This window comes from Pristiophorus japonicus, chromosome 3 (assembly GCF_044704955.1).
Source record: "Pristiophorus japonicus isolate sPriJap1 chromosome 3, sPriJap1.hap1, whole genome shotgun sequence".
Classification (NCBI taxonomy): domain Eukaryota; kingdom Metazoa; phylum Chordata; class Chondrichthyes; family Pristiophoridae; genus Pristiophorus; species Pristiophorus japonicus.
The window spans coordinates 221125206-221353967 of record NC_091979.1 but is presented as its reverse complement, the minus strand read 5'-3'; the positions used below and the strand labels follow the sequence as shown (position 1 = coordinate 221353967).

Here is a 228762-nt window from a genome sequence, read left to right as displayed (position 1 = left end):
AGTTTCTTACAAATCATTTCCTTTAATTCCTCTAGCTCACTAGACCCTTGGTTCCCTAGCATTTCTGGGAAGTTATTTGTGTCCTCTTCCGTGAAGACAGAACTGAAGGGAAGAGGACACAAATAACGAGGGGGCATAGCAGCTTTGAAAGTGGATAAATCCCCAGGCCTGGATGAAATGTATCCAAGGCTGTTAAGAGAAGAAAATGAGGAAATAGCAGAGGCTCTGACCATCATTTTCCAGTCCTCTCTGGCTACAGGTGTGATGCCAGAGGACTGGAGGACTGCTAATGTTGTACCTTTGTTTAAGAAGGGAGAAAGGGATAGACCGAGTAATTACAGGCCAATCAGCCTAACCTCAGTGGTGGGAAAATTATTGGAAAAAATCCTGAGGAACAGGATAAATTTTCATTTGGAAAGACATGGATTAATCAAGGACAGTCAGCATGGATTTGTTAACGAAGATTGTGTCTTGACTAATTTGATTGAATTTTTTGAGAAGGTAACCAGGAGGGTCGATGAGGGCAGTGCATATGATGTAGTGTAGATGGATTTTAGCAAAGCTTTTGATAAGAACATAAGAAATAGGAACAGGAATAGGCCATACGGCCCCTCGAGGCTGCTCCGCCATTTAATACGATCATGGCTGATCTGATCATGGACTCAGGTCCACTTCCCCGCCAGCTTCCCATAACCCCTTATCTCCTTATCGTTTAAGAAAATGTCTATTTCTGTCTTAAATTTATTCAATGACCCAGCTTCCACAGCTCTCTGAGGCAGCGAATTCCACAGATTTACAACCCTCAGAAGAAATGTCTTCTCATCTCAGTTTTAAATGGGCAGCCCCTTATTCTAAGATCAGGCCCTCTAGTTCTTGTCTCCCCTATCAGCGGAAACATCTGCATCCACCTTGTCACGCCCCCCGATAATCTTATACGTTTCGATAAGGTCCCCTTTCATTCTTCTGAATTCCAATGGGTTGAGGCCCAACCTACTCAACCTTTCCTCATAAGTCAACCCCCTCATCCGGAATCATCCCTTGTGAACCTTCTCTGAACTGCCTCCAAAGCAAGTATATCCTTTCGTAAATATGGAAACCAAATAAGGTCCCACATGGCAGACTGGTCACAAAAGTAATAGCCCATGAGATCCAGGGCAAAGTGGCAAGTTGGATCCAAAATTGACTCGGAGGCAGGAAGCAAAGGGCAATGGTTGAAGGGTGTTTTTGTGACTGGAAAGCTGTATCCAGTGGGGTTCCGCAGGGCTCAGTGCTGGGTCCCTTCCTTTTTGTGGTATATATCAATGACTTGGACTTGAATGTTGGGGGTATGATTAAGAAGTTTGCAGATGAAACTAAAATAGGTTGCGTGGTTGATAATGAAGAAGAAAGCTGCGGACTGCAGGAAGGCATCAATGTACTGGTCAGGTGGGCGGAACAGTGGCAAATGGAATTCAATCTGGATAAGTGTGAGGTCATCATAATCATAGGCAGTGCCTCAAAATCGAGGACGACTTGCTTCCACTCTAAAAGTGAGTTCTTAGGTGACTGAACAGTCCAATATGGGAATTACAATCTCTGTCACAGGTGGGACAGACAGTCATTGAAGGAAAGGGTGGGTGGGACTGGTTTGCCACACGCTACTTCTGCCTGCACTTGTTTTCTGCATGCTCTCGGCGACGAGACTCGAGGTGCTCAGCGCCCTCCCAGATGCACTTCCTCCACTTAGGGCGGTATTTGGCCAGGGACTCCCAGGTGTCGATGGGAATGTTGCATTTTATCAAGGAGGCTTTGAGGGTGTCCTTGAAACGTTTCCGCATTTGGGGAGGTCTAACAAGTCAAGGGAATCATCATCATAGGCAGTCCCTCGGAATCGAGGAAGACTTGCTTCCACTCTTAGCATGAGTTCGTAGGTGGCTGTACAGTCCAATACCAGAACCACAGTCTCTGTCACAGGTGGGACAGGTAGTCATTGAGGGAAAGGGTGGGCAGGGAGTCTGGTTTGCCGCATGCTCCTTCCGCTGCCTGCGCTTGATTTCTGCATGCTCTCGGCAATGATACTCGAGGAGCTCAGCGCCCTCCTGAATGCACTTCCTCCACTTAGGGCAGTCTATGGCCAAGGACTCCCAGGTGTCAGTGGGGATGTCACACTTTATCAGGGAGGCTTTGAGGGTGTCCTTGTAACGTTTCCTCTGCCCGCCTTTCGCTCATTTGCCGTGGACGAGTTCCGAGTAGAGCGCTTGCTTTGGGAGTCTCGTGTCTGGCATGTGAACTATGTGGCCTGCCCAGCGGAGCTGATCAAGTGTGGTCAATGCTTCAATGCTGGGGATGTTGGCCTGAGGACGCTAATGTTTGTGCATCTCTCCTCCCAGGGGATTTGCAGGATCTTGCGGTGACATCACTGGTGGTATTTCTCCAGTGACTTGAGGTGTCTACTGTACATGGTCCACGTCTCTGAGCCATAAAGGAGGGCAGGTATTACTATGGCCCGGTAGACCATGAGCTTGATGACAGTTTTGAGGGACTGATCTTCAAACACTTTTTTTTTCCTCAGGCGGCTGAAGGCTGCACTGGCACACTGGAGGCAGTGTTGGATCTCATCATCAATGCCTGCTCTTGTTGATAGGAGGCTCCTGAGATAGGGGAAGTGGTCCATGTTGTCCAGGGCCATGCCGTGGATCTTGATGTTTGGGGGCAGTGCTGTGCAGCGAGAACAGGCTGGTGCAGGACCTTTGTCTTTAGTGTAAGGACCATGCTTGGGCAAGGGAATACACATTAAATGGTACAACATTGAAAAGTGTAGAGGAACAAAGTGACCATGGAGTGCAGGTCCACGGATCCCTAAAGGTAGCAAGGTAGCAAGGTAGGTAGATAAGATGGTTAAGAAGTGATTTGGAATACTTGCCTTTATTAGTTGAAGCATGGACTACGAGAGGAAGGAGGTTATGCTTGAACTGTATAAAACACTGGTTAGGCCGCAGCTGGAGTACTGTGTGCAGTTCTGGTCACAGCATTTCAGGAAATATGTGATTGCACTGGAAAGGGTGCAAGAATGTTGCCTGGACTGGAGAATTTTGGCTATGAGGAAAGATTGGAGATGCTGGGTCTGTTTTCTTTGGAACAGAGGAGGCTGAGGAAAGACCTGATTGAGGTGCATAAAATTATGAGGGGCCTGGATAGAGTGGATAGGAAGGACCTGTTTCCCTTGGCAGAGGGGTCAACAACCAGGGGACATAGATTTAAAGTAATTGGGGAGAGGTTTAGAGGAGATATGAGGGGAAATTTCTTCACCCAGAGGGTGGTGGGGGTCTGGAATTGACTGCATGAAAGGGTGGTAGAGGCAGAAACCCTCACCACGTTTTAAAAATACTTGGATGGGCACTTAAAGTGCCGTAACCTACAGGGCTACGGACCAAGAGCTGGAAAGTGGGATTAGGCTGGTTAGCTCTTGGTCGGCCGGCGCAGACATGATGGGCTGAAATGATCTTCCCTGCTGTAAATTTCTATGATTCTATGATAACTTTACAAGTCTTCTCACTGCGAGGGAGCTAACAGATATTGGAGACTGGTGAATGGGGTCTCAGGGGAGAGATGGAGATATATATTGGGGATTGGACACAGTTATAATGGGAGTTGCCCAGTGCTATAATGAGGCTCCCAGACAGATAATAGGGCTCACACAACTGGGTTTCTCAACAATTGATAGACTGTACTTGACAATCTGGAAGATTAGATTTCATTTAATAGCCTCGCTATGAAGGATCTTCTCTCAATTTTAAGGAAATATTAATGAAGAAATGAAGAGACGGTGATGAAAATGATCATGACCCTTAAACCTCTTTACATAGCTCCTCTGAAAGCTCAGTCTGAATGAAGCAAGTAATCTCAGTGAAAGCATACACTACTGCAAGATGGAGCGCTAGCAAACAGCGGTGCAAACTTGCATTTATATAGTGCCTTTTGTCATGTATCCTACATGGCTATTGTTTGTACTATCACAAGGTGTGCCACCAGAGGGCACAGCAGTGGGAGACTTGTAGGTTACCTGTACAGGTCTGCCTGGCCTAGTATAAAAGGCAGGCCACTAGGTGTGATCCTCATTCTGGAGTTATCAATAAAGGACGAAGGTTACTACAGTTCACGTACAACACATTGCCTCGTGGAGTCATTATCAAAGCATCCTAGGACACAGCACCTTTCATGACCACCGGATGTCTTAAAGTGCTTTATAGCCAATGAAATACTTTTTGAAGTGTAGTCATTGTTGTAATGGAGGTGAGCAGGAGACTGGGGCATAGGGGCTTGGCAGAGAGCTGGAGATTTGGGAATGGGGGAGGGCAAGAGATGGAGACTGGTAATGAGGGCTCATGGGGAGATGGTGAGTGGGGGCTCGGGGAGACTAGCAATGGGAGCCCAGGGATAGATGGAGACTGGCAATGGGGCTCGGGGAGAGAGGGAGACCGGGGAATGAGGCTCAGGGAGAGAGGGAGACCGGGGCATGAGGCTCAGGGAGAGAGGGAGACCGGGGAATGAGGCTCAGGGAGAGGTAGAGCCTGGGGAATAAGGCTCGGGGAGAGATAGAGACTGGGGAATGAAGCTCAGGGAGAGATGGAGTCTGGGGTATGGGCTGAGAGAGAGATTAAGACTGGAGAATGGAAGCTAGGGGAAGACTGGGAAATGGGGGAAGGGGAGAGAGAGCCTGGAGAATGAGGGAAGGAGAGATGGAGACTGAGGAACGGGGCTCGGGGAGAGATGGAGACTGAGGAATGGGGCTCGGGGAGAGATGGAGACTGGGGAATGGGGGCTCGGGGAGAGATGGAGACTGGGGAATGGGGGCTCGGGGAGAGATGGAGACTGGGGAATGGGGGCTCGGGGAGAGATGGAGACTGGGGAATGGGGGCTCGGGGAGAGATGGAGACTGGGGAATTGTGGCTCGAGGAGAGATGGAGACTGGGGAATGAGGCTCGGGGAGAGATGGAGACTGAGAACTGGGGCTCGGGGAGAGATGGGGACTGGGGAATGAGGCTCGGGGAGAGAGGGAGACTTGGGAATTGTGGCTCGGGGAGAGATGGAGACTGGGGAATGGGGGCTCGCAGAGATGGAGACTGGGGAATGAGGCTCGGGGAGAGATGGAGACTGGGGAATGGAGCTCAGAGAGACATTAAGACTGAGGAATGGGGGATTGCAAGAGAGCGAGACTGGGAATAGGGGCTCAGGGAAAGAGGGAGACTGGATATGTGCTTGTGGGGAGAGAGGGAGACTGAGGAATGAGACTCAGGGTAGTGGGAGACTAGGGAATGGGAGCATCGTGGGGAGAACGGGAGAGTGGGGGATGGGGGCTTGGGCGAGATATGGAGACTGGGGAATGGGCTCGTGAGAGACTGGGGAATGGGGAGTGATGAAGCCTGGAGAATGGAGGCTGGGGAGAAAGGGAGACTGGGAATGAGGCTCGGGAGTGAAACTGGAGAATGGGGCTCAGGTGTAGTGGGAGAACAAGAGAATGGAAAATGGGGACTTGGGGGAAAGAGGGAAATTGGGAAATGGCTCGGGGAGTGAGCGAGACTGGGAATGGGGGCTTGAGGGGGATAGCAGGAGACTGGGGAATGGAATACGGGGAGAGTGGGAGACTGGGGAATGGGGACTCGGAGGAGAGGGAGACTGGAGAATTGGGATTCTTAGAGAGATGAAGACTGAGGGATAAGGCTCGGAGGATGGGAGACTTGGGAATGGGCGTTCAGAGAGACATGGAGACTGGAGAATTGGGGCTCGGAGGAGTGAGGAAGACTGGGGAATGGATAGAGTGTGGAATGTGGTCTCAGAGAGATTGAGACTGGGGAATGGGGGCTCGGGGAGAGGGAGGCTGGGGAATGGGGGCTCGGGGAGAGGGATGCTGGGGAATGGGGGCTCGGGGTGAGGGAGGCTGGGGAATGGGGGCTCGGGGAGAGGGAGGCTGGGGAATGGGGGCTCGGGGAGAGGGAGGCTGGGGAATGGGAGCTCGGGGAGAGGGAGACTGGGGAATGGGATATGAGGGAGCTTGGGGAGTGAGTGAGACTGGGGAATGGGGTACAGGGGAGAGAGGGAGTCTGGGGAATGGGGTACGAGAGAAAAAGGGAGACTGGGAAATGGGCCTCTGAGCAGAGACAGACTGGTGAATGGGGGCTCGGGAAAGATGGAGACTGGTGAATAGGACTTAGGAGAAAGTTGGAGACTGGAGAATGGGGAGGGGGAGAAATAGGAAACTGGGGAATGGGGGTTCAGGAAGTGCGGGAGACTGGGGAATCGGGGATAGTGGGAGACTGGGGAGTGGTGAATGGAGGCTTGGAGGAGAGGGAGACTGGGGAATGGGGGCTCAGAGGGGTGGGAGAGACTGGGGAATGGGGGCTCGGGGGAGAGCGGGAGAGTGCAGAATGCTGTCTTAGGGAGAGATTGAGACTGGGGAATGGTGGCTTGAGGAGAGGGAGACTGAGTTTTGTGGGATTCTAGAGAGATTGAGATGGGGGAATGGATGCTTGGAGAAAGATGCAGACTGGGGAATGGAGGCTCGGGGTGAGGAAGATTGAGACATGGTGGCTCAGGGAGAGGGAGATCGGGGCATGGTGGCTCAGGGAGAGGGAGATCGGGGCATGGTGGCTCGGGGAGAGGGAGATCGGGGCATGGTGGCTCGGGGAGAGGGAGATCGGGGCATGGTGGCTCGGGGAGAGGGAGATCGGGACATAGTGGCTCGGGGAGAGGGAGATCGGGGCATGGTGGCTCGGGGAGAGGGAGATCGGGACATAGTGGCTCAGGGAGAGGGAGATCGGGGCATGGTGGCTCGGGGAGAGGGAGATCGGGACATAGTGGCTCGGGGAGAGGGAGTCTGGGGCATGGTGGCTGGGGGAGAGGGAGACTGGGGCATGGTGACTGGGGGAGAGGGAGACTGGGGAATTGGGGCTTGGGAGGGTAGCGGGAGTAATGCGGATTGGGGAGAGAGGGAGACTGGGGAATGGGTGCTCAGGGGAGAGATGTAGACGGAAATAGGGGCTCCGGATGAGAGAGACTAGGGAATGGGGGCTCGGGGAAGAGATGGAGACTGGGGGATGGGGGCTCAGGGAAAAGATGGAGACTGGGGGATGGGGGCTCAGGGAAGAGATGGAGACTGGGGGATGGGGGCTCAGGGAATAGCTGGAGACTGGGGGATGGGGGCTCAGGGAGAAAGGGAGACTAAGGAATGGGGGCTCGGGGGTGAGAAGTAGTTTGGGGAATTAGGGTAGATGGATAGAGGGGAATGGGGGCTCGGGGAGAGAGGTTAACAAGGGAAATTAGGGATAGTGTTAAATCCAAGGAAGAGGCATATAAATTGGCCAGAAAAAGCAACAAACCTGAGGACTGGGAGAAATTTAGAATTCAACAGAGGAGGACAAAGGGATTAATTAGTAGGGGAAAATAGAGTATGAGAGTAAGCTTGCAGGGAACATAAAAACTGACTGCAAAAGCTTCTATAGGTACATGAAGAGATAACGATTAGTGAAGACAAATGTACTCCGTTGCAGTCAGAATTTATAATGGGGAACAAAGAAATGGCAGACCAATTGAACAAATACTTTGGTTCTGTCTTCACGAAGGAAGACACAAATAACCTTCCGGAAATACTAGGGGAGCGAGGGTCTAGCGAGAAGGAGAACTGAAGGAAATCCTTATTAGTCAGGAAATTGTGTTAGGGAAATTGATGGGATTGAAGGCCGATAAATCCCTAGGGCCTGATAGTCTGCATCCCAGAGTACTTAAGGAATTGGTCCTCGAAATAGTGGATGCATTGGTGGTCATTTTCCAACATTCTATAGACTCTGGATCAGTTCCTATGGATTGGAGGGCAGCTAATGTAACCCCACTTTTTAAAAAAGAAGGGAGAGAGAAAACGGAATTATAGACCGGTTATTCTGACATCGGTAGTGGGGAAAATGTTGGAATCAATTATTAAAGATGTAATAGCAGTGCATTTGGAAAGCAGTGACAGAATCGGTCCAAGACAGCATGGATTTATGAAAGGGAAATCATGCTTGACAAATCTAGAATTTTTTGAAGATGTAACGAGTAGAATGGACAAGGGAGAACCAGTGGATGTGGTGTATTTAGACTTTCAAAAGGCTTTTGACAAGGTCCCACACGAGAGATTATTGTGCAAAATTAAAGCAGTTGGTATTGGGGGTAATGTATTGACGTGGATAGAGAACTGGTTGGCAGACAGGAAACAAAGAGTCGGAATAAATGGATCCTTTTCAGAATGGCAGGCAGTGACTAATGGGGTACCACAAGGTTCAGTGCTGGGACCCCAGCTATTTACAATATACATTAATGATTTGGACGAAGGAATTGAATGTAATATCTCCAAGTTTGCAGATGACACTAAGCTGGGTGGCAGTGTGAGCTGTGACGAGGATGCTAAGAGGCTGCAGGGTGACTTGGACAGGTTAGGTGAGTGGGCAAATGCATGGCAGATGCAGTATAATGTTGATAAGTGTGAGGTTATCCACTTTGGTGGCAAAAACAGGGAGGCAGAATATTATCTGAATGGTGAAAGATTAGGAAAAGGGGCGGTGCAACGATATCTGGGTGTCATGGTACATCAGTCATTGAAAGTTGGCATGCAGGTACAGCGGGCGGTGAAGAAGGCAAATGGCATGTTGGCCTTCATAGCGAGAGGATTTGAGTATAGGAATAGGGAGGTCTTACTGCAGTTGTACAGGGCCTTGGTGAGGCCACATTTTGAATATTGTGTACAGTTTTGATCCCCTAATCTGAGGAAAGACATTCTTGCTATTGAGGGAGTGCAGCGAAGGTTCACCAGACTGATTCCTGGGATGGCAGGACTGACATATGATGAAAGACTGGATCGACTAGGCTTATATTCACTGGAGTTTAGAAGAATGAGAGGGGATCTCATAGAAACATATAAAATTCTGACGGGATTGGACAGGTTAAATGCAGGAAGAATGTTCCCATTGTTGGGGAAGTCCAGAACCAGGAATCACAGTCTAAGGATAAGGGGTAGGCCATTTAGGACCGAGATGAGGAGAAATTTCTTCACTCAGAGAGTGGTGAACCTGTGGAATTCTCCACCACAGAAAGTTGTTGAGGCCAGTTCGTTAGATATATTCAAAAATGAGTTAGATGTAGCCCTTACGGCTAAAGGGATCAAGGGGTATGGAGAGAAAGCAGGAATGCGGTACTGAAATTGCATGATCAGCCATGATCATATTGAATGGTGGTGTAGGCTCGAAGGACCGAATGGCCTACTCCTGCACCTATTTTCTATGTTTCTATGAGAGGGAGATTGTGGAATCAGGACTCGGGGGGACAGATGGAGACTGGGAAATCTGGAATTGGGGAGAGGGAGACTGGGGAATGATGGCTCGGGGGAGAAAGGCTGTGGAATGGAAGTCAGGAGAGAGAGCGAGACTGGGAAATGGGGGTCATGGGAGAGAGATTGGGAAACAGGGGTCAGTGGAGAGAGGGTGACTAGGGAATGGGGGTCGGGGAAAAAGGGAGTCTAGAAATGGGGGTTCGACCAAAGAGGGGGAGACTGGTAATGGGGGCTCGGTGGATTGAGAGAGACTGGGGAATAGTGGGGAGAGCGGGAGAAATGGAGACTGGGGAATAGGGCTTGGGAGATAGTTGGAGACTGCGGAATGGGGAAGGGGAGAGATAGGAAACTGGGGCATGGGGGCTCAGGTGAATGGGAGACTGGGGAATCGTGGAGTGAGGAAGACTGGGAATGGGTGCTCGAGAGGGTTAGCAGGAGAATGAGGAATGGGGATTTGTGTGTGGTAGCGGGAGACTGGGGAATAGGGGGGGAAAGGAGAGAGCAGAATGGGGTCTTGGAAAGAGATTGATACTGGGGAACGGTGTCTCGGGGAAAGGGAGGCTGGGGAATTGTGGCTCGAGGGGGAGATGGAGATTGGGAATGGGGGCTCGGGGGAGACTGGGGAATGTGGGCTTGGGGGAGAGATGGAGACTGGGGAATGGGGGCTCGGGGGAGACTGGGGAATGTGGGCTGGGGAGAGAGTGGGACACTGGGAATGGAGAAAGGGGAGAGATAGGAAACTGGGGAATGAGGGCTTGGGTAGTTTGGGAGAATGGGGAATCGGGGACTGAGGAGACTGGGAATAGGGGCTCGTGGGAGAATGAAGAATGGGGTTTTGTGTGGGATAATGGGAGACTGAGGTCTCTGGGAGAGATGAAGATTGGGGAATGGGAATGGGGGCTAGGGGTGAGAGAGAATGGGGAATGGGGACTCAGTGAGAGATGGAGACTGGGGAATGGGCTCGGGGAGAGGGAGACTGGGCAATGGGCTCGGGGAGAGGGAGACTGGGGAATGGGGCTTGGAGGAGAGGGAGAATGGGGAATGGGGACTCGGAGAGAGGTGGAGACTGGGAAATGGGGGCTTTGGGGAGAGAGAGAGACAAGGGAATGGGACTCGGGGAGAGGGAGACTGGGGATTGGGGGCTTTGGGGAGAGGGAGACTGGGGAATGGGGGCTCGGGGAGTGAGGGAGATTGGGAATGGGGGCTCGAGGGTGACAGCGGGAAATGAGGAATAGGGGTTTGGGGGATAATGAGGAATGGGTCTTGGAGGAGAGAGGGAGATTGGGGAATGGGGAATCAAGGGAGAGGGTGACTGGGGAATCAGTGCATGGGGGAGAGATGCAGACTGAGGAGTCTGGAATTTGGGGAGTGAAAGACTGGGGAATGGGGGTCGGGGGAGAGAGGGAAACGAGGAATGGGGGCTCGACCGAAAAGTGGGAGACTGGGAATGGAGACTCAAGCAGAGATGAGGAGACTGCGAATGGGGGCTCGGAGAAAGATGGAGACTGGAGAATGGGGGCTCTGGGAGAGGGAGACTGGGGAATGGGCTCGGGGAGAGGGAGACTGGGGAATGGGCTCGGGGAGAGGGAGACTGGGGAATGGGCTCGGGGAGAGGGAGACTGGGGAATGGGTTCGGGGAGAGGGAGACTGGAGAATGGGGATTCGGGGGGAGAGGGGAGACTGGGGAATGAGGGCTCAAGGAGAGGGAGACTGGGGAATGAAGGCTCAAGGAGAGGGAGACTGGGGAATGAAGGCTCGGGGAGAGAGGGAAACTGGAGAATGGGAGCTCGGGGAGAGGGAGACTGGGGAATGGGAGCTCGGGGAAGACTAGGACATGGGGGCTCGGGGGGAGAGATGGAGACTAGGCAATAGGAGCTCGGAGGTGAGCGGGAGATGGGGAAATGGGGGTTCGGGGTGAGACGTGATTAGAGAATAGGGGCTTGGGAAGGAGTGATGGTGACAGGAATGGGGGTCAGGTAGAGAGGGAGTCTGGGGAGAATGGGCGCGGAGGAGAGGTAGAGATGGAAATGGGGGCTCAGGGGAAAGAGGGATACTGGAGAATTGGGGCTCGGGTGGCAAGGGAGACTGGGGAATGGGTGCTCGGGGAGAGAGGGAGGCTAGGGAATGGGGGCTCGGGGAAAGAGGGAGACTGTGGAATTGGGGCTCGGATGAAGAGGGAGACTGGGGAATTGGGGCTCGGATGGAGAGGGAGACTGGGTAATTGGGGCTCGGGTGGAGAGGGAGACTGGGGAATTGGGGCTCAGACGAGAGGGAGATTGGGGAATGGGGGCTTGGGAGGGAGAGATGGGGAATGGGGGCTCGGGAGGGAGAGGGAGACTGTGGAATTGGGGCTCGGGTGGAGAGGGAGACTGGGTAATTGGGGCTCGGGTGGAGAGGGAGACTGGGGAATGGGGGCTCGGGGAGAGAGGGAGACTGGGGAATGGGGGCTCGGGTGGAGAGGGAGACTGGGGAATGGGGGCTCGGGGAGAGAGGGAGACTGGGGAATGGGGGCTCGGGTGGAGAGAGAGACTGGGGAATGGGGGCTCGGGGAGAGAGGGAGACTGGGGAATGGGGGCTCAGGTAGAGAGGGAGACTGGGGAATGGGGGCTCGGGAGGGAGAGATGGAGAATGGGGAATGGGGGCTCTGGTGAAGAGGGAGACTGGGGAATGGGGGCTCGGGTGAAGAGGGAGACTGGGGAATGGGGGCTTGGGTGGAGAGGGAGACTGGGGAATTGGGGCTCGGGTGGAGAGGGAGACTGGGGAATGGGGGCTCGGGGAGAGAGGGCGACTGGGGAATGGGGGCTCAGGGAGAGAGGGCGACTGGGGAATTGGGGCTCAGGGAGAGAAGGCGACTGGGGAATTGGGGCTCGGGTGGAGAGGGAGACTGGGGAATGGGGGCTCGGGGAGAGAGGGAGACTGGGGAATGGGGGCTCGGGAGGGAGAGATGGAGAATGGGGAATGGGGGCTCGGGAGGGAGAGATGGAGAATGGGGAATGGGGGCTCAGGAGGGAGAGATGGAGAATGGGGAATAGGGGCTCGGGAGGGAGAGATGGAGAATGGGGAATGGGGGCTCAGGAGGGAGAGATGGAGAATGAGTGCTTGGTGGGAGAAATGGATGCTTCAGGGAGATTGAAACTGTTGCTCATAAGAACATAAGAACTTAAAATTAGGAGTAGGCGTTGGCCATACGATCCCTCGAGCTTGCTTCACCATTTAACATGGATGATCTTCGACCTCAACTCCACCTTCCCGCCTGATCTTCATATCCCTTGATTCGCCTAGTGTCCAGAAATCTATCTATCTTAGCCCTTAATATACTCAGCAACTCAGCATCCACAGCCCTTTGGGAAAGAGAATTGCAAAGATTCTCAACCCGTGAGTGAAGAAATTCCTCCTCATCTCAGTCTTAAATGGCTGACCCCTTATCCTGAGACTATGCCCCCTAGTTCTAGACTCTCCAGCCAGGGGAAACAACCTCTCAGCATCTACCCTGTCAAACCCCCTCAGAATCTTATATGTTTCAATTATATCACTTATCATCATTCTCAACTCCAGAGGGTATCGGCCCATTCTACTCAATCTCATCTCCACCTCTCCCCCAGCCCATACTCCCAGACTTCCTCTCTTCCCGCCCCCATTCCTGTCACCATCTCTCCTCATATGACAACTCTCTCATCCCAAGGATCAATCTCGTGAACTTTTTTTGCACTGCCTCGAAGGCAAAAATGTCCTTCCTTGGGCACGATGCCCCAAACTGTACACAGGTCTCCAGGTGCGGTCTTACCAAGGCCCTGTACAATTGCAGCAAGACTTCCTTACTCTTGTACTCCAACCCCTTGCAATAAAGGACAACATGCCATTTGCCTTGCTGTATCTGCAGGTTAACTTTCTGTGTTATATGTAGAAGGACACCAACATTCAATAGTTTCTCACCATTTAAAAAATACTCTGTTTCTCTATTCTTTGTACCAAATTGAATAACCTCACATTCCCCTGCATTATATTCCATCTGCCACCTTCTTGCTCATTCACTTTATCTGTCTATATCCCTTTGCAGACTCTTTGGCCGGGATTTTTCCTTCTGGATCGGGAGCGAGTTGGGCGACTTCGGGTGCGGACTGAAACCCCGCTCCCATCCTCATCCGGCTCTCTCCAACTAATTTGACATTGATGGGGCATGTTAAGCCCGCCCTGCTAGGTTCACGGCCAATTAAAAGGAAGCGGGTTTGATGACACCATTTGATGACATGTCATCAGCCGGTTTCCTTAAAGGGACTATGTCCACATTCATTTTGACAGTTGTTTTGTCAGTGATCTGCAGCATTGAGGTGCTGTAAACACTGACAAGCGCTGCACAAAGGTGCACGGATGCACCCAGGCTCTCCCATGACTCCTTTCACATGCTTATGGAGGGAGTCACAACACGCAATGGGCGGAAAGGACTTCCCCAGGACACCAACACAGCCTGGTTGCACATTGCACAGACGGACACAAGAAGGGATTTCGTCAGGAGGACCAGGCTGCAATGGTACCAACCTTTCAATAATCTCAGTGGATCATGAAACGTTATTGCAAAGCCACCCTCAACCTCATTTTGCCACTCATCACATCCTCATTACTCTGTCTTCCCTACCCTACTCCTGAACATTGTTACTCACATCAACTTACCTTGCGCCTCCATCCATGCCTCTCTATCTGCATTATCACATCCCCATCTCAATAACCACCCCTCACATAAGAATATAAGAAGTAGGAGCAGGAGTAGGCCATACGTCTCCTCAAGCCATGGCTGATCCGATCATGGACTCAGGTCCACTTCCCTGCCCGCTCACCGTAACCCCTTATTCCCTTATCAGTTAAGAACCTATCTATCTCTGTCTTAAATTTATTCAATGTCCCAGCTTCCACAGATCTCTGAGGCAGCGAATTCCACAGATTTACAACCCTCTGAGAGAAGAAATTTCTCCTCATCTCAGTTTTAAATGGGTGGCCCCTTATTCTAAGATTATGCTGTCTAGTTCTAGTCTCCCCTATCAGTGGAAACATTCTCTCTGCATCCATCATCACACTCACCTTCATCCTTGCCCAGTCATATCAACTAATAACTCACAAGGGCAGGCACTTGGAACTTTTAAGCAATGTTCATGTAGAGTGTCTGCTAATGTGTGTCAAACATTGAAATCTTTATTTTCAACACTTTGTCGTCTTGGACAGATTTGTGTGCAGCTTTGGAAGTGGCTTAGAGAGTCGTAGTGAATGGTGAGACATAAGGGTACCCCTCACAATGGTGATGAGCTTGGGCATTGCAGTCATGCTTCACCATGTGGTGTGGGGTAGTGCCAACCAGGTGCCTCATGTGGCAGCCAGGGTGTACAGCGACAAGTGAAGTAAATCTGGCCATGGAGAGGCCATCCCTGGCATCCCAGGCAGCAATGTGGTCAGGTGCTGATGCCCTGTGTCCTGTGCAGCATCAGGTGATTGCGGAGAAGGCTGGTGTTGTTCTTGGTGATGCTGGTGTGCCTGGTGATGTTGGTGTTGGGGCTGATTATGGTGGGATTCTATGGACCAAGGTAAGATTTTTTCAAGGGCACCGATGCTGATAGAATAGATAACAGATGAAGTTGAGATGACAAAAGCGATCTGTAAATGGTGAGAGAGGTTGCTTCAAGGAGGTGACACTGGATAGAGATTTCACTGCAAACACTTCAAACCTCCATGAAGCTGAATAGTGTATTCCAAATCCTGAAGCTCCAGCTTCTAATATTAGAAATTGAAGAGCTGTGATATGGTAGCTTTTATACAATTTTTTCAGCTGTCAATTATTCACAGCAATAGAGAATTATTGAAAACCCAACACACTTCCTTGATGTAATCCCAGAGTACCGGGAACCTCGTAAAAAACTTGGAAAAATCGTTAGGTTGAATAGTAAGATGCTGCTTAAATATCTTTAAGCGGCTTCTTAACTATCCCAACTGCCTGACCCGCCGCTTAGTGCCAGGTCTGCAAACCGCAGGCAGAGCTGGCACTTGGGAAATTAACAAGGAGGCGGGTTCAGTGTGGGAAACTACCACGCTGTCAATCTTTTAGATTTTGACAGTGGACTTGCCTCCAAATCCGCCCTCTGAGCAAGATTCCAGCCTTTGTGTCCTCCTCACAGATTACTTTCCCACCTAGCTTTTGTATTGTCAGCAAACTTGGATACATTACACTCAGCCCATTCATCTAAGTTATTAATATAGATTGTAAATAGCTGAGGTCCAAGCACTAATCCTTGCGGCACCCCACTAGTTACAGCCTGCCGTCACAAAAATGACCCGTTTATCCCTATTCTCTGTTTTCTGTCCTTTACCCAATCCTCTATCGATACTAATATATTATCCCAACCCCATGAACTCTTATCTTGTGTGACAACCTTATCGAACACCTTTTGGAAATCCAAATATATTTCATCCACTGGTTCCCCTTTATCTACCCTGCTAGTTACACCTTTGAAATACTAATAGATTTGTCAAACACGATTTCCCTTTCATAAAACCATGTTGGCTCTGCTTAATCATATTATGATGTTTTAAATGCCGTTACCACTTCCTTAATAATGGATTCCAGCATTTTCCCGGTGACTGATGTCAGGCTAACTGGTCTGAGGTTCCTTGTTTTCTCTCTCCCTGCTTTCTTGAATAGCAAAGTTGCATTTGCTACCTTCCAATACATTCGGACCTTTCCAGAATGTAGGGAATCTTTGAAGATCTCAAACAATACATCCACTATCTCTGCAGCCACCTCTTTTAAAACCAGAGGATGTAGGTCATCAGGTCAGGGGGATTTGTTGGCTTTTAGTCCCATTAATTTCTCCAGTACCTTTTCTTTACTAATATTAATTACTTTAAGTTCCTCATTCTCACTAGGCCCTTGGTACCCCACTGTTTCTGGGGGGTTTTGTGTCTTCTACTATGATGACAGACACAAAATATTAGCTTAACGTTTCTGCCATTTCCTTATTCCCCATTATAATTTTTCCTGTCTCAGCCTCTAAGGGACTCATGTTTACTTTCGCTACTCTCTTCCTTTTTACTTACTTGTAGAAGCTCTTACAATCTGTTTTTATATTTCTTCCTGGTTTTCTCATTTTCTATTTACTCGCTCTTTATCAATATTTTGGTCATCTTTTGCTGGTTTCTAAAGCTCTCCCAATCCTCAGACTTATTACTAATCTTTGCAACATTATAAGCCTCTTCTTTTAATCAAATACTACCCTTAACTTCTTTAGTTAGCCATGGATGTATTACTTTTCCCATGGAGTTTTTAATTCTCAATGGAATCAGTACTCGTTGAGAATTTTGCAATATTTGTTTAAATGTTCACATTTACTTATCTACCGTCATACCGTTTCATCTAATTTCCCAATCTACCTTAGCCACCTCACTGCTCATGCCTGTGTAATTAGCTTTAAAACTCTAATTTAATTTAAGTATGTCACTCTTGAACTCAATGTGAAATGCTATCATGTTTTGATCAGTCTGTCCCTGAGGATTCCTATGCTATGAGAATGAGTGATTGAATTTCAAATTCAGAAGGAGGGTGAGAAAGTTGGATCGCTAACCAGTGTACTAAGCTTAAATAAAGGAGACTATGAAGGTATAAAGGCAGAGTTGGCTAAAGTGGACTGGGAAAATAGATTACAGTGTATGACAGTTGATGAACAGTGGCGTACATTTAAGGAGATATTTTACAACTCTCAAGAAAAATATATTCCAGTGAGGAGGAAAAGGTGTAAGAGAAATGATCTGTGGCTAACTAACGAAATAACGGATGGTATCCAATTACCAACAAGGGCATACAAAGTGGCCAAAACTAGTGGGAGGACAGAAGATTGGGAATCTTTTAAAAGTCAGCAAAGAATGACTAAAAAGATTATTAAGAAAGGGAAGATAGTCTATGAAAGTAAACTAGCACAAAATATAAAAACAGATAGCAAGAGTTTCTCTCCATCATCATCATCATCATAGGCAGTCCCTCGGAATCGAGGAAGGCTTGCTTCTACTCCTAAAGTGAGTTCTTTGGTGGCTGAACAGTCCAATGCGAGAGCCACAGACCCTATCACAGGTGGGAGACAGGGGGGGCGGGGTGGGACTGATTTTACGCATACACCTTCCTCTGTCTGCGCTTGACCTCTTCACGTTCTCGCCGTTGGGACTCGAAGAGCTCGACGCCCTCCCGGATGCACTTTCTCCACCTAGGGCGGTCTTCAGCCAGGGACTCCCAGGTGTCAGTGGTGATGTCGCACTTTACCAGGGAGGCTTTGAGGGTGTCCTTGTAACGTTTCCGCTGCCCACCTTTAGCTCGTTTGCCGTGAAGGAGCTCTGCATAGAGTAATTGCTTAGGGAGCCTCGTGTCTGGCATGTGAACTTTGTGGCCTACCCAGCGAAGCTGATCGCGTGTGGTCAGTGCTTCAATGCTGGGGATGTTAGCCTGGGTGAGGACACTGATGTTGGTGCGCCTGTCCTCCCAGGGGATTTGCAGGATCTTGCGGAGACATCATTGGTGATATATCTCCAGCGACTTGAGGTGTCTTCTGTACATTGTCCATGCCTCTGATCCATACAGGAGGGCGGATATTACTATAGCCCTGTCGACCATCAGCTTGGTGGTAGATTTGAAGGCCTGGTCTTCGAACACTCTTTTCCTTAGGCAGCCAAAGGCGCACTGGAGGCAATGTTGAATCTCCGCATCAATATCTGCCTTTGTTGATAAAAGGCTCCCAAGGTATGGGAAGTGGTCCACGTTGTCGAGGGCCACGCCATAAATCTTGATGAATGGAGGCCAGTGCTGTGCGGCGAGGACAGGCTGGTGGAATACCTTTGTCTTACGGATGTTAAGCGTAAGGCCCATGCTTTCATATGCCTTGGTGAATACATCGACTATATCCTGGAGTTCAGCCTCAAAATGTGCGCAGATGCAGACGCAGACGTCATCTGCGTACGGCAGCTCAACGACAAAGGTTGGGGTGATTTTGGACCTGGCTTGGAAGCGGCATAGTTTAAACAGCTTCCCACTGGTTCTGTAGTTTAGTTCCACTCCAGCGGAGAGCTTGTTGACTGTGAGGTGGAGAATGGCAGCGAGGAAGATTGAGAAGAGGGTTGGAGTGATGACGCAGCCCTGTTTGACCCCGGTCCGGACGTGGATTGGGTCTGTAATGGAACCGCTGATAAGGATCACAGCCTGCATGTCGTCGTGGAGCAGGCAAAGGATGTTGACAAACTTTTGGGGGCATCCAAAATGGAGGAGGATACTCCATAAGCCCTCACGGTTGATAGTATCAAAGGCCTTTGTAAGATCAAAAAAGGCCATGTATAAGTGCTGGTGCTGCTCCCTGCATTGTTCCTGCATTGTCGCGCTGCAAAGATCATGTCTGTTGTGCCCTGTAGGGGACGAAATCCGCATTGTGATTCCAGGAGGAGCTCCTCGGCCACAGGGAGAAGACGGTTGAGGAAGTCCCTAGCGACAACCTTACCAGGGGCTGATAGCAGGGAGATTCCCCTGTAGTTGCCGCAGTCGGACTTGTCCCTCTTTTTAAAGATGGTCACGATCACTGCATCTCTGAGATCTTCTGGCATGGTCTCCTCCCTCCAGATGAGAGAGATGAGGTCAAGTATCCGCGCCAACAGCGCCTCTCCGCCATACTTTAGCGCCTCAGCAGGGATTCCATCCGCACCCGTAGCCTTGTTATTCTTAAGCTGTTTTATGGCTTTGCCTACCTTGTGCAGCTTTGGGGTTTCACTGAGGTAGTGGCAGGTCGCATGCTGTGGGATGGAGTCGAGAACACTTGAGTCAAAGGCAGAGACTTGATTGAGGAGATCTTCAAACTGCTCCTTCCATCGGGCCCTGACAGCCTCGGTGTCCTTGATGAGTGTTTGCCCGTTCTTGGCTAGGAGTGGGGTGGGGCCTTGGGAGTTTGGACCATAGGTGGCCTTGACTGCAATGAAGAATCCTCGCATGTCGTGGCTGTCGGCCAGTTGTTGTATCTCCTGTGCTTTCTCCATCCACCATCTGTTCTTAAGGTCGCGGGTTTTTTGTTGGACCTCAGCCTTGAGCCATCTATAACATTAAGTTGGGTTGTTGCTTGGGGCTCGTAAATGCTCTGCGCTTACGATCTATTAGTTCATGGATCGCCTGATCATTTTTATCAAACTAGTCCTGGTGTTTTCTGGTTGAGTAACCAAGTGTCTCTTCAAGGCATTGGTTATGGAGGCCTGGAGGGCAGACCAAGCGCTGTGGGCATTCAGCATCTCAGGGTCATCAAAGCACGCCAGATTAACTGTGAGGAGCTGGCTGTATAGGGCTCTCTTAGCTGGGTCTCTAAATGCCCCGGCATTAACTTTTTTGCAGAACTGCTTCTGCTGTCCCCTCTGCTTTGGGGCAATGTTAATGTTGATGATGGATCGGATTAGGCGATGGTCCGTCCAGCAGTCGTCAGCTCCTGTCATGGCACGGGTGATGCGAACATCCTTGCAATCTCTGGCTTGGATGATGACATAGTCCATCAGGTGCCAGTGTTTGGAGCGAGGGTGTTACCATGGTGCCTTGTATTTGTCCCTCTGTAAGAACAGGGTGTTGGTGATGAGGAGTTTGTGTTCTAGACATTTTGTCAGTAGGGTATCGCTGGAGTTGGCTTTCTCTACCCCCTCTCTGCCAATCACGCCTCCCCAGAGGGCTGTGTCTTTGCCGACCCTGTCATTAAAGTCACCCAGGAGGATCAATTTGTCGCCCGTGGGGACGCGGGACAGGGATGTCTCGAGGTTGGAATAAAAACCCTCTTTAGCCTCATCCGTTGCATCGAGTGTTGGGGCATACGTACTGATGACTGTGGCGTATTGGTTCCAGGATAGGGTAAGGCAAAGAATCATAAGGCCTTCGTTAACCCCGCAGGGGGAATCTTTGAGGCGGTCGACCAGTTCATTTTTGACGACAAAGCCAACTTCATGAAGGCAGTGTTCTTTCTCTGGTTTTCCTTTCCAGAAAAAGGTATAACCTCCACCATGTTCCTTGAGCTGGCCTTCCCCTGCCTGCCGGATCTCACTTAGGGCGACGATATCAATGCCAAAACGTCTCAATTCCTAGGTAACTATGGTGGTGTGGCATTCCGGCCTGTTGCTGTTGGAATTGTCCATCAGGGTGCTGACGTTCCAGGTCCCGAACTTCATTGGCGAAGTGGAAGATGCCTGTGCGTGAGTTCTTTTAACGTGGGGTGGCCGCTGCACACCGGCAACCACACGGGCTTAGCTGAACAAGTGGCAAGGGGGTCCACGACAACTGGAGACCAGGCACTGCTGTATAAGTTTAATTGCCTACGGCGAGATGTTGGCCGCAAGCTCGGTGCCGAGTAGCGCCCTTGATGGTAGATGGCACGAGGCTTGTTTGGGGGGCAGGCATTGGGAAGGTCAGCTGTCCGCTGGGGTTGTTGTTTAAAAGTATTTCCAAATTATTTTTTTTTAAAGTTACACAAGTTGATTGAAGGTTTAATAAATAGATTGAGTTGATTAAAATTATAAAAAAAACAAGTTCTCCAAGTTGTTTAAAAATTTAAGTTTCCCGAATTGTTTAAGAAGTTTAGAAGTTGATTAAATGTTTAAAAATTGAGTCCCTTCAGCCGGTTGAGCGCCGGCCCCAGGCAGAATGTTTCACACACGGCAGCGTCTTCTTTGTGGCCGGCGGGCCGGCAGGTCTCGGAAGTGTCGACGGGCCCCGTCAGACCGCAGAAGAGTCGGCAGGTCCCGGCAGACTCTTCGGGGCCCGCCGGAACTTGCCTGCCGACTCTTCCAAGAGTTTCTATAGGTATATAAAAAGGAAAAGAGTGGCTAAAGTAAAGGTTGGTCCATCAGAGGATGAGACCAGGGAATCAGTAATGAGGAACATGGAGATGGCAGAAACTCTGAACAAATATTTTGTATCAGTCTTTACGGTAGAGGACACTAATAATATTCCAACAGTGGATAGTCAAGGGGCTATAGGGGGGGAGGAGGAACTTAACACAATCAAAATCACTAAGGAGGTGGTACTTTGTAAGATAATGGGACTAAAGGCAAATAAATCCCCTGGACCTGATGGCTTGCATCCTAGGGTCTTAAGAGAAGTAGCGGCATTGGTTGTAATTTACCAAAGTTCTCTGGATTCTGGGGAGGTCCCAGCAGATTGGAAAACTGCAAATGTAATGCCCCTATTTAAAAAGGAGGCAGACAAAAAGCAGGAAACTATAAACCAGTTAGCTTAACATCTGTGGTTGGGAAAATGTTGGAGTCCATTATTAAAGAAGCAGTAGCAGGATATTTGGAAAAGCAAAATTCAAAAGCAGAGTCATCATGGATTTTTGAAGGGGATGTCGTGTTTGACAAATTTGCTGGAATTCTTTGATGTAACAAATAGGATGGATAAAAGGGAACCAGTGGATGTGGTGTATTTGGACTTCCAGAAGGCATTTGACAAGGTGTCACATAAAATGTTACTGCACAAGATAAAAGTTCACAGGGTTGGGGGTAATATATTAGCATGGATAGAGGATTGGCTAACCAACAGAAAACAGAGAGTCAGGATAAATGGTTCATTCTCTGGTTGGCAATCAGTAACCAGTGGGGTGCCGCGGGGATCAGTGCTGGGACCCCATCTACTCATTGGAATTCAGAAAAATGAGTGGTGATCTTATCGAAATGTATAAGATTATAAGGGGGCTTGACAAGGTGGATGCAGAGAGGATGTTTCCACTGATGGGGGAGACCAGAACTAGAGGGCATGATCTTAGAATAAGGGGCCACCCATTTAAAACTGAGATGAGGAGAAATTTCTTCTATCAGAGGGTTGTAAATCTGTGGAATTCGCTGCCTCGGTGAGCTGTGCAACTGGAACATTCAATAAATTTAAGAGAGAAATAGACAGTTTCTTACATGATAAGGGGATATGGGATTATGGGGAGCGGGCAGGGAAGTGGAGCTGAGTCCATGATCTTATTGAATGGCGGAGCAGACCCGAGGGGCCATATGGCCTATTCCTGCGCCTATTTCCTATATTCTTATTGTTGTGTATGGAGAAAGAGTCAGACTGAACACTGAGCTCAAAATAAATTATGACCTTAGTCTTTTATTGCAGGTCTCCAAAGTGCCTCTCCAACCTGTGAAGCCTTCTTAAATACCTGTGCTCCCAAGGGATTATGGGATCCCTTGGAACTCCAGGAAATGAGCCTTCTGGTGGCTGTATAGAGTAAATACAAGTCCACATATATAACAACATTCCCCCCAAAGTCAATCGTGTAACTATATACAATGTGAGTCGATCTGGGGCCCTTCTTGCCCTGGTTGATCGTCTCGGTGTGAAAGCTGGTGTTATTGAATCATTTGTTGGGCCCTCGCTGGGCTGCTGTGCAGCTGGCCTTGCTGGGCTGCCTGATGTGTTGTGCCCTGCAGGGCTGCTGTGGATGATGGGTTCTGCTTCGTGGTCAACCGTGGTGTCGGTTGCCACTGGTGTGTGTGTGGGGGGATCTAAAAAGGTAGGGTCCAAGGTGAGTTGCTCAGGGTAGTCCGTGAATCTGAGTTTGATTTGGTCCAAGTGTTTCCGGTGAATGAGTACATTTGAAAGTTTGACCCGAAACACCCTGCTCCCCTCTTTGGCCACAACAGTGCCGGGAAGCCACATGGAATCTTGTCCATAATTTAATACAAATACAGGATCATTGACTTCAATCTCGCTATCATGGTATGCACTTTGTTGAAGCTGCCTGCTCTCTACCTGTTCATGTAGATCAGGGTGAACTAATGAGAGCCTTGTCTTAAGTGCTCTTTTCATGAGCAGTTCAGCAGGTGGGATCCCAGTGAGTGAGTGGGGTATCGTGCGGACGCTAAGCGGGATTCGGGATAGGCGAATCTGCAATGAGCATTCAGTTATCCTCTTCAAGCCTTGCTTGATGGTTTGCACTACTCTCTCTGCCTGACCATTGGACGCTGGTTTAAACAGGACAGATGTGACATGTTTGATCCCGTTACGGGTCATGAACTCTTTGAACTCAGCACTGGTAAAACATGGCCCGTTATCGCTCACCAGGACATCGGGTAAGCCGAGTGTTGCAAACATGACCCGCAGGCTTTCAGTAGTGGCAGCGGATGTGCTAGCCGACATTATCTCACATTCAATCCACTTGGAGTGCGCGTCTACAACCACAAGGAACATTTTACCCAAGAACGGGCCTGCATAATCTACGTGTACCCTAGAGCACAGTTTGGAGGGCCAATGCCATAAACATAGCGGCACCTCCCTGGGTACATTGCTTAACTGCGAGCATGTATTACATCTGTGAACGCAGGACTCTAAGTCCGCATCGATACCGGGCCACCACACGTGGGATCTGGCTATCGCTTTCATCATTATGATGACTGGATGGGTGCTGTGGAGGTCATTGATGAAGGTGTCTCTGCCCTTCTTGGGGACCACTACTCGATTGCCCTACAGAAGGCAGTCTGCCTGTATAGACATTTCATCTTTGCGCCGCTCGAATGGCTTTATCTCTTCCTGCATTTCCACTGGGACACAGGACCAGCTCCCGTGAAGCACACAGCTTTTGACTAGAGATAATAAGGGGTCCTGGCTTGTCCATGTAATGATCTGCCGGGCAGTGACGGGTGATTGCTCACTCTCAAATGCTTCCATAACCATGGCTACATCTGCGGGCTGTGCCATTTCCACCCCCGTGGTGGGCAATAGCAGCCTACTGAGAGCATCGGCGCAGTTTTCTGTGGCAGATAGCATAGTTGTATGTGGACAACGTGAGCGCCCATCTCTGGATGTGGGCCGATGCATTGGTATTTATCCCTTTACTCTTGGAAAACAGGGATATAAGTGGCTTATGGTCAGTTTCCAATTCGAATTTTAGCCCAAACAGGTATTGATGCATTTTCTTTACCCCATAGACACACGCTAACGTTTCTTTTTCAATCATGCTGTCGGCTCTCTCAGCCTTAGACAGACTCCTGGATGCATAAGCAACCGGTTGCAGTTTCCCGAAATCATTAGCTTGTTGCAATACACACCCGACGCCATATGACAACGCATCACATGCTAGTACCAAACGCTTACATGGATCATACAACATAAGCAATTTGTTTGAGCATAACAATTTTCTCGCTTTTACAAAGGCATTCGTCCCCTTTTCGTAGTAAGACATGTAGTGGTTCTAACAGTGTGTTGAGACCTGGTAAGAAGTTACCAAAGTAGTTCAAGAGTCCCAGAAACAACCGCAGCTCCGTCATGTTCTGTGGCCTTGGTGCGTTCTCAATTGCTTCCGTCTTCGTGTTGGTGGGCCTGATGCCATCCGCCGCAATCCTCCTTCCCAGGAACTCCACTTCAGGCGCCAGGAAAACGCACTTCGAGTGTTTTAACCTGAGTCCCATGCGGTTGAGTCGACTAAGAACCTCCTCCAGGTTCTGCAGGTGCTCGACTGTGTTCCGATCTGTGACCAAGGTGTCAGCCTGGAAGACCACGGTGTGCGAATTTGAAGGACATTTGGAGCACATGCTCAGAGACTTTTTCGTACTTGGCATTGGCCATGAAACCATACTTCGCAAGCTTTTGACTGGAGAGACCTCAACCTTGAGTAAGGCCATAGCGATAGCCCAGGCGTTCATTGCCACCAGTGACAATACTAAGCAAAGCTCTCAGCACACAAGTGCTGCTACAAGTACTATGAACAAAGGTCACACATGCCTGCAGCTGCACGTCTGCAGATGTCTCAGAGTCCACCATCAAGCATGATGAATGCAAGACCATTAACACCTTGTTGGTGCTGCGGGGGTGATCATCGTTTCCATTCATGCCAATTCAAAGGATACGTTTGCAAGGGCTGTGGAACAATGGGACACCTCCAACGAGTGTGCAAGCGAGCTGCTAAGCCTGTTAAACCTGCAAACCACCATGTTGCAAAGGAGGACAGATCCATGGAGGATCACTACGAACCAGAGCCTCAGATAGAGGAGGCAGAGGTACATGGGGTGCACACATTCACCACGAATTGTCCCCCGATAATTCTGAATGTTGAACTAAATGCAGTCCCGGTGTCAATGGAGCTGTAATCGGCAGTGCTACTGTAAAGGTCTCTTACGATGGAGCGGTGCACAAGCTACCACTCTGGGTGACACTGGGCGATGGTCCCACACTGCTCGGCAGGAGCTGGCTGGGAAAGATACGCTGAAACTGGGACGACGTCCGAGCACTATCGCCCGCTGACGACACTTCGTGTGCCTAGGCCTTAAACAAATTTCCTTCGCTGTTTGAACCAGGCATCGGGAAATTCCAAGGAGCAAAAGTATTGATCCACCTAATTCCGGGGGCGCGACCCATCCATCACAAGGCGAGAGCAGTACCGTACACAATGAGAGAAAGGGTAGAGATTGAGCTAGACTGGCTGCAACGAGAGGGTATCATTTCACCAATCGAGTTCAATGAGTGGGCCAGTCCTATTGTCCCAGTCCTCAAGGGAGACAGCTCCGTCTGAATCTGTGGCGATTACAAAGTAACTATCAATCGTTTCTCCCTGCAGGACCAATACCCACTACCAAAAGCCGACGACTTCTTTGCAACGCTGACGGGAGGAAATACGTTCACGAAGCTGGATCTGACTTCAGCCTACATGACGCAGGAACTGGAGGAATCATTGAAGGCCCTCACCTGCATCAACACGCACAAAGGTCTTTTTGTTTTTAACAGATGCCCGTTTGGAATCCGATCAACAGCGGCGATATTCCAGAGAAACATGGAAACACATGCAGCTGCAGGCATGTGTGACCTGCCCTGTACGTTACAATTTGAAAACAACATCACTTTGTTCATAGTACTTGTAGCAGCACTTGCGTGCTGAGAGCTTTGCTTAGTATTGTCACTGGTGGCAATGAACGCCTTGGCTATCGCTATGGCCTTACTCAAGGTTGAGGTCTCTCCAGTCAAAAGCTTGCGAAGTATGGTTTCATGGCCAATGCCAAGTACGAAAAAGTCTCTGAGCATGTGCTCCAAATGTCCTTCAAATTCGCAATGTCCTGCAAGGCGTCTCAGCTCGGCGACATAACTCACCACTTACTGGCCTTCAGACCTTTTGTAGGTGTAGAACCAGTACCTCGCCATCAGAACGCTTTCCTTCGGGTTCAAATGCTCTCAAACCAGTGTGCACAAATCGGCGTACGATTTCTCTGTGGGTTTCGCTGGAGTGAGCAGATTCTTCATGAGGCCATACGTTGGTGCCCCACAGACGGTGAAGAGGATCGCTCTACGTTTGGCAGCGCTCTCTTCACCATCTAGCTCGTTGGCCACGAAGTATTGGTCGAGTCGCTCCACAGAAGTTTCCCAATCATCTCCCTCCGAAAATTTCTCCACGATGCCCACTGTTCTCTGCATCTTTGGGTTCGCTATCTGTATCTTGTCACCAGTTGTAGTGTATGGAGAAAGAGTCAGACTGAACATTGTGAGCTCAAAGTAAAGTGTGACCTTAGTCTTTTATTGCAGGTCTCCAGAGTGCCTCTCCAACCTGTGAAGCCTCCTTAAATACCTGTGCTCCCATGGGATTGTGGGATCTCTTGGGACTCCGGGGAATGAGCCCTCTGGTGGCTGTACAGAGTAAACACAAGTCCACATGTATAACACATAACATGTATTTATTACTTTTCCTAACTTCAGTCGAAGATTTGCCTTTTACAATTTTCTCCTATGCCCCTCACTCCCAATTTATTTTGAGTTCATTTTCCAGATTTACCCTTGGCATACAGATTACTTTTTCCATACCATTTACTATTTTTTATACCTCTATGAAATGGTCTCTGTCATCTCCTTTCAAGGTTGAAAAGCCCAAATTTCACCATACCACTCATACCACTCTCACCACTCTCACTGTTATGTGATCATCTGTCTAATTTGGCAATATTGGGAAATGAAAACCTCCCACTATGAAATTGCTCAGCAGTTTGCCATTTGTTGTTGTTTGAATATGTTTTAACAGGGTGCTATGGCCTCTAGTGGTTATTGCTGATGTTCTAATACATAGAACCTCTGTTGTCGAGTTACAGTATGTGGACGATGCCTGCGTCTGCGCATATTCAGAGGCTGAATTCCAGGATATAGTCAACGAATTTACTGAGGCATATGAAAGCATGTGCCTTATGCTGAACATCCATAAGACAAAGGTCCTCCACCATCCTGTCCTCACCGCACAGCACTGCCCCCCAGTCATCAAGATCCACAGTGCGGCCCTCAACAATGTAGACTATTTCCCATAGCTCGGGAGCCTCTTATCAACAAAAGCAGACATTGATGCGGAGATTCAACACCGCTTCCAGTGCGCCAGCGCAGCCTTCGGCCACCTGAGGAAAAGAGTGTTCAAAGACCAGGTCCTCAAATCTACCACCAAGCTTATGGTCTACAGGGCTGTAGTAATACCCGCCCTTCTGTATGGCTCAGAGGCATGGACCATGTACAGTAGACACCTCAAGTCACTGGAGAAATACCATCAACGATGCCTCCGCAAGATCCTACAAATCCTCTGGGAGGACAGACGCATCAAGATTAGCGTGCTCGACCAGGCCAATATCCCCAGCATTGAAGCACTGACCACACTTGATCAGCTCCGCTGGGCAGGCCACATAGTCCGCATGCCAGACACGAGACTCCCAAATCAAGCGCTCTACTTGGAACTCCTTCACGGCAAACGAGCCAAAGGTGGGCAGAGGAAATGTTACAAGGACACCCTCAAAGCCTCCCTGATAAAGTGCAGCGTCCCCACTGACACCTGGAAGTCCCTGGCCAAAAACCGCCCTAAGTGGAGGAAGTGCATCCGGGAGGGCGCTGAGCGCCTCGAGTCTCATCGCCGAGAGCGTGCAGAAATCAAGCGCAGGCAGCGGAAGGAACGTGCCGCAAACCTGTCCTACCCACCCCTTCCTTCAACCACTGTCTGTCCCACCTGTGACAGGGACTGTGGTGCTCATGTTGGACTATTCAGCCATCTAAGGACTCATTCTAAGAGTGGAAGCAAGTCTTCCTCGATCCCGAGGGACTGCCTATGATGATGATGAATACGTAGAAACAAGTATAATTCTGCTTCAATTAAAATATTTGTATAGAAAAAAAATATTGAAGAAATTGTACAGCTGGGTAAAAAGATGCTGAATTCTTATTTGGGAATGGAAGAATGAGTGCAGCATTTGCCTACACAGAGAGGTAGGTTTATTTGAATTATCCCAAATTTAAAAATAAAACAACAAACAATCAAAAAAGCACTCACCTCGTCTCTCCCACTACGGTGTTCGCACAGTTTAGATACATTGTATGCTATGAAAAAGATCTGTTAGTTTTTGTTTTGATAGCTAAATCTTTAAACTGTTAACAAGCTTGTGTCTAAAATCTTTATAAAATAACTCTTTCTTGCTCATATGAAGGAAATAAAGACAGACTTGCATTTAAAAAGTCCCATTCATGGCCACCAGACATCCCAGGGTGCTTTACAGCCAATGATGTGATGTACTTTTTGAAGTGTAGTCACTGTTCCAATGTAGGAAACGTGGCAGCTGATTTGCACACAGCAAGGTCCCACAAACAGCAATGTGGTAATAACCAGATAATCTGTTTTTTAATTATGTTGATTGAGGGATAGGACTCCGGGAGAACGCCCTTACTCCTCTTTGAAATAATGCCATGGGATCTTTTACATCCGCCTGAGAGAGCAGACGGGGCCTCAGTTTAATATCTCATCCGAGAGACGGAACCTCCGACGGTGCAACACTCTCTTAGCACTGACACTGGAGTGTCAGCCCAGATTGTGATGCTCAAGACTCTGGAGTGGGACTTGAGCCCACAACCTTCTGACTCAGAGGCGAGAGTGCTACCCACTGAGCCACAGCTGACGATACATAATGCCACTGAGACTGCAATTGTAAAACTTTAGCCCTGATACTGCCTCACAGAGAGTCATGGCCTTGCAAGTGATGCAACAACTCTGCTTCGTGAACTTTGTGTTTTTCTTCATTTGAACATTTACGCTGCATCCATCTGATTTAACGTTTCATCTTGGGTTAAAAGTTATATTCAGAGCTATAACTTGACAGGTATGTTAACCCACAGATTTTTTTTAGCTACAAGAAATACAGCAGTCATCACCAAATCCTCTTTTCTAAAAAGCGTATTGAAACATTTGAAGATGGCTCCAAGGCCGACAGTTCCCTAGTGAGCTTCACTCATTTGCAACTTCATCTGTGGCCAATCAAATTGCCATAATTTACCCTCTCCCTGCCCCCTCCACCTCCACCGCGTGCCTCCCAGTCTCCTGCCTTCCCCTGCTTAAAATCTGTTGCTGATAGTTCCGTGCATTTTAGCTCAAACCAGAAGCTTAAAGCTGCCTGTGCAGAGCGCACTACCATTCTTCGACCCAGCTTGTTTTGTGATTTAACTGTGTTCTTTCAATGACTGGAGCTCTGCATACATTTGATTTCCCAGACTACTCTGACATCAGGGCTGCACTTCTCTGCTGGTCTACACTGTATGCCTTGGCTGCTGAGACTCTGCTTTACGACAGTTTAACATAACCTATTCTAGCCAACAGTGCCCAACTCCCCCATCTACTGTTGCATGCTGAACTTAAGGACTGCACATTGGTGCATCATCATCATCATCATCATCATCATCATAGGCAGTCCTTCAAAATCAAGGAAGACTTGCTTCCACGCTAAAAGTGAGTTCTCAGGTGACTGAACAGTCCAATACGGGAATTACAGTCTCTGTCGCAGGTGGGACAGACAGTCATTGGAGAAAAGGGTGGGTGGGGAGTCTGGTTTGCCGCACGCTCCTTCCGCTGCCTGCACTTGTTTTCTGCATGCTCTCGGTGATGAGACTCGAGGTGCTCAGCGCCCTCCCGGATGCTCTTCCTTCACTTAGGGTGGTCTTTGGCCAGGGACTCTCAGGTGTCGGTGGGGATGTTGCACTTTATCAAGGAGGCTTTGAGGGTGTCCTTGAAACGTTTCCTCTGCCCACCTGGGGCTCGCTTGCCGTGTAGGAGTTCCGAGTAAAGCGCTTGCTTTGGGAGTCTCGTGTCGGGCATGCGAACAATGTGACCCGCCCAACAGAGCTGGTTGAGTGTGGTCACTGCTTCGATGCTCGGGATGTTGGCCTGATCGAGAACACTGATGTTGGTGTGCCTGTCCTCCCAGGAGATTTGCAGGAATCTTGCGGAGGCATCGCTGGTAGTATTTCTCCAGCGATTTGAGGTGTCTACTGTATATGGTCCACGTCTCTGAGCCATACAGGAGGGCGGATGTGGAACTAAACTATAGAACCAGTGGGAACCTGTTCAACCTTCATCGCCTCCAGGCCAGATCCAAGACTGTCCCATCCTCTGTCATCGATCTACAATACGCGGACGATGCGTGTGTCTGCGCACATTCAGAGGCTGAAATCCAAGCCATCGTCAACATCTTCACCGAGGTGTACGAAAGCATAGGCCTTACACTAAACATTTGTAAGACAATGGTCCTCCACCAAATTGATCCCACCACACAGCACTGCCCCCCCAGTCATCAAGATACACAGCGCGGCTCTGGACAATGAGGACCACTTTCCATACCTCGGGAGCCTATTATCAGCAAGGGCAGACATCTACTATGAGGTTCAACACCGTCTCCAGTGCACCAGTGCAGCCTTCAGCCGCCTGAGGAAGAGAGTGTTCAAAGATCAGGACCTCAAATCTGGCACCAAGCTTATGGTCCACAGGGCTGTAGTGATACATCGCCACTTTACTCTGCTCATGTGTTGGGTCCTGGACAGAAATGCACCTTTGCAACTGGCCACTTCTGGTCTTTACTGTGATCCCACCTTTGTCATTGCTTTCTAATGAGATGTTAACATATGCTGGACAGACTCTACTCCACTTGCTTGGGGTTACTTGCTGTTCCTCAGCTGGAAATTTTTCACTCTACACTGAGCTCGATTGAAAACACAATTTCTAAATTTGCAGGTGACACCAAATTGGGAGGAATGGTCAATACTGAGGAGGACTGTAACAAATTACAAGAAGACATTAATAAACTTGCAGAATAGGCACATAATTGACAAATTAATTCCAATACAGATAAATGTGAGGTATTACATTTTGGTAAGAAAAATAGGGAGGTCACATATTACTTGAAAAATAAGAATCTAAATGGGGTAGAAGAGCAAAGGGATCTTGGAGACCAAATACACAAATCAGTAAAAGTTGTGACACTGGTTAGTAAGGCCATAAAAAGGCAAACCAAGCACGAGGGTTTATTTCTAGAGGGTAGAATTGGAAAGTACAGAAGTTATGTTATACCTTGATTAGACCACACTTGGAGTATTGTGTACAATTTTGGTTGCCATATTATAAAAAGGTTATACAGGAACTAGAGAGTGTGCAAAAAAGATTTACAAGGATGATACCAGAAATGCATATACCTATCAGGAAAAGAGGAACAGGCTGGGTCTCTTTTGTCTTGAAAAGAGAAGGCTGAGGGGTGACCTAATAGAGGTCTTTAAAATTATGAAAGATTTTGATCAGGTGGATACAGAGAGAATGTTTTCACTTATGCGGAAGAGCAGAACTAGAGGCCATCAATATAAGATAGTCACCAAGAAATCAAATAGGGAATTCAGAAGAAACGTCTTTACCCAGAGAGTGGTGAGAATGTGGAATTCTCTACCATAGAGCGTGGTTAAAGCGAAAAGTATAGATGCATTTAAGGGGAGGCTAGATAAGCATATGAGGGAGAAGGAAATAGAGGGTCATGCTGAGAGATTTACACAGAAACATAGAAACATAGAAAATAGGCGCAGGAGCAGGCCATTCAGCCCTTCTAGCCTGCACCGCCATTCAATGAGTTCATGGCTGAACATGAAACTTCAGTACCCTCTTCCTGCTTTCTCGCCATACCGCTTGATCCCCCGAGTAGTAAGGACTTCATCTAACTCCCTTTTGAATATATTTAGTGAATTGGCCTCAACTACTTTCTGTGGTAGAGAATTCCACAGGTTCACCACTCTCTGGGTGAAGAAGTTTCTCCTCATCTCAGTCCTAAATGGCTTAACCCTTATCCTTAGACTGTGACCCCTGGTTCTGGACTTCCCCAACATTGGGAACATTCTTCCTGCATCTAACCTGTCTAAACCCGTCAGAATTTTAAACGTTTCTATGAGGTCCCCTCTCATTCTTCTGAATTCCAGTGAATACAAGCCCAGTTGATCCAGTCTTTCTTGATAGGTCAGTCCCACCATCCCGGGAATCAGTCTGGTGAATCTTCGCTGCACTCCCTCAATAGCAAGAATGTTCTTCCTCAAGTTAGGGGACCAAAACTGTACACAATACTCCAGGTGTGGCCTCACCAAGGCCCTGTACAACTGTAGCAACACCTCCCTGCCCCTGTACTCAAATTCCTCGCTATGAAGGCCAACATGTCATTTGCTTTCTTAACCGCCTGCTGTACCTGCATGCCAACCTTCAATGACTGATGTACCATGACACCCAGGTCTCATTGCACCTCCCCTTTTCCTAATCTGTCACCATTCAGATAATAGTCTGTCTCTCTGTTTTTACCACCAAAGTGGATAACCTCACATTTATCCACATTATACTTCATCTGCCATTCATTTGCCCACTCACCTAACCTATCCAAGTCACTCTGCAGTCTCATAGCATCCTCCTCGCAGCTCACACTGCCACCCAACTTAGTGTCATCCGCAAATTTGGAGATACTACATTTAATCCCCTCGTCTAAATCATTAATGTACAATGTAAACAGCTGGGGCCCCAGCACAGAACCTTGCGGTACCCCACTAGTCACTGCCTGCCATTCTGAAAAGTACCCATTTACTCCTACTCTTTGCTTCCTGTCTGACAACCAGTTCTCAATCCACGTCAGCACACTACCCCCAATCCCATGTGCTTTAACTTTGCACATTAATCTCTTGTGTGGGAACTTGTCGAAAGTCTTCTGAAAGTCCAAATATACCACATCAACTGGTTCTCCTTTGTCCACTTTACTGGAAACATCCTCAAAAAATTCCAGAAGATTTGTCAAGCATGATTTCCCTTTCACAAATCCATGCTGACTTGGACCTATCATGTCACCATTTTCCAAATGCGCTGCTATGACATCCTTAATAATTGATTCCATCATTTTACCCACTACTGAGGTCAGGCTGACCGGCCTATAATTCCCTGTTTTCTCTCTCCCTCCTTTTTTAAAAAGTGGGGTTACATTGGCTACCCTCCACTTGATAGGAACTGATCCAGAGTCAATGGAATGTTGGAAAATGACTGTCAATGCATTCGCTATTTCCAAGGCCACCTCCTTAAGTATTCTGGGATGCAGTCCATCAGGCCCTGGGGATTTATCGGCCTTCAAGCCCATCAATTTCCCCAACACAATTTCCCGACTAATAAAGATTTCCCTCAGTTCCTCCTCCTTACTAGACCCTCTGACCCCTTTTATATCCGGAAGGTTGTTTGTGTCCTCCTTAGTGAATACCGAACCAAAGTACTTGTTCAATTGGTCTGCCATTTCTTTGTTCCCCGTTATGACTTCCCCTGATTCTGACTGCAGGGGACCTACGTTTGTCTTTACTAACCTTTTTCTCTTTACATACCGACAGAAACTTTTGCAATCCGCCTTAATGTTCCCTGCAAGCTTCTTCTCGTACTCCATTTTCCCTGTCCTAATCAAACCCTTTGTCCTCCTCTGCTGAGTTCTAAATTTCTCCCAGTCCCCGGGTTCGTTGCTATTTCTGGCCAATTTGTATGCCACTTCCTTGGCTTTAATACTATCCCTGATTTCCCTAGATAGCCATGGTTGAGCCACCTTCCCTTTTTTATTTTTACGCCAGACCGGAATGTACAATTGTTGTAATTCATCCATGCGGTGTCTAAATGTCTGCCATTGCCCATCCACAGTCAACCCCTTAAGTATCATTCGCCAATCTATCCTAGCCAATTCACGCCTCATACCTTCAAAGTTACCCTTCTTTAAGTTCTGAATTAACTGTTTCATTCTCCATCCTAATGCAGAATTCCACCATATTATGGTCACTCTTCCCCAAGGGGCCTCGCACAATGAGATTGCTAATTAATCCTCTCTCATTACACAACACCCAGTCTAAGATGGCCTCCCCCCTAGTTGGTTCCTCGACATATTGGTCTAGAAAACCATTTAGATGAGGAAAGAAGGGAGGAGGCTCGAGTTGAGTATAAAACCGGCATGGACTGGTTGGGCCGAATGGCCTGTTTCTGTGTCAGATATCCTATGTAATCCTATATAATCCTATGTAATCCTATGTTAGAGTTTTTTGAGGTTGTAACTAGCAGAATAGATCATCATCATCATCATAGACAGTCCCTCGGAATCGAGGAAGACTTGCTTCCACTCTAAAAATTAGTCCTTAGGTGGCTGAACAGTCCAATACAAGAACCACAGTCTCTGTCACAGGTGGGACAGATAGTCGTTGAGGGAAAGGGTGGGTGGGACTGGTTTGCCACACGCTCTTTCCGCTGCCTGAGTTTGATTTCTACATGCTCTCGGCGATGAGACTCGAGGTGCTCCGCACCCTCCCGGATGCACTTCCTCCACTTAGGGCGGTTTTTGGCCAGGTGTCAGTGGGGATGTTGCACTTTATCAGGGAGGCTTTGAGGGTGTCCTTGTAACGTTTCCACTGCCCACCTTTGGCTCGCTTGCCGTGAAGGAGTTCCGAGTAGAGTGCTTGCTTTGGGAGTCTCGTGTCTGGCATGCGGACTATGTGGCCTGGTCAGCGGAGCTGATCAAGTGTGGTTAGTGCTTCAATGCTAGGAATGTGGAGAAATGTGAAATTATCCACTTTGGTAGGAAAAATAGAAAAGCAGAGTATTTTTTAAATAGTAAGAGAATGGAAAATGTTGGTGTCCTTGTACACGAATCACCATGACATTTCTGCAGCCACCGATCTGCTCAACCACACCCTCACCATCATCTTTTAATGCCCTCGTCCCTATTAAAACCATTACACTCTCTCACCCCGGCCGTTCCCCCTAGTACAGCCCTCATCTTCACTCCCTCAAGTCCAAGGGGTGCAGACTTGAACAGATGTGGCAGAAAACTGCTTTATCCATTCACCATCAAATCTGGGTCGACACATAAAGCATTATCGGGAATCATTCTGGAATGCAAAGATAACACCCAGCTACTATACTGCTAACTGTCTTCTTAAACCCCTCTCCCCTGTCTCCACCACACTCACCTCCACAAACAAGTGTGAGGAGCTCATGGACTTCTTTGTCCTAAAGATTGAGACCATCCGATCAGCTGCCTCTGCCACTTCCCTTCCTTCCCCTAGCCCACCGGGCCAAACTTCCTCGGAGGCTCCTCCCTGCCCGAGCCCTAAACTCGCATCTTTCTCTAGTTTCTCTTTGATTACCACTATTGACCTCTCCGAGCTCATCTTGTCCATGAGACCCACTTCCTGCTCTCTTGATCCTATTCCTACTAAACTGCTGACCACCCAACTTCCATTTTTGGCTCCCATGTTAGCCGATATTGTTAACGGTTCTCTCTCCTCAGGTACTGTCCCCTTTCCTTCAAACCTGCTGTCATCACCCCTCTCTTCAAAAAACTAACCCTTGACCCCACTGTGCTTGCTAGCAATCACCCCATTTCCAACTTTCCTTTCCTCTCCAAAGTCCTTGAATGTGTTGTCGCCTCCCAAATCCGTGACCATCTTTCCCGGAACGCCAAGTTTGAATCCCTTCAATCTCGTTTTCGCCCCTGCCACAGTACCTAAACGGCTCTCATTAAAGTCACAAATGACATCCTTTGTGAGTGTGACAAAGGTAAACTATCCCTCCTCATCCTCCTGGACCTGTCTGCAGCCTTTGACACAGTTGACCACTCTATCCTCCTCCAACGCCTCTCCACCAATGTCCAGCTTGGTGGGACTGCACTCGCCTGGTTCCATTCTTATCTATCTAATCGTAGTCAGAAAATCACCTGCAATGGCTTCTCTTCTCACGCTCTCATCATTACCTCTGGTGTCCCCCAAGGAACTGTCCTTGGCCTCTTCCTATTTCCCATCTATATGCTGCCCCTTTGATGATATCATCCGAAAACAAAGAGTCCCTCCACATGTACGCTGTCGACACTTAGCTCTACCTCTCCATCACTTCTCTCGACCCCTGCTTGGTATCTAAATTGTCAGATTGCTTGTCTGACATCGAGTACTGGATGAACAGAAATTTTTTCCAGTTAAATATTGGGAAGACCGAAGCTATTGTCTTTGGTCCCTGATACAAACTGCCTTCCATAACCACTAACTCGATCCCTCTCCCTAGCATTAATCTGAGGCTAAACCAGACTGTTCACAACCTAGGTGTCATATTTGACCCTGAAATGAGTTTCCGGCCACATATCCGTGGCATAACTAAAACCTCCTTTTTCCACCTCCGTAACATTGCCCGCCTCCGCCCCTGCCTCAGCTTTTCTGCTGCTGAAACCCTCATCCATGCCTCTGTTACCTGTAGACTTGACTACTACAATGCACTCCTGGCTGGCCTCCCACATTCGTATACTTGAGGTCATCCAAAACTCGGCAGCCCGTGTCCTAACTCGCACCTAGTCACGATCACCCCTGTGCTCACTGACCTACATTGGCTCCCGGTTAAGCAACGCCTCGATTTCAAAATTCTAATCTTGTTTACAAATCCCTCCATGACCGCACCTCTCCCTATCTCTGTAATCTCTTTCAGCCTCACAACCCCACAAGATGTCTGTGCTCCTCAAATTCTGCCCCCTTGAGCATCCTTGATTATACTGCTGAATCATTGGTGGCCATGCCATCAGTTGCTTGGGCCGTAAGCTCTGGAACTCGCTCCCTAAACCTCTCCGGCTCACTTCCTCTCTTTCCTCCTTTAAGACAGCTCCTTAAAACCTATCTCTTTAACCAAGCTTTTGGTCATCTGCGGTAATTTCTTCTTATGTGGCTTGGTGTCAAATTTACCTGTTGTTTCTTATGTCACCACTGTGACGCACCTTGGGATGTTTTACTATGTTAAAGGTGTTATATAAATAAAAGTTGTTGTTGGTATTGTTGTTGAATCATTGAAAGTTAACATGCAAGTACAGCAAGCAATTAAGAAAGCAAATGGTATGTTGGCCTTTATTACAAGAGGATTTGAGTATAAGAGTAAAGATGTCTTACTGCAATTACATAAGGCCTTGGTGAGACCACACCTGGAGTATTGTGTACAGTTTTGGTCTTCTTACTTAAGGAAGGATATACCTGCCATAGAGGGAGTGCAATGAAGGTTCACCAGGCTGATTCCTGGGATGGGGGAATTGTCTTATGAGGCTATATTGAGTAGAATAGGCCTGTATTCTCTTTCTCGCTGAAACATACAAAATTCTTACAGGGCTTGACAGGGTAGATGCAGGGAGGATGTTTCCCCTGGCTGGGCAGCTTAGAACCAAGGGTTACAGTCGCAGAATAAGGGGTCTGTAATGTATGTACATAAGGTCTGCACACCAAGAGGGGGCATTACCGTCGGAGGTCCTAGGGTCATAGGTACACTCATGCTGGGCCCGGTATATAACCGGAACTCCACCTTTGTATCTTCACTTCTGGAAACCATTAAAGACTGACCAGGTTACACATAGTCACTGGCTCACAGTACAGAGTTCATTTCATACACCACAACTGGCGACGAGGCAAATACGAACCCATGCAAAAGTATGGTGAGCACAACACGATCGAGTACTGTTGGAAATCTTGAGAGATTCAATGAGGGAGAGAATTGGGTAGATTTCACGGATCGTCTTGACCAGTATTTCATGGCAAACGACCTAAACAAAGACAAGGGTGCAGAGAAGCGCAGAACAGTTCTTCTCACCGTTTGTGGCCCCACGATCCATGCACTCATCAAGAATCTGCTCTCACCCACTCTTCCTACAGAAAAGGATTACAAAGAACTGCATGTTGTAATTCGGAAACATCTTAAACCCACGGAAGGAATTCTCATATCCAGATATCGCTTCTATACGCACGTTCGTCCAGAAGGCCAGGAGGTAGCGACATTTGTTGCCAACCTGAGACATCTCGCAGGACCTTGGAAGACATGCTGCGTGACTTTTTCGTGATCGGGATCAACCACGAGGCGATCTTAAGTAAACTGCTGGCTGCGGATACGCCGGACCTCAGCAAGGTCATCACCATCGCCCAGGCTTACATGTCCACACAGAAAAGCACGAAGCAGATATCGTGACAAAACAGGAACTCCACGGCAAGTACTGTGTACAAAATTGTATTGACGTCCAGCAGAGCTGCCCATGGCAGGGCCTACTCAACTGCATCTGCAAGACCAGGAGCCGCTCAAAGTTCGACATCGAGGGCCTACTCGACTGCATATGTGAGAACGGGAGCCACTCAAAGCCCGCCATCGGGCGCAAATCCGAGCTCAACATGTTGACGTTGCAGGGCAATCTCCGACCCCATCAGTGCCGCTTCAGGCAGTATGTATGCAGAGGGTGTGCGAAGACGGGGCATCTTCAGCGGACGTGTCCGCAGCAGAGCAAGCGAGCTGCGAAACACCACGTGGATGATGATCAATTCAGCGTGGATCTGGCAATGCAGCCCGAGATATTTGAGAGCTCCGAGGAGGAAGTGTATCGCGTACATGCGTTCCTAACAAAGAGCCAACCAATAATGATGGAGGTAAAATTAAATGGCGTGCTGGTATCCATGGAATTAGACACGGGTGCGAGTCAATCGATAATGAGCCAGAGGACTTTTGAAAAGCTGAGGGAGACCAAGGCAGGGAGACCCAAGCTGAGTCCGATAAATGCGAAGTTGCGTACCTACACCAAAGAGCTCATACCAGTGATCGAGTGATCGGTAGTGCAGCAGTAAGAGTGTCATATGAGGGAACGGTTCATGATCTACCGTTATGGATTATACCGGGCAATGGTCCATCGTTATTCGGCAGGAGTTGGTTCAAGAAAGTAAAATGTAAATGGTACAATATCAAAGCTTTGTCATCAGCGGATGATGAATTGTGTGCCCAAGTGCTGAGGAAATTTCCCTCACTGTTTGAAGCAGGAACTGCAGCTTCAAGGGAGCCAAGGTGCAGCTTTACCTAGGCCCAGACGCAAGGCCCATCCATCACAAAGCCAGGGCGATCCCGCACACGATGAGAGAAAAGGTTGAGCTCGAATTGGACAGGCTACAACACGAGGGGGGTCATCTCACAGGTCGAATTTAATGAATGGGCCAGCCGCATTGTTCATCAACACGCACAAAGGATTGTTTATTTACAACAGGTGCCCTTTTGGCATTTGTTCGGCGGCAGCCATATTTCAGAGAAACATGGAGAGCCGATTGAAATCCGTCCCCAGGACCGTGATATTCCAAGACGACATCCTAGTCACAGGTCATGACACCGCGGAGCACCTGCACAACCAGGAAGAGATTCTGCGTCGTCTGGACAAAGTGGGACTCATGGCACCAGAGGTCGAATTCCTTGGATGCAAGATTGCTGCAGATGGAATCAGGCCTACAGATGCGAGGCCATCAAAAATGCGCCCAGGCCCCAGAATGTGACGGAGCTGCGTTCGTTCCTGGGTCTTCTCAACTACTTCGGTAACTTCTTACCCAAATTGAGTACAGTATTACAGCCTTTGCACAAGCTGCTCAGGAAAGGAGACGACTGGATGTGGGGTGATCTTCAAGACAGTGCCTTTGAGAAGGCTAGAAATCTGTTGTGTTCCCACAAGCTACTAGTACTGTATGACCCATGCTAGCGTCTAGTTTTGACCTGTGATGGGTCGTCCTATGGGGTCGGCTGCATACTCCAGCAAGCCAATGAGTCAGGCAAACTACAACCAATTGCATACGCTTCTCGAAGCCTGTCCAAGGCGGAAAGAGCCTACGGCATGGTGGAGAAAGAGGCTTTAGCATGTGTTTATGGGGTAAAAAAATGCACCAGTACCTGTTTGGGCTTCGTTTTAAGCTGGAAACTGATCACAAGCCGCTTATATCGTTGTTCTCGGAACATAAAGGTATCAATACCAACGCATCGTCCTGCATCCAGAGGTGGGTGCTGACATTATCTGCCTATGATTATGTCATTCACCACAGACCAGGCACCGACAACTGCGCTGATGCATTGAGCCGGTTACCGTTGCCCACCTCTGGGGGTAGAAACGCCAATGCCCGCAGAGCTACTCATGGTCATGGATGCCTTTGAGAGTGAAGGGTCGCCTGTCACTGCTCAACAAGTTAAGACCTGGACCAGCCAGGATCCGACCCTATCGGTTGTAAAACATTGTGTTCTTAACGGGGACTGGTCGACCATCCTCAAAGAAATGGGTGAAATGTGGAATTCTCTGCCCAGGGAAGCAGTTGAGGCTCATTGAATGTATTCAAATCACAGATAGATAGTTTTTTAACCAATAAGGGTATTAAGGGTTATGGGGAACGGGCGGGTAAGTGGATCTGAGTCCACGGCCAGATCAGCCATGATCTTGTTGAGTGGCGGAGCAGGCTCGAGGGGCTAGATGGCCTACTCCTGTTCCTAATTCTTATGTTCTTATGTTCTTATGAAACCAAACCGTACAGCCGTCGCAAAGATGAGCTTTCCATCCAGTCCGACTCTTTACTGTGGGGTGATTGTGTTGTAATGCCCAAGAAAGGCAGGGTGAGATTTGTACGGGAGTTACATAATGTGCATCCCGGTATTGTCATGATGAAGGCCATTGCCAGGTCCCATATTTGGTGGCCTGGCATTGACTCGGACTTAGAGTCATGCATGCATCAGTGCAGCGCTTCCATGCAGTTAATAAATGCCCCAAAGGAAGCTCCGCTCAATCTGTGGTCATGGCCATCCAAACCATGGTCTAGAATCCACATTGAATTTGCGGACCCCTTCCTCGGTAAAATGTTTTTTGTGGTGGTGGATGCATACTCCAAATGGATAGAATGTGTGATCATGTCATCCAGCACTTCCACTGCCACCATTGAGAACCTGAGAGCCATGTTTGCCACACATGGTCTGCCAGACATCGTTGTCAGTGACAACGGACCATGTTTCACGAGCTTGGAGTTTCAAGAGTTCATGAAATGCAATGGCATAAAACACGTGAGGTCAGCCCCATTCAAACCCGCGTCCAATGGTCAAGCGGAGCGGGCAGTTCAAACCACCAAGCAGAGCCTGAAACGCGTACCTCACGGTTCCTTGCAGACACGCCCGTCACGCTCAGTTACAGGACAAGGCCACACATGCTCACCGTGCCCCGCCCGCGGAACTATTGATGAAGAGAGGCCTCAAAACCAGGCTCTCTCTAGTCCATCCTGACCTTAACGATCATGTCGAAACCTGACGTCAACGCCAGCAATGGTATCATGACCGCGCCACAGTGTCACGCGACATATATGTAAATGACCCAGTGTATGTACTTAACCATGGTCAAGGGCCCAAGTGGCTCCCGGGCAATGTTACGGATAAGGAGGGTAACCGAATGTATATGGTTAAGCTCAAGAATGGGCAGATGTGCAGGAAACACATTGGTCAAATCAAGCTAAGACACACTGACGAACCGGAACAGTTGGAAGAAGACACCACAAGCTTAGACAACCAACCAACTCACGTCCAGCCATCAGAAGAACCCACTGAGTCAATGCCCAGCCCCAAGTCGTGAGAGACTCGGAAAGCACTGGGATTGTACTGAGATGGTCAACCAGGAAACGAAGGGCTCCGGACCGTTTGAACTTGTAATATGGACTTGTACCAAGAACTGGGGAGGGAATGATGTAATGTATGTACATAAGGTCTGCCCTCCAACAGGGGGCACTACCATCAGAGGTCCTAGGGTCATAGGTACACTCGTGCTGGGCTCGGTATATAACCGGAACTTCACCTTTGTATCCTCACTTCTGGAAGCCATTAAAGACTGACCAGGTTACACCTGGTCACTGGCTAATAGTATGGAGTTCATTGTATCATTTCATACACCACAGGGTCGGCCATTTAGGACTGAGATGAGGAGAAATTTCTTCACTCAGTGGGTTGTGAATCTTTGAAATTCTCTACACCCCCGAGGGCTGTGGAAGCTCAGTTGTTGAGCATATTCAAGACAGAGATCGATAGACCTTTGGATATTATGGGAATCAAGGGATGTGGGGATAGTACAGCAAGGTGGAGTTGAGGTAGAAGATCAGCCATAATCTCATTGAATGTGGAGCAGGCTTGAGGGGCCAAATGGCCTACTCCTGCTCCTATTTATTCTATTCTTATGTTCTTGCTGTACTAGGAGTATTTGATGGGCAAGTGTAGAGGGAGCTTTTCTCTGTATCTAACCTGTGCTGTACCTGCCCTGGGAGTGTTTGATGGGACAGTGCAGAGGGAGATTTACTCTGTATCAGTGTCAGCTGTGGCTCAGTGGGTAGCACACTCGCCTGAGTCAGAAGGTTGTGGGCTCAAGTCCCACTCCAGGGACTTGAGCACATAAATCTAGGCTGACACTCCAGTGCAGTACTGAGGGAGTGCTGCACTGTCAGAGGTGCCGTCTTTCAGATGAGACGTTGAGCTGAGGCCCCATCGCTCTATCAAGTGGACGTAAAATTCCTTTAGCACTATTTCGAAGAGGAGCAAGGGAGTTATCCCTGGTGTCCTGGCCAATATTTATCCCTCAATCAACACAACAAAAACAGATTATCTGGTCATTATCACATTGCTGTTTGTGGGAGTTTGCTGTGTGTAAGTTAGCTGCCGTGTTCCCCACATTACAACAGTGATTACATTTCAAAAAGTACTTCATTATTTGTAAAGCACTTTGATACGTCCAATGGTCATGAAAGGTGCTATATAAATGCAAGTCTTTCTTTCTATTATGTATGAAGAAAGAGTCAGACTGAATGCTGTGAGCTCAAGGTAAAGTGCGACCTTAGTCTTTTATTGCAGGTCTCCAGAGTGCCTCTCCAACCTGTGAGGCCTCCTTAAATACCTGTGCTCCCAAGGGATTATGGGATCCCTTGGGACTCCAGTGGATGAGCCCTCTGGTGGCTGTACAGAGTACATACATGTTTACATTTATAACAACACTCTTCCCCCCACCCCCCCCCTAAAGTCAACTGTGTAACTATTTACAAGGTGAGTCGATCTGGGACCCTTCTTGCCCTGGTTGAACCATCTCGGTGTGAAAGCTGGTATTGGTGAATCATCTGTTGGGCCCTCGCTGGGCTGCTGTACAGCTGGCCTTGCTGGGCTGCCTGGTGTGGTGAGTCCTGCTGGGCTGCTGTGGATGATGGGTTCTGCTTCATGGTCAACTGCTGTGCCAGTTGCCACTGGTGTGTGTGTTGCAGGATCAAAAAAGGTAGGGTCCAAGGTGGGTTGCTCTGGATAGTCCATGAATCTGAGTTTGATTTGGTCCAAGTGGTTCTGGTGAAGGAGTCTATTTGACAGTTTGACCCTAAACACCCTGCTCCCCTCTTTGACCACAACCATGCCAGGGAGCCACTTGGGATCTTGTCCATAATTCAATACAAATACAGGATCGTTGATTTCAATCTCGCGTGACACATTTGCACCATCATGATATTGACTTTGTTGGAGCCGCCTGCTCTCTACCTGTTCATGTAGATCGGGGTGAACTAACAAGAGCCTTGTCTTAAGTGCTCTTTTCATGAGCAATTCAGCAGGTGGGATCCCAGGAAGTGAATGGTGTCTCGTGCGGTAGCTAAGCATGACTCGGGATAGGCGAGTCTGCAGTGAGCCTTCAGTTACCCTCTTTAAACCCTGCTTGATGATTTGCACTGCTCTCTCTGCCTGACCATTGGATGCTAGTTTAAATGGGGCAGCTTTAACATGTTTGATCCTGTTACGGGTCATGAATTGCTTGAACTCAGCACTGGTAAAACATGGCCCGTTGTCGCTCACCAGCACATCGGGCAGGCCGTGCGTGGCAAACATGGCCCGCAGGCTTTCAGTGGTGGCAGCAGACGTGCTTGCCGACATTATCTCACATTCAATCCATTTGGAGTAGGCATCTACAACCACAAGGAACATTTTACCCAAGAACGGGCCTGCATTGTCAACATGGACCCTACGGTTTGGAGGGCCAAGACCATAAGCTTAGTGGCAACTCCCTGGGTGCATTGCTTAGCTGCAAGCATGTGTTACATCTGTGCACGCAGGACTCTTAAGTCCGCATCAATACCGGGCCATCCCACGTGGGATCTAGCTATCGCTTTCATCATTACAATGCCTGGGTGGCTACTGTGGAGGTCACTGATGAAGGTGTCTCTGTCCTTCTTGGGGACCACTACCCGATTATCCCACAGAAGGCAGTCTGCTTGTATAGACATTTCATCTTTGCGTCGTTGGAACAGTTTTATCTCTTCCTGCATTTCCACTGGGAGACTGGACCAAGCCTACTGATAGCATTAGCGCAGTTTTCTGTGCCTGGCCTGTGGCGAATGTCATAGTTGTATGCGGACAATGTGAGTGCCCATCTCTGGATGCTGGCCGATGCATTAATATTTATCCCCTTACTCTCGGAAAACAGGGATATAACAGGCTTATGGTCAGTTTCTAATACGAATTTTAGCCCAAACAGGTGTTGATGCATTTTCTTTACCCCATAGACACACGCTGACGCTTCTTTTTCAATCACGCTGTAAGCTCTCTCAGCCTTAGACAGACTCCTGGATGCATAAGCAACCGGTTGCAATCTCGCAAAATGCTCGAAGTGCGTTTTCCTGGCGCCTGAAGTGGAGTTCCTGGGGAGGAGGATCGCGGCGGACGGCATCAGGCCCACCGATTCGAAGATGGAGGCAATCGAGAATGCACCGACGCTACAGAACATGATGGAGCTGCGGTCGTTTCTGGGACTCCTGAACTACTTTGTTAACTTCTTACCGGGTCTCAGCACACTGTTAGAACCACTGCATGTCTTACTGCATAAAGGGGATGAATGAGTCGACTAAGAAACTCCTCCAGGTTCTGCAGATGCTCGATTGTGTCCCGACCTGTAACCAAGATGTCATCCTGGAAGATCACGGTGCGCGGGACTGACTTCAGTAAGCTTTCCATGTTTCTCTGGAATTTCGCCGCCGCCGATCGAATTCCAAATGGGCATCAGTTATAAATGAAGAGATCTTTGTGCGTGTTGATGCAGGTGAGGCCCTTCGATGATTCCTCCAGCTCCTGCGTCATGTAGGCTGAAGTCAAATCCAGCTTGGTGAACGTCTTTCCTCCTAACGTTGCAAAGAGGTCGTCGGCCTTTGGTAGTGGGTATTGGTCCTGCAGGGAGAAAAGATTGATAGTTACTTTGTAATCACCACAGATTCTGACGGTGCCGTCTCCCTTGAGGACTGGGACAATCAGACTGGCCCACTCATTGAATTCGATCGGTGAAATGATGCCGTCTCTTTGCAGCCAGTCTAGCTCGATCTCTACCTTTTCTCTAACCGGTACTGCTCTCGCCTTGTGATGAATGGGTCATGACCCCGGAATTAGGTGGATCAATACTTTTGCTCCTTGGAATTTCCCGATGCCTGGTTCGAACAGCGAAGGGAACTTTTTAAATGTTGGGCACATGAAGTGTCGTCAGCGGGCGAAAGCGCTCGGACGTCGTCCCAGTTCCAGGATATCTTTCCCAGCCAGTTCCTGCCGAGCAGCATGGGACCATCACCCAGTACCACCCAGAGTGGTAGCTTGTGCACCGCTCCATCGTAGGAGACCTCTACGGTAGCACTGCCGATTACTGGAATCAGTTGCTTTGCGTCAGTTCTTAGTTTTGTGCGAACTGGAGTTAAGACTGGCCTTGAGGCCTTGCTCCACCACAATTTTTCAAAAGTCTTTTTGCCCATGATGGATTGGCTCGTGGCCGTGTCCAGCTCCATTGACACCGGGAGTCCATTTAGTTCAACATTCAGCATTATCGAGGGACACTTTGTGGTAAATGTGTGCATCCCATGTACCTCTGCCTCCTCGGTCTGAGGCTCTGGTTCGTCGTGATCTGCCATGGATCTGTCCTCCTCTGCAGCATGGTGGTTTGCAGGATTAACAGGATTTGCAGCTTGCCTGCACATATGTTGGAGGTGTCCCATTGTTCCACAGCCCTTGCAAACATACCCTTTGAAGCGGCATGAATGGAAATGATGATCACCCCCGCAGCGCCAACAAGGTGCTAATGGCCTTGCATTCATCACCCTTGATGGTGGACTCTGAGTCATCTGCAGACGTGCAGCTGCAAGCATGTGTGACCTGCTCTGTACGTTGTGATTTGAAAATAATATCACTTTCTTCACAGTACTTGTAGCAGCACTTGTGTGCTGAGAGATTTGCTTAGTATTGTCATTGGTGGCAATGAACGCCTAGGCTATTGCAATGGCCTTACTCAAGGTTGGGGTCTCTACAGTCAAACGTTTGCCAAGTATAATTTCGTGGCCAATGCCAAGTACGAAAAAGTCTCTGAGCATGTGCTCCAAATGTCCTTCAAATTCGCAATGTCCTGCAATGCATCTTAGCTCGGCGACATAACTCGCCTCTTCCTGGCCTTCAGACCTCTTGTCGGTGTGGAACCGGTAACTCGCCATCAGATGTTCAAATGCTCATGGACCGGTGTGCACAAATCATCGTACGATTTCTCCGTGGGTTTCGCTGGAGGAAGCAGATTTTTCATGAGGCCATACGTTGGTGCCCTGCAGACGGTGAGGAGAATCGCCCTTCGTTTGGCAGCGCTCTCTTCTCCATCCTGCTCGTTGGCTACGAAGTATTGATCGAGTCGCTCCACAAAGGTTTCCCGATCATCTCCCTCTGAGAATTTCTCCAGGATGCCCACTGTTCTCTGCATCTTTGGATTCGCTATCTGTTTCTCTTCGCCAGTTGTTAGATATGAAAAAAGAGTCAGACTGAATGCTGTGAGCCCAATTAAAGCGCGACCGTAGTCTTTTATTGTAGGTCTCCAGAATGCCTCTCCAACCTGTGAGGCCTGTGTAAATACCTGTGCTCCCAAGGAATTATGGGATCCCTTGGGACTCCAGTGGATGAGCCCTCTGGTGGCTGTACAGAGCATATGCAAATTTATATATATAATACTTTCTGTATCTAACTTGTTCTGTATCTGCCCTGGGAGTGTTTGATGGGACAGTGTAGAGGAAGCTTTACTCTGTATCTAACCCGTGCTGTATCTGTCCTGGGAGTGTTTGATGGAGCTGTGTAGAGGGAGCTTTACTACAACCAGTGCTATATCTGCCCTGGGAGTGTTTAATGGGGCAGTGGAGAGGGAGATTTAGTGCCCAGCACCAGCACTCGTCTCCTTCAGTGGCACAAAATTCACAAAACCAAGTGTATAATCTGTCAGTTTTTAATATGTGATTTAAGCAGAACCTGTCGACCTTTTCAATTTACTGACCTTTTAGTGGAGTAAATGACTTTCAATAACTTTGCTTTGTAATCAGAAACACAGAGCACTCCATTATATCAGATAGGAAAACATTTACCTACCACTCCACGGCTGCTAAGCAGTGGGGTCAAGGGCACAATATATTTTTCACGTTAATGGAAATTTAATCCAGCTTTGTTTGATGAAGCGGCTGATTATTAGATTGGGAGCAGCAGCAGCTGGTACATTATCGAGTGAACAGCTCTTAGGCCTGATTCCCCCACTGCACACAGGGCGCCAGTCTGTGGCCAGCCTGGGATTGAAGAACAACAATTATAACTGCATTAAACCTTCAAAAATAATGAAAATAGATTTAAATCTCCTTCACCACAATTTAAGTATCAGCCTTGTCTCAGTGTTTCACTCTCACCTCTGAGTCAGAGATTGTGGTTTCAAGCCCCACTCCAGAGACTTGAGCACATAATCTAGGCTGACACTCCAGTGTAGCACTGAGGGAGTGCTGCACTGTCTTTTGAATGAGACGTTAAACCGAGGCCCCACCTGCTCTCCCAGATGGACATAGAAGATCTCACGGCCACTATTCAGGGAAGAGCAGGGTGTCCTGGTCAATATTTATCCCTCGACCAATGTCACTAAAAGAGATTATCTGGTTATTTATCTCACTGATGTTTGTGGAAACTTGAGAATAGGCAAATTGGCTGCCACCCTTTCCTACATTACAATATCAACCTGCCCCCGCCACTCAGCACTGCCCCCAGATTATCAAAATCCACGATGAGGCCTTGGACAACGTGGACCATTTTCCATATCTCGGGAGCCTGCTGTCAACAAGGGCAGACTTCGATGACGAGGTCCAACACCGCCTTCAGCGTACCAGCACAGCGTTTGGTCACCTGAGGAAGAGAGTATTTGAAGACCAGAACCTTAAAACCAGCACATGGTCTACAGAGCAGTAGTGATACCCGCCCTCCTATATGCTTCAGAGACATGGACCATGTACAGCAGGCACCTCAAAGCACTGGAGAAGTACCACCAGCGCTGCCTCTGCAGATCCTGCAAATCCACTGGCAGGTTAGGCGCACCAACGTCAGTGTTCTCGCTCAGGCCAACATCCCCAGCATCGAAGCATTGACCACGCTCGATCAGCTGTGCTGGACGGGCCACTTCGTCTGCACGCCCGACACCAGACTCCCAAAACAAGTGCTCTACTCGGAGCTCCGACACGGCAAACGAGCTCCAGGTGGGCAGAGGAAACGCTTCAAGGACACCCTCAAGGCTTTCTTGAAGAGGTGCAACATCCCCACCAACACTTGGGAATCCCTGGCGCAAGATCGCTCAAACCGGCAGAGAATAATCAGGGAAGGCACCGAACACCTAGCGTCTCTTCGCCGGGAGCAAGCGGAAACCAAGCGCAAACGGAAGGAGCGCATTACAACCCAAGCACTTCAGCCAACGTCCTTTCAACCACTGTGACAGACTGTAGTTCCTGCATTGGACTCATCAGTCACCCTCGACTCTGAGGGACTGCCTAAAAAGACAATACAATAGTGACTACTTCATTCACTAAGCAGTTTGGTATGTCCTGAGGATATGAAAAGGCGACATAGAAATGCCAGTTTTTTGTAATTGGGGTGTTCAGTGCCAGAATGTCACAAAGACATTTAATGCACAGGATTGTGAAGATGAAAGCAACGATCTACAGGATGCTTCAGCTTGTTTATAATAAAGCACCTTAGCATCAAGAACATAAAATAAGAACATAAGAATTAGGAGCAGAAGTAGGCCATTCGACCCCTCAAGCCTACCCCTCATGGGTGATCATCAACCTCAACTCCACTTTCCCATCATATTCCCATATCCCTTGATTCCCATAGAGTCCAAAAATCTATCGATCTCAGCCTTGAATATACTCAACCACTGAGCAGCCACAGGCCTCTGGGTTGGAGAATTCTCAATTCCATATTCAGTATTATTTTCAGTGCAAAGGAGAGTATAGAACCATAGAACGAAAGAAGTTTACAACACAAGAAGTAATTCGGCCCATCACTTCTATTACAGCTCATTGTTAGAGCAATCCAGAACTAATCCCACTGCCCTACTTTCTCCCCTATCCCTATATTTTCCTCTGCTTCAAAATTTTTAACTACTCTTCTCTTAAAAGATGCTGTGGTCCCTGCCTCAGTCATTCCCTGTGAAAAAACATTCCATGCTCCAACTATCCTCTGTGCAAATAAATTTCTCCTAAATCCTCTCCTCACTCTGTGCCAATTTAAAAATTATGCTTCCTTGTAACTGACTCCCCAGCCAGAGGAAATAGTCTTTCCCTCTTTACTACATTAAAACACATCATAATTTTAAAAACCTTCCAATTCATCATCATCATCATAGGCAGTCCCTCAGAATCGAGGAAGACTTGCTTCCACTCCTGAAGTGAGTTCTTTGGTGGCTGAACAGTCCAATACGAGAGCCACGGACTCTGTCACAGGTGGAACAGACATTGGTCGAGTGAAGGGGTGGGTGGGACTGGTTTGCTGCATGCTCCTTCCGCTGCCTGCGCTTGACCTCTTCACGCTCTCGGTTGTAAGGGGTGGTTTGCAGGGGGTCAGCTTTCCCTTCTGACCTTATATGAGCGGTTCCGAATCGCTCCCACACCCTTGGTTCTAGACACTGGAATTATGAAGGGACTGTGACAGACTTGGACAGACAATCGGTTTCAAGGTAGGAAGCAGGTATGGCTTTATTGTGTTTAAAAAGAAGTAAAAGGCACACCTTTAATAACACACGCACAGACCAATACACACTGAGGGGTACAACACATTGAATAAAATGTCAAATTACAGCCTGTGGGGAAAAGAATACAGCTTAAACTCTAAATGGGGTAAAGAGGAGAATGCAGATACATTTACACAAGTTATCCCAGCCTCCCCCCTCCCAATTCCCCTAACTAACTAAGTTATAGCTCTGGGGGTTCAGGGTCGATGCTCACCAATCCCTTTAGACAGTTGCCGGTGAATCGCGGTTTCGGGGTTTGCTGCACTTGGCCTTCTAGGCGAGCCACACCCCGGACGGAGGAGAGGACTTCGTACTGCGTGTCTTCGGTTGGGGTGCGTCCGTTGATGCGGTAAGTTGCGTTTCGGATGTATGGGGTAAGTACCCACTTTCTTTGGTTTTAGTTAGTCCCTTTAGGTAATTTCTCACCTGTTAGCCGTTCAGAAGTAGATTGTAGAGTGGAAATAAATGTCGATTCTTCGTTTTTTGCTGAGTTGGTTTTGGTTGGTCGTTTCGCTGGTTGTGGTAGCCCGGGTTTGTCAATTTGGTTGCTGACAACCTTCCATTTCGTGGGCCTCGTGCTCGGTGGGTCCTTGACGATTTCTTGTAGGTTCCTTCACGACTCCATTTCTTCACTCCGGCTGCTTGTGTCTGTCTGTGTTCCTTTCGAGTCTGTGTTCTGTTCCAGTCTGTGTTCTGCTTCTCTCCTGTATTCTGCTAGTTTGTGTTCTGCTAGCTTTTCCTTGTAAAACTGGGGGATAGATATATCCCCCAAAAAAGTCTCCGTTATCTCCCATCAAATCTCTTGGGCTCTGTTTAAACTGTTCTGTCCATTGATTTTTAAATGTCTCCTTTGTCAGCAGTAACTCGATTAGGGTGTGAGAATGTACTATCACTGGTTTTGCATTGTTTTAGGATTGTCCAGTTTTTCTGACCATGATTTCCATTGTGCTTGATTGGGTAATTCGATTATCTCTTAGGGGGTGAATAGCCTGGGGTCCTTAATCTTCAGACGTTGGCCCCACCTCCTTTATTTGGTAACTCTTTTTCGCAGCCAAAATTTTGTAGAATCTTAAAATTGATATGCTCCTTCCCATAGATGTTTAGGGGATCTCAAGCTTCTGTAATTTAGGTCCATTTTGAATTCCCTGAATTCTCCATGAATGCGTCCCCTTTTATCCCCCGCAGGCTTTGTCTGCCCCTTTAAACTCATTTTAAAAGCCCAGAAAGGGATTCTTCTCCTCTGTCGGGGAAAGGTACCTGGAATCTTTGCGAGATATTGGTAAATTCTACATTCCCCCCTGTGATACCATATCACTTCTGGTATCATCTTCGAGGTGAGCAAAGTTCCTGACTCCCAAGAGATAACCTTCCCCGTAAATTAGCTAAACTAATACCCAAAATGCATTACACTTATGCAACATCACCATAGATGCACACTTTTCCCTTTACAGGTACAAACTTTTTACATTTACACCCTCCCATCTTGGAGGGGGTTCAATCACTACAATTGCATTTCAGCACAGTTACATTTAATTTCAGTTACATTATATTCACCAGCATATAGGCAACGTACAACCACATTACAGAAGGAAAAACATAGATTAAAATTAAACAACATCAATTGGTCTCCTGAGGTTTGTCCATCACCCGGTAATGTCTGGATCCTGCCCTTGAGAACTGCTCTCAGGCTGGCTGACACACAAGACAAACTCAAAATAATCACCTAAACATTACTGCAACATTGCCCTCAATTCTAAACTAAACCTTAAAATGTAAATTGGTGCAGTCAGCTGCCTTAAACTAAAATTAGAGCTATGTACAACCACCACCCGTCTCCGGGTGGCCTGGTTAGTTCCTGTCAGGCCCATGCCCCTTGTGCGGCCTGATAGTCGCCTGGATGCTAGGGTTTCCCCGCAGCCGGTGAGCTGGAGACCCTTGTCTCTGGGACAGCTTGTTGCTACTGCTCCTGTGAGACCCTCACCGCTGGAGGCGGCTGGCTGGGGGTCCCTACTCTGAGCGGCCTCTGTACTTCTGACCTTCGGCCTTTCCTGTCGGGCTGCCCTTCTCCTAGGGTAGAATTGCTGAGGCTCAGATGCCGGTGACCACGGTATCTTTGGCCGTGGTGTACGGAGGGTCCTTCTCAGGGCTTGGGTTACTGGGGGTGCGTCTGAATCCCAAACGATGGATGGGATAGCCCATGCAGTACTGCATTTCACTGCCCCTATAGGCACAGTTTCTGAGCCTGCCACATTCCCTGTGGGCCCTCCACCATCGGGGGCGGCCAACGGAGGGTCCCTGTCCTGAGGACGGTTCACCCCTCCCGGCTGCCCTCTGTGCTTGGCTGACCCTGGGTTGTACAGCTTGCACTGGTTGAGGTGGAACCACTTAGTACGGCGGGGAAGCTTTATGGCATAGACCATCGGGCTTGCCTTGTCCACAATGCTGTATGGCCCCATATATAATGCTTCAAAAACCCCGACCCGAGCATAGTTCCTCACCATGACCTGGTCCCCTATCTCCCATTCGTAATGTTTGCTGGGTTCTAGCAGCAATCGGTTACTCTGATGCTGTCTGCCCATGTTACTAGCAGCCTGCCAGTGAATCTGTTTGAGGTGTTCAAACAGGTTCCTGACAAACCGGTCCCGGTTCACCTCTCTGAGCTGACCTTCTGTGAGCATCGGGGCTAGGACATGAGTGGGGGTCCGCATGATCCGGCCAGTCATGAGCTCGTATGGGGAATACCCCGTGCTCTTTGACTGGCTGGCTTGGATCCCCATTAGGACCACGGTAAGACCTCCACCCACTTTTGGGGTGAGTCTCCCGTTTCCTTCCGCAGCCTTTCTTTAATGTTGCGGTTTAAACTCTCTACAATACCCGATGACTGTGGATTGTGGGCAACGTGCCATTTCTCCTCAATGCCGAGCACCTTAAGGGTTGCCTGTATTACCTGCCCGGTGAAATGGCTCCCCTGGTCCGACTCCACATACTGTAGGAGTCCCCACCGGGAGAACACTTCCCTCACTAGAATCTTAGCTGTCCCTAGTGCGGTGGCTGTTCGGCAGGGGAAGGCTTCAACCCATTTTGAGAACACGTCCACCAGGACTAGGCAGTATTTGTAGCCTCCCTGGGCAGTGGGTAGGGGCCCGATGTAGTCAATTTGGATTGACTGCCATGGTCCCTCTACCCTCCTGACGTGTTCTAGGGATACCTTCCTTTTCTGGGGGTCAGGGTTGTTCGCAGCACACACCAGGCAGTTTGCACAGAACTCGCGGACATCCTCCCTAAGTCCCGGCCACCATCCTGCCTGTTCCACCCGTTGCCAGGTGGTCTCAGGCCTGGGGTGTCCCGCTCCTGGACCCTCATGGGCCAGTTTTAGGAATTCCCTCTGGTGCTGCTGTGGCACGACCCATTGTCCCTCTTTAAACAGCATGCCTTCCTTAACGGTAATGGCTGCTGTGCCGTACGGACCTTCTACTCTCTCTCCTCTAGCTAGTGCGTTCAGGACAGCTTTCAGGACTGGGTCCTGTAGCTGAGCTGTTTTTAAAAAAGGGATTCTTCTCCTCTGTAGGGGAAAGGTACCTGGAATCTTTGCGAGATATTGGTAAATTCTACACGGTGTTGAGATTCGAAGATCTCAGCGCCCTCCCAGATGCACTTTCTCCACCTAGGGCGGTCTTCGGCCAAGGACTCCCAGGTGTCAGTGGTGATGTCGCACTTTACCAGGGAGGCTTTAAGGGTGTCCTTGTAACGTTTCCGCTGCCCATCTTTGGCTCGTTTACCGTGAAGGAGCTCCGCATAGAGCATTTGCTTGGGGAGTCTTGTTTTTGGCATGCGAACTATGTGGTCTGCCCAGCGAAGCTGATCGAGTGTGGTCAGTGCTTCAATACTGGAGATGTTAGCCTGGATGAGGACACTGATGTTGGTACGCCTGTCCTCCCAGGTGATTTGCAGGATCTTGCGGAGACACCGTTGGTGATATATCTCCAGTGACTTGAGGTGTCTTCTGTACAACTTCCATGCCTCTGATCCATACAGGAGGGCGGATTTTACTACAGCCCTGTAGATCATGACCTTGGCGGTAGATTTGAGGGCCTGGTCTCGAACACTCTTTTCCTCAGGCAACCAACGGCTGCCCTGGTGCACTGGAGGCGATGCTTAATCTCCACATCAATGTCTGCTTTTGCTGACAAGAGGCTCCCGAGGTATGGGAAATGGTCCACGTTGTCGAGGGAAATGGTCCACGTTGTCGAGGGACATGGTCCACGTTGTCAAAAACCTGCCTTCCAATTAAATCTCTTAGCATTCTCTGTTTCAGTAGAATTTGTCTCAGACGCTCTCGTCTCTTCCTAACCAGAATTTCCCATCCCTGGCAACATTCTCATGAATCTACACTTTATGCTCAATAGCTTTAATTGTCCTTTTTTGGTGCACCCAAAACTGCTCACAGCACTCTAACTATGGCTTGGTACAAATTTGTCTTTCCTTCACTCTTGCACTCCAAGCCTCACGCATGAAATCCAAAATTCTATTGGCCTTTTTCTGGCTTCCGTGAATTATATATTTGAACCCCTGGATGTCTCTGTTCCTCCACGCCCTTCAGTCTCTTCTTCATTCAGTGTATACTGCCATTCCTTGTTTTTTTTCCTCCCAAAATCTATTGGGCCAGATTTTGATTAACAAATAGCGGAGTGTGAACGACGCACACCATTATTAATGAGCAAATCGGCAGCAACTTTAGTGAGGAAGTGTTTCCCCATGAATTGCGAATCACCACACATTGCTGGATGACTTGCGCCGCAACATTATCAGCAGAATGAAAACGACATCTCGTCCTCAGCCACCCCATGATTTCCATGAAGTTGTTGCATTTGCACATTAATGGGCAATTAAGCTCATCGCAGAATGTTAAGTCTTGTATTTAACAGTGTAAGTACCCTGTTTAAGAAGTGATAACTTAACGATGTCAATCAACCTTTATGGACCAGAAAGGGAACGATTAAAAGTCTCATTCCCTCAGGCTGTGAATTGTTTTTGGAAATTTTAAAAATTTAAATGTAATTTTTTTTCTTACTTTTCCATTCTCCCTTTTCTTTCTCTCTTAATCCAATCTTTCTTTCCGTCTCTTTATTTCTCTTTCTGTACCTGATTTGGCATTGAATTCACCCACTTGAATTTCACCATCATTTTCAGTCCTGCCTCTGTTTATTTCTCAATACTTTAGTCTCATTGGTTAAGGAGGTGGCCTTGTTGCACTGTTGTTCATTAAGGTCTCAGATACCCCATTTCCTCACTGCACCATTATCAGCTCACACGTTTAGCATCTTCCAGGGTAAAAAGTGTTAAAATCGAAATGTATAGCAAAAAGTCAAACTATCAGAGGACACTGTGACATACTCCACTCCAGCAAACTTGGGCCCTAGACCTCACAATTCTCCACCTTAAACTTTACCTCCTCGCTGTTTAAAACATCCCGCTGACTCATCTGTCCATCCACTTTCCCATCTGTCCATTCATTAATCTGTCTGTCCATCCACTGATCCATCTCTCCATCCCACTGACCCATCTGTCCATCCACTGACCTGTCTTTTCATCCACTGACCTATTTGTTCCATCCACTGACCTATGTGTCCATCCACTAACCTGTCTATCCATTCACTGACCCGTCTGTCCATCCCACTGACCCCTCTGTCCATCCCACTGACCCATCTGTCCATCCCACTGACCCCTCTGTCCATCCCATTGACCCCTCTGTCCATCCCACTGATCCCTCTGTCCATCCCACTCACCCGTCTGTCCATCCCACTGATCCCTCTGTCCATCCCACTCACCCGTCTGTCCATCCCACTGACCCATCTGTCCATCCCACTGACCCCTCTGTCCATCCCACTGATCCCTCTGTCCATCCCACTCACCCATCTGTCCATCCCACTGACCCATCTGTTCATCCCACTGACCCCTCTGTCCATCCCAGTGACCCCTCTGTCCATCCCACTGACCCCTCTGTCCATCCCACTGACCCCTCTGTCCATCCCACTGACCCCTCTGTCCATCCCACTCACCCGTCTGTCCATCCCACTGATCCCTCTGTCCATCCCACTCACCCGTCTGTCCATCCCACTGACCCATCTGTCCATCCCACTGACCCCTCTGTCCATCCCACTGATCCCTCTGTCCATCCCACTCACCAATCTGTCCATCCCACTGACCCATCTGTCCATCCCACTGACCCCTCTGTCCATCCCAGTGACCCCTCTGTCCATCCCACTGACCCCTCTGTCCATCCCACTGACCCCTCTGTCCATCCCACTGACCCCTCTGTCCATCCCACTCACCCGTCCGTCCATCCCACTGACCCCTCTGTCCATCCCACTCACCCGTCCGTCCATCCCACTGACCCCTCTGTCCATCCCACTGACCCATCTGTCCATCTCACTAACACATCTGTCCATCCCAGTGACCTGTCTGTCCATCCACTAACACGTCTGGGTCTCCTGAAGTCTCTCACACTTCCTCCTCACTGTTTGCATACCTTCTACTTCTGTGCTCTCAGAAACTTTTGAGATTGCGTTCCTTGTTCTCCCGAATCATCCCTATAAACAACTTGGACCCAGCACTTACCCCTGCTGTGCACCACTGTTTCAAAATGATGAAAGGATGGGATAGGGTAGCTAGAAGCAGACTGTTTCTAGTTGTTGAAGAATCCAGAAGGAGGGGCCATAGATACCAGATTCAATGTAATATATTTAGAACAGAGAACAAGAGAAACTTATTCACATGGCGAGGCTGTGGTATGCACCTCAGGGTTTGTGGTTGAGGCAGAAACTATATTGACGTTCAATGTTAGATTGTCTAGGTGAATGAAGGAATAGGGGATGAGGAATGTAGGAACGGGATGCGTAAATGTGATTCGACTATTTATTGATACAGAGGGTAAACACTGACATGGACAAGTTGGGTCGAATAGCCTGTTTCTGTAGTGTCACTCCTCTGTATTTCATGTTGAAACTAGTGGGGGCAATGGCTGGAAACACTGGTAGAGGAGGGAGAGTCCACAAGAAAGTTGGATACTAATTGCCACCCTTAACAAGTGCCTTGTTATAAAAAAAAAACTCACTTTATCCAGTTTGAAATGGTGCAGAGTGAAACCACTGTCCATGCTGTCACTTGATATTTCTGCCACTATTATTCCTACACCGTTCCCAAGCACCGATAGAGGCATGTGTGAATTAAATGGAATCAAATCATTCAGCTGTCCTCTAGTCGGAGTTTGGACGTCGTAGATAGCACGTTTAGTGAGCTGGTCACACCACAGGTAAAGGTTACACAGACAGATAGGGAATGGGTGACCATCAGGAAGAGCAAGGGAAGGAAGGTAGTGCAGGGTGTCCATCGCGGATGCTCCAGAGTGAATCCATGCTCAACTCCAGTGCCGCAATGCGGTCTGACAGGAGCTGCAGCTGGACACACTTCCCGCACCTAGATAGTTAAATATGAAATTATAAATAAATTAAACACTTAGTTTTTATTCCAAGGGATCTGCTGCTCACTCTTCTGTGTTGGCTATGACAACACTTTTCAGATGTTCACACTATTTCCAAATGATATGAAGAAGGGTTATAAAAATTGCTTATGGCGTATAGCCATCTGGCCAGTTGAGAGATGCGGTGAGAGATCGTGGCGGAGGTGCGGCGAATGTTTGGTGTGGCGGTGCGGTGAGAGATCGCGGCGGAGCTGCAGCAAATGTTATTTTGGCAGAGGAGCGGTGAGGGATCGTGGCAGAGGTGCGGCGAATGTATGTGTCGTTGGATGAGAGATCGTGGCGGAGGTGCAGCAAATGAGGGTACAGGACCCAGAAGAGCCAGGGGCAGCATGGGCCAGCCCACACTGCAATATGTGTGCACATTAGGTCCGTGCAGAAGAACAGGTCTCCAGTCGTCCTGGTTAACCCTTGCCACTGGATAAAGGCCTAGCTCTGTCAAGCCCGTGTGGTGGCTGATGTGCAACGGACACCACACGTTAAAAAATCCATGCACAGCCATCTTCCACCGCTGGAGTTCAAGACTGGAATATCGAGTCTTTCATTGAAACATCTATAAACTCATCCCTTTTGGTATGGAAGCAAGTCATCCTTGTTTGAGGGACTGCCTATGATGAGTCGGAGTTTGGAACCAGCATTTTGCTCGAGGTACTCGAAGCTGCTCATGTTCGTGGGCACCCACAGGTGCTGTAACTTGGATTGTGTTAGAGCTCACCTTTTACCAGCATGGAGGCCCTGACCTGCGAGAGACCACCAGCGGCAGGTCGGGCCATAAAAGGAGCGGTGTGGAGGCCTCGGGGAGCAGCGTGGAGACCCGAGGAGCGGCGAGCGACCTCAGGAGCAGCATGGAGGGCACGACCTGCGTGAGAACACCAGCGGCAGGTCGGGGCCATAAAAGGAGAGGAGGTGCGGTGGCCTGGGAGCAGCGTGGAGGCCACTCCAGTGAGCAACAGCGAAGACTGATGTCATCAAGGTCCAGGTCAGCGATTGGAGCATGGACAAATACATCAGGAACAGCGAGAGACTGGAGGGACGTGATGGGGCCCAGGAGAGGCGTGAGTTCGGGGCCAGGGGCCATGAGGCAGCACGGGCCAGCCCACACTGTGATATGTGTGCGCATTAGGTCCGTGCAGAAGAACAGGTCTCCAGTCGTCCTGGTTAACCCTTGCCACTGGATAAAGGCCTAGCTCTGTCAAGCCCGTGTGGTGGCTGATGTGCAACGGACACCACACGTTAAAAAATCCATGCACAGCCATCTTCCACCGCTGGAGTTCAAGACTGAAATATCGAGTCTTTCATTGAAACATCTATAAACTCATCCCTTTTGGTATGGAAGCAAGTCATCCTTGTTCGAGGGACTGCCTATGATGAGTCGGAGTTTGGAACCAGCATTTTGCTCGAGGTACTCGAAGCTGCTCATGTTCGTGGGCACCCACAGGCACCCACAGGCATCTTCCACCCTTCAGGATGTAGTTCAGGACCTGGTGCTGTAACTTGGATGGTGTTAGAGCTCACCTTTAGTTTAGGTCCTTCATTGTAACACCTGTGAACTCATCCCTTTTTGGCATGGAAGAAAGTTTCGAGGAACTGCCTATGATGACCTGTCTGAGTAACCACCAGCACTGGCCTGTGGCAGTTTTCTGATTGATTGCCTTGCCCTATTGTTCCCTGCTCTGCGTGTCATCTCAGCAATCCTAATTACACTTTCTTTCTTCCAGAGGGATGCTGTGATGTTCCTTTAGGTTTGGATGCTCCTACTTTCGTTGATGCTTCTTGTTCTTGTGTTGAGAATGATACAACACAGGAGTTGGCCATTCAGCCCATTGTGCCTGTGCCGGCTCTTTGAAAGAGCTATCAATTAGTCCCACTCCCTGGTCTTTACCTATAGCCCTGCAAAATGTTCCTTTTCAAGGATTTATCTAATTCCCCTTTGAAAGTTATTAGTGAATCTGCTTCCACCACCCTTTCTGTGCATTCCAGATCACTACAACTTGCTGCATGAAAATAATTCTTATTTTCCACTGGATTTTTTTCCAATTATCTTAAATCTGTGTCCACTGATTACTGACCCTCCTGCCAGTGGAAAACGTTTCTCCTTATCTAAGCTATTAAAACCCTTCATAATTTTGAACACCTCTATTAAATCTCCCCTTAACCTTTCCTGCTCTAAGGAGAACAACCCCATTTAATGTGTAACTTCTTGACAATGCCTTTGGCTCACTTTCCACATCTTCCTGATACAGATATGATGATATGATGGGCCTGAAATTGCGGCCTGTATGGGTCTGTATGGAATGTCTAAGGACCCGGGAAGGCCCCGCAAAAGCCGGTTTTCGGCACATGATGCGCATGCGCCGAAAACCAAATTTTTCGATCTGCCAAGGCTTAGCTCCGCATCTTCAGGAGAAGGACATTCGCATGGGCAAGATTGCACTATTTGCCCATCTCTTGCCCAGCGAATGTTCTTTAAACTCTTGCGCCTGGTAAAAGCAGGAGTATAGCCTACTTTTACTAATGTAAGAGTTTTAAAACATATAAACAACATAAAAATAAAATTTAAAAACGCATTTTTATGTTAAAAACCCTGTCCTTTTCGGTAAGTTTATTTTAAAACCTAATTACAACACTTAAAAAAAATCTCCCCCAAATTTTTTTTTCTAACATATTTCATTAACTTTAATTTAAATTATTGTTAAATATGTGAGGTGTTTTTAATTTTTTTTATAAAGTGTTTAGGTGTTTGGGGTGCGGATTTCTCATTCATAATATTGGCCTGTAAATCCCGGCCCCCCCGTCCCGGGTCCGTACAATGTGCATGCACTGAAAACCGGCTTTTCCGATCTGTCAAACTGCAGCTTGATAGATCATCCATATCTTGGGAGCCAGGACATTTGCAAGGGCAAAATTGCGGTATTTACCCATATCTCACCCAGCGAATGTCCTGAAAACTCTCGCGCCTGATAAAAGCAGGCACATAGCCTACTTTTACAGGTGTAAGAGATTTAAAACACACAAAAACATTGTAAAATAAAATTTAAAAAGCACATTTCATTGTTAAAAACCCTGCCCACTAAGGTAAGTTTATTTTAAACCATAATTTAAAAACTTTTTTAAAAATTGGAAAAATATATATTTTTTATAAGACATAAATAACTTTAATTTAAATGAATGTTAAATATGTGGTGTATTTTTTTCTATTTTTTTATTAGTGTTTTGGGTGCTCTTATGGAGTTCTCATTATTATGAAAGAGAAAATATTGAACTTGAATTGGCTGCCGAGAGCCACGTGACTGCAGCTCCAACTTACGTCCATCCCGACGTGCACGTGCTCCGCCGTGCAGTGAGTGGAGGCCTCAGGACCGGGATCTCTCGAGGGTGTGGCAGGAACATGTAAGTGCGCATCTTTTTTAACTTTTTCAGTCGATCGCCCGCGGGAAGCAGCCGACCGGGATTAACCCTTGGCAACCTGTATCACACCACCACCAGAGGGCCTACCTGTTGGAGTCCCAAGGGATCCCAGCATCCCTTGGGAGCACTGTTTATAAGCAGGCCACCCACGAGGTACCTGCACTCTGGAGTCTTATTAAAGGACCTAAGGGCACACTTACTCATTGTTCACAGTACTCAGTTTCATCCTTTATTATGAGTGTATCAAAACTGAAACAAAAACAATAGACCAATGTCATCACTGAATGTAACTTTAAAATATGATTCATCTTACATTTTAACAAGGTTATTTTTATATGATAAAATGTCACATTAATTCCAATTATAAATCACATCCCCAATTGACACACAATTCAAACTGTCCTGTATGATGAACGGATTCTTATTACAATCACATTTATATCCTTACTTAATACACCAGTGACTACACTTCAAAGTACTTCATTGGTTGTAACTCGCTCCTGAGGTCATGAAAGACGCTATAGAAATACAAGTTCTTTCTTTACTTTCTTTATCCTGTATTTACACATCTTATCTTCAGGAATGTACAGAAAAGAATGTAAGTGAAAGCCCCAAATAGTAGACACGCGAATGAAAGTTATAGTGCCGGGGATTCAGTGGATTCCCGACATATTCAGCTGTCTAAAGTGATTGTTGGCAGGCTCTGCAGTTCGAGCCTAATGTACACAGTGTGTGATCAGCTCTGTGAGGAGCCCAAATTACTGCGAACCAGGATTGAAGATTCAGGTCCAGGATCAGAGAATTGAGAGACGGGATCAGAGAACCAGGAACCAGGACGGGCGAATCGGGAGCCGGGATCGAAGATTCAGGAACCAGGGTCCCCGAATCACGAGCCAGGATCGGAGAATCGGGAACCAGGATTGGAAAATTGGGAATCGGGATTGGAGAATCAGGAGCCTGGATCAAAGAATTAGGAGCCAGCATCGGAGAAGCGGGAACTTGGATCGGAAAATCGGAAGCCGGGATCAAAGAATTGGGCGTCAGGATCGGAGAATTGGGAGCCTGGGCTCAATGTCTGTTTCTCTACAGTTCTGATGAGTGTGGAACTGTGTCTCAAATTATTGCCCCTTGTCTCTGAAGGATAGCAATACAGGATGAGATGGTGATCAAAGAACAGTTCCAGAGCTGATGAATTCTCCCTTTGTCTCTTCATTTTCATCGTAATTGGAATCGATACGACTAATCACCGTTGTCTCCATTCTACTTGAGGTGTAAGTGCTGCTACTAGTCATTCGGAAGCTCGTTGCTGTCGTTAGCTCCTGTTGATCGTATCTACTGACGTACACAAAAGGGCACCAACGGAAAGCTCTCTTGAATCCGATGCGAAATCTGAGAACTCACAACAGAAGAATGTTTAGTGGGACCCAAAACCCTCATACCTTTTCACAGATTAGTCCCACCGTTAGAAAAACACTACTCTCACCCAATGCTTGAACACGTCCAGGAATTTGGTAGAAATGCCAAACCTCATGAACACTTTACAATATTACCACATAACCCCCAGTGCAGCCCATCATCCCAATCCCATCTCGTCAATTGTCTCAATCCCATTTACACTGTCCACTTCATTTCCTTCCCTGGGAACTTATTCCATAACTTGATTGCCCTTTGAAGTTCTTCCTGAATTCTCTTCTTACTCCTAATTTAGGGTGCAGTATGTGAGTAATCTGAGACGTGACATGGTGAGTGTTTGGGAGGAGCAGGTGATTTTGGACCAATAGTTCCCAAAACTCTTCACCACTAGGGTTTTCCTCGCCTCATGTCTGTGTAGACTAATCAATAGAGATTGATTCTAAAGCAAAATGCTGCAGATGCTGGAATCTGAAACAAAAACAGAAAATGCTGGAAATCTCAGCAGGTCAGGCAGCATCTGTGGAGAGAAACAGAGTTAGTATTTCAGGTCGATGACCCTTCGTCAGAACTGGCAAATGTTTGAAATTAACAGATTCTTAAGTAAGTGCTGGGGCCTTGAAAGGGGGGGGGTGGAAAGAACAAAAGGGAAGGTCTGTGATAGGGTGGAAGGACACAGAGATTTAAGAGACAAAGGGGATGATTGGCCAAATTGAGATGGTAATAGCACAAGTTAGGAAACAAAAGGTGAGTCTAGATCGGGTGTGAATGGCAGAATGATTACCAGCTGCCATGGGAAACAAAGAGAAACAAAATAAAAATTAAAAAGGGGAGAGTTTTTGTTGCAGATGTTGGTGGGAAGAGAGTGGACAAGGGGAGAAAAAATAGTCCAGATAGGAAGAAATAAGTTCCGTAGGGCAAGAACAGGCTGAAACAATGGGTCTACCTGGGCAGTCCTGTTTGTGGATCTTGGGAAGGAGGCAGAAGCGGGCTGTGCGGTATTGGGGAACTGTGAGGTTGGTAGTTGTGGAGGGAAGATTGATTGCTCTGATTAGGCAGCAATTCCATTATCATCGTATCATAAGAACATAAGAAATAGGAGCAGGAGTAGGCCATATGGCCTCTCGAGCCTGCTCCGCCATTCAATAAGATCATGGCTGATCTGATCATGGACTCAGCTCCACTTCCCTGCCCGCTCCCCATAACCACTTATCCTCTTATCATTTAAGAAACTATTTCTGTCTTGAATTTATTCAATGTCCCAGCTTCCACAGATTCACAACCCTCTGAGAGAAGAAATTTCTCCTCATCTCAGTTTTAAATGGGCGGCCCTTATTCTAAGATCATGCCCTCTACTTCTAGTCTCCCCCATCTGTGTAAACATCCTCTCTGCATCCACCTTGTCAAGCCCCCTCACAATCTTATATGTTTTGATGAGATCACCTCTCTTTCTTCTGAATTCCAATGAGTAGAGGCCCAACTTACTCAACCTTTCCTCATAAGTCAACCCCCTCATCCCCGGAATCAACCTAGTGAATCTTCTCTGAACTGCCTCCAAAGCAAGTATATAATTTCATAAATATGGAAACCAAAACTGCACGCAGTATTCCAGGTGTGGCTTCATCAATACCCTGTATAACTGTAGCAAGACTTCCCTGATTTTATACTCCATCCCCTTTGCAATCAAGGCCAAGATTCCATTGGCTTCCTGATCACTTGCTGTACCTGCATATTATCCTTTTGTGTTCATGCACAAGTACCCCCAGGTCCCGCTGTACTGCAGTACTTTGCAATCTCTCTCCATTTAAATAATAACTGGCTCTTTGATTTTTTTCTGCCAAAGTGCATGACCTCACACTTTCCAACATTATACTCCATCTGCCAAATTTTTGCCCACTCACTTAGCCTGTCTATGTCCTTTTGCAGATTTTTTTGTGTCCTCCTCACACATTGCTTTTCCTCCCATCTTTGTATCGTCAGCAAATTTGGTTACGTTACACTCAGTCTCTTCTTATAAGTCGTTAATATAGATCGTAAATAGTTGGGGTCCCAGCACTGATCCCTGCGGCACCCCACTAGTTACTGGTTGCCAGCCAGAGAATGAACCATTTATCCCGACTCTCTGTTTTCTGTTAGTTAGCCGAACTTTTATCCATGCTAATATATTACTCCCAACCCCGTGAACTTTTATCTTGTGCAGTAACCTTTTATGTGGCACCTTGTCAAATGCCTTATGGAAGTCCAAATACACCACATCCACTGGTTCCTCTTTATCCACCCTGTTCTTTACATCCTCATTCCAACAAATTTGTCAAACACGACTTCCCCTTCATAAATCCATGCTGACTCTGCCTGACCGAATTTTACTTTTCCAAATGTCCTGCTACTGCTTCTTTAATAATGGACTCCAACATTTTCCCAGCCACAGATGTTCGGCTAACTGGTGTATAGTTTCTGGCTTTTTGTCTGCCTCCTTTTTTAAACAGGGGCATTACATTTGCAGTTTTCCAATCTGCTGGGACCTCCCCAGATTCCAGGGAATTTTGGTAAATTACAACCAATGCATCCATAATCCCTGCCGCTACTTCTCTTAAGACCCTAGGATGCAAGCCATCAGGTACAAGGGATTTATCTGCCTTTAGTCCTATTATCTTACTGAGTACCACCTCCTTAATGATTGTGATTGTGTTAAGTTCCTCCCCCCCTATAGCCCCTTGACTACCCACTGTTAGAATACTGTTAGTGTCTGCTATCGTAAAGACTGATACAAAATATTTGTTCAGAGTTTCTGCCATCTCCATGTTCCCCATTACTAATTCCCCGGTCTTGTCCTCGAGGGGACCAACATTTACTTTAGCCACTCTTTTCCTTTTTATATACTTATAGAAATTCTTGCTATCTGTTTTTATATTTTGTGCTAGTTTACTTTCATAGTCTATCTTCCCTTTCTTAATCATTTTTTTAGTCATTCTTTGTTGGCTACCAGGATGGTAGATGATGAACTAGATGGACCTTGTTTTTTTTTCATCCAGCAATTCCTGTGTTCCTAACTTCTTAATTTTTAAAGTGTGTCCCTGGGCTTGGAAAACATTACTGGGAAATTTCACAGAACCCCCTTAGCTGTGTAATAATCTCAGCTTGTGATACGAACCATTTATCTGGTGATAAAAGGGTTAGGAACATTGGTACAGGAGCAGTCACTCAGCCCTTTGAGCCTGTTCCACCATTCAATTCGATCATGGCTGATCTATATCTCAACTCCATCTACCCACCTTGGTTCTGTAATCCTTACCACCCTTACCTAACAAAAATCTAAATCTCAGTTTTGAAATTTTCAATTGACCCCTAGCCTCAACAGCTTTTTGGGGAGAGAGTTCCAGATTTCCACTGCCCTTTGTGTAAAGAAATGCTTCCTGATATCACCCCTGAATGGCCTAGCTCTAATTTTAAGGTTATGCTCCCTTGTTCTGTACTCCTCCACCCACCAGAGGAAATAGTTTCTCTCTATCCACCCTATCAAATACTTTAATCACTATAACACCTCAATTAGATCACCCCTTAATCTTTTACACTCAAGGAAATAGAAACCTAGTCTGTGCAATCTGCCCTTATAATTTAACCCTTTTAGCCCCGGGCTCATTCTGGTGAATCTGCACTGTACCCCCTCCAAGGCCAATACATCCTTCCTGAGGCCCGGTGCCCAGAACTGATCGCAGTTCTCCAGATGGGGTCTAACCAGAGCTTTATCCAGCTGTAACACGATTTCCATCTTTTTGTATTCCATTAGCCTTTTACATTATTTTTTTGTACCTATCCACTAGATTTTTGTGATTTCTGCACATGGGCCCCTAAACCTCTGCTCATCCACAGTTCCTAGCTTCTCACCATTTAGAAAATACTATGTTTTATCTTTCTTTGGTCCAAAGTAGATGACCTCACACTTCCCCACATTGAATTCCATCTGCCAGTGCTTGCTCCCATCTACACTACTTGCTGTGCCACATAACTTAGTGCCGTCAGCAAACTTGGACATACAACTCTCTATTCGTTCATCTAAGTCATTGATAGAGAGTGAAAAGCTGAAGCCCCAGCGCAGGTCCCTGGGGGACACCACTAGTCATATCCTTCTAATTGGAGTACACACCCATTATCTTTACTCTCGGTTTCCTACCTCCTAACCAATTCCCTACTCATGTCCCAATTCCCAACCCTAGGTTGCCTCCAATTCCATGTGCTCCCAGTTGGAGTAAAAGCTCCTGGTTATGGGAGTCTCATTATCATTGCATCACAATGACAACTACATCAACAACTGGGCTAAAAATGAAACATACACCAACACCCAAAGTTCCTTTCACTAACTCATCCAACTGGCCTTTCTCCATGTGCGAGACAGTAAGCGTGTGCAATCTATTAAATCAAAAGTGGGTGTCCCGATTCTATCTCCACATGACAGACACACCTGCACGCTCCAGGTGGAATCACGGACTGATTTCCCCCCCTCTAGCCCAGGGATGCTGAGGTGGCATGTCGCCTTGGCTGAGATCATGTTCTGGTCTGTGTAGGTCGGTGGAGCTGTCCTTACCCACTGAGCTTTGTGTTAGAGATCACTTCAGTGGTATAGGTATATATTTCTGCTTTGAGTAAAGTGCCTGGGGGATTTATTGGGCTTGTGCAGTTATTTTTTTTAGTATTCTGCTTGATATTTGTGGAGGAAATTTCCACAAGAACCTAGTGGATCTCCAGGTCTACTGTTTTCAGTCTATATTACTCTCTCATTTCCAGTCACATTCTCCCCTTAGGCTCTGGGTGCTGGGTATCTCAGTGATCTATTAGCCAGTGTGCCTCTGCTTGCCACACTCAGCATCTGACCAAGGGGATATTGTTGGAACACGCCCGGTGCCTCTCTCTGGTGCTTCACCCTGCAACACTGGACTCACATTACTCTAACATTCCAAACTGCAAAAGAAAATTAACCGTCTTTCTGTCTGTCTCTATATGTCTGCCTGATGTCTGTCTATCTGCCTGTCTATCTTTCTGTGCCTGGCATCTGTATGCCTGTCAGTCTGTGTCTGGTTTTTGGCCTCTGTCTATTTAGTTGACTGTGTTTGACTGTTTATATTTGTTTTTCTCTGCCTGCCTGACTACCCACCTCCTGCTCCCACGACCCTATTCCCACCAAAATGATGACCACCCAACTCCCCTCCTGGCCTCTATGTTAGTAGATATTGTTAACGGTTCCCTCTCCTCAGCTACTGTCCCCCTACCCTTCAAATCTGCCCTCATCTCCTGAAAAAAACAACCCTTGTCCCCTCTGTCTTTGCAAACAATCACCCCATCTCCATCCTCCCCTTCCTCCCCAAGGTTCTTGAATGTATTGTCGCCTCCCAAATCTGTGCCCTTCTTTCCTGCAACTCCATGTTTGAACACCTCCAATCAGGTTTCCGCCCTGCCACAAAACTGAAATGGTCCTTATCAAAGGCACAAATGACATCTTATATGGCTGTTACCATAATAAACTATCCTTCCTCATCCTTCTCAATCTGTCTGCAGCCTGTGACATGGTTGACCAGACCATCCTCCTCCAACGCCTCTCCAACCGTCATCCAACTAAGTTGGACTGCCTTCGTCTGGTTCCATTCTTATTTATCCAGTCGTAGCTTGAGAATTATCTGCAATTGCTTTTCTTCCCGCTCCTACATCATTACCTCAGGATCTATCCTTGGCCCCCTCCTATTTCTCATTTATATGCTGACCGTCGGCCAGATCATCTGAAAACACAATGTTAGACTCCACATGTACGCTGATGACACCCAGCTCTACCTCACCACTTCTCTCAACCTCTCCACTACACCTGATTTGTCACACTGCTTGTCCGACATTCAATGCTGAATGAGCAGAAATTTCCTCCAACTAAATATTCGGAAGACCGAAGCCATTGTCTTCAGTCTCCGCCATAACCTAGCCACTGACTCCACCCCTCTCCTTGGTCACTGTCTGAGACTGAACCAGACTTTATAACCTTGGGGTCGTATTTGACCCCGAGATGAGAATATCCACACCATCACTAAGACTGCCTATTTACGTAGGATATACGACACAGAAACAGGCCATTCGGCCCAACCAGTCCATGCCGGCGTTTATGTTCCACTCAAGCCTCCTCCCATCTTTCCTCATCTAAATCTCTCAGCATAACCCTCTATTTCCTTCTCCCTCATATGCTTGTCTAGCCTCCCCTTAAATGCATCTATACTATTCGCTTCATCCACTCCCTGAGGTAGTGAGTTCCATATTCTCACAACACTTTGGGTAAAGAATTTTCTTCTCAATTCCCTAGTGGATTTCTTAGTGACTATCTTATATTGATGGCCTCTCGTTATGCTCTTCCCCACAAGAGGAATCATTCTTTCTGTATCCACTCTTTCAAAACCTGACATAATTTTATTAGGTCACCCCCTCAGCCTTCTTTTTTCAAGGGAAAAGGGACCCAGCCTTTTCATTCTTTCCTGATATGTATACCCTCGCATTTCTGGTATCATCCTTGTAAATCTTCTCTGCACCCTCTGGAGGAGCAGTGTGAGATCGCGGCGGAGGTGAGGCGAATGTTTGGCGGAGGAGAGGCAAGAGATTGTGGCGGAGGTGAGACAAATGAGGGTACGGGGCCCAGAAGAGCCGAGGGCCCAGGGCCAGCACGAGCCAGCCCACACTGCGATGTGTGCGCGCTAGGTCCATGCAGCAGAGCAGGTCTCCAGTCGTCCTGGTTAACGCTTGCCACTGGATAAAGGTCTAGCTCTGTCAAGCCCGTGTGGTGGCTGGTGTGCAATGGTCACCACACGTTAAAAAAATTCATGTACAGGCACCTTCCACCCACTCAACTGGAGTTCAGGACTGGAACATCAGGTCCTTCATTGAAACACCTGTGAACTCGTGTGGAAGCAAGTCATCCTCGTTCGAGGGAACGCCTATGATGATTGATCATTTTTATAATATGGCAACCAGAACTCTAAGTGTGGTCTAACCAAGGTTCGATACAGGTTTAGCATAACTTCCCTACTTTTCAATTCTATTCCTCTAGGAATGAACCCAAATGCTTGGTTTGCTTTTTTATGGTCTTGCAACGTTTAGCGATTTGTGTATTTGTACTCCGAGATCCCTTTGTTCCTCTACCCCACCTCGACTCGCATCCTCCAAGTAATAAGTGACCTCCCTATTCTTCCTACTAAAATGAATACCTCACATTTATCTGTGTTGAACTTAATTTGCCAATTATATGCCCATTTGGCAAGTTAATTAATGACCTCCTGTAATTTGTTGCAGTATTGACAACTCCTCCCCCAAAATTTGGTGTCATCCGCAAATTTAGAAATTGTGTTTTTGATTCCAAAGTCTAAATTGTTAATATAAATTGTTAACAACAGTGGTCCCAGCACTGATTCTTATGGGACCACCTTCTGCCACTGTGAATAGTTACCTTTTACCCCTACTTTCTGCTTTCTGTCTTGAAGCCAGCTAACTATCCATTCTGCTACTTGTCCCCTGACTCCGCATTCTCTTGTTCATCAGTTTATTGAGCCCAAGTTTCGAGCCACACCTAGAACGGCGCAGTCCCGACCTGGACGCCCGTTTTTCGCGCAACAAAGTGAGCCTAAAAAAATCCTCCGTATTCTCCATCTCCCTGCAGGTCCTCTGGCCCTCGGCGCAGCGCAGCACGAGCTGTAGGGGGCGGAGCCAGGTCCCTGCGCTGAAAACAGTGCCGGGACCTCTGCACATGCGTGCTACAGTGGGCGCGCAAGTGCAGTAGCTCCAGGCGCCCAAAACTGTGTGGGAGGGGCCCGAAGCACGGAGCCCCTAGCCCTGGCCAAATGGCCTCACTGGGGCTGCGTGAATAAGGCTCCTCCCACGGCCAGCTCCTGCTTCCTCCCGACCCGACTCGACTCCCGCTTCCCGTCTCCAGACCGGACCCGACACCCGCTCCCCCCCCCCCTCCCCGGACCGGACCCGACACCCACTCCCCCCCCTCCCCCCCTCCCCCCCCCCCCCGGACCGTTTCCTGACACCCGCTCCCCCCCCCCCCCGCCGGACCGGACCCGACACCCGCTTTCCCCGCCCCCCGCCCCCGGACCAGTTCCCGACACCCGCTCCCCCCCCCCCCGCCGGACCGGACCCGACACCCGCTTTCCCCGCCCCCCGCCCCCGGACCAGTTCCCGACACCCGCTCCCCCCTCCCCCGCCGGACCGGACCCGACACCCGCTCCCCCCTCCCCCGCCGGACCAGTTCCCGACACCCGCTCCCCCCCCCCCCCCGCCGGACCGGACCCGACACCCGCTCCCCCCCCGGCCTCCGGACTGGATCCGACCTGACCTCCCTCCCCCCGACCCGAACCGAACCGACCTCCCTCCCAACACCCCCCCGCCCCGACCCAACGCCACCTACCTGTAAATCTGGTGCTGGGGACGGGCCCGTTCAGCCTCCCTCCCCCTTCTCCTTCCCCCCCACCCCCCCCAATCTCCTTCCCCCCCACCCCCCCCAATCTCCTTCCCCCCCCCAATCTCCTTTCTCCCATCTCCTTTCCCCCCATCTCCTTTCCCCCCATCTGCTTTCTCCCCCTTCTCCCCCCCTCCCCCCTTCTCCCCCTCCCCTTCTCCTCCCCTCCCCCTTCTCCCCCATCCCTCCCCTTCTCCCTCATCCCTCCCCCTTCTCCCCCTTCCCTCCCCCTTCTCCCCTTCCCTCCCCCTTCCCTCCCTCTGCTCCCCCCCTCGCCCCTGCCTCAGCTCATCTGCTGTTGAAACCATCTTCCATGCCTTTGTTCCTTCTCGACTCGACTATTCAAACATACTCTTTGGCGGCCTCTCATCTTCCACCCTCCATAAACTTGAGCTCATCCAAAACTCGGCTGCCTATGTCCTAACTTGCACTAAGTTCTGCTCAGTCATCACCCCTGTGCTTACTGACCTACATTGGCTCCCGGTCCAGCAGCACCTCAAATTTAAAATTCTCATCCTTGTTTTTAAATCCCTCCATGGCCTCGCTCCTCCCTATCTCTGTAACTTTATCCAGCCATACAGCCCCTCCGAGATCTCTGCGCTCCTCCAATTCTAGCCTCTTGTGCATGCCTTCAGCTGCCTCGGCCCTAAGCTCTGGAATTCCCTCCTTAAACATTTCCTCCTTTAAGGCGCTCCTTAAAATCTACCTCTTTGACCAAGCTTTTAATCATCTGTTGAATATCTTCTTCTGTGGTTCGGTGTCAAATTTGGTTTGATAACGCTCCTGTGGACCGCCTTGGACTTTTTACTCCATTAAAGGTGCTGTAAAAATGCAAGATTTTGTTGCAGTTGTTGCCCCGTCTACCTGTCTGCCTGCCCCTCTGCACTGTTGTTGTTGTTGTTGCCTCTGTCTGTCTGTCCCCACCTGCCTGTCTGTCTGTCCCCACCTGCCTATCTGTCCCCATCTGCCTGTCTGTCTGTCCCCATCTGCCTGTCTGTCTGTCCCCACCTGCCTATCTGTCCCCATCTGCCTGTCTGTCTGTCCCCACCTGCCTATCTGTCCCCATCTGCCTGTCTGTCTGTCCCCATCTGCCTGCCTGTCTGTCTGTCCCCATCTGTCTGTATGTCCCCATCTGTCTGTTTGTCTGTCTGTCCCCATCTGTCTGTCTGTCCCCATCTGTCTGTCTGTCTGTCTGTCCCCATCTGTCTGTCTGTCCCCATCTGCCTGTCTGTCTGTCTGTCCCCATCTGTCTGTCTGTTCCCATCTGTCTGTCTGTCCCCATCTGCCTGCCTGTCTGTCTGTCCCCATCTATCTGTCTGTCCCCATCTGCCTGTCTGTCTGTCTGTCCCCATCTGTCTGTCTGTCCCCCTCTGCCTGTCTGTCTGTCCCCACTTGCCTGTCTGTCCCCATCTGCCTGTCTGCCCCCATCTGCCTGTCTGTCTGTCCCCATCTGTCTGTCTGTCCCCATCTGCCTGTCTGTCTGTCTGTCCCCATCTGTCTGTCTGTCCCCATCTGCCTGTCTGTCTGTCTGTGTCCATCTGCCTGTCTGTCCGTCCCCATCTGCCTGTCTGTCTGTCTGTCCCCATCTGCCTGTCTGTCTGACCCCATCTGTCTGTCTGTTCCCATCTGCCTGTCTGTCTGTCCCCATCTGCCTGCCTGCCTGTCTGTCCCCATCTGCCTGTCTGTCTGTCCCCATCTGCCTGTCTGTTTGTCTGTCCCCATCTGCCTGTCTGTCTGTCTGACCCCATCTGCCTGTCTGTCTGTCTGTCCCCATCTGCCTGTCCCCATCTGTCTGTCAGCCCTGCCCACCCTTATCAGCTTCTGCTGGTCTGTCTGGCGGCTTGTCAATCTGTTGCCTATCTGTCTGTTGCACTCACCGTTTGTTAAGGCAGCAGTAAATGATAGGGTTGTACATGGTGGAGCTCATCGCAAGCCAGAATATTCCCAGGTACACCTGCTGTATGTATGTTTCGAAATAGATATCCTGCTTGAAACTCCCGAGGATAAAATACAAGTGGTACGGCAGCCAGCAAATGGCAAAGGTCAGAACAACCACAATCATCATCTTCACAACCTGCAACAGAGTAAGGAACTTTAGGTAAGTTGTTTGAAGGTGTTATTAGCTTTGTGTTTTAGTTAAAGTGTTGTTAATTTAGATTATAGAGAGGGAGTAGGTTTGCCAACTGTCCAAGAATTGCCCTGGAGTCTCCAGGACACTGCAGCGAGTAATCCTGGGAGGAAAATCGCATTTTAAAAAAGTGCTTCTTTATTTTTCTTTAAAATACTTTTGTTTATTAGTTATAAAAAAGATTGGAAATGGGGAAAAGGCCTAAGTTTTTATGTATGTTGTTCGAAGGCGTAAGGTCTGCTTTTACCAGCGTAAGAGTTTTAAAAAACATTTAAAAAAAATGTTTATTCGTTTAAACATTAAAACACATGTAAAACAATGTACGGTTATTTTAGCCCCTTTAAAACATTTCACTTTCTTTTTTTTAATTACATTTTTGTTTTAAATGCTTAATTATAGTGTATTTTAAATTCATTTTAAATATGTAATGTTCTTTTTATTTATTTGTTATGTTAAATGTATTTATGATGTAATCCCCATTAATGCTTATGGGGTTTCTGTACATTCATAAGCATGAATGGGGATCCCCATCGTTGATTGGTTGGGCCGGCCCATGTGATCCCAGGGGTGCTTGTGAACTGCCGGCGCCCCTGGAATAGGTGGGCCTCTAAGCATGTCTGCACATTCCCAGCATTCACCTACCAACAATCTCTACTTTTCACCACTCAGACCTCACAATCATAGCTTCACCCTCACATCCTTACCACCGCTGCAACACTCGCACACACATTGCACACACTGACGGTTATAGCAGGCACATCACCCAAACAAATTGCACCACACTCACTCACACATTTCCCTTTCTCCAACGAGGCTTGCAGGGTGTCACACCAGACAACAATCTATCACCCAACAGATTAGTGGTTAAGTTACAGGACTAGTAATACAGAGGGCTGAACTAACGATCTGGAGACAAAAGTTCAAGTCCCACCACGGCAGCTGGAGAATTTAAATTCAGTTAATTAAATAAGTCTGGAATAAAAAGCTAGTATCAGTAATGGTGACCATGAATCTTCCAGATTGTCATAAAAACCCATCTGGTTCACTAATGTCCTTTAGGGAAGGAAATGCGCTGTTCTTATCTGGTCTGGCCTACATGTGACTCCAGACCAACAGCAATGTGATTGACTCTTAACTGCCCTCTGAAATGGCCTAGCAAGCCACTCAGTTGTAAAAACCCACTGCAATAAACAATAAGAATAAAACCAGACGGACCACCCGCCATCAACTTCGGCACCGGTTTCTGACATGACAATGGCCAGTCGACTCTGCAAAGTCCTTCTTACTAACATATGGGGACTTGTGTCAAAATTGGGAGAGCTGCCCCACAGACTAGTCAAGCTGCTAGATATAGTCATACTCACAGAATCATACTTTTCAGCTAACATCCCAAACTCCTCCATCACCATCCCTGGGTATCTCCTGTCCCACCAGCAGGATAGATCCACTAGGGGTGGCAGCACCATGGTATACAGTCAGGAGGGAGTGGCCCTGGGAGTTCTTAGCAATGATACCGGACCCCATGAAGTCTCATGGTTTCAGGTCAAGCATGGGCAAGGAAACCTCCTGCTGATTACCACCTACCACCCTCCCTCAGCTGATTTATCAGTACTCTTCCTGTAGAACACCACTTGGAAGAAGCAGAGAGAATAGCAAGGGCTTAGAATGTGTTCTGGGAAGGGGGCTTCAATGCCCATCACCAAGAGTAGCTCAATAGCACCACGACTGACCGAGCTAGCCAAGTCCTGAAGGTTCACCAGACTGATTCTCAGGATGGCAGGACTGACTGAAGAAAGACTGGATCGTCTAGACTTATATTTACTGGAATTTAGAAGAATGAGAGGGGATCTCATGGAAACATATAAAATTATGACGGGATTGGACAGGTTAGATGCAGGAAGAATGTTCCCGATGTTGGGGAAGTCCAGAACCAGGGGTCACAGTCTAAGGATAAGGGGTAAGCCATTTAGGACCGAGATGAGGAGAAACTTCTTCACTCAGAGAATTGTGAACCTGTGGAATTCTCTACCACAGAAAGTTGTTGAGACCAGTTCATTAGATATATTCAAAAGGGAGTTAGGTGTGGCCCTTACGGCTAAAGGGATCAGGGGGTATGGAGAGAAAGCAGGAATGGGGTATTAAAGTTGCATGATCAGCCATGATCATATTGAATGGTGGTGCAGGCTCGAAGGGTCGAATGTCCTACTCCTGCACCTATTTTCTATGTTTTTGTTTCTATGTTTCATAGCTGCCAGACTGGGCCTGCAGTAAGTGGTGAGAGAACCAACATGAGGGAAAACCCTACTTGACTTCATCCTCACCAATCTACCTGTCGCAGATGCATCTGTCCATGACAGCATTGGTAGCAGTGATCACTGCATAGTCATTGTGAAGATGAAGTCCCGTCTTCACACTAAAGATACCCTCCATCATGTTGTGTGGCACTACCACTGTGCTAAATGGATAGATTCAGCACCGATCTAGCAGCTAAAAACTGGGCATTCATGAGCAGCAGCAGAATTGTATTCCACCACAATCTGTAACCTCATGGCCCGGCATATCCCTCACTCTACCATTACCATCAAGCCAGGGGACCAACCCTGGATCAATGGGGAGTATAGAAGAGCATGCCAGGAGTAGCACCAGGTGTTCCTAAAAATGAGGTGTCAACCTGGGGAAGCTGCAACACAGGACTTCATGTATGCTAAGCAGCGGAAGTAGCATGCTATAAACAGAGCTAAGCGATCCCACAATCAACGGATCAGATCAAAGCGCTGCAGTCCTGCCACATCCAGTCGTGAATGGTAGTGGACCATTAAACAACTAACAAGAGGAGGAGGCTCCATAAATACCCCATCCTTAATGATGGCGGAACCGAGCACACAAGAGCAAAAGACAAGGCTGAAGCGTTTGCAACCATCTTCAGCCAGAAGTGTCAAATGGATGATCCATATCGGCCTCCTACTGAGATCCCCACCATCATAAAAGCCAGTCTTCAGCCAATTAGATTCATTCCGCGTGATATCAAGAAGCAGCTGAGCGCACTGGATACAGCAAAAGCTCTGGGCCCCGACAACATCCCGGCTGTCGTGCTGTAGACTTGTGCTCCAGAACTAGCTGCGCCTCTAGCCAAACTACTCCAGTACAGCTACAACACTGGCACCTATCCGACAATGTGGAAAACTGTCCAGGTATGTTCTGTCCACAAAAAGCAGGACAAATCCAATCTGGCCAATTACCGCTCCATCAGTCTACTCTTAATCATCAGCAAAGTGATGGAAGGTGTCGTTGACAGTCCTATCAAGAGGCACTTACTAATCAATAGTAAGCTTGCACCCCGCCGTAAGCAACTAGGCCCATACAGTCGTGCCTGGTCTCCAGTTGTCTTGGACCCCCTTGCCACTGGACCACGACCTTGCTCTGCTAAGCCCGTGCGGTAGCCAATGTACAACGGCCAACCCATGTTAAAAGAATTCATGCACAGGCATCTTCCACCCTTCAAAATGAAGTTCGGGACCTGGAACGTCAGGACCCTCATGGACAATTCCAACAGCGACAGACTGGAACGCCGCACCGCAATCGTTGTCTGGGTACTTAGACGCTTCAACGCCGACATCGCCGTCCTAAGCGGGGTGTGATATATTCACAGAGCACATCACACACAGCTCCTAACATGGCAGGCAGCTCTCTCAGAAGTCCCCTGGAAATCTGCCTGGTTCTGTTTATTATTAACCCTGCACTTGCAGTACACAATACGTCCACATCCATAGTGTGGAGCTACAAACATTACAAGCTTACAGACATTACACTTCTCCCTCCTTAATGAAGAAGCCATCATAATAAACATCATACATAATTTTCATGTTTATACATAACACAAGATATAAACTTATTTTTTTCCATATTTACAAATTTAACTTTACCACTTGTCTTCTGTTTCGAAGAGGATACCTTCGCTCTCGAACAGAACCTTCCAAACATGGTGTCGATTTCACACTCATTCGAGGCTCATCCTGAGGAACGTTTTCCTCCACGGAATTTCCTTGATTTTCATTTGAACTCACTCTAACTTCAGGCTCTTTGTTTTCCTGACTCGGACTCAGACTTTCATTCAGATTTTCTCTTGGATTTGTTTCCAGTACATTGGATTTAGGATTTGCTACTGATATATCAAAACTATCTGATGAGTCAGAAATAATTGAATCATTCCCACCTTCAACTCCTTCCATGTCTGTAGGTAAAATATGATCAATATGAACAAACCTAACCTGTCCATTATCAAATATCTTTACCAAATATGTGCGAGGACCACATATCTTCACCACTCTTCCTGGTAACCACTTTAACCATTTATGGTGATGGTTCTTCACTCTCACCTTCTGGTTTAATTTCACACTTCTCTCTTTTACTCTACCTCTATCATGATTCTCTTTCTGACTTAATTGTGTCTCTTCTACAGACTGTGCCAAATTTGGTTTTAACAACGAGAGTCTGGTTCGTGGCTGTCGTTTGAGAAACAACTCTGCTGGTGTTCTACCAGTAGTTGTATGAGGAGTATTTCGATATGTAATCAAAAAATTAGCCAATTTGTGATCCAATGACAACTGCCATTTCCTTGGATTTGGATCTAACATTACTGCCCCAACTCCATATGGAGAGGCATCACATGCTAGCATAATCTCCTTAGATATGTCATAGTGAACTAACATGGTGCTCTCTACCAATTTGCTTTTACACTCCTTGAATGCTGTATCGCATTCTTTTGACCACTTCCAATGGACCTGTTTTTTCAAAAGTTCATTCAGTGGATGTAATACTGTAGCCAAATTTCGTAGAAACTTCCCATAATAGTTCAAAAGACCCAAGAATGAACGAAGTTCAGTGACATTCCTGGGAGTGGGTGCATTTCTAGTTGCATCCAATTTTTCCAGGGTTGGATATAAACCATCTTTGTCTACTCTGTACCCTAAGTACTCCACTGAGTTTTTAAATAACTCACACTTACGAGCAGACACTTGTACTCTGTGCTTCTCTAGCCATTTGAGGACATCATTCAATATTTTATTATGAATTTGCCTATTTGGTGCTGAAATTAATATGTCATCCAAATAACATACTATCCCTTCAATACCTTGCAAAATCTGGTTCATCACCCCTTGGAATATGGCAGAAGCGGAAGACACTCCAAACGGTAGTCTATTAAATTGATATAGGCCTAGATGAGTATTTATAGTCAAACATGACTTGGACTCCTCATCTAGTTCAAGCTGTAAGTAGGCATTTGTAAGATCCAGTTTTGAGACGATCTGACCACCTGTCAGTGTTGTGAACAAATCTTCTATATTCGGCAATGTATTGGGGACATTATCCTCTAGAACCTGGTTTACGGTTACCTTATAATCACCACACAATCTTACCTTACCATCGGACTTAGGTACAACAACAATGGGTGTAGCCCAATTACATCGATCTATCTTACAAATAATGTTCTCAGTCTCTAGTCTTTTGAGTTCTTGCTCAACTTTCTCCTTGAGTGCATATGGTACGGGACGTGGCTTGTAGTAAACCGATCTAGCGTCCTTCTATACCCTGACACTCGCCTTGAAGCCTTGAATCGGACTGCCCATTTCGCAGAACACCTTCGGATAGTTCTTGATAACCTCATCCGTTGATGAAAATCTCGCTTCCACACAGAAAATCTTACTCCAATCCAGCTCCAGTGAGCTCAACCAATTTCTTCCTAGTAAGGCAGGCTTGTCTCCTTTCACTACTATTAGAGGCAAGTTCTGAAATTGAACTTTATATTTCACCAGTACGGTGATACGACCTACCACAGCAATTTTCTCTCCCGAGTAGCCTCGCAGCTCTATCTTGGAATTCTCCAGTTGGAAATCACGCAATTTGTCACAGTACAGTGACTCCTGTACTACACTCACAGATGCACCCGTGTCAATTTCCATTGGTTTCTTGAATCCCGCAACATCTATGTGGATTTTGATGCTTTCCCAATCGCTGTCCGTTAACCTCGTGCTCCTGATGACGTGTAATTCTAACATCTCCTCATCCTGTTGTTGTTCTTCCATGCTATGTAGTTTCTTAGGATTTCTACTCATAGCTTTGAACGCTGGACTCAAAGCTTTAAAATCTGGTTTACCCTTCAGTCGGCATGCCTTCACAAGATGCCCAGTCTTTCTGCAGAAGAAACACTCTGCCTTCACGTATGGACAACTTTGAACAATGTATTGTCCCAGGTACCTATAGCACGACTTCGACGCTCTGTTAGAATTTCCAGTTTCTGAGACTTTGGGCCCCCACCGCCTTTTACTTTGAACCTGCAGGTGATTTACCTCCGTCGTCAATAACTTCCTTCTGATCGGATCATTTTTCACCCCACAAACAAAATTATCCCATAATGCTCGGTTTTGAAAGTTTCCAAAATTACAGTGCATTAATAGCTTTTTTAATGCTACGGTGTAATCACTGATACATTAGTCAGCCTTTTGATTCCGAATCCCGAAACTATAGCTTTCAGCAATTTCTAATGGTTTGGGTTTATAGCGCTGCTCCAGCTTCGTTAAAATCTCTTTAAGCGCTGTGTCCTTTCGCTCGTCAGGCACAAGCAGATTTACAAGAGTGTCATATAATGCCGGACCTGCCTCCGATAAGAAGATTGCTTTCTTACGTTCCAACACAGCCCGATTCTGGACTGCATTGTCTGGAACTTCGATTATGTTATTTGCAATGAAATACATTTCTAGCCGATCCACATATGCTTTAAAACGTTCCCGGTCGCGTGTCTTTATTCACCCAAATGTCCGATTACCCCTGCGGGTGCTGCCATTTTAATCTCTAGCTCTTCACACCGTGTGCTATATTTTACCTCGGATTTTGTAGCTTTTTTCCAAAGACAGAAACTTCCAAAGTCTCTCTGTCGGCTGGCTGAATCCTTCACCAACAAAATTTTAGCTTTAAATCATCCGAAAAATCCCATCCTCGTCGCCAAATGTGATATATTCACAGAGCACTGCACACACAGTTCCTAACATGGCAGGCAGCTCTCTCGGAAGTCCCCCGGAAATCTGCCTGGTTCTGTTTATTATTAACCCTGCACTTGCAGTACACAATATGTCCACATCCACAGTGTGGAGCTACAAACATTACAAGCTTACAGACATTACACGGGGCAGGGGAAGGCCAGCTCAAAGAACAAGGTGGAGGTTACACCTGTTCTGGAAAGGTAAACCAGAAGTACGCCACCTCCATGGAGTTGATTTTGCCATCAAGAACGAGCTGGTTGACCGCCTCAGAGACTCCTGCTGCGGGATTAGCAAACGTCTCATGACTTTCCGGCTCACCCTATCCCGGAACCAGTGCGCCACAGTTATCAGTTCATATGCCCCAACACTTTACGCAACAGATGAGGACAAAGAGGTATTCTACTCCAACCTTGAACAATCCCTGTCTCGGGACGACAAACTGATCCTCCTCGGTGACTTCAACACCAGAGTCGGTAAGGACACAGACCTCTGGAGAGGCGTGATCGGCAGAGAGGGGACAGGGAAAACCAACTCCAGCAGTACTCTGCTCCTGACAAAATGCCTAGAACATAAACTCCTCATCACCAACACCTTGTTCTGCCATAAGGACAAGTACAACGCATCGTGGCAACACCCTTGCTCCAAGCACTGGCACCTGCTCGATTGCGTCATTGTTCGAGCGAGGGATTGCAAGGATGTTCGCATCACCTGCGCCATGACAGGAGCTGACAACTGCTAGACGGACCATCGCCTAATCCGTTCAGTCATCAACATTAACATAACCCCAAAGCGACGATGGCAACAGAAGCAATGCCACAACAAAATCAACGCTGGGCACTCAAATACGGGAATTACAGTCTCTGTCACAAGTGGGACAGTCATTGAAGGAAAGGTTAGGTGGGACGGGTTTGCCGCATGTTCTTTCTGCTGCCTGCGCTTGCTTTCTGCATGCTCTCGTCGATGAGACTTGAGATGGTCGGTGCCCTCCTGGATGCACTTCCTCCACTTAGGGCGGTCTTTGGCCAGGGACTCCCAGGTGTCGGTGGGGATGTTGCATTTTATCAAGGAGGCTTTGAGGGTGTCCTTGAAACGTTTCCTCTGCCCACCTTGGGCTCGCTTACCATGTAGGAGTTCCGAGTAGAGCGCTTGCTTTGGGGGTCTTGTGTCAGGCATGCGAACAATGTGGCCCGCCCAACGGAGCTGGTCGAGTGTGGTCAGTGCTTCGATGCTGGGGCTGTTGGCCCGATCTAGGACACTTAAGTTGGTGCGTCTGTCCTCCCACGGAATTTGCAGGATTTTGCGGAGGCATTGTTGGTGGTATATCTCCAGCGATTTGAGGTGTCTACTGAATATGGTCCACGTCTCTGAGCCATACAGGAGGGCGGGTATCACTACAGCCCTGTAGACCATAAACTTGGTGCTAGATTTGAGGGCCTGATCTTCGAACACTCTCTTCCTCAGGTGGCCAAAGGCTGAGCTGGCACACTGGAGGCGGTGTTGAATCTCCTCGTCGATGACTGCCCTTGCTGATAATAGGCTTCCAAGGTATGGAAAGTGATCCACATTGTCCAGGGCCGTGCCGTGGATCTTGATGACTGGGGGGCAGTGCTGTGTGGTGGGGTCAGGTTGGTGGAGGACCTTTGTCTTACGGATGTTTAGTGTAAGGCACATGCTTTCGTATGCCTCGGTGAAGATGTTGACTATGACTTGGAGTTCCGCCTCTGAATGTGCGCAGACACAAGCATCATTCGCGTACTGTAGATCAATGACAAAGGATGGGACGGTCTTGGATCTGGCCTGGAGGCGACGAGGGTTGAACAGGTTCCTACTGGCTGAAACCAAGATGACGGATTGGATAGCAGCTCCCTAGGGAACTCTCCCCGAACAAACCTTCCTCTGACCATCTGCTGCCATCCTCCACCTCTTTCTCCCTCAAACCTTCCTCCCCTCACTGTCTAAACCCCTTCTGGCCCTAACTTCAACCCCCCCAAAATATTTTACTTACCCCTAAATCACTAAAATCCTGTGCTGCAAGGGCCCACTGCCCATTCTCCATCCCCCAACCTTGGTTTACTTTCCAGGCCAACCTCCCTGCTGCCAAGTCCCTCCAGCTGGACCCTTGCTTCTCGCTCCCCACTGGCCGACTCAGCTGCTCCAACCGACCCCTGGTGATCTCAACGGCGGTGAGCCTCCGACCAGCTTTAACTACAGGTTTGGGCCTACAAAATGTCTATGATGATGATGACTAACCAATAACCTGCTCACCAATGCTCAGTTTGGGTTCCATCAGGAGCACCCGGCTCCAGACTTCATTACAGCCTTGGTCCAAACATGGACAAAAGAGCAGAATTCCAGAGGTGAGGGAAAAGTGACTGCCCTTGACATCAAGGCAGCATTGGACCGAGTGTAGCATCAAGGATCCCTAGTAAAATTGAAGCCAATGGGAATCAGGGTGAAAACTCTCTACTGGCTGGAGTCATACCTAGCACAAAGGAAGATTGTTGTGATTGTTGGAGGTCAATCATCCTAGTCCCAGGACATCGCTGCAGGAGTTCCTGAGGGCAGTGTCCTAAGCCCATCCATCTTCAGCTGCTTCATCAATGACCTTCCCTCCATCATAAGGTCAGAAGTGGAGATGTTCGCTGATGACTGCACAGTGTTCAGTGCCATTCGTAAATCCTCAGAAAATGAAGCAGTCCGTGCTCACATGCAGCAAGACCTGGTTGACATTCAGGCTTGGGCTTATTAGTGGCAAGTAACATTCGCGCCACACAAGTGCCAGACAATGGCTATTTCCAACAAGCGAGAGTCTAAACACCTCCCCTTGATATTCAACGGCATTACCATTGCCGAATCCCTCACCATCAACATCCTGGGGGTCACCATTGACCAGAACCTTAGCTGGACCAGCCAAATAAATATTATGGCTGCAATATCAGAGGCTGGGTATTCTGTGGCGAGTGTCTCACCTCCTGACTCCCCAAATCCTTTCAAACATCTACAAGGCACAAGTCAGGAGTGTGATGGATTACTCTCCACTTGCCTGGATGAGTGCAGCTCCAACAACACTTAAGAAGCTTGACACTATCCAGGACAAAGCAGCCCGCTTAATTAGTACCCCATCCACCACCTTTAACATTCACTCGCTCCACCCCTGGCGCACCGTGGCTGCAGTGTGTATCATCTACAAGATGCACTGCAGCAACTCGCCAAGGCTTCTTCGACAACACCCCCAAACCCACCACCTCTACAACCTAGAAGGACAAGGGCAGCAGGAGCATGGGAGCACCATCATCTGAAAGTTCCCCTCAAAGTTACACACCATCCTGACTTGGAAGTATATTACTGTTCCTTCATCGTCGCTGGGTCAAAATCCTGGAACACCCTCTCTAACAGCACTATTGGAGTATCTTCACCACACGGATTGCTGTGGTTCAAGAAGGCGACTCACCACCACCTTCTCAAGGGCAATTAGGGAAGGGCAATAAATGCTGGCCTTGCCAGTGTCGACCACATCCCAGGAACGAATAAATTTTTTAAAGATTGCTAGGAATGCTGAGGTGCTGCCTCGGGTGAGTGGAATGTATCTGTGGAGCAGGAACCTGCTATCCTTTCTCAGGATAACAGCATTCCTGTTCCCAAAACTGCCACCCCACCATTGCCATTGCCTGTCAGCCAGCCAGCCCAGACTGCTACTGCCCATGCTGTGGTGGTGCAGTCTAAAGTCGGCTCTTCTAGTCCCAGAGCTGCTCGAGGGCCATCTGAAGTCGCCCCCACAGAAACTCAGCAGCCTTCCACCAGCCATGCAGCAATCACTGGGGGAGCACCAGAGCAGCAAAGGGCAGTATTTGTGAATTGATTATTGCTAAGCTTATTAATTTTGTTTGGAATCTTTGTTTTGTGATGGTTCTCGTTTCAGCTTTGTGCCTAGGAGAATGCTATGATATTGCATGACATAGGGATGGTATGATGGGGATGTGGTTGATGAGAATGTGGGGAGCAATGAGGATCTTGGGTTTCATTCACTGTAATTGGAGTCTGATGAGATGTTCACGGATAGCCCATGCCGAAGGGGAATTTGCTGCCTGCCTCCTCCCTTCCCCTCATCCTCCTCCTCTTCCTCGTCCTTTTTCTGAGGTGGTCCTGCAATCCCTGCTGACAATGGCTGCACCCCCATAATGGCCAAGTTGTGAAGCATGCAGCAGACCACCACAAAATGGGACATGCACTCAGCTGAGTACTGGAGGGCTCCTCCGAAACGGTCAAGACAGTGGAACCATTGCTTCAGGAGCCCGATGGTTTCTCGATGTTGTTCCTTGTGACAGCATGGCTCTCATTATATGAATGCTGGGCACGAGTGTTGAGGTTGTGGAGGGGAGTCATCAGCCAGGTGCAGAGCGGATAGCCCTGGTCTCCAAGCAGCCACCTTCGGTTTGATTTTGTTACTGGAAGATAGCTGGCACACTGGGCTGATACAGGATGAAGGTATCATGACTGATGGTCAATGCCAGGATAGTGGGCATTGACCATCAGGATGTGCTGGGCGTGGTCGCACACCAACTGCACATTAAGTGAGTGATATCCTTTGCAGTTATGGAAGAGCTCAGGGTTGTTATGCGGTGCCCAAATCCACGCGAGTGCAGTTGATGGCACCCTGCACTGTGGGGAAGCCGGCAAAGCCAAATGCACGCTCATCCTACTTCTCTCTGCTCATAGAGATGAAGACGTAGTCCCTTCTCCTGGTGTAGAGAGCCTCAGTGACCGTCCAGATGTGGCGATGGATGGCGAACTGAGAAATGTTAGCTATGTCTCCCGCTGCAGGCTGGAAGGATCTGCTGGCGGAGAAATTGAGGGCCACTGGGAGAGCCGTGGTTGCCCTGCTCTGAGGCTGCAGGATGGTTGCAGGAGGTGGCAGAGTTCTGTGATAACCTCCTTGCTGAAGCGGAACCTCCTAATACACTTCTCCTCAGTGGATACAAGAGAACTGCTCTCTGAAGACCCCTGTGAGAGCCCTCCTGGCCCTCCTCCTCCCTCTGTGTGCATCTTCTCTTCTTCACTGCTTCCGCACCCACTCCCCCTCCCGAAAATACTCGAGCGCGAGGGAGACTGCCAGTAAAGTCCCCTTTACTGTGAGAAGTGTTGTAAGCAGAAGCCTTTAAATAAGAATGAAGGCATTCTCCTCTTGCCCCAACACTCCCTGTGACCTTAGAACCTTGACAGAAGTTAATAAAGCTGCTGGAGTTGCAGAAAGTTGCACAGAGCCAGTCAAACTGAAGAACTATGTCAGCTGCAAGATGTTGCTGATGATCTCTTTAAATACCGCTGCTGGGGCCTTCTTCCTGCTTCTTAACTCTTGCTCAGCTGGTCACAAATAAGACAGGCTGGTAAGTGAAGTGGCGCACTCCAAAATGGCAGATTTTGTTGCACACTCACTGACGTCACAATCTGCATAATGATAGCGAGCACACACACCGGCAGCACTGCTGCATAACCGAAAATGGTGGCCGCTGAAGGACCTGCCGGCAGCGGGCGGAATCGGGCCTCAACGGCTGTCGCTAAACCCACACATTTCTAGGCTACAGAGTCATCAGTGTCAGGAATATATTACCAAAAGAGATCATTCCTCTCTTGAATAGATTACAGAAAGAGAATTAATGTTCTTTTGAATAGATTACCAAAATATTGCTCCTTGGAGCAGATTACCAATAAAAAGAATCATTGGCCCAGAAATTGCAGGCGGAGGCTTCCCGCGGGCCGATGCCTCCAAACTGAAAAATTTCTATGAATTTACCTGGTGGTCCCGGAGGTTCGGAAACTTGTGATCCTGAGCCTCTACGCGAAGGCCTGTGTAGAGGCCCATGTATCCCAGGGATTTAAGTGCTTCGTATGTGTCCCTGGGATCATGTGGGCTGGCCCAACCAATCAAAATAGGGGGATCTCCATTCATACTTATGGTGAATTCTGTACATAACTATGAATGGGAATACTCCAAAAACACACAAACGCATAAAATAAATTTTTTAATTAAAATTAAAATAAAGGTCTCCTACGATGGAGCGGTCCACAAGCTACCACTCTGGGTGGTACCGGGCGATGGTCCCACGTTGCTCGGCAGGAGCTGGCTGGAAAAGATATGCTGGAACTGGGGCAATGTCCGAGCGCTATCGACGCTGACGACACTTTCGTGTGCCCAGGTCTTAAATAAATTTCCTTCGCTGTTCGAACAGGCATCGGGAAATTCCAAGGAGCAAAAGTGCAGATCCACCTAATTCCAGGGGCGCGACCCATCCATCACAAAGCGAGAGCAGTACCGTACACGATGAGAGAAAGGGTAGAGAATGAGCTAGACCGGCTGCAACCAGAGGGCATCATTTCACCGATCGAGTTCAGCGAGTGGCCCAGTCCTATTGTCCCAGTCCTCAAGGGAGACAGCACCGTCAGAATCTGTGGCGATCACAAAGTGACTATCAATCGTTTCTCCCTGCAGGACCAATACCCACTACCAAAAGCCGAGACCTCTTTGCAATGCTGGTGGGAGGAAAGACGTTCACGAAGCTGGATATGACTTCGGTCTACATGACACAGGAACTGGAGTAACCATCGAAGGCCCTCACCTGCATCAACATGCACAAAGGTCTTTTTGTTTATAACAGATGCCCGTTTGGAAGCTGATCAGCGGCGGCGATATTCCAGAGAAACATGGAAAGGTTACTGAAGTCGGTCCCCCACACCGTGGTCCTCCAGGACGAAATCTTGGTCACAGGTCGGAACACAGTCGAGCACCTGCAGAACGTGGAGGAGGTCCTTAGTCGAATCAACCGTGTGGGGCTCAGGTTAAAATGCTCGAAGTGCATTTTCCTGGCGCCTGAAGTGGAGTTTCTGGGAAGGAGGATTGCGGCGGAAGGCATCAGGCCCACCAACGTGAAGACGGAGGCAATCGAGAACCCACCGAGCCCACAGAATGTGACGGAGCTGCGGTTGTTTCTGGGACTCTTGAACTACTTTGGTAACTTCTTACCGGGTCTCAGCACCCTGCTAGAACCACTACATGTCTTACTATGAAAAGGGGGAGAAGGGTTTTGGGGCAAAAGCCAAGAAAATGCCTTTGTAAAAGCGAGAACATTGTTATGCTCAAACAAATTGCTTGTATTGTATGATCCATGTAAGCGTTTGGTACTAGCAAGTGATGCGTCGTCATATGGCGTCGGGTGTGTATTGCAACAAGCTAATGATTTCGGGAAACAGCAACCGGTTGCTTATGCATCCAGGAGTCTGTCTAAGGCCGATTTAATTTTTCTTGTACAGCTGTTACTAAAGTAAATATCATCACCATCCCAATATTTTCTTGTGCCTGTTCCTTTAATAGTGTCATTATATCTGCAACATCAGACATCTAAAGATTCTCTTGCCCATTGATTTCAAAAATTGTTTGAAAAAGCAGCACTAGTGTGTGTCTATGGTGTAAAGAAAATGCATCAATACCTGTTTGGGCTAAAATTCGAATTGGAAACTGACCATAAGCCACTTATATCCCTGTTTTACGAGAGTAAAGGGATAAATACCAATGCATCGGCCCGTATCCAGAGATGGGCGCTCACGTTGTCCGCATACAACTATGCCATCCGCCACAGGCCAGGCACAGAAAACAGCGCCGATGCTCTCAGTAGGCTGCCATTGCCCACCACGGAGGTGGAAATGGCACAGCTCGCAGATCTAGATTTGGTTATGGAAGCATTTGAGAGTGAGCAATCACCCGTCACTGCCCGGCAGATCAAAACCTGGACAAGCCAGGACCCCCTATTATCTCTAGTCAAAAGCTGTGTGCTTCACGAGAGCTGGTCCAGTGTCCCAGTGGAAATGCAGGAAGCGATAAAGCCATTCCAGCGGCGCAAAGATGAAATGTCTATACAGGCAGACTGCCTTCTGTGGGGCAATCGAGTAGTGGTCCCCAAGAAAGGCAGAGACACCTTCATCAATGACCTCCACAGTACCCACCCAGGCATCGTGATGATGAAAGCGATAGCCAGATCCCACGTGTGGTGGCCCGGTATCGATATGGACTTAGAGTCCTACGTTCACAGATGTAATATATGCTCGCAGTTAAGCAATGTACCCAGGGAGGCGCCGCTAAGCTTATGGTCTTAGCCCTCCAAACCGTGGTCTAGGGTACACTTCGACTATGAAGGCCCGTTCTTAGGTAAAATGTTCCTTGTGGTTGTAGACGCATACTCCAAGTGGAATGAATGTGAGATAATGTCGGCTAGCACGTCTGTTGCCACTACTGAAAGCCTGCGGGCCATGTTTGACACACACGGCTTACCCGATGTCCTGGTGAGTGACAACGGGCCATGTTTTACCAGTGCTGAGTTCAAAGAATTTATGACCCGTAATGGGATCAAACATGTCACATCTGCCCTGTTTAAACCAGCATTCAATGGTCAGGAAGAGAGAGCAGTGCAAACCATCAAGCAAGGCTTGAAGAGGGTAACTGAAGGCTCACTGCAGACTCACCTATCCCGAGTCCTGCTTAGCTACCACATGAGACCACACTCACTCACTGGGATCTCACCTGCTGAACTGCTCATGAAAAGAGCACTTAAGACAAGGCTCTCGTTGGTTCACCCTGATCTACATGAACAGGTAGAGAGCGGGCAACTTCAACAAAGTGCATACCATAATAGCGCAAATGTGACACACGAGATTGAAGTCAATGATCCTGTATTTGTACTAAATTATGGACAAGGTCCCAAGTGGCTTCCCGGCATTGTCGTGGCCAAAGAGGGGAGCAGGGTGTTTCGGGTCAAACTTTCAAATGGACTCATTCACCGGAAACACTTGGACCAAATCAAACTCAGATTCACGGACTACCCTGAGCAACCCACCTTGGACCCTATCTTTTTTGATCCCCCAACATACACACCAGTGGCAACCAACACCACGGTTGACCACGAAGCTGAACCCATCATCCACAGCAACCCTGCAGGGTCCAACACACCAGGCAGCCCAGCAAGGCCAGCTGCACAGCAGCCAGGCGAGGGCCCAACAAATGATTCAACAGCACCAGCTTTCATACCGAGACGATCAACCAGGGCAAGAAGGGCCTCAGATCGACTCACATTGTAAATAGTTATACTATTGTCTTTGCAGGGATGGAATGTTGTTATATATGTGGACTTGTATTTACTCTGCACAGCCACCAGAGGGCTCATTCTCCGGAGTCCCAAGGGATCCCATAATCCCTTTGGAGTACAGGTATTTAAGAAGGCTTCACAGGTTGGGGAGGCACTCTGGAGACCTGCAATAAAAGACTAAAGTCACACTTTACTTTGAGCTCACAGTGTTCAGTCTGACTCTTTCTCCATACACAACACCATCCAAGCCCTGACTGTGGCCATTGCCACTGCATCCATCACGGTCCACCGGGGATCTCACAGTGCCGCAGCAGACCATCAATCTGTGCTCCATTAGATTGGTGCGATGGTTGAGGTGCTGCCCCGGGGGAGTGGCACTGGCTCAGTGGAGCAGGAACCTGCTGTCCTCTCTCAGGATGACAATATTTCTGACCCTAACGCTGCCACTCCATCATTGCAACTATCCACGGCGCTTACCCAGCCAGCCCAGACTGTCACCGCCCAGCCTGAGGTGCTTCAGTCTGCATCCGGGCCTTCCAGGCCCAGAGCTGGACAAGGGTGTCCGACAAGGCCATCTGTAGTCTCTGGCCCAGAAACACAGCAGCCTTCCACCAGCCATGCTGCAGTCACAGGGGAGACACTGCAGCATATCAGTCGAGTAGGTTTACGTAAAAGGGAATATAAGGAGCTGCACAAGTGTGAATGAATGTTATGTTGATGTTGCACTTTTTATACATAAACGTTGATTGTCATCTTTACTGTTTGGTCTTGTCGCTCATTTTATTGCTAAGCTTGTGGTATAGAAGGAAGTGCTCATTGATGTGTTTATGGGGAGGCACAATGGAAGAGGTAAGTGGCGAGGAGCTTATTGGAACTTAAGTCTTATGAGATAGTCTCAGACCTCCCTCGGGACGTTGTCGGCGCATCCTTCCTGCCGGCTGTGCCTCTTCCTGCACCTCCTCGTTCTACTCCTGCAGCTCCTCCTCCTCCTGGTCCTGCAGCTCCTCCTCCTCCTGGTTCTGCTGCTCCTCCTCCTCCTGAGGTGCAACGGCTAGGTTTTCGGGCAATGACTGTGATATGTCCTTACTATACAGTATAAATGCACACAAGGCCCATACTTGAGAGAAGGTCACTCTGTGACCAGTTACCTTTATTACCAAGACCTCAAGTGATGAAGGTGGGTGGAGTTTCCCCTTTTATACCTGAAAGTCCAGGTTAGGAGTGTCTCCCACAAGTTCAATGTTCAATGTTCGCAAGGTGTACAACTTAGGTCAGCTTATACATGGGTTACAATGATAGTTGAATAAATGACATCACCTCCCCCCAAAAGTCTTATTGGGATCACAGATTAAGTCTCTCTGGTGGTTTATGCTCCCTTGTAAAGCGCCTGAGTTAGGGCTCCGGTTGTTGGGCGCTGGCCTGAGTGTCCGCTGTTTGCGGTGCCTCAGGCCTGTCCGGACTGCTCACAGTGACTGGGCTCTCCTCCACTTGGTTCCGGTGTTCGGTCACCTGTGGTGGAGTGAACCCTACATCGTGTTCTTTCTCTGCTTCTTCTATGGGGTTGCTGAACCTCCTTTTAGTTTGATCCACGTGTTTGCGGCAGATTTGTGCATTGGTAAGTTTAACGACCAAAACCCTATTCCCTTCTTTGGCAATCACAGTGCCTGCAAGCCATTTGGGCCTTGCAGCGTAATTAAGGACAAAAACAGGGTCATTGAAATTGCACCCTCACATTCCTGTCATGGTAGTCACATTGTGACCGATGCCTGCTCTCAACAATTTCTTTCATAGTAGGGTGTATAAGGTATAACCTGGTTTTGAACGTCCTTTTCATTAGCAGCTCTGCGGGTGGAACCCCTGTGAGCGAGTGTGGTCTGGATCTATTGGCCAACAGGAGGTGTGATAAGCGGCGTTGTAGGGAATCCCCTTGGATTCTGAGCATCCCCTGTTTGATTATCTGCACTGCTCGTTCCGCCTGGCCGTTTGAGGCCGGCTTGAATGGTGCCGTTCTGACATGGTTGATTCCATTGCCTGCCATGAAGTCCTGGAATTCAGTGCTTGTGAAGCATGGGCCATTGTCGCTGACCAAGACATCCAGTAGACCATGGGCGGCGAACATTGCCCGTAAACTTTCTATCGTGGCAGAGGATGTGCTTGAATTTAAAATGGCACACTCAATCCATTTGGAGTAGGCGTCTACTACAACCAAAAACATTTTTCCCATGAAAGGACCTGCGTAGTCCACATGGATGTGTGACCATGGCTTGGCGGGCCAGGACCAGGGGCTAAGGGGGGCTTCCCTGTGTGCGTTGCCCAGCTGAGCACACGTGTTGCACCTGCGAACACAAAGTTCCAAGTCTGCATCTATCCCTGGCCACCGAACGTGTGACCTGGCAATTGCCTTCATCATGACAATGCCCGGGTGCTCATTGTGAAGTTCTCTGATAAACACCTCTCTGCCCATCTGGGGCATGACTACTCGGGGTTTCCTCACAGTCGGCAATCGGCCTGAATCGAGAGTTCATCCTTGCGCCTATGAAACCGTTCAAATTCCTCAGGGCATGCCCCGTACGTGGCTGCCCAGTCCCCATAGAGGACGCATTTCTTAACTAAAGACAGTAGCGGGTCTTTATTTGTCCAGACTTTAATCTGACGGGCTGTCACAGGTGAGCCTTCGCTTTCGAAAGCTTCAACAGCCATGACCATCTTAGCATCATGCTCAGTTGTCCCCTCAGTGGTGGCTAGTGGGAGCCTGCTGAGTGCATCGGTGCAGTTTTCAGTGCCCAGTCTGTGCCAAATTGTGTAGTCATAGGCGGCTAACGTGAGTGCCCACCTCTGTATGCGGGTCGATGCATTCGCATTTATGGCCTTGTTGTCAGCCAAAAGGGACGTTAGGGGTTTGTGATCGGTCTCCAGCTCAAATTTCCTGCCAAACACGTACTGGTGCATTTTTTTTACTGCATATACACATGCTAGCGCTTCCTTTTCTACCATCTCGTAGCCCCTTTCTGCCTGGGACAGCATAAGCTACCGGCTGTAACTGATCATTGGCATTAACATGCTGCTACACACACCCGACCCCATAGGACGATGCATCGCACGTTAAAACAAGTTTTTTACACGGGTCATATAACGTTAACAGTTTGTTGGAGCATAACAAATTGCGTGCTCTACCAAAAGCCCTTTCCCGGCTGTTCCCCCAGACCCAATCGTGACCTTTGCGTAGGGGCACGTGTAGTGGCTCTAACAGCGTGCTCAATTTGGGAAGAAAGTTACCAAAATAGTTCAGGAGCCCCAGGAATGAACGCAGCTCCGTCGTGTTACGGGGTCTGGGTGCTCGCTGGATCACTTCCGTTTTGGACGCAGTAGGTCTGATCCTGTCTGCTGCTATCCTCCTCCCCAGGAATTCTACCTCTGGAGCTAAGAAGACGCACCTCGCCTTTTTCAGTCGCAGCCCTACCCGGTCCAGTCTGGGTAGCACCTCCTCCAGGTTGTGGAGGTGGTCTTCAGTATCGCAACCCGTGATGAGGATGTCGTCTTGAAAAACCACCGTCCTTGGAATCGACTTGAGGAGGCTTTCCATATTTCGCTGAAAGATCGCGGCGGCTGAGCGAATCCCGAACGGACATCTGTTGTACTCAAACAACCCTTGTGTGTCGTGATGGTGGTCAGCTTCTTCGACTCACTCGCCAGCTCCTGGGTCATGTAAGCTGAGGTCAGGTCCAATTTTTTTTAAAGTTTGTCACCGGATAGCGTCGCAAAGAGGTCCTCCGCTCTCGGTAGCAGGTACTGGTCTTGGAGTGACACCCAATTGATGGTGGCCTTGTAATCGGCAGATATCCTGACCGACCCACCCACCTTGAGCACCGGCACGATCGGGCTCGCCCAGTCACTGAATTCGACTGGCGAGATGATGCCTTCCCTCAGCAGGCGGTCCAATTCGCCTTCTATCTTTTCCCATATCACGTACGGCACCGCTCTGGCCTTGTGGTGTACTGGCCTGGTGTCCGGTTTATGTGAATCACTACTTGGTCCCCATGAAAGTGCCAATTCCGGGTTGAAATAATGAGTCAAATTTGTCCAGGACCTGTGAGCATGATACTCGCTCCACAGAAGAAATTGCATTGACATCGCCCCATTTCCAGTTCATGACAGCAAGCCAACTCCTTCCCAGTAGTGCGGGACCGTCCCCTGGGACAATCCAGAGTGGCAACCTGTTCTCCGAATCTTTGTGGGTCACGACTACCATGGCGCTGCCTCGCACCGGAATGATCTCCTTTGTATATGTCCGTAGCTGTGCATCAATCGCCGATAATTTTGGCCTCCTGGCCTTGGACACCCACAACCTTTCGAACTGTTTGATACTCATCAGGGACTGGCTGGCCCCCGTGTCTAGCTCCATTGATACTGGGATGCCATTGAGGAGCACTTTCATCATTATCAGTGGCGTCCTCGTAAATGAACTGTATACGTGCTCCACATGAACTCGCTGAACTTCAGCTTCCAGAGATTTCCCCCAGTATTTATTTGGCCTCGTAGGGCTTACATCGGGCCCGTCCTCCTCGTACATGAACCTGGCTGCAGGCTTCCTGCACATATGTGCCAAGTGACCGCTGACGTTGCAGTTTCTGCAGATATATTGCTGATACCTGCAAGCTCTGGCTGGGTGTTTGCCTCCAAACCTCCAGCATAAGCTGGAGGCCTCGTTGTTGGAAACAAAAGGTCCATTACCAGTCGATTGTCTCTGATTGTCTGTGACTGTCCTTAAGCGCACCATTAACAGGTGTTGATGGCCCCATTACTGGCCGCATTGTCCATTACAATGGCATGAATCGCCGTTCAGCTAGCCATTGTCTCTATTGAATTCCCCCTTTGGTTCGACTACATGCTGGGGCATGTCCGATTGCCCTTGTCTGCCTAGAGAACTGTGTGCCGCATTAGCAATGTTGACTCCCTGGTCGTTTGCCGCATTTGAGCCAAAATTTTTGTCATACATCATTCTGGTCTCTTCCTCCCCTGAGATAAATGTCTGGGCTATTAGAGCCACCGCTTCCAAGGTCAAGTCTTTGGTCTCAATCAGTTTCCTGAAAACCCCAGCTTGCCCAATGCCCTCAATAAAAAAGTCTCGCAGCATCTCCGCTCTGCATGCATCTGGGAACTTACATAGGCTTGCCAGTCACCGGAGATCTGCCACGAAGTCTGGAACACATTGCCCTTCTTGCCGCCGGTGCGTGTAAAACCGATGTCTCGCCATGTGCATGCTGCTCTCCGGTTTAAGGTGTTCCCCGATCAACTTATTGAGCTCTTCGAATGTTTTGTCCGCCGGCTTCTCTGGCGCTAGAAGATCCTTTATCAGGGAGTACGTCCTGGATCCACAAACCGTCAGGAGATGAGCCCTGCGTTTGTCGGCCGAATCTTGTCTTAGCTATTCCTTAGCACGAAACTTTGCTGTAGTCTCTCAATTAAGTCGTCCCAATCATAACCAACACAGTACCTCTCATCTGTGCTGCTAGTGGCCATGCTCGCGTGTTTAAATCCCAGTTTCTTGTCGCCAATGATATGTCCTTAATATAGAGTATAAATGCACACGAGGCCCATACTTGAGAGAAGGTCACTCTGTGACCAAGACCAAGACCTCAAGTGATGAAGGTGGGTGGAGCTTCCCCTTTTATACCTGAAAGTCCAGGTTAGGAGTGTCTCCCACAAGTTCACCCCCTTGTGGTCAATGTTCTCAAGGTATACAACTTAGGTCAGCTTATACATGGGTTACAATGATAGTTGAATACATGACAGACTGTGCCCTCATGATTGCCAGGTTCTGAAGCATACAGAATTAGGATACCTGGTCAGGCAAGTGCTGCAGGACTCCTCCCGAGTGGTCAAGGCAGTGGAACCGTTGTTTCAGCACTCTGATGGTCTGCTCAATGATGCACCTGGTGGCGGCATGATTGTCATTGTAAGAATGCTGGGCAGGTGTGGTGGGGTTGCGGAGGGGATTCATGAGCCAGGTGGATAACGGATAGCCCTTGTCTCTGATGAGCCAGCCGGGAGCTGCATTGGGTGGCTGGAACAGAGCTGGCATACCGGTCTGGCACAGGATTTAGGCATCGTAGCTGCTGTCAGGATATAGGGCATTAACGCCCATTATTGTGCATCTGTGGTCACAAGCCAACTGAACATTGAGTGAGGTGTACCCTTTTCGATTTCGAAAGATCTCAGGATTGCGGTGCGGAGCCCTCAAGGCGACGTGTGTGCAGTCGATGGTACCCTGCACCATGGGGAAGCATGCCATCCTCACAAAGCCAGGTGACCACTCCAGCTGCTTCTTTCTGGTCATGGGGAATGAGATGTACTACATGCTCCTTCTGTACAGAGCATCTGTGATGTCACAAATGGAGCAATGGGCGGCATACTGGGAGATGTTGGGGTGGCATAAAAATTTTGGGGGATGTGATCTTCACTGACACTGAGAGAGACGTTCTCACTCTTGTTTGTGGCTCAAGGTCTGGCTGCAGCAGATGGCACAGCTCCATCACCATATCTTTTGTAAATCGCAGCCTTCGGACACACTGCTCCTCAGAGAAGTGGATGTACGAAAACTGTTGCTGAAACACCTTGGGTACGTACAGCCTTCTGTTTGCAATCGGTCGTTCTCTGCCCACATCCTCATGGACCTCCTGATGTTGGTCCTGCTGTTGCTGTCCCTCTGCATCCTCCTGCTGCTGTGCCTCTGCCTGCTCCTCTTGCTCCCTTGGCCTCTCTCTGTGCCTTTCCAGCTGCCTCTGCCTGTCCCTCTCCCTGTTCCTCTCTCTGATCCTCGGAGCATGGACCTCTCCATGGTCTTCTCCATGGAGCATGGACCTCTCCATGGTCCTCTACATGGGCCTCTCCCAGTGCAGGCCCCTTTCTCAGTGGCAGCTTTTCTGTTTCCCTCTCCCGATGCCTCTGTCTGGCTAAATGACAGAGCTGTTGTCTTCTCCGAAACTCCTCCAATGGTGAAGCAGGAGGCAGTCCATTGCCAGCACTGAGCCCATGATTTGCACAGAATGTTGTGCTATACAAATGGAGCTGGCTGAAGCGGGGGTGGTGGGGGGGTGGCGGGGGGGTTGATGGAAGACAAAGGAAAGTGAGGGCCAGCAATCAATGTTGGCTGTGCCTGAACCAAAAAACAAAATTACTTCAAAGTGTCCAAAAATGTTGCCGACAAAAAATTATCTTGACCAGTGTGCCTTTAAATCTCGCTAGTGCTGCAGCCTGATGACTTCAAACTGACAGCAAAAGCTGTTGTTGACATTGCCAAGCATTAGTTGGAGAGGCGCAGGACAATTTAAGCTTCCGGGGCGGTCAAAAGGCGATGCACACAGTGATGACCTCATCATTGCCGTGCGCAGAGGAGCGTCGCATGCGTCGCTGGAGTGGTGTGCAAAGCTGTAGCGCCATCCGCTAAGAGGCCGTGTAAATCCACGCGGGTCGATGTGGCCGCCGCGCCCACACGCTGACTCATTAGCGTATCGTTATTGCCGGCCACCAGCCGTGCTATCTGGCAGCGCGCAACGGGGCAATTTCGGTCCCACTGTCTTAGAATAAGGGGGTGGCCATTTGGGACTGAGATGAGGAGAAATTTCTTCACTCAGAGGGTAGTGAATCTTTGGAATTCTCTACCCCAGAGGGCTGTGGATGCGGGAAAGTGGAGTTGATGTAGAAGTTCAGCCATGATCTTATTCAATGGTGAAGCAGGCTCGAGGAGCCGAATGGCCTACTCCTGCTCTTAATTTCTATGTTCAGACAGCGGGCTAGAAATTTGTTGTAGCCAAAAAATGAGCAGTTTTTAGACTAAAAAAAGGTTAAGCTGCACCAGCTGAAAAATGTCTAGGGCATTGCAAAATTCATGCTCACTCCTCATTAAAATGATTGCAGTCATGATTCTAGTCTAAAAAGTCAAGCTCATTGGCGTTAGACTGAAAATCTGGACCAATATCAGGGGCAGTCTAAGCACAAGTAATGATTGCCACAGGCTTTTTTCACTACTTTAAGGGGATGCTCATTGATGCTGCAACATCGAATTCTCAGCATTGTTGGCTGTGCAGCTGCCTCAACAACAATGGTTCATTCTCGGGTTGGCAATCAGTAACTAGTGGGGTGCCACAGGGATCAGTGCTGGGACCCCAACTATTTACAATCTATATTAACGACTTGGAAGAAGGGACTGAGTGTAACGTAGCCAAGTTTGCTGACGATACAAAGATGGGAGGAAAAGCAATGTGTGAGGAGGACACAAAAAACCTGCTAAAGGACATGGACAGACTAAGTGAGTGGGCAAAAATTTGGCAGATGGAGTATAATGTGGGAAAGTGTGAGGTCATGCACTTTGGCAGGAAAAAATCAAAGAGCAAGTTATTATTTAAATGGAGAAAGATTGCAAAGTGCTGCAGTAAAGTGTGATCTGGGGATATTTGTGCATGAAACACAAAAGGTTAGTATGCAGGTACAGCAAGTGATCAGGAAGGCCAATGGAATCTTGGCCTTTATTGCAAAGGGGATGGAGTATAAAAACAGGGAAGTCTTGCTACAGTTATACAGGGTATTGGTGAGGCCACACCTGGAATACTGTGTGCAGTTTGGTTTCCATATTTACGAAAGGATATATTTGCTTTGGAGGCAGTTCAGAGAAGGTTCACTAGGTTGATTCCAGAGATGAGGGGATTGACCTATGAGGAAAGGTTGAGTAGGTTGGGCCTCTACTCATTGGAATTCAGAAGATTGACAGGTGATCTTATCGAAATGTATAAGATTATGAGGGGGCTTGACAAGGTGGATGCAGAGAGAATGTTTCCACTAATGGGGGAGACTAGAACTAGGGGGCATAATCTTAGAATAAAGGGCCACCATTTTAAAACTGTGATGAGGAGAAATTTATTTTCTCAGAGGGTTGTAAATCTGTGGTATTCGCTGCCTCAAAGAGCTGTGGAAGCTGGGACATTGAATAAATTTAAGACAGAGATAGACAGTTTCTTAACCGATAAGGGAATAAGGGGTTATGGAGAACGGGCAGGGAAGTGGAGCTGAGTCAAGATCTTATTGAATGGCGGAGCAGGTTTGAGGGGCCGTTTGGCCTACTCCTGCTCCTAGTTCTTATGTTCTTATAAGAAGAAGGACAAGGAGAAGGAGCACCTATTTACAAATCCTGATGGCAGATCGCCACCCCAGGGAGAGAGCCTGGAGGTTTTCCGATGAAGCTTTAGAAGCATTGGTTTTAGCAGTGGAGAGTAGGCAGACAGTCCTGTACACATCAATTGGCAGGAAGCTCGCCACAAGACTGCTGGACTTTGTGGAGGGAGGTGGGACAACATATCACGGGCAGCACTGTGGTCCCCAGTGCAGGATTAAGTTTAATGAGTTCACACGGGTGGTCAGGGTGACTGAAGACTTCAACAGTTGTTACATACCACCATCTGTACCACAAGCTTCAGACACTGTTCAATGCACCACACCCCCAGTGCTCACCCACCAACAATCTGTACCTATCAACACTCACACCCACATCTCACACCTTGCTCACAATGACAGTTATGCAACTATGGCAGGCACATCACCCAAACACATTGCACCATACTCACTTTCCTTTCTCTTGCAGGCCAAGTTGGCGCATAATCGCTGGGAGGAGGAGCGGACAGGCGGGGGCCAAGCCTGCATTAAAGAACTGAGCCAGTTGGAGGTGAGAGTGCTGGAGATCATTAGGCGCCAGGCCACCAGCGATATTGACCCCCCTTGGGGACAACAACGGTATGTTCTTTCCTACACCTTCCTCTCACATCCCACTTTCCCTTCAACCCACGATCTTTTCTCACTTTCAAGCTACTCTTGCTGTATGCTGCATTTCTGCCTCCCTCCCCTCACCATAACCCGACTCTTGTGCCTTTCTACTTTCAGATAATCAGCAAGCACCTGAGCAGCCCGCCCTCGAGGACACCGATGAGCGCAAGGGGGGAGAAGACACTTGCAGACACCAGCACTGCGCATTCTTTAGAGGCTAGTGTAATAGCGGGATCTGCACACAGTGAGGCACCAGGCACAAGAAGGCTGCAGCAAGACCAGGGGACAAGGATAGCTCGGGAGGCAGCTTCCTGGAGTGAGAGTTCACGTGTGAGTTTTGCTGCACAGGACACAGATGAGGACCTCAATGGGGAAACCTTCAGAAGAAGGGTGATGGGCATGCACATGGAAATTATAGGTGTAATGGCAATAAGAAAAGTGTTTCGTACTTGCCAGAACCCTCCCTGCTACCAAATATCCTTGACATAACTAAAGAAATCTCTTGCAGTTGCAGGAAGTAGCACACAGCCACTGAAACTTCAAAAGCCTGTCAGGTGCAAGTCATTTGTGATGATCCCTTTAAATATTATCGCTGGAGCCAGCTTCCTGCTGCTGCATGCCAGCTCAACCTGTCATTGCTTTCACCAGCTGATAACTTCAATGGCCAAAATATCAGGCATCAAGTACTGACATCATGATCTCTGTCATTGCGATGTACTGGTTGAGTTTAGCAGCAGTGCTACTGGCAAGACGGCTGGAACCACCATCAGCATACAGTAGAGCACGGAACGATGTTTTAGTGCCATAATGTGGTGCTAACACGTAGTACTAAATACACAATTTTTTCCCCCAGAATATTTGTTTTCCGAAATAGATTACCAAAACAGAATAATCAGTGTCTGGAATAGATTACAGAAAGAGTTTTTGATCTCTGAAATAGATTACAGAAACAGTGAATCATTAGTAATAAAAACATAAAATACTGTAAATACTCAATGGGTCAGACAGCATCTGTAGAGAGAGAAACAAAGTTAATATTGCAGGCTGATGACCTTTCATGAAAACAAAAATAGAGAGACATTGTTCTCTGGAATAGATTACAGAAACATCACACTTTTCAGCAGTAGTCGCTTGATCATCATACTGCGAATTATACCTGTACCCTGCTGCTCTGAGATTTTGGTTGTCTTTTTACTCACTAAGCAAACAGAACAGTTTTTGCCTCCTCATGTAATTTGTTGGAGCCTGCTGCTGCCTGAGCTGGGGGGTTGGGGATGTGAAATTTAATATCAAGGGTGAAACAAGTGTTAAGGAGGAAACATTGATGGAACAATGATGGACATTACCTGAGGAGGTTATGCAAAGGCTGCAAGGAAAACCGATACTCGAACTGAAAGAGGGACAAACTCGACTGAATTGGACACCAGTTAGTCCACCCCGAAGGAGAGAAGCCTCCTTTTTCCCCAACAGAAGGGCGAGGTATCGATTAACTATATCAGTTAGTCCACCCCGAAGGAGAGAAGCCTCCTTTTACCCCCAACATTTATCTGCAAGTTTTCCCAGGGTCCTTTCGGTCGGGGCTGATGTCCCATTCTTCGTTTTATTTTTATTCTGACTATCCCACCATTTCCTCTGTCTGTCAGGTGAGTCTTCTTTATTAAGAAATCCAAATTAATAATGTCCAGTATAAAACAGCTGTTAATATAAAGGGTTAACTCCTTTACAAGTTTGTAAGAAGGCCTGACGTCGTTACGTGACTTTGCGTAATCATCTGAAAAAAATGTTCCCAAGTCTTTGTGCTTTCAAAACTTGCTTAGAAATTAGGAATCCTTTAAAACAGCAGAAATCATTAGTAAAGTTGTCATAATAAAACCTCCTCAATGGGAAAGACAGCATTTTAGATCAAACTCCAATTTCTCTAAACTTCCAATTCAAATACTTGCCAAAGATTTTTTTCATTGATTTAAAACGAGACCACACATTTTTAATAGCTATTTTGTTTACTGAAATCCAATTTTCACACAAGCTATATACATTCCAACATTTCGTTTTAACGGTCCCGTTCACTGAGCAAATCTTGTGTTTTATTTTTCTCGGCACAAAATCTAAACTTCCGTTCCGGTTCCATCTTTTTTAAGAATTCTCTAATTCCCAGTTTTTTCCTTCCTTTGCTGAGTTCGCATAACTTCAATTTTTTTCCCCTTTTGAATCCGAAATTAATTTTTTTTTTGATGACCTTCCTCTAGTCCATAGTTAAACATCTTTGTTTCTTTTTCACGGCACAACACTCCTGTGTCGGGTTTAACTTGTAAGTTTTTATATTTAAACCAATATCTTTTTCACAGCCAATTTAAATCTCCTTTCTTCAAATTAGGTTTTGTATTTTGATGGTCTTCCTCCAGTCCATTTTCCTAAACATCTTTGTTTCTCTTTCCAGCAGCTGTAGCTTTCAAGGTCACATTTTTATCTTTTGATAAAAACACGCTGTCCTTTGTAAATTCAATGTGTTTTTCCAGCATTTTTCTTTTCTTTTATTAATTTTCCATTTTTCTCAGCTAGCATTTTATCCCACTGGTCAGTTTTTCTAGGATCCTGGGGTCCCACCCCACTTTTTAGGTTGTATTCCTTCTTTGTTTGTGCTGCGCACGATCATTACCGGTTTCTCCGTGTTATTACCGTGTCACGCTTCGGGACATACACCTTATTTTTCCTCTAACGATTGCTGGGGTCCTCTCCCCCTTAGGTTGTATTCCTTCTTTTTCAGGAAATACACTATCTCACCCTTGGTTTTCGTCCTTCTGTGGTTTGCTATAACTTGTTCTACAGATTACGCCTTCTAATTGTTTATACAGATGACCTCCTTCCCCGTCAATGCGACAGCTGCAGGTGGTATAAAACATACTCACTGCCATTCAGCTGTCTCATCATCCAGGTCAGAGGGTCTACATCCTGTTCGTGACACCAAATTTAGGGGTAAATAAGGAAGCTTCTCTCCCTCAAGGTGGACTAACTGATATAGTTAATCGACACCTCGCCTTTCTCCTGTTGTATAACAACCACGGAAGTGAACACACAAAATCTCAGGTTCAACCGGCTTTTATTACGAGCAATTGCAAGGGAAGGTTCAGTCGTGGAACTCCCAAAATACAAGAGTTTTCAAGCATAATTTATACAGGTTTCGGAGAGGAGCTATACTGTTACAAAATCATCAATAGGTCTATTGTTAACAGCAAAGTTACATTGATTTGTCGACTCTTATCAGACAGGCTCTGAGTGGTACATGCAACTGTCCATCTCTCATCATTGTTTTGTTCCATTTTGCCCTCTATCCCAGTCTATCCAATGCCTAGTGTGGTTGTACTGGCTTCTTTATCTCTTCCTCAGGGACTTCTGAACAAAACTGCTGACTTCGGCTGTTTAAGTGTTACTAAGGTTAAGCTATAGTTTAATGTGTATGTGTGCTATACCTATATAAGCAAGTGTTACATACATAGGCAATTATACAGACCCTCCTAATACTGATTAAGTTCACTACCTTCAGCATAATTCTGACTCCCTATTTGCAACCTTACAATTTATCCCTTACATCCACCCATTGTATATCCCCACCCGATAGAAAGGAAAATCAGTTTGGTATATAACAAGCCAGAGTGTCCACTAACACCATTGGGTCAGCCAATGAGTTGGAGGTGGGGCAGAATTTATAGAAAACAGTCTATTTCACAGCAAACAGAGTCTATTTACTAAGCAAATAGAGTCTACTTAAACAGCACACTACCGTAAATCGCCTACTGAGTCTATTTAAACAGATGACTATCGCAAACAGTCTACAGAGTCTATTTAAACTGCACACTACTGCAAACAGTCTGCAGAGTCTATTTAAACAGCACACTACTGCAGTCTACAGAGTCTATTAAACAGCACACTACTGCAAACAGTCTGCAGAGTCTATTTAAACAGCAAACTACTGCAGTCTACAGAGTCTATTTAAACAGCACACTATTGCAGTCTACAGAGTCTATTTAAACAGCACACTACAGTCTATAGAATCTAGTTAAAAGAATTATCTATGAGCTAGAAGAAACAGAATACATAACTGAAATTACAACAACTTCTCCTGATAAAAGCTTGGTTAATTCTCCAGCAAAATGCAGAGAGTGGAGTATAGTTAGCTAATACTAATATAGCTAGCCTTAGAGAGGGTGCAGAAAGGATTTACGAGAATGATTCCAAGGATGAGGGGCTTCAGTTACATAGACAGACTCGAGAAGCTATGGTTGTTCTCCTTACAGCAGAGAAAAGTGAGAGAAGATTTGATAGAGCTGTTTAAAATTATGAGGGGTCTGGACAGAGTAGGTGGAGAGAAACTGTTCCCATTGGCGGAAGGGTTGAGAACCAGAGGACACAGATTCAAAGTGATTGGCAAAAGACCTAATGGCGATGTAAGAAAAAACGTTTTTACACAGCGAATGGTTAGGATCTGGAGGGGTGGTGGAGGCAGACTCAATCATTGCGTTCAAAAGGGAAATGGATACGAGGAAAGGGCAGGGGAGTGGGACTTGCTCAAGAGCTCTTGCAGAGTCGGCAAGGGCTCGACAGACTGAATGGCCTTCTTCCGTGCTGTTACCATTCTATGATTCTATGATTCTAATACGAATTATGTGCGTAAAATCAATCCCAGTCACTTACAGCAGTGCGGTCTCCAGGTGTGATTGGCAGGGGAATTAACCAATCATCTCCATTCTGGCCGGGAATAGTAGTGTCAATATATTCAGCCATGACAAGCGGCCGCTCCGATAATAGAAACATAGAAAATAGGTGCAGGAGCAGGCCATTCAGCCCTTCTAGCCTGCACCGCCATTCAATGAGTTCATGGCTGAACATGAAACTTCAGTACCCCCTTCCTGCTTTCTCGCCATAACCCTTGATCCCCCGAGTAGTAAGGACTTCATCTAACTCCCTTTTGAATATATTTAGTGAATTGGCCTCAACTACTTTCTGTGGTAGAGAATTCCACAGGTTCACCACTCTCTGGGTGAAGAAGTTTCTCCTCATCTCGGTCCTAAATGGCTTACCCCTTATCCTCAGACTGTGACCCCTGGTTCTGGACTTCCCCAACATTGGGAACATTCTTCCTGCATCTAACCTGTCTAAACCCGTCAGAATTTTAAACGTTTCCATGAGGTCCCCTCTCATTCTTCTGAACTCCAGTGAATACAAGCCCAGTTGATCCAGTCTTTCTTGATAGGTCAGTCCCGCCATCCCGGGAATCAGTCTGGTGAATCTTCGCTGCACTCCCTCAATAGCAAGAATGTCCTTCCTCAAGTTAGGAGACCAAAACTGTACACAATACTCCAGGTGTGGCCTCACCAAGGCCCTGTACAACTGTAGCAACACCTCCCTGCCCCTGTATTCAAATCCCCTCACTATGAAGGCCAACATGCCATTTGCTTTCTTAACCGCCTGCTGTACCTGCATGCTAACCTTCAATGACTGATGTACCATGACACCCAGGTCTCGTTGCACCTTCCCTTTTCCTAATCTGTCACCATTCAGATAATAGTCTGTCTCTCTGTTTTTACCTCACATTTATCCACATTATACTTCATCTGCCATGCATTTGCCCACTCACCTAACTTATCCAAGTCAATCTGCAGCCTAATAGCATCCTCCTCGCAGCTCACACTGCCACCCAACTTAGTGTCATCCGCAAATTTGGAGATACTGCATTTAATCCCCTCGTCTAAATCATTAATGTACAATGTAAACAGCCGGGGCCCTAGCACAGAACCTTGCGGCACCCCACTAGTCACTGCCTGCCATTCTGAAAAGTACCCGTTTACTCCTACTCTTTGCTTCCTGTCTGACAACCAGTTCTCAATCCACGTCAGCACACTACCCCCAATCCCATGTGCTTTAACTTTGCACATTAATCTCTTGTGTGGGACCTTGTCGAAAGCCTTCTGAAAGTCCAAATATACCACATCAACTGGTTCTCCTTTGTCCACTTTACTGGAAACATCCTCAAAAAATTCCAGAAGATTTGTCAAGCATGATTTCCCTTTCACAAATCCATGCTGACTTGGACCTATCATGTCACCATTTTCCAGATGCACTGCTATGACATCCTTAATAATTGATTCCATCATTTTACCCACTACTGAGGTCAGGCTGACCGGTCTATAATTCCCTGTTTTCTCTCTCCCTCCTTTCTTAAAAAGTGGGGTTACATTGGCTACCCTCCACGCCATAGGAACTGATCCAGAGTCAATGGAATGTTGGAAAATGACTATCAATGCATCCGCTATTTCCAAGGCCACCTCCTTAAGTACTCTGGGATGCAGTCCATCAGGCCCTGGGGATTTATCGGCCTTCAATCCCATCAATTTCCCCAATACAATTTCCCGACTAATAAAGATTTCCCTCAGTTCCCCCTCCTTACTAGACCCTCTGACCCCTTTTATATCCGGAAGGTTGTTTGTATCCTCCTTAGTGAATACCGAACCAAAGTACTTGTTCAATTGGTCTGCCATTTCTTTGTTCCCGTTATGACTTCCCCTGATTCTGACTGCAGGGGACCTACGTTTGTCTTTACTAACCTTTTTCTCTTTACATACCAATAGAAACTTTTGCAATCCGCCTTAATGTTCCCTGCAAGCTTCTTCTCGTACTCCATTTTCCCTGCCCTAATCAAACCCTTTGTCCTCCTCTGCTGAGTTCTAAATTTCTCCCAGTCCCCAGGTTCGCTGCTATTTCTGGCCAATTTGTATGCCACTTCCTTGGCTTTAATACTATCCCTGATTTCCCTAGATAGCCACGGTTGAGCCACCTTCCCTTTTTTACTTTTACGCCAGACAGGAATGTACAATTGTTGTAATTCATCCATGCGGTCTCTAAATGTCTGCCATTGCCCATCCACAGTCAACCCCCTAAGTATCATTCGCCAATCTATCCTAGCCAATTCACGCCTCATACCTTCAAAGTTACCCTTCTTTAAGTTCTGGACCATGGTCTCTGAATTAACTGTTTCATTCTCCATCCTAATGCAGAATTCCACCATATTATGGTCACTCTTCCCCAAGGGGCCTCGCACAATGAGATTGCTAATTAATCCTCTCTCATTACCCAACACCCAGTCTAAGATGGCCTCCCCCCTAGTTGTTTCCTCGACATATTGGTCTAGAAAACCATCCCTTATGCATTCCAGGAAATCCTCCTCCATCGTATTGCTTCCAGTTTGGCTAGCCCAATCTATGTGCATCTTAAAGTCGCCCATTATAACTGCTGCACCTTTATTGCATGCACTCCTAATTTCCTGTTTGATGCCCTCCCCAACATCACTACTACTGTTTGGAGGTCTGTACACAACTCCCACTAACGATTTTTGCCCTTTAGTGTTCTGCAGCTCTACCCATATAGATTCCACATCATCCAAGCTAATGTCTTTCCTAACTATTGCATTAATCTCCTCTTTAACCAGCAATGCTACCCCACCTCCTTTTCCTTTTATTCTGTCCTTCCTGAATGTTGAATACCCCTGAATGTTGAGTTCCCAGCCCTGATCATCCTGGAGCCACGTCTCCGTAATCCCAATCACATCATATTTGTTAACATCTATTTGCACAATTACTTCATCCACCTTATTGCGGATACTCCTTGCATTAAGACACAAAGCCTTCAGGCTTGTTTTTTTAACACCCTTTGTCCTTTTAATGCCAATTTTGCGATGCCGCTGAAGTTGAATTTCACCACCCTCCCTCAGTCTCCAGCCATATCCCTTCCCACAGTTAGGGACTATATTCAGAGAACACCGAGCAGGAATGGTTCAGTTTAGGACTGCACTCACCTTCAGTGACAGTGTGACAATCTAGCAGTAGGTTTAAATAAATTACTCCCATTGGCCAGTAAATGCTTGTGCTGTTCATGGTCTCGCAAGCACTCATCAGGAGACAGGCCCTGACCTCTGATTAAAACTGATGATACAAATGTTACAAATGAATCATGCGTTTTGCTACAGACCTTGCGTTTTGCGGTCAGCTGCTCACGATATCTCTCCGTTGAGTCTCCGGGTATTTCACTGGCCCACAGTGTTATTCCCACCTTTGTATAAGTGACTCCCATCACCATCAATGGCATTAGGTAAATCAGTACAATCACCGCAAGCTGGTACCTGGAACACAAATGGTCAATAGTGCTGACTGTACGTTTTAGAGATTCCAAAAGTCCGACATGGAAACCTATTACTTAAACTCAAAGCACTGGGGATTCCGGGTAAGCTGTGGCAACAGATAAGAAACTGGCTGAAGAGTAGGAAGCACAGGACTCTAATTTACGGGACTAACTATTTGTACTGCACTTTTTTTGACAGACAGGCGACAAGCCCCCCCCACTCCCGCCAGCCGAATCATTCCATCCACGTGGTGCCAGAAACAGAACCTCAGCCTCCAACTCTCTCCCACCCCACCCTGACCCCCGACCGGCATGAGGGCCCGAGTGCGGCCGGCGTGAGAGCACAATAGCGAGAGTGAGAGGCTGCGGGGGGCAGGGAGAGTGAGGCTGGGGGGGGGGATGGGAGAGTGAGGCTGGGGGGGGGGCGGGGAGAGTGAGAGGCTGGGGCGGGCAGGGAGAGTGAGGCTGGGGGGGGGGAGATGGGAGAGTGAGGCTGGGGTGGGGCGGGGAGAGTGAGGCTGGGGGGGGTGGGAGAATGAGGCTGGGGGGGGCGGAGAGAGTGAGGCTGGGGGGGTGGGAGAGTGAGGCTGGGGGGGGGGGGCGGGGAGAGTGAGAGAGACATGGATGGTGGGGGGTGTGGAATCGGAGGGGAGAGAGAGAACTCAGGGAAGACAGATCACGTTCTTCCAACCCCCTACAAGGGACATCGTTGGAGTGGATGATATCCAGAAGTCATGACACTGTCAGTATTCACTTCATACCCAATAAACCTGTTAACAATCCGTACAACAATGCCCCATCTATGGTGCGGGGGAGGGGGCGGGGGGAAGGTTGCACTTGCACTGGGGTAAGGCACTTTGGCTGGGGGAGGCATGCACTTGCGCTGGGGTAAGGCACCAGTTGGAGGAGGTATCATGTATTCAATTGTCATTGTAATCCATGTATAAACTGACCTAAGTTGTACACCGTGTGAACACTGACCACTAGGTGGTGAACTTGTGGGAGACACTCCTAACCTGGACTTTCAGGTATAAAAGGGGAAGCTCCACCCACCTTCATCACTTCAGTGCTAGAATAAAGGTTACTGGTCACAGAGTGACCTTCTCTCAAGTATGGGCCTCGTGTGCATTTATACTGTATAGTAAGGACATATCATTGGCGACGAGAAACTGGGATTTAAATACGTGAGCATGTCCACTAGCAGCACAGATGAGAGGTACTGTGTTGGTGATGACTGGGACGATTTTATTGAGAGACTACAGCAAAGTTTCGTCACTAAGGAATAGCTAAGACAGGATTCGGCCGACAAACGCAGGGCTCATCTCCTGACGGTTTGTGGATCCAGGACGTACTCCCTGATGAAGGACCTTCTAGTGCTAGAGAAGCCGGCAGACAAGACTTTTGAAGAGCTCAGTAAGTTGATTGGGGAACACTTAAAACCGGCAAGCAGCATACACATGGCGAGACACCGGTTTTACATGCACTGGCGGCGAGAAGGGCAAAGCGTTCCAGATTTTGTGGCAGACCTCCGGTGACTGGCGAGCCGATGTAAGTTCCCAGATGCATGCAGAGCGGAGATGCTGCAAGACTTTTTTATTGAGGGCATCGGGCACGCTGGAGTTTTCAGGAACTGATTGAGACCAAAGACTTGACACTGGAAACGGCGACTTTGATGGCCCAGACATTCATCTCAGGGGAGGAAGAGACCAGAATTATGTTTGACAAAAATCTTGGTTTAAATGCAGCAAATGGACAGGGAGTCAACATTGTTAACGCGGCACACAGTTCTCCAGGCAGACAAGGGCAATCGGACATGCCCGAGCATGTAGTCGAACCCAAAGGGGGAATTCAACAGAGACAATGGCTAGCTGAACGGTGATTCATGCCATCGCAAGGGACAATGCGGCCAGTAATGGAGCCATCAACACCTGTCAATGGTGCGTTTAAGGACAGTTACAGAGACAGTCAGAGATGGTCGATTGGTAATGGACCTTTTGTTTCCAACAACGGCTCATGTTGGAGGTGTGGAGACAAACACACAGCCAGACCTTGCAGGTATCAGCAATTGTAAGTGGTGGTTTTCAGGGGGTCAGCTTTCCCTTCTGACCTTATATGAACGGTTCCGAATCGCTCCCACACCCTTGGTTCCAGACACTGGAATTATGAAGGGACTGTGACAGACTTGGACAGACAATCGGTTTCAAGGTAGGAAGCAGGTATGGCTTTATTGTGTTTAAAAAGAAGTAAAAGGCACACCTTTAATAACACACACACAGACCAATACACACTGAAGGGTACAACACATTGAATAAAATGTCAAATTACAGCCTATGGGGAAAAGAATACAGCTTAAACTCTAAATGGGGTAAAGAAGAGAATGCAGATACATTTACACAAGTTATCCCAGCCTCCCCCCTCCCAATTCCCCTAACTAACTAAGTTATAGCTCTGGGGGTTCAGGGGCTATGCTCACCAATCCCTTTAGACAGTTGCTGGTGAATCGTGGTTTCGGGGTTTGCTGCACTTGTCCTTCTAGGCGAGCCGTACCCCAGACAGAGAAGAGGACTTTGGACTGCGTAGTCTTCAGTTGGAGTGCGTCCGTTGATGCGCTAAGTTGCGTTTCAGATGTATGGGATAAGTACCCACTTTCTTTGGTTTTAGTTAGTCCTTTTAGGTAATTTCTCACCCGTTTGCCGTTCAGAAGTAGATTGCAGTGTGGAAATAAATGTCGATTCTTCGGTTTTTGCTGAGTTGGTTTTGGTTGGTCGTTTCGCTGGTTGTGGTAGCCCGGGTTTGTCAATTTGGTTGCTGACAACCTTCCATTTCGTGGGCCTCGTGCTCAGTCGGTCCTTGACGATTTCTTGTAGTTTCCTTCACTACTCCATTTCTTCACTCCGGCTGCTTGTGTCTGTCTGTGTTCCTTTCGAGTCTGTGTTCTGTTCGAGTCTCCTGTATTCTGCTAGTTTTTTCTGCTTCTCTCCTGTGCTCTGCTAGTTTCTGTGTTCTGCTCGTCTTTCCTTGTAAAACTGGGGGATAGATATATCCCCAAAAAAAGCTCCGTTATCTCCCATCAAATCTCTTGGGCTCTGTTTAAACTGTTCTGTCCATTGATTTTTCAAATGTCTCCTTTGTCAGCAGTAACTCGATTAGGGTGTGAGAATGTGCTATCACTGGTTTTGCATTGTTTTAGGATTGTCCAGTTTTTCTGACCATGATTTCCATTGTGCTTGATTGGGTAATTCGATTATCTCTTCGGGGGTGAATAGCCTGGGGTCCTTAATACACAAATTTGCTTCAGATGTTGGCGCCACCTCCTGTATTTGGTAACTCTTTTTCACAGCCAAAATGTTGTAGAATCTTAAAATTGATATGCTCCTTCCCATAGATGTTTAGGGGATCTCAAGCTTCTGTAATTTAGGTCCATTTTGAATTCCCTTTCCTATGAGTCCAAACACTGGGGGGGGGGGGGGTCTCCATGAATGCATCCCCTTTTATCCCCCGCAGGCTTCGTCTTCCCCTTTAAACTCATTTTAAAAGCCCAGAAAGGGATTCTTCTCCTCTGTAGGGGAAAGGTACCTGGAATCTTTGCGAGATATTGGTAAATTCTACACAATATACCTGCAGAAATTGCAACGACAACGGTCACTTGGCGCATGTGTACAGGAAGCCTGCAGCCAGGTTGATGTACGAGGAGGACGGGCCCAATGTAAGCCCTACGAGGCCAAATGGACACTGGGGGAAATCGCTGGAAGCTGTAGTTTAGCGAGTTCATGTGGAGCACATATACAGTTCGAACACCGGGACGCCACCAATAATGATGAAAGTGCTCCTCAATGGCATCCCAGTATCAATGGAGCTAGACACGGGGGCCAACCAGTCCCTGATGAGTATCAAACATTTCGACAAGTTGTGGGCGTCCAAGGCCAGGAGGCCAAAATTATTGCCGATTGACGCACAGCTACGGTCATATACAAAGGAGATCATTCCGGTGCTAGGCAGCGCCATAGTAGTCGTGACCCACAAAGATTCGGAGAACAGGTTGCCACTCTGGATTGTCCCGGGGGACGGTCCCGCACTGCTGGGGAGGAGTTGGCTTGCTGTCATGAACTGGAAATGGGGCGATGTCAATGCAATTTCTTCTGTGGAGCGAATATCATGCTCACGGGTCCTGGACAAATTTGACTCATTATTTCAACTCAGTATTTGCACTTTCATGGGGGCCAAGGTAGTGATTCACATAAACCCAGACACCAGGCCAGTACACCACAAGGCCAGAGCGGTGCCATACGTGATGCGGGAAAAGATAGAAGGCGAATTGGACCGCCTGCTGAGGGAAGGCATCATCTCGCCACTCGAATTCAGTGACTGGGCGAGCTCAATTGTGCCGGTGCTCAAGGTGGATGGGTCGGTCAGGATATGTGGTGATTACAAGGCCACCATCAATCGGGTGTCACTCCAAGACCAGTACCCGCTACTGAGAGCGGAGGACCTCTTTACGACGCTATCCAGTGGCAAACTTTTTTCAAAATTGGACCTGACCTCAGCTTACATGACCCAAGAGCTGGCAAGTGAGTCGAAGAAGCTGACCACCATCATGACACGCAAGGGGTTGTTTGAGTACAACAGATGTCCGTTCGGGATTCGCTCGGCCGCCGTGATCTTTCAACGAAACATGGAAAGTCTCCTCAAGTCGATTCCAAGGACGGTGGTTTTTCAAGACGGCATCTTCATCACAGGTTGCAATACTGAAGAACACCTCCACAACCTGGAGGAGGTGCTACGCAGACTGGACCGGGTAGGTCTGCGACTGAAAAAGGCATAGTGCATCTTCCTAGCTCCAGAGGTAGAATTCCTGGGGATAAGTGTAGCAGCAGACAGGATCAGACCTACTGCGTCCAAAACGGAAGCAATCCAGTGAGCACCCAGACCCCGTAACACGACGGAGCTGCGTTCATTCCTGGGGCTCCTAAACTATTTTGGTAACTTTCTTCCCAAATTGAGCACACTGTTAGAGCCACTAGACGTGCTCCTACGCAAAGGTCGCGATTGGGTCTGGGGGGACAGCCAGGAAAGGGCTTTTGGTAGAGCACGCAATTTGTTATGCTCCAACAATCTGTTAACGCATGTAAGAAACTTGTTTTAATGTGTGGTGCGTCGTCCTATGGGGTCGGGTGTGATACATATATCACACACACAGTCTGTACACTGACATATATCACACACACAGTCTGTACACAGACATATATTACACACACAGCCCGTGCATAGACATATATCACACACACATGTTGCAGCATGTTAATGCCAAGGGTCAGTTACAGCCGTTAGCTTATGCCTTCAGAAGTCTGTCCCAGGCAGAAAGGGATGGTAGAAAAGGTAGCGCTTGCATGTGAATATGCAGTAAAAAAAATGCACCAGTATCTGTTTGGCAGGAAATTTGAGCTGGAGATGCAAATGCGTTGGCCCGCATACAGAGATGGGCACTCACATTAGCCGCCTATGACTATACAATTCAGCACAGACTGGGCACTAAAAACTGCGCCGATGCACTCAGCAGGCTCCCACTAGCCAGCACAGAGGGGGCAACCGAGCATGCTGCTGAGATGGCCATGGCTGTTGAAACTTTCGAAAGCGAAGGCTCACCCGTGACAGCCCGTCAGATCAAAGTCTGGACTAATAGAGACCCGCTACTGTCTTTAGTCAAGAAATGTGTCCTGAATGGGGACTCGGCAGCCACGTACGGGGCATGCCCTTAGGAATTTAAACCATTTCACAGGCGCAAGGATGAACTCCCGATTCAGGCCGATTGCCTATTATGGGGGAACTGAGTAGTCATGCCCCAGATGGGCAGAGAGGTGTTCATCCGAGAACTCCACAAGGAGCACCCGGGCATTGTCATGATGAAGGCAATTGCCAGGCCACACGTTTGGTGGCCAGGGATAGACGCAGACCTGGAACTTTGTGTTCGCAGGTGCAACATGTGTGCCCAACTGGGCAATGCGCCCAGGGAAGCCCCCCTTAGCCCCTGGTCCTGGCCCGCCAAGCCATGGTCACGCATCCATGTGGACTACGCAGGTCCCTTCATGGGAAAAATGTTTTTGGTTGTCGTAGACGCCTACTCCAAATGGATCGAGTGTGACATTCTCAATTCAAGCACATTCTCTGCCACGGTAGAAAGTCTACGGGCAATGTTCGCCGCCCATGGTCTACCAGACGTCTTAGTCAGCAACAAAGGCCCCTGATTAACATGCATTGAGTTCCAGGACTTCATGGCAGGAAATGGTATCAACCATGTCAGAACGGCACCTTTCAAGCCGGCCTCAAACGGCCAGGCAGAACGAGCACTGCAGATAATCAAACAGGGGATGCTCAGAATCCAAGGGGGTTCCCTACAAAGCCACTTATCCATGCCTCCTGTTGGCCAATAGATCCCGACCACTCTCGCTCACAGGGGTTCCACCCGCAGAGCTGCTAATGAAAAGGATGATCAAAACCAGGTTATCCCTCATACACCCCACCATGAAAAAAATTGTTGAGAGCAGGCACCGGTCACAATGTGACTACCATGACGGGAATGCGAGGGCGCGATGTATTGATGTTAATGACGCTGCCTTTGTCCTCAACTACGCTGCAGGGCCCAAATGGCTCGCACGCACTGTGATTGCCAAAGAGGGGAATAGGATTCTGGTAGTTAAACTTACCAATGGACAAATCTACCGCAAACATGTGAATGAAAAGAAAAGGAGGTTCAGCAGCCCCATAGAAGAAGCAGAGGAAGAACACGATGTAGAGTTCACTCCACCATGGGTGACCGAGCATTGGAACCAAGTGGAGGAGAGCCCAGTCACTGTGGACAGTCCGGACAGGCCTGAGGCACCGCAAACAGCAGACACTCAGGCCAGCGCCCAACAACCGGAGCCCGAACCCAGGCGCTCTACAAGGGAGCGTAAACCACCAGAGAGATTTAACCTGTGATCCCAATAAGACTTTGGGGAGGAGTGATGTCATGTATTCAATTGTCATTGTAACCCATGTATAAACTGACCTAAGTTGTACACCGTGAAAACACTGACCATTAGGTGGTGAACTTGTGGGAGACATTCCTAACCTGGACTTTCAGGTATAAAAGGGGAAGCTCCACCCATCTTCTTTACTTCAGTGCTGGAATAAAGGTTACTGGTCACAAAGTGACCTTCTCTCAAATATGGGCCTCGTGTGCATTTGTATTGTATAGTAAGGACATATCAGGAGGCATGCACTTGCGCTGGGGTGCGGGACTTTAGCTGGGGGAGGCTCACATCTGTGACAGAGACTGTAATTCCCTGTTCAGTCACCTAAGAACTCACTTTTAGAGTGGAAGCAAGTCTTCCTCGATTTCGAGAGATTGCCCATGATGATGATGACCCCAGTCTCTCTCTCCCTCCCCTCCAGTCTCTCTCGCTCTCCCTTCCAGTCTCTCTCCCTCTCTCTCATTCTCCCTTCCAGTTTTTCTCTCTCTCTCTCGCACTTCCGTCCAGTCTCTCTCTCTCTCTCGTGCTTCCCTCCAGGCTCTCTCTCTCTCCCTCTCGCACTCCCCTCCAGTCTCTCTCTCTCTCTCCCTCCCCTCCAGCCCCTCCCACAGTCTCTCCCCTCCAGCCAGTCTCCCTCCTCCACCCAGAATCTCTACTCCACCCACCCCCTCAGTCTCTCTCCCCGTCTCTCACTTGCCCCCCACCGCAGTTCCTCTCTTCCTCCCCCACCCCCATCTCACCACCCACCGTCTCTCTCCCCCCGCCTCTTTGCCTCCCCCCCGCCCAGTCTTTCTTTCTCTCCACCCCTCCCCCAATAGTCGCTTCCCCCCCCACCTACCCAATCACTCTTCCCCCGCGAGTCTCTCTGCCCGCCCCCAGTCTCTCTCTCTCTTCCCCCCCAAGTCTCTCTCTCTCTCGCTCTCTCTCTCTCTCTCCCCCCTCCAGTCTCTCTCTCTCTCCCCTCTAGTCTCTCTCTCTCTCCCCCTCCAGTCTCTCTCTCTCTCCTCCCAAGTTTCTCTCTCTCTCTCTCTTCCGCCCACGCCAGTTTCTCTCTTTGTCCCACAATCCCCACCCCCAGTTTCTCTCTCCATCCCCCCAGTCTCTGTCTCCCCATCACCCAGACTCTTTCTCCCCATCACACAGTCTCTGTCTCCCCACCCCCCGAGTCTCTCCCTTCATTCCAGTCTCTTTGCTCCCCTCCAGTCTTTCTTTCCCCTCCAGTTTCTTTCTCTCTCTACCCTCCATTCTCTCTTTATCTCTACCCTGCAGTCTTTCTCTCCCTCCCCTCCAGTCTCTCTCCCCTTCCCAGTCTCTCACTCTCTCTCTCCCCCTCCCCAGTCTCTCACTCTCCCCCTCCCCAGTCTCTCTCTCTCTCTCTCCCCCTCCCCAGTCTCTCTCTCTCTCCCCCACTCCCCAGTCTCTCTCTCTCTCTCCCCCTCCCCAGTCTCTCTCTCCCCCTCCCCAATCTCTCTATCTATCTCCCCCTCCTGAGTCTCTCACTCTCTCTACTCCAATCTCTCCTTCTCTCCCTGCCAGTCTCTCCCTCTCTCCCCGCAGTCTCTCCCTCTCTCCCCTCCAGTCTCTCGCTCTCTCGCTCTCTCTCGCTCTTGCCCCTCCAGTCTCCCTTTCTCTCTCTCTTCCCTTTAGTCTCTCTCACTCTTCCCTCCAGTCGCAATCACCCTGTCGCACCACCACCCCTCAAACTTTCTCTCTCGCTCCTCCCACTCTCTCTCCCCGCACCCCCCCCGAGCCCCCATTCTCTCTCTCTCTCTCTGTCCACCTCCCCAGTCTCTCTCTCTCCCTCCCTAATCTCTCTCTCTCTCTCCCCCTCCCCAGTCTCTCTCTTTCTCTCTCTCTGCCACTCCCCAGTCTCTCTCTCTCTCTCTCTCTCTCTCTCACCCCCTCCACACTCTCTCTCTCTCCCTCCCTCTCCCCAGTCTCTCTCTCCCCCTCCCCAGTCTCTCTCTCTCTCCCCCCCCCCCCAGCCTCTCTCTCTCTCTCCGCCTCCCCAGTCTCTCTCTCTCTCCCCTCCCCAGTCTCTCTCTCCCAGCCAGTCCTACGTGACAAAGCTCTGCTGGAGCCTCTCAACGAAGTCATCCCAGTCCTCACCGACACAGTACTGTTCCTCTGTGATACCGGTGGCCACCCAGGTGATTCCTGTTTCGCGTCGACAAACGTGGTGTCCTTACACCCTGCTATAGACTCACACGAGGCATGTACTGGAGACAAGGTCACTGTGTGACCTGAATCTTTATTCCCAGGACCAAGAAGTGATGACCCTCGGTGGGACCTCCCTTTATATACCTGGATGACCAGGTGAGGAGTGTCTCCCACAAGTTCACCCCCTGTGGTCAAGGTGTGAATTACGCAGGTGTATGCAGTGTACAGTGTTGTTACATAAAGGTTACAATTGTGTAAAGGTTACAAACATGACATTACCTCTCCCCAACGTCTTTGATTCAGTCTTTCAGGCGGTCGACGCTCTCTCGTGGAGCGCCGCAGTTGGGGCTCTGGTGGCTGAGCCTTGGCATACGTCTCTGTCACCTGAGGTGATTCCGGCCTGTCCAGGCTGGCCGCAGGGACTGTGCATGCTGGTGAATGTCCTTGTTGCTCATTCTCTGGCAGTGGTGTGGGTAGCATCTCATGATCTTCCTCAGGTTTCTCAGTGTCCATGCTGAACCTTTTCTTTACTTGGTCCAGATGTTTGCGGCATATCTGCCCATTGTTAAGTCTGACCACTATGACCCTATTCCCCTCTTTGCCAATTACAGTACTCTCAAGCCACTTGGGTCCCAAAGCATGACTGAGAACAAATACAGGGTCATCAATTTCTATGCATCTCCCCACTGCGTTGCGATCGGTTTGGGACTGGCGCTTGCCCCCAACAATGAATGAGGGACAGCCGCGTTTTAAGCGTGCATTTCATGAGTAGTTCCGTGGTCAGGACTCCCGTGAGCGAATGCGGGTGGGACCTATAGGCCAGCAGGAGGCGCGATAGGCGATACTGAAGGGAGGGTCCTTGAATCCTGAGCATACCCTGTTTTATGATTTGAACCGCACGTTCCGCCTGGCCATTGGAAGCCGGCTTGAACGGTGCTGTCCTGACATGTTTGATACCATTACCCGACATAAACTCCCGGAATTTATAGCTAATGAAACACGGGCCGTTATCGCTAACCAGGATGTCCGGCAAGCCGTGGGTCGCAAAGACCGCATGCAGACTCTCCACTGTGGTGGATGTCGTGCATGAATTCAATATAATACACTCGATCTATTTCGAGTATGCATCGACAACAATCAGGAACATTTTTCCCATGAACGGGCCCGCGTAGTCTACGTGAATACGTGACCATGGCCTGGTTGGCCAAGGCCACGGGCTGAGTGTGGCCTCCCTGCGGGCATTACCCTACTGAGCACACGTCGTGCACCTGCGAACCCAGTGTTCCAGTTCTGAGTCAATTCACGGCCACCATACATGTGACCGGGAAATTGCCTTCATTAGCACAATGCCTGGGTGCTCGCTGTGGAGATCCCTGATGAATGCCTCCCTGCCCTTCTGGGGAATGACTACCTGGCTGCCCCATAGCAGGCAGTCAGCTTGGATGGAGAGTTCATCCATCCGTCTGTGAAACAGTCTGACCTCCTCGGGACACGCTCCGTGTGTGGGCGCCCAATCCCCAGTTAGGACACATTTCTTTATCAGGGATAGGAGAGGGTCTCTGTTGGTCCAGATTTTGATCTGGCGGGCTGTGATGGGGGAGCCTGTGTTGTCGAAAGCCTCAATGGCCATGACCATCTCCGCGCTTTGCTCCGGCACCCCCTCAGTGGTCGTCAGTGGGAGCCTGCTGAGCGCGTCAGCACAATTTTCGGTGCCTGGCCGGTGCCATATGGTGTAGTCATACGCAGCCAGCGTGAGAGCCCATCGCTGTATGCGAGCTGACGCATTGGCATTGACAGCCTTGCTGTCGGACAAAAGGGATGTTAACGGCTTGTGGTCCATTTCTAACTCGAACCTTCTGCCAAAAAGATACTGGTGCATCTTTTTCACCCCATAGACACATGCGAGTGCTTCCTTTTCGACCATGCCGTACCCCCTTTGCTTGGGAGAGCGACCTGGAGACATAAGCCACAGGTTGGAGTTGGCCCTCACCATTGCTTTGCTGCAACACGCACCCAACCCCATAGGATGATGCGTCGCATGTCAAAACCAATTTCTTACAGGGGTCGTACAGGGTCAATAACTTATTAGAGCAAAGCAGATTCCGCGCCCGATTGAAAGCCCGTTCCTGACAGTCCCCCCAAAACCAATCGCAACCTTTACGCAGGAGCACATGTAGCAGCTCCAGCAGTGTACTTAAGTTCAGCAGAAAGTTCCCGAAATAGTTCAATAGTCCCAGAAATGAACACAACTCTGATGTGTTGCCGGGCCTGGGCGCACAATGGATCGCCTCCGTTTTGGATTCGGTGGGCCGGATCCCGTCTGCAGCAACCCTCCTGCCCAAAAACTCGACCTCTGGGGACAAAAACACACACTTGGACTTCTTTAGTCGCAGGCCTACCCGGTCCAGTTGGCGTAGCACCTCCTCCAGGTTGTGGAGGTGTTCCTCGGTGTCTCGACCCATGATTAGGATGTCATCTTGGAATACGATTGTTCCAGGGATGGATTTAAGCAAGCTTTCCATGTTCCTCTGGAAGATAGCGGCCGCTGAACGAATGCCAAACGGACACCTGTTGTAAACAAATAGCCCCTTGTGTGTAGTGATGGTGGTCAGAAGCTTGGATTCTTCAGCCAGTTCCTGAGTCATGTCGGCTGAAGTGAGGTCCAACTTGGTGAACAGCTTGCCACCTGCCAGCATGGCAAAAAGATCCTCCGCTCTCGGAAGCAGGTATTGGTTCTGTAGTGACACTCAGTTGATGGTGGCCTTGTAGTCGCTACAAATCCTGACCGAGCCATCCGCTTTAAGGACAGGAACGATGGGGCTTGCCCAGTCACTGAATTCAACAGGCGAAATTATGCTCTCTCTTAGCAGCCTGTCCAACTCATTCTCAATTCTCTCATGCATCACATACGGCACAGCTCTGCCTTTGTGGTGCACTGGTCTGGCATCCCGGGTGATGCATATCACTACTTTGGTGCCCTTAAAAGTCCCGACACCTGGTTGAAAAAGTGGCTCGAATTTCTGTAGGACCTGTGAGCATGAACTTCGCTCCACAGATGGAATGGTGTGCACATCCCCCCATTTCCAGTTCATCTTGGCTAACCAGCTCCTCCCCAAGAGCGCGGGACCATTCCCCGGGACAATCCAGAGTGGCAGCCGGTTCTCCGATCCATTGTGTGTGACCACCAAGTTTGCACTGCCTAGTACTGGGATGATCTCTCTGGTGTATGTCCGTAGCTGTGTGTCAATGCGTTCCAATTTGGGCCTGTTAGCTTTGTGTGGCCATAGTTTTTCAAATTGTTGGGCACTCATAAATGACTGGCTGGCTCCTGTGTCCAGTTCCATGCGTACCAGGATGCCATTTAATAGAACTTTCATCATCATGGATGGCGTTTTGGTATACGAGCTATGGACATCTGCCACATGAATCCGCTGGACTTCAGTGTCCATAGCTTGGCTCCAAGCATCACCTGCCTTGTAGACCCCTCATCTGGTTCCTCTGCCTCGTAAACTAGCCTCGCTACGGGCTTTCTGCAAATTCTGGCCAGATGTCCCTTGAAGTTACAGTTTCTACAGATAAATTGTTGAAACTTACAGGTTTTCGCAGTATGTCTGCCACCACAACTCCAGCATGAGCTGAGATTGTTGTAAACAAAGGAACTGTTAGTAGGAATTCTTCTATGATTGTCTCTTTGATTACTCCTGAGCACTCTGTTGCTGAGTGTCAATGGTCCCATCCCGGGACGCATTGTTCCTTGTGATGGCGTGAATTGCCGATCCCCCTGCCATTGTCTCTGTTGCTGGCCCACCCTAGAGTCTATTTGCTGCCTGGGCGGTGTCGAATTGCCCTTGCCTGCCTGCGGGGTTCTGAGTCTCGTTTACAATGTTAACTCCCTGGTCCATCGCCACGTTGGAACCAGGGCTGTGCACGTAAATTATCTTGGTCTCCTCTTCCCCTGCCATGAAGGTCTGGGCTATCAACGTTGTCCTTTCCAAAGTCAAGTCCTTGGTCTCAATAAGCTTCCTGAAAATCCCAACATGACCAATGCCCTCAATGAAGAAATCCCTTAACATCTCCCCCCTGCAGACGTCTGCGAACTTACAGAGGCTGACCAAACGCCGAAGGTCCGCAACGATGTCCGATATGCTTTGTCCCTCCCGACGCCGGTGTGTATAGAACCGGTGTTGGGCCATGTGTATACTGCTCATTGGTTTGCGGTGCTCACTGATCAAAGTGCAGAGCTCTTCAAAGGACTTGTCCACCGGCTTCTCGGGTGCGAGCAGGTCTTTCATCAGCGCATACGTCTTGGATCCACAGCTGGTCAGTAGATGCGCCCTCCGCTTGCCAGCTGCTTCCTCTCCCAGCCAGTCCTTCGTGACAAAGCTCTGCTGGAGCCTCTTAACGAAGACGTCCCAGTCCTCACCGAAACAGTACTGTTCCTCTGTGATACCGGTGGCCACCCTCATGAGTCGTTGATTCCTGTTTCGCATTGCTAAATGTGGTGTCCTTACACCCTGCTATAGACTCACACGAGGCATGTACTGCAGACAAGGTCACTGTGTGATCTGAATCTTTATTCCCAGGACCAAGAAGTTTTGACCCTCCGTGAAACCTCCCTTTATATAGCTGGATGACCAGGTGAGGAGTGCCTCCCACAAGTTCACCCCTGTGGTCAAGGTGTGCATTATTCAGGTGTATACAGTGTACAGTGTTGTTACATAAAGGTTACAGTTGTGTGAAGGTTACAAATATGACACTCTCCCTCCCCAGTTTCTCACTCTCTCTCTCCCCCTCCCCAGTCTCTCTCTCTCTTTCCCCCTCCCCAGTCTCACTCTCTTTCTCTCCCCCTCCACAGTCTCTCTCCCTCTTCCCCCTCCCCAGTCTCTCTCTCTCTCCCCCTCCCCAGTCTCTCTCTCTCTCTCTCCCCCCACCTTTCCAGTCTCTCTCTCTCTCCCTCTCCCCAGTCTCTCTCTCTCTCCCCCTCCACAGTCTCTCTCTCTCCCCCCTCCCCAGTCTCTCTCTCTCTCCCCCCTCGCCAGTCTCGCTTTCTCTCTTCCTCTCCCCACCCCCCCCCCAGTCGCTCTCTCTCTCCCCTCCAGTCTCTCTTTTTCTCTCTCTCTCTCACCTCCAATCACTCTTTCTCTCTCTCTCCCCTCTCCAGTGGCTCTCTCTCTCTCCCTTCCAGTCTCTCTCTCTCCCTCCCCCTCCCAGTCTCTCTCTGTCTCTCTTTCTCTCTCTCTCCCTTCCAGTCCCTCTCTCTCTTTCTCTCTCCTCTCCAGTCTCTCTCTCTTTCTCTCCTCTCCAGTATCTCTCTCTCTTTCCTCTCCCCTCCAGTCGCACCCCACCCCCCCACCTGTCGCACCACCCCCCAGTCTCTTTCTCTAGCTCCCCCTCACTCTCTCTCGCTCCCCCCACTCTCTCTCCCCGCCCCCCATTTGCAGAGAGCAAAATTCACCAGAACCCCACCTGTGTTTGGGCTCATTCGAAAGGAAATTTAATTTGGGACTATCTACCGAAAAGTTTGGAACTCTAAAGTGCTTATGGAAGAAACTACAAACTTTAATAGAATTATGAACTTTTACAAGACAAATTCAAGCCTGTGGGCAGACCTAGGGAACAAAGGAAGCCCACTTGATTATTGGAACTGTCTGGGTGTGAGGAATGAGGTAACCTGTCTGGAAGAATGAGTATTTGGAAATCTTCCTCCACAAGAGATATTACCATCACAGTATCACCCAGAGGTGGCTCCCCATCAACATGGTTCTGGACAAACCATTTTCAGCATATACATCACAAAGAGGCCCAATCCAGCCTGTATGCAAAAGACTAAGCACAAAAGGACATTGCAATTACCAAACTAATATTTCCATTGGGAAACAGTTTTTCGAAGATCAACCCACCCAAGACATATCAACTTTAACGAGCCTGACAAAATATTACAAAGAAGAATCAAGCCCGCCAAAATTATACAAAGGATTGTGAACAGATTTGGCGGCAAGATTAGAACACTGAAATCATATAACTGCCCCTGTTTTCAACAGAGGTTAGTGAGAGAGGAGACACGAGAAGACGAAGAGAGAGAGTGAGGGAGAGAGGTGGTCGCTACTACCTCATCAAGACAAGGCGAGAAACCAACGTAACAGTTGTAAAACTAACTTCTCCAGCCTCGAAGTCTTGAAGTCCTGAAGGAAGGAAGAACATCACCATCTACCATTAACTATCAAAAGGATTGGTAAGCATAAGTCCCTGCCCTGGAGTCTAACCTAGCTAGAATTAGGTATTAGAAGGTGGGAGGTATAATTTTACTGCAACCCCCTTTAAATGTATAGTGTACGCTACTTTATTAGAGTGATTTTAAGTTTGACCTTGTATCTTTGCTTCTATTGTTCTTTATTAGAGTGATTGTAAGTTTGGCCGTGTATTTTCTTACTAGAGTAATAAGCCTGTATTACCTTGACTGTAATAAAACCAAAGTTCTTTGCATCAAACCAGCGTCATCTGCACTTTTGTCACCCCCACAAATAAATCCAGAGTACAGAACCCAAGGGAGGGTGAGCCATTCAAAACCGTTTCAGTTGTTCAGAAGGGAACCTGACCCCCTCATAGAGACCACATCACACCCCAAACACCCCCCTTACCAAATGGCGACTGCAGCAGGACTGTGGTACACGGGGTGTGATGTAGAGAGTGCTGGTTTGGGGCAAAGAACCAAAATGGAAGAGAGGATTTCCTCCTATGTGTATAAGAAGGTCAATGTAACTAAAGAATGGGTTCTTAGTTTATTGCGCGCTGAGTGTCCGGCTGACACTGCAGCCCAGTGGACAGCAAGTAAAGATCACAAAGAAGCAGTAGAGAAAGCAATTTGGTTGGTCTGTCTGCAGCAACAGGTCCAACTGCTAGACAGAATGAATGAAAAATTACAAGCAGAGTTATGGGAATGTGCAGAGAGCTACCAGGAAAGGGTTATGTCAGAAGAAAGATTATCAGGAGAACTCCATAAGCTAAAACAGGAAAGGACCCAAATAATGGACTATTTTCAATGTCAGGTTACCGAGGCCAAAAGTAATGAAAAGTCACTGAGGGAGGAAAGCACTCGCCTCACCCTATAATTAAAAGAGCTCAGGAAAGATTAAAAGATGTGCAAGCAGTATAAAGTAGCTAGCACTAATGGGTTTGAATCGGGAAACCACGGTCCCTGCCAGCAACAAATTAAAAGTTTAAACCTTGCTCTGTCCAAAGCAAAAGGCATGGTATGCCTAATAAGCCTGCGTACGCCCCAGGTAAACCTGGAAGAGAAGGAAGAAACTACCCAGCCACTACCTGTGGCACCGGTGACTACACCGGTACAGCAGCAGGAGGGGCAAATCAGTTACGGGGCGGACAGGGATAGTGAACCACCACCACATGTAGCGCCTAGTTTCAGCTCGGCTTGGTCGCAGGGAAGAGAGGGAGGCGAGCCAGAACAGGGAGAGCCAGAACCAGGGCCAATGTGCCCGGTCCGACAACAGAAGTTTGGCCCGCCCACCCTTAACGGGGGTCCAGAGCCCCTGGAAAGTCAGTTTGTGGTCCCCCACACTCCCCACTAGCTTAGGGCTATGATAAGCCACCTGGGAAAACTAACTCCAAAGGGAGACTCCTCGGTTCACTTTGTGGAAGTGGAACAGGCAGGGGATATTAATGGGTGCGATGATACAGAAATGGCAAAGATGCTTCTACTATCCCTAGACAGCAAACTGTACCAGTGCCTTTCTACTGAGAGCAAAAGAGGAAAGAAAACACTTGCTGCCATCCAGAAAGACATTTTAGAAGCTATGGGCTGCAATGACGGGAGTCCCTTCTCTAGAGTAGAGAAAATGCTGCAGCTCACAGGAGAAACCCCACAGGCTTTTGCAGACCGGCTGTGGCCGGTGTACAAAAGCACCTGTAGGGGGGACATAGACAGAGATCACTTAAACCCGGACGAATTAGCACACTGGCTCCGAAGCCTAGTAGCTAACAGTTTACCCAGAATAAGAACCAAGGCTGAGGCCTGGTTCGACCCCAGAGATCCCCAAGCCACAGAACAGGGAGTGCTTAGGCAACTGACCCTAGCTTATGTGATATATTCACAGAGCACAGTACACACAGTTTCTAACATGGCAGGCAGCTCTCTCGGAAATCTCCGGAAATCTGCCTAGTTCTGTTTATTATTAACCCTGCACTTGCAGTACACAATACGTCCACATTCACAATGTGGAGCTACAAACATTACAAGCTTACAGACATTACACTTCTCCCTCCTTAATGAATAAGCCATCATAACAAACATTATACATAACTTTCATGTTTATACATAAACACAGATATAAACTTTTTTTTTCCATATTTACAAATTTAACTTTACCACTTGTTTTCTGTTTCGAAGAGGATACCTTTGCTCTCGAACAGAACCTTACAAACATGGTGTCGATTTCACACTCATTCAAGGCTGATCCTGAGGAATGTTTTCCTCCACGAAATTTCCTTGATTTTCATTTGAACTCACTCTAACTTCAGGCTCTTTGTTTTCCTGACTCGGACTCAGACTTTCATTCTGATTCTCTCTTGGATTTGTTTCCAGTACATTGGATTTAGGATTTGCTACTGATATATCAAAACTATCTGATGAGTCAGAAATAATTGAATAATACCCACCTTCAACTCCTTCCATGTCTGTAGGTAAAATATGATCAATATGAACAAACCTAACCTGTCCATTATCAAACATCTTTACCAGATATGTGCGAGGACCACATATCTTCACCACTCTTCCTGGTAACCACTTTAACCATTTATGGTGATGGTTCTTCACTCTCACCTTCTGGTTTAATTTCACACTTCTCTATTTTACTCTACCTCTATCATGATTCTCTTTCTGTCTTAATTGTGTCTCTTCTACGGACTGTGCCAAATTTGGCTTTAACAACGAGAATCTGGTTCGTGGCTGTCGTTTGAGAAACAACTCTGCTGGTGTTCTACCAGTAGTTGTATGAGGAGTATTTCGATATAAATGGCACAAATGAGAAGTGGAGAGAAGACTTCAGCAATCTTCTTATTTGACCTTCAACAGTGAATGAAAAAGCACTTGACTCCATATCCCAGCAACCTATCAAAGAAGATCTTGATCTTCCTCCCAGCATGGACGAAGTAAAGAAAGCCATCAACCAGATGATTACTGGAAAGGCTCCAGGAAAGGATGGAATCCCTGCCGAAATCTACAAGGTAGTAGGCCCAGCAACTCTCGAGGCCTTTCATGACATAATAAGTAGCATCTGGGAAGATGAAGACATGCCACAGGACTTCTGTGATGCTATGATAGTTTCCCTCTACAAGAACAAGGGCAACGAAGCAGACTGTGGCAACTACAGGGAAATATCGCTTCTGTCCATCGCTGGGAAGATCATCGCCCGCATAGTATTGAACCGACTCATAGCTAGTGTCTCAGAAGTAAATCTTCCAGAAACACAATGTGGCTTTCGACCTGGTCGGAGCACAGCGGACATGATCTTTGCACTCAGACAAGTGCAGGAGAAGTGCATTGAGCAGAACATGGACCTGTACACTGTATTTATTGACCTCACCACGGCCTTTGATACTGTCAACAGAGCAGCGCTGTGGTCAATCTTGACGAAACATGGGTGCCCAAGGAAGTTTGTCCACATCATTAAGCTGTTTCATGACAACGTGACAGGTGAAGTGCTCTCAGACGGCACAACCATGGCCCCATTTGCCATCTCAAATGAAGTAAAACAAGGTTGTGTACTCGCTCCAGTTCTGTTCAACCTATTCTTTACCTGCGTCTTGAACTATGCCATAAAAGACTTGGAGTTTGGGGTCTACCTGAAATATCGATTAGATGGTTCACTGTTCGACCTCCGCCGCCTTGCTGCAAAGACCAAAGTATGGAAACGACTCATCCTAGAGGCAGTCTTTGCTGACGACTGCGCCCTTATGTCACATAAGGAGAGTGACCTACAATTCATACTCAGCAAATTTGCTGAGGCAACAGAACTGTTTGGCCTAACCATCAGCCTTAGTAAAACTGAGATTCTCTATCAGCCTGCCCCTGGCACCACAGCACCTGCTCCCACAGTCTCCATCGGCAGTATACAACTAAAGTCAGTGGACAGCTTCAAGTACCTTGGCAGCACCATGTTAAGTGATGGGTCCTTGGACAAGGAGATTGCTGCAAGGATCTGTAAAGCCAGCCAGGCACTTGGTCGCTTGTGCACTAAGGTGTTGAGTCACCATCACATCCGACTGTCAACTAAACTGTTGGTGTATAGAGCAGTCATTCTCTCATCTCTCCTTTATGGATGTGAGACCTGGACACCCTACAGGCGTCACATCAAAAAGCTGGAAGCTTTCCACATGCGCAGTCTCAGATCTATACTCCACATACGCTGGCAAGACAGGGTGTCAAACTTTGAGGTTCTGGAGAGAGCACAATCAACTAGCATCAAGGTGATGATCATGCGAGCCCAGTTCCGGTGGGCTGGACATGTCATCCGCATGGATGAGTCAAGAATCCCTCGTCAGCTTTTTCACGGTGAGCTCTGTGAAGGTCAAAGACACCAGGGGCTCCCCCGCAAGCGCTACAAAGATTGCATCAAGGCTAACCTCCAGTACTGTGGCATCCGACCAAAGGACCTCGAGAATACAGCAGCTAATAAAATCCAGTGGCGAACCCTCACGAGGACGGCCTGCCAGACCTTCAAAGAAAGCCGATGTTAACGCCTGTGGGACACTAGAGATAGACGACATCAGGTGGCAGAACTGTCAGCATCAGGCACATCGAACTTCCCTTGTCCGACGTGCAAGAGACTATGTGCATCCAGAACTGGTCTATACAGTCACTTGAAGACACATGTCATTGATGATTAGTACATCAACGTCTTTGTTGGATACAACAGACTACCAAGATTTCGATATGTAATCAAAAAATTAGCCAATTTGTGATCCAATGACAACTGTCGTTTCCTTGGATTTGGATCGAACATTTGTTTTATGAGGGCAAGTTTTACAATTTGTACAGTGCACTTTGCTGCACCATTCGAAGCAGGATGGTATGGTGGAACCTTGGTATGTTTCACACCATTTTTGCTCATGAATTGTGCAAATTCTTCTGAACGAAATTGTGGTCCATTATCCGAAACAATTTTTTCAGGGTGGCCAAATGAAGAAAATAATTTTCGTAAAATGTCCAATGTTTTACTTGTTGTTATTTTCCACATTGGAAACACCTCAACCCACTTTGTATGGCTATCAATCACAATGAACAATTGTTGTCCTAACTCAGCAAAATCAATATGTAGCCTTTGCCACACCCTGGGAGGCCATTTCCATGGCTGTAATGGTACTGGTGGTGGTTGCTTGCTTACTGATTGACATGTCGTACTCTATATCTTTATCAAGACCTGGCCACCATAAATAACTGCGTGCAAAACTCTTGGTCAAACACATTCCCAGGTGCTGATCATGGAGGTCTCCTAATAATTTGGACCTGAATTTATTTGGTATAATCACTCTTGCACCCCACATGATACAATCTTTATCGACTGATAATTCATTCCTACGAATGAAGAATGGATGTGTATCTTTGTCTGTTGCCTGGTTTGGCCATCCATTTGCAATATAGTCATACACCTTTGACATCACTGGGTCACGTTTGGTTGCTCTACCAATCTCTTCAGCCGTGACTGGCAGTTCATCAATGTATGAAAAATAAAACACTTCTTCCCTATCGGGTGTAACTTTTGATGGGGAAGGAACTCTAGACATTGCATCAGCATTACTGTGATCAGCTGATTGTCTGTATTCAATATCATATGTATATGCTGACAAAATGAAAGCCCATCTCTGCATTCGGGCTGCAGCTAATGTTGGAACTGGGGACTTTGGATGGAGGATTGCTGTTAGTGGCTTATGGTCCGTAACGATGGTAAACTTACGACCATACAAGTATTTGTGAAACTTCTTGACCCCGAAAATGAATGCCAAAGCTTCCCTTTCAATTTGCGCATAATTACTCTCACTGGCACTGAGAGTGCGTGAAGCAAAAGCAATTGGTCTCTCCTCCCCACTACTTAATACATGAGAGATTACTGCCCCAACTCCATATGGAGAGGCATCACATGCTAGCTTAATCTCCTTAGATATGTCACAGTGAACTAACATGGTGCTCTCTACCAATTTGCTTTTACACTCTTTGAATGCTGTATCGCATTCTTTTGACCACATCCAATGGACCTGTTTTTTCAAAAGTTCATTCAGTGGATGTAATACTGTAGCCAAATTTGGTAGGAACTTCCCATAATAGTTCAAAAGACCCAAGAATGAATGAAGTTCAGTGACATTCCTGGGAGTGGGTGCATTTCTGATCACATCCAATTTTTCCATGGTTGGATGTAAACCATCTTTGTCTACTCTGTACCCTAAGTACTCCACTGAGCTTTTAAATAACTCACATTTACGAGCAGACACTCGTACTCTGTGCTACTCTAGCTGTTTGAGGACTTAATTCAATATGTTAATATGAATTTGCCTGTTTGGTGCTGAAATTATTATGTCATCCAAATAACATACTACCCCTTCAATAACTTGAAAAATCTGGTTCATCACCCCTTGGAATATGGCGGGGGCAGAAGACACTCCAAACGGTAGTCTATTAAATTGATATAGGCCTAGATGAGTATTTATAGTCAAACATGACTTGGACTCCTCATCTAGTTCAAGCTGTAAGTCGGCATTCATAAGATCCAGTTTTGAGAAGATCTGACCACCTGTCAGTGTTGTGAACAAATCTTCTATATTCGGCAATGTATTGGGGACATTACCCTTTAGAACCTGGTTTACGGTTATTTTATAATCACCACACAATCTTACCTTACCATCGCATTTAGGTACAACAACAATGGGTGTAGCCCAATTACATCGATCTATCTTACAAATAATGTTCTCAGTCTCTAGTCTTTTGAGTTCTTGCCCAACTTTCTCCTTGCGTGCATATGGTACAGAACGTGGCTTGCAGTAAACTGATCTACCGTCGTTTTATACCCTGACACTCGCCTTGAAGCCTTGGATCGGACTGCCCATTTCGCAAAACACCTTCGGATACTGCTTGATAACCTCATCCGTTGATGAAAATCTCGCTTCCACACAGAAAATCTTACTCCAATCCAGCTTCAGTGAGCTCAACCAATTTCTTCCTCATAAGGCAAACTTGTCTCCTTTCACTACTATTAGAGGCAAGTTCTGAAATTGATCTTTATATTTCATCGGTACGGTGATACGACCTACCACAGGAATTTTCTCTCCCGAGTAGCCTCGCAGCTCTATCTTGGATTTCTCCAGTTGGAAATCACGCAATTTGTCACGGTATAGTGACTCCTGTACTACACTCACAGATGCACCCGTGTCAATTTCCATTGGTTTCTTGAATCCCGCAACATCTATGTGGATTTTGATGCTTTCCCAATCGCTGTCCGTTAACCTCATGCTCCTGATGATGTGTAACTCTGACATCTCCTCGTCTTGTTGTTGTTCTTCCATGTTGTGTAATCTCTTGGGATTTGAACACTGGATTCATAGCTTTAAAAGCTGATTTACCCTTCAGTCGGCATGCCTTCGCAAGATGCCGAGTCTTCCTGCAGAAGAAACACTCTGCCTTCACGTATGGACAACTTTGAGCAATGTATTGTCCCAGGCACCTATAGCACGACTTCGACGCTCTGTTAGAATTTCCAGTTTCTGAGACTTTTACCTTGAACCTGCAGGTGATTTACCTCGGTTGACTGACGACCGTAATCATTATTTAATTCTTGGGAATATTGTTTGGCCATGCCCATCGACCTTGCTGTCTGACAAGCAATCTCAAAAGTCAAATCATCTGTCGTCAATTGCTTCCTTCTGATCGCATCATTTTTCACGCCACAAACAAAACGATCCCGTAATGCTCGATTTTGAAAGTTTCCAAAATTACAGTGCATCAATAGCTTTTTTAATGCTATGATGTAATCACTGATACTTTCATCAGCCTTTTGATTCCGAATCCCGAAATGATAGCTTTCAGCAATTTCTAACGGTTTGGGGTTATAGTGCTGCTCCAGCTTCGTTAAAATCTCTTTAAGCATTGTGTCCTTTGGCTCATCAGGCTCAAGCAGATTTACAAGGGTTTCGTATAATGCCGGACCTGCCTCCGATAAGAAGATCGCTTTCTTATGTTCCAACACAGCCCGGTTCTGGACTGCATTGTCTGGAACTTCGATTATGTTATTTGCAATGAAATACATTTCTAGCCGATCCACATACGCTTTAAAACGTTCCCGGTCATGTCTATATTCTCCCAAATATCCCAATATACCTGCCATTTTAATCTCTAGCTGTTCACACCGTGTGCTGTATTTTACCTCAGATTTTGTAGCTTTTTCCAAAGACAGAAACTTCCAAAGTCTCTGTTGGCTGGCTGAATCCTTCACCAACAAAATTTAAGCTTTAAATCATCTGAAAAATCCCATCTTCCGTCGCCAAATGTGATATATTCACAGAGCACAGCACACACAGCTCCTAACATGGCAGGCAGCTCTCTCGGAAGTCTCCGGAAATCTGCCTAGTTCTGTTTATTATTAACCCTGCACTTGCAGTACACAATACATCCACAGTGTGGAGCTACAAACATTACAAGCTTACAGACATTGCAGCTTACAGAAACGGCAGAGGGACAAAAGAGCATCACAAAAGGGAAGGGTTCACGAAATCCGACCAAACCAAGACAAGAGGGAATGGCGTCACGAGGGGGACAACTCCTCTGATTCAAAACGTACCTGCTTTGGGTGCGGAAAGAGTGGGCACTGGAGAAGGGATTGTAAAAGTCCTTGGGAGAATAGCGCAGGAAAGAATTCTCCAGCCCCTGCCCAAAAGACTGAGGCAGATAAGCCAGTCCCTCCTCACTGATTTGAGATCTTTTTAACTGCGCTCCAAGCCATGTTAGATGGCCCTGGAAAGGTAGCCACCTCCTCCGGTACCGAAATCGCATCTGCCCCTCCCAACCAAAACCGTGACTAGTACAGGCGCAGCCTATCCACCTGTGTGCCCTTGAGTATGATGTGTGGGGGAGACCGACCGTTCAGATGGAAGTGGAAAAGGTGAAAGGGACTTACCTGCTGGACACCGGTGTCTCAAGCACCCTTGTCTATGCAGCTAACCCCGCCGCCTCACCTCTGTCTAACGGGGTCCCCTACAGCTTGATGGGTTTCACAGGCACTGAACAGACTGGCTCATTCTCCGTTCCGCTCTCCATTCATCTAGGTACACGCCACACTAAGTGGACTTGTGTCCTGATGAAGTGGGAGCAGGAAGGGAGAGGGATCCTGGGGGCTGACTTCATCCTAGGCCACGGGATCCTGGTGGATTTAAGAAACCACTGTCTTTGGGGGTCAGTCTGTACGGAACAGGAGAGTGAATTGGTGGTTATCCCGGGAAAACAGGGAAAAGGGACGGTGTGCACCATGAAACCAAAGGAGGGTTACAACCTTGAATCACTGGTCAGTAACACTCCAATAGAATACCAAGAATATGTGAGGAAAAACCTTGCAGCTTTTGCCACTCACAAACACAACTGCGGGAAAATAAATGGGGTCGAGGTTAGCATAGATGGGGACCCCATGACCCGACCACAGAAACAGTACAACTTCCCCAGGGAGGAGGCAGACATGGAAAAAGCCTTGGGTTCGCTGGTTAAACAGAGGGTATTGAGACCGATAGCTACCCATGTGAACTCTCCATTACAGCCGGTTAAGAAACCGGACAACTCCTGGAGAGCCACGGTGGACTATCGAGTACTCAACCGTAACATCCCCGCCTGTGCACCCACTGTTGCTGCTGTCGCCGACCTCATTGGAAGTATCCCAGCCTCCGCGACCACCTTCACGGTGCTGGATATTTCCAACGGGTTGTGGTCCATACCTTTAAGAAGGGAAGATCAGAACAAGTTTTACCTCTAAAGGACAGCAATATACTTGGAACTGTCTCCCTCAGAGCTTCCACAACAGTCCCAGTATTTTCCATCAGTGTATGGCCAACTGTTTAAAGAGTTCCAGCAGACCCCAGCATGTTCACCGATGAGGGGGAGGAGCATGGCCCACTGCTGGCTGAGCTGCTGGAGCTGCTGAAAGTTGAAGGATTTAAAGTAAACCCCAAGAAGGCACAGATTGGCCTGTCGGAAGTAAAATTCCTGGGGCTGGCTGTGCGCGCAGGGGACCCATAGCAGCAGTCAGGGGCAGGATGGGGACGGCAGGGAAGGCAGGGATAGCTTTGCCCCCAGACCTAAAAACGGTTCAGACCCAAGACCCCGTCCTCAAAACTGTCCTGAACACGCTAGCTAAAGGGGAAAGGATAGACGGCCCGTGGTGGCCAGGACTCAGGGAAGATGTCTGCGAGTTCTGCGTTAGCTGTCTGGTGTGCGCGGCCAACAACCACGACCCCCAGAAAAGAAAGGTGTATATGGGACCTATCAGGAGGGTAGAGGGACCCTGGCAGTCGATCCAAATTGACTACATCGGGCCCCTACCTTCTGCCCAGGGAGGTTACAAGTACTGCCTAGTCTTGGTGGATGTATTCACCAAATGGGTGGAAGCCTTCCCATGCCGAACAGCCACTGCCCTGGGAACAGCCAAGATCCTGGTCAGAGAAGTGTTCTCTCGATGGGGACTACCAAGGGAGTCACTTTACTGGGCAGGTGATGCAGGAGATCCTTAAGGTACTCAGCATCAAAGGGAAATGGCATGTCGCCCACAACCCGCAGTCATCCGGGCCTGTGGAGTGTTTAAACCGCACCATCAAAGAAAGGCTGCGCAAAGAGACACCCAAAGGTAGAGGTCCTACCACTGGTCCTCATGGGGATCCGGGCCAGCCAGTCAAAGAGCACGGGGTACTCCCCGTACAAGCTCATGACCGGCAGAGCCATGCGAACCCCCACCCATGTGCGTGCCCCAGTACTCATGGAAGGTCAGCTTAGGGAAGCGAACCGGGACAGCTTTGTCAGGAATCTGTTTGAACACCTTAAACAGATTCACTGGCAGGCTGCTAACAACATGGGAAAACAGCATCAGAGCAACCGACTGCTGCCAGAACCCCGCAAGCACCATGAGTGGAAGATAGGGGACCAGGTCATGGTGAGGAACTACGCTAGAGTAGGGGTCTTTGAGGCACTGTACATGGCACTGTACCACATTGTCGACAAGGCAAGCCTCATGGGCTATGCCATAAAATTGCCCCGCTGAACAAAGTGGTTCCACATAAATCAGTGCAAACCTTTCAACCCAGGGGCAGCAGATAAACGTAAGGGACAGCCAAAACCTGTAAACCGCACGAAAGACAGGGACCCCCAGCCAGCAGCCCCCGACTGTGGAGATCCCACAGGGGACGTGGCAGACCCACAGACTGTACGTAGAGGGGCGGTAGACTGTGTTACTGGAGGAGCTGTCCCCCCAATCATTTGGGACTCGGAAGCACCTCCAGCAGCCGGAGCCTTACGAAGGACTCCCCACACACCACGGCCAAAGACACCATGGTCACCAGCGCTCCAATTTGAATGGTTCAGCCCCGGGAGAGGGACCAGCCACAAAAGGGCACCTAAGGTCAGAGACCAGCCCGCGAGCAGGGACACCCAGGCGGTAGCCTCGGGCAACAAGGGACCCCCGGAAGAGATAGCGGTGGAACAGCCACCAAGTGAGAGTCCCCAGCCCGTAGCCCTCAGCCAGGCAGAACCCCAGGGGAAGAAACGAACTAGGCAGACACCCCCAAAGGAGTGGTGTGCTGCAGCACTGGAGGGGACGTTCCCCCGATAGTGTGTGACTCAAACCCACATCCAGTCAGGGTACTTAGGGTTAGACGGTGCAGACTGATCTATCACCTACCTCGTTGGACATCCAATAGGAGATGAAGAAAAAGAGAAGGCAGGAATTAACCTGGCCATCGGAGACAGGTGGCAGATGTACATATATAGCGGTGTGAATTTAAGGATGTTTAGTGAATATGTTTAGAATAGTGTACGCTTTATCTGTATAATGATAAAAATATATGTATTAGTTAACTGGGGTAAGGAAAAGAATCTACCTGTGCAGCTATTAAAAGAAGCACAGGCCGGGTAATCCCCGGGAAGAAGAATCTACCGGTATGGCTATTAAGGAAGCACCGGTAAGATAACAAGCAAAACGGCTGTGAGATAAAATTAAAAGCAATCAGATCACAAGGAACTGATTAAGACAGCCAGTCAATTAGAGACTATGAGCCCAACTTGGAACTCGATCACCTTTGTCAAGCCAGAGAGCTTTCTCAGGGCTAGACAATCTGTTTCATGTGCCCCTATAGGAAAAAGAACAGTATGGAAAGGATCCTGTTCCTGCTCGCCCTGATCAGGGTGAGCAGCAGCGACAGAGGAGACGTGGAAGAATCCCTCATTTACGGGTGTTCAGGAAGGAGAGCACCGATCGTAACCGAGACATGGAAGAACTCGCCGTTTACGCCCATGAGGGAAGATGGCCAGGGTGGCTGGGATCTAATTCTACCCGCTACTCCAGCCAGGAAGGTTTTACCTACGGGGAGGCCTCACTTCCATGTCCCCGGATGCGGATCATCGCTGCCCGAGTCAGTGTTACAGAGGGAAAACGTGTATGTTTGACTTGCAAAGGGAACATTCCCCTGGGAAGATGGTGGTGGCTCAGAAAACTCAGCAAGGACACATGGGACCAAGAATCGGACTGGGAAAGACTCATTAATGATACATACTGCACCATCACGGGGACATGGGGAGGAGTAAAAGTGTGTATGGATAAATGGTGAGAATCCGAACAAAGAATTTACGTTTGCATGTGGGGATCAGAGAATATCGACCCGCAGGCATATCGATCGCCTTCGCCAGACAATGGCAAGATGAAGGGGAAGAGATGGGGTGGGATTCGAGCCTACATGGATGCGCTGTCCCACACTCCCCACTCCCAATTAACACCACCGAACTAAGAGCACACATTAAGAAACTCCGACCCACAACCCCGCCAATACGCACAGTAATAGAAAGGTGTCCTACCACCACCAAGGGACCTGGGAATGGATTAGTATTGGTACCGACCGAAAAGGTGTTATATCAGGGGGTACATTATGCGGTAGCTTCAGTAATATTAAACCTTACCGAGGTACACCTGCCTGCATGGTGTCCAAAGGAAACAGAGCTGCTATACCAGGCCCTACTTAGAGACATGTTCAAGAAATGTTATGAGTTAGACTTTGGAAATGTAGACAAAGCAGACCTATACACCCTAAACGCTAGGGACACCATAGGCTCAGGGAGACCTAGAAGGGGAAATCATAAACGACGTTTTCACTACCTACAATACAGCATCCTCTGTAATAAATAGCCTAGATGACATAGAGCTGCAAACACAGATAAACAGTTTAAAGACCCAATTGGGAAAAATCCTGAAACAGGAGAATACCGTAGTCGGATCAGAACTACACAAGGACCAGGCTATGACTGTCCATTTAAAAGAAATAATGGCTGAGCTGGAAAAACATGCACAGACAGTGAATGCACTCATACGGGAGGATAGAAACGTTTCTGACCAGGCTGCACAGAACAAGGTGTGCATACTGTGTGGGGCATGGTTGTTGGGCGAGGGCCGCAACAACCTGAGGATTTAAAACAAGGTGTAGTCCCCTCTTGGATCAGGAACAGCCCTCCACCCGTACAGCAATTCACTAAGCCCGTGCCAGCTCCGCCTCGCCTCTGAAGCCTACCCTGTCCCAGTAGACTGTGGGAAATCTAACCACACTATTATGGGGATAGTATTAAGGATGCCGGTCATGGGTGGGACAGCCCGACCCGCACCGGTATACCGGGTGGAGAACATTGGAGTTATTCAGGGAGGTACACACATTTGTTTCTCAGCGGTCCCACCCTATGTCATAAAGTGGGAACACGCTGTAACGGGTACCGACCTCTCCGGGTGCCGGAGCCGGGGTGCACACATAATACTGTGTCCCCAGTACTTGAGTGCCCATTCAAAGTCACAGTGTGGGTTTAAAGCTGCTGGCGCACAGCCTATTAACTGCACCATGGAGGTAATGACACAAGACCACGTCCCTCCACAGGTAGCATACATAGGGGGTGGGACATATTGTGTCACCACCAGTGCGCCCCACAACCAACATGGACACTTCTAGTGTCTGGTAAGTGACAGCAGTTTTTGCTTCAAACCTGAGGCATCAGTTCAAGTGGCTCAGGAACGGATTGTCCCCATTCCTGAACTCTCCACTGTCCACCTCACTGTGAAGGAAAACATTACAAACCTGCAGGATTATGTTGTACATTTTGGCTATGCAATTCCCCCTCTACCCGAACATCTTACCGCTCTGCTAAAAGCCGTAATTATCTCACAAAAACACTTCTATACTCGAGAACAGAAACCCATTGAGATAGGTTAAAAGATCCTTGAGATAATCATTCCGCCTTGGTGGGACCTTTTCAGAAATTTCGAGGTCCCAGTCTGGATCCAAATCGCTTCCCACACTTTAGTTATTTGTCAACTCGCGATTATACTTTACTTATGGTGTCTCATTTGCCGAGTGAAACACAGAGGTCGTCAGGTCAGGCACCAAAGGGTGCTATACGCTCCTTGGCCGAACTTGGGAATCGTGCAGGGAGGGGTGACACCATACTACCATGTGTAATTTGTGTTTGATTTTACCTGCTGTAAACTGCAACATCGCGAGTGTTAGAAGAGTGTTACTTAAATGTTTTGACTATGTACCTTTATTTTACTGAACTTAAAACATGTTTGACTATGGACCTTTTATGCCATTTGAGAATGTGTTTTGACTATGTGCTTTGTTTTACTTTACTTGAAGTTGTGTATGACTGTATACCGTTATTTTACTGTGGAAACTGAGTAAAAGAAGGACATCATACCCGCTCTATGCTATAACCGAATTGTAACGACTGTATTCGCCTGTATATTGCATTGCATTTCAACGGGGGATGCAGGGAAATGTCTAGCTAGTATAAATGCAGGGAAGGTTGACTCTCGGGAGCAGGAATTTTGCTTACCTTGTTTGACACTCAAGGAGTGTAGAGTGTCAACAGGGGGGACTGCAGAGAGTAGAACCCCCCCTGTGTTTGGACTCATTCGAAAGGAAATTTAATTTGGGACTATCTACCGAAAAGCTTGGAACTCTAAAGTGCTTATGAAAGAAACTATGAAGCTACAAGACAAATTCAAGCCTGTGGGCAGACCTAGGGAACAAAGGAAGCCCACTTGATTATTGGAACTGTCTGGGTGTGAGGAATGAGGTAACCTGTCTGGAAGAATGAGTATTTGGAAATCTTCCTCCACAAGAGACATTACCATCACAGTATCACCCAGAGATAGTTCCACATCAACATGAGTCTGGACAAACCATTTTCAGCATATACATCACAAAGAGGCCCAATCCAGCCTGTATGTGAAAGACTAAGCACAAAAGGACATTGCAAATACCAAACTAATATTTCCATCAGGAAACAGTTTTTCGAAGATCAACCCACCCAAGACATATAAACTTTAACGAGTCCGACAAAATATTACAAAGGGTTGTGAACAGGTTGGGCGGCAAGATTAGAACACTGAAATCATATAACTGGCCAGTGTTTTCAACAGAGGTTAGAGAGACGAGAAGACGAAGAGAGGTTAGTGGGGGAGAGAGGTGGTCGCTACTACCTCATCAAGACAAGGAAAGAAACCAACGTGACAGTTGTAAAACTAACTTCTCCAGCCTCGAAGTCCTGAAGGAAGGAAGAACATCACCATCTACCATTAACTATCAAAAGGATTGGTAAGCATAAGTTCCTGCCCTGGAGTCTAACCTAGCTAGAATTAGGTGTTGGGAGGTGGGAGGTATAATTTTACTGCAATCCCCTTTGAATGTGTAGTGTATGGTACTTTATTAGAGTGATTGTAAGTTTGGCCATGTATTTTCTTACCAGAGTAATAAGCCTGTATTACCTTGACTGTAATAAAACCAAAGTTCTTTGCATCAAACCAGCATCCTCTGCACTTTTGTCACACCCACCCCCGCAAATAAATCCAGAGTACAGAACCCAAGGGAGGGGGAGCGATTCGAAACCGCTCAAGTTGGTCAAAAGGGAACCTGACCCCCTCATAGAGATCACAACATACCCCAAACACCCCCCCTTTACACATTCTCTCTCTCTCACCCTCCCCAGTCCCTCTCTCTCCCCTCCAGTATCTCTCCCCCTCTCTCCACCCGTCCCCCCCATCTCTCTCTCTCTCTATCTCTCTCCTCTCCCCTCCAATCTCTCTCTCAATCTCTCCCCTTCAGTCTCTCTCTCTTTCTCTCTCTCTTCCAGTCTCCCACCCCACAGTCTCTCTTCCCCGCCCCCGTCTCTCCTTGCCCTCCTCCAGTCGCTCCCTCCCCCCCAGTCATTCTCGCGCGTCCCCCCCCCCCTGTCGCTCTCGCTCGCGCCCCGCCCCAGTCTCTCTCCCTCGCTCCCCCCCACTCTCTCCCTTCCCCCGCATTCTCTCCATCCTTCCCCTCCAGTCTCTTCCTCCCCCACCTCAGTCTCTACCCTCTCCCCAGTCTCTCTCCCCCGCCTCCCCAGTCTCACTCTCCCTCTCTCTCCCCTCCAGTCTCTATCTCTGACTCTCCTCCTCCTGTCTCTCTTTCTCTCACTCTCTCTCTCTCCTCCCAGTCTCTCTCTCTTTCTCTCCCCCATGCAAGTCTCTCTCTCTCTCTCTTTCCCCCTCCCCAGTCTCTCTTTCTCTCTCACTCTCTCCCCCCAGTCTCTCTCTCTCTCTCTTCCCTCCAGTCTCTCTTTCTCTCTCTCTCCGCTCCATCTCTCTTTCTCTCTCTCCCCTCCATCTCTCGTTCTCTCTCTCTCTCCCTTCCAGTCTCTCTCTCTGTCCCCCTCGCAGTCTCTCTGGCTTTCTCTCCCCCATTCCAGTCTCTCTGTCTCTCTCCCCCTCCCTAGTCTCTCTCTCTCTCTCTCTCTCTCCCTTCCAGTCTCTCTCTCTGTCCCCCTCACAGTCTCTCTCTCTTTCTCTCCCCCACCCCAGTCTCTCTGTCTCTCTCTCCCTCCCTAGTCTCTCTCTCTCTCTCTATCTCTCTCTTCCCTCCAGTCTCTCTCTCTCTCTCCCCTCCAACTCTCTTTCTCTCTCTCTCTCTCCCCTCCAGTCCCTCTCTCTCTTTATCTCTCCTCTCCAGTCTGTCACTCTCTCTCCCTTCCAGTCTCTCTCTCTTTCTCGTCTCCCCTCCAGTCCCACCACCCCTCCAGTCTCTCTCTCTCTCTCTCTCTCCCCCCTCCCCAGTCTCTCTCTCTCCCACTTCCCAGTCTCTCTCTCTCCCTGCCACAGTCTCTCCAGTCTCTCTTTCTTTCTCTCTCTCTCACCTCCAGTCTCTCTTTCTCTCCCTCTCTCTCTCTCTCTCTCCTCCCAGTCTCTCTCTCTTTCTCTCCCTCATGCCAGTCTCTCTCTCTCTCTCTCTCTCCTTTCCCCAGTCTCTCTTTCTCTCTCACTCTCTCCCCCCAGTCTCTCTCTCTCTCTCTTCCCTCCGGTCTCTCTTTCTCTCTCTCTCTCCCCTCCAGTCTCTCTTTCTCTCTCTCTCCCCTCAATCTCTCTTTCTCTCTCTCTCTCCTCTCCAGTCTCTCTCTCTCTCTCCCTTCCAGTCTCTCTCTCTGTCCCCCTCGCAGTCTCTCTCTCTTTCTCTCCCCCACCCCAGTCTCTCTCCCTCTCTCCCTCTCCCCAGTCTCTCTCTCTCTCTCCCTCTCTCCCCCCAGTCTCACTCTCTCTCTCTCTCCCTTCCATCTCTCTTTCTCTCTCTCTCTCTCCTCTCTAGTCTGTCTCTCTCTCTCCCTTCCAGTCTATCTCTCTTTCTCCTCTCCCCTCCATTCGCACTACCCCTCCAGTCTCTCTCTCTCTCTCCCCCTCCCCAGTCTCTCTCTCCCCCTCCCCAGTCTCTCTCTTCCCCTCCCCAGTCTCTCTCTCTCCCACTTCCCAGTCTCTCTCTCTCCCTGCCCCAGTCTCTCCAGTCTCTCTTTCTTTCTCTCTCTCTCACCTCCAGTCTCTCTTTCTCTCCCTCTCTCTCTCTCTCTCCTCCCAGTCTCTCTCTCTTTCTCTCCCTCATGCCAGTCTCTCTCTCTCTCTCTCTCTCTCTCCTTTCCCCAGTCTCTCTTTCTCTCTCACTCTCTCCCCCCAGTCTCTCTCTCTCTCTTCCCTCCGGTCTCTCTTTCTCTCTCTCTCTCCCCTCCAGTCTCTCTTTCTCTCTCTCTCCCCTCAATCTCTCTTTCTCTCTCTCTCTCCTCTCCAGTCTCTCTCTCTCTCTCCCTTCCAGTCTCTCTCTCTGTCCCCCTCGCAGTCTCTCTCTCTTTCTCTCCCCCACCCCAGTCTTTCTCCCTCTCTCCCTCTCCCCAGTCTCTCTCTCTCTCTCCCTCTCTCCCCCCAGTCTCACTCTCTCTCTCTCTCTCTCTCTCCCTTCCATCTCTCTTTCTCTCTCTCTCTCTCCTCTCTAGTCTGTCTCTCTCTCTCCCTTCCAGTCTCTCTCTCTTTCTCCTCTCCCCTCCATTCGCACTACCCCTCCAGTCTCTCTCTCTCTCTCCCCCTCCCCAGTCTCTCCCCCTCCCCAGTCTCTCTCTTCCCCTCCCCAGTCTCTCTCTCTCTCCCCCTCCCCAGTCTCTCTCTCTCCATCTCTCTCGCCCTCCCCAGTCTTTCTCCCTCTCCCCCTCTCCAGTCTCCCCCTCTCTCTCTCCCCCATCCCCAGTCTCTCTCTCCCTTCCCCCTCCCCAGTCTCTCTCTCTCCCCTTTCCAAGTCTCTCTCTCTCTCTTTCTCTCTCTCTCCCCCCCTCTCCAGTCTCTCTCTCTCCCCCCACCCCCAGTCTCTCTCTCTCTCCTTCCCCAACCTCTGTCTCTCGCCCCCCTCCCCAGTCTCTCTCACTCTCTCCCTATTTCATCAGTCTCTCTCTCTCTGTCTCCCCCTCACCAGTCTCTCTCCTCCTCCGCAGTCTCTCTCTCTCTGTCTCTCCCTCTCCAATCTCTCTCTCACTCTTCCCCTCCCCAGCCTCTCTCTCTCTCGTTCTCTCTTCCCTCCCCAGTCTCTCTCTCTCTCTCCCCCTCCCTAATCTCTCTCTCTCTCCCCCCTTTCTCCAGTCTCTCTATCTCCCCCTGCCCCCAGTCTCTCCCTCTCTCCTTCCCCAGCCTCTGTCTCTCGCCCCCTCCCCAGTCTCTCTCACTCTCTCTCTATTTCCCCAATCTCTCTCTCTGTCTCCCCCTCCCCAGTCTCTCTCCCCCTCCGCAGTCTCTCTCTCTCTGTCTCTCCCTCTCCAGTCTCTCTCTCACTCTTCCCCTCCCCAGCCTCTCTCTCTCTCGCTCTCTCTTCACCTCCCCAGTCTCTCTCTCTCTCTCTCCCCCTCCCTAATCTCTCTCTCTCTCTCCCCCCCCCCCTCCTGTCTCTCTCTCTCCTTCCCCCTCTCCCCCTCCCATCTCTCTCTCTCCCTCCCCAATCTCTCTCTCTCTTTATCCCCCTCCCCAGTCTCTCTCGCTCTCTCTCTCTCCCCATCCCAAATCTCTCTCTCTCTCTCTCCCCTCCCCATCTCTCTCTCTTTCTCTCTCCTCTCCATTCTCTCCCTCTCTCTCCCCTCCAGTCTCTCTCTCTCTCTCCTCTCCAGTCTCTCTCTCTCTCTCTCCTCTCCAGTCTCTCTCTCTCCCCTTCTCCAGTCTCTTTCTCTCTCTCCCCCTCCCCAGTCTCTCTCTCTCTCACACTCTCCCCCTCCCCAGTCTCTCTTTCTCTCTCCCTCTGTCCCCCCAGTCTCTCTTTTCTCTCTCCCTCCCTCTCTCCCCCCAGTCTCTCTCGTTCTCTCTCCCCTCCAGTCTCTCTCTTTCCCGCTCTCTCTCTCTCTCCCCTCCAGTCTCTCTTTTTTTATCTCTCTCTCCCCTCCAGTCCCTCTCTCTCTTTCTCTCTCCTCTCCAGTCTCTCTCTCCCCTCCCCATTCTCCCTTTCTCTCTCTCTCCCTCCCCAGTCTCTCTTTCTCTCTCCCTCTCTCCACCAGTCTCTCTTTTTCTCTCTCCCCTCCAGTCTCTCTTTCTCTCTCTCCCCTCCTGTCTCTTTTTATCTCTCTCTCCCCTCCAGTCCCTCTCTCTCTCTTTCTTTCTCTCTCCTCTCCAGTCCCTCTCTCTCTTTCTTTCTCTCTCCTCTCCAGTCTCTCTCCCTCTCTCTTACGAGGCTGATTCCGGAGATGAGGGGGTTACCTTATGATGATAGTTTGAGTAGACTGGGTCTTTACTCGTTGGCGTTCAGAAGGATGAAGGGTGATCTTATAGAAACATTTAAAATAATGAAAGGGATAGACAAGATAGAGACAGAGAGGTTGTTTCCACTGGTCGGGGAGACTAGAACTAGGGGGCACAGCCTCAAAATACGGGGAGCCAATTTAAAACCGAGTTGAGAAGGAATTTCTTCTCCAAGAGGGTTGTGAATCTGTGGAATTCTCTGCCCAAGGAAGCAGTTGAGGCTAGCTCATTGAATGTATTCGAATCACAGATGGATAGATTTTTAACTAATAAGGGAATTAAGCGTTATGGGGAGCGAGCGGGTAAGTGGAGCTGAGTCCACGGCCAGATCAGACATGATCTTGTTGAATGGCGGAGCAGGCTCGAGGGGCTAGATGGCCTACTCCTGTTCCTAATTCTTATGTTATGTTCTCTCTCCTCTCCAGTCTATCTCTCTCTCTCTCTCTCTCTCTCTCCCCCTTCCCAGTCTCTCTCTCTCCCCCTCCCCAGTCTCTCTCTCTCGCACTCTCCCCCTCCCAGTTTCTCTCTCTCTCTCGTCCCCAGTATCTCTCTCCCTCTTCCCCTCCCCAGTCTCTCTCTCTCTCTCTCTCACTCTCTCCCCCTCCCCAATCTCTCTCTCTCTCCCCCTGCTCCCCAGTTTCTTTCTCTCTCTCCCCTCCCCAGTCTCGCTTTCTCTGTCACCTCCAGTATCTCTTTCTCTCTCTCTCTCCTCTCCAGTCTCTCTTCCAGTCTCTCTCTCTTCCCACTCCCAGTCTCTCTCTCTTTCTCTCCCCCAACCCAGTCTCTCTCTCTCTCTCCCCCCCTCCCCAGTCTCTCTTTCTCTCTCCCTCTCTCCATCCAGTCTCTCTCTCTCTCTCTCTCTTTCTCTCGCTTCCCTCCGGTCTCTCTTTCTCTCTCACCCCGCTCCATCTCTTTTTCTCACTCTCTCTCCCCTCCAGTTCCTCTCTCTCTTTCACTCTCCTCTCCAGTCTCTCTCTCTCTCTCTCTCACCCCGCTCCATCTCTTTTTCTCTCTCTCTCTCCCCTCCAGTTCCTCTCTCTCTTTCACTCTCCTCTCCAGTCTCTCTCTCTCTCTCTCTCTCTCACCCCGCTCCATCTCTTTTTCTCTCTCTCTCTCCCCTCCAGTTCCTCTCTCTCTTTCACTCTCCTCTCCAGTCTCTCTCTCTCTCTCTCCTCTCCCCTGCAGTCGCACCGCCCCCCCAGTCTCTCTCTCTAGCTCCCCCTCACTCTCCCCACTCTCTCTCTCCGCCCCTCCATTCTCTCTCTCACCCTCCCCAGTCCCTCTCCGTCTCTCTTCCCCCACCCAACACCCCATTCTCTCTCTCGCTCTCTCTCTCTCTTCCCCTCCCTAGTCTCTTTCTCTCTCCCTCACCAGTCTCTCTCTCTCCCCCTCCTCAGTCTATCTCTCTCTCTCTCACTCCCTCCCCTCCAGTCTCTCTCTCTTTCTCTCTCCCCTCCAGTCTCCCACCCCACCATCTCTCTTACACCCCCATCTATCCTTGTCCCCCCCCACCCCAGTCGCTCCCCCCAGTCGCTCGCTCCCCCCCCTGCCCCCCCGTCGCTCTCGCTCGCTCCCCGCCCCAGTCTCTCTCCCTCGCTCCCCCCACTCTCTCCCTTCCCCCCTCATTCTCTCTCCCCACCCCCATTCTCTCCATCCTTCCCCTCCAGTCTCTTCCTGCCCCCACCTCAGTCTCTACCCTCTCCCCAGTCTCTCTCCCCCGCCTCCCCAGTCTCTCTCTCCCTCTCTCTCCCCTCCTCCAGTCTCTCTCTTCTCCAGTCTCTCTCTCGCTCTCTCTCTCCCCCCTCCCTAGTCTCTTTCTCTCCCCCTCACCAGTCTCTCTCTCGCCCCATCCCCAGTCTCTCTCTCTCTCTCTCTCTCTCCCGCTCCCCAGTCTCTGTCTCTCTTTCTCCCCCTCCCCAGTCTCCCTCCCTCCTCCCCTCCCCAGTCTCTTTCTCTCTCTCTCCCCCTCCCTAGTCTCTCTCTCTCCTCCTCCAGTCTCTCTCTCCTCCAGTCTCTCTCTCTCTCTCCCCCGCACCAGTCTCTCTCTCTCTCCCTCCTCAGACTCTCGCTCTCTCTCAACCGCTCCTCAGTCTCTCTCTCTCTCTCCCATTCCCCAGTCTCTCTCTCTCTTTCTCCCCCTTCCCAGTCTCTCTCTCTCCCCCTCTCCAGTCTCTGTCTCTAATATTTCCTTACTATACAGTATAAATGCACATGAGGCCCATGCTTGAGAGAAGGTCACTCTGTGACCAGTAACCTTTATTTTCTAGCACTCAAGTGATGAAGGTGGGTGGAGTTTCCCCTTTTATACCTGAAAGTCCAGGTTAGGAGTGTCTCCCACAAGTTCACCACCTAGTGGTCAGTGTTCTCACAGTGTATAACTTAGGTCAGTTTATACATGGGTTACAATGATGGTTGAATACATGACATCACCTGTCCCCCAAAGTCTATTGGGATCACAGGTTAAGTCTCTCTGGTGGTTTACGCTCCCTTGTAGAGCGCCTGAGTTGGGACTCAAGTTGTTGGGTGTCTGTCGGCGCCTCAGGCCTGTCCCGACTGCCCACAGTGACTGGGCTCTCCTCCACTCGGTTCCGGTGTTCGGTCACCTGTGGTGGAGTGAACTCTACATCGTGTTCTTCCTCTGCTTTTTCTATGGGATTTCTGAACCTCCTTTTTGTTTGATCCACATGTTTGCAGCAGATTTGCCCATTGGTAAGTTTAACTACCAGAATCCTACTCCCCTCTTTGGCAATCACAGTACCTGCGAGCTATTTGGCCCTGCAGCATAGTTGAGGACAAATACAGGGTCATTGACATCAATACCTCGCGCCCTCGCATTCCTGTCATGGTAGTCACATTGTGACTGCGCCTGCTCTCAACAATTTCTTTCATGGTGGGGTGTATAAGGGATAACCTGGTTTTGAGCGTCCTTTTCATTAGCAGTTCTGCGGGTGGAACACCTGTGAGCGAGTGTGGTCGGGATCTGTAGGCCAACAGGAGGTGTGATAAGCGGCTTTATAGGGAACCCCCTTGGATTCTGAGCATCCCCTGTTTGATTATCTGCACTGCTCATTCCGCCTGGCCGTTTGAGGCTGGCTTGAATGGTGCCGTTCTGACATGGTTGATACCATTTCCTGCCATGAAGTCCTGGAATTCAGTGCTTGTGAAGCACGGGTCATTGCCACTGACCAAAACATCCGGTAGACCATGGGAGGCGAACATTGCCCGTAGACTTTCTACAGAGGATGTGCTTGAATTTAAAATGTCACACTCAATCCATTTGGAGTAGGCGTCTACTACAACCAAAAACATTTTTCCCATTAAAGGACCTGCGAAGTCCACATGGATGCGTGACCATGGCTTGGCGGGCCAGGACCAGGGGTAAGGGGGGGTTTCCCTGGGTGCGTTGCCCAGCTGGGCACACTTGTTGCACCTGTGATCACAAAGTTCCAGGTCTGCGTCTATCCCTGGCCACCAAACGTGTGATCTGGCGGCAATTGCCTTCATCATGACAATGCCCGGGTGCTCATTGTGGAGTTCTCTGATGAACATCTCTCTGCCCACCTGGGGCATGACTACTCGGTTTCCCCATAGTAGACAATCGGCCTGAATCGAGAGTTCATCCCTGTGCCTGTGAAATGGTTTAAATTCCTCAGGGCATGCCCCGTACGTGGCTGCCCAGTCCCCATTCAGGACACATTTCTTAACTAAAGACAGTAGCGGGTCTCTATTTGTCCAGACTTTAATCTGACGGGCTGTCACGGGTGAGCCTTCCCTTTCGAAAGCTTCAACAGCCATGGCCATCTCAGTAGCATGCTCGGTAGCCCCCTCAGTGGTGGCTAGTGGGAGCCTGCTGAGTGCATCGGCGCAGTTTTCGGTGCCCAGTCTGTGCCGAATTGTCATAGGCGGCTAACGTGAGTGCCCACCTCTGCATGCGGGTGGGTGCGTTAGCATTTATGGCCTTGTTGTCGGCCAAAAGGGCGTTAGGGGTTTGTGATCTGTCTCCAGCTCAAATTTCCTGCCAAACAGGTACTGGTGCATTTTTTTTTACTGCATATACACATGCAAGCGCTTCCTTTTCTACCATCCCGTAGTCCCTTTCTGCCTGGGACAGACTTCTGGAGGCATAAGCTACCGGCTGTAACTGACCCTTGGCATTGACATGCTGCAACACACAACCGACACCATAGGACGACGCATCGCACGTTAACACAAGTTTCTTACATGAGTCATATCGCATTAACAGATTGTTGGAGCATAACAAATTGCGTGCTCTATCAAAAGCCCTTTCCTGGCTGTCCCCCCAGACCCATTAGTGAACCTTTGCGTAGGCGCACGTGTAGCGGCTCTAACAGCGTGCTCAAATTGGGAAGAAAGTTACCAAAATAGTTCAGGAGCCCCAGGAACGAACGCAGTTCTGTTGTGTTACAGGGTCTGGGTGCTCTCTGGATCGCTTCCATCTTGGACGCAGTATGTCCGATCCCGTCTGCTGCTACCCTCATCCTCAGGAATTCTACCTCTGGAGCTAGGAAGACACACTTCGCCTTTTTCAGTCGCAGCCCTACCCGGTCCAGTCTGCGTAGCACCTCCTCCAGGTTGTGGAGGTGTTCTTCAGTATCGCAACCCATGATGAGGATGTCGTCTTGAAAAACCACCGTCCATGGAATCGACTTGAGGAGGCTTTCCATATTTCGTTGAAAGATCGCGGCGGCCGAACGAATCCCGAACGGGCATCTATTGTACACAAACAACCCCTTGTGTGTCATGATGGTGGGCAGCTTCTTTGACTCACTCGTCAGCTCCTGGGTCATGTAAGCTGAGGTCAGGTCCAATTTTGAAAAACTTTTGCCACCGGATAGTGTCGCAAAGAGCTCTCGGTAGCAGGTACTGGTCTTGGAGTGACACCCGGTTGATGGTGGCCTTGTAATCACCACATATCCTGACCGACCCATCCGCCTTGAGCACTGGCATGATCGGGCTCGCCCAGTCACTGAATTCAACTGGCGAGATGATGTCTTCCCTCAGCAGGAGTTCCAATTCGCCTTCTATCTTTTCCCGCATCACGTACGGCACTGCTCTGGCCTTGTGGTGTACTGGCCTGGTGTCCGGTTTATGTGAATCACTACTTGGTCCCCATGAAAGTGCCAATGCCGGGTTGAAATAACGAGTCAAATTTGTCCAGGACCTGTGAGCATGATACTCGCTCCACAGAGGAAATTGCATTGACATCGCCTTGTTTCCAGTTCATGACAGCAAGCCAACTCCTCCCCAGTAGTGCGGGACCGTCCCCCAGGACAATCCAGACTGGCAACCTGTTCTCCGAATCTTTGTGGATCACAACTACCGTGGCGCTGCCTCGCACCAGAATGATCTCTTTTGTGTGTGTCCGTAGCTGTGTGTCAATTGCCGATAATTTTGGCCTCCTGGCTTTGGACGCCCACAAATTGTCGAAATGTTTGATACTCATCAGGGACTGAATGGCCCCCGTGTCTAGCTCCATTGATACTGGGATGCCATTGAGGAGCACTTTCATCATTATCAGTGGCGTCCTGGTGTATGAACTGTATATGTGCTCCACATGAACTCGCTGAACTTCAGCTTCCAGCGATTTCCCCCAGTGTACATTTGGCCTCGTAGGGCTTACATCGGGCCCGTCCTCCTCGTACATCAACCTGGCTGCAGGCTTCCTGCACATATGCACCAAGTGACCGCTGATGTTGCAATTTCTGCAAGTATATTGCTGATACCTGCAAACTCTGGCTGGATGTGTGCCTCCACACCTCCAACATGAGCCATTGTTGGAAACAAAAGGTCCATTACCAGTCGACCGTCTCTGACTGTCTCTGTGACTGTCCTTAAGTGCATCATTATCAGGTGTTGATGGCCCCATTACTGGCCGCATTGTCCCTCGTGATGGCGTGAATTGCTGTTCAGTTAGTTATTGTCTCTGTTGAATTCCCCCTCTGGGTTCGACTACATGTTGGGGCATGTCCGATTGCCCTTGTCTGCCTGGAGAACTGTGTGCCGCTTTAACAATGTTGACTCCCTGTTCATTTGCTGCATTTGAGCCCAGATTTTTGTCAAACATCATTCTGGTCTCTTCCTCCCCAGAGATAAAAGTCCTGGCCATGAAGGCCACCGTTTTCAAGGTTAAGTCTTTGGTCTCAATCAGTTTCCTGAAAACCCCAGCGTGCCCAATGCCCTCAATAAAAAAGTCTCACAGCATCAACGCTCTGCATGCATCTGGGAACTTACATAGGCTCGCCAGTCGCCGGAGGTCTGCCACGAAGTCTGGAACGCTTTGCCCGTCTTGGGGCCAGTGTGTATAAAACCGATGTCTCGCCATGTGCATCTGCTCGCCCGATCAACTTACTGAGCTCTTCAAACACCTTGTCCGCCGGCTTCTCTGGCACTAGAAGGTCCTTCATCAGGGAGTACATCCTGGATCCACAAACTGTCAGGAGATGAGCCCTGTGTTTGTCGGCCGAATCCTGTCCCAACCATTCCTTAGTGACGAAACTTTGCTGTCGTCTCTCAATAAAATCGTCCCAATCATCCCCAACACAGTCCCTCTCATCTGTGCTGCTAGTGGCCATGCTCGAATGGTTTAAATCCCAGTTTCTCGTCGCCAATAATATGTCCTTACTATACAGTATAAATGCACACGAGGCCCATGCTTGAGAGAAGATCACTCTGTGACCAGTAACCTTTATTTGCTAGCACTCAAGTGATGAAGGTGGGTGAGCTTCCTCTTTAATACCTGAAAGTCCAGGTTAGGAGTGTCTCCCACAAGTTCACCACCTAGTGGTCAGTGTTCTCACAGTGTATAACTTAGCTTAGTTTATACATGAGTTACAATGATGGTTGAATACATGACAGTCTCCCTCTCTCTCCCCCTCCCCAGTCTCTCTCTCTTTCTGTCCCCCTCAACAGTCTCTATCACTCTCTTTCCCCCTCCCCAGTCTCTCTCCCCCTCTCCCCCTCCCCAGTCTCTCTCTCTCGCTTTCCCCCTCCCCAGTCTCTCTCTCAATCTCTCTCCCCCTCCCCAGTCTCTCTCTCTCTCCCCCCCCAGTCTCTCTTTCCCTCTCTCTCCAACCTCCCCAGTCTCTCTCTCTCTCCCTCCCCACTCTCTTTCTCTCTCTCTCTCCCACCCCAGTCTCTCTCTCTCGCCCCCTCATCAGTCTCAATTTCTCTCCTTCTCCCCAGTCTCTCTCTCTCCCCCTCCCCCTCCCCAGTCTCTCTCCCCCTCCCCAGTCTCTCCCTCTCTCTCTTCACCTCCCCAGTCTCTCTCTCTCTCTCTCCCCCTCCCCAATCTCTCTCTCTCTCTCCCCATCCCCAATCTCTCTCTCTCTCCCCCTCCCCAGTCTCTCTCTCTCCCCCCTCCCCAGTCTCTCTCTCTCTCTCCCCCTCCCCAATCTCTCTCTCTCTCTTCCCTCCAGCCCCCTCTCTCTTTCTCTCTCCTCTCCAGGCTCTCTCTCTCCCCCTCCCCAGTCTATCTCTCTTTCACTCCCCCTCCCCAGTCTCTCTTTCTCTCTCTCCCCTCCCCAGTCTCTCTCTCCCTCTCCCCCTCCCCAGTCTCTCTCTCTCTCTCTCTCCCCTCCCCAGTCTCTCTCTCACTCTCCCCCTCCCCAGTGTCTAACTCTCTCTCTCCCTCCCCAGTCTCTCTCTCTCCCCCTCCCCAGTCTCTCTCTCTCTCTCTCTCTCTCCCCCCCTCCCCAGTCTCTCTCTCTCTCTCCCCTCTCCAGTCCCTCTCTCTCTCTCTCCCCCTCCCCAGTCTCTCTCTCTCCCCCTCCACAGTCTCGCTCTCTCTCTCTCTCTCTCCCCTCCCCAGTCTCTCTCTCTCTCTCCCCCTCTCCAGTCCCTCTCTCTCTCTCTCCCCCTCCCCAGTCTCTCACTCTCTCCCCCTCCCCAGTCTCTCACATTTTCACTCCCCCTCCCCAGTCTCTCTTTCCCTCGCCGCCTCCCCAGTCGCTCTCTCACTCTCTCCCCTCCAGTCTCTCGCTCTTTCTCTCTCCCCTCCAGTCTCTCACACCCCCGTCTCTCTTCTCCCCCCCACGTCTATCCTCGCCCCACCCCCAGTCGTTCCCCCCTTGTCGCTCTCGCGCGCTCCTCCCCGTCGCTCACGCTCGCGTCCCGCCCGTCTCTCTCCCTCGCTCCCCCCCACTCGCTCCCTTCCCCCCCATTTTCTCTCACCACCCCCCATTTTCTCCATCCTTCCCCTCCAGGCTGTTCCCGCCCCCACCTCAGACTCTACCCTCTCCCCAGTCTTTCTCCCCTGCCTCCCCAGTCTCTCTCTCCCTCCCTCTCCCCTCCAGTCTCTATCTCTCTCTCCTCCTCCAGTCTCTCTCTCCTCCAGTCTCTCTCTCTCTCTCTCTCTCTTTCTCCCCCTCCACAGTCTCTCCCTCTCCCCCTCCCTAGTCTCTCTCTCTCTCCCTCTCCCCAGTCTCTCTCTCTCTCTCTTTCTCCCCCTCCCCAGTCTCTCCCTCTCCCCCTCCCTAGTCTCTCTCACTCTCCCTCTCCCCAGTCTCTCTCTCTTCCGCTCCCCAGTCTCTCTCTCTCCTCACTGGTCTCTCTCTCTCCCCCTCCTCAGTCTCTCTCTCTCTCTCCCCATCCCCAGTCTCTCTCTCTCTCTCCCCTCATCCCCAGTCTCTCTCTCTCTCCCCTCGAACCCATTCTCTCTCTCCCCTTCCCCAGTCTCTCTCTCTCGCCTACTCCCCAGTCTCTCTCTCTCCCCCTCCCCAGTCTCTCTCTCTCTCTCTCCCCCTCCCCAGTCTCTCTCTCTCCCCTACTCCCCAGTCTCTCTCTCTCCCCCTCCTCCCCAGTCTCTCTCTCCCCCTCCCCAGTCTCTCTCTCTCTCTCCCCCTCTCCAGTCTCTCTCTCTCACTCCACCTTCCCAGTCCCTCTCTCTCTCTCCCCCTCCCCAGTCTCTCACTCTCTCCCCCTCACCAGTCTCTCTCTCTCTCTCTCTCCCTTCCAGTCACTCCCTCTCTCTCCTCCAGTCTCTCCCTCGCTTCCCTCCAGTCTCTCTTTCTCTTTCCCTCTCTCCCCTCCAGTCTCTCTTTCACTCTCTCTCTCTCTCCCCTCCAGTCTCTCTTTCTCTCCCCTCCAGTCTCAGTCTCTCTCTCTCCCCTCCCCTCCGTCTCTCTCTCCCCTCCAGTCGCACTACCCCACTGTTGCACCCCACCCCTCCAGTCCATCTCCCTTGCTCCCCCTCACTCTCTCTCGCCTGCTCCCCCCACTCTCTCTCTTTCCCCCATTCTCTCTTCCCGCCCCATTCTCTCCATCCTTCCCCTCCAGTCTCTTCCCGCCCCCACCTCACTCTCTACCCTCTCCCCAGTCTCTCTCCCCTGCCTCCCCAGTCTCTCTCTCCCTCCCTCTCCCTCCAGTCTCTTTCTCCTCCAGTCTCTCTCTCTCTCTCCCTCCTCCAGTCTCTCTTTCTCTCTCCCCTTGTTATGTATGGAAACATTGTAGCTGTTTAAGACTTGCCACCAGAGAGCACAATAGTTGGAGGCCCAAGAGTCACCTGCACACCTCGTGCAAGGAATATAAAAGGTTGTCTGCCATGCTGCTTGGGCACTCTGGAGTTGTATTAAAGAGACTAAGGTCACGTAATTTTTAGCTCACAGTACTCATTCTTGTGGAGTTTTTCCATACTTAACACCCCTCCAGTCTTTCACTCTCTCTTTCCCCGTCCCCAGTCTCTCTCTCTCGCTCTCCCCTCCAGTCTTGCTCTCTCTCTCTTTCCCCGTCCCCAGACTCTCTCTCTCTCTCTTCCCCTCCCCAGTCTCTCTCTCCCCCTCCCCAGTCTCTCTCTCTCTCTCTCCCCCCCTCCCCAGTCTCTCTCTCTCTTTCCCCCTCCCCAGTCTCTCTCTCTCTCTCTCTCTCTCTCTCTCCCCCTCCCCAGTCTCTCTCTCTTTCCCCCTCACCAGTCTCTCTCTCTCTCTCCCTTCCAGTCACTCCCTCTCTCTCCTCCAGTCTCTCCCTCGCTTCCCTCCAGTCTCTCTTTCTCTTTCCCTCTCTCCCCTCCAGTCTCTCTTTCACTCTCTCTCTCTCCCCTCCAGTCTCTCTTTCTCTCCCCTCCAGTCTCAGTCTCTCTCTCTCCGCTCCCCTCTGTCTCTCTCTCCCTTCCAGTCGCATTACCCCACTGTTGCACCCCACCCCTCCAGTCTATCTCTCTTGCTCCCCCTCACTCTCTCTCGCCTGCTCCCCCCACTCTCTCTCTTTCCCCCCATTCTCTCTTCCCGCCCCATTCTCTCCATCCTTCCCCTCCAGTCTCTTCCCGACCCCACCTCACTCTCTACCCTCTCCCCAGTCTCTCTCCCCTGCCTCCCCAGTCTCTCTCTCCCTCCCTCTCCCCTCCAGTCTCTTTCTCCTCCAGTCTCTCTCTCTCTCTCTCTCTCTCTCTCTCTCCCTCCTCCAGTCTCTCTTTCTCTCTCTCTCTCTCCCCTTGTTATGTATGGAAACATTGTAGCTGTGTAAGACTTGCCACCAGAGAGCACAATTGTTGGAGGCCCAAGAGTCACCTGCACACCTCGTGCAAGGAATATAAAAGGTTGTCTGCCATGCTGCTTGGGCACTCTGGAGTTGTATTAAAGAGACTAAGGTCACGTAATTTTTAGCTCACAGTACTCATTCTTGTGGAGTTTTTCCATACTTAACACCCCTCCAGTCTTTCACTCTCTCTTTCCCCGTCCCCAGTCTCTCTCTCTCGCTCTCCCCTCCAGTCTTGCTCTCTCTCTCTTTCCCCGTCCCCAGACTCTCTCTCTCTCTCTCTTCCCCTCCCCAGTCTCTCTCTCCCCTCCCCAGTCTCTCTCTCTCTCTCTCTCCCCCTCCCCAGTCTCTCTCTCTCCCCCCTCCCCAGTCTCTCTCTCTCTCCCCCTCACCAGTCTCTCTCTCTCTCTCTCTCTCCCTTCCAGTCACTCCCTCTCTCTCCTCCAGTCTCTGCCTTGCTTCCCTCCAGTCTCTCTTTCTCTTTCCCTCTCTCCCCTCCAGTCTCTCTTTCACTCTCTCTCTCTCCCCTCCCCCAGTCTCTCTCTTTCTCTCCCCCCCCCTCCCCAGTCTCTCTCTCTCGCTCTCCACCTCCCGGTCCCTCTCTCTCTCTCCCTTCCCCAGTCTCTCTCTCTCTCTTCCCCTCACCAGTCTCTCTCTCTCTCCCTTCCAGTCTCTCCCTATCTCCCTTCCAGTCTCTCCCTCGCTCCTCTCCAGTCTCTCCCTGTTAAGTCCTGACTCTAATGTACTGACTTACACGAGACACATGCTGAAGTCAAGGTCACTCAGGACCTGCACCTTTAATTACAGCTCCCCAGTCTCGCACTTGCCTGAGACCTCACTTTATATACCTCAGTGGGACAGGTATGGAGTGTCTCCTGCAAGTGCACCCCTGTCGGTAAGGTATGCTTATTGTTACAGGTCATATCCAGTTACAGTCATGTATAGCATGGTAAGGTATAGTTATATATAGTAATGTGAGAGACATGACACTCCCTTTCTCCCATCCAGTCTCTCTTTCTCTTTCCCTCTCTCCCCTCCAGTCTCTCTTTCTCTCTCTCTCTCTCTCTCTCTCTCCCCTCCAGCCTCTCTTTCTCTCCCCTCCAGTCTCAGTCTCTCTCTCTCCTCTCCCCTCCAGTCTCTCTCTCTCTCTCTCCTCCAGTCACACCATCCCCCGCCCCGCCCCCCGTCGCACCACCGCCCCAGTCTATCTCTCCTGCTCCCCCTCACTCTCTCTCGCTCATTACCCCCACTCTCTCTCCCCAACCCCCCATTCTCTCTCTCTCACCCTCCCTAGTCCAAATCTCTCTCTCTCTTACTCTCCCCAGTCTCTCTCTCTCCCCACCAGTCTCTCTCTCTCGCCCCCACCCCAGTCTCTCTCTCTCGCCCCCTTCCCAAGTCTCTCTCTCTCTCTCGTCTCCCCTCCAGTCTCTCTCGCTCTCTCTCCCCTCCAGTCTCTCTCTCCCCTCAAGCTTCTCACCCCCCCATCTCTCTTCCGCCCTACCCCGCTCCATCTATCCTCCCCACCCCCCCAATCACCCCCCCAGTCACTCTCGCTCGCTCACCCCCCCAGTCTCGCTCGCTCGCTCCCCCCCATTCTCTCTCGCTCGCTCCCCACACACTCTCTTTCTCCCCGTCCCCCATTCTCTCCATCCTTTCCCTCCAGTTTCTTCCCGCCCCCACCTCAGTCTCTACCCTCTCCCCCGCCTCCCTAGTCTCTCTCTCCCTCCCTCTCCCCTCCAGTCTCTATCTCTCTCTCTCATCCTCCAGTCTCTCTCTCCTCCAGTCTCTCTCCCTCTCTTTCTTTCTCTCTCCTCCAGTCTCTCTGTCTCTCTCTCTCTCTCTCCTCCAGTCTCTCTGTCTCTCTCTCTCTCTCTCCTCCAGACTCTCTCTCTCTCTCTCTCTTTCCCTCCTCCAATCTCTCTCTCTCCCCTTGTTATGTATGTAAACATTGCATAAGACTTGCCACCAGACAGCGCAAATGTTGGAGGCCCAAGAGTCACCTGCACACCTCGTGCAAGGAATATAAAAGGTTGTCTGCCATGCTGCTTGGGCACTCTGGAGTTGTATTAAAGAGACTAAGGTCACGTAATTTTTAGCTCACAGTATTCATTCTTGTGGAGTTCTTCCATACTTAACACCCCTCCAGTCTCTCACTCTCTCTCTCCCCTCCAGTCTCTCGCTCTCCCCTCCAGTCTCTGTCTCTCTCTCTCTCTCTCTCCCCTCCAATTTCTCTCTCTCTCCCCCCCAAGTTTCTCTCTCTCTCTCCCACACACTCCCAGTTTCGCTCTCTCACCCACACACACAGCTTTTCTCTCTCTCTCTCTCTATCTCTCATAGAAACATAGAAACATAGAAACATAGAAAATAGGTGCAAGAGTAGGCCATTCGGCCCTTCGAGCCTGGACACCATTCAATAAGAACATGGCTGATCATTCACCTCAGTACCCCTTTCCTGCTTTCTCTCCATACCCCTTGATCCCTTTAGCCATAAGGGCCATATCTAACTTCCTCTTGAATATGTCCAAAGAACTGGCATCAACAACTCTCTGCAGGAGAGAATTCCACAGGTTAACAACTCTCTGAGTGAAGAGGTTTCTCCTCATCTCGGTCCTAAATGGCTTACCTCTTATCCTTAGACTGTGACTCCTGGTTCTGGACGTCCCCAAAATCAGGAACATTCTTCCTGCATCTAACCTGTCCAGTCCCGTCAGAATTTTACATGTTTCTACGAGATGCCTCTCATCCTTCTAAACTCCAATGGATACAGGCCCAATCGATCCAGTCTCTCGTCATATGTCAGTCCTGCCATCCCAGGAATCAGTCTGGTGAACCTTCGCTGCACTTCCTCAATAGCAAGAATGTCCTTCCTCAGATTAGGAGACCAAAACTGAACACAATATTCCAGGTGAGCCCTCACCAAGGTGCTGTACAACTGCAGTAAGACCTCACTGCTCCTATACTCAAATCCCCTAGCTATGAAGGCCAACATGCCATTTGCCTTCTTCACCACCTGCTGTATCTGCATGCCAACTTTCAATGACTGATATACCATGACACCCAGGTCTCGTTGCACCACCCCTTTTACTAATCTGTCACCATTCAGATAATATTCTGCCTTTGTGTTTTTGCCACCAAAGTGGATAACCTCACATTTATCCACATTATACTGCATCTGCCATGCATTTGCTCACTCACCTAACCTGTCCAAATCACCCTGCCACCTCTTAGAATCCGCCTCACATCTCACATCGCCACCCAGCTTAGTGTCATCTGCAAACTTGGAGATATTACACTCAATTCCTTCATCTAAATCATTGATGTATATTGTAAATAGCTGGCATCCCAGCACTGAGCCCTGCAGCACCCCATTAGTCAATGCCTGCCATTCTGAAAAGGACCCGTTTATCCCGACTCTCTGTTTCCTGTTTGCCAACCAGTTCCCTATCCATGTCAATACATTATCCCCAATACCATGTGCTTTAATTTTGCACACTAATCTCTTGTGTGGGACCTTGTCAAAAGCCTTTTGAAAGTCCAAATACACCCCTTGTCCACTCCACTAGTTACATCCTCAAACAATTCTAAAGATTTGTCAAGCATGATTTCCCTTTCATAAATTCATGCTGACTTGGACCGATCCTGTCACTGTTTTCCAAATGCACTGCTACTTCATCTTTAATAACTGATTCCAACATTTTCCCCACTACTGATCTCAGGCTAACCGGTCTATAATTCCCTGTTTTCTCTCTCTCTCCTCTTTTAAAAAGTGGTGTTACATTAGCTACCCTCAAGTCCATAGGAACTGATCCAGAATAGATAGACTGTTGGAAAATGATCACCAATGCATCCGCTATCTCTACGGCCACTTCCTTAAGTACTCTGGGATGCAGACTATCAGGCACCAGGGATTTATCGGCCTTCAATCCCATCAATTTCCCTAACACAATTTCCTGACTAATAAGGATTTCCTTCAGTTCCTCCTTCTCACTAGACCCTCGGTCCCCCAGTATTTCCGGAAGGTTATTTGCGTCTTCCTTCATGAAGACAGAACCAAAGTAGTTGTTCAATTGGTCTGCCATTTCTTTGTTCCCCATTATAAATTCACCTGATTCTGACTGCAAGCGACCTACATTTGTCTTCACTAATCTTTTTCTCTTCACATATCTATAGAAGCTATTGCAGTCAGTTTTTATGTTCCCAGCAAGCAGCCTCTCATACTCTATTTTCTCCCTCCTAATTAAACCCTTTTTCCTCCTCTGCTGAATTCTAAATTTCTCCTGGTCCTCAGGCTTGCTGCTTTTTCTGGCCAATTTATATGCCTCTTCCTTGGATTTAGCACTATCCTTAATTTCCCTTGTTAGCCACGGTTGAGCCACTTTCCCCGTTTTATTTTTACTCCAGACAGGGATGTACAATTGTTGAAGTTCATCCATGTGATCTTTAAATGTTTGCCATTGCCAATCCACCATCAACCTTTTAAGTATCATTCGCCAGTCTAATCTAGCCAATTCACGTCTCATATCATTGAAGTTATCTTTCTTTAAGTTCAGGACCCTAGTCTCTGAATTAACTCTCCATCTTAATAAAGAACTCTACCATATTATGGTCACTCTTCCCCAAGGGGCCTCGCACAACAAGATTGCTAATTAGTCCTTTCTCATTACACATCAGCCAGTCTAGGATGGCCAGCCCTCTAGTTGGTTCCTCAACATTTTGGTCTAGAAAACTATCCCTAATACACTCCAGGAAATCCTCCTCTACCGTATTGCTACCAGTTTGGTTAGCCCAATCTATATGTAGATTAAAGTCGGCCATGATAACTGCTGTACCTTTATTGCACGCATCCCTAATTACTTGTTTGATGCTGTCCCCAACCTCACTACTACTATTTGGTGGTCTGTACACAACTCCCACTAGCGTTTTCTGCCCTTTGGTATTCCACAGCTCTACCCATACAGATTCCACATCATCCAAGCTAATGTCCTTCCTTACTATTGCGTTAATTTCCTCTTTAACCAGCAACGCTACCCCACCTCCTTTTACTTTCTGTCTATCCTTCCTGAATGTTGAATACCCCTGGATGTTGAGTTCCCAGCCTTGGTCACCCTGGAGCCATGTCTCCGTAATCCCAATTATATCATATTCGTTAATAGCTGCCTGCGCAGTTAATTCGTCCACCTTATTACGAATACTCCTCGCATTGAGGCACAGAGCCTTCAGGCTTGTCTTTTTAACACTCTTTTCCCTTTAGAATTTTGCTGTTATATGGCCCTTTTTGATTTTTGCCTTGCGTTTCTCTGCCCTCTACTTTTACTTTTCTTCTTTCTATCTTTTGCTTCTGCCCCCATTATTCTTCACTCTGTCTCCCTGCATAGGTTGCCATCCCCCTGCCATATTAGTTTAACCCCTCCCCAACAGCACTAGCAAACAGCCCGCCCCCCCCACCCCCAGTTTCTCTCTCTCTCCTCCGCTCCAGTTTCTCTCTCTATCCTCACCCCAGTCTCCCCCCTCACCCCAGTCTCTCCCCTCACCCCAGTCTCTCTCTCATCCCCCCCCTCCACGGTCTCGCTCTCTCCCAATCCCCCCCAGTCTCTCTCTTCCCCCCTCCAGTCTCAATCTTTTCTTCTCCCCCTCGTCCCCCCGACTTTATCTATTTCCCCCCTCAGTCTCTCTCTTCCCCTGCAATCTCTCTCTCTCTCCCTCTTGCCAGTCTCTCTCTCTCTCTCTGTCTCTCTCTCCACCTCCCCAAAATCCCTGCCCCCTCAGTCTCTCCCTCTCTCTCTCACCCCCCAGTCTCTCTCTCTCTCTCCCCTTCCCTCCAGGGTTTCTCATTCTCGTCCAGTCTCTCTTCCCCCACCCCTAGTCTCTCTCTTCCTGCACCAACCCGTGTCTCTTTTCCCAAACCCAGTCTCTCTCTTCCCCCGATCTTCCGCCCCAGTCTTCCTCTCTCTCTCACTCTCGGTCCCCCCATTACTCTGTTTCCAACGCTCCCCCGTCTCTCTCTTACCGCCCCCCCCCCAGTTTCTTTCCACCCCGCAGTCCCTCTTCCCCCCGCAGTCTCTCTTGCCCCCCCCAGTCTATTTTCCTACCCACCCGACAATCTCTCTTCCCCCCCAGTCTCTCTTCCCGCCAGTCTCTCTTCCCCCCCAGTCTCTCTTCCCCCGCCAGTCTCTCCACCCCCCCATCTCTCCTCCCTCCCAGTCTCTCTTCCCCCTTCCTGAATCTCTTTTCCCTCTCCACCCAGTCTCTCTTCTCCCTCTCTCTTCCCCCCCAGTCTCTCTTCACCCCCCCAGTCTTTCTTCCCCCTATCTCTCTTCCCACCCATCACTCTTCCCCCGTCTAGCTTCCCTCTCCTCCCAGTCTTTCTTCCCCCTCCCAGGCTCTCTTCCCCCCAGTCTCTATTCCCCCCGTCTCTCTTCCCCAGTCTCTCATTCCCCCATCGCCCCCAGTCTCTCTTCAACCCCCATTCTTTCTTCCCCCCTCAGTCTCTCTCCCCCATCTTTCTTTCCCCCCCAGTCTCTCTTCCCCCATACAGACGCTCTTCCCCCCAGTCTCTCTTCCCCCAAGTCTCTCTCCCCCCCTCAATCTCTCTCCTCCCCTCAATCTCACTCCCCCTCCCAGTCTCTCCCCCCGCCAGTCTCGCTTTCACCACCCCCCCCCGAGTATCTCTTCCCCCCCGTCTCTCGCCCCACACCCAGTCTCTCTTTCCCCCTTCCCAGCTTCTCTCCCCACCCTCCATTTTCTCTATTCCCCCACACTTTCTCTATCCCCCCACCCCCCCGCCCCCGACTTGCACTGCTTTGGGTACTGTTCAGGGGGATGACTCACCAGGGGAGGGCAGCAGCAGCCAAGTTCATGGCACCGTGGGTAGCTCTGCTGCACAGGAGGGCAGGAAAAAGAGTGGGAGAGCGATAGTATCTGACGATTCAGAAAGATAGACAAGAAGGGAAAGGAGGTGGGGTAGCTCTGTTAATAAAGGATGATATCAGGGCAGTTGTGAGAGACGATATTGGCTCTAATGAACAAAATGTTGAATCATTATGGGTGGAGATTAGAGATAGTAAGGGGAAAAAGTCACTGGTGGGCGTAGTTTATAGGCCCCCAAATAATAACTTCATGGTGGGGCGGGCAATAATCAAGGGAGTAATGGAGGTATGTGAAAAAGGAACGGCAGTAGTCATGGGGGATTTTAACCTACATATCGATTGGTCAACTCAAATCGCACGGGGTAGCCTGGATAAGGAATTCATAGAATGCATACGGGATTGTTTCTTAGAACAGTATGTTACAGAACCTACAAGGGAGCAAGCTATCTTAGATCTGGTCCTGTGTAATGAGACAGAAAAAATAAACGATCTCCTAGTAAAAGATCCTCTCGGAATAAGTGATCACAGTATGGTTGAATTTGTAATACGGATTGAGGGTGAGGAAGTTGTGTCAGAAACAAGCGTACTATGCTTAAACAAAGGGGACTACATTGGGATGAGGGCAGAGTTGGCTAAAGTAGACTGGAAACACAGACTAAACGGTGGCACAATTGAGGAACAGTGGAGGACTTTTAAGGAGCTCTTTCATAGTGCTCAACAAAAATATATTCCAGTGAAAAAGAAGGGCAGTAAGAGAAGGGATAACCAGCCGTGGATAACCAAGGAAATAAAGGAGAGTATCAAATCAAAGACCAATGCGTATAAGGTGGCCAAGGTTAGTGGGAAACTAGAAGATTGGGAAAATTTTAAACAACAGCAAAGAATGACTAAAAAAGCAATAAAGAAAGGAAAGATAGATTATGAAGGTAAACTTGCGCAAAACATAAAAACGGATAGTAAAAGCTTTTACAGATATATAAAACGGAAAAGAGTGACTAAAGTAAATGTTGGTCCCTTAGAAGATGAGAAGGGGGATTTAATAATGGGAAATGTGGAAATGGCTGACACTTTAAACAATTATTTTGCTTCGGTCTTCACAGTGGAAGACACAAAAACCATGCCAAACATTGCTGGTCATAGGAATGTGGGAAGGGAGGACCTTGAGACAATCACTATCACTAGGGGGGTAGTGCTGGACAGGCTAATGGGACTCAAGGTAGACAAGTCCCCTGGTCCTGATGAAATGCATCCCAGGGTATTAAAAGAGATGGCGGAAGTTATAGCAGATGCATTTGTTATAATCTACCAAAATTCTCTGGACTCTGGGGAGGTACCAGTGGATTGGAAAGCAGCTAATGTAACGCCTCTGTTTAAAAAAAGGGGCAGACAAAAGGCAGGTAACTATAGGCCAGTTAGTTTAACATCTGCAGTGGGGAAAATGCTTGAAACTATCATTAAGGAAGAAATAGCGGGACATCTAGATAGGAATAGTGCAATCAAGCAGACGCAGCATGGATTCATGAAGGGGAAATCATGTTTAACTAATTTACTGAAATTCTTTAAGGATATAATGAGCATGGTGGATAGAGGTGTACCGATGGATGTGGTGTATTTAGATTTCCAAAAGGCATTCGATAAGGTGCCACACAAAAGGTTACTGCAGAAGATAGAGGTACGCGGAGTCAGAGGAAATGTATTAGCATGGATAGAGAATTGGCTGGCAAACAGAAAGCAGAGAGTCGGGATAAATGGGTCCTTTTCGGGTTGGAAATCGGTGGTTAGTGGTGTGCCATAGGGATCGGTGCTGGGACCACAACTGTTTACAATATACATAGATGACCTGGAAGAGGGGACAGAGTGTAGTGTAACAAAATTTGCAGATGACACAAAGATTAGTGGGAAAGCGGGTTGTGTAGAGGACACAGAGAGGCTGCAAAGAGATTTAGATAGGTTAAGCGAATGGGCTAAAGTTTGGCAGATGGAATACAATGTCGGAAAGTGTGAGGTCATCCACCTTCGGAAAAAAAACAGTAAAAGGGAATATTATTTGAATGGGGAGAAATTACAACATGCTGTGGTGCAGAGGGACCTGGGGGTCCTTGTGCATGAATCCCAAAAGGTTAGTTTGCAGGTGCAGCAGGTAATCAGGAAGGCGAATGGAATGTTGGCCTTCATTGCGAGAGGGAGGTCCTGCTGCAACTGTATCGGGTATTGGTAAGGCTGCACCTGGAGTACTGCATGCAGTTTTGGTCACCTTACTTAAGGAAGGATATACTGGCTTTGGAGGGGGTACAGAGACGATTCACTCGGCTGATTCCGGAGATGAGGGGGTTACCTTATGATGATAGATTGAGTAGACTGGGTCTTTACTCGTTGGAGTTCAGAAGGATGAGGGGTGATCTTATAGAAACATTTAAAATAATGAAAGGGATAGACAAGCTAGAGGCGGAGAGGTTGTTTCCACTAGTAGAGGAGACTAGAACTAGGGGGCACAGCCTCAAAATATGGGGGAGCCAATTTAAAACCAAGTTGAGAAGGAATTTCTTCTCCCAGAGGGTTGTGAATCTGTGGAATTCTTTGCCCAAAGAAGCAGTTGAGGCTAGCTCATTGAATGTATTCAAGTCACAGATAGATAGATTTTTAACCAATAAGGGAATTAAGGGTTATGGGGAGCGGGCGGGTAAGTGGAGTTGAGTCCACGGCCAGATCAGCCATGATCTTATTGAATGGCGGAGCAGGCTCGAGGGGCTAGATGGCCTACTCCTGTTCCTAATTCTTATGTTCTTATGTTCTTATGTTCTTATAGTGATAGGGGATCCAATTGTAAGGGGAATAGATAGACATTTCTGCAGCCGCAACCGAGACTCCAGGATAGTATGGTGCCTTCCTGGTGCAAGGGTCAAGGATGTCTTGGAGCGGGTGCAGGTCATTCTGAAAAGGGAGGGTGAACAGCCAGTTGTCGTGGTGCATATAGGTACCAATGATATAGGTAAAAAAAGGGGATGAATTTAGGGAGCTAGGAGCTAAATTAAAAAGTAGGACCTCAAAATTAGTCATCTCAGGATTGCTACCAGTGCCACGTGCTAGTCAGAGTAGGAATTGCAGGATAGCTCAGATGAATATGTGGCTTGAGGCGTGGTGCAAAAGGGAGGGATTCAAACTCATGGGACATTGGGACCGGTTCTGGGGGAGATGGGACCAGTACAAACCGGATGGTCTGCACCTGAGCAGGACCGGAACCAATGTCCTTGGGGGAGTGTTTGCTAGTGCTGTTGGGGAGGAATTAAACTAATATGGCAGGGGGATGGGAACCTATGCAGGGAGATAGAGGGAAGTAGAATGGGAGTAGAATCAAAAGATAGAAAGAAGAATAGTAAAAGTGGAGGGCAGAGAAACCCAAGGCAAAAAGCTAAATGGGCCACATTACAGCAAAATTCTAAAGGGGCAAAGTGTGTTAGAAAGACAAGCCTGAAGGCTCTGTGCCTCAATGCGAGGAGTATTCAGAATAAGGTGGAAAATTAACTGCGCAGATAGCAGTTAACAGGTATGATGTAATTGGCATCACGGAGATATGGCTCCAGGGAACTCAACATCCAAGGGTATTCAGCATTTAGGAAGGATAGATAGAAAGGAAAAGGAGGCGGGGTGGCTTTGCTGGTTAAAGAGGAAATTAATGGAATAGTAAGGAGGGACATTAGCTTGGATGATATGGAATCAGTATGGGTGGAGCTATGGAATACCAAGGGGCAGAAAACGCTAGTGGGAGTTGTGTACAGACCACAAAACAGTAGTAGTAAGGTTGGGGACAGCATCAAACAAGAAATTAGGGATGCGTGCAATAAAGGTACAACAGTTATCATGGGTGACTTTAATCTACATATAGATTGGGCTAACCAAACTGGTAGCAATGCTGTGCAGGAGGAGTTCCTGGAGTATATTAGGGATGGTTTTCTAGACCAATATGTCGAGGAACTAACTAGAGGGCTGGCCATCCTAGACTGGATGATGTGTAATGAGAAAGGACTAATTAGCAATCTTGTTGTGCGAGGCCCCTTGGGGAAGAGTGACCATAACATGGTAGAATTCTTTATTAAGATGGAAAGTGACACAGTTAATTCAGAGACTTGGGTCCTGAACTTAAGGAAAGATAACTTTGATGGTTTGAGGCATGAATTGGCTAGACTAGACTGCCAAATGATACTTAAAGGGTTGACGGTGGATAGGCAAACATTTAAAGATCACATGGATGAACTTCAGCAATAGTACATCCCTGTTTGGAGTAAAAATAAAACAGGGAAGATGGCTCAACCGTGGCTAACAAGGAAAATTAAGGATAGTATTAAATCCAAGGAAAAAGCATATAAATTGGCCAGAAAAAGCAACAAACCTGAGGACTGGGAGAAATTTAATTAAGGGTTTAATTAAGGGGGGAAAATAGAGTATGAGAAGAAGCTTGCCGGAAACATAAAAACTGACTGCAAAAGCTTCTGCAGATGAGTGAAGAGAAAAAGAATTAGTGAAGACAAACAGAGGTCCCTTGCAGTCAGATTCAGGTGAATTTATAACGGGGAACAAAGAAATGGCAGACCAATTGAATAAATACTTTGGTTCTGTCTTCACGAAGGAAGACACAAATAACCTTTCGGAAGTACTAGGGGACCGAGGGTCTAGTGAGGAGGAACTGAAGGATATCCTTATTAGGCAGGAAATTGTGTTGGGGAAATTGATGGGATTGAAGGCCGATAAATCCTCAGGGCCTGATAGTCTGCATCCCAGAGTACTTAAGCAAGTGGCCCTAGAAATAGTGGATACATTGGTGATCATTTTCCAACAGTCTATCTATTCTGGATCAGTTCCTATGGACTGGAGGGTAGCTAATGTAACATCACTTTTTAAAAAGGGAGGGAGAGAGAAACCGGGGAATTATAGACCGGTTAGCCTGACATCAGTAGTGGGGAAAATGTTGGAATCAATTATTAAGGATGAAACAGCAGCGCATTTGGAAAGCAGTGACAGGATCGGTCCAAGTCAGCATGGATTTATGAAGGGGAAATCATGCTTGACAAATCTTCTGGAATTTTTTGAGGATGTAACTAGTAGAGTGGACAAGGGAGAACCAGTGGATGTGGTGTATTTGGACTTTCAAAAGGCTTTTGAAAAGGTCCCACACAAGAGATTGGTGTGCAAAATCGAAGCACACGGTATTGTGGATAATATACTGACGTGGATAGAGAACTGGTTGGCAAACAGGAAACAAAGAGTAGGGATAAATAGGTCCTTTTCAGAATGGCAGGCAGTGACTAGTGGAGTGCCGCAGGGCTCAGTGTTGGGACCCCAGCTATTTACAATATACATCAATGATTTGGATGAAAGAATTGAGTGTAATATCTCCAAGTTTTCAGATGACACTAAGCTGGGTGGCGGTGTGAACTGTGAGGAGGATGCTAAGAGGCTGCAGGGTGACTTTGACAGGTTAGGTGAGTGGGCAAATGCATGGTAGATGCAGTATAATGTGGATAAATGAGAGGTTATCCACTTTGGGGGCAAAAACACGAAGACAGAATATTATCTGAATGGCGGCAGATTAGGAAAAAGGGAGATGCAACGAGACCTGGGTGTCATGGTTCATCAGTCACTGAAAGTTGGCATACAGGTACAGCAGGCGGTAAAGAAGGCAAATGGTGTGTTGGCCTTCATAGCTAGGGGATTTGAGTATAGGAGCAGGGAGGTCTTACTGCAGTTGTATAGGACCTTGGTGAGGCCTCACCTGGAATATTGTGTTCAGTTTTGGTCTCCTAATCTGAGGAAGGACGTTCTTGCTATTGAGGGAGTGCAGCGAAGGTTCACCAGACTGATTCCCGGGATGGCAGGACTGACATATGAGGAGAGATGGGATCAACTGGGCCTTTATACATTGGAGTTTAGAAGGATGAGAGGGGATCTCATAGAAACATATAAGATTCTTGTGATATCTTCACAGAACACAGCACACACAGCTTCCTAACATGCAGGCTGCTCTCTCGGAACTCTCCGGAAAGCTGCCTGTTGTTTAATGATTAACTATACAGTTGCAGTACACAATACGTCCACATCCACAGTGTGGAGCTACAAGCATTACAAGCTTACAGACATTACATTTTTCCCTCCTCAATGAAAAAGCCATCATAACAAACATCATAAATAACTTTCATTTTTATACATATTTACAAATTTAACTTTACCACTTGTTTTCTGTTTCGAAGAGGATACCTCATTCTCGAATAGAACCTTCCAAACATGGTCTCGAATCTAAACTCATTCGAGGCTCATCCTGAGCAACATTTTTCTCCACGGAATTTCCTTGATTTTCATTTGAACTCACCCTAACTTCAGGCTCCATGTTTTCCTGACTTGGACTCAGACTTTCATTCTGATTCTCTCCTGGATTGACCATCCATTTACAATATACTCATACACTTTGACATCACTGGGTCACGTTTGGTTGCTCTACCAATCTCTTCAGCTGTGACTGGCAGTTCATCAATGTATGAAAAATAACACACTTCTTCCCTATCTGGTGTAACCTGTGATGGGGAAGGCAATCTAGACATTACATCAGTATTACTGTGATCAACTGATTGTCTGTATTCAATATCATATGTATATGCTGACAAAATCAAAGCCCATCTCTGCATTCGGGCTGCAACTAATGTTGGAACTGGGGACTTTGGATGGAGGATTGCTGTTAGGGACTTATGGTCCGTAACGATGGCAAACTTACGACCATACAAGTATTTGTGAAACTTCTTGACCCCAAAAATTAATGCCAAAGCTTCCCTTTCAATTTGCACATAATTTTTCTCACTGGCACTGAGAGTGCGTGAAGCAAAAGCAATTGGTCTCTCCTCCCCACTACTTAATACATGAGAGATTACTGTCCCAACTCCATACGGAGAGGCATCACATGCTAGTTTAATCTCCTTAGATATGTCATATGAACTAACCTCTACCAATTTGTTTTTACACTCCTTGAATGCTGTTTTCCTTTCTTTTGACCACTTCCACTGGACCTGTTTTTTCAAAAGTTCATTCAGTGGATGTAATACTGTAGCCAAATTTGGTAGGAACTTCTCATAATAGTTCAAAAGACCCAAGAATGAACGAAGTTCAGTGACATTCCTGGGAGTGGGTGCACTCCCTCAATAGCAAGAATGTCCTTTCACAGATTAGGAGACCAAAATTAAACACAATATTCCAGGTGAGGTCTCACCAAGGCACTGTACAGCTGCAGCAAGACCTCCCTGCTCCTATACTCAAATTCCCTAGCTACGAAGGCCAACATGCCATTTGCCTTCTTCACCGCCTGCTGCACCTGCATGCCAACCTTCAATGACTGATGTACCATGACACCCAGGTCTCGTTGCACCTCCCCTTTTCCTAATCTGCTGCCATTCAGATAATATTCTGCCTTCATGTTTTTGCCACCAAAGTGGATAACCTCACATTTATCCATATTATACTGCATCTGCCATGCATTTGCCCACTCATCTAACCTGTCCAAGTCATCCTGCAGCCTCTTAGCATCCTCCTCACAGTTCACACCGCCACCCAGCTTAGTGTCATCTGCAAACTTGGAGATATTACTCTCAATTCCTTCATTTAAATCATTGATGTATGTTGTAAATAGCTGGGGTCCCAGTACTGAGCCCTGCGGCACCCCACTAGTCACTGCCTACCATTCTGAAAAGGACCCATTTATCCCGACTCTCTGCTTCCTGTCTGCCAACCAGTTCTCTATCCATGTCAATACATTACCCTCAATTCCATGTGCTTTAATTTTGCACATCAATCTCTTGTCAAAAGCCTTTTGGAAGTCCAAATACACCACATTCACTGGTTCTCCCATGTCCACTCTACTAGTTACATCCTCAAAAAATTCTAGAAGATTTGTCAAGCATGATTTCCCTTTCATAAATCCATGCTGACTTGGACCGATCCTGTCACTGCTTTCCAAATGCGCTGCTATTTCATCTTTAATAATTGATTCCAACATATTTCCCACTGCTGATGTCAGGCTAACTGGTCTATAATTCCCCGTTTTCTCTCTCCCTCCTTTTTTAAAAATTGGTGATACATTAGCTACCCTCTAGTCCATATTAACTGATCCAGAGACGATAGACTATTGGAAAATGATCACCAATGTGTCCACTATTTCTCGGGCCAGTTCCTTAAGTACTCTGGGATGCAGACTATCAGGCCCTGGGGATTTATCGGCCTTCAATCCCATCAATTTCCCTAACACCATTTCCTGACTATTAAGGAAAGTTCCTCCTACTCGCTAGGCCCTCGGTCCCCTAATATTTCCGGAACGTTATCTGTGACTTCCTTCGTGAAGATAGAACCAAAATATTTGTTCAATTGGTCTGCCATTTCTTTGTTCCCCATTATAAATTCACCTGATTATGACTGCAAGGGACCTACGTTTGTCTTCACTAATCTTTTTCTCTTCACATATCGATAGAAGCTTTTGCAGTCAGTTTTTATGTTCCCTGCAAGCTTACTCTCATATGCTATTTTCCCCTCCTAATTAAACCCTTAGTCCTCCTCTGCTGAATTCTAAATTTCTTCCAGTCCTCAAGTTTGCTGCTTTTTCTGGCCAATTTATATGCCGCATCCTTGGATTTAACACTATCCCTAATTTCGCTTGTTAGCCATGATAACTGCTGCACCTTTATTGCACGCATCCCTAATTTCTTGTTTGATGCTGTCCCCAACCTCAGTACTACTGGTTGGTGGTCTGTACACAACTCCCACTAGCGTTTTCTGCCCTTTGCTATTCCACAGCTCTACCCATACAGATTCCACATCATCCAAGCTAATGTCCTTCCTTACTATTGGTTAATTTCCTCTTTAACCAGCAACGCTACCCCACCTCCTTTTCCTTTCTATCTATCCTTCCTGGATGTTGAATACCCCTGGATGTTGAGTTCCCAGCCTTGGTCACCCTGGAGCCATGTCTCCGTAATCCCAATTATATAATATTATTTTTACTCCAGACAGGGATGTACAATTGTTGAAGTTCATCCATGTGATCTTTAAATGTTTGCCATTGCCTATCCACCGTCAACCCTTTAAGTATAATTTGCCAGTCTATTCTAGCCAATTCACATCTCATACCATCGAAGTTACCTTTCCTTAAGTTCAGGACCCTAGTCTCTGAATTAACTGTGTCACTCTCCATCTTAATAAAGAATTTTACCATATTATGGTTACTCTTCCCTTAGGGGCCTCGCACAACAAGATTGCTAATTAGTCCTTTCTCATTACACATCACCCAGTCTAGGATGGCCAGCCCTCTAGTTGATTCCTCGACATATTGGTCTAGAAAACCATCCTTTATACACTGCAGGAAATCTTTCTCCACCGCATTGCTACCAGTTTGGTTAGCCCAATCAATATGTAGATTAAAGTCGCCCATGATAACTGCTGTACCTTTATTGCACGCATCTCTAATTTCTTGTTTGATGCTGTCCCCAACCTTACTACTACTGTTTGGTGGTCTGTACACAACTCCCACTCGCATTTTCTGCCCTTTGCTATTCCACAGCTCTACCCATACAGATTTCACATCATCCAAACTAATGTCCTTCGTTACTATTGGTTAATTTCCTCTTTAACCAGCAACGCTACCCCATCTCCTTTTCCTTTCTATCTATCCTTCCTGAATATTGAATAGCCCTGGATGTTGAGTTCCCAGCCTTGGTCACCCTGGAGCCATGTCTCCGTAATCCCAAATATATCATATTCGTTAATAGCTGCCTGCGCAGTTAATTCGTCCATCTTATCACGAATACTCCTCGCATTAAGGCACAGAGCCTTCAGGCTTGTCTTTTTAACACACTTTGTCCCTTTATACTTTTGCTGTAATGTGGCCCTTTTTGATTTTTGCCTTGGGTTTCTCTGCACTCCACTTTTATTTTTCTTCTTTCTATCCTTTGCTTCTGCCCCCATTTTACTTCCCTCTGTCTCCCTGCATATGTTCCCATCCCCCTGCCATATTAGATTAACCCCTCTCCAACAGCACTAGCAGCACTCCCCCTAGGACATTGGTTCCGGTCCTGCCCAGGTGCAGACCGTCCCTCCCTGATTTCCCACATAGCACAGGAGGCGCATGACACGGGTCTGGGCTCTCCTGTCATGATTTAACCCTTAGATTAACTTAATTTTTAACAATGCTAAGAAAAATGAAAGATCAAATACTCACCAATCTGCCAATCACTTACCAACTTGACTGTGATGTCCCACTAGGTCCTTTCTATCCATTCTACCTCAGCTCCTTATCATTTTATCCACCTCAATTTTATCTCCCTCAGCCTCCTCTGTTCCAAAGAAAACAACCCCAGCCTATCCAATCTTTCCTCGTAGCTAAAATTCTCCAGTCCTGACAACATATTCGTAAATCTCCTCTGTACCTTCTCAAGTGCAATCAGATCTTTTCTGTAATGTGATGAATAGAACTGTACGCAGTATTCTAGCTGCGGCTTAACTAATGTTTTATACTAGCATAATCTCGCTGCTCTTATATTCTATGCCTTGGCTGATAAAGGAAAGTATCTTGTATGCCTTCTTAACCACATTATCTACTTGTCCTGCTACCTTCAGTGATCTGTAGACTTGCACTCCAAGGTCCCTCTGTTTCTCTGCACGTCTCAGTATCCAACCACTTAGTGTGTATTCCCTTGCCTCCCTAAATGCATTATCTCAGAGTTCTCCAGATTGAATTCCATTTGCCACTGTTCTGCCCACCTGACCAGTCGATTGATATCTTCCTGCAGTCTACAGTTTTCTTCCTCACTATCAAACACATAGCCAATTTTTGTATCATCTACAAACTTCTTAATCATGTCCCCTACATTGAAGTCTAAATCATTGTTATATACCACAAAAAGCAAGGGACCTAGTACTAAGCCCTGTGGAGCCCCACTGGAATCAGCTTTTCAGTCACAAAAACATCCGTCGACCATCAACCTTTGCTTCCTGCCTCTGAGCCAACTTGCCACTTTCCCTTGGATCCCATGGGCTTTTACTTTTCTGACCAGTGTGAAGAAGTCTTACTGATATGCAGCCTGAATTTACCTTTCACTAGTTTGAATTGTTGTCCCCTAATTCTACTCCCATAGTTTAATTGAAAGTAATTTTTCCATTCCCCTTTATAAGATCACTATGCAGGCCCTGCCTTTCCAGGCTGAAAACCCTGGGTTTCTCCAGTCCATCCTCATAACCCCGACTCTAAGGATTAGCCTTGTGGCTTTTCCTGCATGGCCTCCAGTGCTTGAGTGTTGAAGTTGTGTCTGAGTCACCAAAACTGGACACAGTGCTTGAGGTGGGTCTGACTGGAACTGGACACAGTGCTTGAGGTGGGTCTAACCAGACCTGGACTCAATACTTGAGTTGGGCTTGACCAGAGTTGGACATGGTGCTCAAGGTGGGTCTGACTGGAACTGGAGACAGTACTCGAGGTGGATATGACCAGGGGCAGCCAACCTGCTCCCAGGAGGCAGGTTGGCACTTTAAATATCATAATGAAGCTCCGTGCCTTAAGGTGATCCACCATTTTAAATTTAACTGGCTGATCGGGTTTCCCAGGCCTCGGGGAACCCGCCTGCTAACCCACAATCCCCAATCGGACAGCCCCCGGCATTCCGATCTGCCCCCCCGAGGCCTCCGATCCTCCTCCACTTCCAACCTCCCCACTCCAGCCCCTGATGCCCCTCCGAATGGTTCCCTGCAGCCCCCGATCCCCCTCCGGCTTGCCGACTTCCCCCCTCTGGCCCCCGATACCCTTCCGAATGGTCCCCTTCAGCCCTTGATCTGCCTCCGACTCCCAATCACCCTTCGGCCCCTGATTCCACTCCGGCCTACTAACCTCCGACCCCCTTCTGAATTGCCCCCTCCAGCCCTCGATCCCCTTCCGATCTCACCCCATACTCTCTGCGGCCTGGTGTCGCAGTCTACCACATGACAACCAGCCAGCCTTTCCATCTGGTTGGTTGCGGGCAGGAATCAGTGCTTTGGAATGTTAATCAGGCCCTGCCATTAAATTCGGCAGGGCCGGTGTTTCTCCATCGCATTCCAGCCCCCACCTCCAAATAAAAATTCCAATGAGAAGAAAAGGGTATAAAAGAAAAGATAGCCATCCATGGCTAACTAAAGAATTAAAGGACGGTATCCAATTAAAAACAAGGGCATACAAAGTGGCCAAAACTAGAAGGAGGACAGAAGATTGGGAAGCTTTTAAAAGCCAGCAAAGAATGACTAAAAAAATGATTAAGAAAGGAAAGATAGACTATGAAAGTAAACTAGCGCAAAATATAAAAACAGATAGCAAGAGTTTCTATCGGTATATAAAAAGGAAAAGAGTGGCTAAAGTAAATGTTGGTCCCTTAGAGGACGAGACCGGGGAATTAGTAATGGGGAACATGGAGATGGCAGAAATTCTGAACAAATATTTTGGATCAGTCTTTACAGTAGAGGACACAAACAATATCCCAACAGTGGATAGTCAAGGGGCTATAGCGGGGGAGGAACTTAACACAATCACAATCTCTAAGGAGGTGGTACTCAGTAAGATAATGGGACTAAAGGTGGATAAATCCCCTGGACCTGATGGCTTGCATCCTAGGGTCTTAAGAGAAGTAGCGGCAGGGATTGTGGATGCACTGGTTGTAATTTACCAAAATTCCCTGGATTCTGGGGAGGTCCCAGCAGATGGAAAACTGCAAATGTAACACCTCTATTTAAAAAAAGGAGGCAGACAAAAAGCAGGAAACTATAGACCAGTTAGCCTAACATCTGTGGTTGGGAAAATGTTGGAGTCCATTATTAAGGAAACAGTAGCAGGACATTTGGAAAAGCATAAGTCGGTCAGGCAGAGTCAGCATGGATTTATGAAGGGGAAGTCATGATTGACAAATTTGATGGAATTCTATGAGGATGTAACAAACAGGGTGGATAAAGGGGAACCAATGGATGTGGTGTATTTGGACTTCCAGAAGGCATTTGACAAGGTGCCACATAAAAGGTTACTGCACAAGATAAAAGTTCACGGGGTTGGTGTTAATATATTAGCATGGATAAAAGATTGGCTAACTAACAGAAAACAGAGAGTCGGGCTAAATGGTTCATTCTCGGGTTGGCAATCAGTAACTAGTGGAGTGCTGCAGGGATCAATACTGGAACCCCAACAAATTACAATCTAAATTAACGACTTGGAAGAAAGGACCGAGTGTAATGTAGCCAAGTTTGCTGACGATACAAAGATGGGAAGAAAAGCAATGTGTGAGGAGGACACAAAAAATCTGCAAAAGGACACTGACAGGCTAAGTGAGTGGGCAAAAATTTGGCGGATGGAGTATAATGTTGGAAAGTGTGAGGTCATGCACTTTGGCAGAAAAAAATCAAAGAGCAAATTATTATTTAAATGGAGAAAGATTGCAAAGTGCTGCAGTACAGTGGGACCTGGGGGTCCTGGTGCATGAAACACAAAAGGTTAGTATGCAGATACAGCAAGTGACCAGGAAGGCAAATGGATCTTGGCCTTTATTTCAAAGGGGATGGAGTATAAAAGCAGAGAAGTCTTGCTACAGTTATACAGGGTATTGGTGAGGCCACACCTGGAATACTGCATACAGCTTTGGTTTCCATATTTAAGAAATTATATACTTGCTTTGGAGGCAGTTCAGAGAAGGTTCACTAGGTTGATTCTGGGGATGAGGGGGTTGACTTATTCGGAAAGGTTGAGTAGGTTGGGCATCTACTCATTGGAATTCAGAAGAATGAGAGGTGATCTTATCGAAACATATAAGATTATGAGGGAGCTTGACAAGGTGGATGCAGAGAGGATGTTTCCACTGATAGGCGAAACTGGAACTAGAGGGCATGATCTTAGAATAAGGATCGCCCATTTAAAACTGAGATGAGGGAGAATTTCTTCTCTCAGAGGGTTGTAAATCTGTGGAATTCGCTGCCTCAGAGAGCTGTGGAAGCTGGGACATTGAATAAATTTAAGACAGAGATAGACAGTTTCTAAACCAATAAGGGGATAAGGGGTTACGGGGAGCCGGCAGGGAAGTGGAGCTGAGTCCATGAATGGATCAGCCATGATCGCATTAAATGGCAGAGCAGGCTCGAGGTGCCGTATGGCCTACTGATCCTATTTCTTAGTTTATTCCTGAGTAATTATTTGCAACAACTTTTTTATGTCTGTCTGTGCATGCGCACCTTGGACTCCACCCCCCACCCCCCCCCCCCCCCCCCTGTTGCACATGTACGCTAGATCCGGTCATGAATGTGCAGTGCGAAAAATGAGGAATCCAGAAGTGCTTTTGGGTTATGTTCAGAACTTTTGCCGAGAATATCGCTGTGATTATTTACACAAGCATTTCCGTGGCCTTCTGAAACAGAGAAAAATATCGGAGGTGGAAGAGAGAGTGGGGGGGAGGGGGGGAGAAAGAGAGAGAGACTGGGGGGTGGGGGGAAAGGGAGAGAGATGGGGGAGGGGGGAAAGAGAGAGAGACGGGGGGAGGGGGAGAGAGAGAGAGAGATGGGGGGGAGAGAGAGAAACGGGGGGAAGGGGGAGAGAGCGAGACAGGGGGTGGGGGGGAGAGAGAAAGAGACGGGGGGAGGGGGAGAGAAAGATATGGGGTGGAGAAAGAGAGAGACTGTGTGGGGGGGGGAAGAGAGAGAGAGACGGGGGGGTTGGAGAGCGAGAGAAAGACTCGGGGGGTGGGGTGGAGAGCGAGATAGGGACTGTGGGGGTAGGAAGAGAGAGAGATTGCGGGGGAGAAAGAGAGAATGGGGGGGAAGAGAGAGAGACTTGGGGGGAAGGTGAGAGAGAGAGAGACGGGGGGAAGGGGAGAGAGCGAGACGGGGGTGGGGGGAAAGAGAGGGAGACTGGGGGGGGTGAGGAGAGAGAGGGAGACTGGGGGGGTGAGGAAAGAGAGGGAGACTCGGGGGTGGTACACTCATAATAAAGGATGAAACTGAGTACTGTGTACAATGAGCAAGTGTGACCTTAGCTCCTTTAATAAGACTCCAGAATGCAGGTACCTCGTGGGTGGCCTGCTTATATAGCTTGCTCCCAAGGGATGCTGGGATCCCTTCGGACTCCAACAGGTAGGATCTCTGGTGGTAGTGTAATACAGGTTACAAGGGGTTAAATACATAACATCACTTCCCCTGTGAAGTCAACAGTACACTTATTTACAAGGTGAGATGATCTGGGGCTTTTCGCTCCCTTGTCGATCATCTCGGTTGGGGAAGGGTTAAACTAATATGGCAGGGGGATGGGAACATATGCAGGCAGACAGAGGGAAGTAAAATGTGGGCAAAAGCAAAAGATAGAAAGAAGAAAAATAAAAGTGGAGGGCAGAGAAACCCAAGGCAAAATTCAAAAAGGCCACATTACGGCAAAAGTATAAAGGGACAAAGTGTGTTAAAAAGACAAGCCTAAAGGCTCTGTGCCTCAATGCGAGGATAAGATGGATGAATTAACTGCGCAGGCAGCTATTAATGAATATGATATAATTGGGATTACGGAGACATGGCTCCAGGGTGACCAAGGCTGGGAACTCAACATCCAGGGATATTCAACATTCAGGAAGGATAGACAGAGAGGAAAAGGAGGTGGGGTAGCGTTGCTGGTTAAAGAGGAAATTAACGCAATAGTAAGGAAGGACATCAGCCTGGATGATGTGGAATCTATATGGGTGGAGCTGCGGAATAGCAAAGAACAGAAAACGTTAGTGGGAGTTGTGTACAGACCACCAACCAGTAGTAGTGAGGTTGGGGACAGCATCAAACAAGAAATTAGGGATGCGTGCAATAAAGATACAGCAGTTATCTTGGGCGATTTTAATCTACATATAGATTGGGTTGACCAAACTGGTACGGTGGAGAAGGATTTCCTGGAGTGTATTAGGGATGGTTTTCTAGACCAATATGTCGAGGAACCAACTAGAGAGCTGGCCATCCTAGACTGGGTGATGTGTACCAAGAAAGAACTAATTAGCAATCTTGTTGTGTGAGGCCCCTTGGGGAAGAGTGACCATAATATGGTAGAATTCTTTATTCAGGTGGAGAGTGACACAGTTAATTCAGAGACTAGAGTCCTGAACTTAAGGAAAGGTAACTTCGATGGTATGAGACGTGAATTGGCTAGAATAGACTGCCGAATGATACTTAAAAGGTTGCCGCTGGATAGGCAATGGCAAACATTTAAAGATCACATGGATGAACTTCAACAATTATACATCCCTGTCTGGAGTAAAAATAAAACGGGGAAGGTGGCTCAACCGTGGCTAACAAGGGAAATTAGGGATAGTGTTAAATCCAAGGAAGAGGTATATAAATTGACCAGAAAAAGCAGCAAACCTGAGGACTGGGAGAAATTTAGAATTCAGCACAGGAGGACAAAGGGCTTAATTAGGAAGGGGAAAATAGAGTATGAGAGTAAGCTTGCTGGGAATATAAAAACTGACTGCAAAAGCTTCTATAGATATGTGTAGAGAAAAAGATTAGTGAAGACAAACATAGGTCCCTTGCAATCAGAATCAGGTGAATTTATAATGGGGAACAAAGAAATGGCAGACCAATTGAACAAATACTTTGGTTCTGTCTTCATGAAGGAAGACACAAATAACCTTCCGGAAATACTAGGGGACTAAGGGTCTCGCGAGAAGGAGGAACTGAAGGAAATCCTTATTCGTCAGGAAACTGTGTAAGGGAAATTGATGGGACTGAAGGCCAACAAATCCCCAGGGCCTGATAGTCTGCATCCCAGAGTACTTAAGGAAGTGGCCCTAGAAATAGTGGATGCATTGGTGATCATTTTCTAACAGTCTATCGACTCTAGATCAGTTCCTATGGACTGGAGGGTAGCTAATGTAACACCACTTTTTAAAAAAGGAAGGAGAGAGAAAATGGCGAATTATAGACTGGTCAGCCTGACATCACTAGTGGGGAAAATGTTGGAATCAATTATTAAAGATGAAATAGCAGCGCATTTGGAAACAGTGACAGGATCGGTCCAAGTCAGCATGGATTTATGAAAGGGAAATCATGCTTGACAAATTTTTGAAGATGTAACTAGTAGAGTGGACAAGGGAGAACCAGTGGATGTGGTGTATTTGGACTTTCAAAAGGCTTTTGACAAGATCCCACACAAGAGATTAATGTGCAAAATTAAAGCACATGGTATTGGGGGTAATGTATTGACGTGAATAGAGAACTAGTTGGCAGACAGGAAGCAGAGAGTCGGGATAAATGGGTCCTTTTCAGAATGGCAGGCAGTGATTAGTGGGGTGCCACAGGGCTCAGTGCTGGGACCCCAGCTATTTACAATATACATCAATGATTTAGATGAAGGAATTGAGTGTAATAGCTCTATGTTTGCAGATGACACTAAGCTGGGTGGCGGTGTGAACTGTGAGGAGGATGCTAAGAGGCTGCAGGGTGACTTGGACAGGTTAGGTGAGTGGGCAAATGCATTGCAGATGCAGTATACCGTGGATAAATGTGAGGTTATCCACTTCGGGTCAAAAACAGGAAGGCAGATTATTATCTGAATGGTGACAGATTTAGTAAAACGTGAGGTGCAATGAGACCTGGGAGTCATGGTACATCAGTCATTGAAGGTAGGCATGCAGGTACAGCAGGCGGTGAAGAAGGCAAATGGCATGTTGGCCTTCATAGCTAGGGGATTTGAGTATAGGAGCAGGGAGGTCTTGCTGCAGCTGTACAGGGCCTTGGTGAGGCCTCACCTGGAATATTGTGTTCAGTTTTGCTCTCCTAATCTGAGGAAGGACGAGCTTGCTATTGAGGGAGAGCAGCGAAGGTTCACCAGACTGATTCCCGGGATGGCAGGACTGACATATGAGGAAAAACTGGATCGGCTCAGCTTATACTCACTGGAATTTAGAAGAATGAGGGGGGAATCTCATAGAAATGCATAAAATTCTGACGGGACTGGACAGGTTAGATGCAGGAAGAATGTTCCCGATGTTGGGGAAGTCCAGAACCATGGGTCACAGTCTAAGGATAAGGGGTAAGCCATATAGAACCGAGTTGAGGAGAAACTTTTTCACCCAGAGAGTGGTGAACCTGTGAAATTCTCTTCCGCAGAAAGTTGTTGAGTCCAGTTGGTTGGACATATCCAAAAGAGAGTTAGATGTGGCCCTTACGGCTAAAGAGGTCAAGGGGTATGGAGAGAAGGCTGGGGTGGGATACTGAGGTTGAATGATCAGCCATGATCATATTGAATGGTGGTGCAGGTTCGAAGGGCTGAATGGCCTGCTCCTGCACCTATTTTCTATGTTTCTATGTTAGCGGAGACGTCAATAACCAAGGGGCATAAATTTTAAATAATTGGTAGAAGGATTAGAGGGGAGTTGAGGAGAAATCTTTTTTCCCAGAAGGTACCAGGGGCCTGAAAGGGTGGTAGAGGCAGAAACACACATCACATTTAAAAAGTACTTGGATGTGCACTTGAAGTGCCTGCAAGGCTATGGACCAAGAGCTGGAAAGTGGGATTAGACTGGATAGCTCCTTGTCAGCCGAATAGTCTTCTTCTGTGCCATAAACTTCTATGATTCAATTAAAAAAGAGTGATCGATGTATGGAATAATCTTCCTGATACAGGGATGGAAACATAACCCTTGGAATCGTTGAAGAAAAAACGTGGTTGTCACAACGGGGGTTTGGGGGGTGGGGGGAGGAATGGTGGGAGGGGATAGCAGTAACATCTTCGAGTAGAAGTGAACGACATTTCATCCAGAAAAGGCAGTACACCTGTGGCACACAACACTTTATAAAATAGGCACAGCGCTATACAGGAGAGTAGATTGGGGACCTGGATTTACATCCAACTCAAGCCGATGGGATGAAAGATTCCTTTCTGGGAGTGTTTGATGGGACAATGTAGAGCAAACTTTACTCTGTATTTATCCTGTGCTGTACCTGCCCTGGGAGTGTTTGATGGGACAGTATAAAGCGATCTTTACTCTGTATTTAACCTGTGCTGTACCCACCCTGGGAATGTTTGATGGGACAATGTAGAGCAAGCTTTACTCTGTATCAAACCCGTGCTGTACATGTCCTGGGAGTGTTTGATGGGTAGTGTAGAGGGCACTTTACTCTGTATCTAACCCATGTTGTACCTGCCCTGGAAGTGTATTGAAATAAGAATTGGACCTGCTTTGTATCTGTAGCTAGCAGCCTGCATTAGTAGTTTTAGAAAATTGGCCATGGCAAAACGCGTCATCAATTCTATATTCAGTTCTTGTGGTTAGGCCAGTTGTTGAATTACGGAATCCTAGCTCGGCTATTTCTTAGAATAAAAGATGTACGCTATATGCTAGAAACATAGAAAGTCACCAAAAGTCCAAACTGTATAAATTGATCAAAACAAGTCATACATCTGTATCTTTGACCGAAAAAGGTCATGTAAATGAATGTATACGCCTACTTGCTTTTTGTATAACTATCACAGACCAAGAGCGATTCTTTGAGAACGGGACGGAGAGCTTAGCAAGGGCTAAGTGGGATACCCATCGCTCCCTTGCAAGTAAATAAACGATTCTTTGACTTTCAATAGACTTCGTGTGGTATATTCATTTAGTACACTACATCAAATGGCGTCACGAACAGGATTCCTTGGATGGCAAACAGACGACCGTTGACCGATCATCACGGAGTGAGTATTTTAAATTACCACTCTAAAAATCTCATGTAATTGGTAATGGGACGTGTCGGGTCGACCAGAGAATCCGAATTTGGAGAAGTCTATGAAAGAATAAAGACTCGTAGTAGAAGTAAGACGTCATAAATTTTTAGTTAAAGTAATTGGACTAAAAATTGTTGTTGCGATATTGTCGGCAAGTTGGAAGATAGATAAGAATATATATATATATCTGGTAGAGTATATACGTGACCGAGACGCTGCCGAAGCCTAACAGAGCAGACGTCCGAGGGTCGGTCTATTCAGGGCGCCTGAGTCGGGAACGAAAGAACGCTGTGAGAGGCTGAGTATACAGACGTTGACTCGACATTGGTATTGTCATTATACGAAATGACTAGCCGGGAAGATTTGAATTGGGGACTCGAAGGGTCTCTAACCAGATTTTACACCGATGACTGCCAGGGACTGATAGACAAAATGATAAAGGACGGATGGGATCCGTCACAAGCGGCCCTTATTCAAAGGATATGGTGGGATAAGGAAAAACGTAAAAGGGCAACTAAAGCTGGCATAATCATAACAAGACAATTTCTGAAATACGTAGAATTGAACAAGCCAAAAATAGAGGAACTAAAAGAATTGAGAGATGTACCGCTGACAACCACGAGGGTTGCAAGTATTGGTCTCACTCAGGGCAAGTAATTAAGGGACGTACCGCTGACAACATATAGTCATGGGAAGTGAGAAACTCGAGTTGGGACCAGAGGGGTCTCTGGCACGGTACCTAGCAGATAAAAATCGAAAACTAATTGAAATAATGATTAAACAAAATTGGAAACCAGACAACCCACCCGTGGCACAAAGGAAGTGGTGGGAGTCGGAAAAGAAACAGAAAGAGGAGAAAGCCCTCATTTTAGTGACTCGCGCATATTGTGAATCAAGTAGACGGACTAGACTATTGACTGAGAAAGCGACAAAATAATCCAACAGTAGGTGTGATGGTGACAGCACTCATCAGTACAACGATATAGAAGTGGGGGGGGGTGAGGTTTAGAGAAGATCTCTTCACCCAGAGGGTGGTGGGGGTCTGGAACTCACTGCCTGAAAGAGTGATAGAGGCAGAAACCCTCACCACATTTAAAAGGTAATTGGAGGTGCACTTGGAGTGTACGGGGATCAGAAATTGAAACTGGTTTAAGGAATAATGGATAGTTATGACTCAATAAAAAGGAGAAAAGGGAAGATTATGTTTTTCTTTACTGTTCTAGTGTTTTTCTTTGGTATTTAAAGTTTTTGGGAAGGCATATTCCTTTGTATGATTGTGGCTCCTCACCCCTTTTCCAAGTGGCATTGGGAAGTTTAAGATTGGAATTACTGAGGTTAATTAACCTAGTGTAAAAGCATAGAGGTTAAACTGGAAACGCTGCAAGCTGTGGGACGAAAGTTGACATTGATTGATGGTGTCTGTGTTTGTCAGCTTTCAACACAAAGGAAGTTAACTCTTTCACAGGCAGCTGTGAAGTCTGTTTTAATTCAGTGGGCGATATCTTTTGAATATTGGAGATTTTCTTAATTTGAAGAGAATATTTGCTCCTGGGGTAAAAGGAATTTTAGGATCATATTTCAAATTAACCCCTCGGGCTCTTAAGCAGAATCACCAGAGATTCTCTGTTTCTTTTGTTTTAAGTAAGTGACCATCGGGAAGAAACAATGTTGTTTAAAGGGGTTAGTGGATTGTGCCTGAGGGATCAGGAGGGCACATCACCGTAACCGACTACATGTGGCCTCGATTAAATCTCAGGAGTGGGAGGTGGGGGGCCAGGTTAGATGTCAGTTTTGAACTGCAGTACAAGGGACCACATTCATAGATATGTAACGGAACTGAGCAAACAGTCAAAAGGCATGAGACAGGAAGTCAGGAAACAGCATGCAGGTAGGGACCAAGATGAGGATTTAGAATTACCGACAGACGTGCCACAGGGAGGAGAGAAGGTAATGGTAAAAGGTTTACTGGGCTGAATGAGATTTGCCCCGCGATGGTCCGGCCCACATGAGGTACTAATAAGCGGCGACACATGCGCTTGCGTAAATATGAAGGGCATTAGTCACTGGAAACATTGATCCCAACTGAAAAGTTACACTGATATGTACTGGATAGCCCAAGGGCATCCACCGTTTTTTACAGGATGGCCTGGCGGATGATAATTCTGATAATGCTATGGATGATCCAGACAACGGATCAACACCACGAGGAAGACCCAAGGGATCCCGAATTCAGACGAATAATTGTGGGGGATGGAATCCAAATATCAGGGATCTTTCGGTCAGACGGAAGTCCGGTGGGCTTTGGTCTGCCACCAGGTGTCACCATCCGAGGGTGCAAAGGGGTCCAACCGGAGATGTTAGGAATCTCCATGATATCCCACCGAACGGCAAGTATATCCTGCAACCTTGCTAGTGTCTCTATATGAACACCCTTTCGCAATCGTAACTATTATCGCGACCATCATTACGACCATAAGGACTTTGAGGAATCTTATATGAAGACGTTAGAAGCATACTATGACATAGATTCACATGTTGGAGATCATAAGCCTGATGGCATCACAGTATGCGTCAGGGCAGAACGAACATTCCTACCCAGGTATTACAATTGCGTTTATAAAGACGGGTCATGTCCCTACAGGTGAGATGGGCAGGCGAGTGGCCCGCCTCGCCTACACCACCAAAACCGTTGGAATGCCCGATCCTTACAACAGGACCCCCCTAGTGGGATAGTCCTGCGAACAGAGGGAGTCCAACTGTAGATAACGTAAACCATGAGATACTCCCTGTGATTGTAAACCTAACCAACCTAGGCCTACCAGAGAGATGTGAAACCAAGGTGAGGGCACTGTATATCCGAATGTTAAAGAAGTCAGGGAACGCCTCAGGGGCCTCCCACTTCAGGGGTCATGCAAATTTTTACCGCCAAAAGTGGGGATTTATTAACGATCCTTACAACCAGGGTGAACACAGGAACATCATTGGTAAACGCCCTTACATACAAACTGTGCATGAAAGGTCCGGGAGGCTAAGGGAAACCATGTGAATCCTGTTACAGCAACTGGACTGGGCCAACAGATTGTCGCACAGTTACTAAAAGGGATCACGGTGATGGAAGGCCATGCGACCACCGTCAACCGCCTGATTAACCGAGAGTATGAGGACGCAAGTAATGGGGTGAAGCGGAATTCATGTCATGCTTATGGAAGTTGGACGATAGGACAGATCCGCCATAACCTGGAACAAATCCAGGAAGGAAAAGTCCCAGACTGGATCAACAGTACCCTCCTCTTCCACTTAGCACAATATCCGGGCACCCTGGATGCATGCACCTTGAAGGGGATGACCTGGGTGTACCCAGTCACGGGTGGGTGTGTGGACTCACACTCATCTCTGGGGGGGATGGTTCTCATGATTCCCATCCAAGCAGGAAAAACTGGGCCGTACTCACAGTACGAGGTGGAGAATATAGGGTTAATCAGGGGAAAGAACTACCTACGGTATACCCAATGGATCAATACGCAATCAAAAGAAACGGAACTATGAGAGGGGTCTCATTGACGGGTTGCCATAGGGTGGGTAGCCTGACAATTTGCCCACATCCGGTAGGACAAGGTAGTAAAGATGGGCACGGGTTCAACCAGATGGTTGGATGTGTACTGGAAATAAGTTCAGTGGAGGCTAAACCCACACACTCTGCCTACCGCGGTAGGGGTGAATACTGTGTGATCACAAACCAGTGGACCTACGATTAAGGCGGATTAGAATGTAACATTACTAACCCCAACTTCTGCTTCACCCCCAGCCTACCTGTAACAATAGGACACACACAAATTGCCTACATTCATGCACGGAGAACTATCACTCTAATGGACGAATTAAGGGCAGATCTGAGGCTGTATGAGGAACACCTCACAGCACCCCCACCCCATCTCCCAGAGGACGTGAAGGAGATAAAGGATCCCCAAAAAAAGAACATGAAACGATACCACATCCTAAAGCAGGAGTTACGGGAATTAGGGAAGGAGATCGAGCATGACTTCCGTAAGACCCCGTGGTATGAACAAGTCTAGAATTGAGGCTTAAATATAAGTATCCACCCTTGGATTCACATCATCTCTCATATACTGGTAGCGCTACAATTGGTATTGACATTAACCTGCTTGTGATGACATGTGCAGCTTGTTCTAAACGTAGGAATAAACGCAAGGCTAAAGCTATAGTAAAGGAGCAGAGTAACCTACTGAGACAGAGTTTAGATGAGGGAGCCATATAACTCCATATGCATTAGGCCCCCCAAACCTAGCGGCTGATCACCGCAACCGGGGCAGGGGCCCTAAGGCAGTGTAGAATTTAGACGGGTTGGTTACCTTGAGCTGGATAGTCAAGGACCAAAAGGGGGAATTGAAATATGAATTGGGTCTGCTTTGTATCTGTAGCCAGCAGCCTGCATTAGTAGTTTTAGAAAATTTGCCATGGCAAAACGCGTTATCAATTCTATATTCAGTTCTTGTGGTTAGTCCAGGTGTTGAATAACAGGATGCCTAGCTCGGCCATTTCTTAGAATAAAGAATGTACATTATATGCTAGAAACAAAGAAAGTCGCCAAAAGTCCAAACTGTATGAATTGATCAAAACAAGTCATATATCTGTATATTTGACTGAAAAAGGTCATATAAATGAATGTATACATCTACTTGCTTTTTGTATAACTGTCATAGACCAAGAACGATTCTTTGAGAACGGGACGGAGGGATTAGCAAGGGCTAACTGGGATACCCACCACTCCCTTGCAAGTAAATAAACGATTCTTTGACTTTCAACAGACTTTGTGTGGTATATTCATTTAGTGTAGAGGAAGCTTTATTCTATATCTGCCCTGGAAGAGTTTGATGGGGCAGTGTAGAGGGAGCTTTACTCTGTATCTAACCCATGCTGTCCCTGCCCTGGGAATGTTTGATGGGACAGTGTAGAGGGAGCTTTACTCTGTACCTAACAAAATTAGAGCTCATTGGTTTGGGGGTAATATACTAGCATGGATTGAGGATCGGTTAACGGACAGAAAACAGAGAGTGGGAATAAACGGGTAATTTTCAGGTTGGCAGGCTGTAACTAGTGGGGTGCCACAAGGATCGTGCTTGGGCCCCAGCTATTCACATTTTATCAATGATTTGGATGAGGGGACCAAATGTAACACATCCAGATTTGCTGATGTTACAAAGTTAGGTGGGAATGTAAGTTGTGAGGAGGATACAAAGAGACTTCAAGGGGATATAGACAGGATAAGTGAGTGGGCAAGAACATGGCAAATGGAATATAATGTGGAGAAATGTGAAATTATCCACTTTGGTATGAAAAATAGAAAAGCAGAGTATTTTTTAAATGGTGAGAGATTGCAAAATGTTGGTGTTCAGAGGGATTTAGGTGACCTTGTACCGAATCATTGAAAGTTAACATGCAGGTACAGCAAGCAATTAAGAAAGCAAATGGAATGTTGGCCTTTATTACAAGAGGATTTGAGTATAAGAGTAAAGCCGTCTTGCTGCAATTATATAGGGCCCTGGTGAAACCGCACCTAGAGTACTGTGTACAGTTTTGGTCTCCTTACCTAAGGAAGGATAAACTTGCCATTGAGGGAGTGCAACAAAGGTTAAGCAGACTGATTGCTGGGATGGGGGGATTGTCCTATGAGGAGAGATCGCGTTGACTCGGCCTATATTCTCTAGAGTTTAGAACAATGAGAGGTGATCTCATTGAAACATACAAAATTCTTACAGGGCATAACAGGGTAGATGCATGGAGGATGTTTCCTCTGGCTGAGGAGTCTGGAACCAGGGATTACAGTCTCAGAATAAGGGGTTGGCCATTTAGGACTGAGATGAGGAGAAACTTCTTTACTCAGAGCACGGTGAATTTTTGGAATTCTCTACACCCAGAGGGCTGTGGAGGCTCAGTATATTCAAGACAGAGATCAATAGATTTTTGGATATTAAGGGAGTCATGGGATATGGGGTTAGTGCAGGAAAGTGGAGTTGAGGTAGAAGATCAGCCATGATCTCATTGAATGGCGGAGCAGGCTTGAGGGGCCAAATGACCTACTCTTGCTCCTAATTCTTATGTTCTTATGTTCTAACCCATGCTGTACCTGCTCTGGGAGTTTTTGATGGGACAGTGTAGAGGGAGCTTTACTCTGTATCTAACCCATGCTGTCTCTGCCCTGGGAGTGTTTGATGGGGACAGTGTAGAGGGAGCTTTACTGTGCAGCTGGCTGCGCTGTACCCATTTTGTGAGCAGTGAATGCGAACAATGGGTTCTCTGTATCATTGTGCCTCACCACAATTGGCACAAACATTTTTAAAATCTGAAGATAAAAGGCCGGAAGGCTGTAGGAAATTTCTCACACCTTCTTTATCCAACGAGGTGAAGATAGCAGAGTAAGAGTTGCTGAGAGAACAGCCTCCTTCCAGTGAGATCTCTGACACATTTCCAACCTTCAGTCCACTATTGGATCAAGTAGTAATGACACATTGATTGCCTGGGCTGGGGATTTTATCTTGTTTTCCCTAGAAAGTAGTCACCAGTGAGAAGTGGCCCCTCAGTCATTCCATCATCATGACTGGATTCCTGCAATCACTGACCGCACTAAGGGGGCTGAACCTGCCTCTAGCATGAAGTATACCTGATGAATAGGAAGAGCCACCATTCTATCAAACATACAGGTGATCTGCAACCACAGCAACACAATCATTGCAGGTACACATATTTCCTAGCATGAATCCTTCATTCTGCAGCAGTCAACCTTGCCAGCTGTGCTTGAAGGCCGAAGACGCCAAGGCTGGGAGTCGTAACATCAGTAGGTCATTTGGCCCCTCAAGCCTGCTCCGCCATGTTGATTGCAGTATAGGGACATTATGGCCCACACAACCATCAGGTTCAAAGTGGCACACATCATCCATATCATCAAGCAGTGATTCTAGTGCCCTGGCCAATCAGCCCAACCATATAGCTCAATCAATGGCTGCAGGATTATTGTTGACTGCTGTGTCCTCCACAACTTGCCCCTGCAAAGGGGATGAATGAAAGTGGAGCTAGGTGAAGAAGCGGAGCAAGAGGCGGAGCTGAGCACAAGAGAGCAGAATCAATCATCAGACAAAAGATGTAGCAGTGCAAACATTTCAGCAATTTCCACCAATGCAGAACAGTCAATTGCACATGTGCCTACTACTCATCCATATGCAGCTTTCCCTGCACTCGGCCCAAGTTGTACATGAGCACACATGAACGCAGCCTCAATTTCTCCCCCACCACCTGAAAGGGTCTGAGAACAGGAGATCTGTCAGGACACACAGTTCAATCACATATACACCAACTGACATTGTTGTCTTTAATAGTTAGCAGCCGAAATTCCTGAAGCCCTGCTCCACCTTCGCAATTGTAATGGAGCTGGAATTCTAGCCCCTGATTGTGAAAGACATTGACCCCATTCCAAAATCCCAGGGATGAGCTCATTTTAATATTGAAGGCAAGTAGCCCATGCCTGTAGTAGGACCCCAGAGGCTCCCCCTGCTCATTGGCCTCAATGGGGGATGCCACAGATCCTTCTCGGGCTGAATAGGACATTATTATTTGTTATTTTTCCCTGTGTCCTCCCCCTTCCCTTTCCCTCCCTCTCCTCTTCATTTTCTCGCAGGACTAATAGCCTGGATCGCTGCTTCCATTTACTGTATGTGGGAACTGTCACATGTACATGCTCATGGGAATGTTGTGATTGTGAGGGAACAGGAATGGAAGAATGGAGGGAAGACTGATGCTCGCTGGCTTTAGCAGGAAGTATCTCATAACTGTCTGGTGACAAACTGTTCCAGCTGCTGAGGGAACACGTGCTGCTGTGTGCTCGATTTCTTAGACTCCTCACCTTGTCTCCCACTTGCCCCTTGTAGGGCTTTTGTTGCAGTTGAGTACCTGTTATAGAGAGTGTAAATAACCACAATGATCATAGAGACACTGTGGTCTATACTGCGGCCACCATCTGGGGTTGGTCTCTGTATCAGAGGCAACATGCCCATGGAGTGCTCTATGATGCAGTTAATGCATGTACGTGTCTCACTCTACCTGTCCAGAGGAGGCTCACCAGCAGTGGCCTCTCTCAGTTTCCGGAAATCCAACCCTTCACCTGCTGGGTACCAGCAAACAATGGTGGCACATTTTTGAGCCATCAGACTTTGGGATTGTGCCAGTTTTTTTTGAACTTGTTGGTCCTCTTTTTCTGGCTTTGCAGGCTGCATTGAATCAGTATATGGGATTCACCAATTCTCCCTAAACTTGTGCTTCTTCACCATTCCAGTAGGAGGAAAAAGTGAGATGGCTGACTGCTCGGTCCAGTGGTTGCCCCAAGGGATGGATGTCAAAGATTATCTGCAAGTGAAAGCATCACAGTTGCTGATGAAGTGGCTGCCGAGGCCAATAAATGTGCCATTGCCCTGTATTTATTTAAGAAAGAGGCAGGGAGATAGGGTTGTGCCATTACCAAGAGACAGCTGCATCATCTAGAAATACCTAGAAGTTACAACACGGAAACAGGCCATTCAGCCCAAGCAGTCTGTGTCAGTGTTTGCCCTCGACATAAGCAATTAGTCCTAATCACATTTCCTACTCTGTTCCAATATTCTTTCAACCACCTATCCTATGTAATCTTAAATGTTGGCAGTTTCTGCCTCAACCATTAACCCAGTGCCAACTCTTGCTTTTCCCCTACTCCATTCACTCAGCATGTTCAGTGACCTGTAAGGGAATTGACCTCAGAACAGCAATGAGGGTGTTGAAGCCCTGTCTCAATCTGATTGCCCAGTACCTGCAGCTCTGTGACTTGGACACATGGCCTAATGTAAGAGATTATAAGCATGCTGTGAAAGTTTTCAAGTTAGCTGACCTTGTGTTATCTGGCAAGGTTGGTTCTGCCATGGTGTGCAGACAGCCTGATAAGCACTGCACACAGCTCACATTATCAGCTCCCATGAATAAGCGTTATGCTGTGATAGGACAGGAACACTTTGCGGCTGATAATGCAGTCTGAACACCAGACAGCCAGAAAAAGCCCTGCGCCCACTTACATAATCTACTGATGCACCGGGAGTGTCAGGCTGTATTGTGGGGTGCCAGCCCCAATGAAGGTCAGCTGGCTGCCCATTGTGAGCTGGGCACTCTCCTGGTGGGGGCAGCATACATTATGGGGCAACTCGGGAGCCTGGTGAGCCTAGCTCACAGGCTGAGTGCAGGCTTTCAGCCCATCTGTTCTCGTTGCCTTGGGTTTGTTTTAGTCCTCCATCCACTATAACTGGTGTTCTGGGAGAGGGTGTCCCATGCACTTCAGTCCACCATTGCATTATTGGCCCCTATGAGTAGCATCTATTGGTGATAGAACAGGAAGAACATCCTGGAATGGATAACTCCAGGACCAGCCCATCAGTGGCTGTTCACACACTGAGGCAATTGGTTGCCCTTACCCTATAATGCAACGTCAGTTCATTCATGTATTTTGATGACACTCCCAATGCTTAGTGTGTGCTGCGCTGAGAGTATGCTGAGGTCAAGCTACGACATTGCCTGCACAGCAGTCCTTAAAGGGCTGCTGTCCACCATTAAAGCGATATGTGGACTGGATGAAAAATGTTTGGGGGCAGATCAGTCCCATTCAACAACCAGGCGCTGAGGGTCCTCCACCTAAAGTCATGCAGCAGAGCTTGGTTCAATTGAACAAGAGGGCTACCCTGAAATGAGTACAGCCAGAGCAGCATGGCTGGCAGTGCAGAGCACAACAGTGAAGTCTCACATGTGGCTCTAACCTCTGAGCGGGTGAACAAGACATGTTTGGTCCACACAATGATGTCAAGGTACAAACACATGGCTACAGCTTGGCTGAACTTTCGGCTCATTTGCGTCCCGGGTAGCACCCCGAAAATGCTGTTTTTGGGCGTTATACTGGGCGTCCAAGATTTACCGCCTGGGCGGAAGATTTGGCTATTGGATGGGGCCGCCGCAAAAACTTATCGCCCCGCCCTCCGTTTTTAGCATGATGATGATGTCAATCGTCGTGCAACGCTGCGCTAGCGTCCCGGATGGAACATTCGGCCTTAACGCCTCATTTAACGCCCGCCCCAGGAAATGCCTGAAAAAACCAGGTGGTCTCAGGGTGCGGCAGGTGGTATTGGCAGCATTTTTAAATGGAGCGATGAGGATCCTACATCGCTGGTCACTTGGACAACAACAGTTGCGCACATAACACTTTGTGAAGCTCCAACTTGCAAACTTCACTTTTATCTGCCATTACAGTGCCCTTACAACTTCAGTGAGAAAATTTAATGGGGCATTACGAGTTTGCCAGCGTATCATGCTCCATGCTATTGCCAGGCAATGTCAAGCTAGAAGAAGGACTCTTGGCCATGTTGGCTCATGGATGATGAGAGGCCAAAGACGTCCTGGGAGGAGGGCTTATCCCCCACGGGTTTATAGGTACCAATGCTCAGACCTCCGGCTCTCTGAGGAGCAATGTGTGAGAAAGCTGCGTTTCCAAAAGGAAATGTTGACAAAGATATGTCATCTCCTACAGGCAGACCGATGCCTGCACCGCTCTGGAGGCAGCCTTCAATACTCCCCTCAACAGGTTTCTGAATTCATTGTGGTGTGCTGCATGTTGCACAGCTTGGCCATCATGAGGGGCCAGACATTGCCAGTGGGGATTGTATGCCCACCTCAGGAGGAGGAGGAGGACGATGAAGAGGAGCCTGGTGAGGCCCCCAGTGGATAGCCACCTCATCCACAGGGGAGGCAGCATGGAGATGCTGCCAGAACAACACTCGCATGTCGCCAGCTCGTAATGGACTGGCTCTCCTAAATGTAGGAAACTGAGGGATGGGGCTAATACTGGACACGCTTTGTGTCCCCATAAAGGCCCATCTCCGGTGAACACTGGAATGAAGCACAAGGCACCAATGACAGATGATGAGTCAGAAATTTTACTGCAACAAAGTCACAAAAACACTCCCACCAAAATAAAACCATGCAATATACAACATTTTGCAGGGCACTAAACAACAATGAAATGTCTTTACCGCTGCAAGTTTCGGCTTGGGCGCACAAAGTCCGTTGTGTAACGCCTGACTTAACGCCAACTTACATTTTCGCCGAAACTTGCAGTCGGAGGCGCAAACTATTTTCAGATGCTAACTTTAACGTCCCGCCGCGATTAACACACTGAAATCCAAAAAGCCCAAAATCCAGCCCTATGCGTTCAATGCACCATCAGAAAGAGAGAGAATCAGAGAGAGAGAGAGAATCCAGTGGGTAAATCAGCTGGTGATCTTTGGAAATACCCAGGGATGCAACTTCTGATCCATGGCACTTTATAATATTGCCATATCAGCAATACTGCTACTACCACTCCCAGAGAACTTCATGCTTGAACCTTCTTACCACAGAAGCAGCATCCACCCCCACCCTGTGATGTCACCCATCTCCACAGAGAGCCAGGTCCCCTCTTCGAGAGTCTGGGGTGTGAGAGAGAGAGAGCTGGAGTTGGGAGATGTTTGGGGCTAGGGTGAACAGGGACTATGAGTGCAAGAGATTGTAGGCGACTGGGAACTGCAGTTGGGGATTGGAATTTGTGGGAGAGTAACAGCGGACTGGGGGTCAGGGTCAGGGGAGAGAAGAAGATGGAGGTTAGAGAGAGAGACTGGGGAATGGGGCAGGTATAGCGAAAGAGGGACTGGTGAATGGTGAGAGATGGGGACTCGGGAATGGTGGACAAGAGATTGGGAATCGAGCGTAGGAGAGAGGGAGAAAATAAAAACAGAAAATGCTGGAAATTTCTGTGGAAATCAGGCAGCATTTGTGGAGAGAAACAGAGTTAACGTTTCAGGTCGATGACCCTTCGTCAGAACTGGCAAAAGTTCAAAATGTAACAGATTCTTACGGAAGTTCAGGGGCACTGAAAGGGGGAGGGGAAGAAAGAACAAAAGGGAAGGTCTGTGATCAAACACGAGAAGGGAAACAGAAAGCAATGAAGATGAACAAGGTAAAAGAGACAAATGGAAATCCCGTTTGAGGGAAGAGCAGAACTTTTTCAAGGTGGACATCCCGAGACAAGAAATGGCAGTGAATTAAACACGAATATAAAAACAAAATACTGCGGATGCTGGAATCTGAAATAAAAACAGAAAATGCTGGAAATCTCAGCGGGTCAGGTAGCATCTGTGGAGAGAGAAACAGAGTTAACGTTTCAGGTCGATGACCTTTCGTCAGAAATGGCGACTGTGGGTCAGCTGGGATTAGGGCTCGGATTACGGAGTGAGAGAGGGAGACTGGGAATTAGGGAGTCGGGGAGTACGGCAGGGGAGAAAAGAGAGGGATATTTCAGGTCGGGGGGAATGGGGCACAAGTTCGGGGAGGTGGGAAGAGGAAGATTAGGGAATGGGATGGGTGTGGGGCCCAGCAATTTCTGCAGAGTCTGGAACAGCAACAATGTGATGAGTGGGAGAGTCTCTGAGAGAGAGATCTTTATTGTAGGTAAATAGTGAAAAATTGTTTCCACTGGTGGGTGAATGGGGAACAAGGGGATGGAGACCGAGGTTTCTCAATGGAAGAAACAAAGGGGAAGGAAGCAGCAAGATTCTTAAACCAAGGGTTATTAGACCATGCAATGCTTCACCACAAGTGGCTATTAAGGCAGAAACTAGAACATCATTTAAAAGGGAAGGGGATAAATATCTGAAAAGGAGAAATATAAGAGCATCTGGGGGAATAGGGTTACAGGAGAGATCACCAGTGTCAACACAGGCACCAGGGCTGAATGGCCTCCTCCTGTGCTGTAATTTCTATCAGTCTATGAATGTTCCTTTATTGAGTTTGAGCCCAGGGAGTGCTTTAGAAATGTTGGTGCTGAGCTGAGTTTAGGATGTGCCCTGTGAGAAGAGCCCCAAACACTGAGCCCACTGACCTTTGTGCGATCTCTCAGTTTGGCTAAGTCAGTCTGTGCCAGCTGGTTTTGACGTATGAATTCCAAGTACAGATCAGCTCTGACATAGAAACATAGAAACAAAGAAACATGGAAAATAGGTGCAGGAGTAGGCCATTCGGCACTTCGAGCCTGCACCACTATTCAATATGATCATGGCTGATCATGCAACTTCAGTACCCCATTCCTGCTTTCTCGCCGTACCCCTTGATCCCTTTAGCCGTAAGGGCCACATCTAACTCCCTGTTGAATATATTTAATGAACTGGCCTCCACAACTTTCTGTGATAGAGCATTCCACAGGTTTACAATTCTCTGAGTGAAGAAGTTTCTCCTCATCTCGGTCCTAAATGGCTTACCCCTTACTGAGGCTCCCAGTTCAGAATTGTCACCTTCACACAGAACCTGAGCCCAAACCAGAGACCAAGGAGCTAGGGAGCGAGATCGGGCCTGTTAAAAGTGGCAGTGACTGGGGAGCCTGATCACACCTTGTGCAGTGCAGGGGAATTCTGGTTATAGTTTCAGGGCGAGTATCAGCATGTAATAGGATTATTGCTAGTTATAGGTAGGATATCAGGGCATTACACCTATTACTACCAGTTAAATATAGACTATCTGTGGATTCTAGTTGAAGTCAGGATTGTGTGTGACTTTGGAGGGGAACGTGAAGATGGTGGTGTTCCCATGCACCTGCTGCCCATGTCCTTCTAGATGGTAGAGGTCACAGGTTTGGGAGGTGCTGTTGAAGAAGCCTTGCCGATTTGCTGCAATGCATTTTGTAGATGGTACAAGTGCACCAGTGGTGGAGCCACAGTGCACCAGTGGCGGAGGGAGTGGATGAGCTGCTGATCAAGCGGGCTGCTTTGTCCTGGATGGTGTTGAGCTAATTGAGTGTTGTTGGAGCTGCACTCAACCAGGCAAGTGGAGAGTATTCCATCAGTGTACCTTGTAGGTGGTGAAAAAGCTTTGGGGAGCCAGGAGGTGAGCCACTAGCTGCCTCTGATCTGCTCTTGCAACCACAGTATTTATATGGTTGTCCAGTTAAGTTTCTTGTCAATGGTGACCCCCCCAGGATGTTGATGGTGGGGGATTCGGCGATGATAATGCCATTCAATGTCAAGTGGAGATGGTTAGGCTATCTCTTGTTGGAGATGGTCACATGGATGTCTCTCTGAATTGCCATGCCATGGTGAATGCCATTCACCACGTTGATCTGGCAAACTTTGGCTGGGTTTTGCTGAAGGATTCCTCAGACCTGGCAAAGAATTGGAAGTGCTGAGTGCTTCCTGGGAATTGGGCTTTGACCTGCAGTGTCAGCTACAGATGGTCACAAACAAGCTGAACACTAATGGAATTAAAGCCCTTGTGCTTCAAGTAGGGGGCACTACTGGTCACAGAGCATGTAGGGCTGTAGAGGTATCAACAATGACAGCCTGGACTTCAGGGAATCCACCAATCAGGATAACTAAACCTTTATGACCACAGGAAAAGCAACTCCATTCTCCTTCTCATTGCCCTGGTCACTCTGCCTCACAGTTTTCAAATCACAAGAACCTCGTTTTAACCAGAATTGCCAACTACCAAACATAATGAAGGTTCAAGTATATCCTATCCTGATGGCTTCTTCCAATGAACTACAGCACAGACATTTTCACACAAATTTTAATTATAGTAGCTCAAGATTTTGCACCAGGTAGTATCAGTTGTGCAAGAGCCACATTTCACCAGATTTGTGACAATTGTTGTTTTTTTCCCTGAAGCTATGAAATTTATTTTTGGAAAATAGTTCACATTTGCAAATGGGCCATAATTAGCGTTGGCTGTAACAGCAGCACTGCGACTGGAGGGAATTGATAAACAGGTTCTTACGTCAGTTGATGTTGTCCTCCGACATCCCCGGGCCAGTCCACTGTACAGATCACTCTGCTGTCAAATTGCACAATACAGGCATAGAAACACTGTGGGAATGCCAGAGCCAGGGCCAGGAGCCAGATAACACCAATCACGATCTTAGTTGAGCTGGAGGACAGCCTGGGCTTCAAGGGGTGGATGATGGCAATGTACCTGTGCAATGAGACACAGCAAGTGTTACTTATCAGGTATTCAGACAGCGCTTCTCACTCCGCCATATTATCCTCATTCTCCATCCGTAGTTATATAGAATGTACAGTACAGAACAGGCCATTCGGACCAACAGGTCTTTGTCGGTGTTTATGCTAAACACGAGCTTCCTCCCATTTTACTTCATCTAACCCTATCAGCACATCCTTCTACTCCTTTCTCCCTCATGTACTTATCCAGTTTGAAGTAACTGTTTAGTTACTTAGAGCTATTTTTAGTAGAGTGTCCCAGGTGTATTATACAAGGTAACATTTCTCAGCTCCCAATGTAATGGTGATAACAGGTAGCCATATTCCCCCTGTTTTTATTTTACTTATCATTTTTTCTCCACCTCTCCTGAAATTCCGTTCTTTGCTAGGGTCAAAGTGTTTGCCTACTGTGTGATGAGTACGAAGCAGGATTGCGATCTCGTCAGAGCCAATGGCTGAGTATTCCACCGACCTCAGGACCCACTTCCCTAAACTAAGGAAGTGGAGGAAGAGAACAGCTGGAGAGCGAGGAGGAGAGGGGCTTCCAAACTTAAACACATTTAGCTGGATTGCATGATGGAAACCATTAAAAAAAATTATTACTGAATGAATATAAAAATATATATTTTTTTATTTATTCTTCACGAGATGTGGGCATTGCTGGCAAGGGCAACATTTATTGCCCATCCCTAATTGCCCTTGAGAAGGTGGTGGCGAGCCACCTTCTTGAACCGCCGCAGTCCTGTGGTGAAGTTATTCCCACAGTGCTGACTTTGTCACAGCGGGTTTGTACAACTGAGTGGCTTGCTAGGGCATTTCAGAGGGCAGTTAAGATTCAACTACATTGCTGTGCATCTGGAGTCACATATAGGCCAGACCAGGTAAGAACAGCAGGTTTCCTTCCCTAAAGGAGATTAGTGAACCAAATGGGTTTTTATGACAATCCAGTAATTTCAAGGTCACCATTAAGCTGTCTTTCCCTCAACGACTATCTGTCCCACCTGTGACAGAGACTGTGGTTCTTGTATTGAACTGTTCAGCCACCTAAGAACTCATTTTAAGAGTGGAAGGAAGTCTTCCTCAATTCCGAGGGACTGCCTATGATAATGGGTCATCATTACTGATTCTCGCCTTTTTTTTATATAAATGCTAGTTTTTTTTTAATTAACTGAATTTAAATTCCCCAGCTGTCGTGGTGGGATTTGAAATCGCATCTCCGGATCATTAGTCCAGGCCTCTGGATTACTAGTCCAGTAACATAGCCACTATGCAACCATACCCCAATAGTATACTCTAAAAAGTCATCTTAGATTGAGACTCCGTTGCTGATAATAGTTTTGAAGGCTATTCTTACTGAACTTTAATATCCAAATGGCTGCTGTCGGAGATTTTATTGCCGTCAATTTCATGAAACAAATTCAACAGAAAGACTGACAGAAAACGAGGTAACCAATAATAAAGCTGCTTCATCACAAGCATTCGGGCATCTCATATAATAGGAAATATAGCAGTATGGGTAGAATGTTAGATGATAGACAGGAAACAGACAGTTTTGGGTAAATGGATTTGCTTGGAGTGGAGAAGGGTTGGGAGTGGGTTTCATTAGGCATCAAATAACTCCACGAGGCTAAGTACGGTGAGCTAGTTCAGGCATGACCTTACTCCAGTTTATTTATTTTGAAGTGAGGATTCAACATGGCTGCCAACATTATATACATGTCTTGCACGTGTCTGCCAGCGACCATTAGGACTCCGACAGTCGCGCCCTCCAGTGGCAGGTAAAACCCCAGTTAACATACATAGCATCATTCCCCCCAAAGTCCTTGGTACAGGTTGTATTTACAAGTTGAGACGGTCCGGGGCCTTCTGCTCCCTGGTTGATCTTCTCAGTTCGAACCCAAGTAGGACCACTGCTGCATTGCGGAGCAGTCGGTCTGACAGGACTGTCGGGGATGGTAGGTTCATCTTCGTGAATGACACAAGGGTCAACTGATGGTTGGATGTGTGTTGGTTGGTCGATGATGATGTCATCTTCAATTTGTTCTGGGTTGTCGGTGAATCGCAGTTTGGTTTGGTCGATGTGTCTCTTGCGCGTATGGCCATTTAACAGTCTGACTACAAATACCTTGTTCCCCTCCTTGGCCAAAACCATGCCAGCAACCCACTTTGGACCATGACCATAATTCAGGACAAACACAGGGTCATGAACAGCAATGTCACGTGATGTGGCTGCGCAATCGTGGTACCATTGCTGCCTTGCCTTCTGATTTCGACATGATCATTGAGATCCAGGTGTTGGAAATTATGCCCTTTATAGCCAAGTCCAGGTCATTAATATTGTTATATATGTAAACGTGTATTTACTTTGTACAGTCACCAGAGGGCTCATCCCCTGGAGTCCCAAGGGATCCCATAAACCCTTGGGAGCACATGTATTTAAAGAGGCCTCACAGGTTGGAGAGGCACTCTGAAGACCTGCAATAAAAGACTATGGTCACATTTTACTTTGAGCTCACAGTGTTCAGTCGGAATCTTTCTCCATATATAACTGGCGACGAGATACAGATAGCGAACCCAAAGATGCAGAGAACAGTCGGCATCCTGGAGAAATTATCGGAGGGAGTTGATTGTGAAACTTTTGAGGAGCGACTCGACCAATACTTCGTGGCCAACAAGCTAGATGGGGAAGAGAATGCTGCCAAACGAAGGGCGATCCTCCTCACCGTCTGTGGGGCACCAACGTATAGCCTCATGAAGAATCTGCTCACTCCAGCGAAACCCATGGAGAAATCGTACGATGATTTGTGCACACTGGTCCGAGAGCATTTGAACCCGAAGGAAAGCATTCTGGTGGCGAGGTACCGGTTCTACACCTACAAAAGGTCTGAAGGCCAGGAAGTGCCGAGTTATGTCGCCGAGCTAAGACGCCTTGCAGGACATTGCGAATTTGTAGGACATTTGGAGCGCATGCTCAGAGACTTTTTCATACTTGGCATTGGCGATTAAACCATAATTCGCAAACTTTTGACTGTAGAGACCCCAACCTTGAGTAAGGCCATGGCGATAGCCCAGGCGTTCATTGCCACCAGTGACAATACTAAGCAAATCTCTCAGCACAAAATTGCTGCTACAAATACTGTGAACAAAGTGATGTTGTTTTCGAATTGCAACGTACAGGGCAGGTCACACATGCCTGCATCTGCACGTCTGCAGATGTCTCAGAGTCCACCATCAAGGGTGATGAATGCAAGGCCATTAACACCTTGTTGGCGTTGCAGGGGTGATCATCGTTTCCATTCATGCCGATTCAAAGGATATGTTTGCAAGGGCTGTGGAACAATGGGACACCTCCAACGTATGTGCAGGCGAGCTGCTAATCCTGATAAACCTGCAAACCATCATGTTACAGAGGAGGACAGATCCATGGAGGATCATGACGAACCAGAGCCTCAGACCGAGGAGGCAGAGGTACATGGGATGCACACATTCACCACGAATTGTCCCCCGATAATGCTGAATGTTGAACTAAATGGACTCCCGGTGTCAATGGAACTGGACACGGGCGCGAGCCAGTCCATCGTGGGCAAAAAGACTTTCGAAAGATTGTGCTGCAACAAGGCCATAAGGCCAGTCTTAACTCTATTCGTATGAAATTAAGAACTTACACGAAAGAATTGATTCCCGTAATCGGCAATGCAACCATAAAGGTCTCCTACGATGGAACGGTGCACAAGCTACCACGCTGGGTGGTACCGGGCGATGGTCCCACGCTGCTCGGTAGGAGCTGGCTGGGAAAGATACACTGGAACTGGGACGACGTCCAAGCGCTATCGCCCGCTGACGTGTGCCCAGGTCTGAAACAAGTTCCCTTCACTGTTCGAACCAGGCATCGGGAAATTCCAAGGAGCAAAAGTGAAGATCCATTTAATTCCGGGGGCGTGACCCAGCCATCACAAGGCAAGAGCAGTGCCGTAAATGATGAGAGAAAGGGTGGAGATCGAGCTAGACCAGCTGCACCGAGAGGGCATCATTTCACCGATCGAGTTCAACGAGTGGGCCAGCCCAATCGTTCCTGTCCTCAAGGGAGATGGCACCGTCAGAATCTGTGGCGATTACAAAGTAACTATCAATCGTTTCTCCCTGCAGGACCTATACCCACTACCAAAGGCCAACGACCTCTTTGCAATGCTGGCGGGAGGAAAGACATTCACGAAGCTGGATCTGACTTCAGCCTACATGACGCAGGAACTGGAGGAATCATTGAAGGGCCTCACCTGCATCAACACACACAAAGGTATTTTTATTGATAACAGATGCCCGTTTGGAATTTGATCAGCGGCGGCGATATTCCAGAGAAACATGGAAAGCTTACTGAAGTCGGTCCCGCACACCGTGGTCTTCCAGAACGACATCTTGGTCATATGTCAGAACACAGTCGAGCATCTGCAGAACCTGGAGGAGGTTCTTAGTTGACTCAACCGCTTGGGGTTCAGGTTAAAATGCTTGAAGTGCATTTTCGTGGCGCCTGAAGTGGACTTCTTAGGGAGGAGGATCGCGGCGGAGGGCATCACGCCCACCAATGCGAAGATGGAGGCAATCGAGAACGCACCGAGGCCACAGAACGTGACGGAGCTGCGGTCGTTTCTGGGACTCCTGAACTACTTTGGTAACTTCTTACCGGATCTCAGCACACTGTTAGAACCACTGCATGGCTTACTACGAAAAGGGGATGAATGGGTTTGGGGCAAAAGCCAAGAAAATGCCTTTGTAAAAGCGAGAAAATTGTTATGCTCAAACAAATTGCTTGTGTTATAAGATCCATGTAAGCGTTTGGTACTAGCATGTGATGCGTCGTCATGTGGCGTCAGGTGTGTATTGCAACAAGTTAATGATGTCGGGAAACTGCAACTGGTTGCTTATGCATCCAGGAGACTGTCTAAGGCTGAGTGAGCCTACAGCATGACTGAAAAAGAAGCGTTAGCATATGTCTATGGGGTAAATAAAATACATCAATGCCTGTTTGGGCTAAAATTCAAATTGGAAACTGACCTTAAGTCACTCATATCCCTGTTTTCCAAGAGTAAAGGGATAAATACCAACGCATCGGCCTGCATCCAGAGATGGGCGCTCACATTGTCCGCATACAACTACCCCATCCGCCACAGGCCAGGCACAGAAAACTGCGCCGATGCCCTCAGAAGGCTGCCATTGCCCACCACGGGGGTGGAAATGGCACAGCCTGCAGATTTAGCCATGGTTATGGAAGCATTTGAGAGTGAGCAATCACCCGTCACTGCCCGGCAGATCAAAACCTGGACAAGCCAGGACCCCTTATTATCTCTAGTCAAAAGCTATGTGTTTCATGGGAGCTGGTCCAGTGGAAATGCAGGCGCAAAGATGAAATGTCTATACAGGCAGACTGCCTTCTGTGGGGCAATCGTGTAGTGGTTCCCAAGAAGGGCAGAGACACCTTCATCAATGACCTCCACAGTAGCCACCCAGGCATCGTAATGATGAAAGCGAAAGACAGATCCCACGTGTGGTGGCCCGGTATCGACGCGGACTTAGAATCCTGCATTCACAGATGTAATACATGCTCGCAGTTAAGCAATGTACCCAGGGAGGCGCCGCTAAGTTTATGGTCTTGGCCCTCCAAACCTTTGTCAAGGATATATATCGACTATGCAGGCCCATCCTTGGGTAAAATGTTCCTTGTGGTTGTAGATGCATACTCCAAGTGGACTGAGTGTGAGATAATGTTGGCTAGTACGTGTGCTGCCACTACTGAAAGCCTGCGGGCCATGTTTGCCACACATGGCCGAACCGATGTCCTGGTGAGCGACAACAGGCCATGATTTACCAGTGCTGAGTTCAAAGAATTCATGACCTGTAACAGAATCAAATGTGCCACGTGCTAACCAGAGTGGAGGGAGCAGGATAGTTAGAATAAATACGTGGCTTGAGCAGTGATGCAAGAGGGAGGGATTCAAATTCCTGGGACATTGGAACCAGTTCTAGGGGAAGTGGGACCTGTACAAAAGGGACGGTCTGCACTTGGGCAGGACTAGAACTGATGTCCCAGGGGTAACACTTGCTAATGCAGTTCGGGAATGTTTAAACTAATATGGCAGGGGGATAAGACAGGGCGAAGTAATATGCAGTCAGAAACAGATGGTAGAAAGGTAAAAAGAAATAGTGCAAGGCCGAGTAAACAAAGGCAAGAAACAAAAAGGGCCACACTACATCATAATTCTAAAAGGACAAAGGGTGTTAAAAAAACAAGCCTGAAGGCTTTGTGTCTTAATGCAAGGAGTATCCGTAATAAGGTGGATGAATTAACTGTGCAAATAGATGTTAACAGATATGATGTGATTGGGATTACAGAGACGTGGCTCCAGGATGATCAGGGCTGGGAACTCAACATCCAAGGGTATTCAACATTCAGGAAGGATAGAATAAAAGGAAAAGGAGGTGGGGTAGCATTGCTGGTTAAAGAGGAGATTAATGCAATAGTTAGGAAGGACATTAGCTTGGATGATGTGGAATCTATATGGGTAGAGCTGCAGAACACCAAAGGGCAAAAAACGTTAGTGGGAGTTGTGTACAGACCTCCAAACAGTAGTAGTGATGTTGGGGAGGGCATCAAACAGGAAATTAGGGGTGCATGCAATAAAGGTGCAGCAGTTATCATGGGTGACTTTAATATGCATATAGATTGGGCTAACCAAACTGGAAGCAATACGGTGGAGGAGGATTTCCTGGAGTGCATAAGGGATGGTTTTCGAGACCAATATGTCGAGGAACCAACTAGGGGGGAGGCCATCTTCGACTGGGTGTTGTGTAATGAGAGAGGATTAATTAGCGATCTCGTTGTGCGAGGCCCCTTGGGGAAGAGTGACCATAATATGGTGGAATTCTACATTAGGATGGAGAATGAAATAGTTAATTCAGAGACGATGGTCCAGAACTTAAAGAAGGGTAACTTTGAAGGTATGAGGCGTGAATTGGCTAGGATAGATTGGCGAATGTTACTTAAGGGGTTGACTGTGGATGGGCAATGGCAGATGTTTAGAGACCGCATGGATGAACTACAACAATTGCACATCCCTGTCTGGCGTAAAAATAAAAAAGGGAAGGTGGCTCAACCGTGGCTATCAAGGGAAATCAGGGATAGTATTAAAGCCAAGGAAGTGGCATACAAATTGGCCAGAAATAGCAGCGAACCCGGGGACTGGGAGAACTTTAGAACTCAGCAGAGGAGGACAAAGGGTTTGATAAGGGCAGGGAAAATAGAGTACGAGAGGAAGCTTGCAGGGAACATTAAGACGGATTGCAAAAGTTTCTATAGATATGTAAAGAGAAAAAGGTTAGTAAAGACAAACGTAGGTCCCCTGCAGTCAGAATCAGGGGAAGTCATAACGGGGAACAAAGAAATGGCAGACCAATTGAACAAGTACTTTGGTTCGGTATTCAATAAGGAGGACACAAACAATCTTCCGGATATAAAAGGGGTCAGAGGGTCTAGTAAGAAGGAGGAACTGAGGGAAATCCTTAGTAGTCGGGAAATTATGTTGGGGAAATTGATGGGATTGAAGGCCGATAAATCCCCAGAGCCAGATGGACTGCATCTCAGAGTACTTAAGGTGGCGGATGCGTTGACAGTCATTTTCCAACATTCCATAGACTCTGGATCAGTTCCTATGGACTGGAGGGTAGCCAATGTAACCCCACTTTTTAAAAAAGGAGGGGGAGAGAAAACAGGGAATTATAGACCGGTCAGCCTGACATCCGTAGTGGGTAAAATGATGGAATCAATTATTAAGGATGTCATAGCAACGCATTTGGAAAGAGGTGACATGATAGGTCCAAGTCAGCATGAATTTGTGAAAGGGAAATCATGCTTGACAAATCTTCTGGAATTTTTTGAGGATGTTTCCAGTAGAGTGGACAAGGGAGAACCAGTTGATGTGGTGTATTTGGACTTTCAGAAGGCTTTCGACAAGGTCCCACACAAGAGATTAATGTGCAAAGTTAAAGCACATGGGATTGGGGGTAGTGTGCTGACGTAGATTGAGAACTGGTTGTCAGACAGGAAGCAAAGAGTAGGAGTAAATGGGTACTTTTCAGAATGGCAGGCAGTGACTAGTGGGGTACCGCAAGGTTCTGTGCTGGGGCCCCAGCTGTTTACATTGTACATTAATGATTTAGACGAGGGGATTAAATGTAGTATCTCCAAATTTGCGGATGACATTAACTTGGGTGGCAGTGTGAGCTGCGAGGAGGATGCTATGAGGCTGCAGAGTGACTTGGATAGGTTAGGTGAGTGGACAAATGCATGGCAGATGAAGTATAATGTGGATAAATGTGAGGTTATCCACTTTGGTGGTAAAAACAGAGAGATAGACTATTATCTGAATGGTGACAGATTAGGAAAAGGGGAGGTGCAACGAGACCTGGGTGTCATGGTACATCAGTCATTGAAGGATGGCATGCAGGTACAGCAGGTGGTTAAGAAAGCAAATGGCATAGGCGTTGGCCTTCATAGTGAGGGGATTTGAGTACAGGGGCAGGGAGGTGTTACTACAGTTGTATAGGGCCTTGGTGAGGCCACACCTGGAGCATTGTGTACAGTTTTGGTCTCCTAACTTGAGGAAGGACATTCTTGCTATTGAGGGAGTGCAGCGAAGATTCACCAGACTGATTCCCGGGATGGTAGGACTGACATATCAAGAAAGACTGGATCAACTGGGCTTGTATTCACTGGAGTTCAGAAGAATGAGAGAGGATCTCATAGAAACGTTTAAAATTCTGACGGGTTTAGACAGGTTAGATGCAGGAAGAATGTTCCCAAAGTTGGGGAAGTCCAGAACTAGGGGTCACAGTCTAAGGATAAGGGGTAAGCCATTTAGGACCGATATGAGGAGAAACTTCTTCACCCAGAGAGTGGTGAACCTGTGGAATTCTCTACCACAGGAAGTTGTTGAGGCCAATTCACTAAATATATTCAAGAAGGAGTTAGATGTAGTCCTTACTACTAGGGAAAAAGGGGTATGGCGAGAAAGCAGGAATGGGGTACTGAAGTTTCATGTTCAGCCATGAACTCATTGAATGGCGGTGCAGGCTCAAGGGGCCGGATGGCCTACTCCTGCACCTATTTTCTATGTTTCTGTGTCACATCTGCCCCGTTTAAACCAGCGTCCAATGGTCAGGCCGAGAGAGCAGTGCAAACTATCAAGCAAGGCTTGAAGAAGGTAACTGAAGGCTCACTGCAGACTCGCCTATCTCGAGTCCTGCTTTGCTACTGTAAGGGGTGGTTTGCAGGGGGTCAGCTTTCCCTTCTGACCTTATATGAACGGTTCCGAATCGCTCCCACACCCTTGGTTCTAGACACTGGAATTATGAAGGGACTGTGACAGACTTGGACAGACAATCGGTTTCAAGGTAGGAAGCAGGTATGGCTTTATTGTGTTTAAAAAGAAGTAAAAGGCACACCTTTAATAACACACACACAGACCAATACACACTGAAGGGTACAACACATTGAATAAAATGTCAAATTACAGCCTGTGGGGAAAAGCATACAGCTTAAACTCTAAATGGGGTAAAGAGGAGAATGCAGATACATTTCCACAAGTTATCCCAGCCTCCCCACTCACAATTCCCCTAACTAACTAAGTTATAGCTCTGAGGGTTCAGGGGCTATGCTCACCAATCCCTTTAGACAGTTGCCGGTGAATCACGGTTTCGGGGTTCGCTGCACTTGGCCTTCTAAGCGAGCCGTACCCTGGACGGAGGAGAGGACTTCGGACTGCGTAGTCTTCCGTTGGGGTGCATCCGTTGATGCGGTAAATTGCGTTTCAGATGTATGGGATAAGTACCTACTTTCTTCGGTTTTAGTTAGTCCCTTTCGGTAACTTCTCACCCGTTGGCCGTTCAGAAGTAGATTGCAGAGTGGAAATAACTGTCGATTCTTCGGTTTTTGCTGAGTTGGTTTTGGTTGGTCGTTTCGCTGGTTGTGGTAGCCCGGATTTGTCAATTTGATTGCTGACAACCTTCCATTTCGTGGGCCTTGTGCTCAGTCGGTCCTTGACGATTTCTTGTAGGTTCCTTCACGACTTCATTTCTTCACTGTAGAGCAAGCAGGCTGCTTGCCTGTGTCTATGTTCCAGTCTGGGCTCTGCTTCTCTCCTGTCTTCTGCTAGTTTCTGTGTTCTGCTAGCCTTTCCTTGTAAAACTGGGGGATAGCTATATCCCCCAAAAAAAGCTCTGTTATCTCCCATCAAATCTCTTGGGCTCTGTTTAAACTGTCTGTCCATTGATTTTCAAATGTCTCCTTTGTCAGCAGTAACTTGATTAGGGTGTGAGAATGTGCTATCACTGGTTTTGCATTGTTTTAGGATTGTCCAGTTTTTCTGACCATGATTTCCATTGTGCTTGATTGGGTAATTCGATTATCTCTTAGGGGGTGAATAGTTCCCCCAGACAGTCTGGGATCCTTAATACACGAATTTGTTTGAGGTTGGCCCCACCTCCTGTATTTGGTAACTCTTTTTCGCAGCCAAAATGTTGTAGAATCTTAAAATTGATATGCTCCTTCCCATAGATGTTTAGGGGATCTCAAGCTTCTGTAATTTAGGTCCATTTTGAATTCCCTTTCCTATGAATCCAAACACTGGGGGGGGGGGGTCTCCATGAATGCATCCCCTTTTATCCCCCGCAGGCTCCGTCTGCCCCTTTAAACTCATTTTAAAAGCCCAGAAAGGGATTCTTCTCCTCTGCAGGGGAAAGGTACCTGGAATCTTTGCGAGATATTGGTAAATTCTACACTACCGCACGAGACCCCATTCGCTCACTGGGATCCCACCTGCTGAACTTCTCATGAAAAGAGCACTTAAGACAAGGCTCTCATTAGTTCACCCTGATCTACATGAACAGGTAGAGAGCAGACGGCTTCAACAAAGTACATACCATGATAGTGCAAATGTGTCACGCGAGATTGAAATCAATGATCCTGTATTTGTATTGAATTGTGAACAAGGTCCCAAGTGGCTTCCCGGCACTATCATAGCCAAAGAGTGGAGCAGCGTGTTTCGGGTCAAACTTTCAAATGGACTCATTCACCGGAAACACTTGGACCAAATCAAATTCAGATTCACGGACTATCCTGAGCAACACCACAGTTGACCACAAAGCAGAACCCATCATCCACAGCAGTCCAGCAGGAACCAACACACCAGGCAGCCCAGCAAGGCCAACTGCACAGCAGCCCAGTGAGGGCCCAACAAATGATTCAACAATACCAGCTTTCACACTGAGACGATCAACCAGGGCAAGAAGGGCCCCAGATCGACTCACATTGTAAATAGTTGCACTATTGACTTTGGCGCCGAGTGTTGTTATATATGTGGACTTGTATTTACTCTGTACAGCCACCACAGGGCTCATACCCTGGAGTCCCAAGGAATCCCATAATCCCTTGGGAGCACAGGTGTTTAAGGAGGCCTCACAGGTTGGAGAGGCACTCTGGAGACCTGCAATAAAAGACTACGGTCACACTTTACTTTGAGCTCACAGAGTTCAGTCTGACTCTTTCTCCATACATAACAAATACATATCAAAAAGAGCAGTGGTCCTCAACCACACTGCTCTCATCAACTCTCGCCACTACTTCATCAAAAAAATCAAACTAGTTTGTCAGACATGATTTGCCTTGAACAAATCCATGCTAGCTGCCATTTATTAACCCATGTTTTTCCAAGTGACCATTAATTTTGTCTTGGATTAGTGTCTCTAAGTTGCCCCACCACTGACGTTAAGCTGACTGACCTGTAGTTGCCAGGTTTATCCTTCTCCTCTTTTTTGAACAGGGGTGTAACATTTGCAATTCTGCAGTCCACTGGCACCACCCCCATATCCAAGGAGGATTGGAAGATTGAGGCCAGAGCCTCCGCTAATTCTACCCTTACTTCCCTCAGCAATCTAGGATATGTGCCTTTTCTACTTTGAGCGCTGACAACTTTTAAGTACCTCCACTTTATCTATTTTTATCTTATACAGTTTCTCTACCAGCTTCTTCTTTACTGCGACATTGGCAGCATCCTCTTCTTTGTGAAGACAGATATAAAGTACCTTTGCCTCCACAAGATGATTTCCTTTTTGGTCCTTAATTGGCCCCACCCTTCCTATGACTATCCTTTTATTCTGTATGTTTATAAAAGTATTTGGTGTTCTCTTTTATGTTACCTGCTAATCTTTTCTCATAATAATGGTCACATCATTAAGCTTAATGTAAACCAAGAATGCATCTTGCAGTGACCATAACATGATAGAGTTTGACATTAAGTTTGAGAACAACAATAACTTGTATATATATATAGTGTCTTTAACGTAGTGAACCGTCGTAAGGCGCTTCACAAGAGTATTACGAAATTAATAAATTGACCAAGCCACATAGGGAGAAATCAGGGCAGGTGACCAAAAGCTTGGTCAAAGAGGTAGGTTTTAAGAAGCATCTTGAAGGAGGAAAGAACAGTAGAGAGGCAGAGAGGTTTAGGCAATGAATTCCAGAGCTTAGGGCCTAGGCACGGCCATCAATGGTTGAGCGATTATAATCAGGGATGCTCAAGAGGGCAGAATTAGCGGAGCGCAGACATCCCAGGGGGGGGCTGCGTTGGTGGAGGGGATTACAGAGATAGGGAAGGAGAAAGATCACACATAAACCAAGGTTCGAAACTTAAGCAGGGCTGACTGAATGAGACATAAACAGAACACATTAAACAGAACACAGAACAGCTGAGCTGTTAACAGGTAAACCTACAGAAAAACAGTGAGAGGTATTCAAATGAGTATTTAGGACAATGCAAGACTAATGCATACCCTAAAGACCAATAATTTCACTTGCACAGTCATGCAACCATAGTCAACATGTGAGGTGAGACAGTATAAATCTAAAGGAAGTGGCTTATACAATTGCTAAGAAAAGTGGCAATACAGAAAGCAACTAAGGGACATAAAGGAAATATTAAGAACTGCAAAAAGGAATCCAAAAAATATAAAGGTAATAGTAAAAGGTTTTATAAATGTATTAAGAGAGTGGTTGAGGGAGATGTGGACCCAGATGCAAGTAATAGGGTAATAGACAGCAAGGGAATGGCAGATAAATTATTCATTTTTCTCTTTATCTATATATGTGGGAATTTCATCTTTAATCAAAGACTCTAAAATGTTCCCTACCTCAGTAGTTCAGCTAATTGTCCTGTAATTATCGGGATTAGCTCTGTCTCCTTTTTATAAATGAATACTACATTGGCCACTCTCCAGTAATATCCACGCTCAATAGAACGCTGAAATATAATTTCTAATGCATCTGTAATTTCCTCCCTCACCTCCCTCAAGAGCCTGGGGCATATCCCATCAGGTCCTGTCACCTTGTCTTCATTTAGCTTAACTAACTTATTATAATGGATGAAAGGGAAATTGTAGAAAGCACTCATCTTGCCCTCAACCATATCACGATTCAACTCCTCTCCGATATCCTTTTTAGTAGAATCATAGAATGGTTACAGCACAGAAGAAGGCCATTTGACCCGGCAAGTCTGTGCCAGCTCTCTGCAAGAGCATCTCTGCTCATCCCACTTCTCCGCCCTTTCCCCGTAGTCCTGCAATTTTTTTTCCTTCAGGTACTTATCCAATTCCCTTTCGAAAGCCACGATCGAATCTGCTTCCACCACCCTTTCAGGCAGTGCATTCCAGATCATAACCACTCGCTGCGTTAAAAAGTTTTTCCTCATGTCGCCTTTGGTTCTTCTGCCAAACACTTTAAATCTGTGTCCTCTGGTTCTCGACCCTTCTGCCAATGGGAACAGTTTATTTCTATCTACTCTGTCTAGACCCCTCATGATTTTGAACACCTCTATCAAATCTCCTCGCAACCTTCTCTGCTCTAAGGACAACAACCCCAGCTTCTCCAGTCTATCCATATAACTGAAGTTCCTGGATCTATTCTTGTAAATCTTTTCTGCACCCTCTCTAAGGCCTTCATATCCTTCTTAAAGTGCAGTGCCCAGAATTGGACACAATACTCCATTTGAGGCCAAACGAGTGTTTTAGAAAGGTTCATCATAACTTCCTTGCTTTTGTACTCTATGCCTCTATTTATGAAGCCCAGGATCCCGTATGCATTTTTAACCCCTTTCTCAATCTGCCCTGTCACCTTCAACGATTTCTGCACGTATACCCCCAAATCTCTCTGTTCCTGCACTCCTTTAGGATTGTACCCTTTAGTTTATATTGCCTTTCCTCGTTCTTCCTACCAAAATGTATCACTTCGCACATTTCTACATTAAATTTCATCTCTCATGTGTCCGCCCATTCCACCAGCCTGTCTATGTCCTCTTGAAGTCTATCACTATCCTCCTCACTGTTCACTATACTTCCAAGTTTTGTGTCATCTGCAAATTTTGAAATTGTGCCCTGTACACCCAAGTTTAAGTCATTAATATATATATCTAGAAAAGAAGTGGTCCTAGTATCGACCCCTGGGGTACACCACTGTATACCTTCCTCCAATTTAAAAAACCGTTCACCACTACTGTCTGTTTCCTGTCACTTAGCCAATTTCATATCCATGCTGCCACTATCCCTTTTATTCCATGGGCTTCAACTTTGTTCACAAGCTTATTACGTGGCACTTTATCAAACGCCTTTTAGAAGTCCATGTACACCATATCATCCGCATTGCCTCATCAACTCTCTCTGTTACCTCATCAAAAAACTCAATCAATTAGTTAAACATGATTTGCCTTTAACAAATCCATTCTGACTTTCCTTAATTAATCCATACTTGTCCAAGTGACGGTTAATTTTGTCCCTGATTATCGTTTCGAAAAGCTTCCCCCCTCCCCAGGTTAAACTGACTGGCCTATAGTTGCTGGGTTTATCCTTACACCCTTTTTTGAACAAGGGTGTAACATTTGAAATTCTCCGGTCCTCTGGCACCAGCCCCCTTTCCAAGGAGGATTGGAAGATTATGGCCTGATCCTCTACAATTTCCACCTTTACTTCCCTCAGCATTCTAGGATGCATCCCAACTGGTCCTGGTGACTTATCTACTTTAAGTATAGCTAGCCTTTCTAGTATCTCCTCCTCATCAATTTTTATCCCAACCAATATCTCAACTGCTTCCTCTTTCATTATGATTTTGGTAGCATCTTCTTCCTTGGTAAAGACAGATGCAAAATACTCATTTAGTACCTCAGCCATGCCCTCTGATCCATGCGTAGATCTCAATTTTGGTCCCTAATCGCTCCCCACCCGCCACCCCCCACCCCCCCGCCACCCCTCCTCTTACTACCCGTTTACTATTTCTATGTCTATGGAAAACTTTTGGATTCTCTTTTAAGTTAGCTGCTAAACAATTCTCATACTCTCTCTTTGCCCCTCTTATTTCCTTTTTCACTTTCCCTCTGAGCTTTCTATATTCAGCACTTGTATTCTCAACCAGAAATCTGTCATACGCCCCCTTTTTCTGCTTCATGTTATTTCTTTCTTCATCCAGGGAGCTCTGACTTTGGTTGCCCCACCTTTCCCCCTCATGGGAATGTACCTCGACTGCATCCGAACCACCTCCTTGTTAAAGGCAGCCCATTGTTCGATTACAGTTTTGCCTGCCAATCTTTAATTCCAATTTATTTGGGAAGTTCCATTCTCATCCCACTGAAATTATCTTGCCTCCAATTGAGTATTTTTCCTCGAGATTGCTCCCTGTCTTTTTCCATAGCTAGTCTAAACCTTATGATACTATGATCACTGTTCCCAAAATATTCCCCCACTGACACTTGCTCTACTTGACCCACTTCATTCCCCAAAACGAGATCCAGCAATGCCTCCTTCTTCGTTGGGCCAGAAAAGTACTGATCAAGAAAGTGCCCCTGAACACACTTCAGAAATTAATCCCCCCTCTCTGCCCTTTACACTATTACTATCCCAGTCTATATTAGGATAATTGAAGTCCCTCCATTATCACTACTGTACAGTTCTTGCACTTCTCTGCAATTTCCCTGCAACTTTGCTCTGCTATATCCTTCCCACTAGTTGGTGGCCGATAGAATACACCAATGGCACCTCTATTGTTTCTCAACTCTAACCAAATAGATTAAGTCCTTGACCCTTCCAGGACATCCTCTCTCTTTGGCACTGTAATATTATCCTTAATCAATACTGCCACCCCATCTTCTTTCTTTCCTTCCCTATCTTTCCTGAACACCTTATATCCAGGAATATTTAGTGCCCAATCCTGCCCTTTTTTGAGCCAGGTCTCCGTTATCACCACAACATCATATTCCCATGTGTTTATTTGCACCTGCAGCTCACCAACCTTATTTTGTGCATTCACATGATCTGTAAACCTATCTTAGATTTCTTGTATTCTCCATTCATCTGACCCCACCTATTACCGTACTATTTCTTACTCGAGTACTATCTGTCTCTCCCAATTCTTTGTGCACCTTGGTTCTCCTTTCTAATGCTACATCCTGGTGCCCATCCCCCTGCCAAATTAGTTTAAACCCTCCTCAACAGCACTAGCAACCCTCCTCCTCTGCCCCTCCCCCCCCCCCTCCCTCCCACTCCCCACCCCACTCCCTGGCGAGGATATCGGTCCCGGCTCTGTTGAGGTGCAATCTGTCCGGCCTGTACAGGTCCCACCTCCCCCAGAACTGGCCCCAATGTCCCAGGAATCTAAAGCCCTCCCTCCTGCACCATCTCTCCGGCCACATATTCATCTGCTCTATCCTCCTATTCCTATACTCACTAGCTTGTGGCACCAGGAGTAATCCGGAGATTACTACCTGTGAGATCCTTTTTAATCTCTTTCCTAACTCCTTAGTAAAGCCCAATGCAAAGTATTTATTAAATACCTCTGCCATTTTATCATCACCTAAAAATGGACAATCCTCTCCTCTCAGGGATCTCACCTCACTTTAACAATTCTCTTTTTACTGATATATTTGTAAAATATCTTATTTTGAAGTTGTTTGGAATTCTCCCCTCATATCTTTCCTATCTCATTCCTAACCTCTTCTTATTTTCGCACATTCTCCTTTAGTTTTTTTCATTATTATAGTCATTATAGGTTATTAGAGTTAAACTAATATGGCAGGGGGATGGGAACCAATGCAGGGAGACAGAGGGAAACAAAAAGGAGACAAAAGCAAAAGACAGAAAGGAGATGAGGAAAAGTGGAGGGCAGAGAAAAAAGGCCACTGTACAGCAAAGTTCTAAAAGGACAAAGGGTGTTAAAAAAAACAAGCCTGAAGGCTTTGTGTCTTAATGCAAGGAGTATCTGTAATAAGGTGGATGAATTAACTGTGCAAATAGATGTTAACAAATATGATGTGATTGGGATTACAGAGACGTGGCTCCAGGATGATCAGGGCTGGGAACTCAACATCCAGGGGTATTCAACATTCAGGAAGGATAGAACAAAAGGAAAAGGAGATGGGGTAGCATTGCTGGTTAAGGAGGAGATTAATGCAATAGTTAGGAAGGACATTAACTTGGATAATGTGGAATCTATATGGGTAGAGCTGCAGAACACCAAAGGGCAAAAAACGTTAGTGGGAGTTGTATACAGACCTCCAAACAGTAGTAGTGGTGTTGGGGAGGGCATCAAACAGGAAATTAGGGGTGCATGCAATAAAGGTGCAGCAGTTATCATGGGTGACTTTAATATGCACATAGATTGGGCTAACCAAACTGGAAGCAATACGGTGGAGGAGGATTTCCTGGAGTGCATAAGGAATGGTTTTCTAGACCAATATGTCGAGGAACCAACTAGGGGGGAGGCCATCTTAGACTGGGTGTTGTGTAATGAGAGAGGATTAATTAGCAATCTCGTTGTGCGAGGCCCCTTGGGGAAGAGTGACCATAATATGGTGGAATTCTGCATTAGGATGGAGAATGAAACAGTTAATTCAGAGACCATGGTCCAGAACTTAAAGAAGGGTAACTTTGAAAGTATGAGGCGTGAATTGGCTAGGATAGATTGGTGAATGGTACTTAAGGGGTTGACTGTGGATGGGCAATGGCAGACATTTAGAGACCGCATGGATGAACTACAATTGTACATTCCTGTCTGGCGTAAAAATAAAAAAGGGAAGGTGGCTCAACCGTGGCTATCAAGGGAAATCAGGGATAGTATTAAAACCAAGGAAGTGGCATACAAATTGGCCAGAAATAGCAGCGAACCCGGGGACTGGGAGAAATTTAGAACTCAGCAGAGGAGGACAAAGGGTTTGATAAGGGCAGGGAAAATGGAGTACGAGAAGAAGCTTGCAGGGAACATTAAGACGGATTGCAAAAGTTTCTATAGATATGTAAAGAGAAAAAGGTTAGTAAAGACAAACGTAGGTCCCCTGCAGTCAGAATCAGGGGAAGTCATAACGGGGAACAAAGAAATGGCGGACCAATTGAACAAGTACTTTGGTTCGGTATTCACTAAGGAGGACACAAACAACCTTCCGGATATAAAAGGGGTCAGAGGGTCTAGTAAGGAGGAGGAACTGAGGGAAATCCTTATTAGTTGGGAAATTGTGTTGGGGAAATTGATGGGATTGAAGGCCGATAACACCCCAGAGCCTGATGGACTGCATCCCAGAGTACTTAAGGAGGTGGCCTTGGAAATAGCGGATGCATTGACAGTCATTTTCCAACATTCCATAGACTGGAGGGTAGCCAATGTAACCCCACTTTTTAAAAAATGAGGGAGAGAGAAAACAGGGAATTATAGACCGGTCAGCCTGACATCAGTAGTGGGTAAAATGATGGAATCAATTATTAAGGATGTCATAGCAGCGCATTTGGAAAGAGGTGACATGATAGGTCCAAGTCAGCATGGATTTGTGAAAGGGAAATCATGCTTGACAAATCTTCTGGAATTTTTTGAGGATGTTTCCAGTAGAGTGGACAAGGGAGAACCAGTTGATGTGGTATATTTGGACTTTCAGAAGGCTTTTGACAAGGTCCCACACAAGAGATTAATGTGCAAAGTTAAAGCATATGGGATTGGGGGTAGTGTGCTGACATGGATTGAGAACGGGTTGTCAGACAAGAAGCAAAGAGTAGGAGTAAATGGGGGCTTTTCAGAATGGCAGGCAGTGACTAGTGGGATACCGCAAGGTTCTGGGCTAGGGCCCCAGCTGTTTACACAGTACATTAATGATTTAGACGAGGGGATTAAATGTAGTATCTCCAAATTTGTGGATGACACTAAGTTGGGTGGCAGTGTGAGCTGCAAGGAGGATGCTATGAGGCTGCAGAGCGACTTGGATAGGTTAGGTGAGTGGGCAAATGCATGGCAGATGAAGTATAATGTGGATAAATGTGAGGTTATCCACTTTGGTGGTAAAAACAGAGAGACAGACTATTATCTGAATGGTGACAGATTAGGAAAAGGGGAGCTGCAACGAGACCTGGGTGTCATGGTACATCAGTGATTGAAGGTTGGCATGCAGGTACAGCAGGCGGTTAAAAAAGCAAATGGCATGTTGGCCTTCATAGCGAGGGGATTTGAGTACAGGGGCAGGGAGGTGTTGCTACAGTTGTACAGGGCCTTGATGAGGCCACACCTGGAGTATTGTGTACAGTTTTGGTCTCCTAACCTGAGGAAGGACATTCTTGCTATTGAGGGAGTGCAGCGAAGGTTTACCAGACTGATTCCCGGGATGGCGGGACTGACCTATCAAGAAAGACTGGATCAACTGGGCTTGTATTCACTGGAGTTCAGAAGAATGAGAGGGAATCTCATAGAAATGTTTAAAATTCTGATGGGTTCAGACAGGTTAGATGCAGGAAGAATGATCCCAATGTTGGGGAAGTCTCGAACCAGGGGTCACAGTCTAAGGATAAGGGGTAAGCCATTTATGACCGAGATGAGGAGAAACTTCTTCACCCAGAGAGTGGTGAACCTGTGGAATTCTCTACCACAGAAAGTTGTTGAGGCCAATTCACTAAATATATTCAAAAAGGAGTTAGATGAAGTCCTTACTACTAGGGGGATCAAGGGGTAATGGTGAGAAAGCAGGAATGGGGTACTGAAGTTGCATGTTCAGCCATGAACTCATTGAATGGCGGTGCAGGCTAGAAGGGCTGAATGGCCTACTCCTGCATCTATTTTCTATGTTTCTATGTCTATGTTTTCAATTTTAATTGGTTTCTAACCTCTTTGTTTATCCAAGGCAGCCCAAAACTACTAGAAGTTTCCTTATTTTTTTAAATGGAATGTATTTATTCTGTACCTTAAAATCTCTTTTTTTAAAAACATCCCACTGCTGGTCTACAGTCCTTAGACAATTTCTCCTTCCACTTCACCTCAGCTAGCTCGCTCCTCATCTTTCTAGAACATGCCCTAATTCAATCTGGTGATCTAGATTTTGCACTGACTTTTCCCTTTCTGGTTGGACCTTAGATTATATCATACTCCGGTGCTTACTCACATTTAGTTCACTGACCTAATCTATCTTATTACTCGGAACCAGAGCAAGCAATGCCTCTGCCCTTGTGGGTTGATTAGCATACTGCTTGAGGAAGGAGTCCTGTGCACATTTAAGAATGCCATTCCTATTTTTCCATTTTCTCCCTCTCTGTTCTAACCAATAAGCAGATAATTAAAATCTCCCACAACAATAATTTGTTATTTGTACTTATCTGTCTAATCTGACTGCAGATTTACTTTTCCATTTCCTGCATACAATTTAGAGGTCTGTAATATATCTCCTACTAGGATGGCCAACTCTACACTTTAGAGAAGTGTGGACTTAGAGGTGATCTGATTGAGGTTTATAAGATAATGAAGGGAATAGATTGTGTTCCAGTTGACATTTTGTTCCAATTAAATAGGTTAGGGAGGACCAGGGGTGACAAATTTAAGTTGTAAAAGTCCAGATCTAGATTAGATGTCAGGTGGTGATTCTTTTCCCAGAGAATAGTGGACCTTTGGAACAGGCTGTCATCTCGTGTGATGGATGCTGATTGGCTGAATTCCTTCAAGCGAGAGCTGGACCTGTTTCTGGCTGAGGCAGAGATCACCTCTTACAGAAGGTAGGTACTTTAGGGAATTCAGGGCCAGAGTGATCTCCTGGATTAGTTTTGATCGCCTAAATGGGTCGGAGAGGAATTTTCCAGTTTTTCCCCAAATTGGCCTGAGTTTTTTTATCTGTTGTCTTGCCTCTCCCAAGAGTTCACATGGTTTTGGATGGGGTGGGGTATACATTGTGATACACAAGGCGTCACAATTATGTGGGACAGGCTGGATAGGCCAGAAGGTCTATAGACCTGTCCATCATTTTTCATATGTGTTTGTGTGGTTGGACGAATTCCTGGAGGTTTGATCACATGACATCTGATCATGTGATACTTGATCACAAGGCCACCTCAGGTATAATCTATATATTAAAACACCTTCCGCAGGGTGCTCTCCATCTGCCTACAGACCTTACTTCCTGTTGTCACAATTTTGGGTTACACTTATCCATCAGTGCCAATACTTCAGCTCTTTCATAATATTCTTGCAGTTTTGCAGGAAATAGCAGAGGAAGTTTTCATAAACCTATTTAGAATTTTTCTACACATAAGGATCAGAGGAATTCTCTGCCACTGTGACTTTCTTTGTGACTCAGGACTATCTCCCCAAATGTTTCTTGTGCAAATAAGTAGCTACATAAAACAAAAAAGATTTTTTCAGACTCTTGGAAAGGATCAATATGTAGCAATATATGCAGGATCGTGTTGTTCTGAGGCATGTTATAAAGAATTGACTTTACTAACTGTTAGAACTGATCACAGTTAGTGTTGAACACAAGCTGAACAATGACACTTTCATCACAAGTCGAACTGCAATTGAACTGTCCAGCATGAGTACCATTAACCTCTCAATCCAACGACAGCAGCGCCGGCCAGAGCCTCTTGCATCAGACTGGACTGCGACCAGTGCAAAGCGATTGTATAAAAGTCACAACATTTAAACAGCACTTGATGCTACAGAGGTAAGGAATAAAGAATAAAACAAAATAACTTCCCTAATGGCTGAATCTTGCCCCTGCTGCAAGGTCCTGTCCCATAATGTCAGCTGTCTATTACTTTATCTAAATTGGGGTTGAGAGCTGTTCTTTGAGCAGCTATTGGCAGATTTGATAAAGTGCCACATAATAGGCTTCCCAGCAAAGTTGAAGCCCATGTAATAAAAGGGCCAGTGGCAGCATAGATATGAAATTGGCTAAGTGACAGAAAACAAAGAGTAGTGAACGGTTGTTTTTCGGACTGGAGGAAGGTATATAATGGTGTTCCCCAGGGGTTGGTTCTAGGACCACTGCTTTTCTTGATATTATTAATGACGTGGATGTGGGTGTACAGGGCACAATTTCAAAATTTGCAGATGACACAAAACTTGGCAGTATAATGAACAGTGAGGAGGATAATGATAGACTTCAAGAGGACATAGACAGGCTGGTGGAATGAGAGGACATGTGGCAGATGAAATTTAATGCAGAAAAGTGCTAAGTGATACATTTTTGGTAGGAAAAACGAGGAGGCAGATTTAAGGTGATTGGCAGAAGTACCAAAGAAAGAAAAACTTGCATTTGTATAGCGCCTTTCATGACCACCGGATGTCTCAAAGTGCTTTACAGCCAATGAAGTACTTTTGAAGTGCAGTCATTGTTGTAATATAGGAAATATAGCAAATATAAAGGTGACATGAGGAAAAACATTTTTTATGCAGCGAGTGGTTAGGATCTGAAATGCACTGCCTGAAAGGGTGCTGGAGGCAGATTCAATCGTGGCTTTCAAAGGGGAATTGGATAAGTACCTGAAGGAAAACAAATTGCAGGACTACGGGAAAGGGTGGGGGAGTGGGACGAGATGAAGTGCTATTGCAGAGAGCCGGCATGGGCTCGATGAGCCAAATGTTCTCCTTCTCTGCTGCAACCATTCTATAATTCTATGATTTAGAAGTTATCTACTAATGACAATGCTGAGTGCAGCTCCAGAAAATACAAAATACTTTTCTCCGGACAACTTGCCACAATGTCCAGAAAATCAATCCTCAGTTCCAGGAAAATCCTGGAAAATCCAGGAGGTTGGAAACCCTAACTCCAACTAATGGAGCAAGCCCTTTTTATCTGTGAGCTCCAATCACATTGACTATGCCTATTTCTTGTTTACATCAACCCTCTCTATAGCATGAGTTCCTCATTTTACCAATATTACCACTCCTTTCTTATCTTTTCTATCCCTCTAAATATATTATATCCCAATGTTTATTTTCCAGTCTTGTCCGGGTACGTTCATTTTAGGGTTTTTCTTGTTTATATCTAGTCAATTTGATTTTATTCCTCTATACCGTATCCCTCTTGCTAAATTGTTTTCTTCATAAATATTAACCGTATCTATTTCTCCCTACTGATCCTGTTTGATTTTAATTTCCCAGCTCCTGGCCAGAGTTTAAATACATCGTCACTTCCCATTTAACAGTTTGACCAGGACATTTTTTTTTCTTTCTAATTGGAGATTTTATTCAGTGGAAACTTTCACACACTATTGTAGATTTTGTACCAAAGTTCAGTTTAGGATTAAAGTAAAAGTTCATAATTTTATTGCAAACTAACTTTCTGTTGAGGGGACATTAACGCTGCGTAATAGCCCCATCTGTCACAGAATTGATACGAGTGCCCAAAGTGGAATCCCTCTTCCTGACCCCACTCCTTTAGCCATGGATAGATTTCTGTCATCTTCCTGTCCTTCCCTATTCCAGCGCATGGCTAGGGGAGGAATCCTGTGAAGTCCTGCTTCTAACCATGCTTCCTAATCTCCTAAATTCAGGTTTGTTTTTAGCTACATCACTGCCCTCCACATGGACCACTATAACTGGCTGTTCTCCCTCCCCTTGCAGTATTCTCCAGTCTGTGTGATATGTCCATTACCCTAGCACCTGGGAGACAACAAAGCATCTGAGAATGTCAATCTGGACTGTCAGCCCCTCAAACGATTGAATCCCCCAGCCACTTACCCCTTGTTTGTTGGGGCCATTGATATGTATTTGATGGCTCTGTCTAGAATCTTCACTTTCCCCACAGGAAGCTGGAGTTCAAATATCTGAGGGCATCATTTAGTCCTGTTCTGATCTTTCCTTTCTGCCTTTCCCCACCCCTCGGTTATCTATCTTTCCTCCTCCACTGCTTGCTCCCTATCTCTCATTATTTCGACTATCCTCTTGAACTCTCGCTCCAGAAACTGCTTCCTCATCCTGATGTGTCAGATTTTCTTCATCTACTTCTCAAATTCTGAGATTTTAAACTCGAGCAGTGTAAGTTGGAGACGCTTCCCACAGACCTGTTTACTCAAGTCAACAACTAGTGCACGAACCTTTCATGTCTAGCACAGTCCCTTCCTGTGCTGCTTTTTTTAGATTCAGTTAGTTTGTTCTATTTTCAAGTTCATATTAGTTGGATATCATCATCATCATCATAGGCAGTCTCTCGAAATCGAGGAAGACTTGCTTCCACTCTAAAAGTGAGTTCTTAGGTGACTGAACAGTCCAACATGGGAATTACAGTCTCTGTCACAGGTGGGACAGTGATTGAAGGAAGGGATGGGTGGGGAGTCTGGTTTGCCACAGGCTCCTTCCGCTGCCTGCACTTGTTTTCTGCACGCTCTCGACGACAATTCTCAGCGCCCTCCCGGATGCTCTTCCTCCACTTAGGGCGGTCTTGGGCCAGGGATTCCCAGGTGCCAGTGAGGATGTTGCACTTTATCAAGGAGGCTTTGAGGTTGTCCTCGAAATATTTCCTCTGCCCACCTGAGGCTCGCTTGCCATGAAGGAGTTCTGAGTAGAGTGCTTGCTTTGGGAGTCTCGTGTCGGGCAAGCGGATGATGTGGCCCACCCAACGGACAGCTAGTCTACTCAGCAACTGCTTCCAGCAAGCCCTGCCCTTTCTCCTCAACCAAACAATGGTCATGTATCTTCAGCAAGGTGGAAGGATCCACGCAGAATACTTTGTGACCAGCGGAGTACTTGTGAACTAGCCATCTTGATGCTCTGGGCAATTAGGATAGGGGCCAGAGTTTGGCTCAAAGAGTGAGAGAGACACAGCGAGTGAGGTCTCACTTTTTAATCAGCCAGAGAGAGGCTATGCATTTCCAGGCTGATATATACACCAGTTAGAAAAAAGAAAGACACTGAGCCCTCTGGTATTTCACTTCCAAATTCCAACCCTTCTCCAATCCTAGCAACACCCATTTTTTTGTTTCATATCCATGTTGTCACATTTCCTCTTGTACCAGATGCTTGAATTTTTCTAGCAAGCCTCTTGTGAGATACCTGCCTGAATTTTCTGAATTTCTGAATTCTGTATTTTCTGAAAATACATATACTCTACATCCCATGCAAGTGCAGGAGATGCAACACTTGCCAGTCACCTCCTCCTTTACCACCATCCAGGGACCCAAACACTCTTTCCAGGTGGAGCAGCAATTTACTTGAACTACAATGCGGTCTTTTCTACGTTGGGGAGACCAAACACAGATTTTGTGCCCACTTTGCTGAATACTTGTGTTCAGTCCGCAAACATGACCCCAAGCTTCTGGTTGCTTGTCATTTTAACTCTGTCTTTGGCCTCCTACACTATTCCAATGAAGCTCAACTTAAACTCGAGGAACAGCACCTCGTCTTTCAATTAGGCACTTTTCAGCCTTCCAGACTCAACATCGAGTTCAATAATTTCAGATCATAACCACTGCTCCCATTTTTTCGGACAGCAGGTGCTGGTAATGACTCTGCTGTAACCATTTAAGAAGATAAGAACATAAGAAATAGGATCAGGAGTAGGCCATACGGCCCCTCGAGCCTGCTCCGCCATTCAATAAGATCATGGCTGATCTGATCATGGACTCAGCTCCACTTCCCCACCCACTCCCCATAACCCCTTATCCCCGTATCGTTTAAGAAACTGTCTATCTCTGTCTTAAATTTATTCAATGTCCCGGCTTCCACACCTCTCTGAGGCAGCGAATTCCACAGATTTACAACCCTCTGAGAGAAGAAATTTCTCTTCATCTCCACATGATCTTAGAATAAGGCGGCCCCTTATTCTAAGATCATGTTCTCTAGACCCAACTTTTGTTTCTTTAATAAAAACAGAAAATTCTGGAAATACTCAGCAGGTCAGGCAGCATCTGTGGAGAGAGAAACAGGGTTAACGTTTCAGTTCATGACCCTTCGTCACAACTCTGAGAATGAAAATTCAGCTGAGTATTTCCAGCATTTTCTGTTTTTATTTCAGATTTCCACCATCCGCAGTATTTTGCTTTTGTTCCTTTACTTGTCCCATTACCACCCCTTTTGTCTTGCATCATCATCCCTTGTGTCATTTAGTCACTCCTGCCTTCCACTTTATGCCTTTTGTTCCCCCTGCTCCTGTACTTGCTTACAAACTATTACATCTCTAACTTCTTCCATTTCTGATGAAAGGTAATGGACCTGAAACGTTAACTCTATTTCTCTCTCCACAGATGTTGCCTGAGCTGATGAGTATTTCCAGCATTTTCTGTTTTTATTTCGGATTTCCAGCATCCAAGGTATTTTACTTGTGTTTATATGCTGCATCTACTGCATTCCCTTTATCCATTAGGCCACTTCTTCAAAAGTCTCTTTGAGATTAATAAACATGATATGCCTTTAACAAATGACTGTCCGTGATTAACCTGTGCCTTTCTCAATCATAGAATCATAGAAATTTATGGCACAAGATGAGGCCATTCAGCCGATGGTATCTATACCGATAACTGCTCACATTAATTGTGTATTGTGAGCTGATTGTTTCCCTTTGGAATGTGGACAGTCTGGAGCTGTGGTGAGAAGGTGGTGGTGAGAGCAGGTACCGCCCGATGGCCCACTTAGGGCATTAAGGGTCAACTGTAAGGTGGGACTGGAGTCACTGCAGGGGTGGCCCATTCTATTCGTGGAAGAATGTTTTTTTTATAAAGTTGTGGTGCTAGGTCCAAATTAATGTTATCAACAAATTACTGAATTTAATTTCCCAATTGGATTCGAATGCGTTGCTTAGGATACTGCTCCCATACCATAACCACTACACTACACTATGCGGGCTGGGACTATCCTATTGATGGTGCTGTGGTATTTGTTGGGTTGTTTTTTCATTGCGAACGGGAGACATTCGTTCCCCTCCCACCCCATGGATTATCACAGCATCCATGTCTCACAGAACTCGCAGAAAAAGTTCACACTCACTGCGGGGCGACTTCGCCAAGAAACTCTCGGGAACGGGAGTAATGAGTGAGCCACAGGAAGAAAGGTCGAGACGGGAGCTCTCAGCAGGAACCTCAGACAAGTGTCCCCATCCCCTGAATAAGCGACATCCGACCCTTTACAAATGAATAAAGACAAACCACGCAGTGAGAAGTCAGTTACACGAACACTTTTTGAGATGGGGTTACTGGAGCTCATTTGTTATTTTACACGGGTAGAATGGGCACCGGCCTCAATAACCAAACACCCAAGAAACAGTCTGGGGACGAGGGTGAAGGCGGCACTGGGAAACCGAGGGCAGTGCAACAAGTGAGCCGCTCGCTCTCGGCCAATCTCCCTTCAATTTAAGATCCTTTTAGTGGCGTTCTTGGAGGCGATACTTGTCCCAGGATGGGGCCGAGAGAGACCTGTCCCGGGGGAGATCTGTCCTGGACTGGAGCCGGGGGAGACATGTCCTGGGTTGGAGCCGGGGAAGTCATGTCGCGGGGGAGGCATGTCCTGGGCTGGAGCCGTCCCGGGGGAGGCATGTCCTGGGCTGGAGCCGGAGGAGACATGTCCCGGAGGAGACATGTCCTGGGCCGGAGCCGGAGGAGACATGTCCCGGGGGAGACATGTCCCGGAGGAGGCATGTCCTGGGCTGGAGCCGGAGGAGACACGTTCCGGGGGAGACATGTCCCGGAGGAGGCATGTCCTGGGCTGGAGCCGGAGGAGACACGTTCCGGGGGAGACATGAGCCGGGGGAGACATGTCCTGGGCTGGAGCCGGAGGAGACATGTCCCGGGGGAGACATGAGCCGGGGGAGACATGTCCTGGGCTGGAGCCGGAGGAGACACGTTCCGGGGGAGACATGTCCCGGAGGAGGCATGTCCTGGGCTGGAGCCGGAGGAGACATGTCCCGGGGGAGACATGTCCCGGGGGAGGCATGTCCTGGGCTGGAGCCGGAGGAGACATGTCCCGGGGGAGACATGAGCCGGGGGAGACATATCCTGGGCTGGAGCCGGAGGAGACATGTCCCGGGGGAGACATGTCCCGGGGGAGGCATGTCCTGGGCTGGAGCCGGAGGAGACATGTCCCGGGGGAGACATGAGCCGGGGGAGACATATCCTGGGCTGGAGCCGGAGGAGACACGTCCCGGGGGAGACACGTCCCGGGGGAGGCATGTCCTGGGCCGGAGCCGGAGGAGACATGTCCTGGGGGAGACATGAGCCGGGGGAGACATGTCCCAGGGGAGACATGAGCCAGGGGAGACATGTCCCAGGGGAGACATGAGCCGGGGGAGACCTGTCCCGGGGGAGACATGTCCCGGCTCTCTCCGTTCCTTACCTGTCTACGGCAATGGCTGTCATTGAGTAGATGCTGGCGAACACGGCAGTGATAGGCAAGAGGTTGTGGAAGCGGCAGTAGTGTAGTCCGAAATACCAGTCATTGTGCACGGCGTAGATGAAGTTGAAGGCGGTGTTGAAGGCGGCCATGGAGGCGTCTCCCACGGCCAGGTTGACCAGAAAGTAGTTGGTGACTGTCCGCATCCTCCGATGGGCCAGGATGATCCACATCACAACCACATTGCCGCACACAGAGGTCAACACGATAACCGAGTAAGCAAGAACCCAGAGACACACTTGCCAGGCCGGCTGGGCAAACACATTGACCAGGGTCTCGTTGACACTGGACACGGTCTCATTTAGCTCAGCTCCCGCCGCGCTGCTCATTTCCCACCCGGACCACGGAACTCTGTCTGTGCTCCGACTACAGCACCGGCTCAATCTCAGGGCTCCCACTAGGGAGCTGTGTAAGCACCAAAGGAACCCCTCCTCACTATCCCAACACCTGGAGAGACCCCGCTCACTATCCCAACACCTGGAGAGACCCCGCTCACTATCCCAACGCCTGGAGATATCCCGCTCACTAACCCAACGCCTGGAGAGATCCCGCTCACTATCCCAACGCCTGGAGAGACCCCGCTCACTATCCCAACACCTGGAGAGATCCCGCTCACTACCGCTCACTATCCCAACACCTGGAGAGACCCCGCTCACTATCCCAACACCTGGGGAGACCCCGCTCACTATCCCAACACCTGGAGAGTCCCCGCTCACTATCCCAACACCTGGAGAGACCCCGCTCACTATCCCAACACCTGGAGAGTCCCCGCTCACTATCCCAACACCTGGAGAGATCCCGCTCACTATCCCAACACCTGGAGAGATCCCGCTCACTATCCCAACGCCTGGAGAGATCCCGCTCACTATCCCAACACCTGGAGATCCCACTCACTATCCCAACACCTGGAGAGATCCCGCTCACTATCCCAACACCTGGAGAGATCCCGCTCACTATCCCAACACCTGGAGAGATCCTGGTCACGGACAACCTTCTCCCCAATTCCCAGCTCACCGCCCAACACTTGAAAAGACCGAGATCGTCGACGCAAACACTTGCACAAATTTGGCAATGTTTGTAAATGACGATCACGGTTGATGGCGATACTGGGTGCACGAACTATCCGGAATACAAGTTTACAAGTGAAGCTGGCAGGAGCTGCACTATATCGACATTGTTGGAGGGGTGGAGCTGTGGGCTCCGTGACACGCCAGGAAGGCGGAGACTTCACGGAACAAACCCTGTAAAACACCATCATAGACTTTGCTAATACCCTGTGCCCTGCGTGAGTCCGATCAGTCCCACAGTCACTGAATGTACATGTGCTATACTTGTCCTCCGATCAGTAAATTCCCACCCTGTACAGTCCCAGGCGTTTCTCTTTGTTTTCCTGTTCCAATTGCCTGTAATAGATTTACCACATTTGCAGAAACCAATGTTAATCTCACACACATCAACGCACAATGTCACTATGTACGGCAAAGTTGGCGATATTTCCACAACCAGTTCCTTTCTGAACCAGGGTTGGTCTTCATGATGAACTTCATTTGGTTACAAAATATTTCAGTTATAATTTCTGAAAGCGTTGCCCCAGTCTTAAGGTTATACACGTGTGATACGCGTGATATACATATTACAGCTCCCCCATTCTAAAGGGCAATTATTGAGGATACTTAACCCACGTCCTGCATAATTCTGCTCCCTTTAATAGCCTCCGTTTAAATGAACTAATAAACATTAATGTAAAGGAATAACAGGAATAAAGTTTAATATTTAAACATCCTTAATGTAAATGATTCCACAATGAAAACCATCATCATCATAGGCAGTCCCTCGGAATCGAGGAAGATTTGCTTCCACTCCTAAAGTGAGTTCTTTGGTGACTGAACAGTCCAATGTGAGAAACACAGACCCTGTCACAGGTGGGACAGATATTCGTCGGGGGAAGGGGGGGGCGCGGTGGGACTGATTTGACGGACACTCCTTCCATTGCCTGCGCCTGACCACTTCACACTGGCAGCATTGAGATTCGAAGAACTAAACGCCCTCCCGGATGCATTTTCTCCATCTAGGGCAATCTTCGGCCAGGATCTCCCAGGTGTCAGTGGTGATGTCGCACTTTACCAGGGAGGCTTTGAGTGTGTCATTGTAACGTTTCTGCTGTCCACCTTTGGCTCATTTGCCATGACGGAGCTCCGCGTAGAGCAATTGCTTAGGGAGTCTCGCTTCTGGCATACGGACTAAGTGGCCTGCCCAGCAAAGCTGATCGAGTGTGGTTAGTGCTTCAATGCTGGGGATGTTAGCCTAGGCGAGGATGCTGATGTTGGTGTGTCTGTCCTCCCAGGGAATTTGCAGGAACTTGCGGAGACATCATTGGTGATATATCTCCAGCGACTTGAGATGTCTTCTGTACATCGTTCATGCCTCCAATCCATACAGGAGGGCGGGTATTACTACAGCCCCGTAGACCATGAGCTTGGTGGTAGGTTTGAGGGCCTGGTCTTCGAACACGCTTTTCCTCAGGCGGCTGAAGGCTGCACTGGCGCACTGGAGGCGATGTTGAATCTCCGCATCAATGTCTGCCTTTGTTGACAAGAGGCTCCAAGGTATGGGAAGTGTTGAGGGCTGCGCCGTAAATCTTGATGACAATTGTTATATATGTGGACTTGTATTTACTCTGTACAGCCAATAGAGGGCTCATTCCCCAGAGTCCCAAGGGATCTCATAACCCCTTGGGAGCACAGGTATTTAAGAAGGCTTCACAGGTTGCAGACGCACTTTGGAGATCTGCAATAAAAGACTAAGGTCACACGTTACTTTGAGCTCACAGTATTCAGTCTGACTTTTTCTCCATACTTAACAACTGGTGATGAGATACAGATAGCAAACCCAAAGATGCAGAGAACAGTGGGCATCCTGGAGAAATTTTCGGAGGGAGATGATTGGGAAACCTTTGTGGAGCGACTCGACCAATACTTCGTGGCCAATGAGCTAGATGGGGAAGAGAGCACTGCCAAACGAAGGGCAATCCTCCTCACCATCTGTGGGGCACCAACATATAGCCTCATGAAGAATCTGCTCCAGCGAAACCCACGGAAAACTCGTACGACGATTTGTGCACAATGGTCCGAGAGCATTTGAACCCAAAGGAAAGTGTTCTGATGGTGAGGTACCGGTTCCACACTACAAAAGGTCTGAAGGCCAGGAAGTGGTGAGTTATGTCGCCGAGCTGAGATGCCCTGCAGGACATTGCAAATTTGAAAGACATTTGGAGCATATGCTCAGAGACTTTTTCGTACGTGGCATTGGCCACGAAACCATACTTCGCAAACTTTTGACTGCAGAGACCCCAACCTTGAGTAAGGCCATAGCAATAGCCCAGGTGTTCATTGCCACCAGTGACAATACTAAGCAAATCTCTCAGCACAAAAATGCTGCTACAAGTACTGTGAACAAAATGATCTTGTTTTCCAATCGCAACGTACAGAGCAGGTCACACATACCTGCAGCTACATGTCCGCAGATGTCTCAGAGTCCAGCATCAAGGGTGATGAATGCAAAGCCATTAACACCTTGTTGGCGCTGCGGGGGTGATCATTGTTTCCATTCATGCCAATTCAAAGAATATGTTTGCAAGGGCTGTGGAACAATGCGACACCTCCAAGGAGTGTGCAGGCAAGCTGCAAAGCCTGTTAAACCTGCAAACCACTATGTTGCAGAGGAGGATCACGATGAAACAGAGCCTCAGATAGAGGAGGCAGAGGTACATGGGGTACACACATTCACCACGAATTGTCCCCCGATAATGCTGACTGTTGAACTAAATGGACTCCCGGTGTCAATGGAGCAGGACACAGGCGCAAGCCAGTACATCATGGGCAAAAAGACTTTCGAAAGGTTGTGGTGCAACAAGGCCTCAACTCCAGTCTTAACTCCAATTCGCACGAAACTAAGAACTTACACAAAAGAACTGATTCCTGTAATTGGCAGTGCTACCGCAAAGGTCTCCTACGATGGAGCGGTGCACAAGCTACCACTCTGGGTGGTACCGGGCGATGGTCCCATGCTGCTCGGCAGGAGCTGGCTGGGAAATAGACGCTGGAACTGGCACGACGTCCGAGCACTATCGCCCGCTGATGACACTTCGTGTGCCCAGGTCTTAAACAAATTTCCTTCGCTGTTTGAACCAGGCATCGGGAAATTCCAAGGAGCAAAAGTGCAGATCCATCTAATTTCGGGGGTGCGAGCAGTACTGTACACGATGAGAGAAAGGGTGGAGATCGAGCTAGACCGGCTGCAATGACATATCATTATTTCACCGATCGAGTTCAGCGAATGGACCAGTCCTATTGTCCCAGTCCTCAAGGGAGATGGCACCGTCAGAATCTGTGGCGATTACAAAGTAACTATCAATCGTTTCTCCCTGCAGGACCAATACCCACTACCAAAAGCCGACGACCTCTTTGCAATGCTGGCGGGAGGAAAGATGTTCACGAAGCTGGATCTGACTTCAGCCTACCTGACGCAGGAACTGGAGGAATCATCGAAGGCCCTCACCTGCATCAACATGCACAAAGGTCTTTTTGTTTATAACAGGTGCCTGTTTGGAATCCGATCAGTGGTGGCGATATTCCAGAGAAACATGGAAAGTTTACTGAAGTCGGTCCTGCACAG

General features: G+C 47.9%; 1 protein-coding gene across 1 annotated transcript; it reads right to left on the bottom strand.

Moving 5' to 3' along the window:
• Positions 1 to 61840: 61840 nt before the first annotated feature.
• tacr2 (tachykinin receptor 2) lies at positions 61841 to 225168 on the bottom strand. The gene is made up of 5 exons (XM_070876300.1): positions 224032 to 225168; positions 195169 to 195363; positions 107511 to 107661; positions 73260 to 73456; positions 61841 to 62879 (listed from the first exon to the last, which is right to left on the bottom strand). Exons 1-5 carry the CDS (start codon positions 224415 to 224417, stop codon positions 62657 to 62659), a joined length of 1152 nt encoding a protein of 383 aa, XP_070732401.1. The 5' UTR covers positions 224418 to 225168; the 3' UTR covers positions 61841 to 62656.
• Between the last annotated feature and the right edge of the window lie 3594 nt (positions 225169 to 228762).

Bases quoted from the DNA above. Each gene is read 5' to 3' on its own strand.
- tacr2 (XM_070876300.1), bottom strand. From the start codon at position 224,417: ATGAGCAGCGCGGCGGGAGCTGAGCTAAATGAGACCGTGTCCAGTGTC. The intron at 195,364-224,031 runs GTAAGGAACGGA...CTCATTGCACAG, and splicing joins ACAGCCATTGCCGTAGACAG to GTACATTGCCATCATCCACC. The intron at 62,880-73,259 runs GTGAGTGCAACA...GTGAGTTCTCAG, and splicing joins TACTGCTGCCTTAACAAACG to ATTTCGCATCGGATTCAAGA.